A 269,066-nucleotide genomic window follows, 5' to 3' on the forward strand; every position below is an offset into this window, starting at 1 on the left:
AGCTCTACTAACCTGCAGATTAACCCTATATAAAGTTATCCAATCTGACAGGTTCCCTCTAATTTAAATTCACTTATGAGTCTGAGGGGCAGAATCATTTTTACCAATCACAACGTTGAAGATCCTCAGAACTCCGATTACACTCCGATGAACATGGTAATTCGTGGGTCAGTCACACTTGCAAGTCCAGACGTCACTGCTTACATGTGCATGTTCACGATGTCCTGTGCCTGTCAACAGAACTGAAACTAGCATTGTCTTGTCTGAAAAACTGAGTAGTGCCTGCTACAGTCTTCCTGCATGGACCATCAGTTGAAAAATACTCCTGGCAATCTTTTTTTAAGCCGGTCTTAAGGTCCTCTGGAGTAAGATGCACTTAAAGAGGTTGTCCACTTAATATTGGGATGAAACTGAATGGGAGGAGACACAGATTAGATATTAGAAAAAACTTTTTGACAGTTAGAGTGATCAATGAGTGGAACAGGCTGCCACGAGAAGTGGTGAGTTCTCCTTCAATGGAAGTCTTCAAACAGAGGCTGGACAGACATCTGACTGGGATGATTTAGCGAATCCTGCTTTGAGCAGGGGGTTGGACCAGATGGCCCAGGAGGTCCCTTCCAACTCTACAATTCTATGATTCTATTGATGGCCTATCCTTAGGTTAAGTCATCAATGTCTGATCAGAGGACATGCGACACCCTGCACCCCCCACCAACCAGCTGTTCAGGGTGTCGGCAGTGGCCAGAGCTGGCCAGTTATGGAGCAGCACATCGCAGCTCCACCTGCTGTATAGTGATCCTGGCCGGATACTGCACATCTGCCCCCTATTGACTTGAAGAGTGTGCGTATGTGCAGTACTTGGCCATGGCGACTATGTAGTAGACGGAGCTCCGTAACTGGCCAGTTCCAGCCGCCACCGAGAACAGCTGATCAGCGGGTGTGTAAAGTGTCACGCTCCCACATTGATGACCTAGCCAAAGGATAGGCCAGCAATGTTAAAGTAGTGGACAACCCAGTAGCATAGCTACCGGGGGAGCAGAGGGGGCGGTCGCCCCGGGCCCCGTGCTCTGAGGGGGCCCACCCGGAATTACACTGTAATTACTGTATCTGCGGCAGAGAGGGAGAATTGATCACCTTCTGCTCTGCCGCTAATATTATGTACTCTTCTCTGGCTGCCACAGGACCTGTGATGAGGTCACAGAAGGGGAGAAGTCGAGGTCACATGATCAGGGGCCTCTCAGTGTATGCAGGACTGCTGTGCTGGTTGTCATGGTGCTGGATGAAGGGAAGTTTCTGTGTGGGGTAAGGAGAACTTTACAGGGTGGATGTAGCAGAGCCGTGTGTGTACGAGGTGTATGGGTCGCCCTCCGTCCCAGGGCTGTGGGGTACTCGGTATCGGGCCGGTGTCAGGGGGGAAGTATCACGGCAGCTGTGACCCGGTCCGTGGCCCTGGGCGCCCAATGTCAATGGTGGTTTGTAGTTAATGGAATGGAATAGTTCGTGACGCCACCTGTGGTGTTTGGCAAGCAAGATGTTAAGCCAACGCTGCGTGCAGATCCTCTAGGGCTGATGGTATGCTGCAGCATAGATGGTATAGCTCCCCAAAGGTGAAGCTGTAACCCCAGGGCAGTGTATAGGCGCAGGTGGTGTAAAGGAGGATACCCAGATGTAGCGGTGCTGACGGTGTTGGCGCACAATTACTGGAAGACACCAGGGCTTGCAGTTTCCACGCTTTACTCACAGTTCTTGGTAACCACTGGTACCCGCTTCCATGCCGTGTCCTCCGGGGCAGAGACTCAATCAACCTCCCGGGCAAGTTAGGCTTCTCCTCTCCAACACTCCGCCAACATGTACCTTTCCTGAACGACTCCTCTAGTGCACCTTTAGTGTGAAGAGCTCCAGTACCGTGGTACTCTGAAGTTCCTCCTGTCAGATGTTCCTAACAACTCTACTTGTATGACAGACAGCTGTAGCCTGATCAGGGACCTCCTGGATCCCGGCTCTCTATCCGTGTTGCTGTTGTGTCCCAAGTCTTGGATGGGAGTAGTGCATTTACAGCCAACTACTCCACCGGTGTCTGCTGCAGAACCATAAGTGTCCATACTACCTCGGGGATCGGGCCCCGGCCTTGTGCTGAGAACCTATAGGCAGGGTTCCTCTTCCAACCCACAACTCCTCTCTGTTCTCCTACTCCTTCGTTCCACGCTGTTCCTTCTCTCTCTTATGGAAGCTTAGGTTGCAGTTCTAAGTCTTTCTCCTTCTGTTCCTTTCCTGTGCTAGCTGGCTCAGGTCACTGAGGCAGCTGCAGCACTCCTTCCTCCATCCCTCTTCCAGGGATCCCCACTCCTGTCTGAGTGACTTCCTACTCCACTGACCTTCTGTCAGACTGACCTGTAATTCTACACTTTCCCACTCTTTTATGTGTCTAAACTCCACCCACCTCCCAGCACATCCACTGTTCCATGCTACTCTCTAAGCACTGAGCCGCAATGTGGTTGTGCAAAACTACCCTGTTGTGTGGGGTGCGAGTGTTGGAGCGTGGAAAGGAGTTCCCACCTTACCTGGATGGTGGGGCACTACAACTTAGGAGAAGGTGCAGTACCTCTGTGGCGACTGAGCCCCAGGGGTGCAACATACCCCCCCGTTAAACACAGCACGTCCGCGGGCTGTAAGACAACAAAGTTGACAGTACAGGAACATACAAAATTTTATAATGCTGCATAAACAATTCTTATACTAAACTTCCTAGTATAGGAGGTACTTATTCTTGAACGTTACAAACAATTCTTATTTAACTATCTAAATTTCAAGTCAAAAAATGCAATTTTTCATCCTAAGTGCCATTATCTGTGACTCACTATCACTTCAGTATTATTCAGCTTTCCTTCTCTAGTACACGTTTCTTTATAATTTTTCTCTCTTCTAGACGCAAAACGCTGACCGCAATTACCTGGTACGTCACTTGTCATATTCAATTCTTTATTCTTAATTCTCTATCAAAACATTTCTCTCTCTATCTAAAAGCCATTTACTAACTGCCCACTCCTTCCTCTTGACCCTCAGAGAGCACTCCTCCCCTGAATTCCGGTTCAGAGCTCCCCCTGCTGGCCCGGAGTGGAACTGTGTTGCATGTATGGATTCTAGTTACTAACATTCTCATAAGATACATCATTATCAAAAATACTTTGCATTAAAACTTTCAACAATTATTCTTGTAAGTGCTGGACACCGCTCCCAGCCGGGATCTCTTGCAGTGTCCTTTGAGGTAGACATCATCTTCGCAAAGTGTCCTTATGTAAAATCTTGACATCATCTTCGCAAAGTGTCTTTTATGTAAAACCAAGAGAGGGCACCTAAAGAGGTACAACTATTTACAATAAAAGTTTTGGATCATACAGCGTTCATGATCTCCTTAGTTCCAAATGTAGAAACGCTGCCAATCAAAACAGGGCAACCTTGGGAAAAACAAAACCATGATATGCAAACAAAAAGGCACAACTGGTGCAAATAAACCCTCCTGGGTCATGAGAGTTACTGTAAATTCTTAATGCTGGACCCCTCCTGGGGTTCTGGAAGCTTGGGTACTGCTACCAGATGTAAGGTACTCATTGGCAATCTTCAGGTATTCTTCCCACAGTGTCCAGTTGGTGGCCTTTGACTTGGGCTGCCAAGCTGGGGCTGATGCAAGGGCAGCCGGTTTTCTAGGAGCAGGTACTTGAACAGTCTGGGTGACAACTGTGGGTGGTGCAGCAGGTCGCTTCAGCTTGTATCTCTCAAGAAGCTCCTCTGGGATACGGCGTATATTCAGGGCGTACCACCCCCTGAGCCCCTCATGCCGGGTGAAAGTCACGTACACCCCATGCCGCAGGTCTCTATCAGGATATCCCTTCCTCAGATGGGACTCCACGTCCCGCCGACTGAAGAAGAGGTCACTTATTCTTTTGGGGTCTGCTATGAACCCGAAACCCTTTTCCTGGTTCACATTCAAAACTTGCCCCCAGCCAAGTGCATCCCGGGGTCCGTAATGACCAGCACGGGTCTTCTCCTTTCGGTCTAAATCTGGGCCTAGTATCGCTAGCCGGCGCTGCTCCCTCTCCCGGTATTCAGCTGCCAGTTGTCGGATGGTAGCCTGGCATTTGGCCCAGTTCTCCTCTTCCTCCCGCTCTTCCCGGAACCGCTCCAAGCTGCTCTTACACCGCGGCGCCACCGTCAGGGGTTCAGGTGTTTCCCCTGGTGACCGTCATCCCGGTCCCAGACAAGGTCCAGCACGACCTGTCCTGCCGCTACTACGGGCGTACCCCCCAGGGCCTTCCCAGGTGCAGGGGCTGCAGTCATACCTGAGACCTCCTGGCGGTGCTCCGGTACAGGCCTGAGACGGTGGGCCGCTGCAGGGATATCCACCGGAATGGTGGGTCCGGGTGCTGGTGGTGGTGGAACTGATGATGGTTTCGGGTCCACAGGGGCCTCAGATGGGACCTGCGCAGCCGCGTCAGGTCCAGGCGAGAGCACGGCCTCGGCTTCCGGGGTCTCCTCCGGGCAGGCCTCGACTAACTGGACGGACAGCGTGGTGGTGTACACCGGCGCTGCCTGGGGACAGTCCGGTGCAGCGGTGACAGGTACTGTTGGTGCAGGTACCAGGGCCAGAGGCGCCGGTGGTGTAGGCCCCTCCTGGGCGTGCGGCCTGCTCAGTCTCCATAAGGCCTCCTGCCTCAGTCGCAGACGGCACGTCAGCTGGGCAATTTCGTCCTCCAGCTGCTGGCAGTTCATTTCCGAGATCGGGTCGGAGCCTTCAGCCATGGCGCCGGGGAGATCCATCTTAACCTCCGCGCGCTCTCCAGGCCTCCTTCCCTCACTCTCCAAAATGGTGTTCTGGTGTTCTTCTTCCTACCTCGGCCCCTTTCCCGCCGCTGGCTTCTTCTGCCCCTCCTTCCGGGGGCAGCGTCTTCTTCCAGCGCCTCCATACCAAGCCAGTATACGAAACCCTCGGGGGGTGGGCCATGTTGCTGTCACATAGTAATTCAGGCAGGGGAGGCCCAAGACTCTTCGCGGTCTTTTCCTAGGACCTCCTATCTCTTCACGCCCTTCTTCTCCACGCCAGCGGCCATTTCTAATGTCCATTTTGCAGTCTATCAAATCAGGTCTTCTGCACATTTTCAAAAGTACAAAGTCTCACAAATTTCAGGCACACAGAAACCGATGGCATCGGGTCTCGTCATCCTGTTCGTGACGCCAAAATTGGGTCGCACTCCGTCCCAGGGCTGTGGGGTACTCGGTACCGGGCCGGTGTCAGGGGGGAAGTATCACGGCAGCTGTGACCCGGTCCGTGGCCCTGGGCGCCCAATGTCAATGGTGGTTTGTAGTTAATGGAATGGAATAGTTCATGACGCCACCTGTGGTGTTTGGCAAGCAAGATGTTAAGCCAACGCTGCGTGCAGATCCTCTGGGGCTGATGGTGTGTTGCAACATAGATGGTATAGCTCCCCACAGGTGATGCTGTAACCCCAGGGCAGTGTATAGGCGCAGGTGGTGTAAAGGAGGATACCCAGATGTAGCTGTGCTGACGGTGTTGGCGCACAATGACTGGAAGACACCAGGGCTTGCAGTTTCAACGCTTTACTCACAGTTCTTGGTAACCACTGGTGCCCGCTTCAATGCTGTGTCCTCCGGGGCAGAGACTCAATCAACCTCCCGGGCAAGTTAGGCTTCTCCTCTCCAACACTCCGCCAACATGTACCTTTCCTGAACGACTCCTCTATTGCGCCTTTAGTGTGAAGAGCTCCAGTACTGTGGTACTCTGAAGTCCCTCCTGTCAGATGTTCCTAACAACTCTACTTGTATGACAGACAGCTGTAGCCTGATCAGGGACCTCCTGGATCCCGGCTCTCTATCCGTGTTGCTGTTGTGTCCCAAGTCTTGGATGGGAGTAGTGCATTTACAGCCAACTACTCCACCGGTGTCTGCTGCAGAATCATAAGTGTCCATAGAACCTCGGGGACTGGGCCCCGGCCTTGCGCTGAGAACCTATAGGCAGGGTTCCTCTTCCAACCCACAACTCCTCTCTGTTCTCCTACTCCTTCGTTCCGCGCTGTTCCTTCTCTCTCTTATGGAAGCTTAGGTTGCAGTTCTACGTCTTTCTCCTTCTGTTCCTTTCCCGTGCTAGCTGGCTCAGGTCACTGCGGAGCGGAGCAGAGCCGCGTGTACGAGGTGTACGGAGCGGAGCCGCGTGTGTACGAGGTGTACGGAGCGGAGCCATGTGTGTACGAGGTGTATGGAGCGGAGACGCGTGTCTACGAGGTGTATGGAGCAGAGCCACGTATGTACAAGGTGTACGGAGCAAAGCCGCATGTGTAAGGGGTTTACGGAGCGGAGCCATGTGTGTACAATGTGTACGAAGCGTGGCTGCGTGTGTACAAGGTGTACGGAGCAGAGCCGCATGTGTACAAGGTTTACAGAGTGAAGCCATGTGTGTACTGAGTGGAGCCATGTGTGTGCGAGGTGTAGGGAGCGGAGCCGTGTGTGTACGAGGCATAGAAAGCGGAACCGTATGTGTATGAGGTGTGCGGAGCTATGCGTGTACAAGGCGTATGGTGGGGAGCATTCATACCTCCCAACTGTCTCGATTTTGAATGAGTCTTCCCCATTAGGAACTTACTTTTCCCGCGGACACAGGAGTACACGGCAGAGCCCCGAGGAGCACTTTAAAATTTGCGCGTGACATTCCACCGGAAGTGACGTGCTGGAAGCTGACCGAGGTAATTTCGGGAGGAGATTGTGACGGAACCATGGAGGCACCTCATGGAATGCTTCAGATCCATCACTGTCTCCTCTGACAGCGCGGAGAGTGGGATCGCCTTGGACTCGGTGATGTCGGGCATGTGAGCGGATCATGATATGTCCTGCATCGGGAGGCTCAGGTGGGAACTACAATGGGAGCCAGGCTGCTATAGTATCTTTATAGAATCTTTCTTTCTTTCTCTCTCTGTTTCTTTCTCTCTCTGTTCTTTCGTTCTCTGTTTCTTTCTCTCTCTCTATTCTTTTTTTGTTTCTCTCTGTTCTTTCTTTCGCTCTGTTCTTTCTTTCTTTCCCCTTTCTTTCTCTCTAATATTTCTTTCTCTCTCTAATCTTTCTTTCTCTCTGTTCTTTCTTTCTCTGTTCTTTTTCTTTCTCTCTATTTCGTTCTCTCTCTCTCTGTTCTTTCCTCTCTTTCTCTCTCTATTCTTTCTTTCTTTCTTTCCCGTGTTTCTTTCTCTGTATTCTTTCTTTCTTTCACATTCTAATCTTTCTCTCTCTAATCTCTCTCTGTTATTTCTTTCTCTCTCTGTTCTTCCTTTCTCTCTCTCTGTTCTTTCTTTCTCTCTCTGTTCTTTCTTTATAGTGTAGCCCCCTTCATATGGTATAATACAGCCCCCCCAAAGATTATAATGTAGCCCCTTCAGAATATAATGCATCCCCCCTCATAGAGTATCATGCTGCCCCCCTCATGGGATATCATGCTGCCCTCCCTTATATGGGGTATCATGCTGCCCCCCTTCATGCGGGGTATCATACTACCCCCCTCATACGGGGTATCATGCTGCCCCCTCCTCATACGGGGTATCATACTGCCCCTTCCTCATACGGGGTATATCATGCTACCCCCTCATATGGGTATTATGCTGCCCCCCCATATGGGGTATCATAATCATGCAACCAGGACTCAATATATAAATTTAAAAAAAAACTATACTCACCCCTCCTCCTCGCTCCCACGCTAATTTCGGCGGCGGCTCTGCTCTCATGTCAGGAGCTGCGCTGCAGTCAGACTGGCACACAGCGGGGACGCGACACATCGCGCACCCGCTGTGTGTCAGAGGAAGAGGGTAATGATGGGAGAAAGAGCGTCATGTGACGTTCTTTCTACCATTATTGCGGCGCGCACTGGGGGGGCCGCACTGACGCCACAATAATGGAATATATATATAAATATACAGTTTATATATATTATATAGATTATTTTTGGCAACAGCGCAGTCATCTGCTGAGGTTCTCTGGTTAGGGGCCCACTCAGTAGTTTCGCCCCCCTGAACCAAAACCCTACTACGCCTCTGGACCAACCTCTTTTACTTAGAAATTCAATGCATTTAGCCACCCTTCATCAGATATATGACCAGTTAGTACAGGCCATTTCTTCATGTAAACACTCCCTGATCGGAAAAATTGCAGAGGAGAAGTTGGATGTGGGATTGCTCAATCGCAGTGGCGTAGCAACTGTTTGTGGCGCCCGGGGCGGTCGAAAAATTTGCCGCCCCTTTGGTCGTTGATAATCTGGAAGCATCCGAAGAGCCCACACTACACTCAAAGATCTAATTTTTAGTCTGCCACTAACTCTGCTGTTATTATTTCTAGACTTTCATCTTCTTGCAGTTCTCTATATATATGTATGTATGAGCTTGATGATGCTGGATGAAGACCTAATGGCTTTTTTAATAATAATTTTTAATAATGTGACAGACCTTACATATTGGATTATATAGAGCCCTGTTTTTTATTACATACCGTCCTGTCTTGTTAGCTGTATAATGCAATGATGGTTGCTGGAGCATGGGAAAGCTTCCTTTCTAATGGAGGAGCTGATGGACTGGTAGTTTGGTCACCGGCTCCTCGATCAGCAGTCATTTTATATCTAAAAAGAGAGGGGACTATGTAATAAAAGAGGGCACTGTAAATAACCAAATTAACAAGAATACACTATGTAAGACAGCACTACATACACTACATACTATACATAACAGCAGAGGAAGCTATATAATAAGGGACGGCATCATATATAACTAGAGAGGATGGTACGTAATAAGGGATTACATTGTCCTCATTGTCCTCCTCCCCTCGCATCCCATTATTGTCCTCTCCCCCACCCCATCATTGCCCTCTTCACCACCTCCATCATTTTCTTCTCCCCCACCACTATCTTTGCTTTCTCCCCCACCACTCCCATCATTGCCCATTCCACCACCTCCATCATTTCCTCCTCCTCCACCACCCCCATTTATCTCCCTTTCCACCACCACCGTCATTGCATTCTCCCCCACCACCCCATCATTTATTTTTACCTCCAACCACCCCATCCTTGCCCTCTCCATCACCCCCATAATTGCCTTCTCCCCATCACCCCCACCATTGCCTTCTCCCCACCATTGCCTTCTCCTTCACCCTATCACTGCCTTCTCCCCATCACTCCCATCATTGCCTGCTCCATCACCCCATCATTGTCTTCTCCCCATCACTCCCATCATTGCCTTCTCCATCACCCCATCACTCCCATCATTGCCTGCTCCATCACCTCATCACTCCCATCATTGCCTGCTCCATCACCCCATCATTGTCTTCTCCCCATCACTCCCATGATTGCCTTCTCCATCACCCCATCATTGCCTGCTCCATCACCTCATCACTCCCATCATTGCCTGCTCCATCACCCCATCATTGTCTTCTCCCCATCACTCCCATCATTGCCTTCTCCATCACCCCATCACTCCCATCATTGCCTGCTCCATCACCTCATCACTCCCATCATTGTCTGCTCCATCACCCCCATCATTGCCTGCTCCATCACCCCCATCACTCCCATCATTGTCTGCTCCATCACCCCATCATTGTCTGCTCCATCACCACCATCATTGCCTGCTCCATCACTCCCATCATTGTCTGCTCCATCACCCCCATCATTGCCTTCCCCTTCACCCCATCACTGCCTTCTCCCCATCACTCCCATCATTGCTTGCTCCATAACCCCATCATTGTCTTCTCCCCATCATTGCCTTCTCTGCATCGCCCCCCCATCATGGCCTTCTCCCATTACCCCCCATCGCCTTCTCTCCCCATCACAGTCTTCTCATGTCCCCATCTCCTCCAGGGCCAGGCTAACCTACACACACACAGACATACACAGACATACACACACACACACACACACACACACACAGACATACATACATACAGACATACACACATACAGTGGGGAAAAAAAGTATTTAGTCAGTCAGCAATAGTGCAAGTTCCACCACTTAAAAAGATGAGAGTCGTCTGTAATTTACATCATAGGTAGACCTCAACTATGGGAGACAAACTGAGAAAAAAAAATCCAGAAAATCACATTGTCTGTTTTTTTTTCATTTTATTTGCATATTATGGTGGAAAATAAGTATTTGGTCAGAAACAAGCAATCAAGATTTCTGGCTCTCACAGACCTGTAACTTCTTCTTTAAGAGTCTCCTCTTTCCTCCCCTCATTACCTGTAGTAATGGCACCTGTTTAAACTTGTTATGAGTATAAAAAGACACCTGTGCACACCCTCAAACAGTCTGACTCCAAACTCCACTATGGTGAAGACCAAAGAGCTGTCAAAGGACACCAGAAACAAAATTGTAGCCCTGCACCAGGCTGGGAAGACTGAATCTGCAATAGCCAACCAGCTTGGAGTGAAGAAATCAACTGTGGGAGCAATAATTAGAAAATGGAAGACATACAAGACCACTGATAATCTCCCTCGATCTGGTGCTCCATGCAAAATCCCACCCCGTGGGGTCAGAATGATCACAAGAACGCTGAGCAAAAATCCCAGAACCACGCGGGGGGACCTAGTGAATGAACTGCAGAGAGCTGGGACCAATGTAACAAGGCCTACCATAAGTAACACACTACGCCACCATGGACTCAGATCCTGCAGTGCCAGACGTGTCCCACTGCTTAAGCCTGTACATGTCCGGGCCCGTCTGAAGTTTGCTAGAGAGCATTTGGATGATCCAGAGGAGTTTTGGGAGAATGTCCTATGGTCTGATGAAACCAAACTGGAACTGTTTGGTAGAAACACAACTTGTCGTGTTTGGAGGAAAAAGAATACTGAGTTGCATCCATCAAACACCATACCTACTGTAAAGCATGGTGGTGGAAACATCATGCTTTGGGGCTGTTTCTCTGCAAAGGAGCCAGGACGACTGATCCGGGTACATGAAAGAATGAATGGGGCCATGTATCGTGAGATTTTGATTGCAAACCTCCTTCCATCAGCAAGGGCATTGAAGATGAAACGTGGCTGGGTCTTTCAACATGACAATGATGCAAAGCACACCGCCAGGGCAACGAAGGAGTGGCTTCGTAAGAAGCATTTCAAGGTCCTGGAGTGGCCTAGCCAGTCTCCAGATCTCAACCCTATAGAAAACCTTTGGAGGGAGTTGAAAGTCCGTGTTGCCAAGCGAAAAACCAAAAACATCACTGCTCTAGAGGAGATCTGCATGGAGGAATGGGCCAACATACCAACAACAGTGTGTGGCAACCTTGTGAAGACTTACAGAAAACGTTTGACCTCTGTCATTGCCAACAAAGGATATATCACAAAGTATTGAGATGAAATTTTGTTTCTGACCAAATACTTATTTTCCACCATAATATGCAAATAAAATGAAAAAAAAACAGACAATGTGATTTTCTGGATTTTTTTTTCTCAGTTTGTCTCCCATAGTTGAGGTCTACCTATGATGTAAATTACAGACGCCTCTCATCTTTTTAAGTGGTGGAACTTGCACTATTGCTGACTGACTAAATACTTTTTTTCCCCACTGTACATATACATACACACACAGACATACACAGATACCACCTCTCTCCTCTCACCTGTCCGCAACATCGCCTGCGCTTCCTCGCTCACACAGCATTGGCCGCTGAATGATGACGTCATTCAGCGGCGCTTCTCTGTGTCAAACAGGAAGCGCGGGCGGCGGGCAGGAAGCAGAACGGACCCTTGCAGCTCCGCTCCTGTTGTGATTGCGCCCTGCCCGCCGCTGCACTGCACTGTGCCTCACTGCCTCTGCGCTTCTCCGACCCACAAAGAGAAATTGCTGCTGCTGCCGCGCCGCCCCCACACATGTACCGCCTGAGGCGGAACGCCCCCCCACCCCCCCACGCTACGCCACTGCTCAATCGCGATATGCATGTCCTACGAGGTCAGATCTCTGAGGCTTAATCAAGGATATCACGCTTGGAGGACAGAATATCTATTATAGCCACTAATGAGGCTAATATTACTGGATCGGTTGACGCCTGACGACAGAAGGCAGATGACCTAGAGAACCTGCTGCATTGAAATAACGTTCAAGACAATATTCTACCCTGCTCAACTCCAAATCACACATGATGAAGGATCCTATATATTCTTTACCTACATAGGCAATGTATTTTAGTGTTTACAGTTCCATCTTGCATCAGGGAGCAAGTGGCACCATAAAAAATGGTTACTCCTTTTGTATCGCTGCTCAGAAAATTGATTCTCAATTCTACTATAATAGGAGCTGCTGCTGTTCACACCATCTATAATATCTATACATGCAGCCAAAATTCTTAATCCCTTTGATGAACCCGCACCTCGCCACCCTTCCTGACGTCACGATTACATCAGACGGATCACAAAATGCGGTCTCCCCACTTTCACCAACGTGACCTTTCACACCCCATGGGGACTTTTTTACACATTTGCCCTCTGTCCATGTGGGCCCAGGAAGGCCCGGGGAGAGGATGTGGCCCACACAGTCACTGACGTGGCACCACACTCACAACACTGGCACACTGAGAGGCCCATTTCACTAGCACCAGTTAAACAGAGCCCTGCCAGCCTAGTAGGCCTGCCACAAGATCCTTGTTAGGTATACAGTACGCCTGGTCCATTCCCAGGATTATATGAAGCCAGAAACCAACCCTGATAGTATGGAAAGTTAAAACAAGAAACGGAGGGGTTGATGCATGGATCGAGATTAAAGAGCAGTCCAAGGTTAAATTATATGATTAATCGCCTTAAGGGCACAGTAGACAATGTACATGATGGTTACACTTATACAATGGACAGATATGCAAATACAGATAATGGTAGGACAAAAGATATAAGCAGAATATATGGGTCAGTTACCAGTAGATGAAAGGCCTGGATTTCAGGGGAGGGGCTGCCACATGGGAGACTTGTGGTCCTCTCTGTTCCTTGACTTCTCCCCACATGATATGTCGTCATGACCTCCCCAGAGAAAAAGCAATAGCCACGCTTTACAAGAGCATTTAACCCCTTTGGGTCACTCCTCCTGCCCTCTGGGCTGAACCTAAATCCCCATCCCTTGCCTCTGGTAGCTAAAAACTCCAAAAACTAAGATGAGTCATAACTAGTGATTAGTGATGGGCGAGCACTAAAATGCTCGGGAGCTTGTTGTTCGGGTCGAGCAATTTGTAATACTCGGGTACTCGGACAGAACAACGAGTCCAATGTAAATCTATGGAAGACCCGAGCATTTTAACCGCGATCCCCCCGGGGGTCCTCTTAAGGTCTAAAAACATCTGAAAATGATGGAAACACTGCTCGGGAACATCATGGGGATCGCCCCTGGAAGCATTTCTGACTCCTAGGTCACAGCTGTAATCAATGTTGTCAGAGTTTCACACCATTTTTACAGGTGCACTAAAAAACATAAAAAAACTAAACCCAAATGGATTTTGCTGGGAAATATGTTAAGGAACATCCTTTGCAGGGTAATGACTTGTATATAAGGCAAAATAATTAACCCCAAACAAAAATGTTCCTCCGCCACTTGGGCTATGTTCACACGCAGCGTTTTTGATGTTTTTCAACTTTAGTATTGCTTTCAACCAATACAAATGCATTCACTGGGTAATGTCATTGTAACATTTAACAACCCTATCTGGCCATGTGGTGTGTGACACATAAGCAGACACATCTTGTTTCATTTATGAAGGAGGGACTCTTAAAGTCACAGAACCTTATTTTAGAGGGGCATCAGGCAGCATTAATCTTCATAAAGGGCCATTATTAAACAGTGGGTCTCCTATACTGTTAATGCCTATGCAGTGAGGGGTTGGGCTGCCAAAAATTAGGACACACCCCAATACCCCTTTCACAAGATGTACAGGAGGGCCTCCTGAAAAAATATTGCACTGAATGCAAGGCTTGCCCTGCACCAAAGTTACATGCACCCCATTAACCCTTTCATCAGATGTACTTGAGGGGCTCATGACAAAATTGCTCCCATTAGAAGAAAGTGTGTCTCCCATGCTGTTTGCTTATGCACTGAATGCAAGGCCTGCCCTGCATCAAAGTTACAAGCACCCCAATAAGCCTTTGAAGCCATGTACTGGATGGCCACATGAAACAAAAGTTTCCATTATTATTTTTTTTTTTTATTACCATCATTTTTGTCCATGAATACAAATACAAGGCCTGGCTCAAATTTGCACGCACCACAATCCCCCTTAGAAGAAACGTGTAGGAGGGCCTCATAAAAGTTTTTTAACATTACAAAGGAGTAGCTCTCCTATACTTGGAAAGTTGACAAACATTTCCCCCTGGGGGGTACACATCAACACAGTGTGTAACCTTTTTTTGTTAGGGGCATCATAAACACCTTGGAAAACAGTAACGTGGTTTCCTACACAGTTGCTGCTGGGAAGGTGCAGGTCTTTAGTAAAAATATGGCGGACGAAACGTTGGATGAAGTGATCAGGAGAAGGGGCATGGAATGGGAACATACAGGATTAATAACAGCGGTGGCTATGGGAGGTATGAGATCCAGGATACAGCCTACAATGATTAGTCGTTTAATTACCACCAATTATCAGAATGTGTTTCATGCCCGTCAGAAGATCGGTGTAACAGGTGCGCGCCAGAAGCTCGGCATGAAAGACGCACGTATCCGTAAAAAGGGCAAAGTGTAACATCCTCGTGAGAAGCTGAATTAGAGAAAACAGATCGGTGTTGGAGGAAAACCAAACAAACTGATGGATGCTAGTGAAAAACTAAGTTTAAAGAAGAGTGCACCGGCCGTAACTATCAACACACCCATGGCACAAGGTTCTTCAACTTCACCCGTACATATTACCAATAATATGCAAATGTCACAGACGAAAATTATTTGTTCTAGTGTAACGAACACTGTTAAATGAATGACAATAAACGTAGATAACCATGACCCTGGGAAACACCAGATTTCCTCTTTACAAGATATGGCCGATGATGGTATTGATGACGACTTGGAACTATACCACATCCCCACCAAGAAGATGAAGATCACAGCTGCAAACAATGTGGAAAAAAAGGCCGTAAATGTCTGGAAATTCATTTTCTCTTGGGTAAACTTTAGCTCTTACTAAAATGGTACAGAATGATGCATACACATCTCCCATGTCTACACAGCACAACACTTAGCCACCTTTATTCCTTTATTGCACACAAAGGCTATAGCTAACGTGTCACGGACACTTGTCACAAAGGAAGCCAGTTCATCAGTAGGGCCCACTCATAAAGAGTCTGTCTTTAGCCCTTTAGAAGGCCCAAAAATGACAATAATTTGCATGCAAGAGTCACAGAGGAAGATATTGTGGCGCTTTTCTATGTATGCAGAGCCTTCAAGCGCACCTACTTGTTGATTTCCGGAGTTGCAGAGGTTGTGTTTGTAAGAAAAGAAGATGCAGTTTGTGCCTACAAAAATACAACAGATACCTAGATGGACAACCAAAGAAATGCAATGTTCCTTTGAATGGTAGTGTGATAACATCAGACCAGCCCATACTTCTAATATTAAGTGTCACCCCATCAAAGAAGGATGGTTAATGTCGAAGAAACACAGACTCCTCCTCCTCCTCCAGTGTTGCTTAAAATCCTCCAGCTGAAGTTGATCCTCATACTATCTTAAAAGCACTCGTTAAATCCTCAGGGTCATCAGCGTCATTCAACCACCTGCATTTAAGGGGTACTTCACACTAAGCGAGATCGCTGATGAGTCACTGATTTTGTGACGCAATAGCGAACTCGCCAGGGATCTCGCTGTGTGTGGCACGCATCAGTGACCGCCCCCGCCGGGTATCGCTGATCATGCAGGAATGTCTTGTTCCATTGTTTGATTGTTGGAGACCAACGATCAGAGAGCTCCCGATGCTGTAAGCTGGTATCCAAGGTAAACAGCGGGTAACTAAGCACCGTGCGCGCTTAGTTACCCGCTGTGTACCTTGGATACCAGCGTGCTTGCGCTGGAAGCTGGTATCCAAGGTAAACAGCGGGTAACTAAGCGCCAGACATTGGACAATTTATTCTCTACGTGACATTGTAGTACAGTTCACCTTTGTTGTGGGGCAGTTGCGTTATTGCTTTAAGAATTTCCATTTTCCCCTTGCTCTAGTATTGTTGACCCGTTGAAGCGCTGGTACAGTGCGAAACAGCCGTTGCCAGCTCTATTTTCACTCCTGCTATCACTTCCCCGGCCAACATGGATTGCATGTGCCAATAGAACAGCAACTATTCTTCACCAGCCTGTGGAGTGCGGTCCTTCTGTTCTTTTATTGGATTCATTCATCGCTGTGATTTTCCAGGACGGGCACCCGTAGCTTCAGGCAAGCATTCCGTATACCGCACACAACCCGATTCCATCACGATAACAGCAGTGCCGTCCGCGGTTTTTCTCTTTTATTTTTCTCTTTCATCAACCACAGATCTGCCTGCTCTTTCAGAGCTATCCACAACTCTTCAGCATTGTGCAGTTTGTCACCTAAGCATATTACTTTCAGCACATCATGTTGGCGTTTGGCTGAGGCAGTGCTGCAGTGCTTCCAGCTGGCGACTGATGTGCTACTTTCGGAGATGGAGGCTGAAGAGGAGACGGAGGAGGAGGTGCAGGAGCTGTAGACTGTGGGGGCAACCCTGACTGACGAAGGGCCCGCAATCCTCGGCGTCGGGAGGAGGTGTTCCATTCCAAGGTCCGTCTGGGTCCCGGCTTCCACTATTTTAAACCAGTGTGCCATCAGCGAGAAGTAGCGTCCCTGCCCACAATAACTTGTTCGTGGTTAGGTGGACTTTGCCAGTAACAGCATTGTTCAGGGCGCGGGTAATGTTGAGGGACCAGTGCTTGTGTAATGCTAGTGGGGGACCGAGTACTTTGGGACAGCCGCCGCCATCAGGTTGCGGAAAACTTCAGTCTCCACCAGCCTAAAAGGCAACATTTCGACCGCAAGCAGACGAGAAATGTGTGAATTTATTACTGTGACCTGTGGGGCGTTGGCTGCGTATTTACGCTTGCGTTCCAATGACTGGAGGTATGGACAACTGAAGGCTGCGCTGTGACAAGGACGTACTTGATGATGGTGGTAGTTGAGTGTGGGTAACGACAGGTGCAGGGCAGGAGGCATCTTCACATGCACCGTGGACAGGGGATTGGCTTTCATGCACAACAGTGGAAGAAGCAGTGGTGTTACCCGCAGACACTGTTCCTGGTGCCTGTGGTTCGGCCCACAAAGTCGGGTGTATTGCTGCCATGTGCCTGATCATGCTCTTGGTGATCAGGCTGGTAGTTTTGCTACCCCTGCTGATGCAGGCATGGCAGGTGGTGCAAATGACCTGTTTAGGGTTATCGGCAAAGTCTTTAAAAAACAACCAGATTTGGGAAGACCTTACAGTTGGACTGGCAACTTCCGTCATGTTGGTGTTGCGGGGAACGGTTGCCCGCCTTCTGTCTGCGGCCACCACACTGCTTCTTCCTGCCTGTTGGGGTGCTATGCCTCCCTCCCCGTGTGCTGCTGTCCTCGCTCTGCATGTTCTCCTGCCAGGTTGGATCAGTTACTATATCATCCACCACCTCTTCTTCCACTTCCGCACCCTGGTCCTCCTCCTGACTTGCTGGCAATTGTCTCATCATCGTCCACCTCTTGTGATACTTACCCACTGTTGCCTTCGAGTGACCGTGGCTGCCCAAATATTTGGGCATCGCTACATGGAATTTCATCTTGCCCCACTTCAAGTGGACCGGGCGAGAGGCCCGAATTGATAAATGGAAAAGTGAACAGCTCTTCGGAGTATCCAAGTGTTGGATCAGTTGTCTCAGGGCACTCAGCATGGTGGGAGGAAGGAGGATCAGGGTGAGGAATATGCGGCCCAGACTCACGGCTTTTCAGACTTGACCGTGTGGAAGACAGGGTGCTGGTGGTGGTGGCAAAGTAACTGGAAGTATTATCCGCTATCCAACCAACAACTTTTTCAACCTCCTCTGGCTTCAATAGTGGTGTGGTGCTGCAGTACCATAGTAATTGGGACAAGCAGGTCGAGCGATAAGATGTGGGTGTTTGTGGTGGCCCACTTTCAGCTTGCCCACGGCCTCGACCTCTGCATGCACCATCACCATCACGTCCACTTCTCTGTCCCTTGCCACATGCCTTGCCCATTTAAAAAAAAAGGTGAATGCAAGCCTCTAATCTATTGTCACAATTTGTAGAACACAGATAGACCAGGGGTCTGATGGAGAAACAGACTGTTCAATATGTGGCCTGTATTTTTTTTATTTTTTACCCCAAAATAGTGCATAGACCTAGGGTAGCAGACAGCAAAAAAAGGGGAATGTAGGCCTGAAAAGCAACTATTTCTAGAGCACAGATAGACCAGGCGCCTGATGGGGATAACAGACTGTTCATGGCAACACAAAACACATTCAAACAAATAAAAACAGAACACAATCCTAGGAAGAAATGGCCGTGATATTTATTTAGGGTTACGTCAAATAAATAATATAATACTTCAATAAATTAACTCACAAGATAAACCAGAATTCAACCACCAAGAATCAATCCGCCCATAGCCTGGGCGATTTTCCCACAAACAAACATCACGACAGAATGATAGAATTAAAAAGGGGGAGAGGGTGGGATCTTCTTTTCTGCAACCAAAATGGTATAAGGAAAAACCAGCTAAAACAGAGCTTTATATATCTTAAAATAGCCCGCCAATTCTTAAAACAGCCAATAAGGGGCCTTCAAAAAGGGCGCCAAAGAACTGGTTAGAACCAGTTTGAACTGGTCTAGGATCACCACAGCTGACATATTGACCTTAAATTGACCCTGACCTGACAGACCATATAATACCAATAAAATTATAATTATTCAAGGTCCGTGTTGCCCCTTTATTATTTTGCTATGTACGGGGGAGGGCTACCAAGGCAACACAAAACCCATTCATACAAATAAAAACAAAACACAATCCTTGGAAGAAATGGCCATGATATTTATTTAGGGTTATTCGCAAGATAAACCAGAATTCAACCACCAAGAATCAATCTGCCCATAATTTAAAGCCAAGACTCAAAGAGTCATGGTCCTCCACAAACACACAGCCATTTCTCCACCAAAGAATGTAAATTTAAATTAAAAATATCCAGGCCTATCTCTGATAAATGGACCATATCATGTCTGTACATTCCAGGAAGAAAACCTGCGAGATCTTTATGTCTGAAAGAAAAGCCACCAAGGGGCAAAAATTTACACATTACCCTATTAACTTTATTATCCCCTTGCCTATTTGACGACCATTGTTGGTCAATATTTGCAGGCCAATCATACGTAAGCCCTGTAGGCCATTTCTCCACCAAAGAATGTAAATTTAAATTAAAAATATCCAGGCCTATCTCTGATAAATGGACCATATCATGTCTGTACATTCCAGGAAGAAAACCTGCGAGATCTTTATGTCTGAAAGAAAAGCCACCAAGGGGCAAAAATTTACACATTACCCTATTAACTTTATTATCCCCTTGCCTATTTGACGACCATTGTTGGTCAATATTTGCAGGCCAATCATACGTAAGCCCTGTAGGCTACTGGAATGTACCTGCAAAAAGTGATTCGCTACTGTAGACAGAGTCTTGCCTTGCTTTTATATTGCGCATGCGTAGTATTCGTAATTAGGTGGAGTTATTGGCTTCAATCTTATTACTCTGGTGCATGTGCACCATGTTGGCTTTGGCTCTTGGAGCACACGGTGACACGCAAACCGACAGATGAGAGAACCTTTGCATCTTTTCTCTTAACACTTCTGGGCATGTGCGCTAGTCTAGTTCCGGTCTGTGGAACGCAAGGTGACCCGCACACCGACTGCTGTGTAAGGCCCCTTTCACATATTAATTTTTTTGCCATCAGTCACAATCCATCGTTTTTTGAAAAAAAACGGATCCAGCGACTGATGCTGCTGGATCTGTTTTTTTCTCATAGACTTGTATTAGCGAAGGATGGCCTCACATTTCATCCGTCGTTCGCCGGATCCGTCGGAAATTCTCTGTTCGGCGGCCGGACACGATGCACAAAGCAATGTTTTTTGTCTATGTCGAACAGTGCCGGATCCGTCGCCTGCTAGAATGGACGCCTAAGGGCACGGATCCGTCGCAGTCCGTTTTTTTTAACTGAGCATGCGCAGTTTACCTCTGGTCACTGGTGTCAGCTGATGGGACAACTGATCCCATCATCCTACACCTACTACCACTAATTGCAGTGAGAGCAGGAGCGGAGGATGGGAGTATTCATCTGTCGCTCCTGCGTTGAATATAAATAATAAAAATAAAAACCCGGTGTGGGTCTCCCCCTATTTTTGATAACCAGCCAGACGAAACTCACAGCTGGGGGATGCAACCCTCAGCTGTCAGCTTCAGCAAGGCTAGTAATCAAGAATAGAGGGGTTCCCACGCTTTAAAACTTAAATAGATAATTTAAAAAAATGGCATGGAGTCCCTTCATTTTTGACAACCAGCCTTGCTAAAGCTCACAGCTGAGGGCTGGTATTCTCAGGCTGGTAAGGGGCCATTGATCTTGCCCACCCCCCAGCCTAAAAATAGCAGCCCGCAGCTGCCCAGAAAAGGCGCATTAGATGCGCCAATTCTGGCGCTTTGCCAGACTCTTCCAACTTGCCCTGTAGTGGTGGCAAGTGGGGTAATAAGGGGTTAATGTCACCTTGATATTGTAAGGTGACATTAAGCCAGGGTTAGTAATGGAGAGGTGTCAATAAGACACCTTTCCATTACTAATCCTAGAGTTATTCAAGGATTAAATAAACACACAATAAGAATAAAGTCTTTTCATGAAATAAACACACAGGTTTTCCATTTTTATTGTTCTCCTAATCAAATCGAAGCCCTCAATCTCCTGAAAGAAATAAAAAAAACAACAATATACCCATACCTGTCCAGCGAACAGTCAAGTCCCACGGTGTAATCCATATCTGGGGGGGTAACTGCTAATGCCACCACCCCAGCTGTAAAGCACTGAGGAATGAGATGCTGGGAGCGGAGGTTCAGTGACTAGCGCTGACGTCACTGAAGCCTGACCTGGAGTGAACTCTGAAGCGTGGGAAAATCCAAGGGAAGAGGTTACCGCATCTATCCTTTCTATTCATCTATCTATTCTTTCTTTCTATCTGTCTATCTATCCTTTATCTCTATTCTTTCTATCTATACTTTCTATCCATCCATTCTCCTCATGGAGATCAACATCCGACACTGCGGAGACACCATCACATGTTTCTCAACGCATTGTTCCTTCCCGGTGAAAGACCTGGCTAGTCATTGCTTGCGTTGAGAAACATGTGATGGTGTCTCCGCGGCTGTTGATTTACATGTTTTTGCATATTTCCCATAAGGGATGGGGGCATTGCTCTAGAATCACTGCGTTGAGAAACATGTGATGGTGTCTCCGCAGTGTCGGATGTTGATCTCCATGAGGTCACTCATCCTCATTTTCGTAGTCTTTTACTAGGCATTGCTCCTACTAGCCAGTTTCCTACTCCACACTGATGAGGGGCAATACCCCGAAACAGCTGTCTGTGGATGGATACCATGTTTTGGCATAGGTGGTTTCCTTCATTGGAGACTGCCCTTCCTGTGGTTGTTCCTTCCCGGTGAAAGACCTGGCTAGTCATTGCTTGCGTTGAGAAACATGTGATGGTGTCTCCGCGGCTGTTGATTTACATGTTTTTGCAAGTTGATAGGTGTCTGCCTCCTGCAATCCAGTGCAGGACCTGTTGAAGCGCTGAGGCGCGAAACAGCTGTATTTCGTACCTTGCATGTCTCCAGTGCCTGAGCCGCACAGCGTTAAATAAAGCAAGTTGAAACCGCATTGGTGAGTGCCATCCATTATTTTCTTCGGTCATCGTGGATTGCCTGCATGCTTTTTTCATACGGATTGAGTACCTGCGTGCTGTGTTTTTGGAGGCTGAATGGCGTTCTTGATTTAGTGTGGTTAGCCTCATATGATCATTTTGAGGTAAAGGCAGCGCATTGGTGCCAAGCATTTTTCTGCTGTTGGCCTATTCTTTCTATCTATTTTTGACAGATTCGTCAAAACACGGTAGAAACGGATGAAAAACAGATGTGACAGATCCTCTAGTTGGATCCGTAGAAAAAACTGACCCGTCGCATCAGTTTTTCACAATCTGTGACGGATCCGTCGGATTGTGACTGACGCCAAAAAACTGATGTGTGAAAGTAGCCTAACTAAAATGAAACTACCGTACGTCCAAAATATAATTCTGTCTTACAACACACTGTAATATGAAGTCCTAGGTATTTCTGTACAACACTTAACTCGCTGCTTTCTTCGTTGATATGGTGGAATACAATGCTAAAACTCAATTGTCCACTATCCAGAGACTTAAGAATTTGGGAGAAGCCCTACCTGATTTACTTAGGCCTGTTTCACACATCCGTTTGTGTGCATCAGTCAAAATCCGCCGTTTTGCAAAAAAACGGATCCACCATTTTTCTTGGCGGATCCATTTTTTCCCCCATTGAGTTGCATTAGTGGCGGATCTTGACGGATGGCCATCCGTTGGATCCTTTTTTTCTCTCTCTCTCCCCCCCAGGCAGCGGTTCCTTTAAAATTCTTCCTTTGACGGATCCGTTAAAATAACGGTCCGGTGCCAAACTTTGTATACAGTACAGGAATGGATCCGTTATCCGCCATTTTAGCAGATTTTGACTAACCAAAAAAAAAATGTGTTAAACAGGCCTTAGCAAGTCAGCAGAAGGCATTGGGTATTGGATGCCAGGCAGGCAACTAATTTGAACAACACCTGGCTCAAGTGGCAAAAACATGTGTATTACATACCTGGTAATCATAGAATCGTAGAGTTGGAAGGGACCTCCTGGGCCATCTGGTCCAACCCCCTGCTCAAAGCAGGATTCGCTAAATCATCCCAGTCAGATGTCTGTCCAGCCTCTGTTTGAAGACTTCCATTGAAGGAGAACTCACCACTTCTCGTGGCAGCCTGTTCCACTCATTGATCACTCTGTCAAAAAGTTTTTTCTAATATCTAATCTGTGTCTCCTCCCATTCAGTTTCATCCCATTGCTTCTAGTCTTTCCTTGTGCAAATGAGAATAAAGTTGATCCTTCTACAATGTGACAGCCCTTTAGATATTTGTAGACAGCTATTAAGTCTCCTCTCAGTCTTCTCTTTTGCAAACTAAACATTCCCAAATCCTGCAACCTTTCCTCATAAGACAGGGTTTGCAGACCGGTCACCATTCTGGTCGCTCTTTTCTGAACTTGCTCCAGTTTGTTGATGTCTTTTTTAAAATGTGGTGCCCAAAACTGGACACAATATTCCAGATGAGGTCTGACCAAAGAGGAGTAGAGGGAGATAATGACTTCACGTGATCTAGACTGTATGCTTCTGTTAATACATCCTAGAATTGCATTTGCCTTTTTTGCTGCTGCATCACACTGTTGACTCATATTCAGTCTGTGATCTATTAGTATACCCAAGACTTTTTCACATGTGCTGTCACTTAGCCCTATTCCTCCCATTCTATATATGCTTTTTTCATTTTTATTGCCCAGATGTAGTACTTTGCATTTCTCCCTGTTAAAAACCATTCTGTTAGTTGCTGCCCACTTCTCCAGTTTATTTAAATCTTTTTGAATCCTCTCTCTCTCTTCTCTAGTATTAGCTATCCCTCCTAGCTTTGTGTCATCAGCAAATGTAATCAGTTTACCCTCAATTCCTTCATCTAAATCGTTGATAAAGATGTTGAACAATACAGGGCCCAGGACAGAGCCCTGTGGTACCCCCCTTGAGACATTCTTCCAACTGGATGTGCAGCCATTTACGACCACTCTTTGGGTCCGATCACTAAGCCAGTTATGAATCCACCTAACAGTTGCCTTGTCCATTCCATACTTAGTCATTTTTTCAATAAGGATTGTATGAGAGACTTTGTCAAATGCTTTGCTGAAGTCAAGTAATGTGTTTTTTCATGAGACATGACGGCACCACAAGAGAGGAGATCCGCCCAACAAGGACAGGAAACCTTCAAGATAAAAGGGGCGGCTCCTCTCTCTGCATCAGTTGTTTTACAGAGCACGAGAGGAACTCCGCAGGTTAGTGTACACATAAATAATACATCCTTTACACTACTAAATTTCCCACACCCAGGGAAGTGTATAATGCTAATAATGCACCCAACTAATGATGTGATCAATAGGGAGGGAATATAAGGGTGCCGTCATGTCTCATGAAAAAACACATTACTAGGTATGTAATACCTGTTTTTCCATCATACATGACGGCACCACGAGAGAGTTACAGAGATTTGTATTCTCTTAGGGAGGGAGCACTGCTTGTAACACTCTTCTCCCGAATGTGAGATCAGAGGTAGCAGATAGGTCTAACCTATGTTTGAAAAAGGTAGACAGAGAGGACCAAGTGGCCGCCTTACAGATTTGGTCGATGGAGGCGTCAGCTCTCTCCGCCCAGGACGTCGCCATGGCCCTCGTGGAGTGGGCTTTTAGACCCTCTGGAACAGCCCTGCCTGCACTACTATATGCTAGCATAATGGCCTCTCACCCATCTAGCTATAGTCTGTTTAGAGGCTTTAAGGCCCTTTCTTGCCCCCTGGTATAAGACAAATAAGGCCCTCTGTTTTCTCCAAGGTCTCCTTACCTCTAAATACTGCAGGATACATCTTCTAACGTCTAGGCAATGAAGCCTCTCCTCCTTCTGGTTGCTAGGGCTAGGACAAAAGGATGGTAAGACTATCTCCTGAGCCGTATGATATTTTGACACCACTTTGGGAAGGTGTGCTGGATCTAATTTTAGCACAACTCTAACATCCATGACCTGAGTGTAGGGAGGGTCTGCTGATAGTGCGTGTAAAGTGCTACTAATAAGGCTGTCTTTAATGTTAGAACTTTATCTGATGTGTTTAGTGGTTCAAACGGACTCTGTCAGAGATGATAGGACTAAATTTAGGTCCCAAGGAGGAGGAGTAGGGGACGGGACAGAATCAGCTCTAGTACAGGCCCGGATAAACCTGGCCACCCACCTATTGTTTGCCAGGTCGCAGTTAAATAAGGCTGACAGGGCTGAGACGTGTACTTTGAGGGTACTGACAGCTAGCCCCAACTCTAGACCTTTCTACAGAAATTCCAGTACTGCTACTATCGGGACTTCACCTTCCTGTATTGGGCCTGAGGTAGACAAGAATTTTTTCCATATCCTTTCATAAATTTTTGAAGTCACTGGTTTTCTGCTACTGAGTAAGGTGGATATTAATCCCGCTGAGAATCCCTTTTTCTCCAGTAGTGACCTTTCAAATTCCAGGCTGTCAAATGCAGCCCGGACTTCTGAGGGTGATTGAAGGGACCCTGTGTTAGGAGGTCATGGTCCTCTGGGAGCACCCATGGGTCTGTCACTGACATCACTCTCAGCCAGTAGAACCATGTTTTTTTCGGCCAAAAGGGAGCTATCATAATCACTCTGGCTCTGTCCCCCCTGATCTTCCTCAGAACCCTCTAAATAAGAGCAGTAACCTTTCTTTTTATTTAACTGATCATCTGGTTGATCCTGCACCTGCCGGTTGCCTGCGCTTCCTGGGTCATCCCCCACATGCGCACTCTGCCCTGCTTGTGCGTTGATCTCCTCCCAGTGCCACCTGAGCGCGCTGAACCTTCCCTGGGTGTGCGTTCCCTTTCTACAATCCGGGAGTCTGTTCCGGCCAGTTCCTGGTGCGCATCCACTGCCCCGCGGTCTTCACTTCCGATGCACGCCCGGCTCCCGGCCTGTACTCGGCCGCCATGACACCCGGTACCGCTGCCCCCTCCATCCCTGGACTCGGAGGGAGTAATGACGCTGCACTCTCTGGCTGCCAAAACGTCCCGGCCACCGCCACAACACCTGTGTCTGGACTTGCAGGAGGGAGCGATCATGCCGCTGGCCACCACAGATTCCTGCAGGTACTGCTTCATCTTTATGGCCCAAACGGTGACCGGTGTCCTGGGCTCAACAGGGAGGGCTGATAAATTTGACCCTCCGAGTTTTTAATTTGCCCTGCACCGATGTGCCTCACGGGCTGCATGGCCACTATGTGTCAACAGGGAGGGCTCAGACATATGTGGCCTCCGAGGACTTTTTAGAAATAGTGTGGGGGTTTTCCAGCATCAGGGTGGGTACACAAAAGTGGCCTCCGCGGCTCCTGTTTTCACCAGGGCATTTGCCTCACGGGCTATGGCCATGCATTCACTCAGGGGGGCATGGGAATACACGGCCCCCCGAGGCGACTAACGGTACCTGGCGACGGATGTAGCCTGCCAGTAACCATCCGACACAGGCATCATCTTTCTTCCAAGAATCTTCTGTCTTCATCTTGAGGGTTCCCCAGAAAAATTCTGCTGAAATGTACTGGCTGTGTTCCTTGATGGGGATGACTCTTCTTCTATGCGGGAACGCTTTGCACGGTCCTTGTGATCCAAATATTTTTCGAAATTAAATTCTTCATCAGTTGATGATTAGGGTGAAGATGTGGCAGGACGACCAAATTCTTCTTGTTCCTCCCGACTGTTCTGCAACCCTTTCATCCTTACTGCTATTTCAAACAGAGCTTCTTTTCCTTTACTTAGCTGTTGATCATCTAGAAGAATCCGATGCATTGGGTCTACATAAACAGCTGCCAAAAGAATGTTATTTTGCAATAGTAGCTCCTCTCTCAGTTTCATTGATGTAGCAATGCCACTTGCAATTAACCCTCCTCTTTGGGACAGGCGAAACATCAGGTTCTTCCACTCCTTTAAGAAAATACCTGGAGTTAAGTCCTCTGCTTGTAATTTTTTAGTCACTGTAAATGGGTGCTCTAGCAATTTTTCCAGCTCAGTCACCTGATTCCACTGACTTTCATTTAGCGTCAGTTGAGGGTTAGCCATGTCTACAAGAAAGGTTTTCAGTTCAACCAAGCGCTGAATCATTAAGTACTGCCCCATCGTGTGGCTTGATCAATAATTGCCCCTTTTCCAGCACGTCTCTTCAAAATTGAGTCAACTTTAGGGGTTCTGGCAACAGTAGCCAATTTTCTCACCTTGCCAATCAGTGCGTCCTTCTTGCAGACTGTCTCTTATAGCCAGCTGTAGCGTATGCACAACACAGCGCATGTGATGAATGAAAGAACATATTGACAGTTTCAACAAGATCATCTAAACTATCATGTGCTGTTCATCTGAAGGAACTTCAGTTTGCTCCTCAGTTACAATACTGTGTTCCTCTATTTCAAACATTTCTGTGTCTGTGGACCCAGAATGTTCTTCTAGCTGCTGGTCACCATCATTACTCTCATTCATTAGCTTAATAGTACTTATCATATTTGAAGCAGTCAGTTACGACAGAAAGAACTTGCTCTTTTTTTAAGTTCATAGTCTTGCAGAACCTTTTCCACCAAGACCTGGAGAAAATCACTGGTGTGATGAGCTTTGGTGTCTTTTAGTGCCAATGTCTTGGTAACTATTTCATTTTTGTCACAAACAAATCGGACATTGATGGCAAAATAGTTCACTCTGTGACGTGTGCAGGCATCCATTTTAAGAAACAGAAAGCGTCCCTTGAGAGTTTTTTTAAGTTCTTCCTTTTGTTTAAAAGCTTCTTCGATTACTAATTTTCTAATTCTCTCTCCAGAGAAACACCAAGCTTGCGGGCCATTTCCCCATTCAGACACATAAAAGCTGGTCGTGAAAATAATGAAATAGGCACACTATCCTTTACAACAAGCTCTATGATCTGTTTTTTAAATGTATCTACTGTCATTGTCACAGTAACTTTGTCACTGACAAAATATCTTGCAACTGATGGCTGCAAAGTTCTCTGCTCCTTTGTTTGGCTGGAAGAGCTGGGCACTGGTTCATTGGTTTGGATGCAGTCTCTCATCCACTGCTTTCAGTACTTCTGGATGAAAGCGCTGTAAATGTCTCTTTAGATTAGAAGCTCTGGTAGGAGCATTTTTATCTTTGCCTGAATATGCTCTCATCTTGGCTTCACAGCATTTGTTTTCGCCTGGATCATGTGTCATACACTGACAGACATAATGTTTTCTATCTTGAGTGATGGTGAAATGTTCAAATACAGCTGATTTAATGTGATGCTTCTTTGACACTCAGGTTTTTAATTCTGCATTCACAATCCAAATGACAATAGTTTTTCCTAAAAACTATTGTACAAAATTATTGCCAGGTCGTACAACTGATATAGTGGTCAGTAATACTGTTATTATTCCTCATGTACTCACAGTTAACTGATGCAAAGTTTGTTGAAAGGATAATACTTCTTACAGTCTTCCTCTTCTGAGTAGCAGGCAGCTGTGAGATGCTTGGAAGACGCACACCTAGTATGATCTAGTCTAGAGGAGGAGCTTTACTACTAAGAATTTGCAACACATTTTCATACATTGAAAGTAGGGGGGTTGGGGCAGCATGAGGTTAATCAAGTATAAGGCTAAGTGCACACGTACCGGAACTCTCGCGGAAATTACCGTGAGAATTCCGGAATTCAAGTCCGCGGGAAAAATCGCATTTTAAATTCCCGCGGAAAAACTAGCATTTTGCAAGCGTATTTAGCTTGCAAAATGCTAGCATTTTCCAAGCGATCTGTAGCATCGCTTGGAGAACTGATTGACAGGTTGGTCACACTCGTCATAGTGTTTGACGAGTGTGACCAACTTTTTACTACTGAGGCCGCCTATGCAGCGTCAGTAGTAAAAGATAAAATGTAAAAAAAAAAAAAAAAAAAAAAATGGTGTTTTTCTTACCTTTCGACGTCCCGCGCATCCGTTCCCAGTAATCCTTTGCGAAAATACCCGCGATGACGTCCGTTCTCGCGGGATCGCGATGTCTCGCGGTAATTCGCAATGACGTCGCGCGAATGACTGCGATCCCGCGAGAACAGACGCCATCGCGGGCATTTTCGCAAAGGATTACTGGGAACGAAAGCGTGAAGAGAAGCGGGAAGACTGCGCGGGACGTCGGAGGGTGAGAATACAATATTTATATTTAAATTCTATTTTTTACAGGGATATGGTACCCAAAGCCCGGAGGACAGTCTCCTCTCCTCCGGACCGTGGGTACCATACGCAAATGTTCTTCCTTTCCGCATGGTGTGCACAGCCACATGCGGGAAGTAAGCGGAACAATGCATTCCTATGGGTGCGGGATCACCGCGATTCCGCAAATTAATGAGCATGCTGCGGTTTTTACCGCGAAGCGATTCCGCCGCGGTAAAAACCGCAGCATTAGCACAGCATTGCAGAATCCCATAGGAATGCATGGGATGCTTATTTTTCGCGGCAAAATCTCGCGGTTAAAACCACCGTGGAAACGCGAAAAAAACGCCACGTGTGAACTCAGCCTAAGATTAGATAAGGGTAGTGGAGAACAGTGACACAAGAAGTAAGAAATGTCTCTATCTCCAGCAGAACTGCTTATCACTGTTGTTCATAGTTTGATAGAACATATATATTTGAGTAACATTTATAAAATTCATATGAAAGTTCAATTATGAAATATTAATACATTTTTTTTTTAAAGCTGGAGTCGGTACATTTCTACCGACTCCGACCAAAACTAACTCCGACTCCACAGCCCTGATTTGAAGAAGCATCACAGAAACCATACAATTCCTGAGAGGGGGTGATTTTACAAGGAAATAGATAGCTATGCACTGGATGGGAGATTTCACTCAACTAAAACCAGGATTGTAATGTTTAACATGATCGTCCCATATGAGTGAACAGTATTAGTTTTTCAAGGTATGGGGATCTCAAATTCCTCACTCTGGACAATCTTCTCAAGCTACACCTTTGTACTTTTTATCAATATACATAAATTGTTGAAAGCCGTAACACATCCCTCATCACATCTCATCTACAGGATAAGGCCAGGATAACATGCGAGAAACTCGGACGAGTCTCGCATGTTAATACCTGGCACTCGGATCGGAGCGTGCAGCTATATAGCACTACATGCAGTCGCAGGCTTCACTCCCGAGTGCCGGGTATTAACATGTGAGACTCGTCAGTTTCTCGCATGTGTGATTCTGGCCTTAGATGTAGACTAGGTGGTCAGCAATATCAGACACTGTCCAATACTATCTCCAGCAGAGCTCTCTGCAGAAGATGTGACATTGGGGAGGGAGTGGATAGGTAAGGAGACTGCTATTATTGGGTGTCGTGTATGAGGATGTGTATTGAGCTTATTGCTATAGGATTTTTTTTTAAGCTAATTCACACTAGAGTCAGATGTTATTGACCCATCTTATACTAAGGACCATGAACTGTGTAAATGCTTTCCCATCTTCTTAAAGTGACTTAATATCGATACTAGATAATTTGTATTACTGTACAGCTTGCCATATTTTAAAAAAATATTCAAAATGAAAATCCACAAACATTTCATATTAAACAGCATTTATTTAGAATGAACCTAAAGTGCTGAACTTCAGCAAGTCAGATTTTAAGATTTCTTTGCTGCGGCCTTTGTTGCCTTGGGGGCTGCTGCTTTTGTTGCCTTGGGGGCTGCTGCAGGTTTGGCTGCTGGAACTTCCTTTGCTGCTGCTGCCGCCTCCTTGATTACTGCTGCTTTGGCTAATACAGCTTTACGCTTATCCTGTCTTTTTTTAAACTGAAAATCAAACAAACAGCACAGATTGTAACAGTTAAAGTAATTTGCAAAAATGAAAAAAAAAAAAAAAAAAAAAAAAAAAAAAGTGTGTACAGGGGCCTAGCATGCCAAAGTTATAGGCAAGAAAGTCCAATACTCACGTTCTCAGCCTGGCGCAGGATGGCGTTGCGTTTTGCAGTCTTTGCATATGGATTGAGCCTCAGCATAACTCTCAAGTTCTTCAGTGGATTCTTCTTGAGTTCTCTGCGCTTCACCCTCTTGCTGTAATTGAAGCAAATATAAGGTCAGTGATATCCTCTATATACAGACAATAAGGTCTTGTATACTTTTGAGCAGTCAGAGCTTCCTTTCAAGTCACTAAGTTTCAGAAACACGGACCAATGAAGTGGAAATCATCATACAACAAAAATATTAAATATGAAAATATTAAGTGCTTCTCAAAAAAAAAAAAAATCCTTACAGTGGACGACGTAGAACCTTCTGGATCTCTTGACTCTTCAGGATACGGCTGAGATCTGTGTTTGTCATTTTGTGCATAGGAAGGCTGCAGATAAAAAATTACATATTAAAAATATTCATTGCTCTAGAGATGTCTTTGGCATAAGGCAGCATGCTGTTATTCAGAACTTCCACAGATATCATGGAGTTTCAGAAACACGGACCATAGAAGTGTCGCTCATCATAAAACAGCAAGATATACGAACATGTATAATATCAGAGACTGCGATCTTGCCAGAGGCAAAAAGTTGCAAGAAGCCTACAGAAAATGTTCATCACATACTTGTAATCTGCCTTCAGGGAAGCTGGTTTGCGCCATGTGCCATAGAGATCATCCAGTTTGCGGAAGGCACTTTCTGTCCAAATGCAGAATCGTCCAACATGACCACCAGGAGCCAACCTCAAAAGGTTCAGTTTGTTGACACCGAGGAGTGTGATTCCTGAAAGGTATACACATATATTACTCCATTTGGACAGCCATCAGGGTGCATTTAACGTTTTTGTTGATTTCCAGCAGGGTCAGAACTTCCATAAGATCACAGGCTTCAGAAACACGGACCAATGAAGTGGAAGATCATCATTCCTCGGCAGACATAGTGAAGTGTTCACAGTACCTGGGATATTTCTGAAGGCTTTAACAATGCCATTATCTTCATTGTAGATGACACAAGGCCCTCTGCGCTGGATGCGACGGCGGTTTCTCATTTTACCTTTACCAGCACGAATACGTTGGGACGCATAGACCTGGGCAGAAGAGCTTTGTGTTAATGATGAAGATGGCAAAACAATGAAATTTTGCTTTTGACCAAATTGGTTTGTATGACAGAGGGGTAAAGCAGATTCCTAAGTGTTTATAGCTTGCACATCACACACTGGTGCAATTAGTGTGCGACAGCTGGTTCTTTAGACCAGACAACACACTTACCCAGTGTCATTGTTCTTAGCTGACAAAAATTATAGAAAGTATGCGCTGTACAGACTAGCGTAATTAAATGGAGTGTCATAAGCATAATGTGGAGAGTTCCTAATTCCAGTGTTTTCCCAATTCCTAGGCTTCTTGCTGTAGTCCTGAGAAAAAACACTTATCCACTTGCAGCTCTGCTTGTTCTCTCAAGCTGTAAACCCCGTGCACATTATGGTCCGCTTTCTGCCTATGAACTGTATGCCAAAAGCTGTCAGGAGTGTGAAATAGACGAATTGAACATTGATGACTGCATTGTTGCTGCTAGTCCTTTCAACAAAGATTTTATCAGATTACCAAAACTACAGCATGAAGCCCCGTGACATTGCTGGAATCCTGGTCTTTGCCCCTACATTATGTTGCTCTCAGATAAGGTAGAAAACACTTGGCGAGTTTCTTTAACCTCTCTGTGATAGGAAGATTTTTTTCAGTTTGCTTTTTCCTAAGGGGCATAAGAACTTTTTTTTAACTAAAGTTTTTGAAGGAACAAGGTGTAGTTTTCAATCATATTAATGATTGTAACATCTCATGTACTGAAAATGTGAAAAAGATTCCAGCTGGAGAAAAAAAAAAAAAAACCTTGTAGTTACACCAGTTTCAGGTTTTATTTTTTTTCCCAGCATTCATTGTGCAGCAAAAGAAGAGTTTAATTATGCTATAAACTTATAAGGTCTACATTTTTGTTTTAAATCATTCAAAACTTTGATCATCTGGACTAATCCGTGGATGCAGCAATACCACTTAGGTTTATTTTAAAACTGAGGAGAGGAGTGGGAGTAATTTAACCTTTAATGTTCAAAACTTTGTATTTTTTAGATACTGTTAAGAGACTTCAAAAGCCTTTATTAAATACCGTAATATCACAGTAGTTCAGTAAATAAGTTAAACTGTGGTCTCCTTTGAAGCTCAGCCTATAGCTGAGCTTCAGAGGAGTAACAAGCTGGTGGCGACGAGAGCCTTTCGCAGGGCCCCAGCTATCATGGTAACCCATAGGACCATCGCAACTGTACAGCAATGGAACCAATAGGGTATGTGCTCATGATCAGGAACTGCTGCGGGTTTGACACTGCAAGATTTTACAGCATAGTGGATGGGATTTCTAGAAATCCATGTCCACTATGCGTGCATAGGGGCCACCAGTGGACACATACATTATATGGGTGAGTAACATTCCTTAAAGGGATCTTGCTATACTTTGTAGTGGTTATGTATTTTATAGTCATGATATACGCATATCTCATGCCTGCCACATGCATGGGAGACCTCTTCTTTGACTAATGCACTTTTTTGTAAACATATTGAAATATTTCTAAGGTGCAATATCTATATGGTCTGTTACTTAGCCCATCTATTACGACAGCATATGTGACCTCTTGTAATCATGGAGTGGCCCAGAATACAGGACGATTCTCCCCTCCTCGCTAATTTCCCTTTCCATAGATCACTGTTCAGCGTGTGTCTGGGGGAGGAGCAGCTGCTCTCTGCAGTGAGGCTGCTAGAGGGGGAGGATTTGTTACTGTGTGAGGAGGGCTTGTAGCTATGGAGGGTGGGGTTGTTGCTATAGAGGGCATGTTTGGAGTAGAGAAGGAGGTTACGACTAGTTCTCATTTCAATGCCATTCCACCCCCGCCCCCCCCCCCCTTGGACGTTCTGTTCAGAATATCTAGAAAACTGTCCAAACTAGTGACAGAAAGTAAATTACTTATTGTCATAATTCTGCAGCCCAGATATGTACTGAGATTATATGAAAAGCCCGGACAACCCCTTTAAGGATTGGTCAGATCTCACAATGTGAACTGTGTACATTAGACAGATCTCAGACCTGATTAGGTTAGCGTAGTCACACTAGAATTCCAAGTCAGAATGGATGTATAATATTGTGAATGTTTCCTTGCTAAGGCTAGTTTCACACTAGCGTTTCTGCCGTCTGCGCACAGCCGCCGATAATCCCCGCCCCCTCCTGACATCACCGCCTATTATCGCACATGGCCGCATGCGATCTGCGCACCCTATCTTTAATATAGAGTGTGCAGACCGTGCGCTAGTAGGATTTTTGAGTGCACTGCGCACTTTTGTAGGTGCGCCGAATGCAGCATGTTGCATTTTGGCGCGCTCAGCGCACCTTCAAGTGCGCAGCGCACTCAAAAATCCTACTAGCGCATAGAGTGCGCACCCTATATTAAAGAAAGGGTGCGCAGATCGCGTGCGGTCATGTGCGATAATAGGCGGTGATGTCAGGAGGAAGCGCGGCAGGGATTATCGGCGGCCGTGCGCAGATGGCAGAAACGCTAGTGTGCAACTAGCCTGAACATTAGTATTTATATTTTCGGAGTACAGCTCTAGCTAGAAAGCTTATTTCAATGTCAGGATAATAGCCATTCCTATATGACATTTCACAGTAACTGCACCAGCTTCATCAAATCAAAGACTTATCTTGTGTATGCATTTCATAACATTTGATAGCAGATATGCTTTATCAATCTTTCAGGGACACAAACATGGAGGTGTTGGAGAAAATAAATCTCAATATAAGCATATTATCCAGAAAAAGACTACACTTTTGTAACAATTTTGTGACCAGGAAAGCAGCTATTTGTAGATAGGACTGTTCCTAAAATAAGTGGAGCAAGAATTGAGGATTTTCCTGCCGGCTATTAGTTCTTTACCAAAAGCCCTTCACATAACACATCTGGCAGAAGTGATGGGAAGCACATATTCCATTCTAGTTTGAATACCATTTGACAGATTGGGAAAGAGGAGTGCTGACCACTAGCATCCACACAAGTTCTTCTGAGTAGCAGTTAACAGGTTCATAACCAAATTGAGGATCAGTAAGGCCATAGGTTTACCATAAAAGAATTTGAGGAGGCAGCAAAACCTGGAAGAAAAAGGATTTATGCCATCATGCCAAGTCCCTCACCTTCTTGATGTCATTCCAGGCTTTCAGTTTCTTCAGCAGCAGGACTGCCTCCTTTGTTTTCTTGTAGTTTTCAACTTTATCTTCTACAACCAGTGGGACTTCTGGGATTTCCTCAATACGGTGGCCTGAATATAAAATGTGTGCAGTCATAATCCAGTGTGACAGTAAATTAAGTCATGAAGAAAAAGGCGTGCAGAAAATTTCAGCGATTATTTACAGAAGACCCCCCTCCTCCCCCAATACAGTGAAGTCTGTACCATTTTTGCAAAGCAGCATTCTGTGGATTAAAGATCCATAACATTAATATTTCCTCACAGAAAGCCATGCGTTGAACGGACTGCATTAACGCAATGTGAACCTAGCCTTAGGTAGTCATCAGGTTTTCCTTCTATAACCTATTGCCACCACCTTTTCGGCCTCTGTAGCAACGAGCCTACAACCTCTATATAAACCTTCTTGCCATGATTACCTTAACACGTCTTATTTGCATTCCCCACACGTTGTGTACAGCTCCGAAAAGTGCTCTTTACCTTCTTATTTCCGTTATCCCCTTTAACCCCCAGAGGTTTTTTTTGGCGTTTTCATTTTTTGCTCCCCTTCTTCCCAGAGCCATAACTTTTTAATTTTTCCGTTAATATGGCCGTGTGAGGGCTTGTTGTTTGCGGGATGAGTTGTACTTTTGAAAAACATCATTGATTTTACCATGTTGTGTACTAGAAAATGGGGAAAAAAAAAAAAAAAAAAAAAAAAAAAAAAAAGGGCAATCCCACACGGTTTTGTTTGGCTTTTTTGCTAGGTTCACTAAATGCTACAACTGACCTGCCATTATGATTCTCCAGGTCATTAGGACTTCATAGACACCAAACCTGTCTAGGTTCTATTTTAACTAAGTGGTGAAAAAAAAAATAGCACCATTTTCCGATCCCTGCAGCTTCTATATTTATGGTGATCTCGAAATGGGTGAGGGCTTGTTATTTTGCATGTCGAGCTGACGTTTTTTAATGGCATCATACTGGTGCAGATACGATCTTTAGATCGCAGGTTATTGCATTTTAATGCAATGTCAGAGAGTAAGAAAAATGTTTTGGGCATGCTCAGTGTAAAAAGGCAGATCCGTTGGCAGATTCTGTAAATAAACGGTTGCTAACGGATCCGCCGCCCATAGTCGTCCATTATAACGCATGACGGATCCGTTGCTATCCGCTTTTTTGACGCACAAAAAACGTTGCATTGTCTGTCCACTCAAGACAGTGGACACCAAAATTTTGACGGATCCGACGGATGACCATCCGTCAAAATCCGCCGCAATGCAAGTCAATGTGAAAAAAAAAAAAATTGGCGGATGTTTTTTTTTTGGAAATCGACGGATTTTGATTGACGTAAAAAAACTGAAGTGTGAAACAGGTCTTAGGCTACTTTGCTGCATCAGGTTATACAGAAGGGTTTTGCTACTGGTTCACAATCAATAAGGAGATTTCTGTTACCTGACATGGATGTATATGGTCAGGATGCTGGAGAAAGCAACATTTTTAATACTAGCGATGGAAGGCCAGTGTGTACAGTGTTCGCTCCCCATCCTGAATGATTATATGCCAAGCACAGGATGGGTAATTACACAGCACAAGTGGTCTCTAATGGAGAAAAACCCTACAATAACTATCCAGCTTACTAACCTTTAGACATGACAAGTGCAGGGAGGGCTGAAGCAGCCAATGCAGAGCACACTGCATATCTCTTCTGAGTTACATTAACTCTACGATGCCAGCGCCTCCAGGTCTTGGTAGGGGCAAACATACGCCCTCCACGGCACATCTATAAGCACGTGTTAAGGGAACAACTTTGTAACTTAACAAGATCAAAAAGTTCAGAACTCTTCTGTCAAACATTTCTCGCTCAGAAGTGAGGTTGTCGTCAGTCATCCACATCTGCTTTATGACAGCAGGCAACTGTCGCAGAATGTGGAGTAAGACGCAAATTACGACATCATTGCAAGATGCAAAACATTAGTGACGCCAAAGGATACGTTTCCAAATGCACCTTGACCGGAGCGGTGCGTTCCACCACCACGGACACGGGGAATACGGGCGACGGCCCTACCTGTTCCCCATGATTCAGCACTGGTCTGGTGACCTGGAAACATAAAAAACGGAATATTAGTAATTTCACAACACATTAGCTTCTTTATATTCTTCCATTACACGTCAGAACTTCCACAATTATCATTAGTTTCAGAAACACGGACCAATGAAGTGGATCTCATCATGATGACATATCTAAGGCAACCCAATTACATATCTCAGGCCGGTACTGTCAGGCCTCACTCAGGCAGGTGAGGTGTACGGCCGCTGTATTCCACATGTTATATAGAGAGTTTTACAAACCCCCTAAGGCAAGTTCATAATTTACATCAAGAACACACCAGCAGCCACTAGTGTGATATTTTTACATTTCCCGCCTCTAATACACATACATACCGGCACGTTCACTGACTGCATATGGCTGCCTGCTGTTCTTGCGCAGGTTGGTGTGGACAAAGTTGACAATATCTGGGCGTATAGGAGCCTTGAACACAGCGGGCATAGTCACATTTTTGCCAGATACTTCTCCTTTTTCGGAGTACACCGATATCAAAGGACGAGTGCAGGCCTAGGAGGGACAGAATGGCGTTCAGATCACAATACCCCACATCTACTGAACCACACAGGACAGATCGCTTTATGCTCAGACTCCAATGTCGTCAGTCCGTGGCACCAGCTTACTGACAGCAGGCAACTGTCACCGGACGCCAGGTAAGACGCAAATTACACCATCATTGCATAAAGGTCGGACACAAACGGAGGAAAATAAGTTTTACAAAACGGATCATCTCATGTTAAGTCTTATGGAGCACAAGGCTCCCACGTTGGGGGAGGGGGTAGATCATTTCTGCGTGATAGACAGTCTGGACTAGAGAATAGATCAGGCGCTCACGGCAGGCAGCGCTTACAGGCTCTATGAAAAGGAGCTTGGAAACACTGCACCCAGTAAACAAGCGGAAAGCAAAACTAAGGAGCACCGAGGTCTTGTGAGCACAGGATTTTGACCAGTGCAAAGGGATTTTTTTTTAAACTCCATTCACTTAATATCAAAAAGGAATTACTATTTACTGGGGATTAAGCAAAAAAGCTATAAAATAAGTGGAAAAAAAAAAAACAGACTAGCGCCCTCTGTGCTCGGGCTTACACTGAGGCCAGTGATCGGCTGCAGCGATCATATGGATGCACAGGTTACAGTCTTAGTTTCCCCTTCCCTATAGTAACACTGCTCTCCCCGGTTATAGCTCATCATACCGGGGGCCGCCTCCGTTCCAGCACGTGTACACCGCGCCCGGCCGCCGCCTCACTGCCGAGCCCGGCCTCCACCACACGCGGCAGTAACGTGGCTCCGGTCTAGGCCATCCAGGCGGCGCCCGGCTCCACACTCCCCGGGGTCGCTCCTCACACCGCCCGCCACTCGTGCCCGCATTCCCAGGGTGCCCGGCATAAGCCCAGCGCCCGCACACAGTCTCACCATGCTGACCGCCGGCTCCGGGCTGCTGCTCGATGGCGGCCACAGACAGAAAAGGGAGGAACTACCGCACGGCGTAGCTATATCCCCCCGCCGGGAAGAGGAGTGGCGACGGAACCTGATTCCATCCGAACAAATGTCATAAAAAAAATCCAGAAAAGAACATTATACCACGATAAATATCATAAACCGCCCAATATTGAGAGAGAACTCAAGCTTTGGCGATTGAGTGTGAACAATGGTGATAAAACGGTCATTTGTACCTGGGACTCTTTTACGTCGCGGAAGAACACTTGCTGACGGCGACTATCGCAGTGACGTGTAAGGGGGTCTTATAAAGATGGAATAAATCAGACTTTGTGCTGGCGGGGTCGCGGTTACTGTGTGTGCGGGAGAGAGAGGGAGCGCGGGATGCGGTTTTGCGGCGTATTAGTGATTATTCTCCCCGGCCGGAGTCGGTTATACTTCCGGGGCGGTGACCTCGGTGACGGCGGCTGCCCGCGCACTTTGACTGTGGGACAGGAGGAGAATGTGGCAGCGCAGACACCAGGCGGCGGAGGAGCTGCGCACGGCGCTCACCAGGTCCTGGGCAGCACACGTACGGGCGTGGGGAGCGGAGCTGCTGGCACTTGTAGTGCTACCCTGTCATGTGCAGCTTGGGGCTTCTAGTCCTGTGCAGACCCATGGTTGGGGCTGTCACTGCTTGTGGTGCTGGGGTCTGTAGTTCAATGCATGGTCAGTGTAGAGGTTTGTTTTGCTGAGACTTTTAGTCCCCCAGGGTGACAGCTGGGTGTGGTTCTTTAACTCTGCTATAATGGCAATTCACTATCTATGTTGGTGCCATATAAACAACGGTGATTACATAAATCAAATGTGGTGAGATTCCAATTAAACTACTAATATGGGCATACAGGCTATAGACTGCAGAGAACAGTCCCCCTGTGTGTCTCATATCGGTGGTGTTGTGGCTAAATCATCAGTTATCACTTTATATAAGCGAACTCTACCAGGCTCTGTGAGGATGCTGCCCAGGAGATAACTCTGCCTCCAGAGCTTGTTATAAGGGGGAGCTACCAGTGTGATGGGTAATACCGAACAGGTGAAATGAAGTTTGTCGTTTTGCAACTCTCTTGGCTCTGCTGCACTGCAGCAATATTACAGCACTGCCTGTGAGACTGAAGCTGAGAGGAACCTGCAGATGTGTCAGGTATAATCAGAGTTCTGCAGTGCGATCAGGAGAGCCATTACACATCACACAGCTCCCTCTTATATTTAGTATAATCTCTGGAGGCAGAGTTATCTTCCCTATAGCCTGGAAGAGGTCATTTACATGAAGCGACAAAAGATGATTTTTCCATGGTACATGACGGCACCACGAGAGAGGGGATCCGCCCAGCGAGGACAGGAAACCTTCAAGATAAAAGGGGCGGCTCCTCTCTCCGCATCAGTTGGTTTCCTGTCCTCGATGGGGAACCCTCAAGATGAAAAGCTCTTGAAGATTCTGGAAGAAAGAAGAGGATGCCTGGGTCGGGTGATTACTGGCAGGCACTGGTCTGCTACACCCGTCACCAGGTACCGGTAGTCGCCTCGGGGGCCATATATTCCTATGTCCCCCCTGAGCGAGTGCATGGCCACAGCCCGTGAGGCAGTTGCCCGGGTGAAGTAATGATGCCTCGGAGACCATGGTTCGTGTACCCTCCAAGATGACCAAAACTTGCCCCATAGAAGTCCACGGAGGCCACTTTCCGTGCTCCCTCCCTGTCGACATATAGTGGCCATGCAGCCTGTGAGACACATCGGTGTCAAGGCAGAATTAAAGCTCCACGGAGGCTATGTGGGTACCCTCCCTGTTGAGACAGGCACTACAGAAACGGCCCTGATGAATTACCTGATTTCAGTGGTGGCAGTGGAGATGCTTCACCTGGTAAGGCTGGACTACAGGTATGACGGGCGATAGCGGGGCTCTCCGATCCAGTACCCGTTGTCAGTGGTGGTAGTGCAGTTGCTTCTCCCGGTAAGACCAGTCGGCAGGTTTGACGGGCGACAGCGGGTCTCTCTGATACGGTACACTGAAACAGTGGTGGCAGTGCAAGGTATGGCTGACAAACTGCGCTATAAGAGGGCTGCTCGGGAGGTCCATGGCGTCGGAACACCGAGAACAGACCGCAAGTACGCACGGGAAGCATTCCAGGCGCATACCGGAAGTGACCCCTGACGCGCACCGGAAGTGAAGGGTGCACGGGTCAGGGGAACGCGCATCGCCTGGTGCGTGCTTCAGCCGTGCTTACGCCTGAAGGGAGCATGGGCACTGGAAGAGAGCGCGCATGCAACCGAAGGGGGCGGGGGCACCGGAGGAGAGCACGCACCGGATGTGATTGCCGGGTGTGCGCATAGGCCAGCTATAGTGCGCAGGCGTGGGGGCATAACCAGGAAGTGCAAGCGGCTGGCAGGTGCAGGATCAACCAGGGGTACCAATTAATTTAAAAAAAAAAAAATAGTGCTGCTATTTATAGGCAACAGGAAGTGCTGGCAGGCGTCACCACACCATTATTTGGTTAGATGTGACTGCTCTCATCACAAGACAGCAGCAGTTAAGCAGTTTATAAAATGGAGAGCCCTTCGCCAGAGCACTTGCATCCGCACCAGGAGGCGAAGGAGAGGCGTTTGCGCTCAGAGGAGAAGAGCCAGACACGCTGCAGCAGCAGTGGGAGCCACTCGGACAGCACACGGACGGATCGTCGCCGCAAAAAGGAGGGGTCCCTAGTCTCTTTGGGAGACAGTGAGAAGACCAGTCAGCCTCCAGATCCGGTATCCGTTCTGTGAAGCGTCCTAGTGGTGAGTGAACTTCGAGAAAGTCCAGCACTCTAATGTCTGTTCTCTTTCTCTCTCTTGTCTCCTCTCCCCTATTTTACATACATTGGCGGGGTGGAGTATAGGAGGTCCCTAAGAAGCGTAGGGAAAAAAAATAAAATAAAAATAAAGGATGTCCTTTATGCAATAGTCCCTTAGGAGCATCCTGGAATAAAAGATTGTGCCAGGATTGTATTAACAAGACAGTATCGGAAGAGACACCCTCATTCTCTGACAGTCTGAGATCCCTAAATCAAACAGGTTTGCAAATCAGTGAGGGCATTACAATCAGCGGACTACAAAAGAAAAAAACGTAGAGCCTTCCCTATTAATGAACAACTGGAAGGACTCATAAAACGGGAATGGGAAAATCCAGAGAAGTCCCAGATAATCAATTCCCTAAAAAGGAGGTACCCCTTTGAGGAAGAGGCATCCTCATCCTGGGATAGAGCTCCAAAAATTGATGTAGTGATATCAAAACTCGCCAGGAAATCCTCCCTACCCTTTGAGGATTTAGGTTCTCTAAAAGAACCTCTGGACTGAAAGCCAGACAATTGTCTTAAGATGGCCTGGGAGGTCTCGGCTGGGGCACTAAGGCCCGCCGTCACGGCCACTTTTGTGGCTAGGTCCCTGAAAATATGGGTGGAAAACCTGGAAGACCAGCTAGAGCAAAGAGAGGAATCTATTCTGGAAGCATTACTGGCCATCAGAGCAGCGGCATTCTTTCTTGCTGAGGCTTCAGGAGATTAAGCCAGGCTAGCAGCAAAGTCAGCGGCCTTAACCAATGTAGGACGCCGGGCAGTATGCTCAAATGCTGGCCGGGGGACACTCAGGCAAAGATGAAACTCTGCTCTCTGCCATGTGAGGGAAATTTCCTGTTTGGACCGCCATTGGATGACGTGTTGGAGAAAGCCGGCGACAAAAAGAATTTCCCAAAACAGCCATTTCAGGCCTTTTGGCGCTCCTTTCAGAAGGGCCGAAAATTCAGAAGACAGCAGTACAGGGATCGAGACAGAAACAATTCTGACAAGCGAGCCAGAGGTGGGAGAGGCTTCTATTTCGGCAAGCCCTCCAAAGACACCAAAAAACCCTCCCAGTGACGATCCTTCTCAGGTGGGGGGAAGGCTCTCTCACTTCCTCCCAGCCTGGGAGAGGATCTCATCCAGTACCTGGATCCGACAAATAGTAGGGTCGGGTCTGGAATTAAGATTTCACCACTGGCCGCCATGAAGATACATGCAGACTCCAGTACAGTCATCTCAAGAAAAACAAGAAAGTCTGGAAGGAGAAGTATTATCACTTCTAGAAAAACAGGTCCTGGGAGAAATTCCGGAAAAAGAGAAGGAAGGTTTTTCCCCCCCCCCCCCCTATTTCTTATAAAAAAAGCCAGACAATTCCTGGAGGACGATTATAAATTTGAAAGGCCTCAACAAATATCTGATAGTTCCATCATTCAAGATGGAAGCGATAAGGTCAGTGGTGAAGCTCCTTTATCCTCAGTGCTACATGGCAGTCCTGGATCTCAAGGATGCTTACTATCATGTCACGATCCGGCAACAAGACCGCAAATATCTCAGAGTGGCGGTTCAGATAAGGTCTCAGTGGCGTCACTTTCAATACAGGGCTCTTCCCTTTGGTGTAGCGATAGCTCCCCGAGTCTTTACAAAATTAATTGCAGAGGTCACAGCCCATCTCAGGGAAAAAGACACTCTAGTGATACCATATCTGGACGACTTCTTGATAGTGGGAAAAAATTTCTCACTGTCAAGAACAAGTCAAAATAGTGATGGTGACACTACAGACCCTGGGTTGGCAACTGAACCTCAAAAAATCTAAACTGGTACCAGCAATGATCCAAAAATTTTTGGGCCTAACATTGGACTCGGTGGTACAGGAGTGTCGCCTCCCAGAGGAGAAAAAAGACAAGATCAAAAATCTAATCATGGCAACATTAAAAAAAAAAACCAAAAAAAACTGAGAAGGGCCATGTCAGTGTTGGGGTCCCTAACTTCCTGCATACCAGCAGTAAAATGGGCACAGTTTCACACAAGAGAACTTCAGTGGTGTGTTCTACAAAACGACCTGAGGCTTTAGGGGCAGTTAGAGCAGAAGCTCACCCTCCCGGACCCTGTACTCCAGTCACTCAAGTGGTGGTTACAGATAGAGTCCTCTCCAAGAGGAGTGCCCTGGACATACACAGCCTCCAGAGTAGTCACAACGGACGCCAGTCCATGGGGCTGGGGAGCCCATCTAGACACACGGTGGCTCCAGGATCCCTGGCTCCAGGAGGAAAGAAATTATCCTCAAACGAGTGGGAGCTACTAGCCATCGAAAGAGCGCTGGAGGGATTGTTGACACACCTAAGAGGACATCATGTGAGAGTCCTATCAGACAACCGTACAGCAGTCGCATATGTGAACCACCGGGGGGGGCACCCGTTCTCGGTCCCTGATGCGAATAGCAAAAAGGATCATGAATCTAGCAGAACACCACCAGTTCTTTTCATCATCGGCCCTGCATATTCGAGGCGTAGACAACCTGAAGGCAGACTTTCTGAGCAGGAACCACCTGAGGCAAGGAGAATGGCGCCTAAGATAGTCCATTTTTCAACGGATTGTGCATATGTGGGGAAAACCCATCATAGATCTCTTCGCCTCAAAAACCAACAAGAAGGTTCAAAAATTCTGCTCCCTAAGTCCAGCAGACTTGCCGTTGGCAGTAGACGCCTTCAGGATAAAGTGGACACCAGGTCTCATGTATGCCTTCCCTCCAGTGTGCCTCATTCCAGCAGTTCTGAGGAAGATCAGGGAGGACCAAGCCAGAGTAATTATGATGGCTCCCTTTTGGCCGAAAAGACCGTGGTTCTACTGGCTGAGAGTGATGTCGGTGGCGGACCCATGGGTGCTCCCAGAGGACCACGACCTGCTAACACAGGGTCCCTTCAGTTACCCTCCGAAGTCCAGGCTGTATTTGAAAGCCTGAAATTTGAAAGGTCACTGTTAGAGAAAAAAGGTTTCTCAGCGGGGTTAATATCCACCTTACTCAGTAGCAGAAAACCAGTGACTACAAAAATTTATGGAAGGATATGGAGAAAATTTTTATCTACCTCAGGCCCGATACAGGAGGGAGAAGTACTGATAGGGGCAGTACTGGAGTTTCTGCAGAAGGGCGTAGAGTTGGGGTTAGCTGGCAGCACCCTCAAAGTTCACGTTTCAGCCCTGGCAGACTTATTCAACTATGACCTGGCAAACAATAGATGGGTGGCCAGATTTATCCGGGCCTGTACTAGAGCTGACTCTGTCCCGTCTCCTATGCCTCCTCCCTGGGATCTAGATTTGGTTCTATCATCTCTGACAGAGTCCATTTGAACCACTAAACGCAACATCAGATAAAGTGTTAAGTTTAAAGACAGCTTTATTAGTGGCACTCACATCGGCCCGTACGGTTGGGGACTTACACGCACTATCAGCAGACCCGCAATACACTCAGGTCATGGACAATAGAGTTGTGTTAAAATTAGACCCAGCATACCTCCCTAAGGTAGTGTCGAAATTCCACAGGGCTGAGGAGATAGTCCTACCATCTTTTTGTCCTAACCCCGGTAAACAGAAGGAGGAGAGACTTCATTGCTTAGACGTTAGGAGATGTATCCTACAGTATTTAGACATGACAAGACCTTGGAGAAAACAGAGGGCCTTATTTGTCTCATACCAGGGGGCAAGAAAAGGCCTTAAAGCCTCTAAGCAGACTATAGCTAGATGGGTGAGAGATGCCATCATGTTAGCATATAGTAGTGCAGGCAGGGCTGTTCCAGAGGGCCTAAAAGCCCACTCCACGAGGGCCATGGCAACGTCCTGGGTGGAGAGAGCTGACGTCTCCATCGACCAAATCTGTAAGGCGGCCACTTGGTCCTCTCCATCTACCTTTTTCAGACGTTACAGATTAGACCTATCTGCTACCTCTGATCTCACATTCGGGAGAAGAGTGTTACAGGCAGTGATCCCCCCCTAAAGAGAATACAAATCTCTGTAACACGGGTATTACATACCTGGTAATGTGTTTTTTCATGAGACATGACGGCACCCTTATATTCCCGCCCTATTTGATCACGTCATTAGTTGGGTGGTTTGTTACTATTATACACTCCCTTGGTGTTGGAAATTTAGCAGTATAAAATATGTACTATTTGTGTCCACTAACCTGCGGAGTTCCTCTCGTGCTCTGTAAAACAACTGATGCGGAGAGAGGAGCCGCCCCTTTTATCTTGAAGGTTTCCTGTCCTCGCTGGGCGGATCCCCTCTCTCGTGGTGCCGTCATGTCTCATGAAAAAACACATTACCAGGTATGTAATACCCGTGTTTCTCAACAGCTAAGCATCATCTATGAGACATACAAGTATGACTTTCTTCAGCTTTCTATAACCTGTATGCTGATATTAATATTTTAAATGGGTTAAATGTGGTGACAGAATCCCTTTAAAATAATAAATCTATATGCTCTACCTCTGTAATGTGGCAATGTACTGTACCTGTATTATATAAGTGGGTATATGATGAGCATCTGTTAGGGATTTGATCAAGAGTAATGGTGTCCTCAATGCTGAGAAATACAGGCAGATGCTTATCCAGGGGCAGCACGGTGGCTCAGTAGTAGAGTTTGAGTGTCTTTTTTTTTTTTTTTTTTTTTTTTTTTTATCGGCGCCGAACATCATTGGAGTCAATGGGAGTAGAAATGAACAAATATGTTCAGAACCAATCATCAGACATAAATTTGGCACGAGTAGGGTACCAATGTGGCAAATTCACGTTCGACGACAGATTACGAACATATTTGCTCAACTCTACTCAGTGGTTAGCACTGTTACTTTGCAGCACTGGGTTCAAATCTCACCAAGGACAACATCTGCAAAGAGTTTGTTCTCTCGGGGTTCTTCGGTTTCCTCCCACACTACAAAGACCTACTGATAGGGAATCTATATTAATGGCACTGTCTCTGATGGGGCTCATAATGTCTTTAAATCACTGCGGAATATGATGGAGCTATGTAAGTAAGCATAATAAATAAATCCCATTCATAGTCCAGAATGACAGCGGCTGTATTATACTATCTTCATTGTAAAAAGCAATAAGGGATGTGATTCATCAGTGTTTTTGCCAGAAAACTGGTGCAAAATGTTTTGTAATGCTTTTGTTAGAGTTAATGTTGTTGGAACATAATTGACACGGTGGGGATACCTGAGACATGGCTGGACGAGAGCCATGACTGGGCGGTTAATTTACAGGGCTATAGTCTGTTCAGAAATGACCGAACAAATAAACGAGGGGGAGGCGTGTGTTTATATGTAAAATCATCCTTAAAACCCATCCTTCGTGATAATATATATGAATCTAATGAAAATGTAGAGTCCCTGTGGGTAGAGATAAGGGGAGGGGGGAAAAATAATAAATTACTGATAGGGGTTTGTTATAAGTCTCCAAATATAATGGAAGCAACAGAGAATATCCTCATAAAGCAAATGGATGAAGCAGCAACTCAAGGAGAAGTCATTATTATGGGGGACTTCAATTACCCTGGAATACATTGGGGAACCGAAACCTGCAGTTCCAGCAAAGGTCATAGGTTTTTGACAACTATGAGAGACAATTACCTTTCACAACTGGTTCAGGACCCAACAAGATGGGGGGGCACTGCTAGACCTAATATTAACCAACAGGCCAGACCGAATATCAAATGTGAGGGTTGGGGGTCACTTGGGTAATAGTGATCACAAATTAATAAGTTTTCATGTATCCTTTAATAAGATGTGTAGTAGTGGGGTTACAAGGACACTAAACTTCAGGAAGGCAAATTTCCAACGGATGAGAGATGATCTTGGTGCAATTAACTGGGACGATATCCTGAGACATAAAAATACACACAGAAAATGGGAGATGTTTATTAGCATCCTGAATAGGACCTGTGCACAATATATACCGTATGGGAATAAACATGCGAGAAATAGGAGGAAACCACTATGGCTAAATAGAGCTGTAAGGGGTGCAATAAGAGATAAAAATAAAGCATTTAAAGAATTAAAGCAAGTAGGTAGTGATGAGGCATTAACTAAATACAGAAGATTAAATAAATTCTGTAAAAAGCAAATCAAAACAGCAAAGATTGAGACAGAGAGACTCATTGCCAGAGAAAGTAAAAATAATCCCAAAATATTCTTTAACTACATAAATAGTAAGAAGCTAAAAAATGATAATGTTGGCCCCCTTAAAAATAGTCTGGGTGAAATGGTGGAGGAGGATGAGGAAAAAGCCAATATGCTAAATGACTTTTTTCGACAGTGTTTACACAAGAAAATCCCATGACTGATAACATGATCAGGGATAAAAATTCTCCATTAAATGTCACCTGCTTAACCCAGCAGGAAGTACGGCAGCGTCTAAAAATCACTAAAATTGACAAATCCCCGGGCCCGGATGAGATACACCCCTGAGTACTGCAGGAATTAAGCACAGTCATAGTTAGACCATTATTTTTAATCTTTAAAGATTCCATAATAACAGGGTCTGTACCACAGGACTGGCGTATAGCAAATGTGGTGCCAATATTCAAAAAGGGGACAAAAACTGAACTTGGAAATTATAGGCCAGTGAGTTTAACTTCAACTGTGGGTAAAATCCTGGAGGGTTTTCTAAGAGATACTATACTGGAGTATCTGGAGAAGAATAAACTTATGACCCAATATCAACATGGGTTTACAAGGGACCGTTCCTGTCAGACTAATCTGATAAGCTTTTATGAAGAGGTAAGTTCCGGACCGGACCAAGGGAATGCAGTGGACGTGGTGTACATGGACTTTTCAAAAGCTTTTGATACGGTGCCACACAAAAGGTTGATACATAAAATGAGAACAATGGGGATAGGGGAAAATATGTGTAGGTGGGTTAAGAGCTGGCTCAGGGATAGGAAACAAAGGGTAGTTATTAATGGAGCACACTCAGACTGGGTCACGGTTAGCTGTGGGGTACCACAGGGGTCAGTTTTGGGCCCGCTTCTTTTTAACATATTTATTAATGACCTTGTAAGGGGCATAGAGAGTAGAATTTCAATATTTGCAGATGACACTAAACTCTGCAGGGTAATCAATACAGAGGAGGACAATTTTATATTACAGGAGGATTTATGTAAACTAGAAGCTTGGGCTGATAAATGGCAAATGAGCTTTAATGGGGATAAATGTAAGGTCATGCACTTGGGTAGAACGAACAAGATGTATAATTATGTGCTTAATTGTAAAACACTGGGCAAAACTGTCACTGAAAAAGACCTTGGTGTATGGGTGGACGACAAACTCACATTTAGTGGCCAGTGTCAGGCAGCTGCTGCAAAGGCAAATAAAATAATGGGATGCATTAAAAGAGGCATAGATGCTCAGGAGGAGAACATAATTTTACCTCTATATAAGTCACTAGTGTGACCACACTTAGAATACTGTGTACAATTCTGGTCTCCGGTGTATAAGAAAGACATAGCTGAACTGGAGCGGGTGCAGAGAAGAGCGACCAAGGTTATTCGGGAACTAGGGGGTCTGCAATACCAAGACAGGTTATTACACTTGGGGTTATTTAGCTTGGAGAATCGAAGGCTTAGGGGTGATCTTATTACAATGTATAAATATATGAGGGGACAGTACCAAGACCTTTCTAATGATCTTTTCACTCTTAGACCTGTGACGGGGACAAGGAGGCATCCTCTACGTCTGGAGGAAAGAAGGTTTAAGCATAATAACCGACACGGATTCTTTACTGTACGAGCAGTGAGACTATGGAACTCTCTGCCATATGATGTTGTAATGAGTGATTCCCTACTAAAATTTAAGAGGGGACTGGATGCCTTTCTTGAAAAGTATAATATTACAGGGTATATACACTAGTCTTCTTAATATTGCGTTGATCCAGGGAGCTAGTCTGATTGCCGTATGTGGAGTCGGGAAGGAATTTTTTTCCCCAATGTGAAGCTTACTGTTTGCCACATGGGTTTTTTTTTGCCTTCCTCTGGATCAACATGTTAGAGCAAGTTAGGATAGGATATGGGTTGAACTAGATGGACTTAGTCTCCCTTCAACCTTAATTACTATGTTTTGTTAGAGCTCTTTCACGCGTCAGTGTGAAAACTGTCACCACACGTAAGGGAGACACTTACACGTGTAGACCCATTCAAGTGAATGGGTCTGTTCACCTGTCAGAGTATTTCCATGGACCGTGTGTCTGTGGGAAAAAGACGTTGATATGTTCGTTTTTTTTTTTTATTTTCTTTTTTCACTAGCCGTATGGTCAACAAAAGGTACCGCGCACTCATGACACATGGATGACATCCGTGTGACACACACCGGCGCCTGGCAATCAGCGGTACTGTTTGCTCTGATCCCTGGCGCTGGGTGCTGAAGACGGCTGTCATCATTGTCCCCTGCTCTGCCTGTGACGAGTGTGAGCAGGGGACAAGGTTGAGAGTTGTATTCAGGATAGGAGAAAAATGAAGACACCTGCACTTGCTCACACTTCAAAAAGTAATACTAAAAGCAGCAAAATTGCATTAAACACCCATGGTGACAGGGGAAGGTAAAAAAACAAAACCGTAAAATAAATGACACCGCGCTAGATTAGGCAGGTGAAAATAAAAAAAAAAAAAAATCATGTTTAATTGAGGACACCAAAGACAGCAGACAACTGATAATCAAGATACTGTGAAAAAGTGAAGAGCGATCCTACTATTGTTAGCTTGTCTTCAGTGTGCCTCCTACAAATAGTACCAGATGAAATCACAAGCAATGGCCCAGCAGCCCAAACATAGGCTGTATATTAAATGAAGAAAGGATCTACCAACCAACCAGATTGTAAATGATACTAAGTATCATGAAAATAAACTAAAAAAGAGGGGAAAAAAGGAAACCACCTGTCTGGTGTACATAGAATTGTACATGTATGGTGTGTAACCTCTTGTCAGCAGTAGCAGGACTACAATGGTGAATTTAGGGTCAAGTTAGCGACCACTGCTAGTAGCAGGTCAGACCCAAGCACGTAAATCATGTCCTAACTAGATCTGAGTGACTATCTCTGATGCCTCCTTATTCGGCTCGCTAACAGAGCTTACCGAATAACTGCAGCGGGAACCCCCATACCTGGAGTGCTCCATTAATCAGCTATTCTGCGCCGCAGCTGCATGTGTCGCGGCTGTGTGACCGTTTCAACACCCAGGCTCTCCATACATGTGTTGTAACTCTCACACAGCCACGACACTCAGCTGCGGCGCCGGAGCCCTGATTATCAGGAGTGATCCAGGCATCTGGGTTCCCGCTGTAGCTCTATTCTAGAGCTGTAAGCTCTATTAGCGAGCTGAATAAGGAGGCATCCGACGATATTCGCTCATGTCTAGTCCTAACATGCAAAAAAAATGAATCCCTGTATACCTATTACAATAATATGGTACTGGTAACATAACTACAGTTATCAATAAAGAGGACACGAGATCTACGAACACTCACTGCAGCTGTAAGGTTATGTACCCACATATGCAGAAGATTCCTGACTAAAAACCGGACTCCTTCCCAGGAAAAACGCGTGGTGTGTGTTTTTTATGCTTTTTTTCCGGAGCATCCCCAGTCTCATAGAATATAGTTGGAAATCTATTTTTTTTACTGCAAAATTAATGAACACGCTGCGTTTTTTTTACTGCACTGCGTTTTTTATGCAGAAAAAAACGCATCATGTGCACAAAAATTGCAGAATGCATTATAAGAATGGGATGGTTAATGTTTGCATTTTTTTAAGCGTTTTTGCATGGAAAAAACGTGAAAAAACCGCTTATGTGGGCACACAGCCTTATAGTTCTGTAGGAGGAACGATGCAGGGGTAACAGTGAGAGCCGGCGGCATCTGATGGGAGTATTCATCAGCTGCCTCCTGCAATATAAATTAAAAAAAAAAAAAAAAAATCAGAAAAAAGTATGAGGCACCCACCATGGCAGCTTGAATGAAAAGTTCTTTATTTCATGACTATTATCTTAGATGGTAAGGTGCATCAGCAGGCAGAAGCCTGCGGGGAGAGAGGACGAGAGATAGTTTTGTATATAATAGATATATCTATCTATGAATTAACACATGTGGAATTATATAGTTAACAAAATAGTGTGAAACAACTGAAAATACTGTGTCTTCTAGGTTCTTCAAAGTAGCCACCTTTTGCTTTGATTACTGCTTTGCACACTCTTGGCATTCTCTTGATGACCTTCAAGAGGTAGTCAAGACTGTTGGAAGACCATTTCTGGTGAAGGAGTTCCCAGAGATGCTTAGCACTTGTTGGCCCTTTTGCCTTCACTCTGCGGTCCAGCTCACCCCAAATCATCTCGATTGGGTTCAAGTCTGGTGACTGTGGAGGCCAGGTCATCTGGCGTAGCACCCCATCACTCTCCTTCTTGGTCAAATAGCCCTTACACAGCCTGGAGGTGTGTTTGTGATCATTGTCCTGTTGAAAAATGATGGTCCAACTAAATGCAAACCATATGGAATAGCATGCCGCTGCAAGACGCTGTGGTAGCCATGCTGGTTCAGTATCAGTATGCCTTCAATTTTGAATAAATCCCCAACAGTGTCACCAGCAAAGCATCATCACACCTCCTACTCCATTCTTCATGGTGGGGACCAGGCATGTAGAGTCCATCCGTTCACCTTTTCTGCGTCGCACAAAGACACGGTGGTTGGAACCAAAGATCTCAAATTTGGACTTATCAGACCAAAGCACAGATTTCCACTGGTCTAATGTCCATTCCTTGTGTTCTTTAGCCCAAACAAGTCTCTTCTGCTTGTTGCCTATCCTTAGCAGTGGTTTCCTAGCAGCTATTTTACCATGAAGGGCTGCTGCACAAAGTCTCCTCTTAACAGTTGTTGTAGAGATGTGTCTGCTGCTAGAACTCTGTGTGGCATTGACCTGGTCTCTATTCTGAGCTGCTGTTAACCTGCGATTTTTGAGGCTGGTGACTAGGATGAACTTATCCTCTGCAGCAGAGGTGACTCTTGGTCTTCCTTTCCTGGGGTGGTCCTCATGTGAGCCAGTTTCTTTGTAGCGCTTGATGGTTTTTGCCACTGCACTTGGGGACACTTTCAAAGTTTTCCCAATTTTTTGGACTGACTGACCTTCATTTCTTATGTAATGATGGCCACTCATTTTTCTTTACTTAGCTGCTTTTTTCATGCCATAATACAAATTCTAACAGTCTATTCAGTAGGACTATCAGCTGTGTATCCACCAGACTTCTGCACAACACAACTGATGGTCCCAACCCCATTTATAAGGCAAGAAATCCCACTTAATAAACCTGACAGGGCACACCTGTGAAGGGAAAACCATTTCCGGTGACTACCTCTTGAAGCTCATCAAGAGAATGCCAAAAGTGTGCAAAGCAGTAATCAAAGTAAAAGGTGGCTACTTTGAAGAACCTAGAATATAAGACATAGTTTCAGTTGTTTCACACTTTTTGTTAATTATATAATTCCACATGTGTTAATTCATAGTTTTGATGCCTTCAGAGTGAATCTACAATATTCATAGTCATGAAAATAAAGAAAACTCTTTGAATGAGGTGTGTCAAAACTTTTGGTCTGTACTGTGTGGATGTATGTGTGTGTGTGTGTGTGTGTATATATGTATATATATATATATATATATATATATAATTATTTTTTTTTTTTTTTATTATACAGCTATGGCAAAAATTAAGAGACCACTGCAAAATTTTCAGTTTGTCTGGTTTTTCTATTTATAGGTATATTTTTGAATAAAGTGTAAATTGCTCTTTTATTCTATAAACTACTGGCATTTCTTCAAATTTCTAAGCAGTCGATTTTGTATTTATTTTCAGAAAATGAGAAATGGTCAAAATAACAAAAATGCAGTGCTTGCAGACCTCAAATAATGCTAAGAAAACAAGTTCATAATCACTTAGAAACAACAATACTAATGTTTTAACTCGGGAAGAGTTCAAAAATCAATATTTTGTGGAATAACATTTCATGCTTCTTGGCATGCTTGCCACCAGTCTTTCACACTGCTTTTGGGTGACCTTATGCCACGCCGGGTAAAAACATTTAAGCAGTTCTTCTTTGTTTGATGGCTTGTGACTATCCATCTTCCTCTTGATTACATTCCAGAAGTTTTCAATGGGGTTCTGGTCTGGAGATTGGGCTGGCCATGACAGGGATTTGATGTGGTGGTCCTTCATCCACACATTGATTGACCTAGCTGTGTGGCATGGTGCATTGTCCTGCTGGAAAAACAGTCCTCAGAGTTGGGGAATATTGCCTGAGCAGGATTCAACGGTTTTTCCAGGATAACCTTGTATGCGGCTTCATTCATATGTCCTTCGCAGAGATTAACCTGCCCAATTCCAGCCTTGCTGAGGCATCCCCAGATCACCAATCCTTGACCAAATTTCACAGTGGGTGCAAGACAGTGGTTTGTACGCCTCTCCAGGTCTTCTCCTAACCATTAGACGACCAGGTGTTGGGCAAAACTGAAAATTTGACTCATTAGAGAAGATTATGTGGCGCTCCCAGGAGTATGGGCGCCACAATGGCATTACCTTCCTCCTAGGGAGTGTGATTTCATGCTTGGAAGCAATAAAGGATCTCTCTGGCAGTTAACCACAACACACAACAGTTTCCCACTACATACCAGCAGAGGGAGCTATGGACCAAAGCTGAGGGAAGAGCTGCTCTCTGGGGGCCAGGAAGGGGAAATTTAGATGCATTTGTGTGAGGAGGGCAAAGTGTATGGACGTGAGGAGAAGAGCTGGGAGATTGAGCCTGAAATCTCTGCTCATTCCCAGCTATAGCGCATGATCTGGAGCCCGGTATCCAAGGTTGTATGGATACTGATGTTCCTGCAACAGAAATCGGCGGAATAGGAAGCTGTAACTGCTCTATTCCCACATAAGACTCGGAGGCACAACAGCGACGTGTGAGCCAGAAGAAGGCTACAGCTGTCTGCCATACGAGGGAGTTTTAAAGAGGATAAGCAAGTGGAACTTCAATGTAACACAGTACTGCAATTACTTAAAACTAAGCGCTAGGAAGGAGACTACACAACCCATCTGCCTAGAGAGATTCCTAAGTTGCTTCCAGGCTAGCCAGCTCCTGTGCCATCTGTAATCTGGACCCTGGACTGCATTTGCCAAGCAAAGTAAAGGTAAAGAAACTGCACCCTGTTGTGTCCTTGCCTTCTTCCTGCAAACTCTCCAGCGCTGCTACATCTCTGTGCCAAACACTACACCCTCTTACTTAACACCCATCCTCTTTATCTACTCTGCCCTGGGACTACAGCCCTGCCTGTGGAGGGCTACACCACCATTGCTGCACCCCACCTTCTGTCCCAGAGGATCTGTCTGCAGCGTCGGCTTAACATCATCATTGCCGAACACCACAGGGGGCGTCACGAATCATTCACTCATAAACTTTATTCCATCACTTAATTCCCTTTTACGTGGGCTCCCAGGGCCACGGACCGGGTCACCGCTGCTGTGACATTCCCCTCTGAGAGACCGGCCTGGTACAGAGTACCCCACAGCCCTGGGAGGGTGACCCAATTACCTTACTCCAGTCCTCTATGTTCTGATCCTTATGGTCTTTGGCAAACTTCAGCCTGGCTCTCCTTTGCTTTTCATTGATGAAAGGCTTTTTTTCTACCTTTACATGACTTGAGCCTGCCTCTAGGAGCCTGTTACAAACTGTTCTTGCCGTGCACTTCACCCTAGCTGCCATTTGCCATTCCTTTTGTAGGTCACTTGATGTCATCCTGTGGTTGCTGAGTGACATTCGAATAATATGATGGTCATCCCGGTCAGTGGAGAGTCGTTTTTGCCCTTTGCCGGTCTGTAGCTTTGTTGTCCCCAATTTCTACTGCTTGACCTTGTTATGGACTGCCGTCTTACAAATTTTAAGGATGGAGGCAACATGACACTTGCTGTATCCCACTGCTATTAAAGCCAGAATTGAGCCCTTCTTTTCCTCACTCAAGACTTTGTTTTCAACTACTTTGGCATGGTTAAAAGTTATTTCCAGGATGTCCCTCCTGACAGCACCAGGGAGGACGTCCCTCGCCTCCTTGCAGGAACAGGAAGAGCACACAAGAGGTTAAGAACAGTCTCCACCCCCATTCCCTCAGTGTTTCTTCCTGTCCCTGCACGGAGGGACGCACAAGAGGAGTCTTCTTACCGGAGGGGTCCAGGGGGATCCGGCGGCCCTGCCAATCCTTCCTCCTGTGAAGTGGCCCCGGCGCTGAAACCCTCCTGGGTGGGGGTCCCTCAGCCACAGAGACCAGGGGAGGACGAGCCCCCTGGGTAGAGCTGCTTCCTCCTGCAGCGGAGGCTCTCAGCTCCGACGCCGGCAGCAGCGCGGGGACTGGAAGTAGCGTGCAGAGAGACCGCGACGCACTTCCGGTGACGTCAGAGCGCCGGAAATACAGGCCGCCGGCGGGCGCTGTGGAGGAGCAGAGCGCGGTATCAGCGAGACAAGCAGCACCCTCCTGTCTTGACCTCGCAGAGGCTCTCAACAGTGATGGAGAACCAGGGCAGAATCGACCCGGATGGGGTAAGTGCGCATAGCGCAGACCGACCGACTGACACCCGGAAGGCCCAGATCAGAGCCTGACTGTCCCTCTCTTGCACTATGCAGGAAAAGGCACAACCGACAGCGCCCATTCCCATGACCAAACAGGCGGAGAAAGACCCAGGAAAACCCAATAAGTGTCCCATATGCAGAGTTAAGCTCCCCAGCAAGCACAAGAAGTTGCTGTGTGACACTTGTACAGCCAAAGTAATGAAAGGCGAACAGCCGTCCCGCCTATCGGAGATGAGATCGCTGTTTCAAGAGGAGGTCCAGGCTTCCGTGGCCACCTTGTCCCTGCCACAGCCAACCAGTCCAGACCCCAGTAATAAGCGAACCAGACAGGAGATGGAGCTTAGTTCGGAGGAAGGTTTCTACTCCTCGGAGTCGGATCAGGAAGAAGGCGAGCTGGGCACTAGCGTACGGGAGTATGGGAAAAGATACCTCTTTTCCTCGGATGATACAGACAATCTGGTTCAGGTGGTCAGAGACACAATGCAGAGTGAGGAGGTCCAGAAACCTCAGTCCAGGCAGGACATGATGTTTGGGGGCCTTAGGGTGCAGAGGAAAGTAGTATTTCCAGTGAACGACCACGTGCGAGCTGTGGTCCTGGAGGAATGGGAGGAGGCGGAAAAACGTCTCGTGATATCCCAGGACTTTAAGAGACGGCTCCCCTTCGACCCCGAGGACATTAAAGAATGGGAAGTAGTTCCCAAGATTGATGTCCCTGTGGCAAAAGTAGCCAAGAAATCAACGATCCCTTTTGAGGACGCGTCTAGTCTGACTCCAGAAGCAGAACTTCCTTCTTACCACCAGAAAAACAGACAAGGATACGGGACAGCATGAAGGAACTACAAAAAGGTCGCGTTTCCATCAGAATAGCCATGCGCGCTCTGGGCCTCATGACATCCTGCATCCCTTGTGTCCGATGGGCACAGTTCCATGCGAGAACCCTTCAAAAAGAAGTACTGGCCGCCTGGGATTGTCACCAGACCACCCTAGACAAGAAAATGGCCTTGTCTCCAGCACTAAAAAGATCCCTGGTGTGGTGGATGCAGGGACAAAACGGAAAAGGAAAGGTGTCCCCTGGATCACCTCCCCATGCGTCATAATCACTACAGATGCCAGCAAATGGGGCTGGGGGGCTCATCTAGAAGGCAGAATTCTTCAGGGAGAATGGCCAGCAAACATGCGGTCCACCTCCTCCAACTACAAGGAACTTTACGCCACATGGGAGGCCCTAAGAAGAAGAAATCAGGACAAACTAAGAAATCAACATGTCAAGATTCTATCGGACAATGTGACGGCGGTATCCTTCCTCCGGCATCAAGGTGGAACAAGGCATTGGGCACTCCAGGACCTGGCAAAAAAGATCTTTTCCTGGGCAGAAAATGCGGTTCTGTTAGTAACAGCCGTTCATCTCGAAGGGTCGCAAAACAGTGGCAGATTATTTAAGCAGGCAGAAGATCTGTCCCACGGAGTGGGAGCTGAACACAGATCTTTCAGAACTTATGCCAGCGCTGGGGAAGTCCGCAGATGGACCTCTTCGCAACCATAAAGAATAAGAAGACGTACAGGTTTTTCTCTCTGAATCCGCTGGACAGTCCAGAAGGGGTAGACGCCCTAAGCCAAAAGTGGGGGCAGACTCTCTCATATGCATTTCCCCCGATAGCTCTCATTCCAGCCATCCTCAGGAAGATTCAGGAGGATCAGGCAAGAGTGCTACTGATGGCACCTTATTGGCCGAAAAGGAGCTGGTTTCCACTCCTGGGGATTATGGCAGAAGATCGACCACTCCTGCTTCCACCGAGGGAAGACATCATTCACCAAGGGCCGGTGCTTCACCAAGATCCAGGGAGACTTCACCTGTCAGCCTGGATCCTGAACGGCAGATCCTGAGGGATCGAGGCCTGTCAGACCAGGTCATATCGACTATTCAGGCCAGCAGAAAACCCGTAACTTCTGCGATATACCACAAAATTTGGAAAAGATTCTGTCTGGATTGTGGCAGGCCCGACTAAGCGGAAGGAAAGCCAGACATCCCAAAGATACTGGATTTTCTTCAGGCAGGCTTTAATAAAGAACTTAGGCCTAGCACGCTGAAGGTCCAGATCTCGGCATTAAGCGCCTTTCTGGACTACCCCTTGGCCTCCCATCCCTGGGTAATAAGATTTATCAGGGCAACTCAGAGGTTACGTCCCACAGTCAGGAGGTCAGTCCTCCCATGGGATCTTAGGCTTGTCCTGCGGTCCCTTTGCTTAGATCCCTTTATCCAGAGTCAGGAGATGCCCATCTCACATCGAACCTTGAAGGTAGCATTCTTAGTGGCGATCACCACTGCAAAATGGATAAGTGAGATACAGGCGCTATCTATCCGAGACCCATATCTCCGAATCTGGGAGGATCAAATAATCATGAGATTAGACCCCACCTTTTTGCCCAAAGTTGTCAGTCCAAAACTTAAACCAGGAAATTTTACCTTCCTTTTGTGAGAACCCCTCAAATGACAAAGAAAGGGCCCTGCACGAATTAGACGTACGCCGGGCAGTTATTGATTACATCAGGGCCACGCAGTGTTGGAGACAGGACCATAAACTATTTCTACTCTTTGGGGGGAAAAACAAAGGGAGAAAAGCCTCAAAAGCCTCCATCGCGAGATGGATAACATCGCTAATCAGTTTAGCCTATGTCTCTCAGGGGGTTCCTCCCCCAGAAGGGTTAAAAGCTCACTCAACACGAGCTTTGTCAGTTTCCTGGGCGGAAAGAGCAGGGGCTTCAGTAAACCAAATCTGTAGGGCCGCAACCTGGTCCAGGTTGGACACATTCTGTAAGCATTACAAATTAGATGTGTTATCTAACCAACAGACCTCTTTCGGGAGAATGGTTCTCCAGGCAGTCATCCCACCCTATGGGGATACTTTGGTATTCTCCCTGGTGCTGTCAGGAGGGACGTCCTGGAAAATAGGCATTAGACCTACCGGTAATTATGTTTCCAGGAGTCCATCCTGACAGCACGGATAGTTCCCTTCCTGAATTAATGATGTCACATGTTTGTAATATGTTTCTGTAAATAAAGTGTTCAGTTGCATCATCCACGGTGTGGTACTTGGAAAAACAATGAAGGAATGGGGGTAGAGACTGTTTTTAACCTCTTGTGTGCTCTTCCTGTCCCTGCAAGGAGGTGAGGAACGTCCTCCCTGGTGCTGTCAGGATGGACTCCTGGAAACATAATTACCGGTAGGTCTAATGCCTATTTTTTTTCATTCCTATTTCTTTTGGGATATTACTAGCACTTGTTTTGCCATCCAGCTTGTCCTATTGCAGGAGGATTGTGAACACCACAGCAGGGTTCTTTTTTTATACTTTCCTTCGTTAAATAAGATTTGGTTCAGGTGATCTCCTAAACAGAAGCACATTAAGTAGGATGAGGCGTACTCTGGTTGGAATTCAACTGACACTGGAATGGAATGGCTGTCAGACATGTAGAGAAGCTGATTTTTATAAAACTGTGCAGTGGTCTCTTAATTTTTGCCAGAGCTGTATATACTTATGTGTAATTGTAATGTTGGTGTATATACTATATATACACATGTACACACTCCTCCTTAACTATGTTCTCTGGGATAGCAGCTGTGGAGAGAGAGAGTAGAGTATTGTTAATTTACTTATGGTATGTCTCATCTATTGATACGGACATAGGGGCATGATATGGATCCGTTTTTTGAGTGCGCTGCTAATTATGTCCCAATATTCTGCTTTTTTTTTTAGTGTTCTTGAGCAAGTCAAGAAAGGGGAATCTGGCCCTTTTTCTTATCAGGTATGTCATGTAAATATAACCTATTTAAAGGGTTTGTCCGGTCACAACATTTAGATAAGTCATTAATATCGGATCAGTAGAGGTCCTTACACATGGCACCTCGTCATCAGCTGGTATTTATTCCCACTGACATAAATACTTTGAACAGAACTGCGAGGTGCCGGTGCATTTAACGTGTAGTGGCTGCTGCCGGGTGCTGCAGGACATCGCCTATTTTGGTAGGAGCTAATTTGCGGTACTGACAGCTGCTACATGTTAAATGGAGCTGGGTGTTGGAGCCCTACTGATCTGATATTGATCAGCAATCCTACAGGTCTTCCAATATTTTATGACCTGACAAATTCCTGTAAGTTCCGTAGTGTTATACAACTTTCATGTCTCCATAATTTTGAAGATCCTCTTGCTGTCATTGAATAAAATCCTTTCAGTTTACTTCCAGAAAACTTACTCTGGTCATGTCCAAGTGACATCGACGCTGGTTGTCCATTTTAATCAACTGATTGATAGCTGTCTACACCAATAAGTGTCCGGACAAGGGTTAACCTTACAGTAAAGTCCCCTTTAAGTGTCACAGTTCTTACTGGGGTTGTGGAAACATTTAGGCTGGGGCTACAGGGCAATAGGTCATGAGACAGCAATTCTCAATCAAGTTGCTGTAACTTTAAGTGAGTCTGTAGTGTGACCAGCGACAGAAATGCAGCATATTTGGAAACCTGCGTCTGTGTTACAATTTGCAGTGTGATGTAGATTCCAAGTGCAGTTGTCAGGATCTGCTGAGATCTCCAATGCCCATGGCCATCTTTACATCTTAATGAGTGGCGTAGATGAGATTACAGTTTCTTCTCCCCTCCTTTCTTATTTCCCGTAAGGATGATCTTCAGGTCCACTTGGTCAGTCCTGGCCAGTGCCAATCATTGGAGAGTTTCTGGAGCGGACATGGAATGGCTTTTGTGATAGAGAGAAAGGTATAAAACCCTGATTGTGCTTCTCTTTACAAGATACATTATGTCAGACCATCATTATATCTCTCAGTGGGATAAAAGGTAAGTTAGTAAAGATTAATGAGTTAGACATCCCGCATATTGCTTGGATAGCAACCCATGATGACAATACTTGGAAGTCTGGAATGGGCACCGCAACTCTGTATTCCTCAGATTAGAATAAAATAGCCTAATCTTTATTGGGTATTGTTGTATTGGTGTGGGCTTGTATCGTTCCCATTATCTGGTTTATGTTCTTGATATACTCATGCACCAAGTGAGTAAAATTTTTCCTTCTCTAACCAGTCATATGTAAATTACAAAGCTAAGAAACCCCCTTAAAGACCTAAATGTGACAGATGCAACTCTTTGCTTGCAGACTTTGAAGCTGGAGGAAGATAGCACAGAAGAATCTGAGACTAGTGACAGCCACTCGTTCAATCTCTCTGTAGAAAAATCCAGTTCTCCGCTGCCTGTGTCATCTATGCAAGCCAGGTACCTGTCATCCACGTTCAGACAAGAAAGCTTTATAGCAAGTTTTCCAGCTTGTGGAAGACGTTCGGTGACAGTCAGCTAGTGCAGGCAATAATCCGGGTAAAGAATGGCTTTCCATGCACATATGGACATCACCAGGCTTTGGCAGATGTGCTATTCTGCTGTGAAGGGTTGGCTGACTATTCGTGTGTATGGGGAATCTGCAAAGCACTTTTGGATGAGCGCTGCTTCTACCAACACCTATGTAATGTATAGTCAAAAAAGCAAGTACACAACTCACATTTTTGTAAATATTTTGTTATCTTCAGTCTTGTCCCATGAATAGATATGACACTTTGATATGATGTAAAGTAGTCAGTGTACATCTTGTATCACAGTGTAAATTTGTTGTGCCCTCTAGATCAGGGTTCCCCAACTCCAGTCCTCAAGGCCCACTAACAGATTTTCAGGATTTCCTTAGTATTGCTCAGGTGATAATTCCATCACCTGTGTAATACAAAGGAAATCTTGAAAACATGACCTGCTGGTGGGCCTTGAGGACTGGAGTTGGGGAACCCTGCTCTAGATGACTCTAATGTCTAAACCACTGGCAACAAAAATGAGTACACCCCTAAGTGAAAATGGCCAAATTGTGCCCAAAGTGTAAATATTTTTGTGGCCACCGTTATTTTCAAGCACTACTTTAAGTCTCTTGGGTATGGAGATCACTAGAGCGTCACAGGTTGCCACTGGAATCCTCTTCCATGACGACATAACGGAGCTGGTGGATGTTAGAGACCGATCCTTCACCTTTCGTTTTAGGATGCCCCAGAGACTCTCGATAGGATCTATGTCTACACACATGCTTGGCCAGTTCTGCACCTTACCCTCAGTTTTTTTGCAAGGCAGTGGAGGTCTAGGAGGTGTGTTTGGGGTCATCTGTTATGTTGGAATACTGACCTGCTGCCCAGTTTCCGAAGGGAAGGGATCATGCTCTGCTTCAGTATGTCACGTTACATGATGGAATTGATGCTTCATTCAGTGACCTGTAGCTCCCCACAGCTACATGCAGCCCCAAAGCATGACACTCCCACCACCATGCTTGACTGTAGGCAAGACACACTTGTCTTTGTACTCCTTACCTGGTTGCCGCCACACACTTGACACTATCTGAACCAAATAAGTTTCTGTTTGCGGGCTTTCTTGTGCATCATCTTTAGAAGAGGCTTCCTTCTGGGACAACAGCCATGCAGACCAATGTGATGCAGTGTGCGGCATATGGTGTGAGCACTTACAGGCTAACCCCCCACTCCTTTAATCTGTGCAGCAATGCTGGCAGCACTCATTCATCTATTTTTAAAAGACAGCCTCTGGATATGGCGCTGAGAACGTGCACTCCACTTCTATCGTCGACCATGGAGAGGCCTGCTCTCAGTGGAATCGGTCTTATTAAACCACTGTATGTTCTTGGCCAACGTGCTACAGCTCAGTGTCAGGGTATTGGCAATCTTCTTATAGCCTAGGCCATCTTTATGTAGGGCAACAATTCTTTTTGTCAGATCCTCTGAAGCACCATGTTGAACTTCCAGTGACCAGTATGAGAGAGTGTGAGAGCGATAACGCCAAATTTACCATACCTGCTCCCCATTCACCCCTGAGACCTTGCAACTCTAGTCAGTCATATGACACCGAGGAGGAAAAATGATAAATTGGGCACAATTTGGCCATTTTTACTTTGGAGTGTACTTGCTTTTGTTGCTAGTGGTTGAGACATCAGTGGCTGTGTGTTGAGTTATTTGGAGGGCACACCAAATTTACACTGTTATACAATCTGTACACAGATTACTTTACATTGTATCAAAGTGTCATATCTTTAGTGTTGTCCCATAAAGACATAAAATATTTACAAAAATGTGAGGGGTGTACTCACTTTGGGATATAATAAATAAAAAAATAATTTTTTTTTTTCTTATTCTCCGAATAAAGTACAATTTGGCACCAGGTACACTAACTTTATAAAGGTTAACCCTAGTTTTTCCTCTGTAGGCAATTCATTTCCAGCTATGCTGTGACACAAAATTCCAACATGGCGCGGTTTGGGAATGGAAAACCAGGGGAGGTCCTTCCTCAGCTGTGGGTACGCTGTGACAGCACAGATTTGGAAAGTACCTGTTGGCTTGGAGCGGATGCTATTAAAACCAGCAGGAATGAGATCACAGGAATGAGCTTCTACATGGTGACATGCGCAGGTCAGTGTAATAGTTACTGCTGGGTGAGGTCACCTGCCTCCGTTTATGCACTGAATCTGGCACAATATGGGCAGCTATGATCTAGTCCCTCTTAATGGTACTTGGGGGGGAAAAGAACAAATAAGTAGCTTCTATCCTTCTGTTGGCAGGTGACTGGAATGGGACATCCTTAGAAATGCATATAATGACGTCCTGTTCCAGTCACCTGAAGGCTGCAGACAATCATCGCCCTACAGTACATAGCAGAATTATAACGTAATCTTGCAATATAACATGTTATGTAAACCTGGCACAACTTGGACACATCATGGGCCAGAAATACAAATTTGCACCTGTTATGAGCAGGTATAAAGTTGTGCCAACTCCCGGCTTATATTCTAGTTATTCAGTTGACCTCTTATAGCTTAGTCTTGTAGTTCCACACCACTTTTATTGCCCCTTTTCAAACGCATCATGAGAAGTAAAAGGTCTGATGTTGGCACTGCTATAGCATAGTGTTTAACGTTTCTACACCAGAGAATGAGTAAAGCCTTTAATAATTCCCCTCCATGTTTCTCTGCATGATCTGCTATGGAGACAGACATGAGGGATTGATGCTGACTTTCTACATGTCTGCAGGGCTGTGTGACTGTCAAAGCTGAGCAGACTGCTATACACACAGGTACTGTTGTCTGTAGACCCATTGTTGTTATTTACAGGTCCAACGACTGACAAATCCTCTTTTCCAAGTCTGGAAGTGCTGAAGAAATCCCACAAGGAAAGACACCATTCTTCTGCAGTAAGTGTGTTCTTCGGATTATGTTTTACACTTGACCAATTACTTTAGCTTCATTTCTGTTCATTGTGATTGTCAGGCTTCCATGCAGATTAAAAATCAGCGACCAACCCAAAAATAATAAGCCATTCTATAACCATAGCTATACACTGATCAGCCATAACATTAAAATCACCTGTCTACTAGAGTGTAGCTTTCCTCTGCAAATGTGTTTATTTTGCTCAGCATTATTCCTGCCATCACAATAGTATTTGTAGCAGATTTTTCTGCTGATAAAGCCAAACATGTGCACGTACCCCAAGTCTTTAGTTACACTGGCTTTTTCAGAGTAGGCTATGCTCTGTATTGCCCTACAGTCCGTTTCTGATGCTCATGTGCCAGATTGTAGTTGCTTTTGGAAGTGAACAGGGGTCAGCTTGTGCTCTCTGACAGATCTGTGCTTATTTAACCTTATGAGCTGTAATGCATGGAAAGTAAGGACCTCTTTCAGGCATAGTCAGCTGTAACTTTTCCACCAATGAATCCTACAGTGGCTCTTTGGGATCAGACCAGACGGACTAGCCTTAAATCCTCACGCACACCAATGAGCCTTATGCACCCATGGTTCTGTTGCCAATTCACTTCTTGCTTGAACCAATTTTGTGAGTTGATGACAAGGAGACGCCACCCCACATGACCTGCCATTTTGGAGATGACTCGGTTGTCTAACATCATAATTTGACCCTTGTGAAAATAGCTCAGAGCCTTACCATTGACCACTTATCCAGCTTCCAACACATTATTAACCTCAAAAACGAATTGTACTTGTGCTGCCTGATATCTCCCATCCTTTCACAGGTGACAATGTGATGGGATATCAGATGCTAGCCACCTTACAAGTTAGTGGTATTCATGCTGTAGCTGATTAGTGATATCCATGACCTCTGGATGTGAGAACATTACTATATTATATGCCATACTGTAAGACAGGGAACATTCATTTACATAGACCTGTATAAATAACTGTACTCCAACTTTGTTTTTTCTCCTAGATGCAAACAAGAGGATTTGCTTGCTATGATTTATTCAGCCCCACTACAGTGGAGAACTCTGTTATAGAATCACAAACCAACATCACGGTGGACTTTATGTGGAATGGAGTAGACCGTATCCTTCACATGCCACCTTTGACTTCTGCTTCTACTCTGGTATGTCCTGGATATTCAGTATTTAGAAACTAAATGTGATTTGTATTTTCATTATTTTTGCTTTTTTTTTTTTTTTTTTTCCACACCATTTTTGATTTCTGTTTTTTAATCTCTTAGAACATCAGGGTGGAGTCTGGAGATCTTCGAAGTCCTGTGTACCCTGTGTATAAAGAGCTGGATTTCCTTCTGGTAGGCCAACTATTTAAAAAAAAAAAAAAAAAAAAAAAAAAAAAAATATATATATATATATATATATATATATATATATATATATATATATATATATATATATATATATATATATATATATATATTTTATATATATATATTATTATAGCTCTACCCTACATGGTGCGCTGGACCAAGGCCTTGATCCTGACTCATAATATTCCATGATTCTTTATATTCCATGTTGTATACATTACACCCTAGTACAGCACGGTGTGTCCTATCCTTTTATCCTTTTCAGCCATAGCAGAAAAAAAATTACATTTGGCCAACTTATTTCAGTAGCGGGATTATTGTGGTTAGTACTGCTCCTCAACCATTACAGGATGAGACGGCCTTAGAAAATAGACTAGAAGGAAAACCTTCACATGAATGAATCCCTTTTAAAAACTCAACTCTTTCAACTGTGTGTGTCTATAAAAAATATATTATACCATATATGTATAATTTGAAACCAGAAGTTTACATACACTATATAAAACGACACATCTGCATGTTTTTCTCAATAGCTGTCATGACATCAGAATAAACCTTTCCCGTTTTAGGTCAATTAAGATTACCATAATTATTATTATTTGCCAGATACCATAATTTTGAGAGAGAGAAAGAGAGAGAGAATGTTTTAATACATTTTTATTACTTACTGCAAAGTCAAAAGTTTACATACACTAAGATTACTATGCCTTTCTGGACTGCCCGTATGATGTCATGTGTTTGGAAGCTTCTTTTTTTGGCAACATCTGAGTTAGAGCCACACCTGTGGATGCATTTTAACGCACACCTGAAACACACTGCTTCTTTGTGTAGCCTCATTTGAAAGTCTAAAGAAATCAGCCAAGATATCAGGAAGACAATTGTGGACTTGCACAAGTCTGGCTCATCCTTGGGTACAATTTCAAGATACCTGAAGTTGCCTCTTTCATCTGTACAAACAATTATATGCAAGTACAAACAAGATGGGAATGTCCAGCCATCATACCGCTCAGGAAGGAGACGGGTTCTGTGTCCCAGAGATGAACGTGCTTTAGTCTGACATGTGCATATCAACCCAAGGACAAAAGCAAAAGAGCTTGTGAAGATGATGGCGGAAACTGGTAAGATTGTGTCAATATCCACAGTGAAACGAATACTGTTTCAATATGGGCTGAATGATCACTGCCATGAAGAAGCCATTACTCCAAAAGAAACAGAAAAGCCAGATTAATGTTTTCAAAGGCACAGAGGAACAAAGACCTTTTGAAGACATGTCCTGTGGTCTGAAAAAATTAAACTTGTACTTTTTGGGCATAATGACCATTGTTTTGTTTGGAGGAAAAAGGGAGAGGCTTGGAAGCCTAAGAACACCATCCCAACTGTGAAACACGGGAGAGGCAGCGTCATGTTGTGCGTTATTTTGCTGCAGGAGGGACTGGTGCACTTTACAAAATAGATGGCATCATGAGAAAAGAAGATTATGTGGCAATACTGAAGTAACATCTCTCAAGACATCAGCCAGGAACTTAACGCTTGGGTGGAAATGGGTTTTCCAAATGGACAATAACCCGCAGCATACTGCCAAAATAGTAGCAAAGTGGCTTAAGGATAACAAAGTCAATATTTTAGAGTAGCCATCACAAAGCCCTGATCTCAATCCTATTGAACATTTATGGGAAAGGTGATCTACAAACCTGGATCAGATGCACCAGTTTTGTCAGGGGAAATGGGCCCAAATTCCGACCAACTATTGTGAGAAGCTTGTGGAAGGATATCCCAAACGTGTGACCCAAGTCATTCAGTTTAAGGGCAATGGTACCAAATACTAATGAAATGTGTGTAACCTTTTGACTTTGCATTAAGTAATAAAAATGCCTTAAAACATTCTCTCCCTCATTATTTTGGCATGTTGCAAATATTAATAATTATGGTAATCCTAATTGACCTAAAACGGAAAAGGTTTATTCTGATTTCATGTCAGATATTGAGAAAAACATGCAGATGTGTATTTTTGTTTTGTGTATGTAAACTTTTGGTTTTAACCTTGTATGTGTATATACTGTATGTATATATCTAACACACACACACACACACACACACACACACACACACACACACACACACACACACGTAAAATCTGTGCTATTGCTTACAGGTTTTGGCAGAAGGTCTGAAAACGGGAGTAACAGAGTGGCCGGAAAGTTTAGAGACTAAATCGGCTGTGGAACTTGTTCAAGAGCTCCTACATGGTAACTACATACGACTATGGAAATCTTTTACTTTGTCATCTTCTGTCCCCAATAGAATTTTACTGAACATAATTGGCACAATTAATTATTAATATTTTTTATATCAATCTTTTAGAAATGAGAGGCTATGTACCAACTGTGTATCATTAGGATATTTTAAAAAGTACCTGATAGTTCCTGGGAAACTTCATGAAATATAAACAGACCAAAGTGGAAAGTGTTTCTCAAATATTATGAAAAGGTATTTTTTTCTTTGTTAAAGAGACTCAAGTCAGACGTTAGCACTGCTATTTTGACAGCTATGTGAGACTTCCAGTTCCCGCTCTTGCTTGAAGCTGGTCAGATTGCTGCACTTCAGTGCTATAGAGGCAAAACAGCCTGCATTCACAGCATGAGAGGCACAGGTCAGAGCAGTATAACCATGCCGCTGGTCCAAATTCTTTTTTTTTTTTAACTTCGTTTATTGAAAATATACATAAGAACAAACACATTTCCCATGTCCATAAACAGGAGTACACTTTATTACACTGGTTTACAAGATTATAAGCAACAATGTATGAATTAGTTTGTGCTCATTGCCATGTCTGGTCATTAATCGTCCAGCAATGTTACACTGTGGTTATATATTTCACATACATCTAACTGCACATTCTATCTTGTTATCTCAGTACACATTTACTGGATTGCATATAACGTCGATCTCGAAACTTGGTGGTCAATACCCAATAACTATTTACATAATAACTAAAAATTAACATTTCTGCTGGAAAAAACGATGCACCTGTAAATGTGGTTTGTGCATACCCCCCCACGTCAATATTCTTAGACACTTGTTAGATAGTGACAGGTGTTGAGTTCCAAAAGTCCCATATTTTGTATAATTTCCCAGGGCACCCTCTATTTTGATAGACCGTGTTTTCATATGGAATCGCTGAATTAACATAGTAACATAACATAGTTTTGAAGGCTGAAGGAAGACCTTATGTCCATCTAGTTCAGCCTATTTTTAGTGCAGCTGTTTTGCATTGTTGATCCTGGGGAAGGCAAAAAACCCACAGAGTAGAAGCCAATTTTCTCCACAGGGAAACAAATTCCTTCCCCTAAGCTGGGTCCACCATCACCTATAATATTCTGTTATTCGTAACCTTCTATACTGTTACTCACAAGAAAAGCATCCATTCCTTTCTTAAATTCATTCAGTGAGTTGGCCATCACCACTTCCTCAGGAAGAGAATTCCAGAGCCTCACTGCTCTTACCGTGAAGAACCCTCTTCTATGCTGGTGCAGAAATTGTCTTTCCTCCAAACGAAGAGACAAGTACTCCCCAGGATCTCAGTGTTGGGTGTAAACTACCCATCCATCTCAGAGCAATTAATTTCCTGGCCAAAAATAGCGTCTCTCAGAGAAATATTTTAATGGTCCCAATTATCTTCTTTCACAGCCCCAAACAGGCACACCAAGGGATCCAGGTGAATTGGTATTGCTATTAGGGATGACAAGAAGGTGGTAACCTCATACCAGAATGTATGTATTACTGGACACCTCCACATCATGTGTATGAAGTCAACCTCCAACTCATGACACCACGGGCATTCTGAGGTCTGAGAACGACCCATTTTTGCTAGTTTATCTGGTGAAAGATATACTTGATGGATTATATAAAATTGGGTCATTTTTTTTTGTTAGCTGATGGGGAAACCTTGATTGAGGACTCCAGCATCTCCTCCCAGTCCTCCTTCTTCTGAATGTTAGGAATCCTTAATCGCCAAAGGAGTAGAGTCAATGTTTGCTGATAGTGGATGGGTGTATAGCGTGTAGGTAAGACCTGCGATTTAAGTATGCTGATCAGGTGGGGGAGAAGATATCTGTGTGCCTATGTGGGATTGGATCGCTGACCTAAGATGCAGGTACCTAAAGAATTGAGCTCTTGGCACTGCGTACTGAGTCTGTATCTATTCAAAAGACATTAGAATATTTTGATTGTCGTATTTTTCGGATTGTAAGACGCAATTTTTTTTCTCCCAAATTTTGGGGGGGGGGGGGGGAAATGGGGGTGCGTCTTATAACGCGGATATAACTTAGTGGCCGCAGTGGAGCAGGGTCCCAAGGTTTCAACTGGAGGAGGAAAAAGTGGAGCATTGCCGCAGGCTGAGATGATGGGGGTGTTCGGATGTGTGGCGCACCGCTGCGGGTGTCCAGTGCTGCTGCAGGGGCTCTGCCGACATTTTGTGAAAGGCCAGAGCCCCCGCAGTTCCATGGTTTCCTATGCGGTGGACTCCGGGAAAATGGCTGCCGGGGGCGGCACATGCGCAAATGGATATCTCGGCACCAAAGTCTCGGGAGATGAGATTTCAGCGCTGAGATCTCATCTGCCGAGATCTCCATCTGCGCATTTGCCGCCCCAAGCAGCCATTTTACCAGAGTCCACCGCATAGGAAACCATGGAACTGCGTTGGCTCTGGCCTTTCACAAAATGTTGGCAGAGCCCCCGCAGCACTGCGCCACACATCCAAACACCCCCTCATCCTAGCCTGCAGCAATGATCCACTCTTGCCTCCTCCAGCAGCAACCCTGGGACCCCGCTTCACTGCAGCCACAACCCTCGTAAGCAATAAGACGCATGCATTATAAGAAGCACCACCATTTTTTATTTTTTTTATTTTTTTTTTTTTTTCCGGTTTTTCGCCTCAAAATTATTTGGGATGCTTATAATCTGGAGCGTCTTGTAATCGACAAAATACGGTATATAGGTCTTTTACTTTCAATACATTTCTGGAGCTCCAGAAAGCAGAGGAGGAATGTTCTTTTAGAGAAGGGAAGTATGTGTTGTGCCAGCAAACTCAATCTTTAGGAGCACAACAGCATGTAGGAAAGCTAAAAGGCTGGGAGCATTGATCTTCTGAAGACAGAAAATGAGAAGCTGCCATGTGCTCCTGTAGTAGACTAAAGGGAATCTGTCAGCAGGATTTCACACCACTAACTACTTATATAGGTGCATGTAACCCTTTCAAAGATGACAAGTCCAGCAATATGTCTGCATGGCCAGTGTGTTCCTTAGTTACTGAGAAATCGGCATTTGAATTTATAGGCAATTGAGGCTAAAAATCTGAAGCATCTGTCATTCCAGCTCTATTCCCTGCTCAGTGACACCGCCTCCTGCTTGACTAACAGCCTCTGTACTGTGTGACTTGATGCAATGGAGTCATCAGTCAAGCAGGAGGCAGCCATACTTCTGACAAAGCAGCTAGCCAGGGCATATTGATACGTCTGCGATGAATTCTGCCACATCTCAACTCAAAGCTCCATATGGCATTGATGCTGTATAGAATCGCTCCATATTACATCTTGTATCTCCTAACCAAAGAAAATCTCACCAAGTTTTGCTTTCACTCTGGTAAGATGAAAGCAATATCTGGTTTCTTGTACTTCACTGATGTGTTTCATCTGATATACTAATGTCATGTATGTATTTTCAGTTCGCTTGAGATCAGAACTCATCGCTAGCTGGTATAAGTCATTTTCTTTTTTTTTTCCTTGTACTTTGGATGTGTGCTTTGGGTCATTATTCTGATCTCTTTTGTTTGACTCACATCTGGTTTTCTCAAACTTAGGTGAACATTTCTCTGTAAATTGCTGAGATGTTCTGATTTGATTGTGTCCATGACTCCTCAAAAACTTTATACCCAGGGACAGCAAATCAGCCTTTCAGCATTATGGATCTTCCACCATGTTTTACTCTAACACTCTTGTAACACTTTTTCACTGGTATACTCTTATTTACAGGTTTCATTTTTGTCATCTATAAACCCAGAGCTCTCGTTTGGATTCATGTGTCCATATAACATTTTCTCTGAATTATGGTTTGTCTAACTTGTTATGGCCGCCTTTGCCTATAGAGTCCTGTTTTGCTCAGTAGGTTGCACATGGTATGGGTTAGAGCAGTCATTCCCAATCTAAAGTTTTTGGGATGTTCTTGGTTGGTTTTTATTTCCACATTTTAGGACAACTTTTATAGGGTTCTCTCAACAGATTTCTTCTTCCCCTCACATCTGGGAGGATGGTTTATAATCTTTTTTTTTATTTTTCTCCCCAAGAAATACAATCCCCTTGACACTATACAAAAGATTATTGAAAAAATTGTATGCACTTTTCATTATTAGGTGTAATAATAATTAAGTGACAAAAAACATGCAAATAAAGGACAAGGAAATATCCTGTAAGATTCTGGACTCTTCCATGCAGTCTCATTTTGAACTGTTAAGGTACTGTCACACTTAGCGATGTACCAGCGATCCCGACCAGCGATATGACGCTGTCAGGATCGCTGGTACATCGCTAAGTGGTCGCTAGTGAGCTGCCACACAGGCAGATCTCACCAGCGACATCGCAAGGGTCGGGGGTCGCTACTTACCTGTCAGACGAGGCGATGAAGACGTCCTCCCGCCCGCGTCGATCGTCTCCACAGCAGGAAGCTGACGACGAGAAACAGTCCTGGACGTTCTCGCGCGATCAGCGATAACCAGCGGGGGAGCGGTCGGAGGTAAGTATCAGACACAGCAATATCGCTATAACGTCACAAAAACCAGTGACGTTATAGCGATATTGCTAGCGATATCGCTTAGTGTGACAGGCCCTTTAAGGCCGGGATCCCAATATCATTATAAATGAGACTTATTTCTTTTTTAGACTTTCTGTGGCTAGTGATAAATGCTTTTCTGGTCTGCTCACATAGCTCTTTTGTCTTTGCCATTGTGAACATGCAATATGGAATAAAACTGGCCTCGTTAAGTATCAAGGCCATCATTCATAGTCTTCAGCAATTTAGCACTGACATGGTGGGACAAGTGAATTTAATCACAGGTTGGTGTATTTTTCCTTATTTTCAAGCACCATTAACTAATCAAGTATCAGCCCATTGATTTAAATCATCCAGTCATTCCACATGTTAGGGGTACTTCACACTAAGCGAGATCACTAACGAGATCGCTGATGCGTCATCGATTTTGTGACGCATCCGCGACCTCGCCAGCGATTTCGCTGTGTGTGGCACGCATCAGTGACCGGCCCTCCACCAGGTATCGCTGATCGTGCAGGATCGTCCTGGGCCATTTTTTGATCGTTGGTCTCCTGCTGGTTAGCACGCATCGCTGCGTGTGGCGGCGGGAGACCAACGATCAGCGAGCTCCCAGCGCTGTAAGCAGACTCTGGGAGCTGGTATCCAAGGTAAATAGCGGGTAACTAAGCGCGCGTGTCCCTTAGTTACCTGCTGTGTACCCTGGATACCAGCGTGCTTGCGCTGGGAGCTGCTATCCAAGGTAAACAGCAGGTAACTGAGGACTAGTAAACCTTCTGCCAGGTAGTCAAACCTGCCCCACCACTGATTGACAGCCGCAATCTGTTTCAGAATGAGGTTGTTAGTTTGCTGCTCCTGCTGTTGTCGCTGAAACTGCAGCTGCTGATGCTGGGTGAGGACCAGCTGCCTTAGCAGCTCCTCCATATTGTCCACGGGCCTGACTTGTAACTTTGCAACCTTAATCACCGACATGGTTTTCTTCAGGGTATGGCTCTATTCACACTGTTCGCATTTTTTCATCATGTGTAAGGCTGCTGCGTTTCCACCAATGAATTTAGCGTGACAGTGACCCCCAGACAAGTTAAGTAAAACGTCCTTTATTGTCCAAATACTGCACACAAGAAATTGCTTACCTCTAGGTTACAGCCGGGAACACCAAGATAAAGTCCAGTGCCGCTGGTACTTGCACCCGCGTAAGGTTAACGGGTGCTATTGTGGTTGCCCACGTCTCCGCTGGCTTTGGTCTCTGTTAGCTTCATACAGCCAGGCATATGTGTGCAAGGCACCTTAAGCTCTGCTACATGTCAAATCCAAACTCAAAACTGACACACCAAAACCTTTACTGCAGGTATAAATGAAAACCATGGCCATGGGCCACTTGTAAGACCCGGACTGGAGGGAGAGATCCGTCCCACTACCATCCTACAGATCTCTGCAAAAATAAAAGCCCAAAAAAGGTTTTCCTGAAATGATTGGGTCAAATAACTTGACCCAGTCCACACTTGCTTATATTTTACATGATAACTCCAGCTGTGACTGTCATTACAATGCACTCCAGCGGGTTCAGTATGCTGCTAAGCACATTCTGTGGACCCGTTACCGGCCCTCGCATAAGATTCCCCTCACTGTCTCTCAAAATGTATGTGCGTGCTTGTAATATATGTATAACATATGTGTGTGTATATGTATATATATATTTTGCAATGCCCTTTAATGTGTAAAATGAATAAATAAAGAGCAGATGAAAAAATACTAATTGTTAAAGAAAGGCAAAATTAAAAATGACTAGGCCCCACCTATTAGAAGAAATGTATTTTAATATTTGAATGAGAACAGATTTTTAGAGCTTTTTAAACCCACATATGTGTCAAAAACCTAAAGCTGTGCCTGGTATTCAACTGGTTAATCATGTCTCAGCATTTCTATCAACTTTCTTTTTTTTTTTTCCATGTATAGTTTTTATATTTTTATCTCTCTTGCTTTTCTCTATGTAATGTTAGTTTATATATTCAAGCAGTTTCACTAAAGACTATATAATTCATGAGCTATTTTACATGTACTCCAAGGGGTGGTCCGAAGTCACTTAATTTCATTCTACATCCTTATCTACTTAACCTCCAAAAGACAAAATGAAAAAAACCCTGCTATATTTAAATAAGTAAAAAGCAAAAGTGCATTTAAATCATACAGAGTTCTTAGTAATACTGTATTTGATCAAACATAGCATAAAAGCCGTCCCACCATTGACAAGTTGACTCTGTGGTCGGGGCGGTCCTACACTGTCTAGTATTAATAACCTTCTCATGTGTCAAAGTTGACGTCTGTGTGAATAAGGGCAGACAAGGACCGGGTCCCAACCACCGGACACCAGTCAGGGCAAACCTTTAAATACAATTTCCAGCACAGGAGAGGGAGGCCACACCCCAGCTTGCACAGAATGCAAAAATACAAAAAAAGAAACACAAAAATTGAGATTGGTTTGAGTTGGTACACATGCAGCATATAAATTTCCTGAGCTGGAAATTGTATTTAAAGGTTTCCCCTGACTGGTGTCCGGTGGTTGGGACCTGGTCCTTGTCTGCCCTTAAGGCCCTGTCACACTTAGCGATGTACCAGCGATCCCGACCAGCGATATGACGCGGTCAGGATCGCTGGTACATCGCTAAGTGGTCGCTAGTGAGCTGCCACACAGGCAGATCTCACCAGCGACATCGCTGGGGACGGGGGTCGCTACTTACCTGTCACACCAGGCGATCCTGCATCCTCCCGCCTGGCTCCACGCGTCGCTCATCGTCACAGCAGGAAGCTGACGACGAGAAACAGTCCAGGACGTTCTCGCGCGATCAGCGATAACCAGCGGGGGAGCAGGTCGTAGGTAAGTATCAGACACAGCGATGTCGCTAGCAATATCACTATAACGTCACAAGTTATAGCGATATTGCTAGCGATATCGCTTAGTGTGACATGCCCTTTACTCACACAGATGTCAACTTTGACACATGATAAGGTTACTAATACTAGACAGTGTAGGACCGCCCCGACCACAGAGTCACCTTGTCGATGGTGGGACGGCTTTTATGCCATGTTTGATCAAATACAGTACCAAAGAACTCTGTATGATTTAAATGCACTTTTGCTTTTTACTTATTTAAATATAGCAGGCTTTTTTTCATTTTGTCTTTTGTAGGTTTTGCATGCTTTTTGGCCATGTGAACATGCATTTATATGCTGCATGTGTACCAGCTCTAACCAAGCTCAATTTTTGTGTTTTATCCTTATCTACTTATTGCCATTATCTAAGCTAATTTCTAACATACTTTATATTAAAAATTCCCTACGGTTCCCTAACTGGACTAACTGCTGCTCTATTTTTTTTTTTTTTTGTCCCCCTTCCTGCGTAATGACGATTCATTTGAGTATCGTAGTTCATGCTGGGATACTTCAAAGAAATGTCGTCAGAGAAGGGGGCAGAGGCAGGCCCCCTCTCTGAAGGGAAATGTCATCAGTGACGCTCTATTCAGGGGCTGTACGCGGTGCGATCTGCAAAGTGACCGCATCAGCTCTGTTGTTGGCATGCAGGAGACCAGGAACATCACTAGCGGGGACGGCGCTGGTCTCCTGCACGCCGGGTATTTTGACACTGCTTTGTTGCTGGTTGATACATATTACGAATCTGAGCCGACAACAAAGCGAATGCGGTCACTGTGCAGATCTAACAGGGAGGGACTCGGCAGGAACAAGCACGCCCCTTGAATCGAGCGTCGCTGTTGACCCTTCCTTTGAGGGAGGGTGCAGGGGCTGTGACAGCGACTGCAGCCTCTGCCCCCTGCTCTGATAGCGCCACCTTTGGGTATCTCAGCATGCAGTGGGATACTCAAACGAATCTGTAAGAGATCTTGTGTATTGCATGGCAAGTTGATGTTTTTATTGATTTTAATTTTGGAATACATACATTGTTTTCTTAGTGTTTGGGGAGGAGGTACAGAGACTGGAGAAAGACATTTCTTGAGTTTCAATTTATTGACTGTACGGTGTTCAGTTTATATGTTTGATCTGAATTTTAAGGATGCAGTGATCATCATCCTCAATCATCAGCCATCCGATCCTGTAATTGATTGCATAATGTACGGTTGATAAAATCACTATGGCTTCGCAGGAGTACCAACATGGCAGCAGCGGGGGACCTCAGTAATTCCCTGGCCTCTATGGCAACCCATCAGCACCCCGCAATCAGCATGCAGCTGTGGGCCTCCAGGATCATGTTGCTGTCAGACACTCACAGCAGCATTCATGTAAAAGGGGAAAAGTGCTGATGACAAGTTCCTTTAATCTACTGATCCCTACTAAGTGGCCCGGGCTTAGCTATTACAGCATTTGGGATATTGCGCCACTGTTTCCCCCCAGTGTCGTGTTTAGTGTGATCACCACCGTCTGTGAATTTCATGTACGATCCGTGTTATATGCAAACTTGACATAAGTGTCGCTGACCTGTGACCTATGCGGCGGTTGCAAGATAAGCATGCACTGCTATGAACACCATCACCCTCCCGCTATAAAGGCTGAATATTTACTTCTGCGTTTGTAATTTCCTCCTGTAATTTGCTGTACAGCACAATGATCTTTTTTTTTTTCTCTCCCAGAGCTAAAGAATAAACTAGATGGAGTTAATAATTCAGCTTCTAAAAAGGAAGCAGAGGTGAGTTCAGTTGATATGAATGATTTACCGAACGGCTGCGATTTTATTCTTCCAGCCCCGAGAAGGTGCGCGCGCCTTGACAAGGTCAATATAAAGCGATTTCTCTCCTGGCTGCACATTGTAGGTAATACTCAGGAGTAATATTGCAATTATTAAACATGGCAATTACACTGAGTGATGCACAATTCAGCTGCGTTGCCGGAGGGTGCATAAAATAAAAAGGAAACCTAAATAAAAATTGATAGAAAGCCACGAACAACAAGCGGGGCCTGGGGGGAAATAGTTTTCATGTCGAGGTCTATTGCTTGTAGACTGCTGAGGATTTACTCCTGAGGCTTGAAGGGTATCCAAACAGCCTCGATAAAATGATTTCCCCGTCATTCTGCTCCGCTCATGTATTATGTATGCCGCGGTCTCGCTGCACACATGATGGATGCGGACACTTAATTTCTTTCCGCCGTTCTTCATATGCAACGGCTCTTAAACAGGTGACTAAGCCATTTAAGTGCTGAGTGGGCCTGTTAACGCTTGCAGTGCTGGACGTATTCCAGTTAACCCCATTACGAGCATAGCTATGGGTATTTACACATTATTGTCACGCTTTGCTGTCATTCATATCCTGTCTGGCGCTGGAGGGCTTGTTCCAGCTCTTAATTAATTAATCATACAATGGATGAATTGGTTACATTGTTCCGGCTGAGCAAATATTGTGCTTGTGTGTTTTTGTATTTTTTTTTTTTTTTTTATTTAATTTTTTTCCATCCCCTAGATTTTTTTTATTTATTTATTTATTGCTTTTTTTTTAAATTTGTAAGAAGATGCAGCCAGACTGGTAGCGAGGATAGACATCTTGATTGACAAGTAACCAGCAAGACCGATGATCAATCTCACAAGTTTCTTTGTATTGTGGGAGCGGTGTGTGAATGACCTGGGCTGGGAGGCTGACGCTACTCCATTATTCTTTTCTAGACAGTAAAGAGTGACATGGCCGCAGTGGACAGCTCCATCCAGTCTTTTATCACAGAGCGCGGAGATTTGGACTTTGCAGAGATGTTGTGGTGTAAAATGAGGAGAAGTAGGTGATTTTTTTATTTATAGAATTGGCTTATTTTATACCCAGTGGTAAAACTATGAAAGACTTCTACTATAAAAATGTGGTGCCAGTTTTCTCATGGACGAAGTATGTAAACTAGAGTATAGCAAAAAGATCCTGATCCGGTGGTCACGTTGCTAACCAATGGCTGCAAGACCAGCGCACTGCAAACCTCCTACTTTGAGCATCCATGGTGCCTCTTCTGATTAGTAGACCCTGCAACGTTATGTTGTGGTGCGACATACACATGGCGCTGCGGGGGGGCATACTAGTCAGAACAGACGCAAAGTCTGCAACTGGTACTAGAAGGTTCGCAGTGCTCTGCTTTTTGCTCAACTCTAGTTACAGCCGAAACATTAGGCTGTCCATTACTGTATTAGAATCATGGTGGATTCTTAGGCAATCAATGGTTGTCAGAGCATAACCTTCCCCCATCAAAGCTCTCTTCTTTTTGGTTAGACCTACACATCTTCATTTAACTCGTTACATACTTTGTATCAGTAAAGTAAAATCTGTTTTTGTTGTTCTGTTGAAAAAGGACATAAGGTACATTTATGCCATGACACATAACTTGGAATAATGATTTAAAGAGATATTGTGCTCCCCAAGATCCTATCTCAATATGTAGTAGGTGTAGTAATAATAATATTAGCAAATACCTCTAATTACAAATGTAGTATAGCTCCTCTGATTCGCTAAGGCCCCTTTCACACCAGTTTTTTGCTATCAGTCGCAATCCGTCGAATTTTGAAAAAAAAATCTGATCTGGCGACTGATGCCGCTGGATCCGTTTTTTCTCATCGACTTTTATTAGTGACAGTAATTGTTTGTCCGTCGGCCTCAGACGACGGACAAAGTAACGTTTTTTGTCTACGTCGAAAAATCGGACAGCGACGGATCCGTTGCCATCCATTGCTTGCTAGAATGGAAGCCTATGGGCGCAGGATCCGTCGTAATCCGTCAAATTACGGAATCCGTCGACGGATTCTGTTTTTTTTTTTTTTTTTAAACTGAGTATGTTCTAATTTATTTAGGATCCAATTAGCCAGGCCCAAATTAGGAAAGGTATATAAACCTGTCAGGTAGGGCTCAAACATGTCTCAGCAAGCAAGCCAGCGGGAGTCCAGACAGCCCGAGACCAGCCGACGGGAGTCCAGCCAGCCCGAGATCAGCCAGCAGGAGTGTCCAGCGACCCAGCCATTCCTGCCACCCAGCCAGCCTCAAACATGTCTACTCCTGGGAGCCCTCCCTCACATCGTCAGCGAACTGAGGTAAATATTTTTTTTTTTTTTTTTTTTAAACATTTTTTTTTACACATAACCCTATATGCATTAATTCTTGTTTAACTGGAAGCTACAGCATCAGAGGTGCTTCCAGATAGAGACGGACGGGGTGGAGAAACACTCTGCGAACCCGCTCTGGGTCTAAGTTTCTTACATGCATCACAGAAACAGATCATCACAGACCTCACAGTACACCCAACACATAAAAAACAGATCATCAGAGACATCACAGTACACCCAACACATAAATAGATCATCAGAGACATCACAGTACACACAACACATAAGCCTACATCCAAGCTCAACGTGTAGAGGTCCTCAAAGCGTCTCCCAGGGCCGCCGATGTGAGTGTCGGGGCGGTCAGCAGAGAGTAAGTACCTTTTTGTTTTTTGTATTTTTCAACTTCATATGTATGATTTGTGTAATGTTTTTGTTTTTTGTCTTTAACAGGCTTCACAGCGTGCTCCTGACTGACGGTGAGGAGGCAGGAATAGACATCGACCCCCTTATCGATGTAGTCCGAGAGCGGGAGCCGCTGTGGAACATGGGGGACCGCCGCCACGCTGATGTTGTTGTGACCTGTCGGCTCTGGGAGGAAGTGTGCTGCGAAGTTGTGGAAGATTAGGAGGACCTTGATGCTCGGGCCCAGAATCAAGCGCTTAAGTATTCACAGGTCAGTAAGTTGTGTTGCAGGATGTAATGTGTTGTATAGTAACCAATATGTGCTTTCACTTTAAAGGGAACGGAGTTGTCAAGCGGTAGCGGTCACTCAGGGATCGCTTCAAGAGGGAGTTCAACAAAGAGATGCAGGCCCCGAGTGGATCGGGAGTATAAGTATGCAAGAGCCCTGTCGTTCCTCCGGTCGACTATGGTGAGCGGAAGATAAATATTCCCCGCCCCATTTACGATGTGAAAATGTTTAGATGTGTAACTTTTTTTTTTTTTTTTTTTTTTGTTTCAGCCAGGGCCAAGCAATAGCAATATATTAATTACATTTTTTTTTTTCTTTGTACCACAGCACCATCTGCAGCACTCGGGAGCCTGCAGAGTTGAACCCTTCTGGAGCGATCCCACAGGAGTCCGCCACCGGGGACCACTTCAACAGACCCGACCCATCTGCACCTTCCCTGCCTTCCCCTCACATTTGGTCTCTCGGTCCCATCCACAAGCGCTGGTGCATCTTGGCAGACTTTGTTACATGAAGCTGCCGGTGACGAGGTAGCTTTTCCTTTACTCCACCCCTCTGACACTGCTGCCATCTATAGAACACCTTTTGGGTTCTTGGTGGCAGCGCCAGAGGGGTCAGGAAAAGAACTATGTGCCCGAGTTCTTGCATCTAAATGCATCTTCCAGAACTCGCTGAAACTGTTGTCCGAGCAAATGATTGCTGGATTCAACCTCATGAACAGTATGCTTGAATTGAGCACGCGTCTGGATAGGATGCATTTAGATGCAAGTAAATCGCCCAATCATTCCTTTTTCCAGGCAGTAGTCGAGGGCATAGACAAGCTATCTCCTGACCAGCAAATGCATGTAATGCAAGCCTGCCAGTTTGCTCCACCGCATGTTGGCTCACAAGCCCCTACACCCACCCCGGTAGTTCCTCCCGCATCTGCTCCCCCTCCAGCCACTATCCCTCCTCCCTCTCCTGTACAATACCAGCTTCCTGCCCCATACCAGTACCCAACCACAGCATCTGTGCCTCCACTCCCTGCCCAACCTGTACTTCCTGCCCACTACCACCAGTCTCCTTTCACACCCATCATGCCCCAAATACAACCCTCTTCCCCACCCACCACCTCTTCTGTCTCTCAATCCCTCCACTCTACCCCTCAAACCTTACCAAATCCCATCCCTACCCACGTTTTTTTGTACACCCATCCTCATGGTTTCTCCACCCCTTCACCTTCTGTTTTACCTTCCAATCCGTCACCACCACAATCCGCTCTCCATACTCCCACTGGTCCGATCTGTCAGCTCCTCCAGTACTATCTCCACCCCAAACGATCTTAATTTATAATTCTTTAAGCCCTTCCCGACCAATGATGCCACATAGGCGTCATGAAAACTGGTGCCAATCTGACCAGTGACGCCTATGTGGCGTCATGACTTTAAAGCCCCCCTGCGGGTCTGGTGAACGGGGTCACTAAAAGGTCACCCGACCCGCAGATACAGGGGGCTTTGTTCTTCACCACAGGGGGCGTGGCTTCGCCCCCACCTGGCTACGATCGCTCTGATTGCCTGGTGGTGTCCGATAACGATTGGAGCTAATTTTCCATTCAAAAAGTCAAATAGCGCTCCTTCTCTTCCGGACCCTGCCGTGCGCCCAAACAGTGGTTTATGAGGTATCAGTGTACTCAGGAGAAATTGCCCAACAAATTTTAGGATCCATTTTATCCTGTTGCCCTTGTGAAAATGAAAAAATTGATGCTGAAAGAGAATTTTTGTTGGAAAAATTAAAATGTCCACTTTTTCTTTCCACGTTGCTTTAGTTCCTCTGAAACACCTGAAGGGTTAATCTTCTTGAATGTGGTTTTGAGCACCTTGAGGGGTGCAGTTTTTAGAATGATGTCACTTTTGGGTACTTTCTGCCATATAGACCCCTCAAAGTGACTTCAAATGTGAGGTGGTCCCTAAAAAAAAATGGTGTTGTAAAAATGAGAAATCACTGGTCAAATTTTAACCCTTATAACTTCCTAACAAAAAAAAAAAATTGTTTCCAAAATTGTGCTGATGAAAAGTAGACATGTGGGAAATGTTATTTAGTAACCACTTTGTGTCACATAACTCTCTGGTTTAACAGAATAAAAACTCAAAATTTGAAAATTGCAAAATTTTCTAAATTTTTGCCAAATTTCTGATTATTTCACAAATAAACGCAAAGATTATCGACCTAAATTTGCCACTAACATGAAGCCCAATATGTCACAAAAAAAACAATCTCAGAATCGCTAGGATCCGTTGAAGCGTTCCTGAGTTATTACCTCATAAAGGGACACTGGTCAGAATTGCAAAAAATGGCCTGGTCATTAAGGTCAAAATAGGCTTGGTCATGAAGGGGTTGATAAATAATAAAAAAAAAAAGCTTTGTCTTTCATTTATTTAATGATAAGATACAATACTTTGGGTGATAAGGTACAATACTTTTGTAACAAGGTACAATACTTTGGGTAACAACGTACAAAACTTAATAGAAAAATTAATGGTTTGAAAAACGGATGAAAAAACTGATGCAACGGATCCGTCGCATCAGTTTTTCACAATCCGAGACGGATCCGTCGAGCCAACGAATTGTGACTGACGGCAAAAAACAAACTGATACGTGAAAGGGGCCTTAGTCGCTTATTCCATGTGCAGGGCATTGCAGTAGCTTAGGTGTCCATGGTTATGATCACTAAAAACTATGAGTGGTTGTACCTAAGCTACTGCAATGTCCTGCACATGGGGTAAGCGACATAGAAAATCAGAAGTACTATACTACATTGCTAATTGAAGGTGTTTGCTAACATTCTAATTATTATTGTTATTACACCTACTACATATTGGGATAGGAACCTGGAGATTGGAACACCTCTTTAAGGATACATTTACCTGAAGCCTGGCTTCCTGATTTTTGTAAGTTGGTGTCAGTCATTGTCCCAATCAGTGTTGGTTATAGGGTTACGTCCCCTCGACTTGGTGAATGGAACCGCCTACTTGTCATGTTGTTTAAACATCTCTAATGGGCGTAGCAGAGAAATAGCACTGTCTTTTGAGAAAGGATGCTGCAGGATTGTTATGATATGTGTAAACCTTTTATTTTTAGATTTCTGCATATGTAAATAAGAATATTAATGGGTTAAAGATCTCACCTGTTTATCCTGGTCTATGATATAATATCAGTGTTCTTGTGTTTGTTATATAAAGGTGTATCTTCGTATCAAGATGTTCAAGACTGTTTCTCACTCGTCATACAATCGCTGAAATATGGGGATGTGCACCCATGGGTAAGACGGCCTGTCCTACACAGTATGGGAAGCTTTTCCCAAGAGATTAAAATAACTAAGCATATCGATCAGAAGTGAAGATCAGGATCACTGCAGTGCAAGATTTTCAGGTTGTGTGCGCCTGAACTTTAGGTTAAGTGGAAATAATCGTTCAATTTTGGATACTGTTTGTTTTTTTGGGTTTTTTTATTTTAAATTGCAGCAAGGTGGAGAAGAAGGTAGAGATAACAGAATAAAGTATATGGACATGGAAAAACCTCACAAATACAATTTAGGCTCTATTTCCAAAGATGTATCTGTACATTTTAAAGTCCTGTTCTAAACGAATCCTCATGGTTTGTATTCTACATCCTAGGGTACGTTCTCATGGTAAGTCAACGCTGCAGGTTGGACGTGGCGGACGTGGCGTACGTCCGCAGCGTCCAGCTGTTACAGCATAGTGGATGGGATTTCAAGAAATCCCATGTCCACTATGCATGCACAGACGCCCGCGGATCACCTGCGGGGGGGGAACATATGGAGCGTCATTCAAGACTGCAGCATGTCTATTTATCTTGCAGAGACTCGAGTCCTCCGCAAGATAAATTTCACCCGTACAATGTATAGGATGTGGTGATTCCGCACGGTTCAGTGATCACATGCAGAATCACCTGCGTTCAAAAGCCGGCAGAGCTTTGGATGCAGCGGACATGTGCTACTTCCAAAGTGTTGCCGATTACAGATTGTGACTTATTATTGCAATCATTATAAGCCGATGACCAGGCAGAAGTAAGCACAGGCTACAGGAGGATGCACTTCTGATGTTGTGCCAATTTTCTCTATTTTTCTGTGCTAACAGCTGTGCATTTTAGTAGTTTTTTAAATGGACGGGATTGATATCAATAATTTCTCCTACGCCTCATTGGGGGACACAGACAGTGGGGTGTTATGCTGCTTGCCACTAGAAGGACACTTAGTAAACACAGAAGAAAGCTAACTCCTCCCCTGCAGTATACACCCTCTCGCTGGCTGGGTATTCCCCAGTTCTTGCTTAGTGTCTGTAGGAGGCACTTGGGTCTAGCTTCAAACCCCATCATTTTTATTTTATTTTTGAGTTTTCTGTAAATTTTTATTTATTAACTAACGGAGTGAAGGGGGCGACGGTTCCTTTCTACGGCCCGCTCTCCCCCGAACCAACAACAGGCAAGCACGCGGAGTATACCTCCCCGTACACTTTCCTGCGACGTCTGGGGCTGATTCTTCTGGCGATGGCTCCTTTACGGTCCCGGTACCCCTCCCGGATACGAGGGCGAGCGCATGGAACGCACAGAGATTTGAGCAGCGCTTTCGGATGCCCTGAATCAGCCCCATAGCTCTCCGTCCCCCTGCCCATAGGGTGGACCAATTGAGCAATACCCGTGTAACAACCTCGCCGGCTCTGCTACATCGCCCGGGAGCTTTTTTACTCTGTACGAGAGGCGCCCTGCTAGTCTCGGGGGCCATGTCCTTAACCCTTTCTCTGCTCCTTGGGCTCTGTGATGGCTGCGGGGGTGCGCGCACGGATGGACAACACCTGGTGACGCTACAGGGCCACCGATATTCCTCCCAGGGACACAGCATCATGACAGCGGGTAAGCTGCATCTTCTCTCAGAGAAAAGCTTAACCCCTTCGCTGCACATTCCCTGCAGCTGCAACCCAGGCTCTGCTTGTAACCCTTTCACGGGCACTATGTCTCAGTCTAAGGAAGCAAAAAAGGGGGCTAATAAGCGCGCTGCGTTCTTTACCGCTGGTACCTATTGCAAGACAGTCTTGCCCAGTACCCAGACTAATCTGCTATGCACGGATTGCGACCCTGGCTTGTGCTAAAACTCCATCCGCCGCCGCTGCAAAGTGCTCCCTGCGTTCAGTCCCCCTGAGTGGGCTGCATCCTTGTCACGGTCTGTAGAGTCACTGACCAAGGCTATAGACTCCTCCGGGAATCCTCTTTAAGACATAACGCATCTTTATCGCCTGAGGAGGACTTTGGCGGCGGCCAGGAACCGTCCCCCAGCAGGGGCTGTGCTCGTTCAAGGGATCCTCAGGTCTCTAGAAAGCGGACCCATGACGCGTCCCCTAGTCACGCTTGCGATTCAGCATCAGCGAGTTCTGTCTCTCGCTCTCCCTCTCCTAATGTTCGCAGAGAACATGTCTCTGAATTCGAGTCTGACATGTCAGTCCATCAGAATTGCCCAAATGTCCATGAATCGCTTGATTCTCTGACAGTCAGTCAACAAGTTTCTGACGTTGGACGAGGAGAATATTCCCGCTCCGGAACACGTTATCATCTTTAAGAAGACTAAACGTGTAAGCAGGGTATTTGCCAGCCATCTGGAGTTGAAGGACATTGTCTAGAAACGTAGGAACCGACCACATAAGCGGTTCACAGGGCAAAAGCCTATCAAGGCCAAATACCCCTTTACTCCAGATCTAATGAAGGATTGGTTACAGTCCCCCTCGGTGGATCCTTCTGTATTGTGCCTTGCTACTAAAACGCTTCGATACGTTTCTGAGGGCTCTTCAGTCAGAAACCACTCCGATGGTCAAATTGGCTACCTCGCCAGTTCAGTTTTTGGAGCTTCTGGAGGGGCTTTTTTTCCCATCTTTCGCGGCGACTTAAGTGGCTAAGGCAATGGCCACTTGGGCAGAAGTCTTAATTACTGCCTTCCAAGGTAGCAATCCTCCTCTGGAGACAACCAGTGTCGCCAAGCAGATAATTCACACAGGGGATTTTGCAGTAGACGCCTCTTTAGATGCCGCTAATTGTGCTGCTAAGGCAACCGCTAATGCAGTCTCTATCAGAAGAGCCCTATGGCTACGCGACTTGTGGGCAGATTCCACCTCCAGAGACTTCTCTGCCGTATCAAACTGGTCACCTGTTTGGACAAGAAACTAGACCAGCTCATTTCTGACACTTCCGGGGGGAAGAGTAAGTTTCTTCCCCAACAAGGGACTGCCCGGCTGTTTTTCGACCTTTTTTCGCTACAGCTCCAGCTGGTCCTCCACAACCTTCTCTTCCTGATCAGGTCGGTCCCCGTGAGGAGACAGAGGTTCCCAGGTCTCTCACAGACCTAACTGCTCTTGGAAACCCAGGCCGACAGCATCTGGATCTAAGGAAGCAGATCCCATAGATCCTCTACTTAATGACTTCTTGTGGTATCTGGCAGACACAGACAAAGTAGGTGGCCGTCTGCTGTCATTTAGTCACAGCCTTCCTTCGGGCCGCTCATGCGCTGCAAAGGGACGGAGTCATCCTTCCGGTCCCTCAAGACGAATGGTTCAGCGGTTTTTTATTCAAACCTTTCTTTGTGGTTCCAAAGAAGGAAGGAATGATGTAGTCCATACTGGACCTCAAGCTGTTAAATCAGTTTGTGAAAGTACGGCGATTCCGAATGGAATTCCTCCGATTGTTGTTGCCTCCATGCAAAAGGGAGAGTCCCTATCATCCAGCAGTTCCTGCGTTTTGCAATTCGAGAAGAACACTTCTAGTTCGTTGCCTTGCCCTTCGGTCTCGCCACCGCCCTCAGGGTCTATACCAAGGCCATTGCGGCTGTCATGGCCATTCTCCACGCTCGGGGAGTGGTGGTACTGCCGTATCTGGACGACCTGCTGATCAAGGGTCCATCCCTTCCAGCCTGCGAGAAATCAGTGGATATCACAGTAAATACACTTTCTCACCTGGATCGGAAGATAAACTTCGAAAAGTCTTTCTCAACATCGGTCCAGCAGATTTCCTTTTTGGAATAGATCTTGGCCTCTTCCCGCGGGTTGGTCATTCTCACTCCAGAAAAGGCCTGAGCCTTACAACAGGCAGCGCGGACTCTTTACCGACTGGTTTCTCACTCCATACGTTTTCAGCATGATAGTTCTGGTGGCAGTGATGGGAGCGGTCCCATTTGCACAGTTCTATTTCCGCCCTTTACAACATGCGTTGCTGTTAACTTGGGACAAGAACCCGTTCTCCCTGGACCGCCGGTTCCTTCTGTCCCTGCGGGGGACACTGAAATCCTCCCTGAGTTAAGGGAAGTTCTTTCTCCCAATACGATGGTCGGTGGTGACCATCAACGCCAGTCTCCTAGGCAGGTGTGCGGTTTTTTTCTTTGTCACCACACGGCACAGGGTTGTTGGTTAATTCGAGAGTCACGTCTCCCCATCAACATCTTGGACATTCGAGATGTCAAATTAGCTCTACTGAGTTTCCACCATCTCCTCGCAGGTCACCTCATCAGGATGCAATCCGACAACGCCACGGCTGTGGCGTATATCAACCGTCAGGGGGGTACTCGGAGCAGGATGGGCATGCACGAAGTGAGTCACATCCTCCATTGGGCCGAGACCAACCATTCGCCCATCTCCGCAATCCACACCCCGGGTGTGGACAATTGAGCGGTGGTTTTTCTCTGTCGCCAAGGCCTTGCCTCAGGAGAGTGGTCTCTTCATCCAGTTTTTTTCAGCAGATCTGCCATCGCTGGGGGACTCCGGATGTGGATCATATGGCTTAAAGACTAAACAACAGGGTTCCTCGATTCATTATCAGATTGCGCGATCCATGCACCATCCGAGCGGACACCCTAGTTCTGCCGTGGCACCAGTTCCGGCTCCCGTGCATTCTTCCCTTGCTCCCAAGGGTCATCAAGAAAACTAGAGCAGAGGGAATTCCAGTGATCCTAGTCGTGCCGGATTAGTCGCGCCGGCCATGGTATGCAGAACTAGTACAACTAGTCGCCGCGTTCCCTGGCGACTTCCAGATCGCATGGATCTACTCTCACAGGGCCCGATTTACCACCAGAACTTCGGGGCCCTGTCTTTGACGGCGTGGCCCTTGAATCCTGGTTTTTAGCACAGGCTGTTTTTTTCTCCCGATGTGATCTCCACCATGATTAATGTTAGGAAGCCCGTGTCCATGCGCACTTATCACCGAACCTGGAGAACCTTCTTCTCGTGGTGCAAGGACTATGGTCGATCCCCACTGGTGTTTTCTATTCTTTCCATATTGGAATTCCTACAATCCGGATTAACGTCAGGCCTCGCGCTTGGCTCGCTCAAGGGACAGATTTCAGCCTTGTCCATGCTATTCCAATGCAAAATTGCCACCAGACTTCAGATGAAGACATTGATTCAGAGAGTCTCCCAGTTGGCGCCTCTATATTTTAACCCCTTCACCCCCAAGGGTGGTTTGCACGTTCATGACCGGGCCAATTTTTACAATTCTGACCACTGTACCTTTATGAGGTCATAACTCTGGAACGCTTCCATGGATCCCGGTGATTCTGACATTTTCTCGTGACATATTGTACTTCATGTTAGTGGTAAAATTTCATTCAAATAACTTGCGTTTATTTGTGAGAAAAACGGAAATTTGGCGAAAATGTTGAAAATTTCGCAATTTTCCAACTTTGAATTTTTTTGCCCTTAAATCACAGAGATACGGCACACAAAAAACTTGATAACTAACATTTCCCACATGTTGACTTTATATCAGCACAATTTTGGAACCAACATTTTTTTTTGTTAGGAAGTTATAAGGTTTAAAAGTTGACCAGCGATTTCTCATTTTTACAACACCATTTTATTTTTAGGACCACATCACATTTGAAGCCGCTTTGAGGGGTCTATATGATAGAAAATACCCAAAAGTGACACCATTCTAAAAACTGCACCCCTTAAGGTGCTCAAAACCACATTCAAGAAGTTTATTAACCCTTTAGGTGCGTCACAGGAATTTTTTTGAATATTTAAAAAAAAAATGAACATTTAACTTTTTTTCATAAAAAAAAATACTTCAGGTTCAATTTTTTTTATTTTACCAAGGGTAACAGGAGAAATTGAACTGCAAAAGTTATTGTGCAATTTGTCCTGAGTACGCAGATACCTGATATGTGGGGGGAACGACTGTTTCGGCGCATGGCAGAGCTCAGAATGGAAGGAGCGCCGTTTGACTTTTTCAATGCAAAATTGGCTGGAATTCAGATTGGACGCCATGTCATGTTTGGAGAGTCCCTGATGTACCTAAACAGTGGAAACCCCCTACAAGTGACCCCATTTTGGAAACTAGACCCCCCAAGGAACTTATCTAGATATGTGGTGAGAACTTTGAACCCACAAGGGCTTTACAGAAGTTTATAACGTACAGCGGTACAATTAAAAAATCATATTTTTTCCACAAAAATGATCTTTTCACCCTCAATTCTTATTTTTCCAAGGGTAACAGGACCCTAAAAGTTATTGTGCAATTTGTCCTGAGTACGCTGATACCCCACATGTGGGGGTAAACCACTATTTGGGCGCATGGCAGAGCTCGGAAGGGAAGCGGCGCCATTTGACGTTTTTGGCTGGAATTGAGATCGGACACCATGTCGCGTTTGGAAAACTCCTGATGTACCAAAACAGTGGAACCCCCCCACAAATGACACCATTTTGGAAACTAGACCCCCTAAGGAACTTATCTAGATGTGTGGTGAGCACTTTGACCCCCCCCCAGTGCTTCACAGAAGTTTACAACGCCCGGGCGTGAAAATAAAAAATTCGTATTTTTCCACAAACATGATCTTTTAGTCACCATTTTTTTATTTTCCCAAGGGTACCAGGAGAAATTGGACCCCAAAAGTTGTTGTCCAATTTGTCCTGAGTATGCTGATACCCCATACGTGGGAGAAAACTACTGTATGGGCACACGTCGGGGCTCGGAAGGGAAGTAGTGACGTTTTGGAATGCAGACTTTGATGGAATGGTCTGCGGGTGTCATGTTGCCTTTGGAGAGCCCCTAATGTACCTAAACAGTGGAAACCCCCACAAGTGACCCCATTTTGGAAACGAGACCCCCTAAGGAACTTATCTAGATGTGTGGTGAGCGCTTTGAACCCCCAAGGGCTTCACAGAAGTTTATAATGCCCGGGCATGAAAATAAAAAAATCGTATTTTTTTCCACAAACATGATCAATTAGTCCCCAATTTTTTCATTTTCCCAAGGGTAACAGGAGAAATTGGACCCCCAAAAGTTGTTGTCCAATTTGTCCTGAGTATGCTGACACCCCATATGTGGGAGAAAACTACTGTATGGACACACGTCGGGGCTCGGAAGGGAAGCAGTGACGTTTTGGAATGCAGACTTTGATGGAATGGTCTGCGGGTGTCATGTGCGTTTGGAGAGCCCCTGATGTACCTAAACTATTGAAACTCCCCACAAGTGACCCCATTTTGGACACTAGACCCCCCACGGAACTTATCTAGATGTGTGGTGAGCACTTTGAACCCCCAAGTGCTTCACAGAAGTTTATAACACTCGGACGAGAAAATAAAAAAATCATTTTTTTCCACAAAAATGATATTTTTGCCCCCAATTTTTTATTTTCCTAAGGGTAACAGGAGAAATTGGACCCCAAAAATTGTTTTGCAATTTGTCCTGAGTAGGCTGATACCCTACATGTGGGGGTAAAACACTGTTTGGGCGCATAGCAGAGCTTGGAAGGGAAGGAGCACCATTTGACTTTTTCAACTCAGAATTGGCTGGAATTGAGATCAGACGCCATGTTGCATTTGGAGAGCCCCTGATGTGCCCAAACAGTGGAAACCCCCAATTCTAACTCCAACCCGAACCCCAACATGCCCCTAGCCCTAACCCTAATGGAAAAATGGAAATACATTTTTTTTTTTTATTTTATTATTTTTCCCTAACTAAGGGGGTGATAACGGGGTGTTTGATTTACTATTTATGGCGGTTTTTATGTTTGGCGGCTGTCGCACGCTAGAAGACGCTTTTTATTGTAAAAATAGTTTTTGCATCACCACATATTGAGAGCTATAATTTTTCCGTATTTTGACCCACCGAGTCATGTGAGGTCTTATTTTTTGTGGGACGAGTTGACATTTTTATTGGTACCATTTTCGGGCACGTGGAATTTTTTGATCGCTTTTTATTCCGATTTTTGGGTCGCAGAATGAACAAAAACCAGCGTTTCATGAATTTCTTTTGGGGGGGGGGGTGCGTTTACACCGTTCCGCGTGCAGTAAAATTGATAAAGAGGTTTTATTCTTCACATCAGTACGGTTACAGCGATACCTCATTTAGGTTGTTTTTTTATGTTTTTGTCAGTTTTATGCAATGAAAACTATTTTATATAAAAAATAATTATTTTTGCATCGCTTTATTCAGCGAGCTATAACTTTTTTATTTTTTCGCTGATGATGCTGTGTGGCGGCTCGTTTTTTGCGGGACAAGATGACGTTTTCAGCGGTACCATGGATATTTATATGCGTCTTTTTGATCGCGCGTTATTACACTTTTTGTTTGGCGGTATTATAATAAATCATTTTTTGCTTCGTTTTTTATTTTTTAAGGGGGTTCGCTAAAGGGGTTAACTAATGGGACAGTTTTATAGGGCGGGTCGTTACGGACGCGGCGATACCTAATATGTGTACTTTTATTGTTTTTTGTTTTATTATTTCCAAAAAATGGATTTATTGGAATATTTTTTATTTTTTTTTTCTATTATATTTGGCGATTTTTTTTTTTTTTTTATTTTTTTTTTTTTTAATTATTTTTACACTTTTTTTTTTTACTTTATTAAATAGTCCCAGGTGGGACATCACTGTCCTGTGACAGATCGCTGATCTGTCACATCACAGATCACTGTGACAGATCAGCAATCTGTCACAGGCATTGAAGAAGACTTCCTCATGCCTGCGCTTTGCAGGCACTGAGGAAGCCAGCTTCCTCAGGCCCCCGTCGCCATCTTGGATTCGGGGGCCTGGAGGAAAGGAGCCCCCCGCAGCAGCGCTGCACATTGCGCTGCCGTGGGGGGCTCAGGGAAGCACGGAGGGAGCCCCCTCCCTGCCGATGCTTCCCTTTAACCCCCGGTACACCGCGATCGTGTTTGATCGCAGTGTGCAAGGGGTTAACGTGTCGGGGGCGGTCCGTGACCGCCCCTGACACATTGTGCCGGGTGTCAGCTGTGATAATCAGCTGACACCCGGCCGCGATCAGCGGCGCTCACCATGTGGGCGCCGCTGATCGCGGTAGACGTACTATCCCGTCCACGGTCATACGGTCCCGGGTACCGTGGACGGGATAGTACGTCGGATGTCAGGAAGGGGTTAAGGGCCATTGGAATCATGGGACTTGATTCTCGGAGCCTTACAGGAGGCTCTTTTTGAACCACTGCAGGACGTAACACTAGCTATTCTCTCTTGGAAGGTGGTCTTTCTAGTGGCAATTACACCAATTACACAAGATTCTGAATTGGCAGCCCTGTCCTGCCGTCCTCCGTTCTTGAATTTTCATCAGGACGAGGCAGCTCTCAGGACGTCCCCATCTTTCCTGCTCAAAGTCGGGTCTTTTCATCTCAATGATGAAATTGTTTAGCCTTCCTTCTGTCCGGCTCCAGTCCATTGCATTGAGAGGGCCTTCCACACCCTCGATGTGGTCAGGACTCTGAGACGGTACATCTCGCGGACAGCTCCCTTCCACAAGTCAGATGCCCTGTTCGTACTTCCACAGGGGCATAGGAAGGGTCTAGCCGCTTCAAAAACCACGCTAGCCAGGTGGATTTGCTTGGCTATTCAGGAATCCTACCGTGTCTGGGACACACCTGTCCCAGCAGGGATTCAGGTGCATTCTATCCGCTCAGTGGGCGCCTCTTGGGCCATTCGGCACCAGGCATCAGCAGAACAGGTCTTCAACGCTGCGACTTAGTCCAGCCTGCATACCTTTTACAAAACATTACCAAATTCATTCTCAGGCCTGTCTGCAAGGCTGCAACTTGGTTCAGCCTGCATACCTTTACAAAACATTACCAAATTCATGCTCGGGCCTCTGCGGATGCAGCTCTTGGCAGACGCATCCTGCAATCGGCAGTACCACAGTGTTAAGCCAGTGGTACATGGGGTATTAGCAGTTGTATGCTCCCCACCCAGAGACTGCTTTAGGACGTCCCACTGTCTGTGTCCCCCAATGAGGCGTAGGAGAAATAGGGATTTTTGTGTACTCACCGTGAAATCCTTTTCTCCGAGCCAATCATTGGGGGACACAGCACCCACCCTGTTTGGCCTTTTGGCTCACTGTAGCATTTTTAGGTTTTGATAGTTATGATCATTCGTTTAATGCTCCTACTGCTTTTTTCACCGAACTGGGGAATTCCCAGCCAGCGAGAGGGTGTATACTGCAGGGGAGGAATTAACTTTTTTCTGTGTTTACTTAGTGTCCTCCTAGTGGCAAGCAGCATAACGCCCACTGTCTGTGTCCCCCAATGATTGGCTCGGAGAAAAGGATTTTACAGTGAGTACACAAAAATCCCTATTTTCACGTGTAAAGGCTCAAATGTCACCCAAAAAATAGTAGAACTGAATCTTCTATCTTTTACATGGCCTATCACAGCCAAGCACAGGATATGGTGCTCTTTCTGAGGCTGAAAAAGACCATTTATTCCAGTCTCAATCCCTATAAAGTGATGACTGCAAACATTATATGCAAGTCAGACCCTAGGGCGTTGTTTCCCCTACTCCGGTCCTCAAGAACCACCAACAGGTCATGTTTTCAGGATTTTCTTAATATGTCACAGATGATATTTGCAGTACCTGCACAGGCAACCATTCCATCACCTGGGCCTTGCTAAGGAAATCCTGAAAACATGACCTCTTAGTAGCTTTTGTGGTTCTTTAGTACTCGAGTTGGGGAACTTCTCTGGGGGATGATTACTTGTTCATTCTTCTCAATGCCTACACCATAGTAGCATTTTATCTCTGTGTTTATTGGGGCACTACGGTGATCTGTGACTTCGGCTTTGCTGCTATGTCTACAGGGAGTTTGCGGTAGTCTTAGACACACCTGTCTTATCATTGGCTCAGGCTGCTGCTTTCTACCTCCCTCAGCAGCTGATACGTAAAACCACACATTTATAACAAACTGGTAGGAAGTTAATGACATCCTAGAAGTCACTAGTGGCAAAAATAGTAAGAGGGGTAAACTGTAATTTATTTTTATTTTTTACACTTAAAATGAATCAAAAATAAGAGATGATAAAAGGTTAAGCAGTTTTTATACTGGTCCAGAGTATGACTGAGTTTGCTTTTTCCTTTGGTCACGAGATAATTGTTTGCCCATTCTAGATCCATCGTGGGAGCAGCAGCACATTGAGTAAGCTAATTCAGCAATCCTACCACGGAAACATGCAAAGCATCTCCCTCTCAGGCCTCACTCCTATCCGCATGCTGCTAGAGATTGGTTTGGACAAGATGAAAAAAGATTATATCAACTGCTTTATAGGTTCGTTGCTACTGAGATCTCCTACTGTGACATTATTCACTCATAATGCACCATTCATGGTGAAAATTGACATAGACTGTTTTACATATTTTTTACTATTTCATTTCAAGACTATAATCACTGTAAGTTATGATCCTCCTGTTTGGGGTGAGAACTTAAAGGCAGCACATATTTTATATACATAGTTATACAGAATATCAGGCTGTAGAATATGTTGCCACCATATAATTATTACTGTATATATTTTTAATTACCAATGGTACTGTGAAAAAGTCTTAGGCAGGTGTGGGAAAAAAAATCTGCAAAGTAAGTTTACGCTCAAACTAGCGTATAACAAGGGCTAGCTGATGTTTTATCGGATTGCAATCGGACCAATATTATACTATGGTGCAGTGCATATCTGCAGCACGCTGCGAGTGCATCTGGTATCGGACCAACCTCACCCATACATGTCTATGGGCGTGTATAAACATTGTCCTGCACTCGGGTTTCATCAGAGAATGGAGAAATTAAGTTCTGTCTTCTCTGCACCTGTCATCTGATTCTCATGCGAGAGAATCTGATCACACTACGGTGACACTTGCTCAAATGCTGACAGAGCTTAAAGGGAATCTGTCACCCCATTTTCGGCCTATGAGCTGCGGCCACTGCCATCAGGGGCTTATCTACAGCATTCTGTAATGCTGTAGATAAGCCCCTGATGTAACCTGAAAGATAAGAAAAACAAGTTGGATTATACTCACCCGGGGATCCAGTCCGATGGGTGTCACGGTCTGGTCCGGCGCCTCCCATCTCCTAGAGATGACATCCTCCTTCTTACTTCTACCACGGCTCCTGCGCAGGGGTACTTTTCTGCCTTGTTGAGGGCAGAGTAAAGTACTGCAGTGCCCAGGCACAGGACCTCTCTGACCTTTCCTGGCCCCTGATCTGATCTGCCCTCACACTTTACAGAGAAATTAGAGAATATATACTCCCAGCCACCAGGTGCCTTAACAACCATCCCTACCCACATCTCTGGCTCTCCACATTTGTTCCCGTCACAAAAGTCTCCAGGCTCCTCTCTTCCTCTTGTCCTACTACATGCATTGGTGACCCCAGTTCCTCACGTCTCCTCCAGTCTTGCTCTCCAGTCGGCCCTACTCGCCTTAATAAAATCTTCAATCTCTCCCTCTCCTCTGGTAATCTTCCCCTACTTCTTGAAACAATCTATCATTACTCCATTATTAAAAAAAAAAAAAAAAAAAAACCACTCCCTCGACCCATCCTGCACAAATAACTACAGACCAGTCTCCAATCTCCCCTTGATCTCGAAAATCTTGCGACTGGTCTACTCCTGCCTTACCCATTACCTCTCCACTCACTCTCTCCTAGATCCATCACAATCCGGTTTCCACCCCCTACATTCTACAGAAACTGCACTCATCAAAGTGACCAACGAACTTTTGTCAACAAAATGTAACAGTGACCACTCTGTTCATTCTTCTGACCTCTCTGCAGCTTTCAACGTGGTTGACCACCATCTTCTACTCTGTATGCTCCAATCGATAGACATTAAGGACACTGCTCTCTCCTGGTTCTCTTCCTATATTCCTGACCGCTTCTTCAGTGTATTATTCACTCACTTCACTTCTCTTCCTCTCACTATTGGGGTCCCTCATGGCTCAGTCCTTGGCCCTCTTCTCTCTCTACGGCCCCAATTGGACAGACCATCAGCAGATTTGGCTTTCAGTACCATCTTTATGATGATTACTCATCACTATACACGTCATCCCCTGACCCTTACCCCCCGCTGTACTACAGAACGCCAGTGACTGACTCCGCAGTTTCTAACATCATGTCTGCTCTTTCTGAAACTCAACCTTTCCAAAACTGACCTACCTAAAGCTGACATTTCCCTTTCCATGGGTGGAGCCCCGGCAGCCAGCACGCTGTCTGAGTGTTCTGTTTGACACTAATCTTTCCTTCACCTCCCATATACAATCTCTTGACCGCTCTTGCCGCTTACACCTAAAGAACGTCTCTAGAATCTGCCTTTTTGTCACCATCGAAACAACAAAAACCCTCACTGTTGCCCTGATGCACTCCCGCCTTGACTTCTGCAATTGGCCTCTCCCTCACTCGACTTTCCCCTCTACAGTCTATCCTTAATACAGCATTCTGGGTCATCTATCTGGCTATTTGTTACTCAGACGCCTCCGCTCTGTTCCAGTCATTGCACTGGCTGCCTATACAGGATCCAATTTAGGCTGTGTGCCCATGATGCGATTTTTAAGCGTTTTTGCCGCGATTTTCGGCGCGAAAACGTTTAAAAATCGTGTACAGAACGCACCCCATGCATTCCTATGGCATTCCGCACATGCTGTGCTAATGCTGCGCTTTTTTCCGCGGCGGAATCGCATCGCGTAAAAAATCGCAGCATGATCATTCTTTTGTGCGGAATCGCAAAGAATTGCCGCGATTCCGCACCCATAGGAATGCATGAGAATCGCTTACTTACCGCATGTGGCTATGCCCACCATGCGGGAAGTTAAGCGTCTCATGTGTGGTTGGTACCCACGGTGTGGAGGAGTGGAGACTGTCCTCCAGGCCCTGTGTACCATACCCCTGTAAAAAAAAAAAAAATAAAAAAAAAAATCGGGGTATATTTACCTTCCGGTGTCCCGCGCTGCATTCCCGGCCTAAGCGTTCCCAGTAATGCCTTGCGGCAAGGTCCTGTGATGACGTAGTCTCGCGTGACTCTAGCGGTCTCGCGAGATCGCTATAGTAACGCGAGACCAACGTCATCACAGGTCTCGCAAGGCATCGCTGGGAACGCTGAGGCCCGGGATGGCAGCGCGGGACGTTGGAAGGTAAATATACCCCGATACTTTTTTTTATTTTTTTTTTTATCATTTTTAACATTTTATCTTTTACTATTGATGCCGCATAGGCGGCCTCAATAGTATAAAGCTGCTCACACTTGTCAAACACTATGTTTGAGTGTGAACAACCTGTCAATCACTTTCCAAGCGATGCTTCAAATCGCTTGGAAAGTGCTTGAGAAAATCGCGGCGAAAACGCGCGATTTCTGGGAAGGAGTCCGGTTTTCAGTGTGCGTTTTAACACGCAACGTGGGCACATAGCCTAAAACTGTTCTCATCCCCAAAGCTTTCTACAGTGCTGCACCCCCCTACATCTCCTCCCTCATTTGTATTTATCGGCCTTCGTGCTCATTACACTCCGCAAGCGACTTTTGACTGACATCTTCGCTAATCTGTACCTCCCACTCCCAACTCCAAGATTTCTCCCGAGTTATGCCAATACTCTGGAATGCTCTACACCAAGAAATCAGGACTAACCAAACCTCACACAGTTTTAGGCGCGCCATAAAAACACATGTTTAGAGCAGCCTATCACGTTACCTAATTGAAGTCCTTTTATTTATAGCCAATTCACTATTTCTCTGAACATAACTCCATCAAACTCCACTGCACCCAAAAGCACTACAAATATTGGCTGGTGAGTAACTCATGCAGCCTTTATCTATCCCCATTCCCTCAAGATGGTTGGACCATCATTGTAAATATGCACCTGTACTTTGTCACCCCCGCACCTCATTGTAGAGTGTAAGCTCTTACGACCAGGGTTGTCGTTATTTTGCTTTAATTATTGTATTCTCTTTAACATTGTTACTTATGACTTGTGTATGTACTGTTGAATTGTTAAGCGCTGCAGAATATGGTGGCACTATATAAATAGTAATTATTATTATAATCCAAAATGGAGTCAATAATGTTGACATAGCCTCCACAGAGCCCTGATCTCATCACTTCCAGGACTTTGTTATCTATCTTCAACATAAAGAATATGTTACTATGACATTTGCTGTATGTTTAGAGCCGTTGTCTTACTGCAAAATAAGTTTGCAGCCAATCAGACACTTGCATGATGGATAAGTATCTTCCGGAATGTATTTGGGTGCACAAATCATCTGGACCCAGTTCTGACAGATCTTTCTGTAATTGCTGACCAATGATGTCTCAGATGTGCTCGTTGGTAGATGAATCCAGAGAGAATGTTATACCTGTCCTACCCCCAACGGGATATGGTGTTGGGTGGCACAATGTGCCGTAACAAGACCCCTATAGTTTTCAGGTAAACAAACATCTTGACTTTGGGAGAATGACTATTTCACAACCAATTCAATGTTGAGTGTACCAGGAGCCATTTTTCAAAACAACAATGGCAGGACGCATGTCGCTTGAAGGAAAAGTCAAAGTGACTGCTAGTGCTACCAATTTATGTATCCGGACCTTGGTTTTGACATTCCCAAGTTATTTATGCTGGCTATGCCATTGTTACAGCATGCACTTAGCACTTTACTTGTTTATACACTGATGTAGTATTGTGTGTGTAGCACATTGTTGATGTGCTTTGACTCCATTTGTCCTTTCTGAGAATCTGGGCATGATGGTGCCAGAAGAGTCAGCCACAGGTGAGCGGGGCGCCACTAGCACAGACTGCAGGGCGTCATCCTCTGTGGCAAGGCAGGATTGTAATAGTGATTTAAAAAGGTGAGACACAGTCCCTGTTGTTGTTATTCTGTGTTAATAAGTTGGGGTGTGGTTCTAGTTTTTATTTGCTTTTCATAATAAGTTATATTTTACTATATCTTGCAAGTACAGAGTTGTTTACGGTGAAACAATTGCAAAGGTGCTGCCAGCAGCGGATCTTGATGATTTGCCCAAGTGCATTTAGCGTGACCGAACTTTCCTCAGTCAACCGTTAATAAAGAATTTCTGCATGTGCCATTCATACTCTATACTGAATAAACTGAGATGTTTTGATTGTGTTGATTACCTTTTTAATCTACATATCCTTAATATGTCTGCTAATCTTGTGATTTCTATAATTCCATGCCTTTTCCTTCTTTGTGTTGCAATATTCAATTTTGAGGCGTTTATATAGTGGCAGGGATTTTTATTTTTTTTTTCTAAAGTAGGACTGGATATATTCCAAGGGATCTGCCCAAACAATGGGTTTGCTCAAATACATATAGTTGAGGTGTGTCACTGTTGTCTGTTATGCCACCGCATTTTAGCATTCATGAAGGTCACCATGGTTGTTTGCCCACCAGTCACACATTTGTGGCAATTTCCTAGTAAGTGGCCAGGTGAATGCAATTTGGGACACTCCACAGGGTTCCCACTGAACACTAGTGGGATGGGTGTCAGATGTAGTTTCGTAGAGAAAAAAATGCTTTAAATTGTAAAATTCTGCATTAATTTAAGACATTCAGGTTTATGTAGAAAATCTGTGTATTATGACTCAGCCCTGTTTACTAAACCCTTTAGTTTTTCTGTCTGTGAGACCAGTCATGTATGGCAGCCACATATCCATTTCTATTGAAATATGAAAGTAATGGAAGCGTTAAGAATAATCGATAACTAGTGATGAACAAACATGCTCTCGGATAAGGGGTTATCCGTATATGCTCGGGTGCGAGGAGTGTCTTTGGCATACTTGATTCTCTGTGCCTACATGCCTGTTTGTTAGGCAGTCCCTGCAGGTGTTGTGGCCGTTGATCAGCTGCGAGACATTCAGCCTCGGGGACTCGAACTTATTCGAGCACGCCGAAGTTGCTCAGCACACAAGCATGGTTGGATAATACCTTATCCGAGCATGTTCGCTCATCACGAATGATATCCATAATAGAATTTGTTAGCAGCAGTAAACCTGCTTGTTGAGTTTCCATGTTGGAACAGATAGTCCACCAACTTTGCATCTTAGTTCCTATTTTGGAGTCTAACTGCTCACTTGTCTTCACAGGTCGAGAACTTGCAACATTTAATTACTTGGTAAGTTAACAAGGTAATATCACTGTTTTTTTTATTTAACATGAAGGTTGTTACCAGCTTCTTTACTCTCTTTACTTATAGAACTTTACATATTTTTTCAACTTCCATGTCATGACTTTGAAATATATAATAAATATTACTGCACTGATTTTAATACTAGCTCAAAGCTGGATAAATGCCGTTGGCAACTATTCAGATCCCTACTTTTAGATGTTACGGTGGTGGAAGCTTCATTTTGATTAGTTGCTTCTACCACAATCTGCATTTTTTTTTTTCCCTCTAATTCTATGACATAAAAGACCTGTTGGAATCCATTTTTTTCTGTTTCCTAGGATTACTTCATCAGCACATCAGTGGATCTACAGGAGCAGGTGCACCGTGTCAGGAAGCTGCATCATATGCTGGAGGTGGTTGTAAACTGTAATGCCTTCTTGAGCCTGGAGCACGAGAACCTCTTTCCACTCACACAGTGAGTCGTTACTAGACGTGTAGTAAAGTCCTAGGCAATCTTATCTGAAAATGCAATAGTTTATGCATTCTGATCTTCTAAAGTAAAGCTTTATTCAGTTGAAGTTATATTTATCTTGATATTGTCAAGTTATCTTTTTTTTTCTATTTTTTTTTTTTAACGTGTTACCTTCAAAGGTGGTTTCTGATTTTTCTCTTGTTAGTATCTCTCCCAGTAATATAGGCTGGATATGAGGTGTGTGGGTCTATCTAGGGTGCTGCTGTGTCCATTTGCTCTTATATGGCCACATTTCCACATTATCTGAAGCTTGTTTTGTTCGGTCCCCCATGAAAGAGCACCATAAGAGAGGGGATCTGTCCCTGACGGAAACTCCTTCCATACAGACATACCTGTAGATGGATGGAAGATGCACGGTTCCCAGGCCCGGATGGTTGGTTTAGGCAGCAAGGGTCCCTGAAAGCACCATGGTGGGTCCAGGGTGGACTGCATGACAGTGAGTAGTGCAGTTGGAGATGTGTCCGAGGGGATGGTCACATCTGGAAGGTCAGCTCCGGCGGAAGAAGTCGGTAAGTATACCCCTGCAGGTGCTGCATCTCCGCCGTGGGGCTGAAGTGTCTGGGGGGGCGTGCCTTATGACGCGACTGTGGTGCTCCGGGGGCTCAGCTGGTGACGCGTCCTGGGTGGACCCAGTGACACGGCCGGCGTTCCCTGGTGACGCAGCCGGAGTCGCCATTGCGGCACGTCGGGGCAGAGCCTGGGGACTCAACCCAGTGGCCGTGTGCCAGCCGGATGACGCGGCAGGAGGGCGCCGCGGCCGGTGCCTTCGGGCAGTGGCTGGAGTCTGGAGGGGGCTACCCAAGTATAATGCAGGCTGTGACCGATGGGTCCACAGAAGGCGGAGTGGTTGCTTCATGCTGTGGACGTGGCGTATCTGGGGGAGGAAGAAGGGCTGGGACCAGGACCTCCTGACTTGGATATCTGGGGGGAAGGGGGGCTTGCCCAGAGTTTAAGTTGGGCTCTGGCACATTCATCAGTGCTTCTGGGCCCATTCCTGAGGTGGAGTCAAGCTAGCAGCAAGAGCAGGTACACCCTGCGCAAAAGCATGTGCAGCATGTTCGAAAGCCCCGTGCAGCCCAGCGAAAGACCCAGGAGAATATGGTCAGTCCTGTGTCCAGCAGACGGTAGCTGAGGAGACACCGGACTTCGCCACAAGCCTAAAAGCAATTATTAGAGCGGAACTGAGGGAGTCCATGATGTCCTTATCCCAGGGAGAGTGCCCTAAGGGGAAAGGACACAATACTAAGTTCCCGGAGTCAGACTCCTCTTTTGACTTTATTGGAGATGAGGACTCTTCTGGAACATCTCCATCAGCATCCTTTTCTTCGGAAGATGACTGGCCGCTTTTGTTTCCCCATAGACCACGTGTATAAATTGGTGAGAGTGGTCAGGAGTACTATAGGGATAGTGAAGTCGTTGGAAGCCCTCCAGGGACCGAGCCAAGTGGGATGAGAGGAAGAGAAGAGGTACGGTGTTTGTTTGGAGGCTCCTCACGAGAGCATAAGAAACAAACCCAATGATTGTCAGCCTTCTACCCGACCTGGTCAAAGATTACCAATAGTGACTGGGTTCATAGCCTGATATCATCAGGGCTGAAATTAGAGTTTTCTTCTATCCCACTGGACATGTTCATGGTAACCTCTTTCTGGTCATCACCCTTGGGAAAGGGAGCCTTGGAGGCTGAGGTCCTGGAGCTATGGTGTAAAGCAGTCCTGATTGAGGTTCCTGGGCCAGAGAAAGGTAAGGGGTTTTATTCCCCTCTTTCTGATTTGGAAACCGGATGGCTCTTTCAGGACAATCATTAACCTCAGGGCCCTAAATGGGTTCTTGGTAGTATGCCCCTTCAAAATGTAATCTATTGGATCAGTAATAAAGCTAATCTTTAACCCCTTTCCTACAATGGACGTAATATTCCGTCCATGTGACCTGGGACCTAAGTCCCATGGACGGAATATTACATCATGCCCTTTAATGTGACATCGTGACTTAAGTTGCGGTGATCGCATTAAAATGCCGACGCCATCTTACCTCAGGATAGATGGCCTCGGCATCCGGGGCAGTCTCCACCCTGGCCCGCCCCTCTGTGAGCTGTGATTGGCTGTTCAATTCAGAACAGCCAGTCACAGCACTTCTTTGTTTCAGCCAATCACATTGGCTGAAACAACAGGATCCTAGGCTAGGATCGAGTATCGATGTACTCGATCCTAGGACCGCCAGGCACCGGAGAAAAGCCCCCAGATTGGCGCGATCGCCGATCTAATCGATCACGCCAATCGCAGCGCACAGCGGCGCAATATCGCCGCTGTGCCCTTCCGGTACCGGCCCGGATCGGTGCTGTAATAGCACCGATCCTAGGCCGGCGCCTAGGACAGGCCCAGCAGGGCCTGCAGGAAGTGGTTGGCTCGATCGATTAGATCGGTGATCGCGCCAGCCACAGGGCACAGCTGCGGTCACACTGTGACCGCTCTGTGCCCTGCTGATGACCTGGCCATGACCTGCCTAGGAATCGGAGCTGTGAGCTCCGATCCTAGGCAGTTACCATGGTCACCAGGCAGAGCAATGATTGGTGGGATCGATGTAATCATTCGATCCCACCAATGACAGGTCATTCAGCGATGTGCCGGCTCTGTGACCTGCCCCTGACCTGCCTCTGACCTGTCTGCAGGGGTCCTCACTCTAGCTGAGGATTCCTGCAGAGTGGTCGGACGCAGCAAGAGCTCCTGTGCTGGGTATTGTGGTGCCTCAGCTTGTAGCATCACAATCCCTGCAAAAGAAAAAACACTACAACTGTAAGTGTTAATTGATCCATGATCCCCTGCCCAATCTATCTTCACCCCCCCAATCTATCTTCATCCCCCCCTTCACCCCCCTTTTACCACCCTCCACCCCCCCTTTTGCACCGCCTCCGTGCGCAGCCGCCGAGCGTTGATCGGTGACGCAGTTCACCGATCAACACTTGTGCTCACTTTTTTTCCTTAGCCCCAACATCCCGCAGCCGCAAAACTTGGATAAGTGACAAACGTCACTTATCCAAGCTTGTGCCTGCCGTTTTTCATTTTTTTTCACCCCCCTTTGTGCCACCTAACTACAACCCTAACCCTCCACCCCACTTTTGCGCCACCTCCGTGCACAGCCGCCGAGCGTTGATCAGTGACGCAGTTCAACGATCAACACTCGTGCTCGCTTTTTTTTTCCTTTGCGCCACCTCCGCACACACATCCCGCAGCCGCAAAACTTGGATAAGTGACACAGGTCACTTATCCAAGCTTGTGCCTGCCGTTTTTCATTTTTTTTCACCCCCCCTTTGTGCCACCTAACTACAACCCTAACTGTTGATCCCTGCCCAATCTCTCTTCATCCACCCCAATCCCCCCATCCCCCTTCCCTCTATTATTACCCCCTCCACCCCACTTTTGCGCAACCTCCGTGCGCAGCCGCCGAGCGTTGATCGGTGACGCAGTTCACCGATCAACAGTCATGCTCGCTTTTTTTTCCTTAGCCCCCTTTGCGCCACCTCCGCACACACATCCAGCAGCCACTAAATTTTGATAAGTGACGCCGTTCACTTATCATATCTAGTACCTGCTGTTTTAGACTTTTTTTCACAAGTATTTTGCTCCCCATTTCCTTTTAGCTTTTTCTTACAGGATAGTGTGCACCAATAACTAGCCCCCCCCCCCCACATACACAGTTATAAAGTACAGCCAAGCACCATATTTACACAAAAAATGTCCCGCCCATCACGTTCCTCCCAACAGCGCTATTCAATGGAGGAGGCATATGCTTTACTTGCCTCCGACACTGATAGCGAGGATGACGATCCGACTTTTCTTTATTTTTCGGATTCTTCATCCTCTTCCCCCTCCTCATCTTCCTCCTCGGGTCCTGCGGAACCGCCACGCAGAAACTCCAGGACAGAAGATGAGGCAGCGCTCACCATGCCCGCAGCTGATTCAGCAGACCCTGTGTGGACCTCGGCCCCCGAAAATTACGAGCCGCTGATACCTGATTTTGTGGCAGAATCAGGAATCAAGTTTGACACCACCTGCCTCACAGAAATTGACTTTTTCAAAGTCTTTTTCTCTGAGGATTTTGTTAACCTCATGGTGGAGCAAACTAATTTGTACGCTCGGCAATTTTTGGAGCAAAACCCGTGTTCATCCTATACTAACTGGTCTCCTGTGGATGCAGTTGAAATGACAGTTTTGGGGCTTGGTCCTCCACATGGGTATCCTGAAGAAGCCTGAAATTCGGCAATATTGGAGTGTTGATATTTTATACAACACTCCAGTGTTCCGAATGGTCATGGTCCGGACGCGTTTTCAGGCCATCCACAAGTTTTTGCATTATAACGATAATGCACAGTGTCTCACACGAGATGACCCCAACTTTGACCGTCTGTTCAAAGTTCGGCCGGTCATCGAACACTTCAACAAAAAGTTTGCTGAAGTGTACGTGCCCCAAAGGAACATCTGCATGGATGAGTCCTTGGTCCATTTTAAGGGCAGGCTCGGATTCCGTCAATACCTGCCCAGTAAAAGGGCAAAGTACGGAATCAAACTCTATAAGCTGTGTGAGAGTACCTCAAGGTACACCCACAGGTTTAGAGTGTACGAAGGAAAGGACACCAGGATTGAATCCCCTGAGTGTCCTGTCCTGGGAGTGAGTGGGAAAATTGTGTGGGATTTGGTGCACCCACTTCTGGATAAAGGTTATCACCTCTACACTGATAACTTTTATATCAGCATCCCACTCTACAAACCCCTCTGCGCGAGGTACCGCAGCTTGCGGTACTGTCCGCCAAAATCGGAGAGGCCTCCCGAAGACGCTACTTGGGCAGATGCTCCGAAAAGGTGAGAGCAGGGCCCAATGTAGCGACCACCTGCTGGTGGTCAAGTACAAGGACAAGAGGGATGTCCTTCTCTTGACCACCATACACGGTGATGTCAGCGCCCTCAGCACTGTACGGGGTACTTCTGCACAGGTCAGAAAACCTGAATGTGTGCTGGGGTACAATAAAAACATGGGGGGCGTTGATCGCTCCGATCAACTCCTCCAACCGTACAATGCTTTGAGAAAGGCCAAGGTGTGGTACAAAAAGCTGGCCGTGCACATCGTCCAATTGGCAATGCTCAACGCATTCCTGCTGTCACAATGTGCACATCACACTGATACGTCGTACCTTGAGTTCCAGGAGGTAGTGGTTAAGGCCCTGATGTTTGGCACTCTGGAAGGAGCAGCCCCAGAACTTCCGGAACTGAAGGTGCTCGTATTGTACCAGGTTAGCATTTCCCGGGGGAGGTCCCGCAAACTGGAAAAAAAGGTAAATCGCAAAAAAGGTGCTGAGTGTGTTACAAAAACGGAATACGCAATGACACCATTTATCAATGCGACACCTGCCCCCGAAAAACCTGGCCTGTGTATGAAGGATTGCTTCAAATTGTACCACACCTTAATGTACTACTAAATTACTTTACCGGAAACATTAGATTCATTGGGGCACATCTAGATAAGTTCCTTGGGGGTCTAGTTTCCAAAACAATGTCACTTGTGGGGTTTTTTTTACTGTTTAGGCACATCAGGGGCTCTGCAAATGGAAAATGACGCCCGCAGACCATTCCATCTAAGTCTGCATTCCAAAACATCACTCCCTTCCGATCCGCGACGTGTGCCTAAACAGTTTTTTCCCACATATGGGGACCAGCGTACTCAGGAAAAATTGGACAACAACTTTTGGAGTCCAATTTCTCCTGTTACCCTTGGGAAAATTAAAAATTGGGGACTAAACTATCATTTTTGTGGGCATAAAAATAGGATTTTGTATTTTCACGCCTGGGCAGTATAAACTTTAGTGGAACACTTGGGGGTTCAGAGTTCTCACCACATATCTAGACAAGTTCCTTAGGGGGTCTAGTTTCCAAAATGGGGTCACTTGTGGGGGGTTTCTACTGTTTAACCACATCAGGGGCTCTGCAAACGGAACATGACGCCCGCAAACCATTCCATCAAAGTCTGCTTCCAAAGCGTCACTTCTTCCCTTCTGAGCCCCGACGTGTGCCCAAACAGTAGTTTTCTCCCACATATGGGGTACCAGCGTACTCAGGACAAATTGGACAACAACTTTTGGGGTCCAATTTCTCCTGTTACGCTTGGGAAAATTAAAAATTGGAAACTAAACTATCATTTTTGTGGGCACAAAATAGGATTTTTTATTTTCACGCCTGGGCAGTATAAACTTTAGTGAAACACTTGGGGGTTCAAAGTTCTCACCACACATCTAGATAAGTTCCTTAAGGGGTCTAGTTTCTAAAATGGGGTCACTTGTGGGGGGTTTCCACTGTTTGGGGACTCGTCAAACGCAACATGGCGTCCAATCTCAATTCCAGCCAATTTTAGGTTGAAAAAGTCAAACTGCGCTGCTTCCCTTCCGAGCCCTGCCGTGCGCCCAAACAGTGGTCCATCCCCCCCACATATAGGGTATCAGCGTACTCAGGACAAATTGTACAACTTTTGTGGTCCAATTTCTCCTGTTACCCTTGGGAAAATTAAAAAAATTGTTGCTAACAGATCATTTTTGTGACTAAAAAGTTAAGTGTTAATTTTTTCCTGGTTGCGTCTGCTCCTGTGAAGCGCCTGAATGGTTAATAATCTTCTTGAATGTAGTTTTGAGTAGCTTGAGAGGTGCAGTTTTTAGAATGGTGTCACTGTTGGGTATTTTCTGCCATATAGACCCCTCAAAGTGACTTCAAATGTGAGGTAGTCCCTAAAAAAAAAAAAATGGTTTTGTAAATTTTGTTGTAAAAATGAGAAATCGCTGGTCAACTTTTAACCCTTATAACTTCCTAACAAAAAATAATTTTGTTTCCAAAATTGTGCTGATGTAAAGTAGACATGTGGGAAATGTTATTGATTAACTATTTTGTCACGTAACTCTCTGGTTTAAGGACATAAAAATTCAAAGTTTGAAAATCGCTACATTTTCACCATATTTCCGTTTTTTTCATAAACGCAAGTTATAACGAAGAAATTTTATCACTAAAGTGAAGTACTATATGTCACGAGAAAACAATGTCCGAATCGCCTAGATCCGTTGAAGCATTCCAGAGTTATTACCTCATAAAGGGACAGTGGTCAGAATTGTAAAAATTGGCCTGGGAATTAACGTGCAAACCCCCCCTTGGGAGAATGAGCCCCAGAAACTGCTGCACCCTGAAGGGCTGTAGCCAATATGTTTTAATGTTCAGTAGCCACCCCAAGTGTTCCAGAGAGGACATTATCCTCTTTACCTGAGCAATGATCTGCTGACTGCCCACAATAAAAAAAATCGTCCAGGTAGGGAATAATCAGGACGTTGGTTTCACACAGGTGGGCCATTACCTCGGCAACTACCATTGTAAAAACGTGAGGGGCCACGGCAAGACCAAAGGGGAGAGCCCTAAATTGGAAATGCTTAACCAAGTCCCCTTTGATTACCGCCACCCTGAGGAAACGCTGATGATCTGCGTGAATAGGCACGTGATAATATGCATCTTCTAGGTCCCATACCGCCATAAAAGTTTTTAACCCCTTCACTCTGGACTCGACAGGAGAGGCAAGAGTGTCGACTGTCGCCTGATAAGTTGGTTCATCTGCAGCGCCAAGTAATGAAAGCATCAAACAATCCCACTATGTCCCTTAGGAAGGCTATGTTTCTGTTGGGGTCGCTAACCTCCTGCATCCCAGTGTTCCAGTGGGCGCAGTTTCATACAAGAATCTTACAGTGGGACGTATTTAATTATAGAGCCCTTAGGGGGTACCTGCAGGGACTAGTGACCTTGTTCCCTTCTTCTATACGTTCTTTGAGGTGGTGGTTAGACCAGGATAACCTGTCCAGGGGGGTTCCAAGGGAAAATCGCATAACTCAAGTGATCACCACAGACGCTAGCCCTACAGGTTGGGGGAACATATGGGGGAGGTCGTAGTCCAAGGACTATGAGGACAACAGTTAGTTCTTCTAACCTAAAGGAGCTGACGGCAGTGGAGCTGGCGGTAAAGAGGCTCCTTATATCCCTACAGGGTCATCATGTCAGGATCCTCTCTGATAATCAGGTTGCTATGGCCTACATAAACCACCAAGGTGGAACCCAGTCCAGACCCCTAATGGAAGGGGCAGAGTGGCTATTCCAAGTAGCAGAGGAACATTTTCTGTCTGACGGCTCTGCACATAAGAGGAAAGGACAATGCCAGGGCAGACTTTTTAAGCCGTAACCTAAGGCTGGGAGAATGGACCTTGAAAAGTGCCATCTTCGACCAGATTGTGTGGATGTGGGGTAGCCAGACATAGACCTCTTCACCACCAGAAGGAATAGACAAGTGAGGCGGTTCTGTACTCTCAACCCTAGAGAAAAAACACTGGTGGTAGATGCCTTCTTAATAAAGTGGGACTTCAACCTGAGTTATGCCTTCCCCCTTAGCCCTTTTTACCTCTAGTGGTGAGGAAGATCAGGGAGGACAGAGCAAGGATTATCGTGATTGCAGGAGGGCGTGGTTCTCGTGGCTAAAGACCATATCTGTCTTCAGTTCATGAGTACTACCAGTGCTTTCGGGTCTCCTCTCCCAGGGACCAGTCTAGTGTCCACGAGTGTCAGGGCTTCACCTGATGGCGTGGAATTTGAGAGGTCGTTCCTGAGGGTTAAAGGATTTTCCCCCAATCTAATAACCACTCTCCTAAAGAATAGGAAAGTAGTCACAACCAAGATCTACGCCAGAACCTTGAAGAAATTTCTAACTACCTCAGAATTTAGAGTCAGGGAAATTTTGGAGTTCCTTCAAAAAGGTTTCAAAATGGGTCTTTCCACAAGTACCTTAAGGGTGAGAGTGCACACGATGCGGATTACACTGCGGATTTGCAGGTAAATCCGCTGGTAAAATGACCTGTATTATTAGCTACACTTTACCAGATTTTGTTTTTTTTTTAATTGTGATCAGGTGCTCTGTCCTGCTTTGCAGCGTGCTATCTATCCTATTAGCCTTTAAAAGTGACACTACTTTATAATTCCTTTTCATGTGAACTAATTGCCATGGCTCTCTTGTATTTGAATGTATATACCAGGGGTGTATATATATGTACACACTGCACTATACCCTTTTATAGTCTATATGCACCCTGCTCTATACTATCCGTAATATAAATGCATTCATGTCTCCCTATCCATCCACCCCATTACAGCTGAACATGATTAATCCGTGACGGGCAGCTGTGAATAATCTTTATTGCCAGTGCTGGTGTTCTGGTGCTGTTACGTCTAATCCTTGTATTGGTGGCTTTTTTGCAGCAGTCTCCAGGACAGGACATTATACTGAGGCTGTGTGACGCTAGGGTGCAATGGGAGGGGTGTAAGCAGATCTATAGGGTATGCTTACTGATGACTTGTAGCCTACAAATGGTATGATGGGAAGTGTAGTCAGAAGATTCTGAAAAGGAAGTGATGTCTGTGATATTAGAGGCTCAGGACATGAAGCCAAAAGGCATAAAAGCTGAAACTTGCTGAAAAGGTATATTGGGATGTTTAGGGGAGTTATTCTTAAATATTTATGGCAAAAAAACAGACAGGGTAGTGGACAAGCTCTGTAATGTAACATATGGGTTAAAGTAGGGATATTAAAATCAAATACTTAGACAAAGTCGCGAGCCAGTCGTTTTATATTTATTAAAAAAAAGTCTATCATTGAAGTTTTTTCCTTATCAACTATAACCGTGAACTTTTTCATATGGAAACAAACTGAGAGGGGTTGTTCCACGAACAAAGTACACTTCAATTAATAGATCTTATAATAAAATATTGGAATCATATGTTAAGTAAGAGCAGTAAAAAGCATTGGCCTATTTTAGATCTGTAGTAACAAAGAATAAAAATAAACTTTAATGCAGATAACAAAGTATGATGCAGACAAAAGTGCCCCCAAACACAGTATGATACCCCCACAGTGAATTGCTCCACAGTACCTTCCACACGCACGGTATGTGGACGCTGTTCTATCCCTCCAACAAAGAATGGTTACCGCATATCAGTATGATTCTCCAGCTTTAATCCCCACACAGCCCTCCAGTATAATGGCCACAAAAAGTGCTCCATACAGCATAATGGGCCCCACACAGTGCTCCATACAGTATAATGGGCCCCACACAGTGCTCCATACAGTATAATGGGCCCCACACAGTGCTCCATACAGTATAATGGGCCCCACACAGTGCTCCATACAGTATAATGGGCCCCACACAGTGCTCCATACAGTATAATGGGCCCCACACAGTGCTCCATACAGTAGAACGGGCCCCACACAGTGCTTCATACAGTAGAACGGGCCCGACACAGTGCTCTGTACGGGCCCCACCTTTAAGAAAAAAAAATGAAAACCCTTTTTCAGTTCCCCCGTTGCCCAGTCTCTTCGTGGTGTTTTGTTATCCTCTGCACATCTCAGTACAGCGTCGTAATGATGTTATCGTGTCCGAAGCACTGAGATGTCAAACACACAGGGGGAATTACACTGTCGCTCCTTCCTTTTATGACTTGCTTTCAACTGTATCTGCTTCTAGGATGGCTGGTGGGTGACCCGCCCTGTGTCGTGGGCCACATTTACTATGAGTGTGTGCTGTTAGCATCTCCTGTGTTACCAGCGATATGTAAATATCTAAGCTCACTCACATTTACATAGTCCTGTACAGATTTGCTGGGCACATTCCCCTGTGCCCTAACCTTGTCTTTCCCTAAACTGAACATCAGGACTACGTCCCCACATGTGTTTTGCTATGTGCTCGGCTCCGGGTGTAAGTGAGGGCACCGCGATCTCGGCACCTTGTGTTGGAGTCTAGTGCTTGACAGCTTGGATAGCAAAAGTCTTTAGGCAGGATTTACATCCTAAATGTTTCTCTATTCCCTTCCCTCAGGTCCTGTTTGAAATACTATAAAGAGAACCCCTGGAATGAGCAGCACGTGTTCCGGCTCCCGATCCGACCGAGCGTCATCAGCAGCTTCTACCAGAAGTAAGTGGAGATGTTGTCAGGAATACCACCTGTGAGTTATAACCCAGCACCCCCTGTACAGAAGGAGCCGCCCATCAAAACCTCTCCATAAATGACATGGCTTACCATTTATGTGAATGACTCCATAGAATAACCTTTACTGTGTGCTAATAGGAATGCCGTGCTGTTGTCACATTAGATTTAATAGATCAGAAGATTTTGTACAAGGACAGATTGTGGTGAAAATGCAAATATTTGTATTTCAAGGTTACTTGAAAAATAGGATTGTTAATATTTGTGGTGTAACATGGGTTATTTTATTTAATTTTTTTTTACGGCTCATCAGACATTGGTGGCAAATCACTAGGATATGCCATCAACTGCCAATAGAGGTGGGCAGCAGTATTGGGGATAGCCTTCCATGTGGCCACCTGAAATAGGTTGTCAACAATGCCTTCAGAAAAGGAAGTGGCACTGTGGTGTTCCAGTGACTGGTTGTAGTCATGTTGATCAGACATGGTGATATCACACAATTGTCTTCATCGAACTGACATTTTTGGGATTTTTTTTTTTTACTTGTGTCTATTTGAGAGTAGCAATAATTCTTGCAATCGGGTCTCATTAAAAATGTCGCAACACGTTGTTTGTCCAGACTTTTTCCCTCAACATTTAGGCTCGGCTGTGAAGAGCTCTGGTAAACAAACTAACAAATGATTTACAAACTTGTCTGTCAGACAGACCTGGCAGGCTGACTGATGGATTCTCAGTTAACTCATTTTTCTGCCAGCATTAGTGCAACACAGAGTAAAAGTTTTACCACACTCTCCATCTATAGCCTAAAACCCAATTGCAAAAATCATATTATTCCCAACCATATGCATTTAAGTAAAAAAAAAACAAACTTCCTTCCAAAGTTTGATTATCCTTTTTACCAGTTCAGCACCGTCCCATTTTCTCCCTTCCTCACTAGACCGATCTCTTTTTAGTTTGTTTTTTTTTTTTTTTTTTCTTAAATACATGTTATTTTAGACTGTGAGCCGTCGCGGGCAGAGTCCCCTCTCCGTATGTACTTGTGTGTCCCTTGTCTTACACATGTTTACTGTACTTGTCTATATTTCCCCTTTTCACATGTAAAGCGCCATGGAATAAATGGCGCTATATAAATGCATAATAATAATTTTAATAACTAAAAGAAAAACGTCTGATCCCTATATTCAAAAAACCTTGGCCTCTTTTCTACACAATATTCAAAGCTTATTTATTTCATTTTTATATGAAATTTTTCCCAAATATCAGGGAAGTGTAATGAAAAATAGGAAATGCTTGTGGGTCCCCCCGCGGGCTTCACCCAGGGCAGTGGGGTTACTCGGTACCGGGCTCGTGTCGAGGCGGGAATGTGTCACAGCAGCGGTGACCCGGTCCGTGGCCCTGGGCGCCCGATCTCAATGGCGGTGATGTTAATGGTGGTAAAGTTTATATGAAGAGTTTGTGACGCCACCCGTGGTGTTTGGCAAGTAAGGTGGTAAGCCAACGCTGCATGCAGATCCGCTGGGACTGATGGTGTGGTGCAGCAGAGATGGTATAGCTCCCCACAGGTGGAGCTGTAGTCCCAGGGCAGTGTAGGTGCAATGGATGAGGAGAGACACAGAATGGTATGGAGGCTGGTACCCAGGTTTAGTGGTGCTGGAATAACTGAATGACACCCGAGTATGCGGTTCCAAAGCTTTACTCACTGTTTGCAGTTCACTCAACTGCCTGCCTCAGCACTTTGTTCTCCAGGTCAGGGCTCCAGCCAACCTCCAGGCAGGATAGGATTCTCCGTTCCATACTCCGCCAACATGTACCTTACTGAACGACTCCTCCAAAGCGCCTTTAGGTGCGAAGCACTTCAGTACTTAGTTACCCTGGAATGCCTCTCTCTAGGTGTTCCTAGTCTTTACTTGTATGACAGACAGCTGTAGCCTGCTTCGGGGACTCTACTCTGTGTCCCGGCTCTCTATCCGTTTTGCTGTTGTGTCCCAAGTCTATGATGGGAGCAAGGCGTTAGCGGCTCACTACTCCTCCGGTGTCTGTTGCCGGACATAAAGATCCAATCAACCTCGGGGACCGGGCCCCGGCCTTTGCGTTCTCTGGACTGGAAGGGTTCTCTCTTTCTCAACCTGCTTCCCACCGTCCTTCTATTCTCCTTCGTTCCGATCTGTTCTCTCTCTCTCTTATGGAAGGTTAGGTTATCAATCTTATCAGTCTCTTTTTCTGGTCTTTCTTGTGCCAGCAGCCCAGATCACTGGGACCTGCTGCAGCACGTCCCTCAGACACCCATCTTCTCTCCTCTCTCTCCTCTAACCAACTAACCCCTAACTCTCACTCTTCCCACTCTTTTATATCTAACTCCACCCGCCTCCCCAGCACCTCTCGTGTTACGAAGCCAGGGACCACAAAAGGCACCCTATGACCTTTCCAGCATAAAGCATGGATGGGTCCCTGCTGAACTATCCTGTGTGTGGGGTGCAGGTGTGGAGCGTGGTCAGGAGTTCCCACCTTACCTGGATGGTGGGGCACTACACCTTAGGAGAAGGTGCAGTACCTCTGTGGCGACTGAAGCATCAGGGGTACCACACTTGTCTATATTTCTAATGATTTTATGAGCACATTGGACAACTAAACATTTTAAATTGCCCTCTCTTTTCCATAGAAAATTTTTTTTATATATTGGACTTTTTTTTCAGTGATTTGGACTCGCAGTCTTGGAATGTGTGTTTACGGGTTTGTTTGTTTTTTTTTTTTGTTTTTATTTTTTTTAAGTTTGTCACAAACTGTGCCTCTCATCGGGTGTTAAAAGACCTTTCGAGAAGTATTTTGACATACCGTATTTTTCGCTTTATAAGACGCTCCGGATTATAAGACGCACCCCAAATTTTGAGGAGAAAAATAGGAAAAAAACTTTATTTTTAATAAAATGGTGGTGCATCTTATAATCCATGCGTCTTATTGCTTTCCAGGGGTGGTGATGGAGGAGGCCGGAGTGGAACATTGCTGCTGGGATGAGGGGGTGTTTTGATGTGCAGCATGCCGCTGCCGGTGTCTGTTACTGCCGCCGCCCTCTGTCCCCTGATGCTTGCCACCACCGCCACGCTCTGTCCCCCGGTGCCTGCTTGCCACCACCTCCGCACTCTGTCCCCCGGTGCCTGCTTGCCACCACCGCCGCACTCTGTCCCCCAGTGCTTGCCACCACCGCCACGTTGTCCCCCGGTGCCTGCTTGCCACCACCGCCGCGCTCTCCCCCGGTTCTTACCGCCACCACCGCGCTCTGTCCCCCCGGTGTTTGCCGCCATCGCCGCGCTCTGTCCCGTTCTAAGGGTACTTGCCGCGGCACTCTGTGCCCTGATGCTGCCGCTGCGCTGTCCGCCACCGCCGCGCTCCTGTCCCCCGGTGGTTTCTTCCGTCCCGCCGCCGCGCTCTGTCCCGTTCAGCGTGGGGGGGTCTCTGTCGCTCCATGCCTGCTTTCTTCCTGGAAAATGGCCGCCGCGCATGCGCAGACGGACATCTCGGCACTGAAATCTCTGTATATCCTCTTTGTAAGACGCACCCCCTTTTTCCCCTCAATTTTGGGGAAAAAAAGTGCGTCTTACAAAGCGGAAAATACGGTATTCCTTTTATTGCTGACTTCCTTGTGCCTGGGACTGATATATTAGCCCCATTTGTGGGGGAAATTCAGCCTTTTGCTTACATAGCAGAGTGACCTGGGTCTTTTAGGACCCCACAGCTCCTTCTCCCTCCCTACACCCAGTGATCACATGGTAGCTGGGTCTGGAGGAGAGATGCTTGTTCAGCTCTGTGGATACAGCAGCTAGGGAGACAGAGGTGGTAATAAACCGTCTCTGCCTTCTCTGTGGGAAGTCCAGCTTTGTCTGATAGCCGGCTCCTGCAACTACATGATCATATGAAAGCAACTTAATTTGCATTGACATCTTAGAATATCCGTGCAGAGTAAATAAAGTGCGGGGGACCCCTCAGCTTCTAAAGTTTTTGGGTGGTCTGGAAGCAGTTAGGGTCCCTCAGAACATGCTAGTGTTTAACTATGACTAAAGGAATGGTTTGCTTCTTTTTTTTTTTTTTTTTTCCAAAAACCTTTTGCCGATGGAGCAGATTCTTTTTACGAATTCTGGACAACCCCTTTGAAGCCTGCCGCTAATCAAAAGTGAATGTGTCCTTCATCAAAGCTGCACCGCAGCCTTGAAGTTTTTTTTGTTCTCCAGACAACTTCTGCCTTCTATTTCTGCAACAGGAGGTAGTCGCTTGGCACATACCAAATTATCATCCATATTGGCTCTTATGGACCGGCCCTTTCCTGCCTGTTTGCGCCGGACTGTCAAAAGGAAGAGTCTGCACCTTTCCTTGTATACAGATGATTGATTGACGCTTTGCATATAACATATGTATCGTGATCTATGATTATAAGTCCAATGCCAGGAGATGTTACTGTAGATCACTTTGTTAAATCCAATGTCTTCCTACAGCTCTCACCCACAGACCTGGAGAGTGGAGATCCTCAGTGGACATGGGCAGAAGGAAGTTAAAACTATGTGGCAGCTAAGTGCCAGACCTCCTGTAGACCACGTGTCATTTGATGTTCCAGGTACTGATCCCAATCTGTGGTATAATCTGTATTTTACCTTTTGTTCACGTTCGTACATGGTAGAGATGAGCGCTCAGCAGCAGAAGTTCAGCAACTGAAATGCGTTTCACTTACTCAGTAACGGACGTACTTAGTGGGCAGAGCTAGCGCGCAATTTGTACGGCCCCCGAAGGATGGTATTAATATCCAAATGGCCCTTGGCAAAAAGAAGATTCCCCACCCCTGATCTAGTGCAAAGGTCATTGTGAAAGGAAGGGGAGTAGAGTCAGCTGTGGCATAGCATATTTTGATTGGTGGATCCTGTGTAATCAGCTGTGTATAAAGGTGTAACCTGTCATTGTAATACTGGCAGTGATCATAATGAGCCTGCTGAAATATTTCTGAAAGGATAGGAAGTGTGAAACTAAAGAAGGCCCTGTGGCCAGAGTAAAACTTGCAATATTAACTTTTTTTATATACACAGATGGGGAAAAAGTATTCATATTTTTTTAAAATGTGTGGAAAACAAAAAACCTTAATAAAACAATAGGTAATTTTCTGATAGGTTAGGTTTTCTTTGGAGAACCTGTCAGCGTGATTTTGTAATGTAAAGACATGGCTGTAAATGGCGCTGTAAGGATAAGTTCACACATGACTTTTTTGCTGCGATTTTTTTTCCCCCCATGGTTTTTTTATGCTAATTTTCAGCTGCTTTTTCCATTACCAGCAAAGCCTATGAGATTTCAGAAATCTCATACACACACAGGCTTTTTGTGTGAACAGGATTTTGTGCTTTGCTGCGTTTTTTGGACATAGAGCATGTCACTTCTTTCAGCATTTTTGCTGCGTTTTTTCAGTGTTTTTCACCCATTGACTTGAATGGGTGTTGAAAAAATGCACCAAAAATGCAGGAGTCATTATTTGCAGCGTTTTTGCTGCAGAAAAGTCATGAACATTAGCATGGACAAAGAGACAAAAAAAAAAACGCACCAAAAACTCATCAAAAACCGCACCTAAACATGCGTTTTTTGCCGCAGCCTCTTTCCTGCCAAGAAGATCTGGTTTTGCTGCAGAAAAAAAAGCAGCAAAAAAGTCCTATGTGAACTTACCCTAACACTATACAGCCCCCTGTCTGCCTTCAGTCTTTGAATGACGGGTCACTGCTGACTTTTGAAATAGAGGAGGCATGTCACTAAAAAAAGCTGTAACCCGTCACTGAAAGGCCAGAGGCAGGCAAAGGGGCCGGTGAATCGTAGATCGCAGGTGAGGACCCTGTGCAGGGCCGGCTCCAGGTTTTTGAGGGCCCCGGGCGAAAGAGTCTGTGGGCTCCCCCCTTTAACACATACCACGATTCATGCTGTGTGACATCCGTGGTGCCGGCCAAAAACGGACTTGTCTCTGTGTGGATTACACGAACCCGCATGTGATCCACACGGACACTCGCTCTGTGGCAAAACACGTTCATGTGAAGGAGGCTATTGATTAGTAGTGTACGTATGAAAGAAAGAACAGAGAGGGGACAGAAAGAGAGAAAGAAAGGAAGAACAGAGAAAGAAAGATTAGAGGGAGAGGGGAAAGAAAGAACAGAGAAAAAAAAGAGAACAAAGAAAGAGTGGACAGAAAAAAAAACAGCGAGAAAGAAAGAGGGGAAAAAAGAACAGAAAGAGAAAGAAAGAGGGGAAATAAAGAACGGAGAAAGAAAGTGGACAGAAAAAAAACAGGAAGAGAGAGAGAAAGGAGGGGAAAGAAAGAACAGAGGTAGAGAGAAAAAGGGGAAAGAACAGAGAGAGAGGATTGAAAGAACAGAGAGAGAAAGAAAGAGGATTGAAGGAACAGAGACAGGAAGAAAGAGAGAAATTAAGAACAGAGAGAGAAAGAAACAGAGAGAGAAATATTCTATAAAGATACCATAGCAGCCCGGCTCCCATTGTAGTGCCCACCTGAGCCTCCTGGTCCAGGACATATCATGATCCGCTCAAATGGCCGGCATCCCCGATTCCAAGGCGATCCCGCTGTCAGAGGAGTAAACGGTGATGGATCTGAAGTATTCCCTGAAGTGCCTCCATGGTTCCGTCACAATCTCCTCCCGAAATTACCTTATTTCCGGTCAGCTTACAGCACGTCACTTCCGGTAGAACGTCACGTGCGAGTTTTAAAGTGCTCCTTGCGGCTCCGCCGTGTACTCCTATGTCCACAGGAAAAGTAAGCTCCTGTCTGGGGGCAGTCTCTCTCTCAAAATCGGAACTGTCTCGCTGGATCCGGGACGGTTGGGAGGTACGAATGCTCCCCACCATACACCTCGTACACGCACGGCTCCGCTTTGTATGCCTCGTACACACGCAGCTCCGCTCCGTACACATTGTACACATGCGGCTTCACTCCGTACAACCCGTACACACCTGGCTCTTCTCCGCTCCATTAACACACGGCTCAGCTCCGCGCACCTCGTACCCACACGGCTCGGCTCCGCGCACCTCGTACCCACACGGCTCGGCTCCGCGCACCTCGTACCCACACGGCTCGGCTCCGCGCACCTCGTACCCACACGGCTCGGCTCCGCGCACCTCGTACCGAAACTTCCCCTCACCAGCATCATGACAACCAGCACAGCAGAGTCCTGCAGATACAGAGGCCTCTGATCATGTGACTCCTGACTCCTCCCCTCCTGTGACCTCATCACAGGTCCTGTGCCACACAAGAGAACAACCGAAGCGATGACTCATTGCTGGCTGTGATGAGGGGCTGCGTGGGTCCCTCAGGGAGGGCGAGAATGGGGTCGGTACATGGGGGGCGTGGCGGCGATGGTTGGGAGCTATGTATGGTATCCCAGACAACGTGAGTGGGGCCCCCTCCCGTCTCGCCAGGGCCCCGGCACTTGCCCGGGTGCTGACGCCGGCCCTGACCCCGTGTACAGTCCGGTCCCTGTGCACCGAAATCTAATTAGCAGGAAACTTCAAATACTAATTAAAGAACTGCAAAGCGGATTTCTTCACCAAATGTATCAATGTAATTAGTATAGTGCCATTACAACCATGTCTTTACTATACAAAATCATGCTGACAGGTTATTTTTAAGTACATACTTTTCTAAACAATGAAAAACCAAAACCTAGAAGAAGAAAAAAAACATTAAATGGAAGCATACTTGGGACTACAGAACAGAAGGACTTTGGTATTCTGCTTACAAGTAAGCTGAGCAGCCGTACTCTGTGTCAAGCAGCAGCCGCAAAAGCAAACAAGATTTTAGGATGTATAAAAAGAGAGATAAAATCCTGTGATCCCAACGTATTATTACCCCTTTATAAATCACTGGTAAGGCTACTTATAGAATATGGGATCCAGTTTTGGGCTCCACATTTTAAAAAGAATGTTCAGAAGTTAGAATCAGATCAAAGGCGGCAACCAGATTATTGCAAGGGATGGAAGGCCTCTCATATGATGAAAGGGTCATGAATTAACCTCTTCGCGACCGCCCACAGTAGATAAACGTTGGCGCTTGCTGGGCTTTGTGCAGCGCCGACGTTTATCTACTGTCGGCGGTTTTGTGCCCCCCGGGACCCCCTCATACCTTATAACGCGGGGATCCCGGTGCACAATGCATGCTGGGACCCCCGACGTCATCGAGACCTGTTTGGTTCAGGTCCTGATGACGTCGCGTCACAGCAGCCAATGAGAGAGCTCGCTGGGAAAGCTGCTTGTTTCCCGGTGATCTCCCTCATTATAACGCGACTTCTCCTCTGAGCTCATGCTGACAGATGAGCAGAGGTGAAGCAGCGTTACTGTGTGACTAGATCGCTGCCTGGCACAGCTGATCGCTGCCTGGCACAGCTGTGCCAGGCAGCGATCTTGTCACACAGTAACGCTGCTTCACCTCTGCTCATCTGTCAGTGTGAGATCATAGGAGAAGTGGCGTTACTATGTGCCGGGCAGCGATCTTGTCATATAGTAATGCTGCTTCTCCTCTGATCATCTGCCAGTGTGAGATCAGAGGAGAAGTGGCGTTACTATGAGTCAAAAATACAAAAAATAAAAACCACAAAAATATAAAAAAAAAAAGTAAAGAAAAAAAAAAAGCAGGTAGGCAGGCTAGGGTTAGGGCTAGGGTTAGGGGGGTGTGTTGGGGTTAGGGTTGGAATTCGAATTGGGGTTTCCACTGTTTAGGTACATCAGGGGCTCTGTAAATGCAACATGACGCCTGCAGACCATTCCATCAAAGTCTGCATTCCAGAACGTCACTACTTCCCTTCCGAGCCCCACCGTGTGCCCAAACAGTGGTCCCCCCCCCACATGTGGGGTACCAGCGTACTCAGGACAAATTGGACAACAACTCTTAGGGTCCAATTTCTCCTGTTACCCTTGTGAAAATAAAAATTGGGAGCTAAAATCATTTTTGTGGAAAAAAAAAATGATTTTTTTATTTTCACGGCTCTACATTATACACTTTAGTGAAACACTTGGGGGTTCAAAGTGCTCATCACACATCTAGATAAGTTCCTTGGGGGGGTCTAGTTTCCAAAAAGGGGTCACTTGTGGAGGATTTCCACTGTTTAGGCACATCAGGGGCTCTGCAAACGCGACATGACACCCGCAGACCATTCCATCAATGTCTGCATTCCAAAACATCACTACTTCCCTTCCGATCCCCACCGTGTGCCCAAACAGTAGTTTTCTTCCACATATGGGGTACCAGTGTACTCAGGACAAATTGGACAACAACTTTTGGGGTCCAATTTCTCCTGTTACCCTTGTGAAAATAAAAAATTGGGGGCTAAAAGATCATGTTTGTGGAAAAAATGATTTTTTTATTTTCATGGCTCTACGTTATAAACTTCTGTGAAGCACTTGGGGGTTCAAAGTGCTCACAACACATCTAGATAAGTTCTTTAAGGGGTCTAGTTTCCAAAATGGGGTCACTTGTGGGGGTTTCCACTGTTTAGGCACATTAGGGGCTCTCCAAATGCGACATGGCGTCCTCTCTCAATTCCAGCCAATTCTGCATTGAAAAAGTCAAACGGCACTCCTTCCTTTCTGAGCTCTGCCGTGTTCTCAAACAGTGGTTTAGCCCCACATACGGGGTATCGGCGTATTTGGGAGAAATTGCACAAAAAATTTTGTGGTTCATTTTCTGTTTTTACACTTGTGAAAATAAAAAAAATGGTTCTGAAGTAAAATGTTTGTGAAAAAAAGTTAAATGTTTATTTTTTCCTTCCACATTCCATTCATTCATGTGAAGCACCTGAAGGGTTAATAAACTTCTTGAATGTGGTTTTGAGTACATTGAGAGGTGCAGTTTTTAGAATGGTGTCACTTTTGGGTATTTTCTGTCATATTGACCCCCCAAACTCACTTCAAATGTGAGGTGGTCCCTAAAAAAAAATGGTGTTGTAAATTTTGTTGTAAAAATGAGAAATCGCTGGTCAACTTTTAACCCTTATAACTTCCTAAAAAAAAAAAAATTGTTTCCAAAATTGTGCAGATGTAAAGTAGACATGTGGGAAATGTTATTTATTAACTATTTTGTGCGATATCACACTCTGATTTAAGGGCATAAAAATTAAAAGTTTGAAAATTGGAAATTTTTCAAAATTTTTGCCAAATTTCGATTTTTTTTTTTTTTTTTTTTTTTTTTTCCATATAAGCGCAGTTCATATCTAAGAAATTTTACCACTATCCTGAAGTACAATATGTCACGAGAAAACAGTCTCAGAATCAGCAGGATCCGTTGAAGCGTTCTAGAGTTATGGCCTCATAAAGTGACACTGGTCAGAATTGAAAAAATTGGCCTGGTCACGAAGGCAAAAACAGGCTCAGGCACGAAAGGGTTAAATAACCTGACATTTGATGCTGTGCCACCACACCATTACTGGAAGGTTTGGAGCAGCAGAACTATGGACAATATAAAACTGACATTAATGTATTGCACATTTTTGAGATTTAAATCTTATGGCATATTTAGGAACCAATGTTCATCTGTATCATCTGTTTGGTCTACATACAGAGTCAATTTACTTTGACGTACTCTTTCATGCCTGTATATACATGGTAATGCTTATTGCCTTGAACTTGATTTCTTATGGAGTTGATGTAATGCCGTATTATTGTTGTGTTCCTAGATGTCCAGAATGACATGACAATGAGCGTAGAAAGTGAAGACATTCTTTATTACCAGTCACAGATCAGCTGCAGTCAAGTGCACTTCTTGTGAAAATGACCAGTCAGGTAATACCACGCAAATCACATTGCGATATCACTTCGTAAATGGTGTCTTCTATCCTCTGTTATTTGGTTACTTCTTTTGTCCAACTTGGACTTCATTCACACAACCATCTTTCTCATTCATTCATGACCCCGTTTTTGTTTTCAGATTGGCGCTTCGTACATTAGTCTTGAGGGGCGTGCCAGAATAAGATGTGCTGTATTCACATAGAGGCGCATGCTACTTAATGGATTAGGCGCATCTCATCAGGGGCGTGCGCCTCGCCAGCAATGTTATTTTACTATAGTCAGGGATGCCACCACTTTTGATTAATTTTGACGGGCAGGCATTTCCATGCCCTGTTCTGTCCCTCGCTAGTCATGCCCACTGTTGCAGAACTGGCTAAAAGTGAAGTGAAACCGCCAAAACTTCCACACTTTTTTCAACTTTGGTGGGACCATCTAGGCTTTTTCATGAGCTTGCCAACTTTAATATGTATGGGGAACTTATCAGACCTTTGCCAAATATATTTGAATCCATTGACTGATGTTTTTATTGAAGGTCATATCACTTTGCTTTCATATTGTCCTGTATTGGCTCTGTTCTGTATGTGATATACTGTTGTGTTTTTGCCATATGGGAACTTAAAGGGAAACTGTCATGTCTGATATCGCTAAGGTTAATCTGCAGATTAATAGCGCTATGGAGGTGCCCTGCTGGGGTAAATACGGCACCTGGGAGTAAATTAACTTTATTTCCCCAGTAGTGACTGACAGCCGACTGAGCAGTGCATCAGTGCAGAGCGAGCTGTCAGTCAGTCTCAAGGTATGCTTACAGCTGCCGTTCTCAGTGCTGTGACCGGTGACTGTAATTTCTTCAGGCATGACTGAGTCAGGAGAAATGGGGTTAATTTTTTGTCCTAGGTGCTGCACTTTCAGTATACTGCCAGGCACCTCTATAATGCTGTTAACCTCCAAATTAACCCTATATTTGCACGTTAATTGTGTTATCGGACCACACAGGTTCCCTTTAAATATACATTTCCCTTTAACTATACATTTGCACTAAGGCAAAATCACTTGCCCAACCACTCTTTATTTTATTTTTATTGTTATTTTTATTCTTAGAAAAGAGAAACCTTATAGTTGTAAAGAATGACATGTCATCATTCATTTTACTGTAAATTTATTAACACATCTTGCAAAAAATAAACTCTTTCCACATTGTATCTACTACACCAGCAGCGTTGTCCATAGTCCACATCCAACGGCTTGTCATCAGTCTACAACATCATGAAGATCAGTCCAGTGAATTGCACACATTCAGCATTGCTATCCCTGTGCCCCAAAGTTTTGATGTAAATCTTTTTGGCAACGTTCTGGACTGTGGAAGAGCGCTGCACCTTGGCATATACTCATATATTAGTTTTGTAATCTGATTCCTTTCCAAATTGATAAGTTCAATAAACTATAGGAAAAACCCATTACAATCTAAAAGTCACTGCCCATCAAGTGTACATACTCAGTCCTCTTCTGTGAATGCCACGTAGAAGCTCCATTTCTCACAGCATGCCTTTTCTCCAGTAGAGAACCAGATGAAGAGGTCTTAAGTCCTTGTTCTGGGCGGCGTTGACAGCACTCATCAGATTGTGATTTTCTGTGTACCATGTTCTTTGTTCTAGTTCTTTCTGCGCAGGAGGATCATCAAGAGCACAGCGCTGATAAGAATGCACAGAGTACAGACCGTGGGCACCACAATCTCCGTCACCATCTCCATGTGGCTGGTCAGTGGGTCTAGGATGAGAGAGTTCCATCAAAGTATTGGATGGTCTAGCCCTGCAAGCTTTCCTCGCTGTATCATACTTCATCAGATATTCCTGACTGCTAAGTGATTCACATTTAAAGCATCCTAATACATGCCTTTCACTCCAGTAATAACATTATTTAGCATGATAGGAAGTGAAGGCATCCTGGGTCAAGATGGTGATAGACACAGAATATTTACTGACAATCAGGATGGACAATCTATCACTCTTTAACATGTCTGTACCGTGTGTGAACCTACGTGGTAATGCTAAGGAAAGCTCCAGTGTCTCATATCTCATGGGAAGGCTATAGAAGAGAATATCACTAGGTTACATTCAAACAGGTCTAACAAGCTATTTTCCACCAAGATCTCTTGTATGTACAAAAGATGAGTTTTCACTTAGGACATATACACCATATGGGTTTTTGAAAGCACATCTTACCATAAATTAGCCGCAGTAAATTTGCAGCCGCATTCCTCTGTTCCTCTGATTTTTCAAGAAGAAAAGAGACAAAAGTGGAGTGAGCATGGAAAGCCGATGACATAAAATCCTGGACAATCCCAAGTTGTTACAGCTCCTTGACCCGAGGCTTGGGGTGCTGTGAGTTTGCACAGATGTTCCTAAATCTTAACCATCTACATACAGGGATATTCTGTAATGGATGGGCATCCTTAGCACAGGTAACCAGTACAATGCAGAAATTTCTAAATCTAAGCTTCAATGTGCTATAACTCCTTCCATACCGCACCACCATTTTAACTTTTCTCTGTAGTAGCAGCATGGTCCACAGTTCTCTGCGACATTGTAGAATTATACGGTATTGCGGCATCCTTCTTGAATGAACATTCCTTGAATATGTCTAATATTTTTGCAATGGACTCAATAATGTTGGTATTAATGTCAATGATCCCATAGAGTGGTAATGCCGAGTCTTGGCTCTCTGTTTGTCTTAAAGTGAATCTGTAAGACGGATTTCACACCCCAAACTATTTCTATACACACAGCTCTTTCAAAGACTAGTCCAGCAATACCTTCACATGGCCATTTTTTGGCTCCAGTACTGAGAAATTGGTGTTTGAATTAATATTCAAATGAGGCTGAAGGACTATGGTAGATCTGTAGCCTTTCACTCCAGCTCTATCCCTGCCCAGCGCCGCTTGACTGACAGTTAATTTGCCTGAAGTCACCAAGCATAGGGTCTGTCAGACCAGAGGAGGCTTCACTAGGGAATTGTGCCGGAGTGACAAAGATGCTTCAGAGCTACCTTAGTTCTTAAGCCTTATTTGCATATTAGTTCAAACACTGATTTCTCAGTTAACAGAGGACCGGTGTTGACCATGGAAAGGTATTGCTGGACTTGTCTTTGAAAGAGCTACATGCAGACATAAATGGTTTTGGGGGGTGTAATCCTGCAGACAGATTCACTTTAATCTTCTACAGCAGCACATAGAGGCTTATGAAAGGGTTTGTCTCATATGGATATGGAGTAATGTTCCAAACTGCACATAGGAGTCTTACAATAGGATCAGTGAGCACCCAGTCAAGGAATATTTGTCTTGCAAAATTTTATTTTTGAGCAGACACAAACACAATTTTATGTATAAATTACCCCAACTTCATATCAACCTTTGAAGAGCATCCCTCAGAAATGGATCTTGTGGTTTGGAAAAGCTGAATTGTTATGTATGTAAATATGTATCAATGGTTTGTCCAGTTCTACTTATGACATTTTTCTTTCTAGATGAAATGTTCATATTTTTACATATTTGATTCCAGTGTCAGATTTGCAATATTAATATTAATAAAGAACAAAACATGAAGTCTAAAGGATGTGATTAATATTAGTAATATTCAATTCATACACTACAGAGGTCAAACAGTATTTTAAATGTAGACATCGAGGGTTTGTTCTTTGCCTCTTTAGACTTTTCCATCATTTATCAGGCATAAGATACCCACACATACTGCCAAATCCCCTTCTTCCCAAAGTCTTATTACGGCCCAAGAAATTGAAGTATTGAGTGCTTTCTACTGTTTTTGAACTGGCATGAAAAAAAAAAAAAAACACTGTAGACTCATGCTGATGAGATGAGTCAACTAGCTTGGTGGGTTCAGCTGTCAATCTAATATCTATAGTGATACCCAGCCTGATCCCTATGCATGTTGGATTGGTAGCAGTCTGACTTTCGGCACCCCAGCACTTCTTTCTTGTTGTTCTGTACATTGTCCACCATTCGAGTGATTAGGACAATGTTGCAAAACCCAAAACAGCCGCTACTAAATGCACAGAGCAATATAAACAATGAAGAAACCACGGAGCTCATGCCCCTCTACCTGTTTACACCGAGAGATCGATATAAGTACTAACTGTTCGACTGGATACCAACCTGATATTAATACCAAACATAGAGTCCAACAAAGCAGAGAAGTTCACGTAAGACTCAATGTTTATTCCATTATGATTTACACAAGATATCGAATCATACCGGAGATGTTGGCCATGAATAAGGCATAACCTGCTGAAACATGCTGGTCAGCCTCATGGAATCATCTCTGCATTGCTGGACGGTTTCTAAGTTTGATGTTGAGAAGTCTGGGTCCAGGCAGGTGTCTATGCAAGCTAATTTTTGGTGCATGTTCAATCTGATATTTATGGCCTATCCTAAGAGAAGAATAGACCATCAATTTAGGATTTGCTATGAAAGTCTAATAGGATGTGGGTCGCACCTCTTGGGCCCTGCACCCGTGCGCAATGGCTGTGATAGATACAGTATGTAGGCGGCTTTCTGCCTTCTCTGCTATGATAGCTTTATAAACAGCCCAGTGGGGCATTCGGGACCCCTTTAGTTTTAGTAGACCTAGTGCAAAGGAGAAATGTGAAAATACTAGTGCTCACCAGGGTTGCAAAAATAGAACTTTTTATTCCTCCATCCACATGAAAAAGCAATATTTCAACATTTTATTGTCTCAGCTTGACAAAGTCCATAAAAGTCAAAATTTTGCACTTTTTCATGGGGCTGGAGGAATAAAAAATTCTACTTTGCTGATCTTGTTGCTCTGAGTGCAATAGTCATTTTTCTGTTTTCTATAGCACAGAGAAGGTCCCCAATTTGAGATTGTATTTTAGGTTTCCCCTCACAGTATAGATTAGTGGCACTGCACACTTGTATACACAGCTCATATCTATTTACCTTCCGCTAGGAGTTGGTTGGTAGTAGAACACGTCTCTGTAGAGATTCGATGCCAGTTTTCCACCTGAGAAAATTAAAGTTTAGTATGCTTAAAGAACAGTATGGTAACCCATACTTATTCAGCTTATACCAAAAGGCTAGTCTTTGCATAAGCTGAGTTTATGGAGGTTTATAAATATGTAGTAAATGTATATCTTGGAATACTCCTGACGTATACATCCAGTGTGTACAAAAATAACATTCAGGCCTACTTCACATGTCAGTGTCTCCAGTACTTGTGGTGACCGTTTTCACACCTACTGGAGATACTTAAACACACAGACCCATTCAAATGAATGGGTTTGATATATGCAAGAAAAGGAGACATACTATACACCAGGGATCACCAAACAATACAATTAGTATAAAAAAAAATTCTTTATTCAAGTAGTCTTAGAGCCCCGTCACACAAAGCGACTAACCAGTGATCCCAACAACGATATGAATGTGTCAGGGTCGCTGGTGAGTCGCTACATGATCGCTGGTGAGCTGTCAAACAGACAGCTTCACCAGCAATCGGCACCAGCGACGCCGAGCGGGCACGTCGCTGTGTGCCTTGGTTACCAGCGCGCTGATGCAGGGAACTGGTAACTAAGGTACACATCGAGTTTCTAAGGGTCGCTAGCCTAGAATCCTGCATCAGCGCGCTGGTAACTAAGCATCATTGATAACTAAGGTACACATCGGGTTTCTAGGCGCCGGGCGGTGCCTAGAAACCTGACGTTTACCTTGGTTACCAGCTCCTGCTCGCTGGTTGTTGCTCTCCCGCCTGTCACACGCAGCGATGCGTGCTGGCCAGCGGGAGAGCAATGACCCCAAAAAAGACCAGACATTTCCCCAGCGATACCTGGCAGGGGGGCCGGTTGCTGATCGCTGTCACACACAGCGATCTCGCTGGTGAGATCGCTGTTGCATCACAAAACTTGTGACTCAGCAGCGATCTCGCTAGCGAGATCGCTGTGTGTGACGGGGCCCTTAGAAAAACCACACACACCAACAAATAATTAAAAACAATTAAAACAGGACAAAAAAAAGCCCCCATGAGATGTTATACACCCCCTGAACACAATCCGGTCAATCCCATATTGAACCTATACATAGTAGGTTAGACAATGAATGGTGAGGAAACACAATGAGAAGGATACTTATACATGCATAGGAAAAAACTAAACCATTTAAATAACAAAGTATCACAATATGAGGGTAGATCCTCCAAATTCCTAGGGAGGAGAAATTCCTCCAATAGCAGACTTTACATAGAAAACTGAAAAATGGCTAACAAGGCAGCAGTGCTGATTCTGACACCATGATGTGGTAACCAGCCACTAGGTGGCTACTAGAATCCTGCATACAAGTCAATACATGAAGTATTTTGTGATAGATTGGGACACATTGGAGAGGATGATTATAAGTGTATGAACCAATACTAAAAGGTTAATGGCAGCAGTATCACAATAGATAAGGAAAAAAAAAACAAGAACAGAGGGAGGAATGATTCCAATAACCCGCTTAACAGGAAAATAAATTGCAGTAGCAGGATAAAGGTTCACATACTAATACATTAATAAGAAAAATGGCCACTAGGTGGCTACCATAGATCCAAAACAGAATGGGTCTGCTTACATGTTGGTCTATTTACCTCGACCGTGTGTCAATGGGCAAAACACACTGACATGTCCATTTTTTTTTTTTATCAGCAGCACGGAACGCAAAGTATCTCGCACATGAATGACATCTGTGTGTCATCAGTATGCCATGTACCAGCCCCTGGGAAAAAGCGGTACAGTTTGTGCTGTTCCCATGTGCCTGGTGCTGAAGACAGCTCTGATCACTGTCGCCAGGTCTCCTTGAGATCAGCACAACCGGGCGACAATGATAGGAGTTGTATTCAGCACCCATTGTGTATATTATGTGTAAAATTTATTTTTTATTTTTTTTTTTAAATATCATGGGCTCCTCGTGAAACTTTAATAACCAGCAGATGGAAAGCCCACGCCTTGGGGCTGATGTTAGTAATCTGGGTATGGAGCTAAAGTCCCAAAAGGTTCCCAAGCTGTTAATAACAGCTCACAGTTGTTTGCTAAGCCTTTACTGGTTAGTTTACAGGGGGACCCCAGAAAAAAAATAACATAGGGTCCACCTATAAATTCTAACCAGCAAAGGCTAAACAGCTGTGGCCTGATATTAAAAACCTGGGAAGGGGCCAGGGATATTGCCCCCTCCCAGGCTAACAACATCAGCCCTCAGCTGCCCCAGAAATGGTGCATCCATAAGATGCACCAAATCTGGCGCTTAGCCTCGCTGTTCCCATTTGCCCTGGTGCGGTGGCAAGTGGGGTAATAGGGCTGGGGTTCATGTCAGCTGTTTTATGGCTCTTTGACCTTTCCCGCACTGCAGTACTTTGCTTGTCAGAACAGAGAAGTACACCTACGTGGGTGCGCAATGCCAGGGAGACACTGTGGATGACAGGGACGCGTCATTCACACGAAGTAAGGAGGACTGCATCTCAAGAAAAAGGGAGACACCGGACCAAGACCAGCGACAACCCTCAGACAGGATCCCTCCACCGGTGAGTATAATAAAAGGAATGTTTCTTATCTTGCAGGTCAGGGTTGTGGGCAGATATACAGCATTTTAGAATGCTGTATATCAGGCCTGAAAGTTGGTGGTCTTATATCGATGAAACCTGGTGACAGGTTTGCTTTAAAATACTCAAAACTATCTGCTCCCTCCATATAACACAGGAGATGCTCTCACAAATCACTGGATTATCTGCACACTCTATTCCACTCCTAGCTGCTAGTGATATCTCCTCACCCCAATTCACCTTGTCTGCAGCACACAGGTTCGCGTCTTATCTTAAAATTCATTGCACCTTTTCTGGCTCATTTAACTTTGCCTTCCGGTCAGTGTCACCAAGACTTGTATCTAATAGTTGGATACTACCTCCGTTGCCTTTTTCTTGTATGGTGAGCTACACTTTTCTCACACTCAAAGACCTGAGAACAGACCATGTGGAGATGTTGGCCTTTTTCTTTCTTCACAATGTGTTTTTAGGTCATCCCCACACAGTACCATCATTTCCATGCCTCTCTTTTGAGGTCCACGCAGTCAAACTCTTCCATCCCTTCTCCTTGTGGGTTGCAGTTGTGGACTGTCCTCCAGGTCAACCCCACCAGCTCTTGAATCACCTGCAACCAGGCTTCCCCCACTTTCCCTACAGTGATATTTCCACCCTAATCATAAGGGAATTTATCATTCCCACTGATATTCCATTCTCCTCATTGGCCCCTCATCTTTCTCCAGTCTCTTCTCTCATACACACAGAAATCTTCATATCATTAATACCCAGCAATTTATGAAGAATGTAATCGGTCTTCCTCCTACTAAACTTTACCCCCTCCAGTGTACCCTGAATGCAGAAGCCAGACTGATTAATGTTCAGCCTCCACCCTGTGCCAGTCATTGCACTGGTTGTCTGTCCACTGTAGAATACAACATAAACTTATCGCACTCACCCACAAAACTCTCAATAAGGCTGAACTGCTCTATATCTGTAGGAACTTTATAAAGTTATTGTATCTTTCTATGAGATATGAGTTACAGAAGAGATCCAATATGTTTCAGACGGGTTGTTGCTAAGTTTTCTTGTCTTTTTCACACTGATGTTATGTTATACGTATTTTATTTGGATTCTTCTAATGTTCAATCTTCAGGAGTGCATTGTAGCTTTGCCTCAGCATCATGAAAGACGTGCAGGAGAACTGATGCTGGTTAGATTCAGTATTTCGGTCATCTTCAGAGCACTGCAAGCAGACTCTAAAGCAATTTTTTGCAAATTCCACTCCTCACACCCCCAATAAATCATTTTTTCAGGATTTCCTTACTATTGCACAGGTGAGAGATCCTGAGGCAATTTCTGATGCCTTGATAACACAAGTCTACAAAAAGAAAACACAAAATTTCAGGTACCAAGGTTTTTTGAATGGATTTAGGGTATTTTGAGGAGCTGAATTCACACATCCTATTACTCTTGCTAAATTTTTGAGATGGTTCATCCATGAACATAACGCATTCTTCCTAATGTAATTTGTGTGTGATAACTTTTTGGTCTTTTGACATTTAAACAGTATCGTAGGTAATGAAATATCCCATAACAATTTTTTTAGTATTTCAGTCTGTTGGCTTACAATGCTATAAAAGCGCCTTTTTGAAGCCAGAATTATACTGTAATTGATCAACTGTTAACAATCTGAGAAACTAGAATCAATCTGGCAAACCAAAGTCCTATTCTTAATTGGCACCATAAATGTAATATAACACCGTTCAGACATTGTTGGCACCAAAATCACTATATACCAGTGTAATAATTCCATTACCAGTGCAATACTGAGGAAATCCTAAAAACATGATCTGTTGGGGGACTATGAGGACTAGAGTTTGGGAAACTCTGCTCTAAACCACAGAGCTGGCAAACGGCGTGTGCGCCTTACCTAGGCAAAAGTTGCACAATATAAAATTATAAATGGCTCTGTTCTGGAAAATAGAGCGGATTTTAATAGTTGGTAAATTGCGTAATTGCAGTTTGTTTTTTTTTGTTGTTTTTTTTTTTTTTACAAGCACTGAAATTTGAACTTGAGACAACCTATGTGTGATGGGTCTGATTAAATTCTAATTTGAGAGCATTGGAGAAACACTTACCTCTCTGAAATTAGGAAATCCATTGGCTCGAATGATCTTTTTGTAGAACTGTACAGATGCCTTTGGATAACGTGGCTTGTTTTTGCTCTTAAATTCAACATAGTAGAGTCCAAATCTCTCCGAGAATCCTTCATCCCACTCAAATTTATCGAGCAGCGACCAAGCTGTGTATCCTTGGATGTGAACGCCATCCTTTATAGCTGCCACAAAGAGACACAACTTTCACTACACAGACAAAGTTTCTATCTTTTCATCTCATTTATACTGTGTAACATTATAGACTCATGCGTGGCACTAGATGCGGTATTTGCTTCTTATGTCACTGGGCATCATGGCGACTCGGTCTGCATGTAGCGTGCTTTTTTTTTGTTCATGATAAATGCATTATTTGTTTGGCATATTCTACATTACAAGGAACACTAATATATTTATATATATATATATATATATATATATATATACACTAGCTGAACAGCCTGGCGCTGCCCGGGCATAGTAACTAACTGTGGATAGTTATAGCAAATTATAATTATCCTCTGTCCCATGCCCATATACCCATCATACATATCCTCCATCCCATAGTCCCATGCCCATATACCCATCACACATTCTCCATCCCATAGTCCCATGCCCATATACCCATCACACATATCCTTCATCTCAGTCCCATGCCCATATACCCATCATACATATCCGCCATCCCATAGTCCCGTGCCCATATACCCGTCATACATATCCTCCATCCCATAGTCCAGTGCCCATATACCCATCACACATCCTCCATCCCATAGTCAACCATTATGACATCATAATGAGCGGCGGGGCTTGCAACCTATGATATCAGCATCGCCATGGCAACCATTATGACATCATAATGAGGGGCGGGGCTTGATACACACTTTTTCCCCATTATGTAGATAGGGGCAAAATTGTTTGGTGAATTGGAACGCGTGGGGTTAAAGTTTCGCCTCACAACATAGCCTAGGACACTCTCGGGGTCCAGACGTGTGACTGCCAAATTTTGTGGCTGTAGCTGCAACGGTGCGGATGCCAATCCCGGACATACACACATACATACCCACACTAGAGCTTTATGTATTAGACTTATATATTTTTAGTTTCAATGCTAAAATTGGGAGACATATAGACAGGTTTGGACTGGCCAACAGGAGAATCCTCTGGTGCGCCACCACTCTCTTATATGAGCAGTACTTGGCACAATATACATGAATCACTATATACATACAAAGGCAGCACCTTATTCATTTATCAATCTACCCTGTTCATGGTTATGTAAATCTCTGATTCAAGATAATGTCACATTTACATGTAGCTGAAGAGTGGCGCCCTGGAGTTGGTTACTGGTGGGTCCTTGGCACCCCAGTCCGGTGCAGCATATAGAACAATACACTTCCACTTTCCTTCTATGGCTGTCTCACCTTTCAGCATCTCATTGATGTAACCTTTGAGGTACTGTATTCTCCATTCATCACACAGCTGGGCACACTGCATTTTCTCTGACACTCCATTCTCCGTTACCAGCACCAGTGGGTTTCCATATTGGGTCTGGTAGAAAAAATTGCTCTAAAAATTCATCCACTGAATGCAATGTACTAGATTAACAAATATGATGGAAAACTGAACGGAGGTGAGAAACAGATTTAAAAAAATGCCTTCGAGGATATGCAGCGATATGTCCGTATTCAATCTCTCCAGTGTCCCAAGTGCCCACATTTTTAACTGTGGAGTCATGGGCACTACACCCTGTATCTCTCTATTACTGGTATGTCCACTGGCTGCTTTCTCACCTTATTTCCTTGATTCTAACACACAAGTTGGCTTTATCTGTCCATTCGAATCTATCTCCTTTTGCATTTTCTCTTCTGACTCCTAATTAATCGTCGTCTGTGTCCAGTCTTCCTGCTGCTCCTCCCTTCTGCTCCTCCCTTCTGATCACACCTGGGCCTTTTCATGTGCTGTTAAGTTGCTATAAATTCAGAGGCACAGGTCTGTCTAGACCTTGGGCTGTCTTTTGCAAGGATTTCTTTTTTAAGGATAACATCAGAAATATGCCAGAAGTGACCAGAAGGTACGACTACCCGCTGTGTTTACATGTACTAAATTTCTTTTGCCTTCACACTTACTCTCACCATGCTGACATATGCTCTAACAGTTTTGGCTCCATTATTCCTCACTCTCCTTTGCTATCCGCAAACCCCAGCACCCACTAACCAAATAATCTCCCTTGACTTGAGAGCTCTCCTAATAAAATACAAAACAAGCCACCCACCCTCCTCCCACATGCTCTCCCTCTCTGCTTCTCCTCACTGCTGGAGACATATCTCCCAACCCTGGACCCCCACAGCTCATACCTCCCATTATTACCCCCTTCTATCATTCCCAACCCAATACAAACACCACAAATCTTTCCCATCTCAAATCCGTGCCCTTGACAACCACCACCCTGCTCCCCCTCTCTGGATCACTCTGGAATGCCTGCTCCGTCTGCAATAAACTCCATGTGATTCACGACCTCTTTACGTCTCTTAATTTCTCTTTCCTTGGCCTCACCGAAACATGGCTGACACCTTCCGACACCGCCTCCCCTGCTGCGCTATGATACGGCGGCCTCCACTTCACCCACACTCCTCGCCCTGGCAACAGACATGGAGGAGTGGGCCTTCTCCTTTCTTCCAACTGCACCTTCAAACCAATCCCACCTCTTCCCTCCCTAATCTTCCCCTCCTTTGAAGTCCACTCTACTCCCCCTCCAACCTCCAGGTGGCCGTCATATACCGACATCCGGGCCCAACCACTGCCTTTATTGATCAATTCTCCACCTGGCTCCTACACTTCCTTTCTGCTGACATTCCTACCATCATCATGGGCGACTTCAACATCCCCATTGACACCCACCAGTCGGCAAGCTCCAAACTCCTGTCCCTTACTTCATCTTTTGGACTTACTTAGTGGTCCTCCTCAGCCACCCACACAGACGGACACACATTAGACTTGGTCTTCAGCCGTCTCTGTTCCCTATCTAACTTCATAACCTCCCCTGTCCCTCTAGCTGACCACCATCTACTTACTTTCTCATCACTGTCCTCCTCACCTGGCACCCATGTCCAGCAACATGCACACCCCCGCAGAAACCTCGCACATCTAGACACGCGCACACTCTCTGACTCTATTCTACCACTGTCCTCCATAGCTTCACTCCACGACACTTCCACTAGTTTCTACAATGCCAGTCTTGCATTGGCCATGGACTCGGTCGCTCCTGTCATGCATAACAGAGTTCAACGAATCAATAGACAACCCTGGCACAATAACATCACTAAAAAGCTTCGGCAAGCATCCAGAATTGCAGAACGGCGCTGGAAGAAAACGCATTTGCAAGACGACTTCACTGCACTCAAACAAGCAACACTCGCATTCAAATCTGCCCTCACCTCTGCTGAACAGGCCTACTTTACATCCCTTGTATCTTCCTTATCCCACAACCCCAAACAGTTGTTCAATACTTTTAACTCCCTCCTCCGCCCACCACTGCCCCCTCTGACTTTCCTAATCTCTGCCGAGGACTTTGCTGCACACTTCAAAAACAAGATAGACCAAACACGGCAAGTCTTAGTTGCTCAACCACCACAACCCCTTTGCACGCCAGACCAATGCCCAAACCCCATAACCTCCCTACCTAACATCACTGAAGGGGAGCTTGCTCATCTCTCCAAGTCACACCTCACCACTTGTGCACTTGACCCTATCACATCCCACCTCCTCCCCAACATTACCACCACTCTTATCCCATCTCTAACCCACCTCTTCAACCTATCACTAACTTCTGGAACCTACCCTTCTGCTTTCAAGCATGCCATAATCACACCTATCCTTAAAAAGCCAACCCTCGACCCAACAGCCATATCCAGCTATCGCCCAATATCGCTGCTCTCATTCGCTTCTAAACTCCTAGAACAGAATGTCCACTCTGAACTTTCCTCCCACCTCTCATCTAACTTGCTCTTTGACAATCTGGTTTCTGTCCCTATCATTCCACTGAGAGAGCCCTGACCAAAATTACCAATGACTTACAACCAAAGCTAATGGACAATACTCTATACTCCTCCTTCTAGACCTGTCCTCTGCTTTTGACACAGTTGACCACTGCCTCCTACAGATCCTCTCCTCCTTTGGCATCAAAGACCTCGCCCTATCCTGGATCTCCTCATACCTTTGCAACTGCACATTCAGCGTCTCCCACTCCCACACTACCTCCTCATCCCACCCTCTCTCTGTTGGAGTCCCCCAAGCCTATGTTCTAGGACCCATACTCTTCTCAAACTATACACTTGGCCTGAGGCAACTCATAAAGTCCCATGGATTCCAGTACCACCTTTATGCCGATGATACTCAGATCTATCTCTCTGGCCCAGACGTCACCTCTCTGCTGTCCAGAATCCCGGAGTGTCTACCAGCCGTATCCTCCTCCTCTCGCTTCCTCAAACTCAATGTGGACAAATCTGAACTGATCATCTTTCCCCCATCTCACAGATTTTCCTTACCCAACCTATCTATAACAATTGACGACATCATGATTTCCCCCGTACCAGAGGTCCGCTGCCCTGTCCTTCAAACCGCACATCCAAGCTCTCTCCACCTCCTGTCGCCTCTAGCTCAAAAATATTTCCAGAATCCATCCCTTCCTCAACCCTCATTCTACTAAAATGCTTGTACAGGCCCTCATCATCTCCCGCCTCGACTATTGCAACATCTTTTTCCGTGGCCTCCCTGCTAACACCCTCGCACCTCTCCAGTCCATCCTTAACTCTGCTGTCCGTCTAATTCATCTCTCTCCTCGCTCCTCCGCTTTTCCCCTCTGCAAATCTCTTCACTGGCTCCCATTCCCTCAGCGTATCCAATTCAAATTACTAATACTGACCTACAAGGCCATCTATAACCTGTCTCCACCATATATCTCTGAACTAATCTCCCAAAATCTTCCCTCACGTATTCTCCGGTCCTCTCAAGACCTCTTTCTCTCCTCCACACTTATTCGCTCCTCACCCAACCGCCTCCATGGCTTCTCCCGAATAGCTCCCGTCCTCTGGAATTCTTTGCCCCAACACGTCCAACTATCAACCACAATTGGATCCTTCAGACGGATCCTGAAAACCTATCTCTTCAGGAAAGCTTACAGCCTGCAATGATCCCCCGCTGCCTTCTCACCACTACTGGAGCTACCGCCACACAATCACTGGAGCTGCTGACTCCCATGACAGCACCACGAGAGAGGGGATCCGCCCTTCGGGAACAGGAATCCTACAGATACAAAAAGGGCGGCACCTCTCCCACGCATCAGTTGGTTTCCTGTTCCTGAGGGGACGGGATCCTGCAGATGACCGGATCCCCGGCCGGCTGGCCGGTACAGGTAGCGAGGGGGTCTCCTACCTCGGCCTGGTGCGGAGCTCCTGGAAGACGCCACGGTGGCCCAGGATGGGTGGCATGGCGGTGGCGTAGACAGCAGGGACCGGTGTCCGGAGGAGGTCCGTCTCCATAAGCAGACCGCGCCGGTGAGTATACCCCCTGGGACTCCCAACTCCAGCGGCGCGATCGCGGTGGTCGGGGGGGCCGGCGCGGCTGCAGAGCGTTGGGGCCGGGGAGCGCTCCATAGTGCAGTGCCCAGGCGTCCCGAGTGACTTCCGGTCACGTCGGAGTCGCGGTGACGTCAGGGGGCGGAGCCTCGGGGCGCTTCCGGGTCGGCGGCGCCACTGCGCAGGCGCGGACACCCAAGATGGCAGCACCCATCGGGAGGACGCCAGCTGGGGAGGGGGGCCCTATTAGGGGAGGGGCGTGGCAGGAGGATATCTGCTGTCTGGAGGAGGGGTATATAGGCAGGACCCTAGATGGGTGCCTTGCCTCGGCCACATTATTGCGAGCCAGTAATGGAGAGCGAGCAGCAAAAGCAGCAGCAACGGCGGCAACAGTGACAATCTTCACTGCCGCCCCTTGGATGACCTTAGGCAGGTCAAACTGAAGAAGAAGAAAGAGGCCCGTGACAGTAAGGAGCGTCCAGGATGAAGTGACCAGTCCAGTCATAAGAGCTCCGCTAGGCGGACAGGAGCATCGACTGAGAAAAATCCCCCTCATTCTCCGGTACTTGATTGTGGCACTGGTAAGTGATCTTCGTGAATGTTCACTCAGTGACGGGGCCTCCTTCTGTGTTTTATTCTAGGGGAAGAAAGCTACGAGTAAAACCAGACACAGGGAATGCGCACTCTGTGCATGCCCATTTACCAGATTCATGCCCCAAAAAGTTATGTCCCCCCTGTATCCAGCAGACAGTGGCGGAGGAATCGCCCGCAGTAGCGGCGTGTTTAAGGGATATAGTAAGGGCAGAGATGAAGGAAACCCTAAGATCCCTGTCCCAACCAGAGAGTGTAAGGGGTGAGGACCCGGTGGAGTCAGATTCCTCGACAGAGTGGAGGAGAAGTAGGGGCTCCCATATTTCATCTCCCTCGTCCTCAGAAGAAGAGGACTCTGGTCGGTTTTGCCTGCCGCTCGACCGAGTAGACAAATTGGTAAAAGCGGTCAGAGGAACAATGGAGGTGGAGGAGCCGAAGCCTCAATTATCCATGCAGGATGTGATGTTCGGGGGGCTGGAGCAGAGGAAGCGTAGGGTCTTCCCACTAAACGAAAAGATGCAGGATCTCATCCGCAGAGAGTGGAAAAAGCCAGATAAAAGATGGTCGCTACCACCAGCCCTCAAGCGGAGATATCCCTTTGACGACACAGCAATGAATACTTGGGACAAGGCCCCCAAATTAGATGCAGCTATTGCGAAAGCATCTAAAAAATCCTCGCTACCCTTTGAGGACATGGGGTCCCTTAAAGATCCTCTAGACAGGAAGGCAGATACCTTCCTTAAAAATACCTGGGAGATGGCAGCCGGTTCCTTAAGACCAGCAGTAGCATCGACTTGCACGGCCACGTCCATGATGGTCTGGTTGGACCAGTTAGAGTCGCAGTTAAAACAGGGAACATCTAGACAGGCAATCCTGGGGGCCCTTCCAATAATCCAGGATGGCGCAGCCTTCCTAGCGGATGCCTCGGCTGATGCAGTCAGAATGGCCGCCAGGGCAGCAGGACTCTCTAATGCGGCTCGGAGAGCCCTGTGGCTGAAGTGCTGGCCGGGAGATATTCAGTCCAGGGCGAAACTCTGTACTATCCCGTGTGAGGGGGAATATTTATTCGGAGCAGTCCTGGCGAATTACTGGAGAGGGCCGGGGATGATAAAAAGAAATTCCCAAACCTTTGGGCCGCATCTTACCGTCGTCCGTTTAATAGGAGGAGATTCGGTCAAGGGAGAAGACGTAACCCTTCACCTAATAGAGACCGTCCCAGATGGGAGGATAGAAGGAGAAGAGGTACGGGCTTCATGTTCAGACGCTCGTCGAGAGAGCGTAAAAGACAAAACCAATGACTAGCAATTCCCGTGGGGGGTAGACTGTCATCCTTCCTCCCAGCATGGCTACAGGTCACCAATAGTGACTGGGTGCGGAATGTGATATCCACCGGACTCAGGTTGGAGTTCACTCAAGTCCCACGGGATACCTTTAAACCAACACCCTTAAGGTCTTCACCCTTCGAGCAATCGGCTTTAGAAGCAGAGGTCTTGAACCTGTCTAAAAAAACGTTCTGATAGAGGTTCCAGAGTCTGAGAGAGGAAGATTCTACTCTCCCTTATTCCTAATCCAAAAGCCGGATAAAACATTCAGAACGATTATTAATTTACGTTTCCTTAATGAATTTTTGGTTAAACGCACCTTTAAAATGGAATCCATTAGTTCTACAATAAAGATGCTGTTTGAAGGGTGTTTTATGGCGGTAGTGGACTTTAAAAACGCATACTATCATGTGCCCATCCACGCAGATTTCCAGCAGTTCCTGAGAGTGGCGGTATCAATAGACGGTATAATCCGTCATTATCAATATAGAGCCCTTCCCTTTGGTCTCTCAGCAGCGCCCCAGGTATTTACAAAAATAGTGGCTGAGGTTATGGCTCATTTACGGGAAGTTGACATCTTAGTTATCCCATACTTGGATGATTTTTTGATTGTGGGAAATTCAGTGGACCATTGTCTATCTCAGATTAAAAAGGCTAAGTCCAGATTAGAGAACCTCGGATGGATTATAAATTACGAAAAGTCCCGATTTCAGCCCTTAAAGGTCCAGAAGTTTCTAGGCTTGCTGTTAAATTCAGAAACCCAGCAGTGTCTGTTACCCGTAGATAAATTACAGCAGATACAGCAGCAGGTTCTTCGGGCAATCGATAGACCCAGGCCATGTCCTTGTTAGGCTCCCTAACCTCATGTATCCCAGCGGTCAAGTGGGCACAATTCCACACTAGGGCCCTTCAGAATGACGTCCTGGTTAATAGCAGAACCTTAGAGGGCTTTTTGCAGGGTCAGGTATTGCTAAGCCCCTCAACTATTACATCTCTTAGGTGGTGGCTCGATGTCGGAAATTTAGCCTCGGGGGTGCCCTGGGTGGTACAGATAACCCGCATAATAACCACAGATGCTAGTCCTTGGGGTTGGGGGGCCCATATGGGGGACATAGTGGTACAGGGACAGTGGAACTCCGATGCTGAGATCTCATCTAACCAGAGGGAGCTGCTGGCGATTGAATTGGCCATTAAAAAACTCATTATGTATCTACAGGGCCATCATGTGAGGATACTTTCGGACAACCAGGTAGCGGTAGCCTATGTCAACCACCAAGGTGGAACCCGCGCCAACGCCCTGATGCGGATAACGGAACGTCTCCTTCAGATAGCAGAGAAAAAAATTTCTATCTTTAACCGCGCTCCACATCAGCGGAAAAGACAACGTGAAGGCAGACTTTCTAAGCCGCAGGGCCCTAAGGCAGGGAGAATGGGCCTTAAACTCAGACATCTACAATCAGATTGTCCGCAAATGGGGTCGACCGGAGGTGGACCTCTTTGCCACCAAGGAAAACAGGAAGGAAAAAACTTTCTGTTCCTTTTAATCCCAGGGAAAATCCACTGGCAGTGGACGCCCTCCTAATAAAATGGGACTTTTCGCTGGCTTACGCCTTTCCGCCTTTGAACCTTCTACCTCTGGTAGTGAGGAAGATCAGGGAAGACGGGGCAAGAGTCATATTGATTGCCCCCTTCTGGCCCAGAAGGACCTGGTTTGCATGGTTGAGGACCATGTCAGTAGGCGATCCTTGGGTACTGTCGAATCTTCCAGATCTCCTCTACCAGGGGCCAGTCAACCACCCACAAGTAGCGGGACTCCGTTTGACGGCATGGTGTTTGAGAGGACACTATTGAGGGATAGAGGGTTCTCAGAAAATGTAATCAATACACTCCTAAAAAGTAGGAAACAAACCACCACAGGTATATATGCTAGAACCTGGAGGCGATTCCTGTCCACCTGTGAGTTTAATATCAGGGATGGAATACCTGTAAAACAGATCCTAGAATTCCTCCAGAGGGGTCTCGAGTTGGGCCTTTCCACTAGCACATTGAAAGTGCAAGTTTCAGCTTTAGGGGCCCTATTTGCATGCGACATTGCCGGTAACCATTGGGTAGCGAGATTCATTAAGGCAGTTACCAGATCAAGACCCATACTCAAAGATAGGTGTATGCCTTGGGACTTAAATTTAGTCCTGACAGCCATGACAGAGAAACCGTTTGAACCTCTGGATTCTGCTTCACTAAAGACGATATCACTTAAGACAGCCTTTTTGGTAGCAATAACATCTGCACGTAGAATAGGCCTTTTTGTATCTGTAGGTTTCCTGTTCCCGAAGGGCGGATCCCCTCTCTCGTGGTGCTGTCATGGGCTTCCGAAAAATACCGTTACCGGTACGCAACTTAATACTTTATATCCTTCATATGACGTTATATGCAAATATAATAACCTGTAATTTGGCCATAGGCTATGCTAAAAACATTTTTTTTTTACATTTTGAGCTTCTATAAGCAGAAATACGGTAAATGCCAAATAAATGGATAACGCTTATAAAGGTTTTTTTTTTGGCACTTTTCCTATAGGAATTTATTTTTACTTTTTTAAAATATGTAGGTAGCCTGCAGGGGGAAAAAAATCCTGTTTTGTGTTTTTTTTCTTAAATAGACCTTTATGTAAAAATTGCTGAAAATAAGGATTATGTTTACTGCATTAGAGATGTGAAGAAATAATAACATATATAAATTACCTTAACAAAATTTAGCAGTCTGCGGAAACCCCATGGGACAGAGTATAGCCACTTTGACTCTGGCTCAGGCCACTTGGGGTCCACCAACTCTGTCAGATCTCGGTCTGTGAAGTAACTTGGCCCCTGTGTGGATGGGAAGTTTCTGCTTGTGATATATCTGGTGGTGAAGTGACCTACCCCAAGAAAGTCACTTGTACCTTTAATATAGGCCTTCTCTTGAGAGGTAAATATAGGAAGTCTTGACATCCCCAGACCCTGCTGTATGCTCTTCTGTCCTGAAAGTAGGAGATTTATCATACATGGCAGTGGGAATGCTGATACTTGATAAACCGTTTCCTAATTGAACCAACAGAACAATCAAACTTTGCCGGACTAATGCCCCATTCCCGATGGGCTCACTTGCCTATATATTCTTTCATGATCTGTGGGTAGTCTCCATTGTATAGAGGATTGGCAAACCATCCAAAATTAAATTGTACAAATCTTTCTGCAGCTTCAATGTCCTTCTGGTTGGAGATATCTACTGGCTCTCCCCACTCTGTAGTCAGCGAGATCCCTATCATTCCTGTAGAAGAGGAAACACACAAACAGAATAAATGCAAAGCAACAAATACAATGGACTGATTTTATTGGTCAATACTCTCTGCATTTCTCTACATTCTATATATTACATACTGTATATTCAGTTTGGTAAATTTCTATAATTGTGGAAACAACATAATAGAAATAGGCAAGGCAAAGTATATTATTTCCAACTTTACAGTCATAGCTGAAAGTGTTGGTACCCTTGAAATTGTTCCAGAAAATGAAGTATTTCTCACAGAAATTTATTGTAATTACATGTTTTGTAATACACTTTTATTTTGCTTGTGTGTATTGGTGCAACACAAAAAAAAAGCGGAAAAAAAAATGCAAACTGGACATAATTACACACAAAACCTCAAAAAAGGGCTAGACAAAATTGTTGCCACCCTCAACTTAATATTTAGTTCCACACCCTTTGGAATAAATCACTTCCTATAACCCTCAACAAGATTCTTACACCTCTCAACTGGAATTTTGGACCACTCTGATTTTGCAAACTACTCCAGGCCTCTCATATTTGAAGAGTGTCTTCTCCCAACAGCAATTTTATGATCTCTTCACAGGTGTTCAATGGGATTTAGATCTGGACTTATTGCTGGCCACCTCTGAACTCTCCACCGCTTTGTTTCCATCCATTTCTGGGCGCTTCTCGAAGTATGTTTGGGGTCATTGTCCTGCTGGAAGATCCATGACCTAGGATGCAAACCCAGCTTTCTGACATAGGGAACTACATTGCAACTCACAATTCTTTGGTAATCTTCAGATTTCATGATGCCATGCACATCGTCAAGGCACCCAGTGCCAGAGGCAGCAAAACAACTTTAAGGCTATGTGCCCACGTTAGTGTATTTAAACGCGTAGAAAACCGGACTCCTTCCCAGAAACCGCGCGTTTTATATCCGCGCATTTTTTGCTCGATTTTTGCTCAAAAACTGTGTTTTTGATGCGTTTTTTTCCCGCTCGGTTTCTGGGAACATTGGAAATGGCTAAAAACGCTCAGCTATGCGGAAAATAATGAGCATGCTGCGTTTTTAGCTGCTAAGCGTTTTCTAAGCATTTAAAAGCGCATGCATTGGCACAAAAAGCCAAAAATGCATGCAATTTAATGGGAAGCTTCTTTTAAGCGTTTCTGCAGCGTCTGATCCGGCACAAATGCTGCGCAAATGCTTAAAAAAAAATGCAACGTGGGCACACAGCCTAAAACATCTTTGAACCTCCACCATATTTCTTTGTAGGCCTCATTCTGTTTTTGATAAACAGTAGAATGATGTGCTTTACCAAAAAGCTATATCTTGATCTCATCTGGCAACAAGGCTTTTGGCTTACTCACGTACATTTTAGCAAACTGCAGTCTAGCTTTTTATTTCTCGTCAGCAGTGGAGTCCTCCTGGGTCTTATGCCATAGCTTTTCATTACATTAACATGTCATCAGATAATTCATGCTGACACTCATGCACCCTAAGCCTGCAGGGCAGCTTGAATTTATTTGGAACTTGATTTTGGCTACTTATCTACCATCTGGACTATCCTAGTACATCAGAGACCAGAGATGCTACAGCCATCGGCCTGGATCCTGAGGCAGAGATCCTAAAATCAAAGGGGCTCTCTGACCCAGTAATATCTATCATGCAGAATAGTAGAAAACCGGTAACCTCAGCCATATACCGGAAAATCTGGAAAACATTCTGTTCTCAATGTAAAGTGCCAGTATCAGTCACCCAGGGTCCAGATATTCCTCATATTCGCGACTTCCTCCAGGCGGGCTTTGACAGAGGACTAAAGCCTAGTACGCTGAAAGTACAAGTATCAGCTTTAGCTTCAGATTTTGACTTTCCACTAACCAATCATCCCTGGGTAGCGAGGTTCATAAAAGCCACACAGCGTATGAGACCCACAATCCGTAGCTCGATACCACCTTGGGATCTCAGCTTAGTCCTAGATGACCTATGCAAGGATCCATATGAACCACTAGAGCAGGCCCTCTTAAGATCAGTGACATTCAAAACTCTCTTCCTAGTAGCAATAACTACTGCTAGACTCATAGGGGAGATTCAGGCCCTGGCTATAGAGCATCCATATTTAAAGATTCAAGAAGACTGCATCATCTTAATTAAATCCGGCCTTTCTTCCCAAGGTGGTTACAGATTTCCACCGCAGTCAAGAAATAGTACTACCTGCTTTCTGCCAGAATTACAACAACGAGAAAGAATGCTCTCTCCACCTCTTGGACGTTAAAAAAGCCGTTCTCCAATACTTAGAACTCACAAAAGACTGAAGAGTATACTCTAATCTCTTTATCCAAATGGCAGGCAAAAACAGAGGAAAGACTGCATTGAAAGCTACCCTGGCCAGAAGGTTGAAGTCAACTATCAGTGCAACATATGTGTCGGCGGGGGAAACCCCGCCAGAAAACCTTAGGGCCCATTCTCTAAGAGCCGTTTCTGCCTCATGGGCAGAGAGCGCGGGAGCATCCATGGACCAGATATGCAAGGCCACAACCTGGTCTAAATTTAATATCTTTTGTAAACATTATAAATTGAATGTTACGGCAAATCATCAAACGGCCTTTGGGAGGAAAGTCCTCCAGGCTGTAATCCCGCCCTAGTTGTAGTAATTTGGTAATTCCCCTGGTGGTGCTGTCAGGAGGGACGTCCTAGAAAGTAGGAATTAGTCCTACCGGTAATGGTATTTCCAGGAGTCCATCATGACAGCACCCCTTATATACCCTCCCTTGGACTTCCAGTCTGATATGTGATGTAACATGTGTAGAAGGAAGTTCAATAAAATTGCGTTGCATCCATCCTGGTGTTGTACTTTAGAAAATCACTGAAGGGTGTTAGTGGGGAGGGGCTATTTAACCTGTCCCTGTTCCTGTCCCTATTAAGGATAAGAAGGACAACCTCCTGGTGGTGCTGTCATGATGGACTCCTGGAAATACCATTACTGAGTGACGTCACCGCTACTCACTGAGTCTGTGCGCGCTGCTTCTCAGTCATTCCCCAGTAGTTTACAGCCGGGAGCAGTCACATTAGCATCGCTCCCGGTTGTAAACTGATTAACCCCCTGAGATGGATTTATGCCGTGGGAATGACTGTACGCCGGACAGGTATGGGATATTGTTGGTTTATTATTTTAAGTTTTGTTGCAGGAGAATGAGGGCTTTAATATTGGAATAGCAGTTTAATAAAGATGGAAAAAATGTGTAGTGTATTATTTCATTAAAAGACTATTATTGTGTGTGTGTTTATTTAACCCTTTAGGAACTCTAGGATTCGTAATGGATAGGTGTCTTATTGACACCTCTCCATTACTAAGCAGGCTTAATGTCACCTTACAATAGCAAGGTGACATTAACCCCTCATTACCCCACTTGCCACCGCTACAGGGCAGTGGAAAGAATGGGGCAAACCTCCAGAATAGGTGCATCTAATAGATGCCCCTTTTCTGGGCAGCTGCGGGCTGCTGTTTTTAGGCTGTGCGGGGCCTATATCAATGTCCCCTTACCAGCCTGAGAATATCAGCCCTCAGCTATGAGCTTTAGTTAGGCTGGTTGTCAAAAATGGGGGGACCCTACACGGTTTTTTTTAAAGTATTTATTTAAATAATTAAAAAAAAACAGCGTGGGGACCCCTCTATTCTTGAGAACTAATCTTGCTGAAGTTGACAGCTGAGGGTTACAGCCCCCAGCTATAAGTTTCGTCTGGTTGGTTCATAAAATAAGGGGGACCCCAGGCTGTTTTTTTTTTAAAATATATATATACACACATACAGTGCAAGAGCGGCAGATGAATACGCTCATCCCCCGCTCCTGCTCTCACTGCAATTAGCGGCTGTAGGTGTTAGATGATGGAAGCAGTACATCATCTGACACCAGTGACCGGAGGTAAACTTCATACCTCCGATCATAGCTCCTGCTGTCTTTTGACAGCGTGGGAACCGCAGCTCTCTGACTGGCGGGGAGGATTTCCCTTCCGATCAGGAGCTGTGTTTGCTGCTCTGTCATGCATATGACAGTGTGTCAAACACTGTATTGTATTGATCCGAACCCCATTCATTCAAGTGAATGGGGTTCGGGTCCGCTCTGCTGGATGACAGGCTGAATGGAATCATCATTCAGCCTGCCATCTAGATGTAGCAGTGCCGAGTGATGTCACATCCGGCTGTACTTGACTTTTCTGCAGCAAATACGCTGCAAGAAAAGTCAACCAGAGTATTTGCAGTGTTTTTTTTACCATCCATTCAAGTCAATGTGTGAAAAACGCTGAAAGAAGTGACATGCTCTATGTCTAAAAAATGCTGCAAAGCACAAAATCCTGATCACAAAAAAAACAATCTGTGTATGAGATTTCTGAAACCTCAAAGGCTTTGCTGCTAATGAAAAAAGCAGCTGAAAATTAGCATAAAAAAAGCTGCAAAAACGCCCTGTGTGAACTTACCCCAAAGGATCATTAAACTAAATGCTAGTAAGCACCAAAATCTGCTGCCCAGCTGACTTGGTGATCTCCGTCAGCACTGAAAGAGATGATGGCTTGTCAGTCGCCTGACCAAATCAGCCTGTGGCTGTGGTCAGGTGTCAGATTGACAGGACCTTATTACATCTGATGGGATGATGTCCCGTTTATTAGTCACCTTGACTGCTGCATATCCGTACTCTTAATTAAGGATCCACACACAATGCAAAGATTCAGTAAATTTGTCCCCTTTCTATCTGGTTTCAGATGTGGTTTTCATATTGCCCCACCTGTTACGTGACACAGATGAGTTTGAACAAACATCACATGCTTGAAACAGTTGTTTACCCACAATGACTGTATTAATGAATGGGCTTTGAGGTCTAAAGGTCCCGTTACACATAGCGATGCTCCAGCGATCCCGACAATGATACGACCTGGTAAAGATCGCTGGTGTGTCGCTACATGGTCGCTAGTAAGCTGTCAAACAGGCAGATCTACTCAACGACGCATCAACAATCCGGTGATCCGTATAACAACCTCGGCGGTCATTGGGACCTTGTCACACAGCAGCTATTCTGACGACTCACGCCTGCGTCCCTGAGTTCTGAGTTGCCGACGAGGTCGCTCGTCGGCGTCAAACACAGCGATGCATGCTGGTCAGCGGGACACCAGCGATCAAAAAATGGCCTAGGACATTCGAGCACGATCAGCGACATCACAGTGGGGGCTCGGTCGCCGCTATGTGTCACGCGTAGCGAGATCGCTGTTGCGTCACAAAATCTGTGACGTTTCAGCGATCTCGCTGACGATCTCGCTATGTGAGACGGGGCCTTAAGTTTGGACCAGTCGTACTGTGGGGATCTGAGTGTTGCAGCCACAAATATTCCTCATCATAGAGACAGACTGTGTTTCGGGGCGGCTTGTGGGCAGATCTTTCCTTTGTCTTTCCTTAGTTTCTCTGGCTTAGATCAGTAAGATAAGACTCTGCCTACAGTCCCGGCCCAAAGCACGGGCATATCATTAACTGAATACTTCTAACATTGATTACACAAGAACCACAAGACTGATTTCTTCACCCCAGGTATCGTTTTAATCAGTGTAACAGCCCCAACCTGACAATGTCTGTAGTTTACTTAGCAAACTCCTGCTGACACATTTGCTTTAAGAAATAGAGTACTTGTGCCTCCAACAATCACCAATAACTTTAAATAAAAGTGCATTAATGCAAGCCAGGAATCGGGGAACAATGGTTTGAAAGTTTGGTTACTAGTGATACGCTGCTTAATCCCCAGTTTTTCATTGTGGTTGTTAAAATAGGGCGTCCCTATTAACAATTTATCTATGCCTTTCATCATCTTTTACTGCTCTATTAACCAAAATATTTATTTATTTATTTATTTTACTCACTTATATAGCGCCATTATTTCCACAGCGCTTTACAGACATTATCATCACTGTCCCCATTGGGGCTCACAATCTACATTCCCTATCAGTAGATCTTTGGATATTATGTAATTTAGTGAGAAGAGATCAGTTAATTTTTAGTGGAACGTAAATGGTTCATACCTTTCTGCTTGCCGCGCCAATGTTTGTCATAACTGTGCCAAACTCTGGCATGTGCCTGCAATATATAAAAATGTGGTTTAAAGAGGCCCAAGGCATAGTTCGTAATTTTGATGTTAAATTATTTTCCTTGTATACAGTATGTAAATGTACATGAATGTCTTCCATATGACTTATGTGTAATTAAAAGCAATCTGTCACCACCATTATTCTGTCTTCTCGGAAAGCTGCATAAGGTGGTGACAGACACAATGATTTCAGCTAATTAATATATATATATATATATATATATATATATATATATATAGTATTTTTCATGTATTTCTTTCTAGCCTTTTATCTTTGGGTAATATAGTAATACACAGTCAGTGACGAACCTTGATGAGGTAGTGGGCTGCCTTATATACTCCAGTTCCTCTTAGCTTTAGGCCTGGTGCATGTTCTCCTGTTTCATATCCTTCAACAGCGACGGACTACAAGATAAAGCAACACTTTGTGTGACACGGGCCATTTACCTGTGACGAATTCGAATGTTATGTCTGAGAGAATTATGATAAAGTGATAGGAAAAAAATGCCTGTGTACTGCGCAACTGGGGAAAGCATTTCACATGTACTTGCTGAGGGATGTGACTAATGGTTAGTGCTCTTGTTGTCGAACGACTATTTTACTAAATCTTTTTTTAATCTTTTACTTTCTATCTAGTCCTGACCACTATGATGACTCTCATTCATGACTAATCACTGCACAAAATCTCTCCATCTTGCTGCTATGTAAGGGTGTGACAGGAGCTGTCATACGCATCTCCCTGCAATGTCCATGCGTGTACGGTTAAATTCAAGTAATGTGAACGATGCTTACGTGTATCTTGATAATAGTATTGTGAATGTTATATTGCATAAGGGTTTTACATCTAATGTATGTTTTGATATTGTTACAAGAATAGGGGAAGATGTGAGGGATAAAATAAGAGGGTAACTGTAGAATAGGATACTATTGGCTATAGTCTAAAGGGGCACAATAGAGATAGGAAATGAGAGTGCCAGTGTAAGCATAGTTAAAATAAGGGGTTTTCCAGGTTGGGAGGAGCTAGAGATGGGTGTAGTGCAGAGCAGTGAGATACAGTGGTGAGTAGAGTTGAGCGAAACGGGTCGGCTAAAGTCGGGTTTCATGAAACGAAACCCGACCATAGCGTGAGGTCGGCCGTGAGGTCGGCGACCAGAGTGCCAAAGTCGCGTTGCAAATGATGCTACCAGCGCCCTTTTTCAGCCAATGATGGAGGACACACACTGTGGGCAACGCGATGACATGGGCAGCGGTCACCACCATCTTTGAGAAGGGCATGCAAGTGATTGGCTGGCTTTGTGAGGCGTCACAGGGGCTATAAAAGGGCGTGCACGCCGACCGCCATCTTACTACTGCCGATATTAGCATTAGGGAGAGGTTGCAGCTGCTGATTCTGAATAAGGGAGAGCGTTAGGCAGGGAAGAAGAACAAAAAAAACTGCTTCTGCTGGTAGCGATTTTCACTATACAACACAACAGTTTGTGTGCAGTGACAGGGGAGGATATATTTTTGTGCATCAGCTCTGTTGGTTATTAGGCTGCCTTATAAGGCTCCCTGATAGCTGCATTGCTGTTTGCACACTGCTGTGCAAACTGCTTTTTTAAAAGTAAAAAAAAATTTCTTCCTCTTTTCTGCACAGTTACCAAGCGTTCATTTTTCCACACTTTTGTGTGCAGCAGTCCTGCTTATTAGGCTGCCTGCTGCCATACTTGGACTGAGAGCATCATGGTCAGCCTCCTAAAATCTCTAGGGAGATTCAAATTCTCCCCAATACCATGTACACCTTGTACTTTGTCATACACCAGCCAATATCAGGCTGTTAAATTGAGGTGTAATCTATAGTGGGCCTGAGATAATAGTTCAGCCTCCTAAAATCTCTAGGGAGATTCAAATTCTCCCAATACTATATACACCTTGTACCTTGTCATACACCAGCCAATTTCAGCCTGTTAAATTGAGGTGTAATCTATAGTGGGCCTGAGATAATTGTTCAGCCTCCTAAAATCTCTAGGGAGATTCAAATTCTCCCCAATACTATTACACCTTGTACTTTGTCATACACCAGCCAATTTCAGCCTGTTAAATTGAGGTGTAATCTATAGTGGGCCTGAGATAATTGTTCAGCCTCCTAAAATCTCTAGGGAGATTCAAATTCTCCCCAATACTATATACACCTTGTACCTTGTTTTACAGTACCATATAGCTGGTGGTATTTTGGGTACATTTTCCCAAAATGAGGAAGTATGGTGGAAGAGGCTGTGACCGTCGGCGGGGGTTGCCAGCTGGTACTGATGGTGGTGGTGCATCTGCTGGTAGTGGCAAAAGCACAATAGCACCTAAGGCAGGAGGTGTTGAGCCTGCATCATCGTCTGGCTCCACAAGGCCTCGAAGGCTCCCTTTACTGGGAGTAGGTAAACCGCTTTTAAAGCTGGAGCTTCAGGAACAAGTTTTGGCTTACATTGCTGACACAGCCTCCAGCTCTATCGCCTCCTCTTCTGAAGTTTCAAAAAATAAAAGCACGTCAGTCGTCAGTGGAGGCTCCTGGTCAGGAACAACACCTTCGCTTGTGTCCTTCACCCCTATCAAAAGTGAAGGTTGCGGCAGGCCACACTACAGATTACTCCATGGAGCTCTTTTCACATACCATGCCTGGGTTATCAAGTCAAATCGTGAATTCCCCAATCCAAGATGAATCTGACATGGAGTGCACTGATGCACAGCCACAGCTAGATTTTTCTGCTGGTACATTCACTCAGCACTACATTGTCCTCACAATGTACTGAGCCAGAATCTGACCCTGATGAAACTCAGGTGCCCCTTCCCGCATACTATACCACCTTACACGGTGACACAGAGGAAGGTGCACTTGAAATTGAAGAGGAGGTGAAGGATGACCCAGTTGACCCAGATTGGCATCCATTGGGGGAAGAGGGTGCCGCTGCCAATACTCAGAAGAGGAGGAGGAGGATCCGCAGCAGGCATCAACATCGCAACAGCTGTTAGCTGGCAGGCCCGTACCAGTCCAAAAATGGGTAACAAAAACCAAAAGAGTTGCAGGACAGCTTGGCCAGACGGTCAAATTAGCACAGCGTGCAAGGCCTCAAAATATCTTCCATAGTAGGAAGAGTGCAGTGTGGCACTTTTTTGAACAAAATCCTAATGATCAGGCAAAGGTTATGTGTAAGATGTGCGCAAAGACCTTTAGTCGAGGGAAAAATCTTGAGGGAAAAAAATCGAGGGAATACCAGTTGCATGCTTAAACATTTAACCACCATGCACTTGCAAGCATGTACGGACTACCAAACCTCACGCACCACATGTGCACCTGCTCCGAATGAAGGTAGTCAGCAACGCTACATTGCTTCCCCCACTGTAAGCCCACCGGTTAGCACACCACCAGCAGCAAATGTTGAGGTGTCGTCGCAATGCCAAAGCAGTCAGGGAATCTCAATGTTATTGCTACGAAAGACTGAATCTAGGCCATCAGCAAGACCACCAACACCATCACCATCACCAACCCTCTCTCAGTCTGCCATGTCCACCGCTAGTTCCACCATATGCAGCTCTCAAGTCCAGCTCACCCTACCAGAGACTCAGAGTAGGACAAGAAAGTAATCATCCTCTCATCCCCGTACACTGTGTTTGAATGCCCACATTGCCAAACTAATCTCGTTAGAGATAATGCCCTACCGGTTGGTTGAAAGCGAAGCTTTCCGCGAGCTCATGGCCTACGCAGTACCACACTATGACCTACCCAGTCGGCACATCTTTTCTTGAAAAGCCATCCCAGCCCTCCACCTGCATGTGAAAGACCGCATTGTCCATGCACTCAAGCACTCAGTGAGTGGAAAGGTGCACCTCACAACAGATGCATGGTCCAGTAGGCATGGCCAGGGCCGTTATGTGTCCATCACTGTGCACTGGCTTAATGTGGTGGATGCAGGGTCCACAGGGAACAGCGGCGGTGGGACAGTGCTGCCTAGCCCACAGTATAGGAAATAGTGGGCTGTAGGCGTTCGACCCTCCTCCTCCAGAAGTGAAAGCTCTTCCACAGAGCGCAGTCGCACAAGCACTCCATCCGCAGCTGCCAGTGTTGCACACGAGGTGTCCCACTATTGAACAGCTAGTGGTAAGCGTCAGCAGGCTGTGTTGAAGATTATGTGTTTGGGCGACAACAGACACACCACGGAGGTACTGGCCGACTGCTTGCAGCGACAAACTGAGTCATGGCTGGGCAGTCTACATCTTGAGGCAGGCAATGTAGTTAGTGATAACGGCCGTAATTTTGTGGCAGCCATAGCCCTTTCAAAACTCAGACACATACCTTGCCTGGCTCACACCTTGAACCTGGTGGTGCAGTGCTTCCTCAATAATTATCCAGAGTTAACAGCCCTGCTCCATAAGGTGCGAAGACTGTGCTCGCACATCCGCCGGTCGCCCGTATACTCCAGTCGTATGCAGAAGCTGCAGCGATTGCTCCACCTTCCCAAGCACCGCCTAATTATCGACGTTGCATCAAGGTGGAACTCCACCCTGCACATGGTTGATAGGCTGTGCGAACAGAGGCAGGCTGTAATGCATTTGTGGGAGGATACACGGGCAGGCAGTTTGAGGGAAGACATGGAGTTGTCTGGTGTGCAGTGGTCGAAGCTGAAAGACCTCTGTAAAGTCCTTCAGTGTCTTGAGGAATGCACACGGCTGGTAAGCGCATAAGCATGAGCATCCCACTTATGCGTCTGCTCATGCAAACTTTGACGCACATTAAGGAGCAGGCGTCTGCAGCCGAGGAGGAAGAGGAGGAGGGAAGCCTTGATGACATTCAGCCATTGTCTGCTCAGGAAACTCTCCTGGACGAGGTAGAGGAAAAGAGGAGGAGGATAATGGGGATGATTATTTAGGGGAGGAGGATGCTTCTCAGGGGGCAAGAGAAAATGTTGGCGTGGTAAGATCAGGTACAAGGTTTGTGCGTAACTGGAGGGATGTGGATTTGCCAGAAAGTGCTCCTCCACCCAGCACTCGCAGTGCATCATTGACACCTGGAACATTGGCCCACATGTGTGATTATGCCTTGCAGATCCTAAAAAGGGACCCCCGCATTGCCAAAATGATGAACGATGACGACTACTGGTTGGCCAGCATCCTGGATCCACGCTATAAAGGCAAATTGCAAAACATCATGCCACAGGAGAACCCAGAGTTAATATTGGCTAACAAACAAGCAACTCTGGTAAACCGTTTGTTTGAGGCATTCCCAACACACAGCAGTGGGACCTGAGACCGTCTGAGTATGCCTCCTGATTAGAGATGAGCGGTGTTCGAGTCGAACTGTTTGCCAAGTTCAAATTCAAGCTGTTTTGGGCGGTGTTCGCGCCGTTTGTCGAACTCGAACACTTTGGCTGTTCGAGGTTCCATTCGAGAACGGATTCGTTCACCAAAAGCGTAACTTTATTTTCACACTAGCTGAAGAGCCCGGCGCTGCCCGGGCATAGTAACTAACTGTGGTTAGTTATAGCAAATTATAATTATCCTCCATCCCATAGTCCCATGCACATATACCCATCATACATATCCACGATCCCTTAGGCCTGTGCCCATATACCCATCATGCATATCCTCCATCCCATAGTCGAGCGCCCATATACCCATCACACATCCTCCATCCCATAGTCCCATGCCCATATACCCATCACACATCCTCCATCCCATAGTCCTGTGCCCATATACCCATCATACATATTCACCATCCCATAGTCGAGTGCCCATATACCCATCACACATCCTTCATCTCAGTACCATGCCCATATACCCATCATAGATATCCTACATCCCATAGTCCCGTGCCCATATACCCATCATACATATCCGCCATCCCATAGTCCCGTGCCCATATACCCGTCATACATATCCTCCATCCCATAGTCCAGTGCCCATATACCCATCACACATCCTCCATCCCATAGTCAACCATTATGACATCATAGTGAGCGGCGGGGCTTGCAACCTATGATGAGATCAGCGTCGCCATGGCAACAGTTATGACATAAACGTCCCTATTGCAACCTATGATGAATCAGCGTCGCCATGGCAACCATTGTGACATCATAATGAAGGGCGGGGCTTGATGCACACACACTTTTTTCCCCATTACGTAGATAGGGGCAAAATTGTTTGGTGAATTGGAACGCACCGTGTTAAAATTTCGCCTCACAACATAGCTTAGGACGCTCTCGGGGTCCAGACGTGTGACTGTGCCAAATTTTGTGGCTGTTGCTGCGACGGTGTGGATGCCAATCCCGGACACACACATACATACATACATACATACATACATACATACATACATACACACACACACACTTCAGCTTTATATATTAGATTAATAATGTTTTTCAATGTTAATAGACAGTTTCATGGCATAGTAGCGGTGTCTGGTAGCCAGCGGTGTAGTACACCTGTCAAGGAGCTACACCCTGTGTGTTTCTAATAACTTTTTCCTCATCTTGTCCAGGAAATCTTTTTGGGCCTTGTAGCACTGTCTGCTACTCAGCAGAGGAGCCCACTCGTGAACCTAACTATGCCGCCTGTTTATGAAAGAACCAGTTTTTGACTGCATTTAGCCCAGTTAATACTTTGGGCCTAGTAACTGTGTCTGCTACTCAGCAGAGGAGCCTACCCGTGAACCAAGCTGTGCCGCCTGTTTATGTAAGAACCATTTTTTAACTCCATTTAGCCCAGTCAATACTTTGGGCCTAGTATCTGTGTCTACTGCTCAGCAGAGTTGCCCACCCGTGAACCAAGCTATGCCGCCTGTTTATGTAAGAACTGTGTGCTACTCAGCAGAGGAGCCCAGCTGTTAAGCAAGCTACAGCACCTGTGATTTGGACACTTAATTTTTGCACATTCTTTCTGGAATGCCAGTTAGGCCTAATTCCGGTTGACCTGCACTTACTGGGAAATCCTCGTTTGCGGGGAAGAATTGGAATCCCAGATCCCCATCACTAACGGGGTTCAGCAGGTTATCCGCACCTGTAAGCGACACACGCTGGTCCTTTCAGTGTAGCGCGCGTGCAGCCCCGGACATGTAAGGGCATGACAGACCTGTTATTGCTCGATCTCGCGTGCCAGAGTCTCGCGTGTCCCTCTAGTAAGCTGGACGCGGACCACGGGGGCATGCCGGAGTCTCGTTCGTTAACGGAATTAAGCTGACAAATTGCTAGCACAACTAAAAACGGCCATGCACCACCACCCACAGAATCGAGAAAGCTTGCAATCTGTCCATCTTTTCCGTGGCTGGCATGATTGAGGTTGCCCGTGTGGAGTCCAATTAAGCCGCAGGCTCCACTCCTTGTGGTGGTGCCCTTCTGGACATTCCTTTAAGGTTCAGCTTTACAACCATGCTGCCCACGTAAACCAAACACTTTGCCTTCATGGACGCTGCTCGGAGGGTCGTGGGAATAACGCCGCCCGATCGGCAGTTGGCATAATTTATGGTGGGAAGTCCGACGGTATATGATCGTCTTCGATTTTAGAATTTTAGAATTTTTTTTTGTCTTTTAGATTTTTATTCCAGCCTTGCTTGACTTTATAAGGGCATGACATGCCTATATCTGTGTCTCCTCCTCCTCCTTTTACTCCTCCACCTATTTTCTATATGTAGTTGCCCTTTTCCATATGTTATTTGTGTCTTCTGAGCATTTTGTCTGCTTTGGGACACCTTTTAAGGTGTTTTGTATGTGTTTTCTATGTGTTTGTATGTGTTTGTGTTTGCCTGCCATTGTTTTCAATGGGGTTCGACGGTGTTCGTCGAACGTTCGAAGAACATTCGATGAACTTGCCTCCTGTTCGACGAACCGAACCGAACCGAACTGGAACACAAGCGGGGTGGCTCAACACTACTCCTGATATATAAATGTACATTTTTAATGTTTAAACTATGCTATATATACCTGGTATCTGGTGATACTGTACCCTTTCTGCCGGAAAGTCCTCCTCCACCCACCACTCTAAGTGTATCATTGACACCTGGAACATTGGCCCACATGTGTGATTATTTCTTGCGGATCTTCTTTTTATATTGTGGTGTGAACCATCCTGAGCGTGTGAGAGTCTGTGGGTTACTCCTGTAATTTATATGTAGATTTAAAAATTACCCCAACACTGTATACAGCACTACGCTTGTGCTACATTACCCATTTACTGCTTTTTATATTTTGGTCTAATCCAAACTGACCAAGTGAGAGTCTGTTTCTGACTCTGGAAATAAATACTGAGATTGACAATGACCCCTACACTGTATACAGCTGTACGCGTCAGATCCATTACCGTTTTACGGCTTTTTATATTGCGTTGTAATCCATACTGAGCCTGAGACCGTCTGTGTCTGCCTCCTGAAATATATACGGAGATTTAAAATTTTAAACTATACTATATATACCTGCTATCTGATGATACTGTACCTTTTCTACTTTTTATATTCTTGTCTAATCCATACTGAGCCTGTGAGCGTCTGTGTGACTCATGAAATATATACGGAGATTTACAATTATCCTTTGACTGTATACAGCTGTACGCTTCTGATACAGTACCATATATCTGATGTTATTTTGGGTACATTTTCTCCAAAATTTGGAAGTATGGTGGAAGAGGCCACAGATGTGGGCGTGGGGGGGACAGCTGGTACTGATGGTGGTGGTGCATCTGCTGGTAGTGGCAAAAGCACAATAGCAGCTAAGGCAGGAGGTGTTGAGCCTGCGTCATGGTCTGGCTCTGGAAGGCCTGAAAGGCTACCTTTTCTGGGAGTAGGTTAACCGCTTTTAAAGCCTGAGCATCAGGAACTGGTTTTGGCTTACATTGCCGAAACAGACTCCAGCTAATATTCCCTCCTCTTCTGAAGTTTCAAAAAATGCAAGCACTGAGTCGTCAAGTGCTGGCTCCTGGTCAGGAAGAACCCCTTTCCTTGTGTCCTTCACCCCCACCAAAAGTGAATGATGCAGCAGGCCACACTTCACATTAATCCATGTAGCTCTTTCTCACATACCATGCCTGGGTTATCAAGTCAAATCGTGAATTCCCCAGTCCAAGATTAATCTGACATGGAGTGTGGGTCGCCAGCCAGGGCTGTGGGGTTAATCGGTACCGGGCCGGTGTCTCAGAGGGATGTGTCATGGTGGTGGTTTCTGATCAGATTGACCAGCGCTGCAGTGTCGCTTCTCTGGGACAGATGTTGTGGTGCAGCTAAGATGTAGAAGCCCTACACAGGTAGGGCCGTAGTCGCAGGGCAGATGAAAGAGTTGGTAGATGGTGTGCAGTGCAGGATGTAGCAGAGCCGTGCGCCAGGTGCAGGAGAAAGATGACAGACACAGTCGTGCAGTGCCTTTACCTGTACTTGGGAAGTGCCGTCCAGGACCCAGAGTACAGATGGAGAAGGAGTTGGTCAGCCTGGAAGCAAATTAGGAATTCTCTCTCTGCAGATAGGTAGTGTGGCCTCCGTTCTAGCGCTTATCTGAGGTACTCGCAGTACTGAGTTCACTGAAGTTCCCCCTGTTGACTCTCTTTTGGAACTTTCTCGTATGGCAGGCAGCCGTAGCCTTTTCCTTCTGGCTCACACACGTTGCTGCTGGGGCCTCTGAGCCTTAGTTGGGAACAGCATTTACAGCTGCTACTTCCTCCGGTTTCTGCTGCAGGACCATCAGTGTCCCTACAAACTCGGAGACCGGAATCCGGACCATACGCTCCAGCTAGGAGTGAGCCTTAACTCTGCTCATCCTCCAGCTCCCCTTCTCATGTCCACACACTTCCCCTTCCCTTCACAGACTGCCCTAACTTCCCTCCTCCCGACCACAGAGAACAGCTCCTCAGCAGTCAGGTTCAGAGCTCTCCCTGCTGGCCTGGAGTGGGAACTGTGTTGTGTGTTGATTTAACTGCTAGAGAGATCCTTTGTTGCTCCCAAGCTTGACATCACACTCCCTAGGAGGAAGGTAATGCCACTGTGGCGACCGTACTCCTGGGGGCGCCACAAGTGCACTGATGCCCAGCCACTGCTAGATGATTCTGCTGGTACATTGACCCAGACCACTACATTCCCCTCACACTCTACACAGCCAGAATCTGACCCTCATGAAACTCAGGTTCCCCTTCCCGCATACTTTACCACCTTACACGGTGACAAAGAGGAAGGTGCAGATGATGAAAGTGCAGGTTCCTTGAGCAGGTGGGGGGGCATACTCATGGGCGACGGCACTGGCACAGGTCCCCTCATAGTATGCAAAAGTGTCTCTGCGGGTGGGAGAGCCCACCCACCATCAGACACACCACCGTACTATGAGGGGCCCTGTGCCAGCGCCGTCGCCAACGAGTGGGCCCCCCTGCTTGCTCAGGATCACAGCACTTGCAAAGTTGAAATACTTACCTCTCCCTGCTCCACCGCCGTGACGTCTTCCGCGTTTCCTGACAGTGACATTCTGGTCAGAGAGCACGATGACATCACGTCTGTACGCCCTCTGCCTTAACAGTCCAAGTGCAGAGAGATGGAAGATGGGGACTACGAGGAGTCCAGAGTACAGGGATTCCCTAGCGAGGAGACTTATTTAATTGTTTTAAAAGTTGGGAGCAATTTTTGGGGAGCACTATACTCTGGAGAATGATATATGGGGCCCACCATACACTGGAGCATACCAAAGGTGGACATCAGACACTGGAGCAGCATTTACAGGGCCCATTATACACTGGAGCATTAGAAATGGGGCCCATTATATATGGAGCATTATTTGGGCCCATAAGAGGACCAACATATACTGTAGCATTATGTGGAGCTCATCATATACTGTTTCAAACATTATATGGGACCAATGATTCTGTATGGAGAAATATATGGGCCTCATTACTCTGTATGGCATACTATGCGGTGGCCATAATACTGTATGGAGTAATATACTGTCCGTTTTTGGAGCTATTGGAGAATTTAAAATGGATATCAGTCATGTGATGTAGGAAGTGAAGTATTTTTCATTGTACTATACCGCTATTTTTCTGCCGTATCAGAGGATCATGAATTGTGGCATGTGTTAAAGGAGCCCAGTGACACTCTTTGGCCCTGGGCCCACGAAAATCTGGAGCCAGCCCTACCCCCCCAACTTTAGCCAAATAACCCCCAGTTTTCAATGCCTAACTATTATTATAAAGTAAATTAAGGTTGACAAGCTTAAGTAATAAGAATTGATGTTTTTGGCATTAAAATGGGCACTGTAGGTGTGTTTCCTGTCCTCTACTCACTGCCGACTTTTCTTCCCCATTGACTTGCATTGGGTTTCGTGTTTCAGTCGGCCTTCGACTTTTCGCGATAATCGGCCAATTGTGTTCGACCCGACTTTTGCGAAAGTCGGGTTTCATGAAACCCGACTCGACCCAAAAAAAGGCAAAGTCGCTCATCTCTAGTGGTGAGATTTCCTGATTAAGGGCAGAACGAGTGATTTAGCAACAGGAGAGGAAAGACAGATTAGCCATGGGGCTGGAGATTGCTGAGGCAATGCGGGACCCCAGGATAAGCAGTGTGCGGGCGGTCACCATTTAATGCAGTAATCATTCTGAGATGATCCGGGGCCTACTGCCGGGACTAGGCCGAACTGCTGGCGCCTTTTACCTTTTCCAAGGGAAACCGGACGGCGTAATGAAGGAAGATGATGGACCTAGAGGCACAAGAGCTGCAGAAGTGAAAGGAGCGTCTTCGGGATGGAAGTTGTCAGAAAAGGCAGGGAGAGCTCACGGAATGCAAATGAATGTGAAGTGTGCTACATCTGTACCAAAAGCCCTGTTTTCAAGTAAAGTTGAACTCAACAGGAGTATGAACATAGAGTCTGGAATTGTTTGTGTGAACTCTGACTTCGGAACTGGGAATACAGAATCAGAGGGAACTCCGGAGCCTAATGTGAATGTCCTACTTAGCACATATTACATACCACATATGGGACATTGTTTTCTTTGTGGGGCACCAGCATGAGGGAACACAACAGCTCCTCGCCACGACTACCACCCTAGCCACTTCAGAGCTACTCCCAATAGCCCTTTTCTTTGCTGCTTAACAGTGCTCTTACACAAAAGTAAATGCTGCACACATTACATTGACCAATATTAGATTTTTTTTTCATCCGATGATGCAGACAGAACTGATCATTGGCTGAAAAAAAGTCCAACGAGCCCAACCAGGGTTGTGAATGATCACAAACACTCATTCATGGGTTGAAAGGAACTATAATTCCTTACGGTTGAAATCAACCTTTGTCTTGAACTTTAATCTAATGTGTATTGGCTCCCATGGCATGGTGAGGGGGGCATATAAGCTCCCAGTATTAGGGGACCAATTTCAACTGTAGTCATCCCTATAGCTTTGCAACCTTTGCTGTTCTTCTTTTCTAGAGCTGTTACTCACCCAGGGATTGCTGAATGTGATCCAATATTTCACTCGATCACCAAATTTCTCAAAGCACAAGTTAGCATAATCATTAAAGTAAGTGATCATGGTGATGTTTTGCCAGCCACCGAACTTCTCTTGCAGGTTCTAACAAAGCAAATAGAAGATACGAATTGTGATAACCTTGTAAGAATTGCCATTTGCAGATGTAAATACCGTAATTCATGCTCAGATGGTAGATGCTGATACAACATATATGTTATTAGGACAATGATACAAATTGTCAGTTCTGAGGAGAATCTCTAGAGTCTGGCAATAAGCCATTTTTTCTATTTTAATCTGTCCCCTTGGTGCCCCCACATAACAAAATTGTCCCCCTTTGTGCTTTGTATTAGGTTAAAAAGCATACAACTTAGGTCATGCTCCCATATAGCAAAAATGCAGCTTTTTTGTTCAGAAAAATTGCTTTGATTGTCGGCTCAAGCAAAGTGCATGTGATTTCATAAAAAGTCATGCCCACTGTGCTTTAAAGGGAATCTGTCACCCCTTTTTTGAGATATCATATAATGATATCATTTAATTGTGTGTCACATAAGGATTCTCTTAGTACTTTTGCTTCCCCCTGACCCCGCACCTTTCATGCATAAATACCTTTTTTATATCGGTTCAGATGTATGTAAACTGCCGCTGTCCAGTCCGATGGGCGGGGCTTATTCACCTGCTCCCCCCCCCTCCCTGTCTTGCTCCACGCATTTCTTCTTGTGTAGAGCAAGACAGGGAGGGGGGGAGCAGTTGAATAAGCCCCGCCCAGCGGACCGGACAGCGGCAGTTTACATACATCTGAACTGATATAAAAAAGGTATTTATGCATGAAAGGTGCCGGGTCAGGGGGAAGCAAAAGTACTAAGAGAATCCTTATGTGACACACAATTGAATGATATCATTATATGATATCTCAAAAAAGGGGTGACAGATTCCCTTTAAGGCTCATTCACACATCAGTATTTGGTCAGTATTTTGCATCAGTGTTTGTATGCCAAAGCCAGGAATGGAACTCACCAAGAAAAAAATATAATTGAAAGACTGATGTCTGTTCTTTGTTTTGGAGACACTCCTGGTTTTGGCATACAAATACCTATGAAATACTGATCAAAAATACTGATGTGTGAAAGAGGCCTTAGAGACGGTGTTAAGCTGTGTTTTTTGTGTTTTTCTACCCATATGCTTCTATACAAAGCCTAAGCAAATGCATGTACAAATGTAAAAGCATTTAAAGTGCTCAAGGCTTCTTTTCCCATGATCTGTTTTTGGTGATTTTTTTTATGCTGCGTATATTTGAAAAACATCAAGTAACCTATTTTACTTAATGGGAACAGAAATGGTGCAGAAAATCTCGAAAACTCACCAAAATCTCATCCTGGGAAAGTAGCCTACAAAAACCAAACACTCGAAAAAAAGGGAAAATGCAAATATGCAATAATGATACCAGATTTCTATTATAAATTATGGTGCAGACACCTGCAGTAAAAACTGCAGTAAAAAACTAGGAATATGGCCTAATACTCATTTGACCCGTTCTTTTAGGCTGTGTGCCCATAATGAGCTTTTGGTATTTTCCATGTGTCAAAAATGCTGCGTCTTAATTCCAGCAAAGTGGATGGGGTTTATAGAAATCTCGTGCCTACTGTGCTTTTCACTACTCAGCTTAAACTGACCTGTGGTGCATATCCACAACATGTCAATTTCGCTTGCAAGTACGCTGAGTTTTATGTGCAGATTTTCCCCATAGAATTACATTAGATGTGGAAAATCCACTGATTTAAAAAAAATATGTAATTCATCATATGAAGTTTTGTCAAAACCAAAACAAAGCAGTTTATTTAGATATAGATAAAAAAAAAAAAAAAAAAAGGCTACAAGCCCCAGCCAGCTTGCCGACAGCCTATGGTGCTCGGAACTCTGTCTGGACAGGAAGTGTGATATCCAATGAAAGTAAAAAGGGAAATGTTCCAGCTCCTTAAAATTAAGACATCTTTACTGATCCATAAAAATAGTGAATTTGGCAAATCCTCTTCAGAGAAGGTGCACACCAGGCATACAGCGGCGCGTTTCCATCTCAAGGATCTTTTTCACAGCTGAGAAAGATCCTTGAGATGGAAACGCGTCGCTGTATTCCTGGTGTGCACCTTCTCTGCAGAGGATTTGCCAAATTCACGATTTTTATGGATCAATAAAGATGTCTTAATTTTAAGGAGCTGGAACATTAAGGCTATGTGCCCACATAGCGTTTTATTCCGGACACTAAAAACCATACTCCTTCCCAGAAATCACGAGTTTTTTTCTGTGCGATTTCACCGCGATTTTACCGCGATTATCGCGTGCGATATTCAAGCACTTTCCAAGCGATTTGAAGCATCGCTTGGAAAGTGATTAACAGGTTGGTCACACTCGTCAAACATAGTGTTTGACAAGTGTGACCAGGTTTTTACTATTGAGGCCGCCTATGCGGCATCAATAGTAAAAGATAGAATGTTAAAATGCTAAAAAAAATAAAAAAATCGGGGTATATTTACCTTCCGGCGTCCCGCACTGCCATCCCGGGCCACAGCGTTCCAAGTAATGCCTTGCGAGACCTGTGATGACGTAGTCTCGCGTTGCTATAACGATCTTGCAAGACCGCTAGAGTCACGCGAGACTATGTCATCACAGGGCCTTGCCGCAAAGCATTATGGGAACGCTTAGGCCGGGAATGCAGCGCGGGACACCGGAAGGTAAATATACCCCGATTTTTTATTTTTTATTATTTTTTTACAGGGGTATGGTACCCAGGGCCTGGAGGACAGTCTCCTCTCCTCCACACCGTGGGTACCAACCGCACATGAGACGCTTAACTTCCCGCATGGTGGGCATAGCCACATGCGGGAAGTAAGCGATTCTCATGCATTCCTATGGGTGCGGAATCGCGGCAATTCTTTGTGATTCCGCACAAAAGAATGAGCATGCTGCGATTTTTTCCGCGATGCAATTCCGCCGCGGTAAAAAGCGCAGCATTAGCACAGCATGTGCGGAATGCCATAGGAATGCATGGGGGGCGTTCTGTACACGATTTTTAAACATTTACGCAGCGTTTTCGCGCCGAAAATCGCGGCAAAAATGCTTAAAAATCGCTACGTGGGCACACAGCCTAACTTTTTTCCTTCCATCAGTTTATTTAGAACATGACATACCAAAAATAGACAAAAACTGGAGCAATAAAAACGCATGTAAAAAAAATACACTAAAAAAACACAATGAAAAAAGTAACATAATTTACTGAAAGCACTACTCAAGCATTGTTGTTTATTCAGGGCTGGAGTGGCGCTTTATATGTAAGCCTCCTAACCCCGGCCATATACTCACAATCTGGCGTCTTCACCATTTTTTGGCAACTCTCCTGTTCCACGGCACCATCTTGTGAGCGCAGCTTCTGAGTGGCCAGAAGTCAGAAGCTACATCACAAGCGCTCAATACAAGTCTGTGAGCCAGAATGAGGTTCTCATAGACTTGTATTGTAAAGTGACCTCCGCGCCGCTCCATGAAACACTGGAGCTGCAAGTACGTCACTTTTCACTGGAGACCGACGGTTGCAACGCAACAAAACACTGACGGTGGTAGCAGGCGAGTATCTGACCAGAGGCAGGGGAATTACATTTAAAGCACCACACCAGCGGTCCATTAAGAAAACACGCTGAAGTGGTGCTTTAATAGGTGCAGAAAATCTGCAACATCAAGACTCACTAAAAGCTCATCGTGGGAATGTAGTTCTATCTTCCTGTTACAAGCAATGCAATTACATTACTACATGACGCTCAGACACACATATCACCTATATGAGTCATTTTTAAGTTTGTCCATAAAATAATTTGTCTTTACAATTTTGGGATAATTTATCAAGAAAAAGAAAATTCATACTGACAACACAAGAGTGCAGCACTGTCTTACCTGTGGCAAGTCCCAGTGATACAGGGTGACTACCGGAGTAATATTATTTTCAAGAAGAACATTGATCAAATCACCGTAGTATTTTATTCCATTTTCATTAACACTTTCAGCTGTGGAAACAAATGTGGGGAAATGACTTGGTCTCCTTAATCATCACTGGTATTACCATCAGGGCCGGCACACCACGTGGCCACTGACTCTGCCCCCCCATTCCCACCGCATCACGCATTCAAGTGTACAGTTGAAATCTATGATGGAGGTGAGAGCATCAGTTGACACTCCCTCTCCCATCATTCCCCCTCTGCTTATAAAGCAGCTGGCACAATGACGTCACTTCATTGTGTGCCACGCTGTGCCGAGCAGTGGAACGGCTGAGAAGACCCGCTGCAGAGACTGGATATGCAGGGGAATGGAGAGAGATGTGCATTGTATTTATTTATTTTTAAATCAGCATGTGGTGGCCATAATACTGAAGTAGTATGGGGTGCGCATTATACAATATGGGGCTGCATTCTAATATATGAGGCTGCATTATACTCTATGTGGCTGCATTATACTACTTGGGGCTGCATTATACTATATGAGACTGCATTATACTATGTGGCGGGTGCGTTATACTCTATGGGTTGAATTATACTGAGGCTGCATTATACTCTATGGAGGCTGCATTATATTTTATCAAGGACTATGGAGAGTTCGTTATACTATCTGTACTATATGGGGGCTGCATTATACTCTCAAGGACTATTGGGAGTGCATTATACTATATCGGGCTGCATTATACTGTATGGAGGACTGTGGGGAATGCATTACACTATATTATTATTATTTATTATGAAGGACTATGAGGTGCATTATATTTTGGGGAGTGCATTATACTATATGGAGGACTATGTGATGCATTACACAATATTGAGAATTATGGGGAGTGTATTATACTATATGGAGGACTATTGGGAGTGAATTGTACTGTATGGAGGACTATTGGGTGCATTATACTATATGGAGGGTTATGGGATGCATTATAGTATATTGAGGACTATGGGAAGTGTATTATACTGTATGGAAGACTATGGGGAGTGCATGATATTGCATGGAGGACTATGGGGTGGGCATTATACTATATGAAGGACTATGAGGCAAATACTATGTGAAGAAGGACTATATGGGGCACATTATACTATAAGGTGGGCTGTGGGGTACATTATACTATGATTGCTTATGCCTGAACAGAAATTATTGTTCTCAGAGGCACTTCAGCAGGTGAAAACTGCAGATATGCTGATGATAACATGATACTGTATGTGGACAGATTGAAATACTAATGATCTTTCTGTGCCCATTATTCTTCCTCAGCTGGAGTAAAGAGGCGAAGAAACACACGTTCAATGACTTAAATATTGACAATCTCACTCTTTTAACGGCTTGGTCTCAGCGCTTTAAATACAACCAAACTTTTTTGTGTGATGGTGCAATATCTCAGCATTTGGGGCCCTACTTTGTCTAAAACCGGTGCTGGGTATCATTGTGACATCAGTTTTCATGTATGAGTTCTGTTTGAATTTTTCACAGTGAACTTGTACGCATTATTGCCTGTACACTAAAAAACATGGAGAAAAATCCCATTTTCATACATATCATGGATCAGTGGAAAAAAATTAGACAGCTGTAGGATGTCGGATTTTCCTTATATTGTTTTTTTTTTTTTCTGTAGTAGATGCAGGATAAAATTGACACACTGATCAAAGACTGATGAAAATCACTGATGTCTGAATGAGGCCCTATAGTTGCTGTACTATATTTGGCATGATTTATTAAATTACATTTACCCCTTCAACTTTGGTCAATTTTTCATTTTTGTTTTTCCTGCCTCTTCTTTCAAGAGCCATATTTTTATTTTTTTTTCCAGCCATATGAAGGCTTGTCTTTTGTGGGATGAGTTGTACTTTTGAATGACTCCATTAATTCTGCCATATCATGTATTGGAAAACAGGGAAAAATTCTAAGTGTGGTGAAATTGCAAAAAAAAAGTGCAATTCCACAATAGTTTTTTTGAGTTTTTTTACTTACCATGTTCAATATATAGTAAAATTGATCTGGAAATATGATTACCCAGATCAGTACGAGTATGCAGATACCAAACATGTTTATATATTTTTTTATTTAAGTGTTGAAGAAAAAATCGGAAATTTGATTAAAAAAAAAAAGAAATCCTGTTTTGTTGCCATTTTCTGACACCCGTAACGTTCTCATTTTTCGGGATCTGTGGTTGGGTGAGGGCTTATTTTTTGCACACTGAGCTGAAGTTTTTATAGAAACCATTTTGGGGTAGATAGAATGTTTAAACATCATTTATTGAAATGTTGCGATGAACAAAAAAACGCAATTGATTCTTTTCTCGTTACGCCATTTACCAATTGGATTAATTTATTTTATATTTTGATAGATCGGATATTTCTGAACGCAGTGACACCAAATATGTGTATTTTTTATTAGTTTTATTCTTAATGCGGAAAAAGGGGGATATAACATTTTTTAAAACTTTTTTTTTTACTTTTTACTGTATATAATAGTCCCCTAGGAGACTTAAATCTGCGAGCATTCGATTGCTTGTCTTATACATAGCAGTGCTATGGGCCAGCGTTCAAAGGAGGATTGTGATGACAGACAAGGGGGTCTTCTGCAAACCCCCGGCTGTAATTACAACCCATCAGCGCCCCGAGATCAGGTAACAGTGGCGCTGATGGGCAGGATGTATGACGCACTTCCTATCTGGGCTTATTAAATATCGCTGTCAGTTATTGACAGCACAGCAGCATTTAGCCGATTAACAGCAAGGGGGGAATCTTGGATCTACCTGTAGCTGTTAGAGGCACTTTATGGTTAATTAAATCATCAAGTGCAGGGAAAGATGCGGGCTCAGCATGTGAGCCCACATCAAAGTCAGGGACAAGTCTGATTACTTAAATATACGTCATCGGTCATGAAGGGGTTAAAGGGAACCTGTCATTAGATTTGGTTACTCAAACTATGGGCAGCATCAATCAGGGCTTGGCTGCAATCAGGACTTGGCATTTCAGAGAAAACAGATTGAAGAGGTGGCCGGTAACAAGAGAGAGAGGAGGCTAGACCAGTGAGATCTACGTCCGGCTTCTTCTCTCTCTGCTCCAGTTGATTGACATATCTCTCCCATGTTTGTACAAACTCATTTTTGTTTTAAAATTGTAGATTTTTTACTATATGAGTATTTAGAGATATGCACATGGACCAGAGATGGTAATAGAGAGGAGAGCATGCTTGTAAGCATGCTCTGTGATCTGTGCAGAGGTCATTGTGCAGGGAAGGGGAAAGAGGAGAACAGTGAGGATCACCTATATGTTGTTATTATTATTCTTATTATTCTTATTCTTATTATTATCATTTATTATTATAGCGACATTTATTCCATGGCGCCTTACATGTGAGGAGGGGTATACATAATACATACAAGTACAGTAATCTTAAACAATACAAGTCACAACTGGTACAGGAGGAGAGAGGACCCTGCCCGCGAGGGCTCACAATCTACAAGGGATGGGTGAGGATACTATATACTGATGTTTTACCCTTCATTGCAATCCTGCCAGTAATAATAATGAAATATCTATAGAAAAGGAAGCAAAAAATTTGCCGTACTGTTTTTTTTTAGCCTATTTGCAAACATAATAATTTTATTTCTATAGCGCCAACATATTCCGCAGAGCTTTACATTATAGAGGGGACTTGTACAAACAATAGACATTACAGCCTAACAATAAACACATAGATCAAAACAGATACCAAGAGGAATGAGGGCCCTGCTCGCAAGCTTACAGTCTGTGAGGAAAAAGGGGAGACATGAAAGGTGGGTGGTAACAATTGCTTTTGTTGTTCGGACCAGCCGTAGTGTAAGATTGAGGTATTCATGTAATGATGCATGAACCGGTTATCAGCCTAAGTGTGTAACAGTACAGACACAGAGGGCTATTAAATGCATAAAGCATGTGAGAACATGATGCGAGGATCCTGATTATGGTAAAAATTTTAAATGGGCAACACAGGGATAGTTAGGTTAATGTGTTGAGGCGGTAGGCCAGTCTGAAGAAATGCGTTGTTAGGGCACGCTTAAAAGTGTGGGGATTGGGGACTAATCGTATTAACCTGAGTAGTGCATTCCAAAGAATTGGCGCAGCACGTGAAAAGTCTTGGAGACGGGAGTGGGAGGTTCTGATTATTGAGGATGTTAACCTCAGGTCATTAGCAGAATGGAGGGCACGGGTAGAGTGGTAGGCTGAGACAAGGGGGGAGATGTAGGGTGGTGCTGAGTCATAGAGTGCTTTGTGGGTGAGGGTAACAAGTATGTATTGGATTCTGGAGTGGATGGGTAACCAGTGTAATGAGTGGCAAAAGGTAGAGGCATCGGTGTAACGATTGGGGAGGAATATGATCCTGGCCACAGCATTCAAGACAGATTGGAGGGGGGAGAGTTTGGTAAGAGGGAGACAGATTAGTAGAGTTACAATAGTCCAGACGAGAATGAATAAGAGAAACAGAAAGAGTTTTTGCAGAGTCGAAAGTAAGAAAGGGTCAAATTCTAGAAATGTTTTAGAGGTGCAGATAACAAGAGCAAGCCAGTGATCGGATGAGGGGGGTGAATGAAAGCTCGGAATCAAGTATGACCCCAAGACAGCGGGCATGTCGCTGGGGAGTAATGGTGGAACCATACACCGAAATGGCAATGTCGGACATAGGTAGGTTAGTAGAGGGAGGAAACACGAGTTCAGATTTTGACAAGTTCAGATAGGAGGGCATGACGTTAGCGACAGTGGTAAGACATTCACTGGAGTTTTGTAATAATGCAGGCGTGATGTCAGGAGAAGACATGTATAATTGGATTTTCAATAATTCAATTTCTCCCATTTATAGGGCTCACTGTAAACATGTAAGCCACTGCTAGTCACTGATCACTAACAGGATGCCATCCTGGCTAGCATTGTGCGTTGGACTCTTGAAACTCTCTGTTATCTACTGCTAAAGAAAAGATTATATAAACTTACATGTACCCTGCAGCTCCCCCTACAGGGCAAGTTTAGTATTACATGCTATGCTGACAAATACTGGCTGATCTTATCACACATAGATCGGCTGTGCCCATCAGACTGCGAGCTGATTTTACTTAGCGGCTCTCAGCTTTGGCTTATAGAATAGGGTTTCAAGTGATGGCCAAGTGAATAGGACAGCCTATTGAGAGGTAAATGTAGAAGAAACATCATATAATGGTAAATCAGTATATCAAAGAATTACAGAAAATCAGCATCTTACTTAGGTTTATTGTGGCACAATAATATTAGAAAGTGACGTTTACTACTGGCTTAAATATGCATAAAAGCTAATGGACAATATTTTTTCTGTAGAAACTCTCATAAAATTACAATTAAATAAATAAACTCTCACCTTTGACGCCTGTAGGAATTAAACGAGGCCAAGAGATGGAAAGTCGGTAATGAGAAACTTTCAGTTCCTTCAGTAATTCGATGTCCTCCTGCGATACATAACATACAAAGTAGAGGCGTAATTCTGCAATCCTGCATGTGGGACTATTGGCCTGATAAACAGAGATGTATGGGAAAAAATGGCTGCACTTCTCCAACATTAGCTCCACACCTGCTCATGAGTTATATCTGGTATTGCATCTCAGCTCCATTGAAGTGAATGGAACTGAACTAAAGTGCCACAGACAACTTGAGCCAAAAAGTATAAAAAAGAGTCCGCTCACTATCCGCTTAGATTAGCTGGGAGAGCTCACTTTAAATGAAACAAATAGATTCAATGGGTCAATATGGTGATCACCTATGTGAGGACCAACTGAGAATGGTGAGAGAAAAAGCCTTATAAGAGTCGTGAATATAAATCAATAAAAGTGAAAAGGATAAAATTACTTGATAAAATGGCCTTTATTATAAGAATGGCTCAACAACAAGGATTGTAAAATTAGTGCATAAAAAAGGCAATTCAACCGCTGTAATATATTGAGCATATACCGTGTATATATATATATATATATATATATATATATATATATATATATATATATATATATATATATATATATATAGGACTATGAATAAAGTGCAAAATACTGGACCAAACAAAAATATGCTCATGTATCATATATACCCAAACCACACGAGCCTAATTGTAAAACCTTATGTGATTAGCCAATAGTTTGGCGGGGAAAAAAAAAATATATAATACATATATATGAAAAGTGCCAAAAATAGTGCAAAGCAAGTGATTGCTCTCACTGGAGTTGTGCAAAAATTGCAAATTGTGCAAAAAAATGCAGAGAAGTGGATGTCAGTGCTGAACAAAATTCAGACTACAGCAGTCTAATAAAATATGCAAAAATGAAAACAATTGTGCAGAATGTTGAAAAAATCTGTGCACATAGAGTGTGCTAGGCCAAAGGCTAAACGAGTGGGCCAAACAATTGGATCACAAAGGGTAGTAATGTGTTAATTAGGCTGGTAATATCTGAGGGTGGGTAACGCGGTGTGCCTGTAGAACGCGCCCCGACGCGCGTTTCGGAAGATTCCTTCCAAAACGCGCGTCGCGGTGTTCCCCTGACAAAGGAATCTTCCAAAACGCGAATTTTTTTATGTACTAATTTTACAATCCTTGTTGTTGAGCCATTCTTATAATAAAAGGCTGTTTTATCAAGCAATTTTATCCTTTTCACTTTTATTGATTAATATTCACGGCTATTATCAGGCTTTTTCTCTCACCATTCTCAATTGGTCCTCTTATCACTATCTGCTTAGAAGTCTGAGCCTTGGAAAACCATCAGTGCTGCAGGGAATGACTGGTGTTTATTTGTAAAAAAATGGAAATTTAACATAGTAACGCAGTAACATATTAGCAAGTCCGAAAAGTCATTTGTCCATCCAGTTCAGCCTGTATTCCGTCAGAATAAATTCCCAGATCTACGTCCACCTAAAGAACCTAATTACTGTAAGATACAATATTGTTACGCTACAGGAAGACATCCAGGCCTCTCTTGAACCCCTCGACTGAGTTTGCCATCACCACCTCCTCAGGCAAGGAATTCCAGATTCTCACAACCCAAACAGTAAAGAATCCTCTTCTATGTTGGTGGAAAAACCTTCCTTCCTCCAGACGCTGAGAATGCTCCCTTGTGACCATCACATTCCTTGATATAAACAGATCCTCGGAGAGATATTTGTATAGTCCCCTTATATACTTATACATGGTTATTAGATCGACCCTCAGTCGTCTTTTTTTCTAGACTAAATAATCCTAATTTTGCTAATCTCTCTGGGTATTGTAGTTCCCCCATCCCCTTTATTAATTTTGTTGCCCTCTTTGTACTCACTCTAGTTTCATTATATCCTTCCTGAGCACCGGTGCCCAAAACTGTACACAGTACTCCATGTGCGGTCTAACCAGGGATTTGTACTGAGGCAGTATAATGCTCTCATCATGTGTATCCAGACCTCTTTTAATGCACCCCATGATCCTGTTTGCCTTGGCAGCTGCTGCTTAGCACTGGCTCCTCCAGGTAAGTTTATCATTAACTAGGAACCCCAAGTCCTTCTCCATGTCAAATTTAATTTGGCGAAAATTAAATCTAAACTTGATTTGGCGAAAAGTTTGAAAATTTTGCAATTTTCAAACTTTGAATTTTCATGCCCTTACATCACAGATATGTCACACAAAATAGTTAATACCGTATATACTCGCGTATAAGCCGCCCCCCTAATTTTGCCACAAAAAACTGAGAAAACTTATTGACTCACGTATAAGCCTAGGGTGGAAAATGCAGTAGCTACTGGTAAATTTCAAAAATAAAAATAGATACCAATAAAAGTAAAATTAATTGAGACATCAGTAGGTTAAATGTTTTTGAATATCCATATTGAATCAGGAGCCTCATATAATGCTCCATACAGTTTATGATGGCCCAATAAGTGCTTCATACAAAATACACCCCATATAATGCTGCACAGAGGTTAATAATGGCCCCATAAGATGCTCCATAGAATAATATGCCCCATATGTTGCCCCATAAAGGTTTTGGCCCCATAAAATGCTCCATAGAATATGCCCCATAAAATGCTCTATAGATAATGCCCCCATAAGATGCTCCACAGATTATGTCCCCATAAAATGCTCCATAAGATGCTCCATAGATTTTGCCCCCATAAAATGTTCCATAGATTATGCCCCCATAAGATGCTCCATAGATTATGCCCCCATAAAATGCTCCATAGCTTTTCCCCCCATAAAATGCTTCATAGTTTATGCCCCATAAGATGCTCCATAGATTATGCCACCATAAAATGCTCCATAGATGATGCCCTATAAAATGCTCCATAGATTATGCCCCCATAAGATGCTCCATAGATTATGCCCCCATAATTGCTCCATAGATTATGACCCCATAAGATGGTCCATAGATTATGTCCCATATGCTGCTGCCACTGCAAATAAAAAAACAATGGCATACTCACCTCTCTGTCGCTGGGAGACAGGTGCCGGTGTCACTGCTGGCTCAGGACCCCAGCACTTGCGATATTCACCTGTCCCCGGTCCATCGCTGCATCCGCTCTGTCTTCTGGGTCCTCTGTAAGTGACGTTCAGGCAGCAGAGGACACGGCGTGCACTAACTACATCACCGCGCCCTCTGCTGCCTGAACATCACAGCCAGAGGATGCGGAAGACAGAGCGGGTGCAGCGATGGACCGAGGACAGGTGAATATCGCATATACTTACCCCCTCCTGGCGCGGTCTCTGCAGCCCCTGTGTCTCTGGCAGCTCTTCCTTCCTTCAGTGGTGACGTGGTACCACTCATTAAAGTCATGAATATGCACATATTCATGACTAATGAGCGGTACCATGTGACTGCTGAAGGAAGGTGTGGGAAAAGCAGGGGGGTAAGTATGATCTCTAACACCCTCGCTCCCCCTTCCCCGCCGACCCCCTGGCATATATGACTCACGTATGTGCCGAGAGGGGGACTTTCAGCCCAAAAAATGGGCTAAAAATCTCGACTTATACGCAATTATATACAGTAAATGACATTTCCCAGATGTCTCCTTTACATCAGCACAATTTTGAAACCAAATTTTTTTTGTGACACCATTTTAAAAACTGCTCAAGGTGCTCAAAATGACACTCAAGAAGTTTATTAACCCTTCAGGTGCTTCACAGGAAGTTTTGGAATGTGGAAAAAAAAATGAACATTTAACTTTTTTTCACAAAAAATTTACTTCAGATCCATTTTTTTTTTTATTTTGACAAGGGTAACAGGAAAAAATGGACCCCTAAATTTGTTGTGTAATTTCGCCTGAGTATGCCGATACCCCATATGAGGGAGAAAACCATTGTTTGGGCACACGGCAGAGCTCGGAAGGTTATGACAGCCATTTGACTTTTGAATGCAAAATTTGCTGGATCAATTGGCGGACACCATGTTGCGTTTGGAGAGCCTCTGATGTGCCTAAACAGTGAAAATCCACCACAAGTGACACCATTTTGGAAACTAGACCCCTCAGGAAACTGATCTAATGTGTGGTGAGCATATTTAACACTCAGGTGCATCACAGAAGCTTATAACGTTGAGCCATGAAAAAAAAAAAAATAAATCACATTTTCCACACACAAATGTTATTTTGGCCCCAAATTTTTTCATTTTCATAAGGGTAACAGGAGAAATTGCACCATACAATTTGTTGTGCAATTTCTCATATGCCAATACCCCATATGTAGGGGAATACTACTTTTGAGGCACCATATTCGAGTTCAGTTTTTGCTTGAATGGTTTCAGGGTGTCATGTCACATTGGCAGAGCCCCTGAGGTGCCAGAACAACAGAAACCCCCTTTATGTGAACTCATTTTATAAACTACACTCCCCAATTAATTCATCTAGAGGTGCAGTGATCATATTGATACCACATGTGCCTCACAGAATTTTATACCACTGAGTGATGAAGAAAGAACAATTTTACTACTAAAATGTTGTTTTAGCCCCAAGTATTTAATTTTTCTAAGGACTAATAGGAATTTTTTTTTATAACAAACTGAGGCACATTTTTTCCTGAATCCCCCAATACCCTACATGTAATCAGGAAATATTTTTCAGGCACGGTGCAAAGCTCAGAAGGCAAGAAGCGTCAGATTTTACTGTTATGGTTAGCAGGTGCCATGACCCACTGGGAGAGCCCATGAGGTGCCAGAACAGCAGAACCCTCCATAAGTGACCCCATTTTACAAACTACACCTCTCAATAAATTAATCTAGGTGTGCAGTGATCATATTGACACCATGGGTGTGTCATAGAATTTTATACCATTGGGCAGTGAAGAATAGTAACTGCATTTTTACCACCAAAATTTTGTTTTAGCCCCAGATTTTACATTTTCAAGTGATAAAAATGGCACCACAATTTGTCCCACGATTTCATTTGAACATGGCAATACTCCATATGTTGCTGTACAGTCGGAGAGACTCGGGAGGAATGGAGCGCTATTTGCCACCGATTTTCCTAGAACAGTTTGCAGACTCCATATACAGAGCCCCCTAATTGTTAGAAGAGCAGAATGCCCCCTCAAGTGACCCCATTTTGGAAATTATACCCCTTGTGGAATTTATATACAGGTGAGGTGAGGATTTTGACTCTATGGGTGTTTTCCAGAAACAAGCAGCAATGAATGTTGCAGAGTGAAAATAGCAAACTGTTGTTGTAGTGACCAGTATGATGCAGTCACCAGTACGTCATGCCCAGCTTGTGCTTCTGGAGACATGAACCCATAGATAGGTTGACTCTTATCGCTTCAGAAATGCCAAACATGTGGACGCTGTATGTGGTTTAGGTACACTGTGGGGCTCAGAAGGGAGGGGGCATTTGGATTTGGGAGCGGAGAATTTGCTGAATTTGTTTTGGCCTGTGAGGAGCCATTTCGCTTTTCCAGAGCCTTTGTGCTACCAGTAACGTGGAAACCCCGTATATTTCCGTTAAAAGATGATAGACCTGTGTGCTATGCAAATGGTCAGCTCTGCACTGACAGAGTTGCTGATCATACATTGCGCATGATAAAGCAACTTTCCTAGCTCTGGTGACCCGGATGTCGTCATGACGACATCGGGTCACCATGGCAACAATCAGAACCCGCGTCACACCGCGGGGTCTCCGGTCCAAGGGCAGAGGGGCTGTCATCCCTCTTCTGGAATGCTGCAATCAACTTCAATCGCAGAATTTAGGGGGTTAAAATGCCAGGAACGGCACGGGACCACTCCTGGCACTTATTGGCGGGTGTCAACTGTCAGATTCAGCTGACACCCCGCGATGATCGTGAGCGCGCACAGCCCGTGTGCGCGCACGATCGCCTAGATTGAATAATCCGTCCCACGTCAATGAGTACCAGGACACATGGACGTATAATTACTGACAATGTTGGTAAAGGGTTAAAAAACTGCATCAGACGTCATTTATCAGATGCTGCAAATAAACTTACGTCTAGATGCTCGGCAGCAACCAAACATTTTTCTGTCCGTCACTTAGGGAATACTGCATCATGTTCTGTTACAGGCATAGAATGGGTCAATAGGTCATATAGGAGAGGTGATCACTGTAGGATACTCCTTAATCCAGAATTATGGTGGATTTACTTGCTGCAATCCAGAATGCCGTAAGTCATGAATGTAAGATATGATATATTATACCATTATGAATTATTTCCAAATTTTCTTGATATGTCCTTTTTTTTATGACCTTTGTTTTTGTAGGGAGGTGGACCAGACCGTGGGTACCTGCATGCCTGGTCCAGATCTGAAGGGGCTGCATCCTCTGTTTCCAGGGGGAAGCCTGAGGGAGGCGGACCTTCCCCTGCTGACAGAGGGAAGGAAAAGAGAGACGGAGTTTCCTGCTGACAAGAAGGGTGGGGAGAGCCTAGGGAGAGCACATTGACACAGGGGGAGAGGAAGAAAAAGCGTGCGTTGCAGGAGAGGGTGGCGCCAAGTAAGTGCAGCACACAGAGCAGAGAAGAGGGCGCTCTGCTTCCCTGACCCGAGTGTGCTGGTCCTGTGACAGGTCGTGCTGCTGGGGGGATTAGCTGTGCCAGTAGTGGAGAGCCGAGCGTGCGGAGCCATCTCAGCAGAGCGGAGCATGCTTAACCATCCCAGCAGTGCGGAGCCGTGTCAGCAGAGTGGAGTGAGCGAAGTTTAGCCAGGTGCCATACACTACGAGACAGTTAGTGCCGCACCCGCACTGCCCAAGAGTGACCACATACTCGAAAAAGCCCTCCGGCTGAGGACTGAGACAGACAAACAGTACGTGGTGAACGTGGACCCACCAGCCTCCGTGACCGGAGGAGACTCCCTTGACAAGTCTGAGACAGACACTAGTGCCTGCAGGCCTGGCGTGCGCAGTGACAGACCTGAGCCCCTGAGAGTAGTAACTGAACTGACCGAGGAGCGCGGCATCGTTCCTGCGGTGACACATTGTGAGTGTGGACTTGTGACTATGAGTGGTGAGAGCAGAATCCCCTCTCACCGCCCAGCATCCTTTTGTTTTCCCTAGAGGCCATTTCTTCATCCTGGACAGAGACTTGAGAGACTGCATGTGCCGCTGTTATCGGTGCCACCATTGGATTCCCACCTGTCAGAGATTGAATCGAGACGACCCATGCCGCTGTTGCCGGTGCCACTGTTGGAACCCTGAACTTCCTCGCGACAGAAGACTACAGTCCGATATATTTAACCTCTTTATTACTGAACTCTTGGTTGTCCCTCACCTACCCTGCTATCCTTCCAGTTCTGCCCCACTCCTTACCGTCACCCTACAATCCCTCACTCCCTGCGTGGAGCACATCCCCCTGTAAATAAACCTGTTTAAACCTTGCTCTGCCTCCCCGTGCCTGACTGCATCCGGCGTACCTGCAGGTTATTACATTTTTATATTATACATTTTTACGTTGTTCATATATCTTCTTCTGATTGGATTACTGAGACCGTGTGCTCTAAACAGGATATGACGTAAAGCACTGACCTTTCAGGGATTTTTTTATATATGCAATGATTAAAGACCGGCCGGTCTGAAACGTGTTTCCCTATTATAACTCCTCCAATTGGGCTGTGACTCTTTTGTATACTCTTTTTTATATGTGCTAAATAAAGATGATGATTTTATGAAGTTCCTAGATGCTGGATTTCTTCTGCCTGAGCACACAACTTGAGGACAGGTGTGGCGCTGTTTTTGAAAGAAAGCAGCCATGTTTTTTTCTTTCAAATGAGCATGATGATAGCGTTAAAAGCAGCAGAATGGATATGAAATGTTCTCACCTTGACTTTATAATAACCATCACATGATGAATCTGCTGTCTGGTTCATAAATGTTTTTCCCTTCTTATGTGTGAACACATCCCAAATACTCTGTCCTTTTCCATCCTTGTCCCATGCTCCTTCAGTTTGGTATGCTGAGCTGCCCACTCCCCACTTGAAAGCTGTATGGTAGAGATTCACAGTCACATAGTGCAAACAGGAGCAAACGAAGGGTGAACAAAGTAGGCAGCTGCCTAGTGCAACATTGAAGGGGGCAGCACAGTTTATGCATTTCCAAAAATGTTCTATTTTCGCTACTATTCAATTTCTCTATATGAAAAAGAACATTAGGGATTTTAATTAAATTACCAACTATGATGCTGATCTTCTGGGACAAAAATAATCACCAAAAAAGCTTGTCCAACCATTGAGTACTGGTTATGTGCTTGGCACAAGTAGAAGATGCAGGACAAAAAACTTACTGGGAGGAAAAGTGCCATAATAAAAGGATCCCCTTTCGGTCTGTGTCCACTGAAATTCCTCCTCACTACACAGTGCCAGGAGCAGCAGCTGAGCCACAAAGATCACTGGAAACATCCTTCTGTGACGGCTGATGGTTGGATCACAGAATCTCTTAACTGCAGATGTTTCCGTTACTCCGTGTCTGAGATATTAAAAGACAGTTTAAGTAAATGACATATTCTCTTGATTTATATTCATGGATTCACTTAAGGTTTTGATAATTTATGATATCTTGAAACTTCAGTACTCTGTCAATTGTAAGAATCTCTTTTTAGAAAAATTATTGAAAAGCTGTTATGGTTTTGCATGGATCATTGAATAGTAGTTGGAACTGTCACCAGAAAAGGCAATGAATTTAAAAGTTTTTTCAGAACTGACCACCATCTGATGTGTATGGAGCCTTCTGAATCTCCCCTAATAAAAGATGTCAGCGAGAAGGTACAGTCCAGGCAGGTTGACTTAAAACCCCTGATCATTCTGTTTCCGCAGGACTCAATCAGGAGCTGTTTCAAAGGAGTGATAGGCATTTTTATTTTTACCAGGTGTTTTTACAACACTCACATACGTGGTTTTACGATAGAAACTGTTCAAATAAAACATTGCTCACATTACCTTAGAATTGATCCTACTGGCAGATTCCCTTTTAAGATTTATTTACATTCATGTTTTTTAGTTTCAGATAGTTCCTGATTTTTAGCCAATATGTTTAATTTTCAAATAAAGCCATTTTGAAAAACTATTTCAAGGACACTATGGAGAATTTTATCATTCTTGATCAAGAGCTGGAGTAAGGTGTGACAAATGTATTAAGCATAGTTTGAAATAGATTTCAGCTGAAATATATGGCAATTTTCTAGCATACATTCTAGCAAACTTGCAAATTGTCTTTTCAGAGAGGAAGACGACTTAAACTCTAGTGTTACCTATTGGAAGTATCAATCCTAAAACTCAATATCAACCCTCTAACTCCAGTCAGAGTCTTTCACCTAGCCAAATCACATCTCATGATTTGTACTAAGGAGAGGCAACATCCCAAAACGCATGTCTGCAGATTGAGATTCTGGTTCGGCTTTTATCCCAAGTTATGCGGGCAAGGCTGATTGCCGGGTGGATATTAGCTTTTGTAATTTCAATAGGTGGCACTAGAGTTCAAGTCCTCCTCTTCTCTGAAGAGACAATTTGCTTAATTTCCCAGAGGAGCATTGCATGGACTACAAGTCTCTTTACTCTGGCATGTCACTCTCCACAAGGAGAGATGTTACCCTTTAGGCTTCTAGCAAACTTATCTACTACTTTCAATAAAAGTGACAGGGAATGTGCAAAAGAGCTTTACAAATGTTTTCACAAATACCTCAAAATTTTGCTACTTTTTGATGCCAGAAAACTGGCCTAAGGGGAAATATGTATTTTCCCCTTATGTATTTCCTTATAGACAGGGCCAGCGTTAGGGGCATGCAGACCAGGCAGCTGCCTAGGGCCCCCGCTCCCCCAGGGCCCCCCAGCAAGCTGCACATCATGCCGCCGCTATGGGGCCCCTGTGAGGCAGGGGGGCTCACCTGCCCCCGGCGCCGACTCCCCCGCCACCGCAGTGAACTATACCGGCGTCATAGATACCGGTAGAGTTTACAGCAATGATGGAGGAGAGAGCGTCAGCTGACGCTCCCTCTCCCATCATTCCCCGCTCTGCCTCTGACACAGCAGGTGCGCGATGACGTAATCGCACGCTCACTGTGTGCAAGGCAGAGCAGGAGACAGCAGGGAGCAGGGCGTGCACAAGGACAGGTGAGGAGAGTGTTTTTTTTTTTCAATATATCGCTGTGTGTGCTGGACTGTGGGGTCACTCTCGGGTGTGTATGCTATGTGGGGCTGGGCTGTATATACCATGTAGGGCTGGGCTGTATATACCGTGTGGGGCTAGGCTGTATATACTATGTGGGGCTGGGCTATATACCATTTTTGGCTGGTCTGTATATACCGTGTGAGGCTGGGCTGTATATATCGTATGGGGCTGGGCTGCATATACCGTTTGGGGTGGAGCTGGGCTATATATACCATGTGTGGCTGGGTGCTATATACTATGGTGCTGGGCTGTATACAATGTGGTGCTGGGCTGTATACCATGTGGTGCTGGGCTGTATACCATGTGGTGCTGGGCTATATACCATGTGGAGCTGGGCTGTATACCATGTGGGGCTGGGCTATATACCATGGTGGGGCTGGGCTACATACCATGTGGTGCTGGACTATATACTATGCAACTGTGTTATATACCATGGGGGGTACATTTTACATTATATTCTATGGGGGAGCCTGTTATATAATATGGGGGGCTGCATTATATTCTATGGGGAGGTGGGCTGTATTATATTCCATTTGGGGCTACATTATATTCTATGGGGGGCTGTATTATATTTATTATATTCTGTGGGGGGGTGATTGCATCATACTCAGAGTGCTACATTATACTATATGAGGGGGCTACATTGTATTCTATGGGGGGCTGCATTATATTATGTGGGGGCTAGAATATATTGTATGGGGGTTTCATTACACTTTATGAGGGGACTACATTATATTTTATTGGGCTGCATTATACTATATGAGGAGGGCTACATTGTATTCTATGGAGGGGCTACATTATACTATATAAGGGGCTGCGTTATATTCTATGGGGGCTGCCATATATTCTATGGAGGGGCTGCATTATACTATATGAGGGGGGCTGCATTATATTCTATGGGGGTTACATTATATTCTGTGGAGTGGCTGCATTATACTCTGTGGGGTAGCTGCATTATGCGCTAAGGGGTGGCTGCGTTATACTATAAGAGGGGGGCTACATTATATTCTATGGGGGCTTACATTATATTGTATGGCAAGGCTGCATTATACTCTGTGGGGTGGCTGCATTATGCTCTATGGGGTGGCTGCATTATACTATATGTGGGCTGCATTATACTGTATCGAGGACTATGGGGAATACAATATATGAAGAACTATGGGGTGCATTATACTATGGGAAGTGAATTGTACTACATGGAGCACTGAGGAGTGTATTATACTATATGGAGGACAGAGGAGTGTATTATACTATATGGAGGACTATGGGGCACATTATATTATATGGAGGACTATGGGGTGTAAACTGTAGATGTGCTGCTGATAACATGATACTGTATGGTGACCTGTTAGTGATCCATTAGTCATCGTTCTGTCTCCATCATTCTTTCTCAGACAGTGGAAAGAGGCTGGGAAACAAGTGTTGAACGATTTCAATATTGTCGATCACACTCATTTAACGGCCTGAACTCAGCGCATGTAACTACAACCGAAATGCTTCTGTGTGATGTGCAATATGTTAGCATTTGGGGCCCCATTTTAAACTTTGCTTAGGGCCCCACTTTGCCTAAAACCAGCCCTGCCTATAGATCAAGATACTAAAAAAGTGTAAAAAGTTTTATGTTATAAACAATTACAAGCAAAATAATTATTAGCGGATCAATGTAAGAAAGAGAGAACACATCTTTTAAATCCAGCGGCTCTTAGTTCGATAAGTTTGAGGAATGTACTTACCTTATTGATGTCCATGAGATTACAAAGCTCTCATTACATGTTTCCACCTGAGCTCCTGCGGATAAAGTATGCAGCCTGAAATACAGAAATGTCTGTGAATTTTTAATCTCTCGCAGGATTATCAAGGGTAATGGAATAATTAATCTTTTTAGTGACTATTGCCAAGAACTCATTTCCTAACAAAGAATTGGGCTAAGATGTCAGGACTTCTAAACTAAACTACTGTACCATGAAATGTTTGATGTAAGAATAAGGAGTTGATGATTTAAGGAAATCCCATGTAAATTATATTACTACAAGTATGTAGGTAACATTAGGGGTTGCGGTTTTAAAATGAATTTCCTGGATGGAATTATTATGGGCTGTAAGACTTTGCTGTGAAGCTTCTCTTTATAGGGCGTTCTAATTTGCACTATTTATGGGATTTGGGCCATTAATTGTTAGAGTCCATAAAGCAGCTGGGAAATGTTCATATTGCAAAATTTCATGCACCTCACTTCATATTGTGCGGTAGAGTACAGATTTCTTCTATCAGAAGGGTACAACATGGAATGAGGTCTCCATAGAAAAATGTTAGTGCACATGTCTTCTTTTGTGCCCCAGATCAGTGATCTCTGTGCCTTCCCAGGCAACACAGCCCTGCAGATCATGAGTGTGGCAGGAGATGGACATTATTTAAAAAATGTGCAATTTGCACTTGAATTCCCCAACGTCTTATTAAGCTCACCATTCCCTTACACATTAGATAGCTTTAAGGGGGTTTTACACTAAGCGATATCACTAGCAATATCGCTAAAACGTCACTGGTTTTGTGACGTTGCAGCGATATTGCTAGCGATATCGCTATGTGTGATACTTACCTCCGACCGGCTCCCCCGCTGTCCATCGCTGATCGCGCGAGAATGTCCGGCTCCATTTCTCGTCGTCAGCTTCCTGCTGGGCTTCCTGCTGTGAAGTCCAGCGACGCGTGGACGCGGGCGGGAGGACGCAGGATCGCTGTGTGTGAATGGTAAGTATCGTGCGCTGCTGCATCGCTGTGAGATCTTTCTGTATGAAAGCTCACTAGCGATCATTTAGCGATGCAACAGCGATCCTGACCGGGTCGGATCGCTGGTTGGATCGCTGGTGCATCGCTAAATGTAAAAGGGCCTTTAGGCTGAACGATTGTTCAGCCAACAGCTATCTCCCTTTGACTTCTCCAGAGTATTGAGGAGGTGGCTTATCTTTCAGGAAACATAAGGAGCAATCATTGGAAATACTTCTCTCCCTGACATCCTCTGTTGGGGAAAAGTCAGAAGGCCTCCATATACCTTAGGTTGTTGGCCAATCCCACCAGTATCATCAACTTTAGTCTAATGTGTTTGGGAGCCTTTAGGCTGTAAATATGACTAAGAGTTTAAGATGATGACTTGGCCTCCAAATGTCTCAGATCTCAATCCAAACAAACATCTGAGGCATATACTCAAAAGATAAAAAAAAGAAAATGTCAGATCCATTCAGGGCCAAACTTACAGCCCAAGGGATGTACTGTACAATATACCGCAGGTCACCTTTGGAGATCTTGAAGAGCCCATTTCCCTAGGCTTCAGACTTATTTGGGGGAACAAGGCGGACCTACAATATTAAGTCGATGGTTCTGATGTTGAAAATCGGTCTAGATAACCATGATTTCATTTGTCTTGTGCATCAGCTAGTGGATACCAATTACATTCAACATCTGAAGCATGAAGAAAAATACCTATAGACCAAAACTTGGGTCAAGTTAAAGGCTTTGCTCTTTTCAGAAAACTTTTCTCTGTATGCACAGTTTGTTGTAAAAAAACGGACTACGCTTTAGTTATCATCCCCCGGTCCAGAGCTGTGTCTCCATTGCTACCCCAATTTCCATTGTTTTACTGTAGTTGTGATATCATGTCGACATAGCCGCAGCCAATCACTGAGGTCAGCGACTTGTGCCGTCTACATCAACAGAGTTGCTGCAACCAAACAATGGACACCTTGGCAGAGGCAGAGACAATTTGCTGAACCCATGGAAGGTGATTAAACAGTTTGGTTCCTTTATAACATATACAGTCATATGTTAAAGTTTGGGCACCCCTATTAATGTTAACCTTCTTTCTTTATAACAATTTTGGTTTTTGCAACAGCTATTTCAGTTTCATATCTAATAACTGATGGACTCAGTTATATTTTTGTATTCAAATGAGGTTTATTGTACTAACAGAAAATGTGCAATCTGCATTTAAACAAAATTTGGCCAGTGCAAAAGTATGGGCACCCTTATCATTTTCTTGATTTGAACACTCCTAACTACTTTTTTCTGACTTCCTGAAGCACTGAATTGGTTTTGTAACCTCATTGAGCTTTGAACTTCATAGCCAAGTGTATCAAATCATGAGAAAAGGTATTTAAGGTGGCCACTTGCAAGTAGTTCTCCTATTTGATTCTCCTATGAAGAGTGGCATCATGGGCTCCTCAAAACAACTCTCAAATGATCTGAAAACAAAGATTATTCAACATAGCTTTTCAGGGGAAGGATACAAAAAGTTGTATCAGAGATTTAACCTGTCAGTTTCCACTGTGAGGAACATAGTAAGGAAATGGAAGAACACAGGTACAGTTCTTGTTTAGCCCAAAAGTGGCAGGCCAAGAAAAATATCAGAAAGGCAGAGAAGAAGAATGGTGAGAACAGTCAAGGACAATCCACAGACCACCTCCAAAGACCTGCAGCCTCATCTTGCTGCAGATGGTGTCACTGTGCATCGGTCAACAATACAGCACACTTTGCACAAGGAGAAGCTGTATGGGAGAGTGATGCGAAAGAAGCCGTTTCTGCAAGCACGCTACAAACAGAGTCGCCTGAGGTATGCAAAAGCACATTTGGACAAGCCAGTTACATTTTGGAAGAAGGTCCTGTGGACTGATGAAACAAAGATTGAGTTGTTTGGTCATATTAAAAGGCGTTATGCATGGAGGCTAAAAAACACAGCATTCCAAGAAAAACACTTGCTACCCACAGTAAAATTTGGTGGAGGTTCCATCATGCTTTGGGGCTGTGTGGCCAATGCCGGCACCGGGAATCTTGTTAAAGTTGAGGGTCGCATGGATTCAACTCAGTATCAGCAGATTCTTGACAATAATGTGCAAGAATCAGTGATGAAGTTGAAGTTACAGTATGCAGGGGATGGATATTTCAGCAAGACAATGATCCAAAACACCGCTCCAAATCTACTCAGGCATTCATGCAGAGGAACAATTACAATGCTCTGATATGGCCATCCCAGTCCCCAGACCTGAATATCATTTAACATCTGTGGGATGATTTGAAGCGGGCTGTCCATGCTCGGCGACCATCAAACTTAACTGAACTGGAATTGTTTTGTAAACAGGAATGGTCACAAATACCTTCATCCAGGATCCAGGAACTCATTAATAGCTACAGGAAGCAACTAGAGGCTGTTATTTTTGCAAAAGGAGGATCTACGAAATATTAATGTCACTTTTAAGTTGAGGTGCGCATACTTTTGCACCGGTCAAATTTTGTTTAAATGCAGATTGCACATTTTCTGTTAGTACAATAAACCTCATTTGAATCCAGAAATATAACTGAGTCCATCAGTTATTAGATATATGAAACTGAAATAGCTGTTGCAAAAACCAAAATTGTTATAAAGAAAAAAGGTTAACATTAATTGGGGTGCCCAAACTTTAACATATGACTGTATTATTGATTCTTTAGTGCGGTCTCCATACATGCAGCTACACTAATTTATCACATTTTATCAAAATAGTAGCTAGTAAGTGAAATCAGTGTGTGATGAGCAAAGTCTTACCTGCAACCTTCAGTGATGTCTCCATGCAGTTGTTACCATAAAAATCACATCCAATAAACTGCATCCAAAGCAAACTGTAGCACTTCTGCTCTACCAAGCAAAATCCCATAGAAGGGTCTCGTCCCTCAGCTGCAGCAAAACCCAAAACAAAACAGAACTATCCAGGCTGGATGAATCAGCTGAAGCCCACACAATGTAATGTGGAGGATGCTGGGAGGGGTTCATGGACAGTGTAAATACAGTAATGGGTTATCATACTGTCATATCTAATATGTCAATTCCTAGATTCTAAAAGAAGGGTTTTGAACCTGGAAAATGTAAATCTCTATAAATTTTTGCCAATCTAGTGAAAAGTTCAAAGACGTTATCTAGAAGATGAAATTTATTTTTAAAGGAAAAAATAATAAAAGAATCAATACCATAAATGATTCCCCACAATTCCTGTTCCAATGCTTACACGGTTCGAACTTGGTCATTTCTAATGCATCAAAATGAGCCCAGGAAGTAGAGACCAGCATCGATCAAATCACAATTTTTCACAAGAGCTGCAGAGGATCAATGAGAGTTAAGATTCCTTCCTTAATTATTTTTAACTAGTCTCTCAACGCAAATCTCATTCCCCTTTCCTTCTCACCCACTTCTACATGCCATTGAACTGTATGTCTTCCATGCAGCTGAAAGTATAATTTCTGTTTCATATGAGAAGTGATATAATATGTGAACCCATACAACAGCAAGCTACAGACTCCCATGACACACTATTGTCTATACTGTCTGCGTGCTGTGTGTAGAAATTCCATTATATGTTACGTGATGCAGCTTTAGCCTGTCTGCCTCCTGCTTGTAAGAGCTGACATAGAGAAACCTATCACAAGTGGGAGACAAGGAGAATGTGTGAAACTGCATCCCATAGGATACACTAAAACCCGGCAGTGTGAGGTGAGACAGCAGTTCTATATCACTGCTGCCATTAGATAGCTATTTAAAGAGGAGTTTCTCAATACCATATTTATTTATTTTAATTGCATAATCATATGACTGGAGAACCCCTTAAACTTTAATCACTGTGTATTACAACCAGGACCTGCCACTGACTTGGAATTTTTTTCCCATTTACCAGTACACTATGTGGTAAAATGAATGCGGTCATTCAAAAGTACAACTTGCCCTGCAAAAAACAAGCCCTCATATGTCAATGTCTACAGAAAAATAAAAGAGTTATGTCTCTGGGAAGAAAGGGAGGACAAAACAGAAATGCAAAAAACATAAACTGGCAACGGCGTACAGGAGCTAGACATTTTATTCTTTTGAGTTGTTTTTTTGTCCACTATATTTTTTTATTTTCTCATCAATAAAACCATATGGGGGCTTCTTTTTTTGTGGCGCAAGTTGTAGTTTTGAACTACGACTCATTTTACCATACAGTGCACAGAAAAAACAGTTGGGTCAAATGGTTAAAAAAAATTCAATTTTGCAATTTTTTTTGCATTAACTGTATGATAAAAAATGACCTGTTACCATAATTCTTCAAATCAGTAGTTATGGTGATACTGTACTTATGTTTTTTTAATATTTTAGTGGTAAAAAAAAATTCAGAACATTGCAAACAAAAATGTGCATCTATTTTCTGAGACCAGTAACTTTCTTCTTTTTTTGGAGCTTAGTGAAGACTGAGCTGTAGTTTTATTGATACCATTTTGGGGTAGATGCAACATTTTTTATTGCTTTTTTTTAATTTTCTCTAGGAAAGCTCCTCACCTAAAAATCTGCAATTCTGACATTTCTATTTTCATATTTCCTTTAAGGCATTTAACCATTTTTTTTTATTTTTACTACATTTCATAGTCTTCTTAGGATACTTGAACCCAAGAAAAGCGAAGTGATTTAAACTGTTATATTTTATTCTTTTAAATATTTTTTAAAATTTCTCTTTATTTTTTTGTACTATAATTGTCACAGGGTACCACGACGGAGCAAAGCCAGAAGACTGCAGTGTCTGGTTGCTCCTACTCTGGTGCTGAGAAGAAGCACTTCTCCGTCTTATTAAACGTGTTTATTTCTTCCGGCAGAACAGGGGTTAATTGGCCATGTTGGAAATTCCTGTTCTCAGCTGTGCTTGGTTAGCCACTCTTTTTCCCTATATAATCTGGGCTCTATTACTAATCCTTGTCAGAGTTAGCTTTTTGCTGCATGGCCAAAGGAGGGAGAAAATTTGCTATGAGAAGGAGAGCTGTAGGGAGTTATAAGCGATTGTTGTTTGGTTTGTACGCTTGATAATTCCTTTTCTTTCCCTATTTTGGTTTCTTCCCCTTTGTACACATCCAGGTGGATTCATCTGTTATATGTGAGTGAATATTTTGTGTGTGTGTAGTTTTCGGTATACTGTAGTGCACAGTAGCCCCCTGCTTCCCTTGGTGGGGGAAGGGGACAGACGTAGTACTAACTTAGGAGATAAGGCAAGGGCAGAGGCCCCGGCATCTTTGCCATCTGAAGTATCCCGGGGAACAGGGCGAGCTAGGGCGCCCCCTAGTGTTAGGGTCAGGAAAGGAGCCCTTGTCCCGGGTCACCCGACAGCCGTGTCGTGACATTATCTCCGACCATTATCATTTTCTCTGATCATGGACAGGGCAATTGCAGCAGCTCAGTCTGGATGTGGCGTATTTAATGCACGGTGTTTTTTCCTTACCCTGATACATCTGGTGTGGGGATCTCATCTCTCAGGCAAACCACTGTGGAGCCCAAGGTCACTGTTATGATCCAGTCCGGGGTTTGTTTCTGATTATTCTCTCCCAGGGATGGTCATGCAGGGGTTAATCTTCCCTGCCTCGTTTTGGTATCTGTCTGGCTATGTCAGTCCGCTGTTACCTGAAAGCAGCGTCAGTTATAGTTCCTATCTCTGGTTTGAGCAGCTGACCCCGTTATACTCTGATTTGTCCTCTTCCTGTTTACCTAGGTCCTGTTCCTGTTTTCCCCTGTGACTTCGCTCATTGTAGTACTCTCTCTCTGTGTTGTGATCTCTTGGTATTTGACTCGGCTTGTCTTCTGACCTATTTGATTGTCTTCCGTCTCTGGCTTTTCTGCTTCTGACCGGCTCTGACTTCTTTGGCTTGTTTCTAACCACGTGTATTGCTATGACCTCTGATACTTTGTTCCCTTTCTGTTGCTGACCTGGCTTTTCTGACTTCTCTTCCACCACCTAGTTGCTTCTGCCTGCTGCTTTGTGGTTTTACTGTGAGTGTACCTTTTTTCCTTCACCCGCACCCCCTGATGGAGGTTGTGTGCTACTGCGCTGCTGCAGGCATTACAGTCACATTGTTGGACAGGTTCTCTGTGGGGCGTGACAAGTTTCTTGTGTTCTGTGAGGCCTGTAAACTTCCAGTTATGTCCGGTATCCTCAGGTACAGAGGAGCAACATGTGGGGATAGTTATCTCGCTCCTCCATGGGGACCCAAAAGTATGGTTGTTTTCTCTTTTGTCAGACTCACATTGCTCCAAATGGTAGAGGGATTTTTTCAGGCACTGGGCCTTGTGTATGAGGACTCCGATCTCGTCTGCTTAGCTGAGTCCACACTATGACAATTTCAGCAAAGAGACCATCTAGCGGAAGAATATTGCTCTGAGTTCCAGAGATGGGCCATGGACACCAGGTGGAATGACCCTGCACTCCGTAGTCAGTTCGGTGAGGGGCTCACAGTAAGCTTTGAGGGCGGTCTGGGGTCGAAGGTGGTCAGTACTAAGCCTGCTGAGGAACCCATGCAGATGGGTGCGACGTCACATTCTAGTAATTTGTCTGTAGTCCGGCGTAAGGGGGGGTGTTTCCTTTGTGGTAAAAAGGGCCATTTTGTAGGCAAATGTCCTTACGGATCTCTATATAAGCAACCGCCGAAAAAACTAGAGGGCCCGGGTTGCGGGGAGGTTGGCAACCCGGGCGTACCTCTCACCACGGTGGGTAGGACACAGTTTTTCTTAACAGCTACTATACATATGGGTGGAATTAAGGTGGTTGTTTCTGCTTTTTTGGACAGTGGGGCAGGTTTTCATTTGGTCAACGCTAGGTTCGTCCGGTACCAAGGCCTCATCCCACGTACACTGTCCAGACCCATACCCATTATTGCCATGGACTCCGCCCCCCCCTAAGACAGGGACACTTTATATAGGTTGTCTGAGACTTGCGGCTTCAGGTGGGGGCCATGCACACTGAGATATTAAACTGCTATATGCTTGAGGGCCTGCCCAAATCTGTGGTACTGGGACTTCCTTGGCTCACTCTGCACAATCCAGTAATAGATTGGCAGACTCAGGAAGTAGTTAAATGGAGTGCATACTGTCAAGGATACTGCTTGGATATCCAGTTGGCTGGGGTGGATACTCAGTCCGTGCCCAATTACCTGTCAGACTTTGGGGATGTGTTCTCTGAGCGTCCTTGATTGTGCCATTAATCTTGCTCCTGGTGCCAAGCTGCCCAAGAGCAGATTCTATAACATCTCAGGTCTAGAGAGGCAAGGTATGAAGGACTACATCACGGAAAGTCTGTTTAAAGGCCATATCAGACCGTCCTCGTCTCCCATTGCTGTGGAGTTGTTTTTTGTTAAGAAAAAAGATGGGGGGTGTCACGTACCCACTTACCAGCACGTGGCCTGGGGTTGCACCTGCAAGCTTTAATCTATTTCCACTCACTCAGTCCAGCATCCAACCTCTGTCCTATGCTGCAATGGGAGCATAAATCACACCCCGACACAGACCACACACCCCGTTTCATACATGCTGCCACCACTTACCGAATACACGGGCAATGAGTCCCAGAAATATAACTACTACTGTCTGCCAATCACCAGTAACACACACCTTAAGGCTATGGATTATTTAGAGCATACAAGGTTCAAACTTATTAGTTTTTAGCTTTAATAAAAAATGTACAGTGCTTACATTAAAAAGGATATCAAAATGGAAATAAAAAGTGACATACAAATATGCAAAAACAGTGATAAAAGTAAAACGAGAAAATTTACAGAAATATCTAACTTTGCAGTCTGGTATTCTGTCCCTGAGGGAGGGGGAAATATGAAAAGAAGCACATCAACTGTCCATGCTGCCCTCACATGTGAACATCTTTATTTGTGTGTAGGCCTAATTTATAGACTTAGCCCAGATATCAGATTGCTAGACCAGCCTCTCATGTTAATATTCTAATTGCTGGTTTGTGACTGGACCATGGCTTTTTTTTACCAATGAAAACATTATTTTTCTATGAAACTCGTTGTGTAACCTTTAGTGTCCAAAAAAGAGAAACAGATTCGGCACCGCTGCACCACCATGGTCTCTTAAACAAATCTAAAGAGACCCTTCACACACTATATGAACGCCACATACCCCAAGGAACGGGTGCTCAATCCTGAAGAAATATAACAAAATCCAATAGCACAATGAAAGAAAAAAGGATGGCACTCACTCATCCATTACCAAAAGTAAAGGTGTGTGGTTATAGGCACCTTTCTCCTGCCGCTTGCCATTAGGACCCGTTGAAGCGCAGGAGCGTAAAACGGCCGTCGTCCGTACTCTCTGCATTGCTCCCGAGCCCATGCATTTTTATCCATGAAATAAAGACTTCTACTTTTGGGCACGGTGAGTGCCATCCTTTTTTCTTTCATTGTAACCTTTAGTGTCATGCTACAATTGGCTCTCTCCATCAAAGACACTAGAAGGTGTGAAATGTTTCCACTTTGTGGTTCTCAGTAAACCCCCTGGCGAGATTGGAGACAGGAGACTGCCTTCTTAGGATAAGACATGCTGTGATCCCTGTGAGACCTATACATATTTCACTACAGGGGGTTACGTCCTTGCCTGGATTTCCGGAAACTCAATGCAACCACTGTCCGTGATCCGTATCCGCTCACCCACATCCCTAACCTCTTTAATCAAATTGTAGGGGCAAAATGGTTCTCTAAGATGGACCTCTGGGGGTGTATAACCTCATCCGCATTAAAGAGGCTGTGCTCAATACACCTGAAGGACACTATGAGAATCTGCTGATGCCTTTTGGGTTAACAAACGCATCCGTTGTCTTTCAGCACTTTATTAATGACATATTTAGTCACCTGGTAGGCAGATTCGTTGTGATCTATGTGGATGACATTCTAATTTATTCACTTGACCTTGAGTCACATCAAGTACATGTCAGGCGAGTCTTACATACTGTATTCTCCGTGACAATAAATTGTATGTAAACCCAAGAAGTGTATGTTCTCAGTTGAGTTGATCCCTTTCCTAGGTTACATGTTGTCTTCCACCGGTTTTTTCAAGGATCCAGTAAAAGTCCGGGCAGTATTGGATTGGGATCGTCCAGATGATTTGAAGGTGTTGCAGAGATTTTTGCTAAAGAACTTTTCGGTAGTAGCCAAATCTCTTACAGATATGACCAAGAAGGGGATGGACTACTCCAGGTGGACTAGTTCTGCCAGGGAGGCATTTGACACATTGAGAAGGTGTTTGGCTTCTGCACTGATTCTTATTCAGCCTGATGTCTCTCAGCCTTTCATTGTGGAGGTTGATGCATCTGAGGTGGGAGTGGGGGCTGTATTATTATTGCAAGGTAAATGGTAACCATGTGCTTACTTTTTAAATAAACTATCACCAGCTGAGAGAAATTACAACATTGGTAATATGGAACTCTTAGCTATCAAATGGGCTTTAGAGGAGTGGCGTCATTTTTTGAAGAAAGCGGTTCACCCATTGATGGTTATCACGAATCATAAAAATCTGGTATGCTTGGAATCGGCGAAACGTCTTACACCTCGACAGGCAAGATAAGCATTGTTCTTTACCAGGTTTAACATTTTTGTTACTTATAGGCCGGGGAACGAAAACGTTAAGGCGGATGCCTTATTTCTTTCTTTCGTGGGGGATGAGATAAGTGCAAATCCGTACCTATTCTTCACAAAGGGGTGGTTATGGCGTCTATATGCTCCAATCTGGAAAGAGAGGTTGCTGATGATCAGGGCGATGCCCCTGCTGCCTGTCCACTTGGTAAACTGTTCGCTCTGGTCAATCTCCGTCTTGGAGTCTTTGGTGAACATCATGATACTGTGTTGGCTGTACATCCTGGGAATAAAGCCACTGCGGATTTGCCTATTCTGCATTTGGTGGTCAGGTGCTCATAAGGATGTCCAGGAGTATGTAGCCACTTGCAGTATTTGTGCGCATCCTAAGACCCCTCATACTCGTCCATCAGGGGCTCTCCAACCTTTGGAGATTCCCAACAAACTTTGGACTCATTTGTTGCTCGATTTTATCACGGACCTATCTGTGTCAGCAGGGAACACTGTTATTCTGGTGGTGGTGGTGGACAGATTCCGTAAACATGATCGCGGTGTTCCGGGGGCATAGGGAAGCATCACGCAGGGAGGGGGCTCCCTGCGTGCTTCCCTGAGACCCACGGAACAACACGATGTGCTCGCGTTGTTTCGAGGGCCTCCTCCCTGCAAGCCCCCAGATCCAAGGTGGCCGCGGGGGCCTTCCGGGTCCTGCAGGGATGTGGCTTCTCAGTGCCTGCTGAGAGCAGGTGCTGAGAAGCCGCCTGCAGTGCCTGTCAGATCGCTGATCTGACACAGTGCATTGCAAAGAGTCAGATCAGTGATCTGACTTTATATAGTAATGTCCCCCCTGGGGCAATGTATTAAAGTTAAAAAACAAAAATCGTGTAAAAATAATTTTAAAAAAATCCTAAATAAATTTAAAAAAATATTCACTAATAAATTCTTTTTTTTGTAAATAAAAAAATAAAAAATAATAGTACACATATTTAGTATCGCCGCATCTGTAGAGACCTGCCCTAAAAAACTCTCCCACTAGTTAACCCCTTTAGCGAACCCATTAAAAAAAAAAAGCAAAAAACAATGCTTAATCATCTTACCGCCGAACAAAAAGTGCAAAAACATGCGATCAAAAATACGGATATTAATAAACATGGTACCGCTGAAAACGTCATATTGTTCCGCAATAAATGAGCCACCATACAGGGTCATCAACAAAAAAATAAAAAAGTTATAGCTCACAGAATAAAGCGATACAGAAATAATTATTTTTTATATAAAATTGTTTTTATTGTATAAAAGCGACAAAACATAAAAAATGATGTAAATGAGGTATCGCTGTCATCGCACAGAACCGAAGAATAAAACTGCTTTATCAATTTTACCACACAGCGGTGTAAACGCCCTCCCCCAAAAGAAATTCATGAATTGCTGGTTTTTGTTCATTCTGCGCCCAAAAAAATCGGAATAAAAAGCAATAAAAAAAGTCATATGCCCGGAAATGGTACCAATAAAAATGTCAACTCGTCCCGCAAAAAATAAGACCTCACATGACTCTGTGGGTCAAAATATGGAAAAATTATAGCTTTCAAAAAGTGGTGATGCAAAAACTATTTTTTGCAATAAAAAGCGTCTTTTAGCGTGTGACAGCTGCCAAACATAAAAACCCACTATAAAATTGTAAATCAAACCCCCCTTTATCACCCTCTTAGTTAGGGAAAAATAAAATTAAAAAAAGTATTTATTTCCATTTTCCCATTAGGGTTAGGGCTAGGGTTAGGGTTGGGATTAGGGATAGGGGTGTATTGGGGTTAGGGTTGGAGTTAGAATTGGGGGGTTTCCACTGTTTGGGCACATCAGGGGCTCGCCAAACGTGACATTGCGTCTGATTTCAATTCCAGCCAATTTTGTGTTGAAAAAGTCAAACGGCGCTCCTTCCCTTCCGAACTCTGCCATGTGCCCAAACAGTGGTTTTCCCCCACATATGGGGTATCAGCATACTCAGGACAAATTGCACAATAACTTTTGGAGCCCTGTTTCCCTTGGGAAAATAAAAATTGGGGGTGAAAAGATAATTTTTGTGGAAAAAATATGATTTTTTAATTTTACCGCTATACGCTATAAACTTCTGTGAAGCCCTTGGGGGTTCAAAGTTCTCACTACACATCTAGATAAGTTCCTTGGGGCCTAGTTTCCAAAATAGTGTCATTTGTGGGGAGTTTCCACTTTTTAGGCACATCTGGGGCTCTCCAAACACGATATGGCGTCCAGCCAATTCTGCGTTGGAAAAGTCAAATGGCGCTCATTCCATTCCGAGCTCTGCCATGCGCCCAAACAGTCGTTTACCCCCACATATGGGGGTATTGGAGTACTCAGGACAATTTGCACAATAACTTTTGGGGTCCTGTTTCCCTTGGGAATATAAAAATTGGGAGTGAAAAGATCATTTTTGTGAAAAAATATTATTTTTTAATTTTACGGCTGTACGTTATAAACTTCTGTGAAGCCCTTGTGGGTTCAAAGTTCTCACCACACATCTAGATAAGTTCCTTGGGGGGTATAGTTCCAAAATGAGGTCACTTGTGGGGGGTTTCCACTGTTTAGGCACATCAGGGGCTCTCCAAACGCGACATAGCTTCCGATCTCAATTCCAGCCAATTTTGCATTGAAAAAATCAAACGGCCCTCCTTCCCCTCCGAGCTCTGCCATGCGCCGAAACAGTGTTTCCCCCCACATATCAGATATCAGCCTGCTAAGGACAAATTGCGCAATAACTTTTGGGGTCCAATTTCTCCTGTTACCCTTGGTAACAAAAAAAATTGGACCTGCAGTAATTTTTTTGTGAAAAAAAGTTAAATGTTCATTTTTTTAACATTCAAAAAATTCCTGTGAAGCACCTGACGGGTTAATAAACTACTTGAATGTGGTTTTGAGCACCTTGAGAGGTGAAATTTTTAGAATGGTGTCACTTTTGGGTATTTTCTATCATATAAACCCCTCAAAGTGACTTCAAATGTGATGTGGTCCCTAAAAAAAAGTGGTGTTGTAAAAAAGTGAAATCGCTGGTTAAATTTTAACCCTTATAACTTCCTAAAAAAGAAAATTTGGGTTCCAAAATTGTGCTGATGTAAAGTAAACATGTGAGAAATATTACTTAAGTATTTTGGGTGCCATATCTCTGTGATTTAAGGACATGAAAATTCAAAGTTGGAAAATTGCGAAATTTTCAAATTTTTTGCAAAACTCCCATTTTTTTCACAAACAAATGCAGGCTATATCAATGAAATTTTACCGCTAACATGAAGTACTATATGTCACGAGAAAAACAATGTCAGAATCACCAGGATCCATGGAAGCGTTCCAGAGTTATTACCTCATAAAGGGACAGTGGTCAGAATTGTAAAAATTTGCCTCGTCATTAACGTGCAAAACACCTTTGGGGGTAAAGGGGTTAAAGTAGGTAATAAGGATTTGTCGTCATCCAAAAATATTAAAGTTAAAGTACCATCGGCAAAGATGTGTCCAAAGTTCATAGGTCCCACTGAGATTCTGGAAGTGGTCAATCCAGTGATTTTTCGATTTAAGCTTCCTCCATCCCTTTGCACCCCTAACGTCTTCCATAGGTCCCTGTTAAAAGAGTTTTTCCCTTCAATTTTGTCTCTCTCATCCCTGCCTCCTCCGGTTTTTGTTAGAGTACGAGGTACAAATAAATTGTGGATTCTCGGAGGGTCCATAATTCTCTCCTGTATCTCATACATTGGAAGTGATACAAACCAGAGGAGAGGTCCTGGGTTCCAGCTCATCAAGCTGTGAAGCTCTATCACCTGGTCAGCGCCTACCATTTTGGGACTCCTGGGGAAACCTGGTGTCTGGTGACCCCCTCTGGTACTGTTACAATTCCACCACGCAGTGAGTGCCCTGGTGCTTTTTTATAGGGGTGTGCAGAGATGTCAGTATTGTGAGTGCCAGCCCAATTGTCCAATCTGGCTAACCTGTAGGGTCTTCCAGGTATCACCCGTTCTGGATGATTACCTGGCTAGCTATTATCAGACCTTGCAAGTCGTACTTCAGCTCAAGTGGTGTGTGTTTGCTCTGTGGTCTAAGTTCCTGTTTTGTGTTTTTGGTTGCCAGACCTTGGACCTTGCCTTTGACCATCCATTTGCCTAGCTTCTTTGCCTTGATCCGTTACCTTCTTGGAATTCTGATCCCGGACTGTGACCTGACTACGCCTTTATCTCACGCCTCTGTTTATGATGAGATCTCTTGGTATCTAACCCCAGACCTCTTGCCTACCTTACCTCATAGCTTGTCCATGAGTAATGACTCAGCATCACAGGTACAAAGTTCTTTTCTTGCTATGTTTAATTTTTGCATCTGTGAACATAGAGCTGGTGTGATTTGCCAAAAAGCTCTAGTTTTGTCTCATCCATCCAAAGGCCATTATCCCAGAAGCTTTGTGGCTTGTCAATATTCATTTTGGCAAATTTCAGTCTCGCTTATTGATAATTTGCTTTCATCAGTGGTTTCCTCCTCAGCCGTCTTGCATGAAGTCCACTTTTGCTAAGACAGCAACGGATGATGCGATCTGACAATGATGTATCTTAACTTTGGAGTTCTCCTATAATCTCTTTGTAAATTGTTCTTGGCCCATTGGTTACTATTCCTATTATCACCTCTTCAATTTGTCATCAATTTTCCTTACACCCAAGGAGGTTGGCTACAGCAACATAGACCTTAAACTTCTGAATAATATGTGTAACTGTAGTAACAGGAACATCAAGCTGTTTGAAGATGGTCTTTTAGACTTTACCTTTAACGTGGGTTTCTATAACTTTCCTTCTAATCTCCTGAGACAAATCTCTCCTTAGCTTTCTCTGGTCTAACTGGTATAGCTCTAACAGTTGTGGGTGGAATCGCGATGCACCCGCAGATGTTAACTTGTTAAATGAAGCTGTCATTTTACATGGTAAAAAAAAACAATTGGGGAATTGCACTTTTTTTTTGCAATGTCACTGCACTTGGAACTTCTTTTCAAAAGTGTCGTTCAAAAGTACAACTCATCCCGCAAAAAAACAAGCCCTCACATGGCCATGTTGATGGAGAAATAAAAAAGTTATGGCCCTGGGAAGAAAGAGAGCAAAAAACGAAAACACAAAAACGGAAAATCGCTAGGTCGTGTAGGGGTTAAGTAGCCCGGTACGATGTGACCCACAATCACACTTTTTGAATCTTTAAAAGCATTAAGAGCAGAAAATGTTATAACTCCAATATGTGCACTGCAAATGGGCAATGCAACAACACATTTCCTGGGAGTGTTGTTTTCCCTGCAGTAGCGTTCTGCTCGAATTTAAATTTACACACTGCCAATTGAAATCCCTTGGCAGTTTAGGCAGCCATATCTTTGGTCAATGTGCTGTTTCTGAGCCCAATGGACGACACACTGATCCAATAATAACCGTTGCGTCAGGGCACACTAGTGATTTTCCACATGGACACAAGGTGTAAGAAACGTTGTGGCATGCACTAGTCTGGTCCGTTCAATGGCAGCTCTTGAACCCGTCAGCTATGCGAACAATGATAGGGAGCCAGTACCACGTGACTGGTTTCTTTTTTTTTTCCATATGGCAATCTGCGCACTGCTTATGATTATGATCATCTAAACCACACAGATCCCTTATTCCTGCTGTCATTCATTCTTGTGTTCAGTATAGGCCCTGGAATATCTGAACAAAAACGCCTGGAGATTATGTAGGAAAATATAATTAGGAATTAAAGATTCAGCCATGCAGAATTTTACGCAAGTGCAAGTTTGGCCTCATTCAGACGTACGTGATTTTTCTGGTACAGGTAAAAGGCAGCTCCATAGATTGCAATGAGTATGTGTTCTTTTCGTGAAAACAACAGATAGAACACATACGTGTGACATCTGAATGAGGCCTTATTAGCTTACTATGTGTGTATACATTATATGAAAAAAAAAATCCTGTTTTATTTAACAGGCTTGACAAGAGTTTCATATTATTAGAAAGTATAAAACAATTGAAAATGTCACCGTACTAATTATGAGGGACAATTGAAACAAATCAATCACGTAGCCACCAGATGGCGCCCGTAGTACAGCTTGTACAATCCTCAGATCAAAGTCGCATCAAGCATAAGTGATTATTTGGAAGACAAAGTGAGAAAAGCATCAGTCTCATATAATGTGATACATTCCTATTACTGCTAATCTGGTAAACAAGAAATACTAATTTGAAGTGAGAAATTCCCTTTAGGCCTCATTCAAACGTCTGTGTTTCACATAAGGGTTCAATCCATGATTTTCACAGAGGGAACATGTAATCTGTCCTCCTGTCTCCAACACATACCCTCTTTGTACATGTCCCAACCGTTTGAATAAAGGACTTTTAAGAAAAGGATTTGGTGAGTGCTGCTTTTCTTAAATTACTGCAAGAAAACATTCATACTTGGTTGCACACCATTTGGAATAAATAACTGGAATCAGTCGCTTCCTCTAACCATCATCAAGCTTCTTACACCTCTCAAATGGAATTTTGGACCACTCTTCTTTTGCAACCTGCCCCAGGTCTCTCATATTTGAAGGTGCCTTCTCCCAACAGCAATTTTAAGATCTCTCCACAGGTGTTCAAAAGGATGTAGATCCAGACTCATTGCTGGTCACTTCAGAACTCTCCAGCACTTTGTTTCCATCCATTTCTGGGGGCTTCTTGAAGTATGTTTGGGGTCATTATCCTGCTGGAAAACCCATGACCTAGGACGCAAACCCAGCTTTTTGACACTGGGCACTACACTGCGACCCAAAATCTTTTGGTAATAACAATAATAAATATTTATATAGCGCCAACATATTCCGCAGCGCTTTACAATTCAGTTCATATACAAGTCATAAATAACAACGTTAAAGATAATATAATAATGACCTTACTCGTAAGAGCGTACATTCTACAAATCCCTAGCTACCTGAATCAACATCAGGCTTCATTCCAGTCATCTTGAAGAAATGGCGATAGATAAAGGCTGCATGAGGTTGTCACCAGCCAGTATGTGTGGTGCTTTTGGGTGCAGTGGAGTTTGATGGAAAGCGATAGGCTGCTCTAAACAGATGTGCTTTTAGAGAGCGCCTAAAACTGTATAAGTTGTAGTTAGTCCTGATTTCTTGGGGTAGAGCATTCCAGAGGATTGGTGCAACTCGTGAGAAGTCTTGGAGCCTGGAGTGGGAGGTACGGATTAGTGCGGATGTTAGTTGAAAGTTGATTGCGGAGCGTAACAAACGGTTAGGTCAATAAACAGACATTATGGAGGAAATGTAGGGGGATGTCGCACTGTGCTTTGTGGGCGAGAACAAGCCATTTAAATTGGATCCTATAATGAATGGGCAGCCAGTGCAATGACTGGCACAGAGCGGACGTGTCCGAGTAACGATTAGCCAGATAGACGACCCTGGCTGCTGCATTAAGAATGGACTGGAAAGGGGAAAGTCAAGTGATGGGGAAGTCAATTATTAGAGCATTACAGTAGATGAGGCGGGAGTGGATCAGGGTAACAGTGAGGGTTTTTGTTGTTTCAAATGGTGAGAAAGGGGCAGATTCTCGGAATGTTCTTTAGGTGTAAATGGCAAGAGCAGGCAAGAGATTGTATATTGGAGGTGAAGGAAAGATTGGTGTCAAATATCACACCCAGACAGTGAGCCTGCTGCTGGGGCGTTAGTGTGGTGCCACACAGGGAGAGGGAGATGTCAGATTTAGGGAGGTCAGTAGACGGCGGGAGCAGCAGAAGTTCAGCTTTGGAAAGGTTGCGTTTCAGATAGAGAGAGGACATGATGTTGGAGGGTCAGGGGATGACTTGTATAGTTGTGTGTCATTAGCATAAACATGGTACTGAAAGCCACATTTGCTGATGGTCTGTCCAACTGGGGCCGTGTAGAGAGAGAAGAGGGCTGAACTCTGAGGGACCCCAATAGTTAGAGGAAGAGGAGAAGTGGAGCCAGAGAACAATACACTGAAGGAGCGGTTAGAAATATAGGTAGATAACCAGAAGAGAGCCCATTGATTGGAGCATAGAGAGTAGGAGATGGTGTCAACAGTGCTGAAATCGGCAGAGAGGTCGAAGAATGAGCAGAGTGGTCACCATTATGTTTTGCAGTCAGATGGTCGTTGTTCACTTTGATGAGTGCAGTTTCTGTAGAGTATAGGGGGCGGAAGCCAGACTGTGATGGATCTAGGAGAGAGGGAGTGGAGAGGTAACGGCTAAGGCGGGAGTAGGCCAGGCGCTCAAAGAATTTAGAGATGAAGGTGAGATTGGTCTGTAGTTATTTAGTAATTTTTTTCATGATGCCTTGCACACAGTCGAAGCACCCAGTGCAAGACGCAGCAAAAAAACACCAAAACATATTTGACTGTATGTACTGTGTTCTTTTTTTTGTTGGCCTCATTCCATTTTTTGGTAAACAATAGAATGATGTGCTATACCAAAATACTCTATCTTGGTCTCATCTGTGAACAAGACGCTTACCCAGAAGGATTTTGGCTTACTCAAATACATTTTTGGCAAACTGCAGTCTAGGTTTTTTATGCCCCTGTGTCAGAAATGGGGTCTTTCTGGGTCTCCTGACATTAGTGTTTCATTTAATTCAAAAGTTGAAAGATAGTTTGCGATGACACTGATGCACCTTGAGACTGCAGGACAGCTTGTATTTCTTTGGAACTTGATTGGGGTTGCTTATCCACCATCCGGACTATCCTGCGTTGCTGTCTTTCATCAATTTTTCTCTGCTGTCCATGTCCAAGGAGATTTGGTACAGTGCCATGTGTTGTAAACGTCTTGATTATGTTGCGCACCGTAGACAAAAGAACGTCAAAATCTCTAGAGATGGACTTGTAATCTTGAAATTGTTGATATTGTTAAACAATTTTGGTTCTGAAGTCCTCGGACAGTTATCTTCTCCTCTTTCTGTTCTCCATGCATATTGTGGTACATACAGACACCCAATGCAAAGATTGAGTCACCTTCTCTCCTTTTTATCTGGTTTCACATGTGATCTTCATATTGCCCACACCTGTTACTTGCCACAGGTGAGTTTGAATGAGGATCACATGCTTGAAACAAAGTTATTTACCCACAATTTTGGAAAGGTGCCACCAATTTTGTCTGTCCAATTTTTGGGGTTTTGCGTGTAATTATGTCTTATGTCTATTAATTTGCCTTTTTTGCTATGTTTTTTTTTGTGTTGTTTCAATACACACAAAGGAAATAAACGTGTATAACAAAACATGTTCAATTGCAATAATTTTCTGTGAGAAATACATCCTTTTCTGGAACAATGTCAAGGGTGCCAACACTTTAGGCCATGACTTTACGTAATTGTGACATGCTGCCAACCTCTTGGGACAGCACCCAAATCCAGGAATTTCCTGCAGGATCCAGGATGATTGGGAGGTGAGCAGATGCCTTTGATACCTGCCTCACAAACCAGGTAAACTCTGTGACATGACAGATCACATGTAAGCTACTTTGAGATCAGAAGGTGGTTTCATTGAAGCAAGCATCTCAGAGGTGGGATCCACATCTATTTGGAAATATGGAATATCAAGTAGACAGGAGATAAATGTTGATGATGGGAATAATAATTTAAATATCCATCTAATTTTATTTAGGCATTTTCAAAAGTTCCCAGATCAACGGATCATTAAAAAAAAGAAAATAAATAAATGTTAGTAAGTACCCAAATCTCCAGCTCAGCTGCATTGGTGATCTTTGTCAGCACTGAAAGAGAAGACGGCTGGTCAGTCACGTGACAGAATTAGCCAGTGACTGACTGCAGTCAGGTGTCTGATAGACAGGACATTCTTACATCCGGTGGGATGATGTCCCGTTTTAGTGACCTGACTGCTGCATATCTGTACTCTTAATTATGGATCCACCTCTATAAGCAATCAGGGGTCATTGACTGCGGTGTCCCCTAACCAAAATCCCAATCATATCTCTCACCCTCCCCTTCCCAAAACTACCTTATCAATAATGAGACAAACACAAGTAATTGCTGGGTGAGGGTCACAGCTTTTAATTTCTTTTATATAAATATATATAACAATAATAATAAAAGGAAGCACTTTTAAAACTCACAACGGCCAGTAGCCAAATGCCCTGCAACATCTGCAGGCAAGTCAGCCTACTTAGCCTCACCATTCCATTGCTTCCTTTGTTGAAGCAGCTGCTGTGTCTTTGCATCTCTAACGAAACAAGTATTAATTACCCTTACAAAAAAAAGGGGAGGGAGGGTGGGACAAGGACCCCCAGGACCCAAAAGGGGAAAAGGAGGATCCTCAGCGCCGCTACCCTTAAAGGCCTAGGTATTGCCGGGGGGAGGGGGCTGAGATGTCTAACACACCATTGGCCCGTGTAATACAGGCAAAACCACCACAACCAAAGAATAAAAGAGGGGGGAGAAGGGGAGGTTACTACCTGGCTGTATGATTCTGTGGTGGAGGAGGGGCACCCCAGTCAGTGGCACATTTCTTGCACAGTGTTGTGCCATCCAGACTGCGATGACCCCTAACCAAAATCCCAAACATATCTCTCACCCTCCCCTTCCCAAAACTACCTTATCAATAATGAGACAAACACAAGTAATTGCTGGGTGAGGTTCACAGCTTTTAATTTCTTTTATATAAATATATATAACAATAACAATAAAAGGAAGCACTTTTAAAACTCACAACGGCCAGTAGCCAAATGCCCTGCAACATCTGCAGGCCAGTCAGCCTACTTAGCCTCACCATTCCATTGCTTCCTTTGTTAAACAGCCAAGGAGGATCCTGTGTAGTCCTACACGGGTCTCCGACCCCCACCCAACAAATACACTTGTTCTATCCCATCTTGGAGCCCGACAACAGGATATCTAAACCAATATCAGTGAGGTGGACACTATCTGACCTCAAGAGAGCTGCATTGTCACTCTCCAGCTGGTGGTGCCTCACCACCACACCAAACTTATCCCGCACAAACTTGGACAGACGTGCATTGATGGTGCGCCTAGTCCGCTGCACTGCTATCCCATCACAGGCACCCTGTCACACTGCTTTGGGAACAATTTCCGACCAGACTAGAACAAGCTCGGGGAAAAAACTTGGGAGCCTCTCCAAATCAGACCTCACCATGGTCAGCAGCTCAGCCACTTTGCAGGAACCCAAGTCATTTCCACCAGCATGTAAAGCTAAAATTACTGGTCCAACCACATCCTTCCCAATATCAACCACCTCCTGCAACACCTGAGGCCATATCAGACCCCGGATACCCCCCCAATTTGCTTCCATACCCTGAAAACCAAAAAGTCTTCCACCAGGACGGCATTCCGCTCTCTGAGCCGCCCAGAAAATATATGAATGGCCTAAGAGCCACACCGTTGGCCTGGAATGACCTAGACAATAAAAGAAAAACAGATTAAATTAATAAATCTGGTCTGATATTGTCACGGGGCAGTAATGGGAAAACAGGGGACGAGGAACCTGGGCCCCTGAACTGCCCCTAAGGCTAAATGGGGTGCCTTGACTTTCCTTAACTTGGGGGTACACTTAATGGTAGTGAGGCCCAAGTCTCCGACCTGTCCCTATTTCCTGTTTAGCCCTGAGCTAAACCCCCAACCCCCTCCCCAGGAGGTGAGACAGGGAAAACAGAGAACTGCACCACAAACCAAAGGAAAGATAAAACAGACACCAGGGGGTTATTTCAACTGAAAAACAAAACTTAGCTTTATCTGCTGCTAAGCACCGAACATCAGAGTTAGGCACCAGAACAAGGAAATAGCTGGAGCTCCACTGCAACACAGCCTGCTCCTGACTCCAGCTTAGTTGATCTCCAAAATTTTCCGCTGCTTCTGACTCCCAAGTAACACAAAACTGTCTTAACCGGGCAAACTGGACCTAAAACTGGGTTTACCAAAATCCAAGAACCCCTACCTGAAGGATCTGTCTTCGACCTGCGAATACGGAGACAAATCGTATCCCAAGCTACCACCACTTCCTCCCACAATAGGCCTCTATCTGAACTAGATTTTGATCTAGGAACTAAATCGCTAATACGCAGTGCGCCAAAATACAAAATTACATACGCAGCAGAAAACAGAGCAGCTTCGAGTTGAGGACAGCAACTAACAGAGATAAATGAAATCAGCTTATGTAATAGAGAAACAGAAATGGGTCGTCTAATTTCTTTGCAGGGCTGGGATCTTTTCCAACCTTTTAAAGACTGTCTGATAATAAAAGACTTTGCGACATCAGGCCAACCTAGTAACTGGAAATAGAATGCCAAACACGATAAACGTTGCAGGGCCGAAAAACAGGAAATCCCTGACTAAAACATTAACATCAAAAATTCAATTGTCACATCCAGTCTGTCCTAGCAACACGAGTGAACTGGTCTCCCCTTGATCAAACGGCACCACTCAACCCAAGACTTACCGTATGATTGCCAGTAGAGGGAGCTACTGACGAACGGACCAATGACATCAGCTGTTGGCTATAATGTCCCAGAGAGAAGGAGGGCAAGACAGGCCAACCGGGTGGGCACTGGGGAGGAGCTCCCTGAAAACCTGCCAATTGAAACTCGACAAAGCATCAACGATATAATTTTTTACTCCTGGAACGTGGCGAGCCCGGAACCATATGTTCTTATTCAAACACACAAGGACCAGGTGACGAAGAAGGCAAAGAACTGGAGGGGAAGATGAAGACAACCGATTTATACAATGAACCACGCTGAGATTATTACACCAGAAACATATTTTTTTGTTGGCAAACTGAGTACTCCATATCTCCACCGCTGCAACAATGGGGAAAAGTTCCAGTAGCGTAAGGTTTTTACAAAAAACCCCTGAGCCTTCCATGACTCTGGCCACTCGTCCACACACCACTGTTCTCCGAAAATTACACTAAAACCAGCAAACCCGGCCGCATCTGAAATTAACTGTAACTCCTGACTGGTAATTTCTGAAGACATGAAACAATTGCGGCCATTAAATGAAATCAAGAATGTTTTCCACACTTCCAAATCTGCACGTAAACTTCTTGTTATCCTGATCTTATGGCCCGGGAGAGAAGCCCCCCTAGTGGCCAACGACAGACGTCTTGAAAACACCCTACCCATTGGCATGACTTTGCAGGCAAAAACCAGGAGTCCAAGTAAGGATTGCATTTGTTGTAGGGTAACTTTTTAACAGATTGCGCACTCAGCTATAGTGTGAGCTTTTTGACACTATTCCAAAAAACCCTCAGGGGTTAAATGTTGAACACAGCCTAGAGAGTATCCCACATAAAGTCAATTAAAACATAACCCTTATCAGTGGGGGTGTCCACTACAGGATCCAGTTGGGGCCCGTCCTTGTTAGGACAGGAGTAACGCTGGGGCACGACAGGGAGTGTAGGGGAATACTTTACATTAACACTGGTTTTCCCATGTCTCAGCTCCCCATGAGTGGATCGTCTCTCCAGCAGGATACGCCCTGATGCTGGAATGCTATATCTAATACCAATGGTGAGACCAATCCATTCTTTATTGAGCACTGGTTCACATGAGCACTTTTTTGTAATGTTTTTGTGTGTTATGTCCTTTTAATGGTTCATTAAAGGTTATGTTTTAATTGACTTTATGTGGGATACTCTCTAGGCTGTGTGTAACTTTTTAACAGAACAAAAACCTTCAATTAAGTACATCAGTTTTTCCACTTTTTCAACTGGTAAACAATAGACCATGTTCATGGTGTCAGTTTCAATACCTAAGAACGACAGGGTCGTAACTGGACCGACAGTTTTTTCTTCAGATAACGGGACCCCAAAATGGTGACCAATCTCCTTGAAAAAATTCAGTAACTGTGAACACAGGGCTGAATCTTTTGGCCCCACAAGCAGAAAATCGTCCAAGTAGTGTGTGACAGACCTGAAACCCGTTCCCGATCTGGCAACCCAATCCAAAAAGGAACTGAAGAGTTCAAAATAATAACAAGATATGGAACAGCCCATCAGGAGGCACATGTCGTAATAATAACCACCATCCACCTGGCATGCCAACAGATGAAAACAGTCAGGGTGAACTGGCAAGAGACGTAAGGTGGACTCGATTTCAGACTTTGCCAGGAGGGCACCAGCGCCAGCCTGGCAAACCAAGGCTACCGCCCTGTCAAACAAAACATACGATACTGATGCGTCCTCCGAAGAGATTCCATCATTGACAGACTCACCCTTGGGGTAGGATAAATGGTGTATAAGACGAAACGTGCCAGGTTCCATTTTTGGAACCAAACCCAAAGGGGAAACTAAAGTTACAAAAAGGAGGAGTGTTGAATGTGCCCGCAATCCTGCCTAACTTCACTTCTTTATTGATCTTCTCGCATAAAACTTTGGGGTGGTCCCGAGCAGATTTTAAATTAGCAGCAAACAAAGGGGACCTAGTAAATCTGAAAGGAATAAAAAACCCATATGAAAAAACGAATCGAATTTGACTCGCTGCGTCTTTATTGGGGTACTGGTCTAACCAAGGGCCCATCGCGGATACGCTCACCGGGGTCCTTATGATCCCTGCTTTCACTAGAGGCAGGCTTGACTGGCAATTTGTTTGTGGGGTGGAGACAAGGTGCCGCGGGGTGAGCTCCTCATTCATGTTTATATTTGCATATACCAAAGAAACGGCAGTGTCCTTTGTTGAATAACCAGCAGGCTCCCGGTCTACGAACGACCACTGAGTTGTGACCTGCTGTTGAGGGGTGACTAGTGGCCGCTGTTGGAAAGGGGGACTGTTTTTGAGAAAGTATTAACCTTATCCACACATCTGTAGCCTTAACCCCCCAACCAATTTCAGGCTGCAGGGCCAGCCGCCTCCAGAACTCCTCATCGTAGTGCCACCAGGCAGAACAGCCATGCGCTTTTTAAGAAGGGTAAATCATGTCCTGGAAAATGAACAAATCAGAACACCGTTTCGGATGTTTTTGGCCCATGACACAGCCCAAAACCGCAAAAGCCTGTAACCAATTACTCATGGTTTTTGCGACCTTCTGCCTGCTCCTATCGAAAGGCCTCTTAGTTAAACGCCTTTCCTTATCGACCGTATGTTGGTCAACCAATACTAAAGACCATATATCTATGTAATCATTTGACCATATTTTCTCTTTTGTTTTGCTATCTAAGTGAGAACCAAGAGGACTGATACCACAATAAAGGAAATCTTTAAATATACTGGCTAACGGTGTCTCAACTCTACTTCCCGAGATCCTTTGCTTCACTTGTGTATTACCAACTGGTATTGAAAATTGCTCAATCAAAGCCCTAAGGGCCAGTAACAACTCACAATCGTCCGTTTTTCCTGCAAAAGAAAAGTTGCACTCACCCACTTCAGTCACAGGAGGAGGGAGTCCACTTGAAGGAGGAGCTCCGGCACCTGGACTCACATCTGGATGAGTGAGGACCAGGCTGGCAGCCCTGGATGCTGCTCTCGGCTCAGCCAGGCTGGACGCCCTGGTAGTTTCTCTCAGCTCCCGTCTCTCACCACGAGAACGAGTCCGATAATCGGGACTCGCCGATGTGCTGGAAGACTCCGAAGTTGACGGAGAGCTCCATCTTGAGGACCATGATCTGCGACCCCTCCTGTGAGATCTAGACCTCCGACATGCATGCATGGAACGCCTGCTACGCCGGCGTGAGGAGTGGCACCCATAATGATGATGGGGATGGGATGAAGTCGATGAGGACCCACTGGAATCACGGCGACTACGCCTATTTGATTCAACCTCATTAGAAGTAGCAGTAGCAGGAACAGGAGCCACTCCTTGAGGCACAGCAGGAGCCAAAGCGTCCCCTGAAACCACATTACAGAAAGCAGCTGTGCCAGAAACAGCACACTCAGGCAGGGGAGGGGGTACACTAAGAGGTTGCTGCAAGCCTACTAACGCAGGCTCAGGTGTATCCTCTGAGGCTGAGGTACTGCCTCTAGACCCCATCTGTGCACTATATGGAGGTTGCACAGAATATAGCAGTGGTGAAGGGGTTACCGTTTGTGGCTCAGTAATGGCGTCTGCCCTGCTTTGCCCGCTGTCCTGTGAGGGGGGGGGCTGGGCTGTGATAAAGTGAGCAGAGCCACTCTCTCTGTCCGGCCCAAGTGTATAGCCCCAGACTCGGCAGGCAGCGGAGCAGAGAGTGCGGCCAGGGGAAGACTGACCTGATCCCCCCGTCTGCCCGGCGCACACCCAAGCGCCCGGCAGCCGCAAAGGGATCCACAGCAGCTGCTGGCTGTACAACCAGCGCCATAACGGGGCGGAGCCATAGCGCTATGACACACAGGGGGTGGAGCCACGGTGGCAGGGGCGGAGCCACAGCAGACGAAGCTGGGAAAGATAGGGACACTCTGCTTTTCCGATGCCCACGTGAACGCGAGCCTGGGAAAGCAGAAGGGGTAATGGGGAAGGACTGAGATGGGCAGGAGGGCGGGAACGCCTCACGGACCGCCGGCCTCCTGACATCACTGCAGCAGGAGTTGGGAGATAGGCACTAAGCCCTGAAATCAGGGCCTGCAACCATTGCTCACCCTCCTGTGACTCCCTGGCACGCAGCAAGTCCAACACAGGATCAGCCATCTCTCTATCTCTTCACCAGACAGCACAGACGAGCACCTCCAGGACCCAAAAGGGGAAGAGAAGGATCCTCAGCGCCGCTGCCCTTAAATACCAAGGTATTGCCGGGGGGAGGGGGCTGAGATGTCTAACACGCCATTGGTCCGTGTAATACGGGCAAAACCACCACAACCAAAGAATGAAAGAGGGCGGAGAAGGGGAGGTTAATACCCGTCTGTATGATTCTGTGGTGGAGGAGGGGCACCGCAGTCAGTGGCACATTCCTTACACAGTGTTGTGCCATCCAAAGCCAGGTTGTATCTATGCTCGTTTTGATGTTTATGGGTTACCTAGAGAAATTCTTCTTCAGAACTTTAGAAGACTCAAAAGGTTTTGCCATTATAGTATATGTGACCTAAGATCAATTACCCAGATGATATTTGGATCCTTCCTTGGATTAATACGTTATCTCCATGAGAGCTAAGAGTCCTCTACCACTTACCTTTACTGACCGATGTACAGTGACCCCATTTACTTTAGCAGTGGTGAAGTGGTCATATACAATATGAACATTCGAAGTCTATGGTTCACAAGTCAGATTTTCACACTGCAAATCCATAAAGGATCCAAAACTTGTACAGTCTCTCAAAGAGTCGCTGTCTCAGCTTTCATCATAATTCCCACAGATTTCAGTGGTGAGGGCCATGTCTCCTAAAATATTTTTCAGCTTACGGGACTCCATGAACGTTAATATCAAGCCCTGAAGATTTAGTATGTCCATCATTTTTTCACAAATTGATTCTTTCCATTGAGAAATTCTTACAGAGAAATAGAAACTATAGTGATGCAATATATAGATCTATAATGTATCATGCTATGATCATTGCTGAGTGATTACCACTTAATTCTCAGCATTAATAGCAATGGATATGGCTGCTACAAAGTTATCCAAAAGCTGGCTGAGCAGTCCAGGGGGACCATGAAAACTGTATGCTTATTGTTGCAAGGATTGAGTTGAATGGACAGGACCTCTGAGAGTGCGGGGGGATACAAGCCACCCTCCCAGACCTTATAATTAAAACTTTCCTGTTGTAGAGCTCATGTTGTTGGTGGAAACCGACCCAATTAGGGACCCTTGGAAGCTGGAATATGAGAAATGCCAATGTCCTGCCTCTTGAGAATAGAACTAATGAGTACTGCTGTGCCATGCTGACCCATGTTAACTGCTTTGAAACAGAGGAAATGTCAGTCCTTTATCAAGTCTAAAGACTCTTCTCTTTTTTTCAATGTATTGTCTCATCTTTAGGGTCTTGTGTAACCTTGAAGGGTTTTTAACTATAGTTACATGTATGTTGTGTGATAATGCACTGGTGAAAAAATGTTAAAAAGCCTTTAAAGGGAATCTGTCACCGGAAGTTGCAGGCCTATGTAAATGGCCTGGGTCCGGTCCGATGGGCGGTGTTTCTCCTTTTTTCTCCACCCCATCCTCGTCCGCGCTGTTCTCTGGTATTCTTCTCCATCGTTCTGGTATTCTTCTCCAACTGTGGGCAAAGCCGAAAATCATTACTGCGCATGCGCCGGTACACTATGTCCCGCAATACAGCAAAATACTTCCGGGACGTAGTGTACCAGCGCATGCGCAGTAATGATTTTCGGCTTTGTGAACGATGGAGAATACCGGAGAAGAGCGCGAACGGGAGCCACGGATGGGGTGGAGAAAAAAGAAGAAACACCGCCCATCGGACCGGACCCAGGCCATTCCGGTGACAGATACCCTTTAATTGTGGTAATGCCGTAATACTGCAATATTGGACATTGTATTTCAGGCACACCTGGCACATGAAGAAACTGGAGAACCATTATCTCAACATTATTGAGTTAGATGGAGACATCAATAATGGTGTTTCTGGATGGAGGAGGTGGTGTCAGTCAAGCGGAGGGCTTTATTGATGTAATTTTTGACTTGATGGCTGATGCTGCAGTGTTGGAAGCACTGTGCCCCAACATACTGTGGGGAAAAAAAGTATTTAGTCAGCCACCAATTGTGCAAGTGTTCCCACTTAAAAAGATGAGAGAGGCCTGTAATTGACATCTTAGGTAGACCACAACCTTGAGAGTCAAAATGAGAAAACAAATCTAGAAAATCACCTTTTCTGATTTGGCAAGATTTATTTTGCAAATTATGGTGGAAAATAAGTATTTGGTCATTAACAAAAGTTCATCTCAATATTTTGTTATATATACTTTGTTGGCAATGACAGAGATCAAACTTTTTCTGCAAGTCTTCACAAGGTTGGCACACACTGTTGGTGGTATGTTGGCCATTCCTCCATGCCGATCTCCTCTAGAGTAGTGATGTTTTGGGCCTGTCGCTGGGCAACATGGACTTTCAAATCCTTCCAAAGGTTTTCTACATGGTTGAGATCTGGAGACTGGCTAGTCCACTCCAGGACCTTCATATGCTTCTTATGAAGCCACTCCTTCATTGCTCTGGCAGTGTTCTTGGGATCATTATCATGCTGAAAGTCCCATCCACGTTTCATCTTCAATGCCCTTGCTGAAGGAAGGAGGTTTGCACTCAAAATCTCACTTTGCTTCACAGTGGGAAAAAGTGGCTGTCACACCGCTCTCCCCCGCGCCCCGTCATACTTACCTGTCCGCGGCATCCCGGCGCGCCTCCGGGGTGAGATCCCGTGTCATTACTTCTGGTCTCGCGGCCGGCTCCGGAGTCCCGTCAAGTGAGCACGCGCACATCTCACAGCTGAGGCTGCAGCTGCGCGGCCGGCTCCGGGGTCCCGTCGGGTGCACATGTGCACATCTCGTAGCTGAGGCTGCGGCTGCACCATCTCAGGTTTTCTATCGTCCTGGAGGACCCTGAGCTGGAAGTCCTGCGGTGCCCACTACCTATATCAAGCAGCCTCTTTCTGTAAGCTATGCCTGATTATCATTTGTGCCTTTCTATGATTCGGGTCCCTGTTCTCCCCTGTGTCTTAGTATCTCCTGGCTACCTGCTCTGTGATGCGCTGCCACGCTATTATCTCCAGTGCCTTCACCTAGACGTTCTTTCTGTTCTCTTCTTGTGCTCGCCTGCTCCAGCTTGCACCTGCCTTCTCCAGTGTCACCATTCCCCTCCTGAGTGTCCAACTCCAGCCTACCCCAACCATACCGACTGAAGTCTCTCCCTGCGGTCTCCGGTCTCTTTTGCCAGCCTCAATACAGTCTACTCTGTCTCCTCTGCTTGTGTCTCCTACTGTTCTTCCCTTGATACCAGCCATCGTGGCGATAGTGTCCCCTGGGCCTGCCCCTGATGCTCCCTGTATAGGGGGTGGTTCTCATTAGGCCAGCTCACCCGAGGGAGGTTCGTTGCCGTGACCCTGCGGGTTCATTTTAGGAGCTCCACAAGTTCTCACAGTATAATCAGACCATGGACCCGCTGGTACGTTGGCCACTGCCCAAAAGGAACTGGTGTTCCTACAGGAGAATCAGACGAGGATTAAGTCCTTTTTGAAATCATGGAGTATCACTTGTCGGCCTTACGGTCCTCTGACCCTGGGAACGCCTCACAGTTGGCTAGCCTCCAACAAGAGCTCACTCAACAACTCGACACCCAGGCCCACATCCTCAACTATATGCCATTGGTAGATAACCGACTCCTTTCCCTGCAATCCTCCGTCTCAGTCTCTGCCCAAGCCTTGGCCTTGCACCCGCCGCCCCGCTTAGGCAAACCACCCCGGTATAGTGGTGACCCCAAGTTGTGTCTGGGTTTTTTGAATCAACGCCTGCTACACTTTGAGCTGCTGCCGCAGCAATGTCCCACCGATCAAGCTAAGGTGGCCTTTGTGGTTTCCCACTTAGAGGGGGAGGTTTTAGCGTGGGTTAACCCTCTCTGGGAGAGTGATGATCCTCTTGTCTCTCAGCTCTCTACCTTTTTGGACACCTTTCATAGGGTGTTTGACGAGCCAGGTCGTCTTGCTTCCACCACCGAGTCCCTCTTTAACCTTCACCAGGATTCTCTGTCTGTTGGCCAATACGCTATCCGTTTCCGCACTTTGTCCTCCGAGCTGGCCCTGGTAGGGGCTTTCTGGCGAGGTCTGTTGGGTCAAATTAAAGATGAGCTCGCAGGTCGGGATACACCAACCTCTTTGGAGGATTTAATCTCCCTTGCGACTCGCATTGATCTGCGCTTCCAAGAGCGCTCCCGTGAAGCAGCTGGGGAGAGAAGACTTCCTCGTCCATCCTCGTCCACTCGTAGTCCTCCCCCCCTGCAACTCTTAACATCTTCTGCGGCCTCTGCACCTGAGCCTATGCAGGTGGATCGGCTTAAGATGGCTGAACAGCATCGTAAGGAGAGGCTCGCACAAGGACTCTGCTTTTACTGTGGGAGTGCTTCCCATCTACTTCGCTCCTGTCCTGAGAGGCCGGGAAACTCTTCCGCCCAGGACAGGTAAGAGAGGCCTCCCTAGGTGTCTGTGATTTCTCTCTACCCCTGACCCTGTCTGTTTTGTTGAATCTGGGTTCTAGATGTTTCTCTGAAGTGGCCTATGTGGATTCAGGTGCGGCAGTTAACTTAATTCAGCTCGAGGCGTTCAGAAAATTTTGGATTCCTGTCAGGTCCCTGGAGACTCCTCGGCGGATAGCTTCGGTTGACGGTAAACCCTTGCGGGAGTCCGTTACTCAGGTCACCGAAGAAGAGGAGTTGCAGGTCGGAGCCTTGCATCGGGAAAGGATAGCCTTCTACGTCCTGCTTTTGTTGTCCTACATGTTTCTTCTTGGGCTTCCTTGGCTAAGAGCTCATGAGCCTATCCTCGACTGGCGATCTGGTGACATTCTTCGTTGTGGACAGCCCTGCCAGAAAAGGTGTTTGCTCCCTGTCTATCCGGTGGGTTCTTCTCAGTCACCGTCTGTGCCATCGGCCTATTGGTCCTTTATGGATGTTTTCAACAAGAGGGAGGCGGAGAGTCTGCCCCCGAATCGACCGTATGATTGCCCGATTGACCTTGTTCCTGGCTCTACTCCACCTAGGGGTCGAATTTACCCGTTGTCCCCTGCAGAGACCCAGGCCATGACAGAATATATTCTGGAGAATCTGGCCAAAGGCTTTATTCGGAAGTCCTCTTCGCCCGCAGGCGCGGGTTTCTTCTGTCAAAAAGAAGGGTAGATCCCTCCGTCCCTGCATTGACTATAGGGGTCTCAGTAACATCACGGTAAAGAACAAGTACCCACTTCCCCTCACTCCGGAACTATTTGACCGGCAACGGGGAGCACGAATCTTCACCAAGCTGGATCTTTGTGGGGCCTACAATCTGATCCGTATCCGGCACGGCGATAGTGTGGCGCCCCCAGGAGTATGGTCGCCACAGTGGCATTACCTTCCTCCTAGGGAGTGTGATGTCATGCTTGGAAGCAATAAAGGATCTCTCTGTCAGCTAAATCAACACACAGCACAGTTCCCACTCCAGGCCAGCAGAGGGAGCTCTGAACCAAAACTGGGGGAAGAGCTGCTCTCTGGGGGCCAGGAAGGGGAAATTTAGTGAGTTCATGTGAGGAGGGAAACGTGTGTGGACTTGAGGAGAGGAGCTGGAAGATTGAGTAGAGTTCAGGGCTCACTTCTAGCTGTAGCGCATGATCTGGAGTCCGGTCTCCAAGGTTGTACGGATACTGATGTTCCTGCAGCAGAAACCGGAGGAATAGGAAGCTGTAAATGCTCTGTTCCCACATAAGACTCGGAGGCACCACAGCAACGTGTGAGCCAGAAGAAGAAGGCAACAGCTGTCTGCCATATGAGAAAGTTATGAAAGAGAATAAGCAAGTGGAACTTCAGGGTAACACAGTACTGCAAGTACCTCAAATTAGCGCTAGAAAGGAGACTACACAACCCATCTGCATAGAGAGATTCCTAAGCTGCTTCCAGGCTAATCAGCTCCTGCTCCATCTGTAATCTGGATTCTGGACTGCATTTGCCAAGCAAAGTAAAGGTAAAAGAAACTGCACCCAGTTGTGTCCTTTCCTTCATCCTGCAACCTCTTCAGCACGGCTACATCTCTGTGCCTAACACTGCTCCGTATTCCTCAACACCTATTCTCACTGCCCTGGAACTACAGCTCTACCTGTGCGGAGCTATTACATCTTGCTGCCATATAACATCTGTCCCAGAGGATCTGCCTGCAGCGTCGGCTTAACCCCTTCACTGCTGAGCACCACAGGTGGCGTCACGTATTATCCACTTATAAAGTTTAATCAGCCACTCTCAACCCCTTTTACATGGACGCCCAGGGCCACGGACCGGGTCACCGCTACTGTGACACTTCCCTCTGAGACACCGGCCCAGTACCGAGTACCCCACTGCCCTGGCGGGCGATCCAATAGTCTCCCCTGGGCCTGCCCCTGACGCTCCCTGTATAGGGGGTGGTTCTCATTAGGCCAGCTCACCCAAGGGAGATTCGTTGCCATGACCCTGCGGGTTCACTTTAGAAGCTCCACAAGTTCTCACACTTTCATCATGTACCATCTCACTGGCGAGGCTCTGACTTGGCTCAAAACTCTATTTAAACAAGGAAATCCTTTTGTCTCCAACCTTCAGACTTTACAGACTTTGTTAGAAGCTTTCTGCAAAGTTTTTGATGATCCTGGCTGTGTTTCCTCCACAGCCTTCTTCCTTCTCAGGTTGTGTTAAGGTAACCTCACAGTGGGTCAGTACGCCGTCCGCTTCCGAACCCTGTCCGCCAAGCCCGCCTTAAGCGAGGCGCTGGTGGCCACCTTCTGGGATGGTCTTTCCTGAAGAATTAAGAATGAGATGGCTGATCATTCATATTTCCATCTCACTCAGCGCTCAGCGGTTAAATTTGCGTCAAGCAACATGGTCTCTGTTATTCGTCCGTTTCAATTTTATTATCCATTTCCGGATGGAAGATAAGAACGTCAAGGCGGATTCACTCTCTAGGTCCTTTCTGTCTTCTGACCAGGATGAAGAGCCTCAACACTTCATTGAGCCCTCCTAAATAGTTATGGTCGCTCTGCTGGATTTTTCTCGGGTCCCATCCATAAATACTTTCGTTGCTGAACCAGATAGGAAGTGGGTTCTTCACTGGGGTCATTTGTCTAAATTGGCTGGTCATACCGGACAGAAGAAAACAGCTCTCCTCATTTTCTGGCACTACAGTCAATATCTCAACATTCCGTTCACTGTGTCTACTACCACAGACATTCCTGCTGCTGAATCCCTCATCAAGGGCTTTTCTGAGGTCTGGGAAGACACCAAGACCACTTTATTGAAATCCTCTGGATGAAGAGACACGCAGACAAGAGACGTCTCTATACCCATCTCTGTTTTGTGCTAGGGTCAAAGTTTAGCTGTCTTCAATGTCCGTCTCAAGCTATCCCCTTATAAATTGGGTCTTTGCCTCATCAGCTGGCTCGAGGTTCTCAAACAGATAAATCCTGTAGCCTACAAGCTCAAACTTCCGGCCTCTTTATGGATCCCCAATTCATTTAGAATCATAGAATCGCAGAGTTGGAAGGGACCTCCTGGGCCATCTGGTCCAACCCCCTGCTCAAAGCAGGATTCGCTAAATCATCCCAGTCAGATGTCTGTCCAGCCTCTGTTTGAAGACTATAGAATCATAGAATCGTAGAGTTGGAAGTTTCACCTGCCTCTCCTCAAGCCTGTCATCCTCACTCCCTTCATCAAAGATCCAGGTACCACTCCTGGTCCAGTCAGCTCTGAAGACGTTTTTGAGGTAGAGAATATTCTGACCACCAAGAGGGTAAAAGGAAAAATCTCTTTTCTTGTGGATTGGAAGGGGTTTGGTCCTGAAGAGATGTGATGGGAGCACAGGGACAACATTTATGCCCCTCTCCTCCTGGAGAGATTTCTTGAGGGCTTGACAAAGAGGGGGCATAAAGGGGGGGTACTGTAGTGCCAATGTCTCCCCTCCCACGGCAGTGACGCCGACTCACTCACGGCCAAAGCGCCCATCCCGCACTTCTTCCTCCTCCCTCCGGCTGTTGCCCTGGGTCTGCGCGCACAGCTCGTAAAGCCACAGGCACTGAACTTAGTGCGCGCACACCCTCCTTCTTAAAGGGACAGCGCACGCTGTCCTAAAGTGTCCCCAGCCAATGGCTGGGAGACACTTAATATTTGAGGCACCTCCCATGAATGGAGGTGCCTGAGCAATGTGTAAAGTTAGTTTTCTGCATGCTTGTTAGTTGACAGGTCTCCAGTACCTTCCAGTTTACCTGTCCTGTATCTGTCTGCCCGTACTTGCCTTGTATCCCTGTATTCCAACCGTGCCTACCAGCACCAGCCTGCCCGCCTGTATATCAGCCATTCCAGTCTGTATAGCAACCGTACCTGCCGTGCCAGTCTGTACACCAGTCGTACATGTCTACACCTGCTGTGTCTGCCAGTATTCCTGTCGTGCCTGTCTGTACTTATCAAGTTCATATAGTCTTGGCTTTTCCATTTACCTGCCTCTTTGGAGGTCAGCTGCCGTGTGTCCGAGGTCTGTCCTGGAGTAGCACTTGGTTTCCACCCGGAGCCAATTCTAACCCCACCATCAGGGGTTCTAGCGAAAAGTCAGGTGTTCACCTAGTCACACCCCTTCAGGCTATCCTCGGATCATGGCACAGTGGTTCAACCACCCCCATTACAGTGGACAGAGCTGGGGCAGGTTAGGGATATGGAAACCCGTGCTTGTCAAATTCATGATGAGCTGTGGCGTTCCTTACTCCACAGATCCTACGCCAGTCCCTGACAGGAGTAAGAATTGTGGTGAAGCATGTGCAAAGGTGGACGCCATTTGTTAAATGCTCCTTATTCAGTAACATTCTTGAAAGTCAGTCTTGATGAATCGGCGCTATATTTACTGTCAAATTAGTCTGTGGACAGTTTAAAGAAGTTAAAGATTTCCTTGGAAGAAAATACAGTATATCCTTGTTTTGGGCTGTGGTCTTTGTGTGAACTGCAATTGCTTTCTGTGAAAACTGTAAGGCTGGGTTCACACGTAGCGGAACTCTCGCGGAAATTACCGCAAGAATTCCTGAATTCCATTTCCAAATTCCCGCGATTTTCCCGCGGAAAAACTAGCATTTTGCAAGCATAATTAGCTTGCAGAATTGCTAGTGTTTTCCAAGCCATCTGTAGCATCGCTTGGAGAACTAATTGACAGGTTGGTCACACTCGTCAAACATAGTGTTTGACGAGTGTGACCAACTTTTTACTATTGAGGCTGCCTATGCGGCATCAATAGTAAAAGATAGAATGTAAAAAATAATAATAATAAAAAAATATATATTGTTATTCTCACCTTCCGACGTCCCGCGCAGCCTTCCCGCCTCTCTCCATGCTCCTGGTCCCAGTAATCCTTTGCGACAATTACCGTGATGACGTCCGTTCTCACGGGATCGCGACGTCTCGCGGTCATTCGCGATGACGTCGCGCGAATGACCGCGAGACTTCGCGATCCCGCGAGAACGGACGTCATCGCTCGCAAAGGCTTACTGGGACCGGGAGCGTGGAGAGAGGCAGGAAGGCTGCGCGGGACATCGGAAGGTGAGAATAACAATATTTTTTATTTTAAATTCTATTTTTTACAGGGATATGGTACCCAAAACCCGGAGGACAGTCTCCTCTCCTCCGGACCGTGGGTACCATCCGCAAATGTTCTGCTTACTTTTCGCATGGTGTGCACAACCACATGCGGAAAGTAAGCAGAAAAATGCATTCCTATGGGTGCGGGATCGCCACGATTCCGCGAAATTAATGAGCATGCTGCGTTTTTTACCGCAAAGCGATTCCGCCGCGGTAAAAACCGCAGCATTAGCACAGCATTGCAGAATCCCATAGGAATGCATGGGATGCCTATTTTTCGCGTTTTCGCTGCAAAAACGCGCGGAAAATACCGCCGCGGAAACGCGAAAAAACGGTACGTGTGAACGAGGCCTTAATGTGAGAGGTGAGCTGCAAGCAGAATGCAAAGAATGCACTGCTGGTGATCAGGGCGATTCTGGAAACAAGTAGTAGCCTAGCACTTACAGTATCCCCCTGAAGCACCGGATTATCCTTAGGGCCCCGTCACACATAGCGACTCACCAGCGATCCCGAGTCGCTACATGATCACTGGTGAGCTGTCAAACAGGCAGCTCCACCAGCGATCAGCACCAGCGACGCGGAGTGGGCGCGTCTCTGTGTACGTTAGTTACCAGCGCGCTGATGCAGGGAGCTGGTAACTAAGGTACACATCGGGTTTCTAAGCAGCGCGCGTCACTTAGAAACCCGATGTGTACCTTGGTTACCAGCTCCCTGCACCAGCGCGCTGGTAACTAACGTACACATCGGGTTTCTAAGCACAGCACGCTGCTTAGAAACCCTGCGCTTACATTAGTTACCAGCTGATCGCTGGTCTCCCGCCTGTCACACGCAGCGATGCGTGGAGGCCAGCGGGAGACCAGCGATCAAAAAAATGTCCAGGACTTTCCAACAACGATCAGCGATACCGGCAGGGGGGCCGGTCGCTGATAGGTGTCACACGCAGCGATCTCGCTGGTGAGATCGCTGTTGCATCACAAAACTTGTGACTCAGCAGCGATCTCGCTAGTGAGATCGCTATGTGTGACTGGGGCTTTAGACAAGTGGCTAGAGCAATCTGCAAATCAACGCCTAGGAGGCGTACCTTATGGTAGCTAGTACTGTAATCTCCCATAGCTGCACGTTGGTTTGGGCAAAAGCTCTCAGCTATTTAGGTGTGCCATCTGCAACTGTTTACTATTCTTCTGTTCAAGAGACTGTGCCCATGAGGTAGGAGAGTAACCAAGTATTATACCTCAGGTACAGACTAACCATGACACTCGTTTATAACCTAAAGAATTACCATCATTTTGATCCCCCCCCCCCCCACACAAATCAATAGTACACATGAAAATAAGCAACTTTGTCATATATCTTAGCAGAGGAATCTACTTCTTTCTCCTCCTGGACTAATCATTCATTCTTAAAATTCTTAATTCACAGGTAATATCTGTATTCAGTAAATACAGATTTTCCCATTACTGTGACAGAAGATGGCAGTTGGAGCTCAAGAAGTTCTATGGATACCTGTAACTTTTATATATTTTATTCAAAATATTGTTAACTAAGTATGCTATGTTATTTGCAAGTACTATTACTATTTACTTACTACAGGGTATATGCTAAATTTTGTTTTTTAGCTTTGGGTTTTATCTATGAAATAGCCACAATGTGAAAGTTCTCTTTCATATTGCACATATACCAACTTATGCTCCGGCTCATTTCTTTGGTTTAGCTGTAGTTTTTTGTACTTTGTACAAACAGGAGTGTGGCTTTCCCTTTTCGAGCTGGCATTTCATCTATATAGGTTCCCATAGGCAGGTGTGGGAAGTCAGGCCCCTGTCCTGCTGTGACCTTAACTAAATTGAGTTTGGCTGACACAAAGTAAGGTTTTAATACTAGAGAAAGAACCGTCCCGATTGAGGGCACCTTGTCGTGGTGGGATGGCTTTCACGCTTTTTTGATCATAATAGTGTCAACTAAAGTACCACATTATTTGCATGTACTATTACTATTAGAATAATGCAGGATCTTTATGAAGAACTATCCAATTAGACCACCAATAAGTAGAGCAATTACGAAGGGCAGATATTAATCTGCCGCAGAATTGCAGAGAAGATTTTGCAAAAATTGAACAGCTTTGTATTTGCTATTTACAGTTTGAACATTGCAGCATTTATGCAGCAAAATCTGCAAAAGCCGAAATTCCCATGTGGACATACCCTGAGCTGTTTGCCTTAGATATATCACTTAATCAGGGAATATGTAGAGAATGAAGTTAGTCAGTGCTGTGGTTGAAGGCAAAACTAGAAAGAGCATGGTACCATCAAATATTATGGTAGTGTGACAACACTATGCCTTATATCGTCCAGCAGAGGGTGCTGTGAATCAAGCAGCAATCAGATGCAATTCAGGCATAGTGAGAAAAGCTACAGGAACTAACAGCTGCATATGCAGTATTGTACATAGATTATATATGGGTTTTGTTTTTGTTTTGCATATTTTAATGTTTGATGAAAGTGAAAATGAGAGACAGAGTGGCTCACAGGAGGGAGACACCGGACGTGGTGAGATGACTGCAGGGCTGCTGCAGGGGAAGGCAGGGGAGCTGATAATGCCAGAGGAGCCGACCCTAAAGGATGTTTTTCGCGCCATTATACACTGTGACTCCTCCATTCTCAGTATGGCGATGCAGCTGGGCGGTATCCAGGCCGACCTGTCCAAATTGCAGCACACTTTGCATATGGTGAAAGAAAGGGTGGGAGAAGTCGAGAAAAGGGTCGGTTCTGCAGAGGAGAGGACTATATAATAAGAGCCGAGGAGTGTAAGCAAATGGCAGTGGCTCTAACCGCTGTACAAGCTAAATCTAGAAAACAGATCCCGCACGCACATCTCCGCTCTGTACACCTCGGACATGCGCGGCTCCTCTCCGTCCAACTCGTACACACCCGGCTCCGCTCCGTCCACCTCATACACACCCGGCTCCGCTCCGTCCACCTTTGTACACACCCGGCTCCGCTCCGTACACCTCGTACACACCCGGCTCCGCTCCGTACACCTCGTACACATCCGGCTCCGCTCCGTACACCTCGTAAACACCTGGCTCCGCTCCGTACACCTCGTACACACCCGGCTCCGCTCCGTACACCTCGTACACACTCGGCTCCGCTCCGTACACCTCGTACACACGTGGCTGTGCTCCGTACACCTCGTACACATGCGGCTCTGCTACGCCCAAAATTGTACACACACAGCTCTGCTACATCTACCCTGTAAACCCCTCCTGACCCCACAGAAACTTTACCTCTTCCAGCACCATGACAACCAGCACAGCAGAGTCGAGGCTCCTGATCATGTGACCCCTGACTCGTCCCCTCCTGTGACCTCATCATAGGTCCTGTGCCACAGAAGAGAACGCAGCCTAGCAACATTATTGCAGGCTGTGGGGGGCTGCCGTGGGTCTATCTGGGAGGGTGAGGATGGGGGGGCATGGCGGCTCAATGCAGTGCAGGAAGAATAGACTCCTAAGTGGGACGCGGGGGGGGGGTCAAAAACGGGACTGTCCTGCGAGAATCGGGACGGTTGGGAGGGAGATATGGTCTGACCTGTCGGGCCCCTGACTTTCCCCGGGCCCGGTCGCAGTGGCAACTGCTGAGACCGTGGTAGTTACGACCCTGTATAGAGAGGGGTGAACTCCCGCAGTCCATGCAAGAAGCGATCATTGTTGTGCTTCCCAAAAAGGGTAGAGATCCCACCGCACCGGCTTCATATCGCCCGATCTCATTATTGACAACAGATGTAAAATTGTTGGCGAAGATGATGGCTAATTATCTTAGTAAAGTCATAAGATTTATAATACACCAGGATCAGGTGGGGTTCATGCCGAACAAATCCACAGCGACAAATCTGAGGAGACTCTTTATTAATATGCAGGCGGAGGCGGACAAGGTAAGGCATAGAGCAATCCTGTCGTTAGACGCGGCCAAAGCATTTGATAGCGTACAGTGGAGGTACTTGTGAGCTACAATGCGCTATATGGGCTTTGGGGAAGTATTTACTAAGTGGGTTCAATTACCGTATACTGCTCCAAAGGCCAGAGTGCGTGTTAATAATCAGTTGTCTGAGGAATTTTCCTTATTTGGGGGTACGAGGCACAATTGAGCCACTGGCGGCGGTAATAAGACAGGAGCAAAATATTGTGGGATTCTAATATGGAGCACACGAGGAAGAGGTGCCACTCTATGCTGACGACATGCTGTTGTTTTTGGGGGATGTGGGGGTTCTTTGAGGGCAGTGATGATGGTCCTTGATGAATATGCCGGTGTTTCTGGGATACGTATTAATTGGGTAAAATCGGTGCTGTTGCTGCCGGACCGTGGGACCCCTGTTGATAGAGATTGTTTAACTCAACTACAGGTAGTCGAGGAAGTCACATATCTGGGTATTAAGGTATCAATCTTCTGGACTATGAAAGGCTTAATTTGGCTCTGCTATTGTTTAAGTTTAAATGGAAGATTGCGGCGTGGAGGAAGCTAAACTTGACAATGGCCGGGCGTGCGAACTTAAGATGATACTCATGCCTCAGCTTTTGTATGTGCTGCATAATGCACCAATCTGGTTACATCAGAACAGATTTTACAGAATTAATGCCATCTTCCGGTATTTGATATGGAAGGGTGGTCGAGTGCGTATCAAGCTAGAGTTGTTGCAGCGTCCAAAAGATGACGGAGGCCTGGCTGTCCCCAATCCATGGTTATATTACATTGGGTCTCAATGTCAAGATATGGTGGGATGGGAGATCACAAATTTTCTAGTTCAGGAAGGTTAAATCTCACATGGTGGGGAAGGGTCCACTGTTAGCTTCCTTGGAGGCGGGCAGATTTCGGCTGAGTTCTAGAAGGTTTCCAACCAACACTGGCTCTGCTTGAGAAATTGTGGAACAAAGTTAAGCAGCGGAGGGGAGTAGGGGAATACACGAGTTATACGTCTATTTAGTATGATACGAGTTTGACCGAAATGCTACATCTACGAAATTTTGGACAGTGGAGAAGAATAGGTATATGGTATGTATCGCAGCTGTTGGATGGTGAGATGTTCAAAACATTTGAAGCACTTGAGAAATTATTCCCTTTGGAACACAATATGTTCTACCAGTACCTGCAGCTGCGGCATGCATTTCATAAGCAGTAGAGATCGCTGATAATGATACAGAGGGACAGTTTGTTGAGTATACTTGGGGCACAGAGGAGTACTAGGGGTTTTATAACACTTATGTACAGTACAAGGGATTGCTAGACATGTTTTTGGACAGACATCCATTGACGGCCAAAGTTAGGTGGATTGCGGACTTGGGAGACATATCGGATGTTCTATGGGAGCCAGTCTTGCAATACGTCCCAATTATTCACCATACATAGGGTATATAGGACTCCTGTGTGGATGAAAAAGGCTGGTGTGAGAATGGATTCCAGGTGCCCAAGGTGTATGATGGATGAGGCCGATATGCTACATATGCTATGGTCATGTCCCAAATTGCAGGCATTCTGGATAGTGGTCTTGAATTTGATAGTGATGGAAATATATATTACTCAAGACTAGAGTTGAGCGATACCGTCCGATACTTCAAAATATCGGATCGGAATGGATCGGCCGATCTTTAAAAAAAGTATCGGTATCGCCGATGCCGATACCGGAAGTCCCATTCAAGTCTATGAGACTTCCGGTATCGGAATTGGAAAAACCCTTTCCTGCCCTTGTACAGCCTCTCGGGGGTCTGTACGGGCCTTCCGGGGGTCTCTGCCGGCCTGCCGGGGGGCTGTGCCGGCCTGCCGGTGGGCTGTGCGGACTGCCCGGGGTCTGTACACCCTGTGGGGGTCTGTACCGGCCTGCCGGGGGGCTGTGCCGGCCTGCCGGGGGGCTGTGCACCCTGTGGGGGTCTGTACCGGCCTGCCGGGGGGCTGTGCCGGCCTGCCGGGGGGCTGCGCTGATGTCCGGGGGTCCGTGCAGGCATCGTCCGATGGGACTACAAGTCCCATCGGGCGATGCCTGCTACCATGACAGTGATTGACACATTAGCCAATGATGGGACAGTAGTAGTCCCATCATCCGGCTAATGTGTTAAATATAAAAAAAAAAATACTACATACATACATACATACTACATGCATGCTACATGCATGCTACATACATACAACATACATACTATATATATACCACATGCATGCTACATGCATGCTACATACATACAACATGCATACTACATATATACTACATGCATGCTACATACATACTACATGCTACATACATACTACATATATACTACATGCATGCTACATACTACATGCTACATATATACTACATGCATGCTACATACATACTACATGCATGCTACATACATAGTACATATATACTACATGCATGCTACATACTACATGCTACATATATACTACATGCATGCTACATACATACTACATACATACTACATGCATGCTACATACATACTACATGCTACATATATACTACATACATACTACATGCATGCTACATACATACTACATGCTACATACATACTACATGCTACATACATACCACATATATACTACATACATACTACATGCATGCTACATACATACTACATGCTACATACATACTACATACATACTACATGCATACTACATGCTACATACATACCACATATATACTACATGCATGCTACATGCTACATACATACTACATACATACTACATGCATGCTACATACATACCACATATATACTACATACATACCACATATATACTACATACATACTACATACATACTACATGCATGCTACATACAATACATTCATACAATACATACATAGACATACAGTACATATAACAGAGTACATACATACTACATACATACTACATGCATGCTACATACAATACATTCATACAATACATACATAGACATACAGTACATATAACATAGAGTAACATACTTACCAATACTTGTCACATTGTTCCCCGAAGCCATTGTCTTTTACGGAATAAATATTAACATAAACCACAAAAATACTCACCCATGATCCGAAGCAGTCCACGAGTGTGTCCCACGACGATCTTGGGTAGAGAACTGCAGCATCAGCTGATGCGACCGCTCTCTACGGGCTGCAGGAATCCAATGACGGAAGGTAGGTATCCTTCCGCACTGTATTCCTCCGCCACTTAAAAAAAAAAAAAGTCCCTAGTCTCACTTTATGCCATTGCTGCGTGGGAATTTCCCACACAGCTTTTACCATAAAGTGAGACTAGGGACTTTTTTTTTTTAAGTGGCGGAGGAATACAGTGCGGAAGGATACCTACCTTCCGTCATTGGATTCCTGCAGCCCGTAGAGAGCGGCAGCATCAGCTGATGCTGCAGTTCTGTACCCAAGATCGTCGTGGGACACACCCGTGGACTGCTTCGGATCATGGGTGAGTATTTTTGCGGTTTGTTATGTTAATATTTATTCCGTAAAAGACAATGGCTTCGGGGAACAATGTGACAAGTATTGGTAAGTATGTTACTCTATGTTATATGTACTGTATGTCTATGTATGTATTGTATGAATGTATTGTATGTAGCATGCATGTAGTATGTATGTAGTATGTATGTAGTATATATGTGGTATGTATGTAGTATGTATGTAGTATATATGTGGTATGTATGTAGTATATATGTGGTATGTATGTAGTATATATGTGGTATGTATGTAGCATGTATGTAGTATGTATGTAGCATGCATGTAGTATGTATGTAGCATGTAGTATGTATGTAGCATGCATGTAGTATGTATGTAGTATGTATGTAGCATGCATGTAGCATGTAGTATGTATGTAGCATGCATGTAGTATATATGTAGTATGTATGTAGCATGTAGTATGTATGTAGCATGTAGTATGTATGTAGTATGTATGTAGTATGTATGTAGCATGCATGTAGCATGTAGTATGTATGTAGCATGCATGTAGTATGTATGTAGTATATATGTAGTATGTATGTAGCATGCATGTAGTATATATGTAGTATGTATGTAGCATGTATGTATGTAGCATGCATGTAGTATATATGTAGTATGTATGTAGCATGTAGTATGTATGTAGCATGCATGTAGTATATATGTAGTATGTATGTAGCATGTAGTATGTATGTAGCATGCATGTAGTATGTATGTATGTAGTATTTTTTTTTTTTTTTACATTTAACACATTAGCCGGATGATGGGACTACTACTGTCCCATCATTGGCTAATGTGTCAATCACTGTCATGGTAGCAGGCATCGCCCGATGGGACTTGTAGTCCCATCGGACGATGCCTGCACAGACTCCCGGACATCAGCACAGCCCCCCGGCAGGCCGGCACAGCCCCCCGGCAGGCCGGTACAGACCCCCACAGGGTGCACAGCCCCCCGGCAGGCCGGCACAGCCCCCCGGCAGGCCGGTACAGACCCCCACAGGGTGCACAGACCACCGGCAGGCCGGCACAGCCCCCCGGCAGGCCGGTACAGACCCCGGGCAGTCCACACAGCCCCCCGGCAGGCCGGCACAGCCCCCCGGCAGGCCGGCAGAGACCCCCGGAAGGCCCGAAATGACGGCGCATCATGATGCGCACACACCGCGCATCATGATGACGTCATTTCGGCTGTCAATCAACTTTGAACTTCCGATTCCGATTCCGGAATCCGATATGACAAAAGTATCGGAAGTCAGTATCGGAATTCCGATACCACTAATATCGGCCGATACCCGATACTTGCGGTATCGGAATGCTCAACACTACTCAAGACCTATTGACGTGTATTTTAGGGCATGTAGACAGGGTGGCAACAGACGAACGGGGCAGATTGGCGATAGCCAAAATGCTATATGTTGCAAGAAAGACTATTACATTAAATTGGTTGGCTGAAGATCCTCCTACTAGAAAGGAATTTGTCAATTTCGTGATATTTATGGAGCGGAGTGTGTATATGAAGAGAGGCAAAATGAATTGCTATGAGGATATATGGGGGGGTTGGTTGGACTTTCCTGGGTTAGCCTCTCTGGAACTCATCAAAGACAGGATATTAGGGTTATAGAAATGTGTGCAGCATTGTATTATATGGACAAGGATCGTGTAAGTGTGATGAGTGGGGGTTAGGGGAGGGATTTCTTAGTTTCTAAGGGGGGATATTCTTGTATTACTAAAAATGTAAGAAAAGTAATATTGCTGATATATTTATACATGCCTATGTATGTATTGTTATCCTTCTTACTTTCTTCAATAAAAACTATTTGATTTTAAAAAATTCTTCAATATGACTTGCGTTTATTTGTTAAAAAAACGGAAATTTGGAGAAAATCTTAAAATTTTTTTGCAATTTTCAAACTTTTAATTTTTATGTCCTTAAATCAGAGAATCATATCGCACAAAATAGTTAATAAATAACATTTCCCACATGTCTACTTTACACCACCACAAATTTGGAACCAAATTTTTTTTGTGAGAAAGTTATAAGGGTTGAAAATTGATTTCTCATTTGTACAACAAATTTTACAAAACCATTTTTTTTAGGGACATCGCATCTGAAGTCACTTTGAGGGGTCTATATGAAAGAAAATACCCAAAAGTGACACCATTCTAAAAACTGCACCTCTCAAAGTACGGTACTCAAAACCACATACAAGAAGTTTATTAACCCTTCAGGTGCTTCACAGGAATTTTTGGAACGCGGAAGGAAAAAATATACATTTACTTTTCTTTCACAAAAAATTTCCTTTAGACCTATTTTTTTTTAACTTTCGCAAGGGTAAGAAGAAAAAATGGACCATACATTTTGTTGTGCAATTTCTCCTGAGCATCCCGATACCTCATATGTGGGAGAAATCTACTGTTTGGGTACACGGCATGGCTCGGAAGGGATGGAACGCCATTTGACTTTTTTGAATGTAAAATATGCTGGAATAATTAGCAGTTGCCATGTCGCATTTGTAGAGCCCCTGATGTGCCTAAACAGTGGAAACGCCAACAAGTGACACCATTTTGGAAACTAGAAACACAGAAATACTCTAGGAGAGAAAAGCGCAAAATAGGGTCTTATCCGATGACAGTTCCAAAAGATTTATTACTTTGCACTCACCTAGTTTTCCAAAATGTAAAAGCATGTAGGACTCTTCTGAAGGGAAGGCAACAGCTTAGTTATGGTGAAGCATCTATAAGACACCTATCCATTACTAATCCTATAGATACATGTTAAATAAAGACACAGCCAGAATAAACTCTTTTATTTGAAATAACACTAAACACAGTTTTCCATTTTCATTATTACGTCTAATCCCAGTGAAGCCCTCGATCTCCTGTAATAAAAATAAAATAATAAACCAACAATATACCATACCTGTCCGTCGTTCTGTCCCATGCCGTAATCCATATCTGGGGACTAAATAGTTTTCAACCTGGACGGTGCCAAGATGCGACCGTCCCTGCTGAAAACCACTGGCGAATGAGGAGATGCTGCGAGCGCAGCTTCAGTGACAAGCGGTGATGTCACTGATGCTGTGCTCCCAGCCGACCTGAACTGCGTTGATCTCTGGACCATGGGAAAATGCCAGTGATGAGGTCCCCGAATTGCGGTTTTATGTTTTGGCGCTTTTACACAATAAAAACTATTTTACAGAAATAATAATTATTTTTGCAACGCTTTATTCTGAGAGGTATAACTTTTTTTATTTTTCTGCTGATCCAGCTGTATGGTGGCTTGTTTTTTGCGAGTATTATTTGTGAGTTGAATTTTCTTTTACCCTTGTCTTTGTGCCCTTAGGCAAATACCTATTAGCCTGGTAGGCAAAGGTGCAACCAGCCCAAGGATTATTTGCTTCCTATATGTGAAGGGGTCCACTTTTGCACGTATGACCCTGTCAGCTACTGAAAATAATTTGCCCCATTAACTACTCCACAATTGTCACTTATAATTAGAATTTGATTACAAGAATCAGAAAATGTAAACTTCTACAGCGGTCAACTCGGTCAGTGCAGATTCCAGCGTGAGCTCAGTGCTCTGGCACAGCCGGTGGTGCCAAAATGACAGAAATTCCTGCCGTTTCCTACAGAACTAAGCGTCTCATTCAGAACTCGAGATTACCTCATTCCAACCACTGCACCTGGGGAGCGGAGGTGAACAGGCCAAAAACCTGGGGTGGAAGGATTTAAAGTGCACTGCCAAATTCCAGCTTGCTACTGCTATCCACAAAAAAAATGAGGCCTTGCATTAGGCTCCAAATATTTTTAGCACCTGGAAGCATAAATTCACCCCCTAACAGGTATACACATCAATAGGAATACTAAGAAGTACCACTGAAGCCTGGAACAGTCATCAGTCTGTGAATAAGTGCAGAAAACGAAGTTCACCACCCCAGCCAGTCACAGCAATGCTTTGTTTTTCACGCTGACCCTTTTCCATTGCACTCTGTGGAATTCTCTGGCAAAGTACGGAGAGAGCAAGATTGCTGGGATTGTGCACAGAAACCAAAGTGAAATGATTTGGATCAGCAGAACAATGCCGACATTCAGTGATGAGGCAGGTTACAGGAGTAGAATCAGCGTCTTCTGAACATCTCAAACATCAAAAGAAGGAGAAGTCTTCTGAGCCAAACCAAAGCCCTCCCTCCCCTCTACCCCCCAGGAACTCCTCTGCTTTCTGTCATGGTCACAGCCACAGGCAGTTCCAGCTCCATCTATTTCTGATTATTTCTTCTGGTTATTTAACCTGCCTGGAATGCAGCCTGTGAAATCACATTAAACTCTGCTTCTCTTCAGAGGTCTCAGGGCCTGGCGGTGCTTGCTGGAATCTGCAAACCTTCTTACTCAGCTACTGCCCAACTTAAGATTACTGCTCTGGGATATGAACTAAAGTGACAGCAAAACAGAATTGTGTGCTCTTCCCTTTCACAATCTGGAGTGGAGCGAAAGAGAAAAATGTTAATTGTTTGGAATATCAAATTTCCTTTCTATTCTTAAAACATTGTGGATTCAACAAGAGCATGCTCCGAGCCTAGTTCAGACAGGGCCGTGGATGGGAAAACGGGCTTATGGCAAATATAACCCTCCATGTTTCACCAGACTAATGTGACAACAGGAACAGAGCGTATGCTAAGACTCGGGATAATAAACACCATATGACTTACAAAGGAACTTGTAGAAATCCTGCTCAGGGGGCCCCATGAATCCTGGATCCTATCATAATAGACATTTCTGTTCTGCGCCATCCTTCATCCAAATTCGTGAAGAAGCTGGAAATGTTACAGGTCCTCCGAGAGCCTTTTTGTGGTTTTCAGAGGGTTGTCACTTTCCATCCCCCACACACAATCAAAGAGATACCCTCCTATGCCTGCAAAGTGACCTGACCACGCGAGAATTGAATCATTACCCCATATTGTTTCCTATCTTGAAAGCATTTAGGAGCAATTTAGGCCAGGAATGTGAAGTCCTGCTTTTCCTCCACTTATTGCATAAAAGGAAATTTTCGAAACAACTCCATAGGAAATCCATATTACCAGTAGATGCTACACAGAAGCCATCAGCAGAATAAAAGAGCCATTTATGACCATCTTTATTCATTCAATATGCTGCAGGGCATTACTGATTCTCCTTAAAGGGGTTTTCTGGGCTTCAACTAAATATGAGCAGTCACTCTATGTACAACACTGCAAGAGTTGAACATTGATAGAGGCAGATGAGAATCTAGTCGGCGCATGACGGCCTGCTCAATCTGGCAATTGATGGGAATTGTCACAGTATGTGTAATGCACACTGTCAGGATTTGACAATCAACAGTCACATAGACTGACTGCAGAAAGTTAGTTCAAGCCCGGAAAACCTCTTTAAGGATATCTCCAAGCTGGCATAGTGAGACTTATAAGCAAAGCAATTCAAAAATGTTTGCAAATGAGCTCTTCTCCGAGAGGAAGAACTAGCTTATCACATGACTTAGAATTATTTATCTACAAAAGTCAAAGATTGCCTGACTAGCATGGTGATCTTCCCAAGAAGAAACCGTACCTTCTGGACCTCCATTAAAGGCCTTTCACCAGCCACTCAATACTGTACTCTGCATAGAACAAGGGCAAGAAGTTAGAACCCCTAACTGCTGTCTGTGGATGGGTGCCTGTGTGATTATACAAATATAAAATTGTTTTACTACACCAATTCACAAAATTTAGCAATCCAGTACATCTGCAGAGCTACAATGCTATAGAAGATGAGAGTCCCTTACTGCAGCTGAGCAGCGAGGATGTATTGTAGGTTGTTAGTGAGATATGTATCTTTGGTGCCAGGGTACATTGGAGGATCTTAGGTTACATACTGTTCATGGATCCTAGAGGACAGTAGAAAACCACTTGTAGAAATTAGTAATTTTTTAAAAGAACTTTCAGCTCTTTTCAGCATTTGCAGGAACGCTCATTCCGGATTATTCTGTAAAGAGCTGAGGACCGCTTCTCTTTGCCCTGAGCCTGAGAGACTTCCGCCGACGGTAAAGCCGAGAAGCGCCGTGTCTCTCCTGCGACTGGAAAGGCACGCCTACGAGAGAGGAGGAACAGTGTGAGTGAGCAGGGCCATCACTTCCAGCTATCATCTACAGTACCAGGGTTGTCTGGGACTAGGATTAGGGTATGTGCACACGCTGCGGTTTTTGCTGCGGTTCCGCTGCGGTTTTGGCCCTGCAGAACCGCAGCAGTTCCGCAGACATGGTACTTTACCATGTTAGCCTATGGGTTTTCAAAACCGCAGTGCTCACGCTGCGGTTTTTTCCACGCGGTTTTGCTGCGGGTTTTTTTCCGCAGCATGTCAATTATTTCTGCGGATTCTGCTGCGGTTTCACACCTTTAACATAGTAGAGGTGTGAAAACGCAGGGCAAAACCGCAGACCAAACCGCAGGAAAACCGCAGGTTACTTTACATGCGGTTTTACCTGTGTTTCCACGCGGAAAAACCCGCAGCGGAATCCGCAGCGTGTGCACATAGCTTTACACGGTGGGAGGGGACCGGTTGGTGCATGGGAGGCTCAATGGGCTTTAATAGACTAGTCAGGAAGAGACTTGCGGCCTAGCAGGAAAACCCGGTGACCCCCGCTAGGGCCAGAGCTAAAAGTGAGAACTCACGTGGTGACTCCCAAGACTGGGCACACCACTAACATTAAGGCACGAGAGACTTTCTAGCTTGTTCTTAACCTGTTGTGTCCCCTATATTGTTAAATTGCATATGTACTAACCTTAATTGTTTAGAAGTTAAAGTTGTATAAAAATACCAATATAACAACCCCTGACTGTTTCAGCCTTGTGATTGCGTACTCTGTGCGCTGCATCCAGGCACCTGCATTACACAATCATTCGGTGCACATGGGCTGATGAGAGTGGTGACTTTTAAGCAAGCTGAAAAATCATCATACCCAATGAGCGAACAATTTTCTCGTTTGCTGGGCTGTTTAGATGGGCTGATAATCAGGACCAAGAGTTCTGTTCAACCTTTATTTCTCGATTATCGCCCTATCTAAAAGGGCCCTCACTCAAAAAATGAGGGTAATGAGTGCAGAGTAGGAGGGCTTCTTAAAGAAAAACTAACAGGTCTGTGAGAGCCAGAATTCTTGCTGGTTGATAGGTAATCAAATACTTGTTTCATGCAATAAAATGCAATTTAATTATTTAAAAATCATACAACGTGATTTTCTGGGTTTTATTTTTAGATTCTGTCTCTCACAGATGAAGTGTTCCTTTGATAAAAATTACAAACCTCTCCATTCTTTGTAGGTGGGAAAACTTGCAAAATCAGCAGTGTATCAAACACTTTTTTTTCCCCACTGTATGCCCTGTATGATTACACAGTTGGATGTGTTTGTGTATTGGATACAGTAAAGCCATGTGCACACGCTGCGGTTTTTGCTGCGGTTCTGCTGTGGTTTTGGCCCTGCACAACTGCAGCAGTTCCGCAGACATGGTACTTTACCATGTTAGCCTATGGGTTTTCAAAACCGCAGTGCTCACGCTGCGGTTTTTTACCTGCGGAAAAGCTGCGGTTTTTTTTCCGCAGCATGTCAATTGTTTCTGTGGATTCTGCTGCGGTTTCACACCTTTAACATAGCAGAGGTGTGAAACCACAGAGCAAAACCGCAGACCAAACCGCAGCAAAACCGCAGGTCATTTTACCTGCGGTTTTACCTGCGGTTCCGCGGGAAAAAACCCGCAGGTGAATCTGCAGTGTGTGCACATACCCTAATAATAATAATAATACATTTTATTTCTATAGCGCCGACATATTCCGCAGCACTTTACATTTCAGAGGGGACTTGTACAGACAATAGACATTACAGCATAACAATAATCACATAGATTATAACAGATACCAAGAGGAATGAGGACCCTGCTCGCAAGCTTACAGTCTATGAGGAATGAGGTAGACACAAAAGGTGGGTGGTAACAGTTGCCCTGATTGTATGGACCAGCCATAATGTACTACTAGCCTGGAAGTTAAATGGACCTGGGAGTGCTAAGTGAATAGTTTATTGTTTTTTCTTTTTTTTCTGAAATGCGGTCTATTTATAAAGGCTGCTTTGGGGTTCCATTAATTTTAGAGATTTAGTCTAGGGTCTACATTCATTTTAAAGGTCTGATCGAATTTATGAGTCTGATATGGGACCTAGTGTCTCGGGACTTAATTTTTGGGTCTCATCTGGTTTACCCACATACAAACTAAACTTGAAATGAATAGTTCTATAAAGTGAGCATTAAGAAAAAACAAAAACACAGACCAAGGTAACTGGACCCTAAGGCTACGTTCCCAAGATGACCTTTTTGTTGAGGTTTTTATGTTGGAGGTTTTCAAAAAATGGAAGTAACCTAACTTCTATATAAATATATATATATATATACTGTATATATATATATATATATATATATATATATATAAAGTGTATGTGTGTGTATCAAGACCCACCCTTCATCATGATGTCATAATGGTTGCCATGGTGACGATGAAGTCATAATAGGTTGCAATGGTGACGGTTATGTCACAATGGTTGCATGTTGACGATGGTGTCATAATAGGTTGCCATGGCGAAGATGATGTCATAATGGGTATATGGGCACAGAACTATGGGATGGAGGATGTGTGTGATGGGAATATGGGCACGGGACTATGGGATGGTGGATATGTATGATGGGTATATGGGCACGGGACTATGGGATGGAGGATGTGTGATGGGTATATGGGCATGGGACTATGGGATGGCGAATATGTATGATGGGTATATGGGCATGGGACTATGGGATGGAGGATGTGTGATGGGTATATGGGCACTGGACTATGGGATGGAGGATATGTATGATGGGTATATGGGCACGGGACTATGGGATGGAGGATGTGTGATGGGTATATGGGCATGGGACTATGGGATGGCGAATAAGTATGATGGGTATATGGGCATGGGACTATGGGATGGAGGATGTGTGATGGGTATTTGGGCATGGGACTATGGGATAGAGGATGTGTGATGGGTATATGGGCACTGGACTATGGGATGGAGGATATGTTTGATGGGTATTTGGGCACGGGACTATGGGATGGAGGATGTGTGATGGGTATATGGGCACGGCACTATGGGAAGGCAGATATGTATGATGGGTATATGGGCATGGGACTATGGGATGGAGGATATGTATGATGGGTATATGGGCACAGAACTATTGGATGGAGGATGTGTGATGGGTATTTGGGCATGGGACTATGGGATAGAGGATGTGTGATGGGTATATGGGCACTGGACTATGGGATGGAGGATATGTATGATGGGTATATGGGCACGGGACTATGGGATGGAGAATATGTATGATAGGTATATGGGCACGGGACTATGGGATGGAGGATGTGTGATGGGTATATGGGCACGGCACTATGGGAAGGCATATATGTATGATGGGTATATGGGCATGGGACTATGGGATGGAGGATGTGTGATGGGTATATGGGCACTGGGACTATGGGATGGAGGATATGTATGATGGGTATATGGGCACGGGACTATGGGAAGGCAGATATGTATGATGGGAATATGGGCATGGGACTATGGGATGGAGGATGTGTGATGGGTATATGGGCATGGGACTATGGGATGGAGGATATGTATGATGGGTATATGGGCATGGGACTATGGGATGGAGGATGTGTGATGGGTATATGGGCATGGGACTATGGGATGGAGGATATGTATGATGGGTATATGGGCACGGGACTATGGGAAGGCAGATATGTATGATGGGAATATGGGCATGGGACTATGGGATGGAGGATGTGTGATGGGTATATGGGCACTGAACTATAGGATGGAGGATGTATGATGGGTATTTGGGCACGGGACTATGGGATGGAGGATGTGTGATGGGTATATGGGCACTGAACTATAGGATGGAGGATATATGATGGGTATTTGGGCACGGGACTATGAGATGGAGGATGTGTGATGGGTATATGGGCATGGGACTATGGGATGGAGGATATGTATGATGGGTATATGGGCATGGGACTATGGGATGGAGGATGTGTGATGGGTATATGGGCATGGGACTATGGGATGGAGGATATGTATGATGGGTATATGGGCACGGGACTATGGGAAGGCAGATATGTATGATGGGAATATGGGCATGGGACTATGGGATGGAGGATGTGTGATGGGTATATGGGCACTGAACTATAGGATGGAGGATGTATGATGGGTATTTGGGCACGGGACTATGGGATGGAGGATGTGTGATGGGTATATGGGCACTGGACTATGGGATGGAGGCCACAGTTAGTTACTATGTCTGGGCAACGCCGGGCGTTTCAGCTAGTACTTAATAGGCGCAGAAATGCTGCGTAAAATCAACATCTAAAACTCACCAAAAAGCTTAATGTGGGAACGTAGCCTAAAACTAGTTTAGTTGATTAATTGTATATCTAAAAGGCACTCTTATTGAGTAGGGTTTCTGATTAGATAAGTACTGTGATAATTTATTAAAACCAATCTTCCAACATTGAAAACATTTTATTGTTAGGCATTAATCATTGAAGAATCACAAACTAAGACATTCTCACCTTCCATCACCCCAGCGGATTCAATGAAGGCTGCTCCGAAGGTCTGATCCAGAAGCAATGACTTGATGACTTTGTCGTCCACGTGTCACTAGAAGCGCTCCGTCATTAGAGAAATATCCAAAGACGCTTTCTTTTTGTCACTTGACCACTGCAGCCAATCAAAGGCTTCAGCGGTTCTGTGACAACGTGTAGTATTTCTTCATTTATTATTCTGAATAGATCCCCCCAAAAGTTTTAAAATTGTACACCCTATTGAGCTCTTGCCATTTTTGTCTTAAATGTACTCATAAATGACAATAAATATGTATAAAGTATGGTACATTAAAGGCAGATTGGTGATCCAACCGCTGTGACCTCCATGGACCCTGTGAATGGGGCTCTGAAACCAAAGAATGGTGGATGGAGTGGAGATGTGCATGCTGGGCCTCTGATCCATTCATTGTCTATAGGACTGTTGAAACTAGACGAGCGCAGTACTCGGCAGTCCCATGGATAGTGACTGGTTCAGAGGTTGAGCATTCGCACCTCTATACAAGCCATGGATCCCCATTCTATGGATTGCTGGGTGTCCGAGTGGTCCGACCCCTGGTGATCAGCATGCAACCCCCTGTGTGAGACTGCAATAAACATATGCAAAAAGCAGCATAGATAGATTTCAGGTCCTCTCTTCTGTCACAGATTATGCTTTGTTGTCTAGGATCTTCAAATCACTCCAGGTTATCTACATGTACAATCAGGGCCGCCATCAGGGCATTACTACCCTTACTGGTGTGTAGTACAATACCCATTGGGAATGGCAGAAAAATGGCAGTAAATCCTTAGTGAACATGAGTGTACTAAACTATTACAGGGACATAGATGACGTGCGCCATGTTCACTATACCCCAAAAATAAAGATTTCATACTTTTCTAACTTCATTTCTGACTCAAAACATTTGCCCATTTTTAAAGCCGGGATGAGAACATTTCCCCCCTTGGCACATCTTGTATATGAGCCCCCTTGTGTTTTCGCATCTTGGAGACAGAACATGGCAGGAGAAAAGAAAAGAAAGGGAAAGCAAACATTCAGTGTGGAGAGCAGTGCCAGCAATAACAGCACAGGCATGGCACAGCACCGAGCAGCCTGGCAGCGAGCAGGTTAATGAGGCTGGCGCCTGGCTGCCCTCTTCGGAGGGACACAGGAATTCCCGAGACTGCGGAGTTATCAGTGTGTGGGAGCAGCCTGGAGACATGTTCCCGAGATAAGCAGCGGCCTCCCCTCATGGAGTGGGAAAGCCGCCAGCAGCCACCTCTCCCTGATGTGGGGTCAGTCACACTGACTGGAGACGCTGCACAGATGCCACCGATAACGGGGCGCAAACCGGACGGCGCTGTCTCCAGAGAGCGGCCGGAGTTAACCCCGCCACTGCCGGCCGTGACTGCTGCCCACACGTGTCATTACCACGACAGTATCAGTACTGGGGCTCCGCAAATAACCTTGGTTATATTTTCATACATAGATCTGTGGACAAAGTTTGTGCAAAACTCTGACTATTCCTGTCAGTACACTCCGTGAGAGCCCTAATCACACCCGCATACACAGAAACGCTTGAAAACACAGTCGGGGGCTTTTTTTTATGTGATTTTTTTAATGTTTGTGTGTGGGGCTTTTTATTTTTTTCTTGCTTCAGAAATCAGATTCGCCTCAAGGATTGTCATGTTGCCTCCTTTTCCACGCCGTGTGCACTCTATAGTCAAAGAATCTTTTTAGGCTTTTTTTTAGCAGGAACTGAGTGAAAATTTTCCAAAATCCTGACCAGTGAGTGGTTATGTGCATAAGGCGTCTTTTAGTGAGTTTTTGGAGCAGAAACTGGGCGTTATTGAGAATTTTTGCATTTGGGGGGAAATTTCAGGGAGTTTCCACTCAGATTCTGCTCCAAAAACTCTGTGTGGTCCAAAAACTCATCAAAAAGGGCCAGGCCCCAATTCATGAAGACAGGCATTTTTCATTTCACAGCATAAAAAAAGTTGGCAAAGATATTTCAGGGAAATGACTGCTGACGCTTTCCTGGAGCGGCATTGCCTGCAAAAAGACGTCAAGTGTTCAAATACTGATGTAAAATACTGACCAAATACTGAACATGTGAACGTGGCCTAGGACATCGAGTCTCACAAATTGCACATCATGGCTTGATAACAGTGGCATAACAGTGCGAACTTTCAAATAGGCCTCCCCATGCCAAAATACACGCACATCTCCGCTCCGTACACCACGTACACACACGGTTCCGCTCCGTCCACCTTGTGCACGCGCAGCTCCTCTCCGTCCACCTCGTACAAGCGCAGCTCCTCTCCATCCACCTCGTACACGCGCAGCTCCTCTCCGTCCAGCTCGTACACGCGCGGTTCCTCTCCGTCCACCTCGTACACGCGCGGCTCCTCTTTGTCCACCTCGTACATGCGCAGCTCCTCTCCGTCCACCTCGTACACGCGCAGCTCCTCTCCCTCCACCTCGTACACGCGCGGTTCCTCTCCGTCCACCTCGTACACGCGCGGTTCCTCTCCGTCCACCTCGTACACGCGCAGCTCCTCTCCGTACACCTCATACACACATGGCTCCGCTCCATACACCCAATACACACACGGCTCTGCTCCGTACACCTCGTACACACACGGCTCCACTCCGTCCATAATTGTACACACACAGCTCTGCTACATCCGCACTGTAAACCCCTCCAGACCCCACACATAAACTTACCCTCATCCAGCACCATGACAACCAGCACAGCAGAGTCCTGCATACACCGAGGCCCCTGATCATGTGACCCCTGACTCCTCCCCTCCTGTGACCTCATCACAGGTCCTGTGCACACATTAGAGAACAGCCTAGTGACATCATTGCAGGCTGTGGGGGTCTCTGTGGGAGGGCGAGGATAGGGTGCATGGGGGGGTGGTGGCTCAGTGCAGTGTGGGAAAAATAGACTCCTGGGCGGGATGCAAGTGGGGGGCGGGTCAAAAACGGGACTGTTGGGACATATGGTCTGACCTGTCGGACCCCTGACTCTCCCTGGGCCCGGTCGCAGTGGCAACTGCTGCGACCGTGGTAGTTACGCCCCTGCTTGATAACTTATAGGACTGTGGAGCCGCAGATCATACACTGTGCAAGCTGATCCCTATCCATCGCCAAAGTGTCTACAATGGGCATATGAGCTTTAGGACTGGACCCTGGAGCAGTGGAAGGTGCTTGGTCTGATAAAACTTCCACTGCTCCTAGGTCCATATTATGATGTGAATGGCCTGTGCTTTTTAGCTGAAGAAGAGATGGCACCTGGGTGCAACGTGGGAGGGAGACAAGGCAATGAGGGCTCTGGCCAATAATCTACCTGGAAACCTTATGTCCTGGCATTCACTTGAATATTTCTGTGCCACGTATCACCTACACAGTACACTCCTCCATGGCATTCGGATTCTATAATGACAGTGGTCTCTTTCATTAGGGTAATGCTCCCTGACACTGACGCACTGCAAAAACTGTTCGGGAATAGTTTTAGGATGATGAAAACGTGTGAGATGTTGACTTCCCCAATTCTCTAGATCTCAGTCTGAGCACCTATGGGATTTACTGGACATATAAGCCTGGTCCAAGAAGGCAGCCCCTCACAACTTAAATGGGGTATCCGGGACTTTACAAAAGACAAAAAATGTACCAAAGCACCAACAGGCAGATAATTGCAACTTACTTGCCTGTTGTGCATGACGCCGTTCTCCCCCGGCACATAGCGGTCATATACCACTCCTGCCGTGGATTCACCTGCCTCTGCTGACGCGACGGGGCTTCTGACGTCATTCTGACTGACAGCTGACTCCACCAGCTAGGCAGTGGTGATCCAGCTGTCAATCAAAATGACGCTGAAAGTCCCGCCCCACTGTCAGAGCGGAACGGAAAAGAAGCCTCCGTTCTATAGACATGACGTCAGCAGAGACTTCTGAATCTCCAGCAGTAGTATTTGAGACCGCTCCGTTCCCGGGAAGAATGGCGCCATGCACAACAGGCAGGTAAGTTGCAGTTACCTGCATGTTAGTGCTTAGGTACATTTTTTGTAAAGTCACCGATACCCCCTTTAAGAAACTGTTGCTAACTTTTTGGTGCCGAGATGAACACCTTCAGTGCTAGGTTTAATATTCATTAAGCAGTTTACACCATAATTTTGTCATAACTGTTTGAAATTTTGTGGGTTTTTTTGTTGGGTGGCACTATATTGGGACAGAGTGTGGCCGTGCATGGCCTGCAAATTCATCATAATTTACACTACAAACTACAAAAGTTGCAAAATTATGACAACAATAGTCCAAACTTAATTTTTGATAACCTAACCAACTACCAAGGAGCATTAACTTCCCTCAACTACAAAAACCCTCATCTATTGTACAGGTCGCTAGGTTGCCCCCTTCTGTTTTCAAGTTATACACTGCTATTTTGCAAGATTCACACTGCATTTGGAATTTATTTTTGGTAGGACCTTTTGAAACTCTACAGTATACAGGTATATCCATCTGCTAATCCCTTCGCTGGCTCCCCATTGCCCAGAGACTCCAGTCTAATACCCTAACCATGACATACAAAGTCACCCCTACCTGTCTCCTCCATACATCAGTGACCTCGTCTCCTGGTACCTACCTACAGGCAACCTCCGATCCTCACTAGATCTCCTTCTCTATTCTCCTCTTATCGCCTCTTCCCACAATCGCATAAAAGATTTCTCCCGCGCATCCCCCCTACTCTGGAACTCAATTCCCCAACATATCAGACTCTCGCCTACTATGGAAACCTTCAAAAGAAACCTGAAGATCTACCGCTTCTGACAAGCCTACAACCTGCAGTAACCACCGATCCACCAAACCGCTGCACGACCAGCTCTACCCTCACCTACTGTATTCTCACCCATCCCTTGTAGATCGAGCAACCTTGTGGGTACTCTCCTTTCTCCTCCTGTACAGTCAGTAACTTATTTTGATTGCGATTACTGTACTTGTTTCTTTATTATGTATACCCCTTTGACAGGCAAAGTGCTGGTAAAAACAAACACCTTTGCAATTTACCTCTGAATAATGGGATTTTTAAGATTATAGTTTACTGCTCGTTCCCTAGAATGGTAGTGGCTGGTTTCCACTGCATGAAACTCATACTTGCAAGCTGTTTGCTATAGAGCTTGCAAGCACTGCTCTGAGACTGGCTAGAACGCTGGATCCGGTTACCTTCAGAACCCCTGGGCTCCTCCAATGCTGCACAGACAAAACTGTCTTTACTAGTGTCATCGTAGAGCGCACAGTCACTTTTCAGCCTTATGGTTAAGACTAAATGTACTTGTGGCGCCCCTGAGGGTCCAGTCGCCACAGAGGTACTGCACCTCATCCAGAGGTGTGGGATTCCACCCTCAGGTAAGGAGGAGCACCATCCAGGATTCTAACACTTGCACCCAACACACACCTGTTCAGTCAGGGCAACTGGGTGTACAGGGGTAAGTGATCCACCAAGGTATGTTCGTTGATATTTCTTAAAATTTTAAAGAGACAATTGGGTCACTGAACTATGGGTGATCAAAACTTTTATTGTACATAGTTAGCACATCTTAATGTGCTCCCTATTGGTTTTAGATCAAGCCTTTGAAAGTGCCTTTATAGACCACTGAACCAGAACCCGTTTGGCGTGGCTGAAGACGTGGTCCAACGTAGAGACCAACCATGCCTTGTAGCCTGCCCAAGGCCTACGTTGGGGGTTTGAGACGGGTCCCCCATATTGCACAAAAGAGGAAAATACCCCTGCTCAGGTAGAACTGAACTTTGCTGTCTTTTATGGAAAATGTTTTATTAAAAGTATGGTTATATTGTTTTGCAAATGATTATATGTTTATATTGTAATGCATACAAATTATATGTTTGCCTTGTATAGTAAATGATCTATATATGTTTATATAGTACTGTAATTAATGTTTATATTTATGTTTAATATTTAATATTTGCTAATTAATAATTATAAAGTATATATTTGTAAGACAGTTGCCATTTGTAACGTTAAAGAAAAAGTGCCTCCCATAAAGGGAAGATGAGTTAGTTGTTTTACTTGTTGCAATGCATTGCAGAGAAATTTTGTATGATTCAGTAACATTTGTTTTTGTTGCGCCCCTGAGGCTCAGTCGCCACAGAGTTACTGCACCTTCTCCTAAGGTGTAGTGCCCCACCATCCAGGTAAGGTGGGAACTCCTTTCCACGCTCCAACACTCGCACCCCACACAACAGGGTAGTTCTGCACAACCACATTGCGGCTCAGTGCTTAGAGAGCAGTGGCGGATTAAGTGGACTATGGGCCCGGGGCTGTTCATAAAACCTGGGCCCCTGTACCCCCCTTCCCACCTGAGCGCTGCGGTCCCCGTGCGGGAATTGACAGCCGTACGGACCGCAGCACTTGGTTTGCTGCGGGTCCATACGGAAAACCCGCCACCATTCCACCACGTGTGGACATGGCCTAAAAAGACGTTGCACATAAGCTGTAGGCCTACGGCCAATACACACAAAATCGCCCAACGTGATCCTGGCCATAGGGGATCCACTTTAATGTCCCCACTTTAATTTGAAGCCCCCTTACTTCATCCATTGCAGTCCCCTATCACCCACTCACTTCATCTGCAGTGCCGCTTCATCATTTGCAGCCCCTTATCCCCCCTTCCATTTTATCATGTGCAGTCCCCTTCCCCCCCAACTTCATGTGCAGCCCCACTCCCCCATCATCATGTGCAGTTAATTTTACCCCCACATTATGTGCAGTCCCCCTTACCCCCAATTCATCATGTGCAGTCCCCCTTACCCCCAATTCATCATGTGCAGTCCCTCTTACCCCCAATTCATCATGTGCAGTTCCACTTACCCCTTAATTCATCATGTGCAGTCCCACTTACCCCTTAATTCATCATGTGCAGTCCCACTTACCCCTTAATTCATCATGTGCAGTCCCACTTACCCCTTAATTCATCATGTGCAGTCCCCCTTATCCCCCACTTCATCATGTGCAGCCCCACTTATCCCCCACTTCATCATGTGCAGCCCCACTTATCCCCCACTTCATCATGTGCAGCCCCACTTATCCCCACTTCATCATGTGCAGCCCCACTCACGCCCCCTTCATCATATGCAGCCCCACTCACCCCCCCTTCATCATGTGCAGCCCCACTCACCCCCCTTCATCATGTGAAGCCCCCACTCATCCCCCCTTCATCCTGTGAAGCCCCTACTCACCCCCTTCATCCTGTACAACCCCAGTCACCCCCCTTCATCATATACAGCCCCCAGTCACCCCCCGTCATCATATACAGCCCCCAGTCACCCCCCTTCATCATATACAGCCCCCAGTCACCCCCCGTCATCATATACAGCCCCCAGTCACCCCCCTTCATCATATACAGGCCCCAGTCACCCCCCGTCATCATATACAGCCCCCAGTCACCCCCCGTCATCATATACAGCCCCCAGTCACCCCCCGTCATCATATACAGCCCCCAGTCACCCCCTTCATCATATACAGGCCCCAGTCACCCCCCCTTCATCATATACAGGCCCCAGTCACCCCCCTTCATCATATACAGGCCCCAGTCACCCCCCCTTCATCATATACAGGCCCCAGTCACCCCCCCTTCATCATATACAGCCCCCAGTCACCCCCCTTCATCATATACAGCCCCCAGTCACCCCCCTTCATCATATACAGCCCCCAGTCACCCCCCCTTCATCATATACAGGCCCCAGTCACCCCCCCTTCATCATATACAGGCCCCAGTCACCCCCCCTTCATCATATACAGGCCCCAGTCACCCCCCCCTTCATTGTGTACAGCCCCCACTCACCCCCCTCCCCCATTTAATTCATTTTATAAATAAAAAAAAATAAAAAAAGTTCCCCATACTTACCTCACAGCCGGCTCGCTCCCCAGCAGCGCCTCTGCTTTCAGCATCCTCCGGGACATGTCGGCGCGTGCACGATGACGTCATCGCGCACGCCCGACATCTGACCCGGAAGTACAGCCAGAGCTGAGCAGCCGTCAAGGTGACGGCCGTGCACAGCTCCCGGCCCCTCATAGAATGTGACGAGGGCAGCTGTCTGCTGCCGGCGGCGTCACAGCACAGGGCACGGCCGGCCCTGTACAGGTGCTGGGGGAGCGGTCCGGGGGGCATTTGCCTCTCTGCCACCCGGCCCAGCCCGCCCCTGCCCCTGGGCCCCCAAAAAACCTTGGGCCCGGGGCGACCGCCCCATCCTCCCCTATTAAGATCCGCCATTGTTAGAGAGTAGCAGAGCACCTCTGGTGGTTCCCTCCATGGAACACTGGATGTGCTGGGAGGTGGGTGGAGTTGAGATATATAAAAGAGTGGGAAAGTGTAGGATTATAGGTTCAGTCTGACAGAAGGTCAGCGAGGAAGGAAGCCACTCGGGAGGAGTGGGGATCCCTGGAAGAAGGGAGGGAGGAAGGAGTGCTGCAGCTGCCTCAGTGACCTGAGCCAGCTAGCACGGGAAAGGAACAGAAGGAGAAAGATGTAGAACTGCAACCTAAGCTTCCATAAGAGAGAGAAGGATCAGTACGGAACGAAGGAGTAGGAGAACAGAGAGAAGACGTGGGTTGGAAGAGGAACCCTGCCTATAAGTTCTCAGCGCAAGGCCGGGGCCCGGTCCCTGAGGTTGTATGGACACTTATGGTTCTGCAGCAGACACCGGTGGAGTAGTTGGCTGTAAATGCACGACTCCCAACTAAGACTTGGGGCACAACAGCAATTGAATAGAGAGCCAGGACTCCGGAAAGGGGTCCCCGAGAGAGGCTACATCTGTCTGCCATACAAGTAGAATTGTTAGGAACATCTGACAGGAGGAACTCCAGAGTACCACAGTACTGGAGATCTTCACACTTTAAGAGAGGAGTCGTTCAGGAAAGGTACATGTTGGCGGAGTGTTGGAGAGGAGCTTTCCATCTGGCCTGGAGGTTGGCTGAGTCTCTGACCCGGAGGACACGGCCCGGAGGCAGGCACCCTTGTGTGTGTACCGCAGACTGTGAGTAAAGCTTTGGAACTGCAAGCCTCTGTGTCCTCCATTAATTCTTGTGCCAACCCACTCAGCACCGCTACATCTGGGTACCATCTTTTACACTGCCTGCGCCTTTCCACAACCATCACAACGACAATGCCCTGGGACATCAGCCCTGCCTGTGGAGGGCCATACCATCACTGTTGCACCACACCATGTGTCCCAGAGGATCTGTCTGCAGCGTCGGCTTAACACCTCCCTTGCCGAGCACCACAGGTGGCGTCACGAACTATTCCATTCCATTAACTACATATACATTCCGCCATTGACACCGGCCCGGTACCGAGTACCCCACAGCCCTGGGAGGGCGACCCAACTTGGCGTCACAAACAGGATGACGAGACCCGATGCCATCAGGTTCTGTGTGCCTGAGATTTGTTGGACTTCATACTTTTGAAAATGTGCAGAAGACCTGATTTGATGGACTGTAAAATGGACATTGGAAATGGCCGCTGGCGCGGAGAAGGGCGTGAGGAGGTGGGAGGTCCTAGGAAAAGACCGCGAAGAGTCTTGGGCCTCCCATGCCTGAATTACTTTGTGACAGCAACATGGCCCACCCCCCGGGGGGTTCGTATACTGGCTTGGTATGGAGGCGCTGGAAGAAGACGCCGCCCCCGGAAGGAGGGGCAGAAGAAGTCAGTGGCGAGAAAGGGGCCAAGGCAGGAAGAACGCCAGAACGCCATTTTGGAGAGTGAGGGAAGGAGGCCTGCGGAGCGTGGGGAAACGGATCTCCCTGGCGCCATGGCTGAAGGCTCCGACCCGATCTCGGAAATGAACCGCCAGCAGCTGGAGGTCGAAATCGCCCAGCTGACGTGCCGTCTGCGACTGAGGCAGGAGGCCTTATGGAGACTGAGCAGGCCGCACGCCCCGGAGGGGCCTACACCACCAGCGCCCCTGAACTTAGTACCTTTGCCACCAGTACCTGTCACCGCTGCACCAGACTGTCCTCAGGCAGCGCTGATTTATACCTCCACGCTGTCCATACAGCTGGTCACGGCCTGCCCGGAGGAGTCACTGGAGACCCCGGGAGCTGAGGCCGAGCTCCCGCCTGGACCTGATGCGGCTGCGCAGGTCCCACCAGAGGCCCCTGCGGACCCGAAGCCATCATCAGTCCCGCCACCGCCAGCACCCGGACCCGCCATTCTGGTGGATATCCCTGCAACGGCCCACCGTCTCAGTCCTGTACCGGAGCCGGAGCACCGCCAGGAGGTCCCAGGTATGACCGCAGCCCCTGCACCTGGGAAGGCCCTGGGGTGTACGCCCGTAGTAGCAGCAGCACAGGTCGTGCTGGACCTTGTCTGGGACTGGGGTGACTGTTCCCAAGGGGAAACACCTGAACCCCTGACGGTGGCGCCGCGGTGTAAGACTCGTTTGGAGCGGTCCAGGGAAGTGCGGGAGGAAGAGGAGAACTGGGCCAAATGCCAGGCTACCATACGGCAACTGGCAGCTGAATACCGGGAGAGGGAGCAGCGCCGGCTAGCAATACTAGGCCCAGATTTAGACCGAAAGGAGAAGGCCCGTGCTGGTCATTACGGACCCCGGGACGCACTTGGCTGGGGCAAGTTTTGAATGTGAACCAGGAGAAGGGTTTCGGGTTCATTGCAGACCCCAAAAGAATAAGTGAGCTCTTCTTCAGTCGGCAGGACGTGGAGTCCCATCTGAGGAGGGGACATCCTGATAGAGACCTGCGGCCTGGGGAGTACGTGACTTTCACCCGGCATGAGGGGCTCAGGGGGTGGTACGCCCTGAATATACGCCGTATCCCAGAGGAGCTTCTTGAAAGATACAAGCTGAAGCGACCTGCTGCACCGGCACCCACAGTTGTCACCCAGACTGTTCAAGTACCTGCTCCTAGAAAATCGGCTGCCCTTGCATCAGCCCTAGCCCAGCAGCCTAAGCCAAAGGTCACCAACTGGACACCGTGGGAAGAAGAATACCTGAAGATTGCCAATGAGTACCTTACATCTGGTAGCGGAGCCCAAGCTTCCAGAACCCCAGGAGGGGACCAGCATTAGTGAATTACAGCAACTCTCATGACCCAGGAGGGTATTTAGCACCGTTATGCCTTTTTGTGTCCATATCATGGTTTAGTTTTTGGTTTTCCAAAGTTGCCCTGTTTTGATTGGCAGCGTTTCTACATTTGGAACTGAGGAAGTCATGAACGCTGTATGATCCAAAACTTTTATTGTAAATAGTTGCACCTCTTTAGGTGCCCTCTCTTGGTTTTACATAAGGACACTTTGCGAAGATGATGTCAAGATTTTACATAAGGACACTTTGCGAAGATGATGTCTACCTCAAAGGACACTGCAAGAGATCCCTGCTGGGAGCGGTGTCCAGCACTTAGAAGAATAATTGTTGAAAGTTTTAATGCAAAGTATTTTTGATCATGATGTATCTTATGAGAATGTTAGTAACTAGGATCTATACATGCAACACAGTTCCACTCCAGGCCAGCAGGGGGAGCTCTGAACCGGAATTCAGGGGAGGAGTGCTCTCTGAGGGCCAAGAGGAAGGAGTGGGAAGTTAGTAAATGGCTTTTAGATAGAGTGAGAAATGTTTTGATAGAGAATTAAGAAACAAGAATTGAACCTGACAGGTGACGGACCAGGTACTTGTGGTCAGCATCTTGCGTCTAGAAGAGAGAAAAATTATAAAGAAACGTGTACTAGAGAAGGAAAGCTGAAAGCTGAATAATACTGAAGCGATAGTGAGTCACAGATAATGGCACTTAGGATGAAAAATTAAACTTTTCGACTTGAAAATTAGATAGTTAAATAAGAATTGTTTGTAACGTTCAAGAATAAGTACCTCCTATACTAGGAAGTTTAATATAAGAATTGTTTATGCAGCATTATAAAATTTTGTATGTTCCTGTACTGTCAACTTTGTTGTCTTGCAGCCCACGGATGTGCTGTGTTTAACGGGGGGGTATGTGGCGCCCCTGAGGCTCAGTCGCCACAGAAGTACTGCACCTTCTCCTAAGGTGTAGTGCCCCACCATCCAGGTAAGGTGGGAACTCGTTTCCACGCTCCAACACTCACACCCCACACAACAGGGTAGTTCTGCACAACCACATTGTGGCTCAGTGCTTAGAGAGTAGCAGAGCACCTCTGGTGGTTCCCTGCATGGAACACTGGATGTGCTGGGAGGTGGGTGGAGTTGAGATATATAAAAGAGTGGGAAAGTGTAGGATTATAGGTTCAGTCTGACAGAAGGTCAGCGAGGAAGGAAGCCACTCGGGAGGAGTGGGGATCCCTGGAAGAAGGGAGGGAGGAAGGAGTGCTGCAGCTGTCTCAGTGATCTGAGCCAGCTGGCATGGGAAAGGAACAGAAGGAGAAAGATGTAGAACTGCAACCTAAGCTTCCATAAGAGAGAGAAGGATCAGTACGGAACAAAGGAGTAGGAGAACAGAGAGGATACGTGGGTTGGAAGAGGAACCCTGCCTATAGGTTCTCAGCGCAAGGCCGGGGCCTGGTCCCCGAGGTTGTATGGACACTTATGGTTCTGCAGCAGACACCGGTGGAGTAGTTGGCTGTAAATGTACTACTCTCAACTAAGACTTGGGGCACAACAGCAATTGAATAGAGAGCCAGGACTCCGGAGAAAGGGGTCCCCGAGAGAGGCTACAGCTGTCTGCCATACGAGTAGAATTGTTAGGAACATCTGACAGGAGGAACTCCAGAGTATCACGGTACTGGAGATCTTCACACTTTAAGGTGCAATAGAGGAGTCGTTCAGGAAAGGTACATGTTGGCGGAGTGTTGGAGAGGAGCTTTCCATCTGGCCTGGAGGTTGGCTGAGTCTCTGACCCGGAGGACACGGCCCGGAGGCAGGCACCCTTGTGTACCGCAGACTGTGAGTAAAGCTTTGGAACTGCAAGCCTCGGTGTCCTCCATTCATTCTTGCGTCAACCCACTCAGCACCGCTACATCTGAGTACCATCTTTTACACTACCTGCGCCTTTCCACAACCATCACAACTACACTGCCTTGGGACATCAGCCCTGCCTGTGGAGGGCCATACCATCACTGCTGCACCACACCATCTGTCCCAGGGGATCTGTCTGCAGTGTCGGCTTAACACCTCCCTTGCCGAGCACCACAGGTGGCGTCACGAACTATTCCATTCCATTAACTACATATACATTCCGCCATTGACTTGGGCGCCCAGGGGCACGGACCGGGTCACCGCCGCTGTGACACTTTCCCCTGACACCGGCCCGGTACCGAGTACCCCACAGCCCTGGGAGGGCAACCCAACTTTGCTCTGTTCCAGCCCGCGGACGTGCTGTGTTATCGGGGAAGGGGGGAGGTGGCACCCCTGAGGGTCCAGTCACCACAGAGGTACTGCACCTCATCCAGAGGTGTGGTATCCCACCCTCAGGTAAGGAGGGAGCACCACCCAGGACTCTAAGGGTACGTGCACATGCTGCGGATTCTACTGCGGATTGATCCGCGCGGATTTGGCAAAATCCGCAGGTAAATCCGCATGTCAAAAGACCTGCGGTTTATCTGCGGATTAGCCTGCGGTTTTGCCCAGCGGTTTATCACCTCTACAATGGAGGAGATGGTAAACCGCAGCGGAATCCGGAGAAAGAATTGACATGTCAATTCTTTCTGTGGATTAGAAACCGCAGCAAATCCGCACGGAAAAATCCGCACCGTCTGCACTGCGGTTTCCATTTCCCATAGGATATTATGGTACTGTACACAGCAGCAGAAACTGCTACGGATCCGCAGGACCAAAACCGCTGCGGATCCGCAGCAGAATCACTTGCACCCAACACACACCAGTTCAGTCAGGGCATCTGGGTGTACCCTGCGGGAGGATGGCCTCATCCCAGGCTGGCTAGGAAAGGGTGTTGGTAGGTAAGTGGGGAAAGGTAGAGAAGGGGCGGCGCTTGGTGAGTGGTGTGAGAGATGACAACCAATCAGTGAAAGTTAGTGGGAGGAGTTAGTGGTGAGGTAAAAAGATTGTTCTGGAAAGATCCAGTCAGTCGGTGGCGGAACAACGGAGGGGCAGGACTGACTTAGGAAGAGCAAGGGTCAGAGAGGCATGATAAACATCTGAAGGAAGCTCCTAGACAGAGAGAAGGGATCCTTGGAGCACGGGAAGTGCAGAAACCACCCATGGCGCCCGTATCAAGAAGTGGAGAGACCAGGTCGCAGTGGGGGAGCCAGCCTCTGAGACTAGTGGAGAACTACAAGGCTCAGCTAGCAAGCCAGAGGCTGAGGTGACTTCAAGTACCTCAACCACATCCACTATTCCTTGAAAAGTTTGCCATAGAGGATCCCGGGGCCTGACCCATGTTGCCCGACAAGGTCCATGGCTGCTGGCTTAGGGACACTGGTTGTGAAGGCGCAAAGTAAAAGAAGTGACAATCAGCGCAGTGAGAAGGCCAGAGGGAAGGCAAACATAAAAGGGAGTCCTGGAAATGTGTTTCCCGATCTGCCTGGGAGTTGGCTGGACCCCTCACCTGAAGGACATGGCACCAAGCGGGCACCTGTGCGCACAAGTCAACTGTGAGTAAAACTCTGTCATTTCATTTGTGTCTCGCCTGCCCTACAACGCACGCACCATCACAGTCACCGACTCGACCGTTAACATCTTGGCTGCCCCAGGACAAAAGCTCTGCCTGTGAAGAGCTATAACAACTCAGCTGCATCATCTTCAGTCCCGGAGTATCTGTTCTGCAGCGCTGATCACCTCTTACCGGAAACCACAGGTGGCGTCACAACTTCATTTCCCTACCGTTTCCCCATCATTTTCCTCATTACCATCATCTTCTACATTTATCATCTTTTACTGGACGCCCAGGGCCACGGACCAGGTCACTGCTACCGTGACATCCCCTTTAAGAACCTGACCGGCCAGGTACCGAGTAACCTAAGGCCCTGTAGGGTGCTCCATACTATCTTATGAAACGGCGGCTAGACCGATACATTGCTGTGGCCCAACGGTCTGCGATAGACGCATCCAATGTCATTTTTTTATGGCGCTGTAACATTTTCATGTACTTGGGTGAAGAGAGCACGATCTCAATAAAAAAAATGGAGAGCGCACTTTTCAGAAAAGCAATGTGAACTGTCAATCTTCTGGATCGAATCACGATCAGGCAAGAAGAAGTCAGGAGGCAGGGAGGCGGTGCAGTGCTGAAGAAAGAAGATTAGAACAACCCTTTAAAGCAACTTTCGAATCCAATCAGTAGCATTTAGAGTGTGGGAGGAAATCGGAGAACCCAGTGGAAACCCACGCAAGCACAGGGAGAACATATAAACTCCTCACAGACTGTGTCCTTGGTGGGATTTGAACCCAGCACTCCAAAGATACAGTGCTAACCACTGAGCCAGGCATCACTTTGTAATGACTGAAAAGGATTTTAACAACGTGAAAGAAGAGGAAACACAAGGATATTATTGGTAATTTTTCACCAGTGGGAAATGCTCTTTGATCCTACACCTACAAGCACGTTTGCTTGGTTTTCTGAGCAGTGCTAATTATTTTTCATCACTGTTATAAAAAGTCGATTTTACTGGAAGATCCAACATTTGCTGTAACTAGCTACAGACCCTGAAGGCAATCACTTTATTACTAAATGGTGCCCCAGGCCTAGGCTGACTTGTGTTTCTGGGGGTTTCAGGCCTACATGACAATTAACATGCATACCGTTCTTTCATACATCTAGACTTCAGGGCTGACTAGGGCTTCGGTGAAGGCTGTCATCATAGAGATGGCTGGACAGCACGCTTACATTTCGTGCAAAGTATTCCGGAGAAAAAAAAAATAAAATAAGACATCCTGTCTCTTGTTTAATCTCCAAGAAGCTAGGGCTTGGTAAGTAAAATAGAGCAACACTAGATTATAGAATTCTTAATCTTTTTTTTTTTAAACCACAACCTCATTAACTGGAACTTGTCAGGAGTTTAGGATAACAGTATTCTAAAGAAAAGAATTATAATCTGGCCCCTGCTGCACACTGTACTTATAGACTGCATGATTCTTCAGAATAGTAACACCACCCCAATGACTCTAGATTGGTAATTTACATGCAGGTCATGTATGTTATACATTTATATTCTTACATCATGCAGATTATATAGGAGCATCTTTTTAACACTATTGTTATCCAGTTTAGTCTTGGTGCCGTTTTAGGCTGTGTGCACACGCTGCGGATTCTGCTGCGGATTTATCTTTTGACCTGTGGTTTATCTGCGGATTGCTCTGCGGTTTTGCCCTGCGGTTTATCTTCTCCACAATGGAGGAGATGGTAAACCGCTGCGGAATCCGCAGAAAGAACTGACATGCAATTCTTTCTGCGAATTTGAAACCACAGCAAAATCCGCGCAGAAAATTCCGCAGCATCTACACAGCGGTTTTTGATTTCCATAGGTTAGAATGCTACTGTACACCGCAGCAAAAACTGCTGCAGATCCGCAGGGCCAAATCCGCTGCGGCAGAATCCGCAGCGTGTGCACACAGCCTTAGGATCCTTCAAGAAAGGGATTCAGCAGACCTGTCCCAAATAGAGTGAAGAGTAGATATGTGGCTCCCACTCCATTCATTGTCTATGGGACTACTGGGAATAGCCGTGAGCTGTTTTTGGCAGTCCCTAGACAATGAGTGAAGTAGAGGCTACACATGTGCGCCTCCTCTCCATTCAGGATGGGGCTGCACATCCCTGTTCTTGGGGTTTCATAACCCTGATCTCTGGAACCATGGGGGTCCCAGTAGTCAGATCCCAAGGAATCAATACATTATCCACTATCCTATAGGATTTTTTGAGGGAATAATGGGAGTCCTTCACACCCAAAATACAATTTCAACTGCTTAAAAATGTATATAGGAGATTTAGCCTTTATAACAATCTTACCAATAGCATACAGTTTAGTGTTATAGCTGAAGTTAAATTCACTTTTAACCCCTTCACAATCTTGAGATTTTCTGTTTTCACGTTTTCGTCTTTTGCTCCCCTTCTTACCAGAGCTATAAGTTTTCTATTTTTCCCTCAATATGGCCATGTGAGGGCTTGATTTTTGCAGGACTAGTTGTGCTTTTGAACAAAACCATTAATTTCACCATATAATGTATGGGAAAACAGGGAAGAAAATCAAATGCAGTGAAACTGCAAAAAAAAGTGCAATTCCACAATTATTTATTTTTTACCATGTACACAAAATGCTAAAACTGACCTGCCATTATTATTTTCCATGTGAATATGAGTTTGCAGATATCAAACACGTATAGGTTCTTTTTAATTTAAGTGGTTAAAAAAAATTCAAAAGTTTGTAAAAAAAAATCTTGCCATTTTCCAAGACCTGTAGTGTCTCCGTTTTTCGTGATCTGGGGCCTGGTGAGAGTATATTTTTTTGCTTGCCGAGGTGATGTTTCTAATGAAACCATTTTGGGGTAGATACAATGTTTTTATCGCCTGTTATTGCATTTTTTTACAATGTTGTGGAGACCAAAAAAAGGTAATTCTCGCTATTTAATTTTTGTTCTCATTACACCATTTACCAATCAGATTAATTTAGTTTAGATTTTGATTGAGCGTTTCTGAACGCAGCGATACTAAATATATTTATTTTTTATTGTTTTATTTTGAATGGGGAGAAAGGGGAAGGGAATTGATTTACACTATATTTTTTTAAAACTTTTTTTTACACTTTTTATTGACTTTAATAGTCTCCTTAGGCCCCTTTCACACATCAGTTTTTTGCCATCAGTCACAATCCGTCGTTTTTTGAAAAAAAAACGGATCCAGCGACTGATGCCGCTGGATCCATTTTTTTCTCATAGGGCAGAGACACACTGCCGTATTTTTCGTCCGAGAATCGGATTGTAAAACTCGCACTGGCTGTCTGCTCTCCTGACCTGAGCTTGACAGCTGCATAGTGATCCATCATGCTGTCATGCTCAGGTCAGGAGAGGTGCCGGCCAGTCCGTGCTATGCGATGCGATTATCGCAGGAGAAATACACCAGTGTGACTCTGCCCTTAGACTTGTATTAGCGACAGATTGTGATGGATGGCCGCATGTTTCATCTGTCGTCCGATGGATCCATCGGAAATTCTGTGTCTGTCGGCCCGAGACGACGGACAAAGGAACGTTTTTTGTGTACGTCGAAAAGTTGGACAGCGACGGATCCAGCCCCATCCGTCGTTGGCTATAATGGAAGCCTATGGGTGTAGGAGCCGTTGCTGTCCGTCAAAAGACGGAATCCGGCGACGGATTCCGTTTTTAACATTATATGCACACATTTTCCATTCTGGCACATATACAAATCTCTCTCTCTCTCTCTCGCATTTAACATGTTATCATGATCAAATCAGCGGTCATGTACCAGAAAAATGCAGTCTCAGCGCTGGAGCCCGCATCACAGAGGAGGAGGTGAGCTATGACATACCTATATGTCATAGGTCATGAAGGGGTTAAACATTTGCAAATGCAGGCGTTTCAGTGACCCCCTGTTATATCCCCAATTTGCATGTCTTGGACTATCCATGATTGTGATTAAGGCCATGTGCACACGCTGAGTAGTTGGTATTTTGCATCAGTATATGTATCCAAAACCAGGAGTGGATGAAAACTACGGAAGTGGAGCCGTGTCTCTATTATACTTTTCATCTGAATGTTCCACTTCTAGTTTTGGCTTACAAATCCAGATGTAAACTACTGACCAAATGCTGAACGTGTGCACCTGGCCAGCGCTGGCTTTCTCACGAGGGCTCCCTGCCCTTGGACACTAACACTGGAGGAGCGCAGTGGCGTGTTTACAGTGTCACGGCAGGGGCGCACTCAGTGTGGGTACGCTCTGATCTCCAGCTCATCTCTGAAGGGTATAGTGTGCGTTGGCCACAGTTTGACACGCTGCGTACGCCGCTGGGCTCCTCCAGTGTCGGGTATACGTGCAGGTACAGGGATTGGAGTTTAGGGAGCGCTCTCTGTGAGAAAGCCAGAGGGACTCAGGGACAGTGGTAGATATGCAAATAGGATGGGGTAACGGTGCACCGATACATCAGCCACAATGTGTCCACGTAGCGTTTTTCATGCAGAATATTCCTGAGCGGAAACGCACACCCTCTTCCCGGGAAAACGCATGCGTTTTTGACGCTTTTGTTAAGCGTTTTTGCATGCGTTTTCCTATGCGTTTTTGCAATACAATTGCAAAATTAATGAACATGCTGCGTTTTTTTCCGCTTAGCGTTTCCGCAAAATTAATGAACATGCTGCGTTTTTTTCCGCTTAGCGTTTCCGCAGTGGGAAAAAACGCACCATTAGCACAACATGTGTGGATTCCATTGGATGCATTTCTTAAGCGTTTCCACAGCAGAAACGTGCATCTAAAAGCACAGCGGAAACGCTTAAAAAACGCAACGTGGGCACACAGCCTCAAGGTGCACTGAAGTGCCCTCATTTGCATATGGATTAAAAGTGAATTTATCTTCAACACTATAATGTAAGTTACTGGTATAATTTCTATAGCGTCAGGGTGTGCTTACACCGCCGCTCACCGTATACCGAGTGGTGACTGTACCTGGAGCAGCACTCCTCTATGACTGAAAGCAGGCGGCTCCTGTGAAGAATAAAGTTCATTTTCTCCCAGGTGCTGCACTCTCAGTACACCAGCCGGACACCTTCCTAACACTATTATAATGCAGATTAGCCATATAGCTGCAGGTTAATAGAGTTATCTAATGTGACAGGTTCCCTTTAAGTCCTACGGCTATGTGCCCACGTAGCGTTTTAAAACGCACAATGAAAACCGGACTCCTTCCCAGAAATCGTGCGTTTTTTTCCGCGCGATTTCACCGCGATTTTACCGCGATTCTGTTCGCAATTTTGTCGCGATTTTCTCAAGCACTTTCCAAGCGATTTGAAGCATCGCTTGGAAAGTGATTGACAGGTTGGTCACGCTCGTCAAACATAGTGTTTGACAAGTGTGAGCAGCTTTTTACTATTGAGGCCGCCTATGCGGCCTCAATAGTAAAAGATAAAATGATAAAAATAATGAAAAATCGGGGTATATTTACCTTCCGACGTCCCGCGCTGCCATCCCGGGCCTCAGCGTTCCCAGCGATGCCTTGCGAGACCTGTGATGACGTTGGTCTCGCGTTACTATACCGATCTCGCGAGACCGCGTCATCACAGGACCTTGCCGCAAGGCATTACTGGGAACGCTGAGGCCCGGAATGCAGCACGGGACATCGGAAGGTAAATATACCCCGATTTTTTATTCTTTTTTTTACAGGGGTATGGTACCCAGGGCCTGGAGGACAGTCTCCTCTCCACACCGTGGGTACCAACCGCACATGAGACGCTTAACTTCCCGCATGGTGGGCATAGCCACATGCGGGAAGTAAGCGATTCTCATGCATTCCTACAAAAGAATGATCATGCTGCGATTTTTTTCCACGATGCGATTCCGCCGCGGAAAAAGCACAGCTTGTGCGGAATGCCATAGGAATGCATGGGGTGCGTCATGTACAAGATTTTTAAACATTTTCGCAGCGTTTTCGCGCCGAAAATCGCGGCAAAAACGCTTAAAAATCGCATCGTGGGCACACAGCCTTAATGAGTATTTCCATCTCATAAAGTGAAGTCCCCTATACGATATACCATCGCTGTGTGAGAAGTAATGGTCTGACCATTGGCAGGGGGAGGCAGGCGCACCACCGTCTATGGAAAGACCGAATGCTCTCCAGCACTCGATCAGCCCAACGGCCTCTTTATTCTAAGGTTGTGTGCACACGTTGTGGATTATTTTCCGCATGTGTTGGCAGAAACCGCAGGTTAAAACGCATGCAGTGTTTCCTGCAGAATGTAGTGCGTTTTGGAGGCGAGAGAGAGACATTTTTTTGTATGTTCGTTATCCCGGAACGAAAACTGTAGCTGCGGTTCTGCAAAAAGGAAGTAACATGCTCTGGAAAATAAACCGCAGCAAATCTGTGCGGAAATTTCTGCAGCATGTGCACAGCGGATTTGGTTTTCCATAGGTTTACATGATAATGGAAACTGCAGTAGATCCGCAGGACCAAATCCGCTGCAGATCCGCAGCAAAAAACCCAAAGTGTGCACGCACCCCAAGAACCAGCAGAGGTAAGACCCCCACAAAGGAAGGAGGGATGCCTAGTGCCATACTGTGACATGAAATGGGAGCACCTCTTTTACCCAGCCAAAACCATGCAAGATGCATTATACGTACAAAGGCATTGGTCAGTAAGTGTAAGCGAGCCGCTCACCATGCCTAACACGTCAGACAGAAAGGCTGGTGGTGCAGAGCTCACTGATACCAGAGTGGTACTAGTGTAATAGGAGCCACCAGTGTAACAAGACAGTGACATTCCTGTGCCTGCACCCTGCCTCCCCCCTGCCTGCCTTGCATTACGATCCCACAGCCCTGGAGCTGCAGCCTGCACTACTCCAGCACAATACACACAGCGAGCACATGCTGCTTCTGGATTGACAACTGCAAATCCCAATCCTAGGAGGAGGTGTGGTCAGGCGCTCACATACCCATCCTGAGAGGGGGTGTGGTCAGGCTCTCATACACCCAATCCTGAGAGGGGGTGTGGTCAGGCTCTCATACCCAATCCTGAGAGGGGGTGTGGTCAGGCTCTCATACCCAATCCTGAGAGGGGGTGTGGTCAGGCTCTCATTCACCCAATCCTACGAGGGGGTGTGGTTAGGCTCTCATATACCCAATCCTGAGAGGGGGTGTGGTCAGATTCTCATACACCCAATGACAGGTTTGGAAGCCTGAACTTTTGCCACCATGGACAAGTAAACACAGCGAGGAGGCGGGGCCAGTCATCCTGACTCCAGAGCTAGAAGGGAGTTAACTCATTCAGTACTTCCAGGCAGCCTCCCTCTCCCGCATTAGCCTGCTCGCACTGTGGCTGATCCTGGTATGCAATGCTGCTTAGGGTACATTCACACCAGCGTATACAAAAGTTACATCCTGAAGAGTTTTTGCTCGTCAGCCGTGATCATTCCGTGCGCTGTCCGTATATAATCGTTTTTTTTTATCGCAGCAGCTGTTAATCATTTATAGTTTCCCATGTTACAGAATTGTAATGTAGTCGTAAAAATCAAATGCTGTACTGTGGCTCTCTGTGGCTTCCGATTTTTTTTTTACGCACCGAAACTCGTGCACGCTGCCATTTTTATCACATACAGATTTGGTCAGTGAACAAAATCTCTCATCTGCACTGCCCCATTAAATAACATTGGTCCGAGTGCTGCCTGCTTTTTTCCCCTGAAAATATATTGGGGGCGGCACTGAGTGCCTGCCACATCTCAAAGTCCAGCATACACATGGCAGCAGATCAGTGTGCCATCTGGCCCAATGCACTATGATAAATCTCTATTTGTAATGAATAGCTTTACATAACACTTGACAGTAATCACAAGCAAAGGTGTAACAATCACAGATCACGGCGTGTGAGGGGCGCACCGACGCCGAAAAATACTTCAGCTGGATTACTTGGTGCCCATGACCATACTACTGTACATGGATGACTACGGGCTGTGCATTATACTACATGGATGACTATGGGCTGTGCCTTATACTACATGTATGACTATGGGCTGTGCATTATACTACATGGATGACTATGGGCTGTGCATTATACTACATGGATGACTATGGGCTGTGCATTATACTACAAGGATGACTATGGGCTGTGCATTATACTACATGTATGACTATGGGCTGTGCAATATACTATATGTATGACTATGGGCTGTGCAGTATACTGCATGTATGACTATGGGCTGTGCATTATACTACATGGATGACTATGGGCTGTGCATTATACTACATGGATGACTATGGGCTGTGCATTATACAACATGGATGACTATGGACTGTGCATTATACTACATGGATGACTATGGGCTGTGCATTATACATGTATAATGCACAGGAGTTTGTATGTTCTCCCCGTGTTTGCGTGGGTTTCGTCCGGGTTCTTTGGTTTCCTTCCACATTCCAAAGACATACTGATTGGAAATTTAGATTTTGAGCCCCATCGGGGACAGCGATGATAATGTGTGCAAATTGTAAAGTGCTGCAAAATTTCTTAGCTCTATATAAAAATAAAGATTATTATTATTAATACATGTATGGGTATGGGCTGGGCGTTATACTATATGGAGGATTATGAGCTGTGCATTATACTGTATGGAGGACTATGGGGGCGTATTATACTGTATGGATAACTATGTGCCGTGCATTATACTATATGGAAGACTATGGGGGGTGCATTATACTATAGGAAGGAATATGGGCTGTACATTAAACTATATGAAGGACTATGGGGAGTGGATTATACCAAGGCCACCATCAGGACATTACTGCCCTTACTGCATATGGGGCCCAGTGAGTAGAGGAGGGCCTGGTCAGTGCCCCCTTCTGTTCATCAGGCCCCAGCGGCAGGATTTGGTCGGCTCAGTAACTTAACGTGCATCCGCAGATACACATGCATTTCAAATCTAATTTCGTGCAACAGTTAACAGCTGCCAGCATAGGTTGGCAGCTAACGTCGGTGTGCACGTCGCCGTCATGTCACGTCACACTCATGCATCAGGGTATCCGCACCTAAAATGGATGAGGAGAAGAGAACACCGCTGGACCGCAGCCAAGTTAGGAGAGACTTTTTATTTTTACTTGGGAGACACCTGGGACAGGATGGGAGACACATGGGGCAGGATGATGACATTTGGAGAAGGATGATTACACATGGGGAAGGATGGGAGACAGCTGCGGCAGGATGGAAGACACCTGGTGCAGGATGATGACACTTGGGGTAGAGAGGGAGACACCTGGAGCAGGATGATGATACCTGGGGCAAGATGATACATGGGGCAGGATGATGACACATGGGGCAGGATGGAAGACACCTGCAGCAGGATGGGATACACCTTGGGCAGGATGATGACACCTGGGGCAGGATGGGAGATACTTGGGACAGGATGATACCACATAAGGCAGGAAGGGACACTTGGGAAAGGATGGGAGACACCTGGGGCAGGATGATGACACCTGGGGCACAATGGGAAACACCTGGAACAGGATGGGAGATCATAAGAGGCAAATGGATGACACCTGGGGCAGAATGGATGACACTTGAGGCAAGATGGATGACACATGGGACAGAATGGGAGACACATGGTGCAAGATGGGAGATAAAATTGGGCAGGATGGTGACACATAGGGCAGAATAGTAGACATGTGTGGCAGGTTGGGAGACACCTGGAGCAGGATGTGGAACATTATTACTGTAAAGGCTAATTAAGAGATATTATTACTGCTGTGATGTATTTTATTTTTGAGGATACTGTTTTCATTGGGGCGGGAGGTCCTGTTACAGTGCTGGATGACACTGTTGCTTTTTTCTTCATCTGGCGCTGTGTAGAAGTTGGGAAACAATTGAGGAATGTGCTCTAGATAATTGTGTGTTATTTTCTGCAGAGACAAGTGATGGCTGGAGAAAGTGATGGCCATCTGCGCTGGATGAAGAAGTAAAGCAAAGTTTAATATCTTTAACTAGAGACATCACAAGTGAGTAAGTGTATTGCCTGTACACTTACACTATACGCTCACACTATGTACCGAGCTACTTTGTATGATGTCACCGGTGATCACTGTATTACTGTACACTGACACACAGAGCTCCCGTGTATAATGTCACTGGTGATGCCTGTATTACCTGTACACTGACACTATATACAGAGCTCCTGTGTAAAATATCACAGGTGGTCATTGTATTAACTGTACACTATGCACTATATACAGAGCTCCTGTGTAAAATATCACTGGTGATCACTGTATTACCTCTATACTATACACTATATACAGAGCTCCTGTGTATAATGTCACTGGTGATCCCTGTATTACCTGTACACTGACACTATATACAGAGCTCCTGTGTATAATGTCACTGGTGATCCCTGTATTATCTGTACACTGACACTATATACAGCGCTCCTGTGTATAATGTCACTGGTGATCCCTGTATTACCTGTACACTGACACTATATACAGAGCTCCTGTGTATAATGTCACTGGTGATCCCTGTATTATCTGTACACTGACACTATATACAGCGCTCCTGTGTATAATGTCACTGGTGATCCCTGTATTACCTGTACACTGACACTATATACAGAGCTCCTGTGTAAAATGTCACTGGTGATCCCTGTATTACCTGTATACTGACACTATATACAGAGCACCTGTGTAAAATGTCACCGGTAATCATTGTATTACCTGTACAATATACACTATATACAGAGCTCCTGTGCAAAATGTCACTGGTCATCACTGTATTACCTGTATACTATACACTATGTACAGTTCCTGTGTATAATGTCACTAGTGATCCCTGTATTACCTGTACACTGACACTATATAGAGCTCCTGTGTATAATGTCACTGGTGATTCCTGTATTACCTGTACACTGACACTATATACAGCGCTCCTGTGTATAATGTCACTGGTGATCCCTGTATTACCGGTACACTGACACTATATAGAGCTCCTGTGTATAATGTCACTGATGATCACTGTATTACCTGTACACTGACACTATATACAGAGCTTCTGTGTATAATGTCACTGGTGATCACTATATTACCTGTACACTGACACTATATACAGAGCTCCTGTGTAAAATGTCACTGGTGATCCCTGTATTACCGGTATACTGACACTATATACAGAGCACCTGTGTAAAATGTCACCGGTAATCATTGTATTACCTGTACAATATACACTATATACAGAGCTCCTGTGCAAAATGTCACTGGTGATCACTGTATTACCTGTATACTATATACTATGTACAGTTCCTGTGTATAATGTCACTAGTGATCCCTGTATTACCTGTACACTGACACTATATAGAGCTCCTGTGTATAATGTCACTGGTGATTCCTGTATTACCTGTACACTGACAATATATACAGCGCTCCTGTGTATAATGTCACTGGTGATCCCTGTATTACCGGTACACTGACACTATATAGAGCTCCTGTGTATAATGTCACTGATGATCACTGTATTACCTGTACACTGACACTATATACAGAGCTTCTGTGTATAATGTCACTGGTGATCACTATATTACCTGTACACTGATACTATATACAGAGCTCCTGTGTATGATGTCACCGGTGATCATTGTATTACCTGTATATTATACAGAACTTCTGTGTATGATATCACTGGTGATTCTTGTATTACCTGTACAATGACACTATATACAGAGCTCATGTGTATAATGTCACTGGTGAGTCATTGTATTACCTGTACACTGACACTATACACTGTACGCTATATACAGAGATCCTGTGTATAATGACTCATGTTAATATTAGGATTGTGTAATTTTATTAATGATATTTGTGACGGTTCCACTCCTCATTGTGTCTGGGATACGGTTATTGACAGCTTAGCCATACAATCTGGGGCATGCTCTGCTGTCAGTGTGTTGAGTGACAGCTCAACTATCCAATCTTTGACTGTGAGGTGCTGTCTGTCTCCAAATGTTCATTATCCAAGGTGATTTCCAGTCTACTTAACTGAGCTGTTTCTCCCAGATCATTGTAAAACGTACATTCAGCTTAGGGTGGTTCGTTTCCTCTGTGCCTTGAGTTCTGTATTTTGATCTTTCGTTGTCTGACCTTGGAACTCTTTCTGACTAGCCGTCTGTTTAAACCCTTCTGCTCTGAACCGCTATCCTCCTGGTATTGTGACCTCAGAATGTTACCTGAATACACTTTTGTATCTTCCTTCTGTTTATGACGTACCCTCCTGGCTTCTGACCTTGGACTCCTTGACTATACTGACTCATGACTTGGCCAAAAGAAGTGACTAGCGTCACAATATTTTAGTGTTTGGTCACTGTGTGATGGTAATATGTGGTCTAGTCACGGTGTGGTGGTATTTTTTCCTTGTATATGGTATTATTTGGTCACTATGTGGTGGTAATATGTGGTCCAGCTATAGTGTGACAGTAGTTGTTCCTTATATGTGGTATTATTGGTCATTTGATACATGTGACACATTCCCTTAAAGAAAAAGAAAAAAAAATATACCGTAAAAGAGTATTTGCTAATTTAAGAAATGTTTAATAGGTTAGAGCAGAGTAGACCCCAGCCAAAGGAGTCTACCTTGTAGGGGCGACTTAAAAAATCTTTTGGCCAAAACAAAAGCTGCTGGCTATGTATGTGACATGATGTTCAATGGGAACTGCTAATGTGTGAGGATGGGGTACAGAAGTGGAATTTTTCCAAGAGTGGGCGGTGGGACTGCGGAATGTTTGAGAGGTGGAGGCGGTGCTGGGGTGAAGCCTGGGCAGAGTCTCAAAGGGGCCCAAAAATGTCAGTTTGGGGCCCTGAAATTCCTGGTGGCAATCCCATGTTATACTTTTGCTATGAGGTTTCATGACTTCTATGTTCGCCCTTGGTGAGAGTATAATGGTTTATTTTTTCTATACATTAAAGAATAGCGGCAGAACAGGGGCCATATACCAGGATAGGGGATATATATACCATGATGGAACCCAGGATACGGTACATATACCAGGATGGGGGATATATAAAGCAGGATTGAGACCAAGATAATGAATACATACCAGGTTGGTGGGTATATATATAACAGGAAGGGGCCAGGATGAGGAACATAACAGGATGGAGGGCATATATTCAGTATATAATCAGGATAGGGGGGCCGTGTCCAAATCTTGCACTGAGGCCCAGGGCCGGCATCAACACCCGGCGCACCTGGGCAAGTGCCGGGGGCCCTGAGCAGGCAAGGGGGCCCACTCGCCGTCGGGGACACCGGCATGCTATGGAAGCCCAGTGCCAGCTCCCGCGAGTGGGCCCTTTCGCCTGCTCAGGGCCCCAGTACTTGCAATAAGTACCTATCCCCGTTCCTAGGCTGTGGTGTCTTCCGCATCTTTTTACTCTGACGTTTCAGGTCAGAGGGTGTGATGACATCACGTCTGCGCGTCCTCTGCCTGAACAGTCACAGTGCAGAGAGCCGGAAGATGACGATGCTGAGGAATCCGGAGCATAGCAGCGGCCAGCGAGGAGCGGTAATTAATTTATTTTTTTAATATTTGAAACATTATATGGGGCCCATAATATTCTGGAACATTATATGAGGCCCATCATATACTAGAGCATTATATGGGGCCCATCATATACTGGAGCATCATATGGGGCCATCATATACTGGAGTATCATATGGGGCCCATTATATATGGAGCAATATATGGGGCCCATTCTGTATGTAGCATTATATTGGGCCCATCATATACTGGAGCATTATATGGGGCCCATTATATATGGAGCAATATATGGTGCCCATCATATACTGGAGCATTATAAGGGGCCCATTATATACTGCATGGAACATTATATGGGGCTTATTATGTATGTTGCTTTATATGGGGCTCATTATGTATGGAGTAATATATGGGGTCCATTATTCTGTATGGAGCATTATACGATGCCCATTATTCTATATGGAGCATTATATGGGGTGCATTATACTGTTTGGAGCATTATATGAGACTCAGTATTCTTTATGGAGCAATACCCGGGGCACATTATTCTGTATGGAGCAATATATGGGGCACATTATTCTGTATGGAGCAATATATTGGGCTCATTATTCTGTATGGTGCACTATGTGGTGCCCATAATATTGCATGGAGGACAATACTGTCCGGTTTCTGAGCTAAAGATATCATTCATGTAATGTAAGAAGTAAGTGAAATCTTTGGCATTGTACTATACCTATATTTTTCTGCCGTATCTGTGCATCATTAATTGTGGTATGAGTTAAAGGGGTCCAATTAAACTCTTTTGCACAGATCCCACGAAAACCTTGACCCGGCCCTGTCATTGCCCATCAGACTCTAGTTACTCCATTGTTCACAATTCACAAAAAAAAAAAAAAAGAGGTTAAATGGACTCATAGCAGAACCCAGATTTACCCCATAATAATGAATTGAGACCCCTTGCTCCTGTTTGCATAAGCTATGTAATCTATGTATTCTTTTTGGACTTTAATAAATGGAATGTCCGAACAGAGATGTGAACATTATCTGAAAGGGAACTACCCCTTTAAGGTTATGTTCAGCCCCAGCTGCAGCTTGCTAAAAATAAAAAAAGGAATCCTTGCTTTACTCACCATTCCCGGTTTCACCACTACTCCCAGTGTCTGGCACTGGCTGCAGCAGTGACACCACATTGGCAACCCTGCATCCAATCAGTGACCTCAGTGGCTTTGCCTGTGTTGGCAGAACGCCCCTTTTGGAACTGCTGAATTCACTGATTGGCTGTCACTCTATTGCCACTGGACCAGGGAACAACACAATGTTATTCTTTTAACAAACTGCAGCCAAACATTATCTGAATGGGAACAACCCCTTTAATGGGAATCTGTCACCTCATTTTTGGCCTATAAGCTGTGGCCACTACCATCAGGTGCTTATCTACAGCATTTTGTAATGCTGTAGATAAGCCCCTGATGTAACCTGAAAGATAAGAAAAACAAGTTAGATTATGCTCACCCGGGGATTCGGTCCGGTCCGATGGTTGTCGCGGTCCGGTCCGGCGCCTCCCATCTTCTAGCGATGACGTCCTCCTTCTTACTTCTGCCGCGGCAACTGCGCAGGCGTACTTTATCTGCTCTGTTGAGGGCAGAGCAGAGTACTGCAGTGCGCAGGCGCCGGAAAAGGCCAGAGGGGTTCGGCGCCTTCACACTGCAGTACTTTACTCTGCCCTCAACAGGGCAGATAAAGTACGCCTGCGCTGGAGCCGCGGCAGAAGTAAGGAGGACGTCATTGCTAGAAGATGGGAGGCGCCGGACCGGACAGCGACACCCAACGCACTACGCCCCTCGGTGAGTATAATCTAACTCGTTTGTCTTATCTTTCAGGTTACATTGGGGGCTTATCTACAGCATTACGGAATGCTGTAGATAAGCCCCTGATGGCAGTGGCTGCAGCTTATAGGCCAAAAATGAGGTGACAGATTCCCTATAATTAGAAAATTTGCTCTACCACATCTACACTTGCAATGTCTATTTGCTCTATGCACTGTGGAGGCTCCCAGCGGACATCAGTGGTAGTCAGTGTGGTTGCACGGAGCACCCAGCTGACCTAAGGTGAACTGACAGCATGGGAAAAAGTTCAGAAACTTTCCCATACTAATCAGTTCATCTCCGGTCTGGGGGGCGCCTGCGCGGACATGATTTAATTCATTCTACAGTGGTTTACAGCGGGGCCGGTCGCATTAGCACCGGTCCCTGCTGTAAACTAGTTAA

At 45.3% G+C, this 269,066-nt stretch overlaps 3 protein-coding genes and 6 non-coding genes across 11 annotated transcripts; 1 reads left to right on the plus strand and 8 right to left on the minus strand.

The window, feature by feature from the left end:
• Positions 1 to 30,527: 30,527 nt before the first annotated feature.
• RPL4 (ribosomal protein L4) lies at positions 30,528 to 38,819 on the minus strand. The gene is made up of 10 exons (XM_073568904.1): positions 38,687 to 38,819; positions 37,612 to 37,783; positions 37,161 to 37,267; positions 36,811 to 36,949; positions 35,138 to 35,262; positions 31,871 to 32,000; positions 31,540 to 31,696; positions 31,219 to 31,302; positions 30,899 to 31,019; positions 30,528 to 30,758 (listed from the first exon to the last, which is right to left on the minus strand). The coding sequence occupies exons 1-10, from the start codon at positions 38,687 to 38,689 to the stop codon at positions 30,591 to 30,593; spliced, it is 1,206 nt and encodes a 401-aa protein (XP_073425005.1). The 5' UTR covers positions 38,690 to 38,819; the 3' UTR covers positions 30,528 to 30,590.
• On the minus strand, positions 31,091 to 31,162 carry LOC141084454 (small nucleolar RNA SNORD18). Its single transcript, XR_012231001.1, has one exon. It is a non-coding gene; the product is annotated as a small nucleolar RNA SNORD18 (small nucleolar RNA).
• Positions 31,375 to 31,446, minus strand: LOC141084455 (small nucleolar RNA SNORD18). The gene has a single exon (XR_012231002.1). It is a non-coding gene; the product is annotated as a small nucleolar RNA SNORD18 (small nucleolar RNA).
• LOC141084447 (small nucleolar RNA SNORD18) lies at positions 31,772 to 31,842 on the minus strand. The gene has a single exon (XR_012230995.1). It is a non-coding gene; the product is annotated as a small nucleolar RNA SNORD18 (small nucleolar RNA).
• LOC141084449 (small nucleolar RNA SNORD16) lies at positions 37,028 to 37,128 on the minus strand. Its single transcript, XR_012230996.1, has one exon. It is a non-coding gene; the product is annotated as a small nucleolar RNA SNORD16 (small nucleolar RNA).
• On the minus strand, positions 37,335 to 37,405 carry LOC141084453 (small nucleolar RNA SNORD18). Its single transcript, XR_012231000.1, has one exon. It is a non-coding gene; the product is annotated as a small nucleolar RNA SNORD18 (small nucleolar RNA).
• On the minus strand, positions 37,856 to 37,954 carry LOC141084450 (small nucleolar RNA SNORD16). The gene has a single exon (XR_012230997.1). It is a non-coding gene; the product is annotated as a small nucleolar RNA SNORD16 (small nucleolar RNA).
• A 214-nt stretch (positions 38,820 to 39,033) lies between the features above and the next one.
• Positions 39,034 to 126,825, plus strand: ZWILCH (zwilch kinetochore protein). Its single transcript, XM_073568900.1, has 19 exons — positions 39,034 to 39,265; positions 59,946 to 59,994; positions 60,864 to 60,959; positions 61,354 to 61,469; positions 63,495 to 63,697; positions 64,396 to 64,475; positions 65,504 to 65,659; positions 65,777 to 65,848; positions 68,016 to 68,109; positions 77,323 to 77,378; positions 78,348 to 78,453; positions 83,661 to 83,740; positions 94,860 to 95,016; positions 100,825 to 100,853; positions 101,186 to 101,322; positions 112,307 to 112,402; positions 116,899 to 117,017; positions 123,109 to 123,214; positions 124,873 to 126,825. Exons 1-18 carry the CDS (start codon positions 39,213 to 39,215, stop codon positions 123,198 to 123,200), a joined length of 1,791 nt encoding a protein of 596 aa, XP_073425001.1. The 5' UTR covers positions 39,034 to 39,212; the 3' UTR covers positions 123,201 to 123,214; positions 124,873 to 126,825.
• On the minus strand, positions 124,390 to 180,243 carry LCTL (lactase like). Of its 3 annotated transcripts, XM_073568901.1 has the most exons (13): positions 180,068 to 180,243; positions 179,607 to 179,767; positions 171,701 to 171,788; positions 166,229 to 166,338; positions 162,266 to 162,394; positions 150,154 to 150,249; positions 149,780 to 149,834; positions 143,578 to 143,739; positions 143,175 to 143,449; positions 134,369 to 134,495; positions 132,930 to 133,129; positions 128,190 to 128,253; positions 124,390 to 124,984 (listed from the first exon to the last, which is right to left on the minus strand). In XM_073568901.1, the coding sequence occupies exons 1-13, from the start codon at positions 180,180 to 180,182 to the stop codon at positions 124,869 to 124,871; spliced, it is 1,698 nt and encodes a 565-aa protein (XP_073425002.1). In that variant the 5' UTR covers positions 180,183 to 180,243; the 3' UTR covers positions 124,390 to 124,868. The 3 variants fall into 3 exon arrangements, with proteins under 3 accessions (XP_073425002.1, XP_073425003.1, XP_073425004.1); XM_073568902.1 differs by lacking the exons at positions 128,190 to 128,253; positions 132,930 to 133,129; positions 166,229 to 166,338; ... (1 more) ...; positions 179,607 to 179,767; positions 180,068 to 180,243 and having other exon boundaries at positions 162,266 to 162,355; XM_073568903.1 differs by lacking the exons at positions 128,190 to 128,253; positions 132,930 to 133,129; positions 150,154 to 150,249; ... (2 more) ...; positions 179,607 to 179,767; positions 180,068 to 180,243 and having other exon boundaries at positions 162,266 to 162,355.
• Positions 180,244 to 269,066: the final 88,823 nt, after the last annotated feature.

The sequence above is a fragment of the Dendrobates tinctorius genome, unplaced genomic scaffold (assembly GCF_039654945.1).
Source record: "Dendrobates tinctorius isolate UK_male_01 unplaced genomic scaffold, ASM3965494v1 ptg000022l, whole genome shotgun sequence".
Classification (NCBI taxonomy): Eukaryota; Metazoa; Chordata; class Amphibia; order Anura; family Dendrobatidae; genus Dendrobates; species Dendrobates tinctorius.

Excerpts from the sequence above, each read along its gene's own strand:
- RPL4 (XM_073568904.1), bottom strand. Across the intron at positions 36,950-37,160 it reads GTCAAGGTGCATTTGGAAAC|ATGTGCCGTGGAGGGCGTAT; the intron begins GTATCCTTTGGC and ends ACGTGCTTATAG. Across the intron at positions 32,001-35,137 it reads CCTGGAATGACATCAAGAAG|GTCTATGCGTCCCAACGTAT; the intron begins GTGAGGGACTTG and ends TCTTCTGCCCAG.
- ZWILCH (XM_073568900.1), top strand. The coding sequence starts at position 39,213 with ATGTGGCAGCGCAGACACCAGGCGGCGGAGGAGCTGCGCACGGCGCTC. Across the intron at positions 63,698-64,395 it reads CTACATGGTGACATGCGCAG|GTCCAACGACTGACAAATCC; the intron begins GTCAGTGTAATA and ends TGTTATTTACAG. Across the intron at positions 65,849-68,015 it reads AAGAGCTGGATTTCCTTCTG|GTTTTGGCAGAAGGTCTGAA; the intron begins GTAGGCCAACTA and ends TATTGCTTACAG.
- LCTL (XM_073568901.1), bottom strand. The coding sequence starts at position 180,182 with ATGTTTCCAGTGATCTTTGTGGCTCAGCTGCTGCTCCTGGCACTGTGT. Across the intron at positions 166,339-171,700 it reads AATTCCTACAGGCGTCAAAG|CTGAAAGTGTTAATGAAAAT; the intron begins GTGAGAGTTTAT and ends TTGTTTCCACAG. Across the intron at positions 128,254-132,929 it reads GATTTCCTAATTTCAGAGAG|GTGGAAAACTGGCATCGAAT; the intron begins GTAAGTGTTTCT and ends TAATTTTCTCAG.